General features: G+C 39.7%; 3 protein-coding genes, 1 long non-coding RNA gene and 1 pseudogene across 11 annotated transcripts; 2 read left to right on the top strand and 3 right to left on the bottom strand.

The window, feature by feature from the left end:
• Positions 1 to 17,352: 17,352 nt before the first annotated feature.
• RWDD3 (RWD domain containing 3) lies at positions 17,353 to 28,113 on the bottom strand. 3 transcript variants are annotated; one of them, XM_044238732.1, is made up of 4 exons: positions 28,023 to 28,113; positions 19,839 to 20,326; positions 17,941 to 18,056; positions 17,353 to 17,842 (listed from the first exon to the last, which is right to left on the bottom strand). In XM_044238732.1, the coding sequence occupies exons 1-4, from the start codon at positions 28,105 to 28,107 to the stop codon at positions 17,728 to 17,730; spliced, it is 804 nt and encodes a 267-aa protein (XP_044094667.1). In that variant the 5' UTR covers positions 28,108 to 28,113; the 3' UTR covers positions 17,353 to 17,727. The 3 variants fall into 3 exon arrangements, with proteins under 3 accessions (XP_044094667.1, XP_044094669.1, XP_044094668.1); XM_044238734.1 differs by lacking the exon at positions 17,353 to 17,842 and having other exon boundaries at positions 17,980 to 18,056; positions 19,886 to 20,326; XM_044238733.1 differs by lacking the exon at positions 17,353 to 17,842 and having other exon boundaries at positions 18,002 to 18,056; positions 19,787 to 20,326.
• A 6,272-nt stretch (positions 28,114 to 34,385) lies between these two features.
• LOC122898767 lies at positions 34,386 to 39,600 on the bottom strand. Its single transcript, XR_006383050.1, has 4 exons — positions 39,555 to 39,600; positions 39,155 to 39,323; positions 34,772 to 34,838; positions 34,386 to 34,555 (listed from the first exon to the last, which is right to left on the bottom strand). It is a non-coding gene; the product is annotated as an uncharacterized LOC122898767 (long non-coding RNA).
• Positions 39,601 to 70,106: 30,506 nt separating this feature from the next.
• Positions 70,107 to 162,433, bottom strand: LOC122900220 (TLC domain-containing protein 4-like). Of its 6 annotated transcripts, none has more exons than XM_044238726.1 (7): positions 162,238 to 162,433; positions 111,480 to 111,645; positions 107,057 to 107,146; positions 105,221 to 105,279; positions 102,925 to 103,019; positions 82,376 to 82,449; positions 70,107 to 70,585 (listed from the first exon to the last, which is right to left on the bottom strand). In XM_044238726.1, the coding sequence occupies exons 2-7, from the start codon at positions 111,632 to 111,634 to the stop codon at positions 70,267 to 70,269; spliced, it is 792 nt and encodes a 263-aa protein (XP_044094661.1). In that variant the 5' UTR covers positions 111,635 to 111,645; positions 162,238 to 162,433; the 3' UTR covers positions 70,107 to 70,266. The 6 variants fall into 6 exon arrangements, with proteins under 6 accessions (XP_044094661.1, XP_044094662.1, XP_044094660.1 ...); XM_044238727.1 differs by lacking the exon at positions 162,238 to 162,433 and adding an exon at positions 134,801 to 134,830; XM_044238725.1 differs by lacking the exon at positions 162,238 to 162,433 and adding an exon at positions 134,337 to 134,622.
• LOC122899159 lies at positions 140,820 to 170,031 on the top strand (annotated as a pseudogene).
• ALG14 (ALG14 UDP-N-acetylglucosaminyltransferase subunit) lies at positions 170,027 to 258,881 on the top strand. Its single transcript, XM_044238731.1, has 4 exons — positions 170,027 to 170,226; positions 174,924 to 175,075; positions 204,152 to 204,283; positions 258,450 to 258,881. Exons 1-4 carry the CDS (start codon positions 170,091 to 170,093, stop codon positions 258,678 to 258,680), a joined length of 651 nt encoding a protein of 216 aa, XP_044094666.1. The 5' UTR covers positions 170,027 to 170,090; the 3' UTR covers positions 258,681 to 258,881.
• The last annotated feature ends 29,477 nt before the right edge of the window (positions 258,882 to 288,358 follow it).

Below are 288,358 nucleotides of genomic sequence, written 5' to 3'. Positions count from 1 at the left end.
ATGGATTATTTGCATTAAATTATCTTTAGGGAATGCAAACAAAACAAAGAAAAATGTAAAGCTTGTCGCATTATTAGCATAAAATCAAAGTCCTTGAATGCATAATTGTTTCATACCCAAAGCATTAACAGATTTTTATTCTTAGAGTTCAAAGACCTCCTAATTAATATGCAAAATGGCCTCATTTTGTAAGCAAGTTTGTTGTTGTTGTTGTTGTTTCCTTCTCAGCAAAGAGACAGTTCTTGCTGGAGGAAAATACTATGAAGTGTAGAAAACACTAATATTGATATAAAAGCCCACACATCAGTATAGCCAAAAACAATAACTGGATGCTATTAGAATATTTATTTTTGCTCAGTCTATGTATAACTATAAATTATACGTTTAACCAACTAATACCTAGCTCTGGAAGATTAAGTGCACAAAATATAAAAAGAGTGCAGTCTTTCTCTAGAAAGGCTCGCCTATTTGTACATTTTTTAAACTATTAAGAAGAAAGAAAATCCAATAGAAAGAGGAATTTTGGGCCGAGTAATATAAATTTAAATTATGTGACTCTAAGTCCAATTTTACAAAGCAGTCCTCTCCAATTTACATGGCCCCAGTCACCAGGATTGTAAAAAGAAAAAAGAATTATTAAATTATATAAGTTTTTTTAAAAATGTACCAACAAATGGATGATTTTCCAGAATTCTGACTTTGCAGAATGCTATCAGAATACTCTAATCCTTGGAAGTGATTTACTGGGTTATTTTCTTTACTAAATTTCCTTCCAGTATGGGCAATACAGAACAACTGATTTTTATTCTGAGTATTTATGTATTTTTAAATAATTTATGCTCTTTAGAGTATTTGACATATGTTGTAAATCCAACTATAACCACCACAACATTGTCATGTTTTAGAAAATGTAGTAATTTCTCTTAACCAAGAAATAATGTTCCAATGAAAGAGATATGAGGTCTTAAAATACAGTGCAGTTTCTAATGTGCCGTACTCATTTGAGCAATGGCACATCAATCTACAGGACTCAACCTCCAGCTGTCATACCACGCTCACTGCATGATTAGGAATAATCCTCCCCTAATAGGCAGCATTCATGAGGCCAATGTTGATTAAGAACCTGCTATGTGCCAGGGAGTGTGCTAGGCTCCCCATCACTACCTTTATCCCATTTGGGTTTCATATTTATATTTTACATTTAACTTTATACACATTTATATATACCAACTGTAACCTGCTACTGTTAGTTTTGAGATTATCCCATTTAGCAGTGCATTAAGCCCTTGGTCAGAAAGTTCAAGATGTTAATTCGTGACAAACATTTTAGATAAAAATTTATTCTTTCCAAAAGTCTTCTAGGGTTAGTGAAGAAAGAAGGATAAACAATTTATTAATGTCTTTTTCAAGTTCTTAACATATAATCAATACCCAGCGATGAGAAAGACTGGTTAGATGACAATATTAAACCATTACACAAAATTTAAAAAAGAAATGTTTTGAATCGAAGTTTAAAATTCATATTTTAAAATGGAAGAAACACAGATTACATATTTAAAACTTTACTTTGAATGTGAAAGTCTTGTCAGTAGGAGATACTGCTTTTGTCTCATTAAATGAGTATGCACAGGTTAAAAATGACATTTATCATACACTTAAAAAAATGCCTCAAAAAGACCTGATTATTTAAAACTTGTTCAGCTAGTACCACAACATAATGGCTGAGTTTAAAATTATCTTCACACTTTTACCAAGGAATAAATACCAGCCTCTTTGCTAACTGTAGACCCAAAGGTTGAAATCAACGTTGTCAATGACAGGGAAAAAAAAAAAAAAAAAACTCCTTGATTACTTTCTGTATTTTTAAATGGAATGTAACAAAGCTTATCATTTATAAAGCACTTTACAGTTTACTGAGTGTTGTCATACAATCCACCTTCTTTTAAGGGACTTAGGATGCTTCCGTGAGAAATTACTACTCACAGATCACTACCCGTGACAGTTCTATTGGATTTCCAGCTAGTTAAACCACATCTATAATATAGAATTCAATTCTGGGTGCCACATTTTAAGAGGGACTTTGACCAATTAGGATGTAATGAAAGGCAAATGTCCAGGTGAATAGGAGAAGCTGTAATTTTTGATAAATTATTCAAGCAACTTGGGAAGCAAAGAATAAGAAAAGGTATAATATCTGCTTTCAAATATTTGAAGGGCTGTCATGAAGAGAATTGTATACTAATTCTGTGTTGCTCCAGAGGCCAGAACTAGGATAAAAAGCTAGAAGTTAAAGAAGGCAGATTCTGATTCAATGCAAGAAGGAACTTTTTATCCACTTGTGCTGTCCAGTAACAAAAACAGCTGCCTCATAAGGGTGATACCAGTCTCTGGAGGTTTTCAAGCAGACATTGGATATCTGTCAGAGTTATAACTTTTAAAAATTACTGCACTGAGTAGGGAGTTGAGCTAAAACTCCACATTTCTGTCTAAGTCTTAGATTCTACTTTTCTAGAGAAGGTGAAATATGCACATGCAATGTAAAAGATTTTTATTGTATGCTTATTTCTCTAATAGCAAGATGTTTTTAAGTTTGTTTGTTGTTTTTTTACATAAATATAAGACTCTGTGATACTCAGAGTGCTTATTTCCAACTAAAAAGAGTCATTTAGCTGTTCAAAACACCCAGTATGTACGAAGCAAGTTTCAGGCATTGGGTCATGTACATTCTATTCATATACAAATAATTGCAATCATAAGAAAACAGCTTTCATTTGTGAAGAAACCCTATGATCTTACAATGCATACATGAGTATATATTTAGGGATAATTTTACAAATCAAGAATAAAGGAGAGCCTCTCTCCTCTCTAAAGCACCAGAACAGAACAGAAGAGATATTTCCCTGGAGACTGTAGCTATTGGACAATAATTGTTTGTTTGGTTCCTTGAGGTCTCCTTGTATTATATATAGGACTAAGGAGCTAATATAATTCTCTTCCAAATGAAGATGTATAGGCTTATGTCTTAGTCCTGGTTTTGCTACCAGATGTATGAATGCTCTTAGGTAAGTTACTTACTTCAGCACTCTGCTTAGAAAAAAGGAATTGGATTAAACTATTTTTTTAGTTCTTCCTAGAACTTCCTAGTTCTAAGGTCTATGACTTCTATATATATGATACCCCAGTGAAGCAGTCAAACACTGTCAGCCTTCAGGAACAGACTATGAACCTAAAAAGAATTTGTAAAGCCCGCAATTGTGAATATGAATGGAAATAACAAAAAGAAAAAGGAGATGACATCTAAGAAGACAAATTGTGACTGGCTGTCATTCTCATTGGATGATGATGGCTCTAAAAGGTAAGCCCTGCTACCCTAAAGTCATAAACTTTAGAAGAAGTGGTAAGAAAGGGAGAAAAGAGACAGCAAAGGGGAAACGGGCAAAAAAAAAAAAAAAAAAAAAGAGAGAGAGAGAGAGCAAGAGAGAGGAAAGAAATCAATAAGCAGCCAGTCTCTGTGATGGCAGAGATTAAGGGAAGCAGAAGCATCAGAAATGGTGAGTAGGATAAAGAGACAGAGGGGACGTGGAGCAGAAGGAGCAGAAAGAAAAAGGAGGAACCAACACTAGCTGGAACATGAAGGCACTGGGGTCCACACAGTAGAAGTGGAAGCTGAGGCTCATTCACCTCCACAGACCAGGACCTGTCTTTCTTACATTACAGGAGGCTGGGGTCCAGGCTATTAGTGATGACCCCCATGCAATGAGCTTAGATCATGTTCTAGCCATTCTGTCCATTAGATGAGTGCAAAACATTGTTAAAATGTTTTCATCTCTAAAATGTTTCCAAAAGAGCCCTGTTAATTAGGGAACTGAACTTTGGATCATGGGGAGCCTTATTCATCCAAGTTAATGGAGGTGCTCCCTGGTGCATGGAGTGGGTTCATGCACAGACATACATGGATGATTTATAAATAGATATAAAGAACTTCATACTTGAGGGCCTAGAACAAAGATCTAGCCATAAAGAAACCAAATACATTCTCCCTTCTCTCTATTCTCTTCCTACTTGGATTTCTTGGGAATTCACATTTGTGTGGGCTGACAATGTAAATCCAGCCATGGGCTTAAAGAAAACCAAGAAATGGGCAAAAATTACATTTGCAGATTTCTCTCCATTTTTCCCCCTGCGTGTTAATTTCAGAGGAATCTGTGTCTTCTGGAAAACTCCAAGCAAAAAGCTTAAATCATTTAGGTCAACTGGAGATATTAGCACCATGTAAATTTCCAATAATTATGTAATAATTCTGAGAAACAGAAAGATGAGAATGACAAAAATGAAAGCACAGTTAATCGACATGTACTTTATTAGAAACATGGAAACATAAACTATGAATGCACCAAGGTGATATCTCCCCGAAAACAGTCAAAGCATATTTATCTATAAGATATGATGTGGGATGGTATTTCGCACATGCATTTCCCCTCACGTGTTCGTGTATCCCTTACCCAGCCCAAACAGCTCAGGCCTCTACCACCTCTAATGACAGGAAATGGCTGTTGAAACTGAACACAGGTAAACAAAAGAATGAAATCTTTAGATCACATGTTTTGAAATCTCATTTCAAGAAAATCAAGGTTCCTAAGAACTCCAGGTAACAAACTGAAGTCATAACTAAGGCATCTGGACTAATTCAAAATCAGTCACATTTTAGCTCTATTATTTTACTAGGTCTCAATCTTCAGATCCATCAGGGCTGGACTGGATGGCATATGATAGAAAACTGAAAATGGGACCAAAAGCCAAAAAAGTAACTTCTTTGACATTAAAAAAGCGTTTAGAAGATAGCTCCTATTTTCAGCTCCATTTTCACCCTCAACTCATAATCTAGCATTGCTGCTGGCCTTTCAGCCACAGTATCCACTGTCCAGGCAGCAAAGGCAGGAAGGGCCAAAGAGTGGCTCAGAGCGAGCCCCTTTAAGAGCCTCTCTGGACATCACATAGCACTTCCCTTTACTCTGAATTTAATCTTATGGCCATAACTAGCTTCAAGGGGAACTGCAAAATATTGTTTTTATTCTAGACAGTAATGTACCTACGTTACATTACTAAGAAATTACTTAGAAAATTACTAAGAAAATTTATTAAGAAAGGAGGTTAGATGGACATTAGGTAAACACCTAGTGACCTCTACCACCACTAGCTTTTCTCTCTCCCTGGGATATAATATTCTCGGGGTGGGGGAGGGAGCAGAGAAAGGGGTTTTAGGGGAGATATTTGTGGAGGGAAACTGCAGAGCTTGGAGATAATCAGAACCAACTTGAAAGGACCAAATGCACAAAAGCAAAGGTGGTGTTCAGAGACCTCCCCCTCCCTGAGGGAGCCCAGGGACACTGCAGTGAGCCCTAAGAAACAGCACAGGAATAGAATCTATGCTCTCCCATGATCCAGGCTCCATAGGAGTGAGCACTGTATCTCACCAGGGCCAAAGAACAGTGTTAGTTGCCCTGCCCACTGGTTTCTGGCAAGGTTTCCCAATGGCTGGCTGTTCGAGTACCAGAAAGAGTGTGCCCCTCTAGGCCCTGAGGCTTGCCATGATCTGGGTGGGCAGTGTCCTGTACAAGGGCTCTGGACATTTAAAATTACCCTTGAAACAGAAATTATGACACTAAACACCAAGATGGGTCCTGTGATCATAGGTTTGTTTTTGTTTTGCATTTTGAGGTTTTTTTTTTTTTTTAAGGTTTTATTTATTTGTTAGAGAGAGAGCACAAGCAGGGAGAGCAGCAGGCAGAGGGAGAGGGAGAAGCAGGGTCCCCACGGAGCAAGGAGCCAATGTGGGGCTTGATCTCAGGACCCTGGGATCATGACCTGAGCCAAAGGCAGCCGCTTGACCAACTGATCCACACAGGCATCCCTGTTTTGGGTTTTTAAATGCACACTCATAGACACACAAATTAGTCTTTCCAGAATCCAAAGGAGGAGATGAAATTTCTCTAGCAACCATTTGTATTCATTTCACATAACTCAATATTTGCTGAGCTTCTACTAAGTAATTTTTTACCCTCAGAAAACTCCCATTCTAATGGGACAATAAAAGCACATTTAAAACTATAATATAAAGTATAGAATATACTAAGAAAAAGCAAGGAAGAAAAAGGAGGAGAAGAAAAAGGAAGAATCAGCCTCAACTGAGTACTACCATGCTAGGCACACTTGTAACATTATTTAATCCACTGATTTACCTCTAGGAGGTAAGGAAGTAGGATTATAAGGAAGTAGGATTACCCCCATTCCCATATGGGAAAATTAAAGCTTACTACAAGAATTTAGACCAAAGAACAAATCACTGATCCCAGAATGGGGATCAAACAGTTTATAGAGGGAAACATTCTGAAGACAGAAAAAAGATCGATAGTTGGCAGAAGAATGGACAAGAGGATAGGACATTTCAGGAGTATATGCAGAAGAAAAAATAAGAAGTATTTAGCCAGTTTAAGTAGGTCAAAAGGGTATGTAGAAGATGAGTGGGAGACAAAACCAGAAAACAATGCTTTGTGGTCAAACTGAGAAGGCATTTGAAAATAGCAGAGCAAAGAGTTTACAACTAAACCAGTAGGAAATGGGAGTGATGGGGTTACCTGAGGAAGATTTACCTAGCTAAGATTTATCAAGTCTTTTCCACAATTTCAAAAGCAAAAATTCTAAAAATCAAAATTGCAGGATGTTGTTTTAGTTCTTTTTTGATACTTTACTTGGAGGCAAAAGCCAATCTTACCTGAACTCATTTGGCACTAAAGTTCAGCATGAACAATACAAGCCTATTTATACTTTTTATTAATCCTACCTAAAGTAAATACTCATAATTCACTGCAGAAAAATGAGATTTGGCTACAGGACATTGTCCCAGTCCTGATTAGGGAGACTGTAAAATAAAGTATCTTCTCCACATTATCTTTCTAAAACTCCCAACAATGAAAAAGACAAATCTGCATTCTGAAACACATCTGACCCCAAGTTTTATATGAGGGATTATTAATGTATAGGATGGGTCAAAGGGAGAACAGAGATGAGAATACTAGATGGGAGACCTCCAATAGTCCTGTTCAGAAAAAAAAAGAACCTGGCATACAGTGTAACCATGAAAATGGAAAAGATGGGAGAATGTTAAGTATCAGTAGGAACTAGATTTGGCAGCTAACTGGATGCAAAGAAGTAAGAAAGAAGTCAATGGAAAATCCAAGATTAATCCTGGGAACCAGTGACAGTTTTGGTAACAATATCAACAACAGCAAAAAGTGGGATCATTTGTTTTCATCATAGTGGATTTAAGGTGTTGGCAGGACATCTATGTTGTAATATCAGGCAGAGTTAGAAATGGGTGTATAGAGTTCAGGAGAGAGGTCAGGACCTAAGGTGTAAACTTGAGCCACAGCTACAGAAAGGCGATATGCAAATGGATAAAATTCCCAAGTAATAAGGAAGTGAAAAACTCCATGCATGGAAATTTGGAAGTCACTAGCACTTTACAACACAGCTTTCCTCATTGCATGAAAGGTCTATTACTAAAGATTAGCAGAGGTTCATTTTTCTCCTGGTGATGAAGAAACAGGATTGTCTAACACATCAGAAAAAAACTAGACTGGAGTTCACATAGAAAGGACTACAATTCCAGAATCCCCCCTTAATATCCCTTCATAACAATGAACTAAGCAAACACAAGCTTAGAATGCTAGAAAGTGGGCGCCTGGGTGGCTCAGTGGGTTAAGCCGCTGCCTTCGGCTCAGGTCATGATCTCAGGGTCCTGGGATCGAGTCCCGCATCGGGTTCTCTGCTCAGCAGGGAGCCTGCTTCCCTCTCTCTCTCTGCCTGCCTCTCCATCTACTTGTGATTTCTCTCTGTAAATAAATAAATAAAATCTTTAAAAAAAAAAAAAAAAAAAAAAAAAAAAAAAAAAAGAATGCTAGAAAGTTGTCCCAAAGCAGATGAGTTCACTATTTAAAAAAAATCAATATACGTCTTTGAGTCTATATTTTTTATACTCCTAGGCTAGTAGAAATGTAGCTTTTTGTGGAATTTATTACTGTGGCCAATTCTGACTCAAGAGGAGCCATTCAGGCCAAAGAAAACTACAGTTTGTCAAGTTGTTAACTTGCTTTGTAAATGGTATCTTTCTTACCAATGCTACTACAAATTCACAGCGGGCTTCAATGTTTTGTAGCCTTGGTACATGGTAAGAGACTGCAATGAGTAAAGCAGCTAGGAACTGAAAGCCACATTCCTCATCTCTAAAAGCAAAGCTATGGATGGCTTCTCGAGAGGTGTGATGGCTAATTGCATGTGTCAACTTGGCTGTGCCACACTGCCGGCATATTTGGCCAAACATCATTCTGGATGTTTGGGCCTATGATGGTGTTTCAGGATGAGATTTGCATTTTATTTGAGGGACTTTGAGAAAGCAGATTGCCCTCTACACTGTGGGTGGACCTCATCCAATCAGCTAGAAATGGGAATAGAACAAAAGACTGACCTCCCCCAGGGAAGAGGGGATCCTGCGAGGAGACTACCTGCAGACTTCAGCTGCATCACTGGCTCTTCCCCAGGGCTCCACAATGACAGCCTTCCACACAAACTATAACATCCGCCCTTACTAAGTCTCCAGCCTGCCAGCCCATTCCACAAATTTGGGGTTTGCCAGCCTCTATGATCGCTTGAGCCAATTCCTTACAATAGGTAAATACATACCCCATTGGCCCTGTTTCTCTGGAGAACCCTGACTAATCCAAGAGGGATGGAAGGAGAAAAGCAACATCACTTCAGGTGATCTGAAGAAACTGAAACCTACAATCCAGTTGTTTGGAAAAAAAGCATCTAGTCTCAAACCAAAGAAAGGAAAGCAAACCGACTTAAGCATTAGATGAGCTGAAATGACAAAGTGATCAAAAGTGAAGATTCTATTCCCCAACTTCTCTCATTTCTTGATCATTTTTGTACATCACTGGCAGTTTTACCATCTTTAGACATTTTTGTCTGTTTTTTTATAATATGGGGGAATTGTTCCTATTTTTAATCTGTTTATTTCAAATACATTTTTCTGCCCTACGCATTCTATAGTAGTGACACTTGAAATGCAGTTTTTCATTTATCAAATTCAGACATTGGTGCAGCAACTGACAGACAAATTAAGCTATCGTACCATAATTCCAAAATTGTTAACCTCTTCATCCTATATAGCTCTACGTGTACAAGTATTTGAATGTTGTGTTCTCCATCTTGTATAAAAATAAGTAGAAAAGAGCAAATTAAGGGGTCTAAAGCAATGCTAGCAAGCAGAAGTCTCATAAAGTTAGCATACCTGAAGTAAGACTGAGATCATTTGGCATGCTGAGACAGGTAGACGTACAACTTCCACTGCAAAAGTAATCTTCACTCAGTTGAATCTTTTTCAAACAGGCCATGTGCCTTCAGGCCTCCGGTCTTCTGCACTTACAGTTTCTACTGCCTGGAACTCTCTGCTGCCTACTTTTCCCAGGGTTTGGTCCCTTTCATTCAAGTATTGGTTCAAAGGCCGTCCACTTAGAGAAGACTGCCCTAACAACTCTACTTAAAATAGCCTATCCTCCTACACCTACCTTCCAAATTTTCTACATGGCTGAGCCAAGCTATAAGATTGGAGAAATTGCTATTAATTATAAAGATTCAGGAATTATCTTCAATATTTTTCTTATTTACTAAAAATATTGTAAGAGCTCTGGCATTTTTAAGAGCCAAGCCTACTTTTATAGAAGAAAAATCGAGAAATAAATAATAAAGTAAGTATGGAGCTTAATGAATGACTATAATGAAATGTCTGAGAAATGAGCACCTGGTTAGGAAGGAGAACATAGCTATCTCCCCCCTCCAAAAACAAAACAAAACAATTCTTTACATGCAACCCCAACCACAATGCCATCCTTCCCCCCCTTGCAGGTAACTGCCATGTTGACTTCTAGTATAACAACTGCTTTGCTTGACTTTGAGTTTTAGCATGGGAATATGCATCTGTAATTGAGTGCTGTTTGCCTGCTTTTGAACTTTTAGAATCATATGGCACATATTCCTTTGAGATTACTTCATTCAAGCATTCTTGCTTTTATAAAAGGAATCCATATTGTTCTATGTGGTTATACTTTGCTCCCTTAGTTTGCCCTACTGTATTCCATTGCATGAGTATACCACAATGAACTCATCCATTCTTTGTTGATGGGTGTTTGGGTTGCTTCATTTGGTCTAATAAAAATAATATTGTTATGGGCATTTTTGTATAGGTAATCTCACATGTTTGTGCACGTTTCTGTGAGGTATATACCAAGAAGCAGAAATGCTGGGTTATAGGCTATGGGATTGTCAGCTTTTCCAGATTATAGCAAACTGTTCATTCAAAGTAGTTGGGTCAGTTTATACTCCTGCCAAGGGAGTGTCAATGTTGGCATTGCTTCACTTCTTTGCCCACTCTCATTGTTATCCATCTTTTAAACTTTAGCTCTTCTAGTGGGTGGCTCATGGTATTACTGTGGTTTTAATTTGCATTCCCCCTGATTACTAATGACATTGAGCACCTTTGCATACTGTTTTGGCCATTTGGATAGTTTCAGCTGTGAAGTATCTATTCAAGATTATTTTGCCTGTTTTTCTACCAGGTTGTCTATTTGTTAATATTCTGGAAATGAGACCTGTATCAATTAAATGCTAAACACCTTTTCCCATTCTGTGGCTTACCTCTCCATGATCTTTAATGATATCTTTTGATGAACAGAAGTGTTTTATTTTAATTGTGCCAATTTACCAATCTTTCCCACCAAGATGTTACTTTTATGTCCCATTTAACACTAGGATCTGAAGGTCAAAAAAATATGCTTCCGTATTTTCTTCTAAAATATTTTTGCCTTTCCAAAATACATAATTTTGGTCTCTAATGCATCTGGAATTAATCTTGGTTATGATGTTAGGTAGGAGCAAAATTAAAATTGTTTTTTCTCCATGTAGGTAACCAATTGTTCCAGGACCATGTTCTGTCCTTTCCAAATGTGATTCCTATAACATCCCCATTTAACTCACCAACTGGGCTTGGCAGAAGCAGATGGGTCTGAGAATGGCTGTAGAATATCAAATTTAGGTAGATAATTGACTCCAATCATAATTGCTATTCCAGATGTGGTCTTATCCTGCAACAAATAAAATATCCCTGAGTACTTGGTATCCAGCTCTGGATCTGGCAAATGCTTTTTCTTGGTATCAATTCATAAAGCCCATTAGAAGCAGTTTGTTTTTACCTAGCAAGTACAGCCTGAAACTTTGACTTCACAACTATATTTTACTTTGGGACTATATCATAGCTCTGGCTCTGGGTCATAATTCAGTATTAAAGGACTTCATTCATTTTAACATCCCTCTGAACAGCATGCCAATTAAATCTGGTAAACAGAAATTAGCAAGTACTCTAAATACCTTACCCAAAAGAGGGAGATAAAAACCCACACAAATTCAGAAGCCCAAAAGCATGATGAAGTTTTTAGGGCTCCAGTGTTGTCAGGTATATCCCAGGATATCCCAAGTTGCTTCCCCTTCTATGCCTGCCACTTAAGTACAGTGATTCCTAGGCATCTCTGGATCCTGGAGGCAATATATTTTGTCTTTCAATGTGATTTTCTGCCCATTTGATGATTAACCCATGGAGTTGCCTGTTTTGAGTGGGGCCCAAAGCAGGAAAAGGTTACAGATCCAAACTGCAGTACAAGTTGCTTGCTGAGTGGACCTTGCCACCCAGAAGACCCAATGAAGCTCAGTGCCGTTATGGCCTGTGGTGATGTTATGTAGAGCCCCTCACAAGCACAGTGGAACTTAGGGTTTTAAATCAAAGCCATGCTCTCTTTTATGTATAAGTATCCTTCTCTTAAAAAAGACCTCCTAGCCTGCTCCTGGATCTTGGATGAGATTGAACACTTGACTGTGGAATACCAACTGACCATGTGACCCAGCTACCTATACCATGAACTGGGTATTATTTCATCAATGAAATCTTAAATTTGAGTATGTACAATAAAGTGATGTGTGCAAGATCAAGCTCAAGCAGGTCCTGAAGGCACAGGCAGGCTCCGTGATCAAGTGGCTGAGATGCTTACAGCAACTATTGCACGAGATTCTTCTCGCGTCATGAGCAGCGCCCATAACATGTTAGCCAAGGAAGGACGAACTCAGGCCTGCGATACAGATGGTCCTTCACAATATGCTTCAGCAATTACCATTCCAGTCTAGAATATCTCTGAAAGGTTAAAGTGAAATCTTCTCAGTAGGCAGAGCTTGGAGGAGTACTTCTGGCTATCTACCTTGTCTAGGTAAAGAAATGTCCATGGTATAGATCTACAGTATTTCATGGGCAGTGGCTAATGGATTGGCCAGAAAATCAGTCCCTTTGAAAGAAGGAGATCAGAAGACTAATGACAAGGAGATGAGGCAGAGATACCTGAATGGACGCCTAGGGACGAGCACAAAATATGAGGATATTTGTGTCCCATGTGATGCTTATCAAAGGGCAACCACTCTGAAGAAAGTCTTCATTGATCAAATGGACAGGTTGACTCATCCTGTAGACATCAGTCAATTTCTTTCCCTAGCATCCCAGTGCCTGCTCAGTGGGCTCTTCTACAAAGCAAATGTGGCAGCAGGGATGGAAGTTATACATGGGCTCAGCAACATAAAATTTCTCTCACCAAAACTGACCTTGCTGTTATCACTGGCAAGTGCCTAACCTGCTCTGAACAGATATCAACGCTGAGCTACCCGTAGGGCCTCACTTCCTGGGAGATACCATCTGCCTAGTTGCTAGTTAATCACATTGGATCTCTTCTCTAGTGGAAGAGCCAGCAATTTGTTTTTATAAAAACATGAAAGCCTTATTTTGGATATGAATCAGAAGTCCCTTCCTATAATACTACCAACCACAATATTATAGACATTGTGAGAACAAAATACAACATCTAAATGAGAAATTTATTTCACAACAAAAGAAATGTAGCAATGGACTCATGACTATGAAATTCATAGGTCTTTCCCTGTACCAAATCACACAGAAGTAGCCAGCTTGATAAAGTAATATAGTGACCTACAAAAAACTCAGTTACTTGGCCAGCTGGGAGGCAAGATTCTGAAAAGCTGAGGTACTATTATATAAGATAAAAAAGTATTTTGAATCAGTGATCGGTATAAGATGTATTTCTCCCACTGCCAGAATACGAGGGTCCAAAAATCAGGGAATAACAATAGGATGGACTTCTATCCATATTATATTTAATAACCCACTCACTGAATTTTTTCTCACCTCTGTAAACTTGGGCTCTGCTGATTTGGCAATCTTAGTTCCCATGGAAAGAATGTTTCTACCAGGGCACGCAAAATGGCTCAAATCAATTAGAAGTTGAGATTGACACTCAAATATATTAGGCTCCTTATGATATTAAACCAACAAGCAAAGAAAGAGGTTCCCATTATGGCTGGGATGCTGACCCAGATCCAGCAAAATTGGGTTACTGATATACAGTGAGGTCAATAAGAACTATGTCAGGACCCCAGGAAATCCTCTGATTTGCCACTTAATATTTCTTGTTCTATAGTCAAAGTTAACAAGCAACTCAACTATTGAGGACTTAGATCCTTCCGAAATGAAGTTCTGGCCACTATACTAGGTAGAGAGCCTTGACCAGTAAAAGAGCTGACCAAGAGCAAAGAGTAGAGGAAGAAGTTATAAATACCAGCTATAGGTTAATGACCAGTTATAAAAGTACCGAAGAACTCATGAAAATTTGCTTCAATGTTTGTTCTGTTTATCTTTGTATTTATTAACTATTTTTCCTTCCCTCTTCCCTCAAGTTCTTCGCCTTCCTTCCCTCAAGTTAGATATAAGAGATCGTGGTGGTGGTGAACTTTATAGTTTTATCTTCAGGTTACAGAACATCCCGGTGGAATTGTGGAATTGTGATTGAACTAGAAGAATTAACACCGGTGAGTATAATAGTAACTGATGGGACTTTAGTTCTCCCCCTTTGAGGGAAAAGGCAAAAATCTCTTTATTTGTACAAAATATAGCTAAGTCTGCATAGATGGAAGCATAAAAATTGTACAGAAATTTAAATATGGGTAGGGAGTATGTGGGAAAGCTTAATAGCTAAGAGGAAGATTGTGCTGGTTACCTCCTATGGGCACTTGGGTCTCTCCCCTCACTTCACACATACACACACACACACACACACACACACATCCTCCTCTATTCTGTTGTTCTTCTGGGTTGGTATATTCTAACTACATTTCCCAGACTTTTTTGCCAGCTGGATTCCTGTTGGGCTTGGTCAATTTTGGAGGAACTGCTGGAAGATCTGAAGGCAGCACAGGGTACTGTGTGTGATAGTTGCTGGCATTTGCTGTAGTGGTAGCAAGTGGCAATTCCAACAGACCAGAGATAGTACCTATCAGCACCTTTAGCTCTGGTCTAGGCAGCACCACGTGAGCAGATCTGGTACCAATTGCAACAGTTTTTAAAGTGCAGCAGCAGGAATACACTCTTGGCCATTTCTGAACTCTGAGAACATCACCCTCCCCTCTTTTTCTTTTCTGTCATCCAGACCCATTCCTTCTCCTTTTTGCTCTCCCAGCCTTCTAACCAATTCCTGTTTTAAATTCACTGTTTGAAATACCTAAGCTGGTTTAGGATTTCCTAACTGGGCTTTAACTCATTAGCTATTTCTTTAATTATTTTATTTTTCAGTTCTAAAATTTCTATTTGTTTTTTATTTTGTTATTTTTCAAATACAAATATACCATGTCACCTTTTATGGTTTCTAATACCAGTTCCAAGTTTGGCTTTTGTCTATTAGAATATACTAAGCATAACTGTTCCATGATCTATGTCTAATAATTCCAGCAGTAGAGTTCCTGTGGTTCTATTTCTATTGTCTATTTTTTCTGTTGTTTTTTGCTGATAATATCTTGTCTATTCATGATTCCAGTTATCTGATTATTTGCTGGATATTGAATTTTAAAATTTAAAATTTGCTGGATATTGAATTTAAAATAAAATTAATATTAAAATTTTAAAATAGATAAAATTTGATGCCTAGGATAATGTTATCTTTCTCCAAAGATCTGGAGGATATGGGGGCATTAGAATCACGGACTACTTTAATCCAAATTCAAAATTTAAGACTTTCTGGACCTAACAGAATCCTCTAAGTTTAGCTATAGTACTAGGACAATTAGTTTATTTACACTTCAGTCTTACTCTTACAGTGTAGTCCTTCAGGAGTCCCAGCCCTTGGCCTCACCTCTTCTGTCTTCTGGGAGTCCTAACTATCTCTTCATAAGTACCTCAGGCTGAAAAGAAAGCATTAGAGTTTGAGGTAAAAATATCAATGGAAGCAATTCTCTTCCTCCAAAGGTAAGAAACTATCAGAAAGACTCTTAAAGATTTTTTGCATATAATTTTAAATTTTCTTTTATCCAGAGATGGTCAAATTAAATTTATATAAGTCTCTAATACTGTCAAGGTTAGTTTTGCACTCTGATGTATTTGTGAAAGACTCAGATGTAAACATCCAAGAAACTAATCATAACTAATACTTTTTAAACATAATTTTATCAAATAGAAATTTAATTAATTTGGAGAAAGTTACTACCATTATTCAATTTTGCCTGATTCAGCTTCTTCTCTAGAGGGTCAAATCTGAAGCTGAAAGTTGGGAGAGCCACAAAGCATGGTGCAGAAAACACTTGAACAAAGAAGAATCAAAGTAAAATAAAGGACTAGCTGTTCTGTTGTGATAAAATTCAGACCAGACCCCTACTATTTTAAAATAGATAAATTTTTAAATTTTAAAATAGATAAAATTTGATGCCTAGGATAATGTTATTTTTCTCCAAAGATCTGGAGGATATGGGGGCATTAGGATCACAGACTACTTTAATCCAAATTCAAAGTTTAAGACTTTCTGGACCTAACAGAATCCTCAAAGTTTAGCTATAGTACTAGGACAATTAGTTTATTTACACTTCAGTCTTACTCTTACAGTGTAGTCCTTCAGGAGTCCCAGTTTTACTGTTACAGCCTTTTTAGTGTTACAGCTTTGATGGCAATAACCTTTGACCTCCTTACTTAGTAAATCAAATGAAGTAGTAGTAATAATGACCAGCCTCAATTCTCCAGTCTATTTTCAGTTGAGCATACCAGTAGCCTAGCTTCTCCTTGCCATCTGCTGTTCCCATAGAACAACCTAACTACATTTACCTGTTCTCCAAGAAAAAAATCATAAATACCCTGGAATGAGGTAAAATGAATCAAAATTCCCTTCTCATTAGAACCCCATAAGACGATCAATAGGAGGTACAATTTAATTATAAGGGTGCCTGAAAGTGAGAAAATCAAATTGAACCACCAAAGTCCCAGAACAGCACTGTCAAGAAACACTACCTGCAAAAAAATAATAATTAAAAAAAGAAAGAAAGAAACACTACCTGCATGCTACAACATTTCATGATTTTATAATGACATCACTGTACTTCACAGATTGCAGTGAGAGGGATTTGCATGGCCTTTTCCTCTATCATTTGGCCCCTTATTTTGGAAGCACACTTGGCTTTATGAACACAAATACCTTTTCTCAAACATAAATGCCTCCTTACACTTTTTTTACAGATTGTAATACAAGTCTTCATTTTATGGCTTCTTCTCTCCTTAGGTCATTATATATTTTAAGATTATCATATTTTAACAGATTTCCTAAGAAATAAAAAATAGTATCTCTATATAATTTCTTCCATCTAACAAGTCAAGTTCATTTTATGTGAAACATTTCTTTTCTTATAAAACCCGAAAATAAGTTTTTTCAAAAATTATTTTAAGGGGCATCTGGGTGGCTCAGTCAGTTAAGCATGTGACTCTTGATTTCAGCTCAGGTCATGAATTTAGAGTCGTGAGAGCACACCCCACATTATAGAGCCTGCTTAAGATTCTCTCTCTCCCTCTTCTGCCCCTCCTCCCCAAAATAATAATATTAACTTTAATTTTAATCGACTCCCTAGTCCTATAACTAACTAGTGTACTAATAAGTACTATGCTATCTAGGACCCCAAAGAAAGTGATCAAAAGTCAAGTTCTATAGAACTTCTTTGGTCTGTATTTAAACTGACAGTTTACATACTTGCACAAAGAAATCAGTGTTATATTTTTCATAACATCCAACTTAAAACATAGATATAATAAGCTGAATTGGGGAAAATCATGACCAAATGCTAAAAATGTAAACATGAAAAAAGTAAACATGAAAAGAAATCTTTAAAAAAATTCATTTAATTACAAGAAAATTAGCTAGAAAATTGCACAGTTCCAAACAAATCCTCTATATAATTACAAGGGCTCATTTACCATCATTTCATATTTATCTTTCAAATAACATTCCATCTATTAAACCTAGCCTTTACTGCCAAAAATTAGAATATATGGGCATTTTTAAAGTTTAATAATCCATAAGCAAAATGGGCTTTTGTTCCTGAAGTTAGAATGGTGTCTATCATTTTGCTTCAGAGAAACTTTAAAATTGTTTCCTTACGATAATTTCAATTAACCATTCCCAAAATCCACTATAAAACACAAAACAAAACAAAACAAAAAGCCACCGCTGTCTGACTAAAAGATTCCTGTCTTCCATTTCATTTTACCAGCCCAAGCACAAATTCAGAGAAAAGCTTCTTAAGTCCTGCAGTTTCAAATTCCTTTTGTAACGCATCCAACGATGAATACTCTTTGACTTCAAATGCCAGAAACCTGCATTATACAAGAGAAACTCATGAATATGCCTAGATTTGTCAGAGTATAATTATCGATTCAGTTACTTTTCCATCTGCAATAGTACTAAATTATACCTTTTGTGTTCTGTCTGTACTTTTGTTTCAAACAGTACACTAATCATTTTCTCTTTGCATTTCTTTCCACTTGAGTCCACATCTACTTTGGAGGTTTTTTGAAGAAGCAGGTACTCCTAAATGATAAATCAGTACATTAAGTACATATCTTACTCTGAATCTCCAAGTCCTAGTTTTAAAGGAGCCATGCATCTGCAGGCTTATTTTCCTGCCTAGAGTACTCTCTTTCTGAATCAAGCAGTAAGAGGGCTACACTGTCTTTCTATACTAGGCAGCAGAATGTGCTGGTAGAAGGAGGCCTTCAAACAACACAGGGTTAAATCTGGACTGCACAGCCTCCTAGATCTGATTCCAGGCTGGTTACTTAAGCCCACTGTGCCTCAGGAATCTACTCCATAAAATGGTACTCAGAACGGTACCTACCTTATGGGAAGCTGTGATGATTAAAAGAGTTAATTTGTGCAAAGCGCACAGAGGACACCCTGGCACACAGTGCTTTGGCACAATTAACAGTACCAGCTAATGGTAGTGTTATGACTACTTCTGCATCTGAAAGAAATTAACAGGCACACAGCACTTACCAGTCCAAATTGGATGACATCTATAAATACGTACCTGTAATTCTCAATCCTGATATATAATCTTAAAAATTTTAACAGAGATATTTACATTAAATGGCATTTTAGGGAAAGCTCATAAAAAAGAAAGAACTCTTTAAATAAAAAGTACAATTCCTCTATATTAGCAAAGTTCTAGTCATATGAAATAAATACTTATCAATTGAAGGATCCAATCTGAGTGACATCTGCAAAACAGCTGCTCTTAACCTAACTCTCCTGAGCCGGCTTAAAGAAAAATCTGAGCCTTTTAGGGAAATATGAACAAGGAAATTAATTTGTATTCATTCTGTCAGCCAGGAGTTTACCCAGAATGTCAAGTTTTAGAGATATACTATAAATCACCTTGCAGTATCTGGTACTTTGGTCAGACCTCAAACCAAGACTGATTCAACTTTAATTATTTGTGGTATCTATATGCTATAACCCCAGCACTAATCTGGTTAACCAAATGCCAAATAAGTATTGTGATAAGCACCCATTCTGAAAAAGCTAGGTAGTTATTCTACAAATCTTTCAGATTATAGGTTGTGCAAACTAAATCTGTTTTGAATAAATTCAATTGAAGTATTCTTGATCCAACCCATCTGAAAGCATAAACCTATTAAGTGATTTGTAGTGCTTTCAAGATTTAAAATATAATAAGCAGCTTTCCTTGTCTGGTCCCACATAAAATAGGTTAGGTGAGTTGAGCGTGCGAACTTGGAGAATCTGAAGAAGATCATGATTTTGAAAGCAGCTGCTGAGACAAGTCAGGTGGAAAACAAAAGTTAGGTAGGAGGTGACAAGCTGACAGTGTAACGATGCTACTTCCACTAACATTAAATCCTGGTTAGGAGGGATCAGCTCCTCTTTCCAGGTATTATAGAAGCCAAATTAAAGTGTCTGAATATGTTTTTAACTGCCAAAAAGTTAGACAGTACCCACAGACAGACACTGTGCCTGAGGAATGGAATACAGATATGCACAAACTTTTAGTGCACATTTAATAAAGTTGAGGCTCAAAGCTAACTAAAGAAACAAAATTCATGCACTATAGAGATTTTTTAAATGACCTATCCCTTTCATTATATGGAATAATTTTTAAAAATATAATCTACTTATTCTTCAAGGTTTGTAAGTTTGTTGTTGTAATTAGAAGTTAGAGACATTCTTTAAAAAAATGGAGATCCATGAACATCTTAATGATTAACCTGTCCCACTGTCACAAAACACACTTACAGACACACCATTTTAGCAGAAAATAGCCCAATTCATATTCAACATTAAACTTTTTGGCACCTTGATATTGCTTCTGTCTCCTTGTAGTAAAATCAGTATTATTTTACCCACAAACATCAGTTTTCCTGTCAGCTTTAAATCGGAAGCCCACTTCTCAATAGTTTTGACATATTTGGTCTTTGCTCTCATGTGATCTAAATGCAAAAGAGTTAGCCACAGTCCATCATCCACAGTCATGCCAGTTGCAGAAGTACACTTTTCACTGCCACTTCCAGTTTCTGGTTGGTTGAGGACATGCCTGAGATTCTGCTGAATCCAGAGCACCAGCTCGTGGACCATAGGTTCCGACAAAAGGTTCTCTGCTTGCTTAAGTAACTTCTCCTTCACAGTCATGGACTGGGCCCGGGTCAGGTGTTCAGAGTGAACTGAGATACCAGGTAAACATGAAGGGTAATTGACCGGCAAATGGAACACCAATTCTAAAGGTACGTCGGCACCCATGAGGCCTTCAGCTTTTGTGAGAATTCTGAACACCGTCCCCTCTGTCCCTGGAAAGCATCCAAAAATAATGATTAGCTATACATAATTCGATTTGAGTGGCACACTAAGAAGTTAAGATTTTCATTTCCAATGTCAATTGATGTTTCATGAGAAAACTGGAGATATTTTACAAAGAGACACATAATCCCAAGAGAGCCGTGATTTACAGATTCTCTTCTTCAACCACACACATATACACATGGATTCCTGCATCCCAGCATCCAGAGCTTCTGAGGCATTTCCACTGGCTAGTGCCCCATTTCTGGTCAGGTTTACCAGAAGGCTTTCTCATCACACGATTTTTTTTTTTTTCTACCCTCACTTAGTTCTAATTCTGGAAACTCGTAATGAACTCACATGAACATACAGAGAAACAGTGCTGCATATACGTAAAATCAGTGATTAACTTAAAAGTTACACAGTGCATCCAAGGCAGGTCATCGGGTGGCAGATTCAAGTCAAAGCAAACACCACAACGCAGTGTAGTTGCAGGGCCCGAGAAACTGATGACTGTGCATGAAACAGTAACTGCCAGGCCCTGCTCTTTTCTGACTTCAAATGTATTAGTATCAGTGTAACATGAAGGTAGCAGAATGAACTAAAATGGGGCGGACATCAATTCAGCCCTCTCTGGCTCCACGAGGAGGAGGGGGAGGCACACACAGGCTAGGAGATGAAACATTGCTCCCTTTCAGATTTGCTCCACTTCACCCCTCTGATGTGTTCCACACCGCTTCACCCCACTTTTCAAAAAGTTGATAAAACGTCAGGCTGATTCATTCTGCAGGGGGCAGAAGCACACACATCAGAAGAGCAGAGTAGAACAGAACTGGGTGCAGACGGGTATCTTTGAAGCTAACTTGCCTCTCTCTACCCCTGCTTCTTTCTCCACACGCCCTTGTTCCATCCTCCTTCATGACAGAAACAGGCAAACCTTTCTCATTTTCATACTTGGATTGCTGCTCAACAGCCTCAACAACTGGAACCTGGCTACGCCCCGCACCCCGCCCCATAAGAACCAAACAGAACACTACTGTGGCTTTCTAGTCACCTGATTCCACTTATGTAAAAGCTATTGTTACAGACGTTGATTCACACAGGACCAAACACATCTGCTACAGAAAGGTTTTCTTTGTTGTTGGTTAAATAGACTCTTTGGTATCAGTGGCAAAGAACTACTATTTAAAGACACTACCCAGGAACATAGACAGCAACCATTATAAAGACCATATTAAAATGATACAACTAGGGGCACCTGGCTGGCTCAATGGGTTAAAGTCTCTGCCTTCAGCTCAGGTCATGATCCCAGGATCCTGGGGTTGAGCCCCGCATCGGGCTCTCTGCTCAGCGGGGAGCCTGCTTCTCTTCCTCTCTCTCTGCCTGCCTCTCTGCCTACTTGCCATCTCTGTCTGTCAAATCAATAAATAAATTAAATATTTCTTAAAAAAATGATACAACTAAAATGTGTTTACCTAAGTAAAATGGGTATGGATAAAGAAAAATTTTCCAAACCTTAGTATATTCCTCTACAATTCATCATGTCTCTCAAAACCCTTCTTTCTTCCACCGAGTTCCTTATTTTTTAAAATATTTTATTACTAAATAGAGTCCCTAAATGTCAGTTGGATCAGTACATTTCACTATGTGAAATGGGCACTATAAATACACCTACAGACAATGTATGACTATTAGATGGAATAAATTCTCCAGAAATCCTTTAGGGAGCCTACTTTCTCCCTGAAAGGGAGGCATAACTTCTAAAGATCTTCATACCTTCATCATAAATGAACATCACCCCTATAAAATCTGTCTTACGATTTCCATGGTATTTTGAACTTATTCTGTGGTACTCTCACACCAGAATTATTATGGTTGAACCAAATGAACTACTTTCTTCACCACTGGACTGTCGGGGACCACCTCTGGCTGGGAAAGTCCCCGCCATTACAAGATGGTGCTTGGCTCACTGCCAGCAAAATACGGTGCAAGTAAACAACGAACGTTCTGGTGAAGCTTGCCTAAAGGAGGACATAGTCATTGGCTGTTCAAATTTAATCAGCATAGTAACAGGACTCTCACTGGCTCTCCCCATTGCTTGGCCCCTTATTGGTCACCCTGTTCGCTGATTGATCATGTAAACGTATATAAGTGTGTAGACTTGCGGAAATAGAGAGAAGATACATCTGAACCGGGGCTTCTTGTTGTCCTTGCGGGTCGAGGGCGACACTGGACTATCTAAAATTTTCTTTTTAGACAATAGCCAAGAAATAATTCATAAGTTATAAGAAGCTTTTAAATTTTACAGATAAATAGCTCTGAACGCTAGCTTGTAACCATGGGGCTCACAGGTGCAGAAGTCCTTGCTTCCTGTGATAGGCTAAATAATGGTCCCACAATGTATATGTCCTAATTGCCAGAACATGGCAAAGGGCCTTTGCAGATGTGACTGGGTTATGGATCCCGAGATGGGACCTAAATGTAATCACAAGAAAAATGTAATCACAAGTGTCCAAGGCAATGTAATCACTGCAGTCAGATGCCATGCTACCAACTTTGAAGACAGAAAAGGACCATGAGCAAAGGGATGCAAGAAATGAGCTCTAGCAGCTGGAAAAGGCAAAGAAGTGGATTCTCCTCCTCCAGCCCCCAGAGGGAACACAACCCTGCTGACCACTTGCTTTTAGTCTGGTGAAGCTGATTTCAGACTCCTGACTTTCAGGATGACAAGAGAAAAAAACGGGTGTTATTTTAAGCCACCAATTGTTGGAAATCTGTTACAGTAGCCACAGGAAACTAATACAGTACCTGTGTCCACAAAGCAAGCTTTCCCTTCAAGCAAGAATCCCTTCCTGATCAAACCCCTGAAACCCACAGTGTTTCAATCTCTGCTGTGTAAGTATGTATATACCTGTTCCTCCCCAGTGCAGGTAACCAACTGACAGAAACAGGCAGTTCAGGGAGAAAGTAGGAAAATGCTATTGAGCTGGCCTTTCAAATCCTTACCAGTTTTCATTTTTCTCTCTTAGGGATTTTCTGGTCCTAGGCAGCAAATAGAAAACAAGGGGGAGGGGAACCTGGGTGGCTCAGTTGGTTGGGCATTCAGCTCTCCATTTCGCATCAGATCATAATCTCGGGGTGGTGGAACAGAGCTCCATGCTGGGTGTGGAGCCTGCTTGGGATTTTCTCTCTCCCTCTCTACCCCTCATCTCTCTCTTTCTCAAAAAAAAAAAAAAAAAAAAAGCAGTAAGAGAAATCCTTACTTTTGCCTTAGAAAACTATAAAATTATTAGTTATATGTTTAGAAGAAAAATTGCTTTGATTCTTTCAAGAACTGGAAAGGATTAACATTCTTCCTAATTGGTCTTCTCAGAGACAGTGACTCTGCCCATTCCCCCCACCCACCCCAACACATACACACATACTGGGGCTGCAAACTAAAATTACACAAAATGCTGTTATCTCTATAGGAAAATGAAAAGCCCAATAATGACCCCACTCTGCTGATATTTAATGTGGTAATAAAATTATATTCTTTTAAAAACTCATTTTCTCCCTAAAACTCTAGAAGTATGTGCATTACCTTTCCATTTCATATCTGCTTTAGTTTGTACATGCAATTAAACTGGCTCTCTCTCATGTCAGAATTTTTCATATAACCACATGTACTGTCTATCTGATTTTTTTCATTAAAAGAAAAGAGAGACACAAAAAACAAAATTGTCTCTCTCTGCTTTAAGACTATTAACAGCTTAGAGTGATTAACAGAAAAAATAATCGTGCTCTAAATCTAACACTAATCTTTGCCCCTCCCTGAGCTCAAAAAACACATTAACTTACAAACTCATCATTGTCAATAAACACCTTTGCCCTAGAAAACTTACACTTGCCCTAGAAAACTGAAATTTTCATAAGTTTCAAGACTATTTTAACCTAAAGAACCTACCAAAAGATGTAGGCCTTGCCTCTGGTTGAAATTCACATATAAATTCCCTAGTTGTTTGTTTGTTTGTTTGTTTTTTTAAGTAAGTCACTCTGCCTTATAAGTGTATCAATTTCATAAATAGAACACTAACCAAAATAGGTTTCAGACCTTGTTCTTCCTTACAAGTACATGAAAGAAATTGTACACCTAACCACACTCCAAACAACAGAAAATCAAACTAGAGAAACTGAACTGAACCCCAAATTCCACAGCAGTGTTATTTTTAAGAATTTCTGTTTTTCATAGCTACACAATAGGGACTTAATAAATACTGTCCAATAACAGAAGACATTGGAAAATGTAAACAATTTAATAGAATGCATTCTTCAAGATTCATTTGGAGCCCATTAAGAAATCACATACAACTGACTTTCCTTTTATTTGCTTCTTTTTTTCTTCAATTTTTAGATATCTCAAAGTAAGCCGTTGTTCAGAAAACCAAGAAGCAGGCCCTAGTCCCCTGTTGTACTTCATTGCACGGGGCTTTCTTTCCTCTTCCTCCCAGGCAGCTCGCCACAAGTATGCATCCTCTTGTGCTTGTTTTTATACTATGGCTGGATTTTTATATGTGTTTAAAAATGTGGTTACAGGAAAAACAAAAGGAAAACTAAAAATAAGTGAAACTAAAAGTGGCAATCCCATCCTTTAGAAGTCAAGTTCAAGGCTGAATTGATTTTGCAGAGGTGAGCACGGTACTGACAATCAGCAGGAAACAGAGCTGAGCAGATTTAGAGGGGTCAGTGGGTGACAGTCATGATTCATTTTGCAAGAGGGCCCAATCCAATCTGAACATGAGTGTTAGCAGAAGACAAAAATTCATGCTGAAGCTACTGTGCAACATATTATATGATACTGAGTCTTATATACCTCCCATTTTACAAGTTTCTGATCCACAAGATAATTTCCAGAACTACAACTCCACATATAATGAGCACTGACTACAGCAATATAATCTGTGACCCTCAACTATCAGGAAAATGAGGATTTATAACAGTATCCATTTTACCTGATAGGTGTGCACACAGATGCATGCCCGCACACACCCCTGTAGAATTACTCTGAACATAAGTTGGGTGACACCCATCTCCTTTCTATGGGGGCTCTTATTGCTCTTTCGTAAGTGTTATCCTTGCTAAGAATTCTTTTCCTCATGCAGCAGCCCCATCTCTATTAAGGGTCCATATACTCTGGTGCCTGATGGTTACTTAACCAGCCTGAGTTAACTTCTCTATGAAAAAGCTAAGAGTACCCCTCATCAGGTAAGATTCATTTGAAGTATGAAGTACATGGAAGGTGACCCCATTAAACTTGGCACCTGGCCTGACTGCACTATACAAGGAGGGGCAGAATACTTCTGATTTGGTCTACCCATAGCCCTCCCTAGTAGACAGCAGTGTGGGGGTTTACATCATTTGTACCTTTAAGAGACAGTTATACCTGATGCTTCTTACTATAGGCTTACTGTAACCACTGTAAAGAGGCCATGTGCATATATCCCCTGAAATTCCCAACATAAATTAGCCCAACTTAACTGATTTCAATTAGTCAGCCTCTTCAATCTGATGGTCTTAATAGTTGACCCCTGGGTTGGGAGCCTAACCCTTCCTGGGCAATCTCATACCAGAAGTGCAATCCCACCCACTGGGATGTTCTCCTGATTCCAGTGGCAACAAGCAGCAGCATTATTTGTGGGGAGGCCAGAATAAAACTGATGGTGTTAATGTTCTGGTATCAATCTTCTATCGTCCAACCCAGGCTGACAGTGACCGTGAGAACGACAGCCAGCAGCCCACTTATGTTTACTGTGGTCTATTAAAGAAAGCCTTACCTTACCCTTAATTCCCATTTGTGGACATCAAACATCCTTATTTCAATCACTCAATTGTTCTATTCTCCAATGAACCTTTCAGCAACAAAATGTCCTAAGTTGTTACACTGAATTCTTTTATAATTCAATTACTTATTGATGCCAGAAAGCTGAATTAAATTAATTAGGAGGCATGGCTTGAAAGTCATGCTCAATTTAACAGCAGATAAAGGGTCCACAGTGTTCTCGCTATTAAGAATCTGCTCTCTTTCTTTCAATGCTTACTTTTTTAGGTTTTCTCTAACTGGTCAGCAGTATCTTATGCATAGCTATCTATGTACTCATGACCCAGCTCACTACCACTCCATCCTCTTTAAGGTGTGATGGGAAATCTTGTGTTCATTTTTCCAGGATATTTCAACTGAGCCATCATGAAAGAATTTAGAAAAACTGATGATCTCCTAAATAACTGCCTCAGGCAGAAGTAATTATCAATAAAGAGACACATGGAGACAGTAAGAAAGATGATGAAGAATTATGAATGCTATCCAATCAGAAGGAGGGTGACAAGAAAACACTAAAAATAAAGTATTTCGGATGGACTGTCAACAACAGTTTCTATATAGGATACAAGACAGGCCAGGCACTGAAAAGGAAGCAGCTACATTACCGGAATTGGTTCACAGTGCCTAGAACATAATCGTGGTCACATGACCACAGGTGATGCAAGGAAGAAAGAATGAAAAGGCTTGGCTCTGGCTTCCTGTGTGAATAACCAACCAAATGATAGCACGAAACCCATCTTAGTCCTAGATGGTTTTCTCACAACACCCAGAACATTTTTAGACTACTTTCTTAAAGGTCAACCAATCTATGGTCCGAAAGGCAACTTTAATAGTTGCTGAAACATAACAGAAGGCTAAATCCCATGCCAAAAAATTTACATAATGTATTTAAAAGCTAAGTGAAAATTGAAAATTATCTGTATCACTGCACTTTTTTCAAAATCTGCAGTTTTGGTTTTTACTTAATAGAAGTCACAGACAGGGACAATAAATTTTAACTATCATCAAAAAATAGCCAAAAGAACCCTTCTGGACTGTAAGCTCGCAGAGGACAAGGGCTGTGTCTCTGAAACCTTGTGTTTACAGGGCATCAGTACATGCGGGCTGAAAGATCAACACGCCAAAAGCCTCTGACAGCCACCTTTCAGCGGGCCAGAAAAACGCAAAAGAAGAGCAATCGACTAGGAAACATAACTGAGTAAAGGTTCGGATAAAGCACAGAGCCAATTCAAACATTCATTCAACAAACATTTAACTAACCACCATATGCCTGGCACTGTCCTAGGAGCTTGGAGTTTTGTGATTACGTAACAGACAGGGTCCCCGCCCACCTGCTGCCGGGCACCCTCAATGCCCTTAAGAGAGTTACAACTATGGTGGGTGCCCTGAAGGAATAATGCACAGAGCTTAGGAAGGACACAATGTAATCTGGGGTAGCTGGGTTTAAATTGGGGGTGTCAGGACAGGCCTCTTTTCAAGGTGAGACCTGAAGTCAACACGGGCGGCCCGGAAAGCCGGACGGAGTGCGTTCCGGGGCCAGGGCCCTGCAGAGGCGCAGGGCCCGGCGCTCGGCCGGTGGCGGTGGCGGTGGGGCGGGGGCCGGCCGGCGGGCCGCACCGGCCTGGGCGCTGCGGTCTCAGTCCCCTGCGGGGCGGAGTGCACGCCGACACACAGTCCACGTTGGAGGGGTCGCCTCACTCTGTCGGCTGCTCCCACACATCTCCAGTCCCGGGGCGTGCCGTTCCATCCTTCCACTAGCCGGGTCCCCGAGGGTGGACCCTGGGGCAGGCAGCCCGGTCCCAGTGGCGGGGAAGAAGGACGCCCGGGCCCTCCCTCGCCGGGGTAGTCACCTGAGCGACTCAGCACTTCCCACTCGTCCGGCCCGCAGAAAATCGCCGCTAGGGCCGAGAGCTCCTCCCGCGCGGCGTCTGCCATGGCCGCCCAGCCGCCGCCGCCGCCGCCCCTCCACTTCCGCTGCCGCCGCCCTCACCAGCCCGGAGCGGCGCGGCCCGGCGGCCACTGGGGGGCGCCCTGCGTCTCCACGGTCGACGCGCGTGGTGAGGACGCTGGCCTAAGAGTCTGCCGTCGAAGCTCCTTCTTGCAGTCCTGGCGCGAGGCTCGGTCTCTTTGCGGGGGACTTTTCCCGGGAGACTTTTCTCGGAAGCCAGAGGCGACCGTACAGCGCCCCCGCTGCTTTCTAACAGAGGAAGGAGGGAGGCCTCCCAGCAAAGCCGAAATCCCCTAACTTGAGCCCAGGCATTGAACGCCCACCATTCCCACCCAGACTTGGCCCTGAGCTCGGGGTAGAGGACAGAGTGGAAGAAAGGAACTTGAAGCTTAGAAAGACAAAAACAAGCAGGAAAGTGATCAGTGAGGAGGTGAGCCCTGGTCCGGCCCAAAATGGAGCTGGGTGTTGGGGACTTTGCAGTCAGCAGGAAACACTCTGTCCGGATGAAGCTGTTGGTGACTCTGGCAGTGTGAGACACCCGGAAAAGGCCGGGGGCAATAACGAGCCCAGATGCTGAGCTGGACCTGGCACTGGGACTATGAACCAGAGTCGGATTCCTGAGACCTGTTTCTCTTAACCCTGCAAACGCAGAGGGCCTACAGCTCCTGCCATTCTAAGGATGTCACTGGGGGGGCTCTGGACTTTGTGGGTCGTTATGTGCCAGGGTTCTGGCAACGTCTTAACTTTCCCAGTTGTCTCCTGCCTTCACTGGGGACAGCCCAGACTCCTTGGCCTTGGAAGGAGTACATCAAGTGTGGAAACGTAGCGAACTCTAGCTTTTCAGTATTACTCATTTTATGATACTCGATGCATACAAAACAGTGGGGCACTTAAAGCTTTAATAATGGAATGATCGGCCTTGAATTCAGCATTTCAGTTTAAGAGTTTGAGCAACACCAATAGGATAAGAGAATTACCAATCCATTCTGTTCCAGCTTTGATACAGTGAACAAGATTACGAAGATCCTCTGAGATAGTTCTATCAGCCAGCATGTTTGGCTTGTCCTTTTGTTTTTCTAAGTAACAATTTCAAATTCTGCAGCTCCAGGAAGTAGCTTGTCTAGCTCACTGAGGTTCCACAATTTTTTTCTTTGTATCAGAAATAAATTTGTAAGATGAATTAGAGAACTTAGATGGCTACAGGGTGACTCCTGTCATTGACCTACACAAGTCACAACAAAAATCATGTTACTATACTCAACATCGTTCCCACTGTTGCTAAAAAGGGTTTTTTTAAAAAGGAGAAGACGCTGGCTTCCCCCCCCCCAAAAGAAAGGAAATCTAACCAGATAGACTGCAGGAGAAATGCTTTTCACAGGATGCCATGGGATTTCAGTGACCCCAAGTAATTAGGAGCACTGCTGTGCACATAATTGGGAAAGACAAAGGCTTATTTAAACTCATAATTATCTCTGATGTGGCCAATTTGTTTAATAATAATTTTTAAAATTTCTTTGAGTTACTTCTAAAATAGCAATTCAGTAGGTTCATAATTAACTTCTAAGGAGTTTGGTGAACAAAAGAATACATTTTAAATTTAAAATATCACTAAGTTATTTGATTTTAGTTTGAAGTCCAATGCCAGTATTAAAATACAAATTTTAGTTATTAGCCTTATTTATTAAGGATAGTCTACAAAAAGTCAAATAGTTCATCTTATTTTTAATTTCCCAAATTCAACATAAGTGATAGGAGTGAAATAATATGAACAGCAAGGCTCCACTTATCAGAAATATGAGGAGGCAATCACAAAGCCTGCTGTCAGCTAGGGTTTCATGAAATTGATGTAAGAGTACATCAATCTATTTAAAATTTTCTTGTCAATAGGTTTCTTCTTTGCTCTTCCTTTCTCTGTTGATTTCTTAACCTGCTTTTCATCTTCCATTTAGCATGTTTAAATAAAAAAAGAAGTCGATGTGAATGTCTTTTAAATTGACACTATCCTAAGGCCCCGAAATCCCATGAATAAGTTTCTACTCTCTGACATTTGGAAGTAATCATCACAGAGAAAGCATAATGTCAGCTTGATATTTCTCACACTATGAAAATATCAGCTACATGTCAAATATCTACAGCCTACCCTAATGTAATAAATTTTCTTGTATTCACAGGCTACTGAAAATTCTAAATATTTAAATGTGGAATGATTGTCTAGACATGTAGATGAATGTCTAGTTAGAGCACTTTCTTTTTCTCTGCCTCTCCCTCTCCATAATTCTCCTCCCTTAAACAGTGTATGATTTGCTAGAATATTATTTATCATGCAACTTTTCTAAACAGTTGTTTTACCAAGACCATAAGGAGGAGAAGTTTTAAATCTCTCACCTCCAGTTGAAACCATTAGCTCAGGAAACAGTTCTTTTAGCTTTTCTGAGAAAACAATTCTTCTCACTTCATCATGAGTAGTATGTGGACCTAAATACACTGTATCAGAAAATGTATGTGAAACCCACTGGGGCATAGAAGTGAGAACACACAATTTTAAGAGTATTAGGAGAGGTTGGTTAAATGTTAGTATCATGTCAAAAAAGCTAAGAATACTGAAGTAGTGGGACGTGATAAGGAAAATGATGATGTTAAGACTATAAGAAAAGTAAAAATGCTTTTTAAGAACTACTAAGAGTATTGTATACCTGAAACTAATATAACGCTGTATGTTAGCTAACTGGAATTTAAAAGACAGAGAGAGAACCACTAAGAGTAAAGAATAAAAGAGGCATTAAATGCCAACTTGCGAAATGAACCTGAACTTCAATGAGCTGTGTGAGCGGTTCTCCTACTGAAGAGTTTCTGTATTTACTCATTTCATAAAATGTTCTGGGCACACATTGACTGTTGACTGGCCTGACCCTACAAGCTTAGTGTTTTGAAATAGAGATGAAAGCAACAAGTCCTTGCTCTCAAAGACTTGAGTATTAAGTTAGACAAGTAAACACAACGAGCAACAATTACAAGTTCTTTCACATTTTCTTATTGGTATGAAGGTCAATGTAGTAGGTGAAAGAAATGGGTGGAGTAACACCCACTTCCCACAACTTCCCAGAGGAGAAATATATTTGTAATGTTTAGGAACGTAGTCTGTTTCCAAAGGTACACAAAGACTGTTGGTTTAATTGGTCATAGTTCTTTTTGTTTTGTTACAGTGAGAAAAGTCACAAACTGATTTTTCACCAAGAAAACAAAATAAAAACAAAATCTGTAAGAATTTGACAGTGACTCTGTAATCATACCACTTGGTGGCAAGATCCACCTCCACCATGTCCAAATAATTTGTACTCACTCCAAAAGATTGGTTACATTCTGCCTATGAGAAACATGTTTGATTCTTACCCATGAGTGGTATTGAAGCAGTTCTAGCTTACTTTGTGGGAAAACATCCACATGGCCCAGGTCCAATGACATAAAAGTTCAATGCCTTATCTAGATTATAAAAACAAGTCCTCAGTATCAATCGGGTTTTAGAGTTTGTATAATTAAAATAACATCCAATACTTAATTTTGGTTATTACTGTAAACTGGATTCCTTTTACATTTTCTCACAGTGTACTACTAGTATAGCCAGTTTTTATTATGGGGACAGAGGGAGGGTAGTTTGGGGACTATGTGACTTTTTAAAAATACTTTCAAACTCACAAAGGAACTATAAATGAGGAAATTCTGCCATTTTGGCAAAATGATTCTCAGTGGTTGAAAATCCAAAGAAGTAGGTAGATCAAAGAACTACATCTATGACTGAGAAAATTAGACCTGGATTTCCTTTTTAAAAAAAAAATGTTGGGGGGGTGGGCTATTGGCAAATGATGTATTAGATACAGAAAGAGAGGGGAATGAGGGAGAAAAAAAGGAATGGGGGGGCAAAGAACAGGGAAATAGTAGGTGAACACTTAAGATAATATGAAAAGGAAGTGAAGAAAAACACGAGTTAAAAATTTGGTTTTAAACTCTGGAAAACAGCATGGAATTTCCTCAAAATAGAACTACCCTATGACCCAGCAATTGCACTACTGGGTATTTACGCTAAAGATACAAACATAGTGATCCAAAGGGGCACGTGCACTCGAATGTTTATAGCAGCAATGTCTACAATAGCCAAACTATGGAAAGAACCTAGATGTCCATCAACAGATGAATGGATAAAGAAGATGTGGCATAGACACACACACACACACACACACACACACACACACACAGGAATACTATGCAGCCATCAAAAGGAACGAACTCTTGCTATTTGCAATGATGTGGATGGAACTAGAGGGTATCATGTTTAGTGAAATAAGTCAATTGGAAAAAGACAACTGTCATATGATCCCCCTGAAATGAGGAAGTGGAGTTGCAGCATGGGGGGTTAAGGGTATAGGAGAAGAATAAATGAAACAAGATGGGATTGGGAGGGAGACAAACCATAAGTGACTCTTAATCTCACAAAACAAACTGAGGGTTACTGGAAGGAAGGGGTAGGGAGAAGGTGGTTGGGTTATAGATATTGGAAAGGGAATGTGATAAGGTGAGTAGTGTGAAGTGTGTAAGCCTGACAATTCACAGACCTGTACCCTGAAGCAAATAATACATTATATGTTAATAAAAATAATAAATTTTTAAAAATTGGCTTTATTTATAGAAGAAAAGTATGGCTTCATCTGCTTTTTAAGCAATAGGGAGACCTGAAACTTCATTTGGTAATAATATGAGATCTGATATTTGCTTCAAAATAATGTAGAAAGGGGCGAGAGGCTGGAGTATGGCTGTGGCTGAGTTGACCATAGATTACAAATTGGTGTGGCAGAGTTGTGAGTGCAGAAAGATTTGGTATTCTATACTGTCTACTTTTGTGTATTTTACATTCTCTATAATAGGTTACTTTTTTAAATGTATTCAGTAGAGAATAGGTCAAGGTATTTGAGTTTTGTATAATGCTCAATAAGGAGAAAAGAACAGAAAGGGGGAAATAGGAGGTAAGGAAAAGAAAAGAAATGGACTAAGTAAAGAAAATGGAGTTGGTGAGAGGCATGAAGAGAGAAAATAATAGGTTCAAAAGTGGTAAGTCCAACAAATGTATGGTTTAGGATTCATTCAAGTGAGAAAAGCACAAAACCTAAAACTTTAGCACCTTGAACAAGACACATGGGTTTTGTCTTAGAGGTTTCAGTGGACAGAGGCAGGCAAAGCTGGGGTGCTCCGCAAGGTAGGGACCAATGGTACTTCCCTTCTGTGGTTCTGCTCTGCACAGTTTGGGTCCACTGTCATACCATGCTCCAGGGTGATCCCTGGAGCTCCAATCACCAAGTCTGCATCTAGTCGGGAGAATGGGACGCCATCCAATCCCATTGACTAGAATTTAGTACCATGACCACTCCCAGTTAAGGGGTTGGTAAATGGCATTTTTATTCTAGGTCCAGCTAAAAGTGGAGGAGGAAATGAAATATTGTTATTATTCCTTTACTATGGAGAAAGGGAAAATATTAGGAGGCAGCTGGCAGTCCCCACAACATCAAATGGATTTTTAGTCAAGAGATTAAGTTGTCAAATATCTGATCCTGCAGAGCTTACCCTTTCCCCATCCCTTGATTGCCACCACCCCTCACTGTCCTGTCCTGTTTTATTTTTCCCATAATATTTACCATTACCTGAAATCACCTTGTTTGTTTATATGTGTCTTGTGGTTGCTCCACAGAAAATGGGATCAGTCCCCCACCAGCACCACCAAAATGGCTCAGGTGTCCAGAATGATGAGGACACATACATGTACCAGCAGGATCCAAAAGGGCTTATGGCTCACATGCTGAGGCTTTCTGGGAAGAACAGGGCAATTCAAAATGGCCTGACTGAAGTCAGGGGTGAACAGTTCTGGTGTTCATTGTGGTGGGGCCAGGGTTAAAATTAAAATTAAAAGTCTCCTATACATTGCTGGGGTTTCTATGGTCTGAACAAAGGAGGGAGTGTCCAGACTTCCTCACCCACTTGTCCAGAGGCGGGACACCAGGGAAGAGGGAGGGCTGGGGCTTGAAAGCTGTCAGCAGTCAAACATAAACAGAGTCAGACATGTTTATTGTCTGTCTCCACCAGAATTTTGACCTCCATAAAGCTGGGGGCCTTATCAGTCTTGTTCACCTCTGTATCCTCCATACCTAAAATAGTACCTAGTGAATTAGGAATGCAGTGAATATTTGTTGATACAAATAAACTCATTGCAAAGTTCACAAACTCTTTATACAATTCTTTATTCAGTAAGTTAGGAGCACTTACTATATCCTAGTGATTTTAGGAGATTTCAGGCATTCCATGACTGAATAAGACACCATCACCATCCTTCAGAAGCTCTCAATCCAGTTTGGGAGAGACAGCAGCCTTTCCTGGGGCCAGCTGGTAAGTGTCCTGCCAAGTGAAGAGAGGGCTGTCAGTGAAGGCCAAGGAATCCTGGTTTGGCCATCATGTTGGAGTTTCCCCATCATAGGGTACAAGGAGGAAAGCTGGGGAAAAAGATGGCTGGGAAGAAATTTCTACTTTCATTCAACAAGCTTTCATTGAGCACCTTACTATGTGCCAAGTATTATACCAGGCCCCGGGGAAACGATGGCTTTTGACACATACCTCTTGGAAGTTGTAGTGTAGTGGGAGAGACAGGTCTTAAGAGATAACTCATCTGGTAATCAGCAACCTGTTGAAATCATGGAAATAGATGAAATTGCCTGCGTGCATCTCAAGAATTTCATAATGACGGTGATGTGTTTCCCAGCAATTGGAACAGAGAAGCACTGGTTTGCCAGTTTTTCTAATGCAATCTGGATCAAGACAATAGTCCCTTTGTGGTAAGGTTTCTGTATTTCCCTGTTGTTTTCACTTTTTTGTTTCATTCTGTTTTCAGTAGACAGAAAAATCAAACCAAGAAAACAACAACAACAACAAAATTCCTTTGTGGCACTTTTATCAGTTGGAAGGGTCTCGGTCTCTCCCTAGGAATATAAAAACTATCTTAGAATAGAAAAGTGGATCTAGAATACTTGGTCTATTGTTCAGGTAAAATCCTGCTATATTTATGTGATTCTCATTCTCTTTGAAACCTTGATTGGCCAGTAATTTCTTCACTGATGGCTTCATTTGTTTCAAAAGGAACATTATACTTCAAGAAGAAGCATGGCCAGGGTTCCTACTATTGGGATCATGTTACCAAATACTCTGTCCCATCTCCTTCTCCTTTCTTATAAGCTACTTCCCCCCCCCCTTTACCTGGTGAATTCTTACTCATTCTTTAGATCTGAATCACACCCCTCCATCAAAGTCTGAGATGAGGACTTTTCCTATATTTCCCCACTACTTATCATATTTACACACTTGTCAAACTGTATTGTAATTGATTATGGGTCTATAACCCCAGTAGAGTACGACTTTGATGCAATGAGTAATTGACATTGTACTTGTCCTCGGTCCCTGGACAAGTGATTGTCCAGGGAGATCAACTCCTTGTTGGAACTGATTGACTTCTTGTTGGGTGGACAACTTTTGAGATCCCACTCTGTCCAAAATTGTCTTTGGTTCTGGTCTGGTTATTCTATCTTTGGTTGTACCTCCAACTTTAGTACAGTGACTGGCATACAAAAGGCACTCAATGTTTGTAGAATAAATCAAGAATGAGTGAACCCGTAGTCCTACTGTCAAAGTAAATAGACTGTGGCTCATTTTTTCTTATTACCTCTACTCTGATTCTGACCAGATTTTATTAGCCCTTGAACATGTTAATACACATCAACATTAAGCAAGCAGATTATTACCCATGTCTTTACTGGAATCACATTTGGAATAAAGAAGAAAGTACAACTGGGCAAAAAGTAGTGAATTACTCCTACTAAAGTCCCCTGGTTTCATACAGGGGAGTGAAAAAGAGAAACTTATTGTCACCCACAGTAACTTTTACATGTCAGTAATGGTCTCCCACAGTTTCTACTTCACTTTGTTATATGCAAAGGAAAAATAAATTTTAAGTAATTATTTACACAATATAAAGTTTTGAGACTGCTGGGCTAAGCCTGAAAGTCATGTGGTAGGCAAATCTATATAGTGTTTATGTCCTAAACTGAAATGGGACACCACAAGCTACCTGATCCAGCCTGGCTAAAAACAAATCATATTTCCACCTGTGCATGTGTGACTAGGGTATACATTTTATTTACTATTCAGGTTAATATTAACAATTTTAAAAATAACAAAAACACTTAAAGACAGGATAGTTATATATAACACCATAGCCATAGCAATTAAGATTAAGTTACAAAACAGATTTTTCTCCCTAAAACTCATAATCACTTAAGAAGTTTCTTTTTTTCTTTTTTCTTTTCTTTTTTTTCTTTTCTTTTTTTTCTTTTTGATACTTTAATATGTTGTTGACCCATGACCCACGATTTAAGTTAAAAGACTACATTATGTTGAAGGGGACGGGGGAATGATTGAAAAGGGGCCCAGGGAACATTTTTGTCATGATGGAAATATTCTATTTCTTGACTGGGGTGGTGGTTATATGACTTTATGCCATTTAACTGTACTATTTTAGACCTATGCATTTTATTTTACATAGAGTGTATCTCGATTTTTTAAAAAAGAGTGTTGGGAGGAAAATCGGGTTAGTAAGTTCATAATACTTTTATAAGATTCCTTTTTTTTTTTCTGATTTTGAGCTGAATATACCCTCAACTTGAAAATTAAAGGAAATTGTTCTTTTAAAACTCTTAAGCTTTGCTGCTGCTTGATTTTTATGTTAAAACAACAAATGTTGGCAAGAAGGGGCTGCAGGTCTCAAGTATCTTCCAATGGCACCAATTTGTCTCTGTGAGTAGGATGCTAATGGAACTGAAGAAAACCGTTCCTTGACTTAGGGTAAGTTGTTTTTAGCCTAAAACTCAGTCTACCATTTCCTGTTGATGTAAAAGAAAGAAAATGTGACTGAGACAAGTACACTTCATTTTATATAGATTAAAGAGGGGTTATTTGAATACTTTTTAATGCACTAAATGAGCTCACTACTTCAAACAATTTTATGGTGACCTGTTTTTTCTAAGTGTGGGACCTATAATGATGTGCGCTGCCTACCATTTGTACATCAACCCTTAGATGCACACACATATTTTCACGTTTTAACAGCTCTGAAACTGGGTCTCTTTACACCATTCAGGGCACTTTGCACTGGCCATTGGCCAGGCAGCAGACACCTCCATAGCTCGCACATGCATTAACTTAGATGTTTTCCTTGATCACGTGATTTCTGCGGAGATCATGAAAGCAGCAGTCTCAAAAGTTGCAGAATGGCAGAATGGGTATTAGCAATTTGGAAAAAGTTCTAGAATCCTAGCATTAGTGGAATGACTTCTTTAAAATAAATGCCATCTCACTGATGCTCTTGATGGAAAAACACAGACATTGATGCCTCTGAGTTGATACATTGATTCACAGCCATCAGATACAGAATGTGAAGGAGTTTCAGGAACATTTTAACCAATTTTTTTGCTTATATCTTCTTTTTTGCGTATCTTCTTTTTAATATACATCTAAATAAGTCTAAAAAAAAGCTTTTTCAAGGAGTATAAAAAACTCCAAGTGATGAGCCATATTATAATTGGCAGCATATTTTTTGGCAGCGTATTTTAAAGGTAAATAAAATAATGGCTTATCTTACAATTGATGTCATCTTAGATGCTCTTGAAGCTGATCTTCACAATTTTTTTATGTTGGCTTTTCTGCCAGGGGGAGATGAAAGACCAGGCAGGAAAGAATCTTAAGTGTATGGTAACCAAAAAACTATTTATTGACTAGCTGCTACTATAGGCCAGTGTTATGCTAAGTGACTTATGCATATCACTACATGTAATTCTTCCCAAAAAGTCTGAGAGAAAGTTACTATTGAACTGACTATTATCAGGTCAGAGCCATTAAATAACACGGCCTAAGTAAGTCTGCAAAGCTGAATGTGAACTTTGTTTTGACTTTATATAGTAACTTCTTCCCCTTCCTCTCCACTGAACAGCACACCAGCTAGTCTCTTGTCATTCTCTCTCTCTCTCTTTTTTTTTTTTTTAGTTTTAATTTTTAAGTACTCTCAACACCCAGTATGGGGCTCAAACCCACAACCCCAAGATCAAGAGTGACATGCTCTACTGACGAGCCAGCCAGGCATCCCAGCACTCAAACTACACTGAAGGGTTAGCTTGCTTCGAGCTTATGCACTCCTTGCTTGCTGAACTAAACCCTTTGGTCTGTAGCAAAATTAACTTACTTTCCATCAAATTTGAAGACCCCTGGTCTTAAGGAGTGAAGGACCAGACTTTTCCAGAAGGTAAGGCCTGACTACATTTGAAAAGAGCTGCCAGAGATACCACCAACTCTGTTCAGGGTCATCTCAACAGACACCTAACTGCCTGGGCACCTGCTTCTCCTGCCAGTAGCCCCCTCCCTTTTCCCCTTTCAAACAGTCTGGCCTCCCCTAGGCAGGGAATATGGTTTGTTTTTTTTTAAATTTTATTTATTTATTTGACAGAGAGAAATCACAAGTAGACGGAGAGGCAGGCAGAGAGAGAGAGGGAAGCAGGCTCCCTGCTGAGCAGAGAGCCCAATGCGGGACTGATCCCAGGACCCTGAGATCATGACCTGAGCCGAATGCAGTGGCTTAACCCACTGAGCCACCCAGGCGCCCCGGAATATGGTCTTTGAAATGTTAGTCCACCATCTTCTCAGGATGCCAGCTTCCTGAGCAGAGCAAGCTTTTCTTTCCCACGTCACTTGTCTCTCAGGTATTGACTTTGGAGCTGCAAGCAGTCAAACCTGAGTTCAGAACCGGTTCTCAGTTGGGTAACTCCCCTACCCCACCATCCCCAGAAGTTCAAATGAAAGCTTAAAGAAGACAGAAGATAATGAGAGAGAGAGAGAGAGAGAGAATGACAGTCCTAGCAGCACTCAGTTCTGGTCCGGTTGTGCTGGAAGACAGCTTACCTTCTTTTGGCAGCGCAGGTCTTCCTTCCATTGTGTGAGCGCTCCCAGAATCCTAACACCAAACCGCCTTCTTTCTCGGCCTTAACCAGTTCTCTTGGGGACGGCACCACTTGCAGCAAAGGGCATACTACTGTAACACTTCCCAGTTTTCAGGGATGTACACATCTCACTAGTGAAAAGAAGATACTACCTCTCACACACCTTGAACACACGGTCTGAACTCAGCTGGCTCGCTGCACTGAGCCACACCAAGCTGGCTGTTTCAGGGACAGCCGGCAGCCCTGGAGGCGCCTGAGCCAGCTTGGGTTGAAACTAGAGCAACTAGAGCAACTAGAGCAGTGCTCCCTTTCCCGCGGAGTGCTCCCTTTCCCGCGGGCTTGCTTTCCGCAGTTTCACTTACCCAGGTCAACCTCGGTCTGGAAGCCCACGATCCTCCTCCTGAAGAATCCCCGGGAGGTCAGGAGTCGCCCACCACTACGTCACTCGCCTGCGTCACTCACCTCGCTTCATCGTCTCCTCACCGAGGTGCCCCATGGCCCCCACCATCACAGGCACGTTGAGTCCCGCGCGGGAAGATGATTTGAGGGAGAGAGACCACATTCACATAAATTTTATTACAGGTATCTCATTATAATCGTTCTATTTTATTAGTAATTATGTTTCATCCCTTCTTGCGCCTAATTTGGAAATTAAATGTTATCATAGGACTGTCTGGGTAGGGAAAACCGTGGTATATAGAAGGTTCAGTGGCACCCACAGGTGCGGGCGTCCTGGCAGGGTGGGGTGTCTTGGAACACATGCCTGCAGACAAGGGGGGCCTGCTGTATGCCCTCAGCAGCGGGGAGCGGGGAGCAATGAACACAGGACTGGGAGCCAGAGTGGCTCGCTCAGTTAAGCATGTGACTCTTGGTTTTGCCTCAGGCTGTGATCCTGTGGTTGTGGGATGGAATGGAAGCCCGTGTTGGGCTCTGAGCTCAGCATGGAGTCTGCTTCAGACTCTCTCTCCCTCCCCAATCACAATCTCTCCCTCTTCTCCAATAAGTAAATGAAATCTTTAAAAAAAAATAAAATAAAATAAAGAAAGAGAAAGCAAGCAAGCAAGCAAGCAGTACCACAAACCTACTCAGTCTCCCTGTGAGCAGCTGTTTCCCCACAAGCCACCTAACTCTGAGAACTCAGTTTCCCCAACTGTAAGAAGATGCAAATCAGGAGATGATTTCGCAGAACTTTGCTGGTTTTAAGATTTGTGGCTCTTGCACAAATGAAAGCCATCCAGATATTGCGTGAGTCACACTATGTGTAAATAAACCCGGTGGTTTTCATGGCCAGTTCCACCCCCGGTTTCTTCAATAATATGTATTTGTTTTTTAGTAGAATTCAAATTCAATATTTCAAGTGATAATTTTAACAAAATTAAGATGGTTTTGTTCAGTGGTAAGAATTTTTTTAAACTATAAAATATTTATGGATGAAATAGAAGAAATAAATTATGCTTAAAACCTTATCTCCAGAAACTATCTGAAGAAAGTTATTTTGGTTTGTTGTTGTTGTTGTTGTTTTTACCACAAGACTTGTGACTCAGGGAGGGAAAGAGGGAAACCCACCAAGTTCTGGAATGGTTCACTGAGTTCTCATTCTTACCCCAGCATATATCCTTGAAAGGAAGTCAGATCTTTAACATTAGGCAATAAGAAGGAGGCTGAAGGGTCCTTGTTTTTCTTTATGGACTATCGAATTCAGATTTTAATACCAAAATAGAATATATGATTGTTTTTCTCCCCAAAATGATCACCTTTAAAAATATAGATTAACAAATGATATGAAATTATTAAAAATTATATATTTAATCTTTGGTAATCAATATAATTTTACAAATAAAAAACAACTCTTTAGCAAAAATGTTGACTTGGAAAAAACAAACCATGGAATGTGATTGGAATTACGATATTATTAAGTATTTCTTCCAAAAGTACTAAGAATCTTTCTTTCAACAGAAGTGGAATTGATTCCATAAACTGCCTCCAATTAATAATACATTTATGGAGAGACTCCTGAATATTTTTGTTGTTGTTGTTAGCTGGCATCACATAATCACCTGGAGCAACTATTTCCTAACTCAGTATTAAATATGGCTTGGAATTCTTGGTAACTTTCTATGATCTCTAACTTGCTTACACACTCAGGAAATTTTTCAGGGAGTAGTCTTCCTTCCGTGTTCATTGCTTTGGGTAACATTTTCACAAAAAGAAATCGAGGGATATCTTTACCAAATACTAATTATGTCCACTGCCTGACATGGTCATGCCAACAGGGGACCACAGAACCACAAGTGTGACTACATGGGCATGTCTGTCTACCTGTCTGTGCTTACACTGGGAAGGGCTTCCCAGCAGGACTTGCCGATTCAGGCATAGCCAGTACACCTTCAGCAAGAGCAAGGTTTGCCTTTCAAAAATCTGTCAAGGTGAACCCCCGGCTCCCCACCTCCAGATCTACAGGCATCAAGGCATCTTAATTATTCACATGTAGCAAGGCCCAGACACAGCACTAGTTCCAACAGTACATAAATTAATTGGCTGGGAGGGCCAGGAGGAAGCTGACTCTGTGTGTCTCACAAGTAGCTAAGAGCAGTGATGTTCAAAATACTTAGCACTGACGCAGCTTGGGCCCCGACCAATCTAATGAACATGAGGCATTAAACACGCTGGCTATGGCAGTGCACCCTGACTGAGTGTCACCCCCAGGGCCTGGGGCAACTTTATAGGTTATAAATGCATCTTAAAATATACTATTTTCGGGTGGCTCAGCGGGTTAACCTCTGCCTTTAGCTCGGGTCATGATCTCAGGGTCCTGGGATCAAGCCCCACATCAGGTTCTCTGCTCAGCGGGGAACCTGCTTCCCCCTCCCTCTTTAAAAAAAAAATAATATATATATATATATATATATATATATATATATATACTATCTTAATTCATATGTGGAATTTAAGAAACAAAACAAATCAGTAAAGGGCAAACAAAGAGAAAGAGAGTAAATGAGAGGCATACCAAGAAACAGACTAAACTATAGAGTCTGTATATAACTGATGGTTACCAGAGGGGAGGTGAGGGCAGATGGGTTAACAGGTGATGGGGATTAAGGAGGGCACTTGTGATGAGCACTGGGTGATGTATGGAAGTGTTGAATCACTATATTATACACCTGAGACTAATATTATACTGTATGTTAACTGGTTAAAAATATACATAAATACATATTTTTCCCATTTACTCCTCAAAAATTTGTTATTTAGACATTATTCTTTTTCTAATTTATAGCTGAGGAAATGGAGGTTTGCTTACAGAAGCTAAATTGCAGTAGGTCACACAACTAGTAAGTGACAGAGCCTAGATCAATTATGGCTGCTTCACACAACCAGTTTTATCCTATAGTTTTTCTTTCATTATCAGTGCTAATTATCAGGAGGTGAAATTCAGTAACTTTAATTTTTTAAACAATCTTATGTATTCAGAAACTAGAAAATGAAAACTGACAAATAAAAGTGTTGATTCAGTATTTCAACTTCATATTATTCAAATCACTCAGTTACAGGTCATTCCCATTAAATGACTTCTTTCTTGGCCTATGTAAATGTTAACGACTAGCAAAAGAAATATGTGAAATATGTGAACACTTTCAATATTATTTTTGTGAGGTTCTCCAGTGCTCTCAATTTCTGCTACTGTCAGCGTGGTAATCTGTATTGAAAAATATGAATCAAAGAGCCAACTTTCTGGATGAAATTTATCCTGCGAGTTTAATCTCAGTAAGCAGGGCATGAAGTTACTGAGTGTCTCATAGGGGGACTAAAAATTGGCTTATCCAGGAAAGAAGAGACAAAGTTCCTATTTAGAAAATTCCAAATAATTTGTGTAAATACTCCACGCTTGAAGAGGTAGAAGCTAGCTCCTGACTCCTTAAGTATGGGCTTTGCATAGTGACTTCCAACCAAAGAGGACAGTATGCAAGAGGATGGAGGGAAGGAATTTTGTAGTGGAGAAATTTGACTAATACTGCCTTAGCCAGGTGATCAAGCTTCATATCCATAGTGATTATCATGTGATTAAAATGACTCTCTGAGTCTTCCTCCCAGAAACCTATAATCCCAGTCTAATCATGAAAAAAGCACCAGACAAATCCCAGTCAAGGGACATTACACAAAAAATGCCTGACCAGTACACCTCAAAACTGCCAAAGTCATGGAGTACCTGGCTAGCGTAGTCAGTAGAACATGCAACTCTTTTTTTTTTTTTTTTAAGATTTTTATTTATTTAGAATATGCAACTCTTGATTTCAGGGTTGTGAGTTCAAGCCCCACATGGGGTATGGTGCCTACTTAAAAACAAAACAAAGTCATCAAAGTCATCTAAAACTAGAAAAGTCTGAGAAACTGTCACAGCTGAGAGGAGACTAAGGGGCCCTGATGACTAAATGTGAATGTTAGCCTGGATGGAATTCTGTAACAAGAAACACCAGGTTTCAGTGAACTCAAAATTCCTAAAGAAGCAGATAATGTTTTTAGTATTTAGATAATGCTGGAATTCCTTGAAACTGTCTTTGTTCTGAGAAAGCCTACCTCCAACATCACTGCCTGCCTCCACCCCCCCACCCCCCGGAACATATACACAGTTATCCCCTCTCATTTTTCTTTCACAGGCAAGTTTCTTATAAGGAAAGTGCAGATTTAACAGTCTCTACTTCACCCTCTCATTGATTTGAAGACTAGTGCAGTCGGGTGTCTACCCAACAATGACTTGAGGTCCAAATCCAGTGGGTCCTTCTCAGTCTCCACTTCTTAACCTGATGAAGATTGAAATTGTTGATCACTCATTTCTATAAAATGCCTGTTTTCCTTACCACAGTCTCTCTTGTTCTTTTTTTTTTTTTAAGATTTATTTATTTATTTGACAGAGAGAGAGAGATCACAAGCAGACAGGGAGGCAGGCAGAGAGAGGAAGAAGCAGACTCTCCGCAGAGCAGAGAGCCGGATGCGGGGCTCGATCCCAGGACGCTGGGATCATGACCTGAGCCGAAGGCAGAGGCTTTAACCCACTGAGCCACCCAGGCGTCCCTCTCCTGTTCTTTTTGTAACTCTTCTTTTCTTTTGCTAATATCACAGGATATCTACCGTCCACTGTTTTTATTTCTGCCTTTTTAAACTTGATAGAACTTGAGCTTCTTGGATTAGAGAAGGGTCACTTGAGTAACCCTTCAGTTATGAAATATAACATGAGTAGACCCCATCATTCTGGAATAAGGGAATTTTTTTTCTTTTTTTCTTTTTGTCCCAACAAAAGCTGGCTCTCCCATTGGTGTGCAGAGCTGGTCATTGGGAAGGAGATGACTCAGTCCCTATAAAAGAAACCTAGGGCCTTCTTGCAGAGAAGACATCAGAGCCCCATACTCCAATCTCCTTGAATCGAGTGTAGGAAAACTTGTAAAGGGTTCATCAAGGAGTCCTGACCAAAGTCTGCTAGAAAGAGAATTGATCAAATATTCCAAGAGTTGAATGCACCAGGAAAATAAGACATGTCAACAGAAAGACTCTGCTGCCTGTGCAAGGCTTGGGGGTGGTAGCCTCCCAAGAATGTCTGATTGCCACAATCCTGTGGGTCCCAGGAATGCAAACTCCCATGGGCACCAGAGCTAGGCAATCAGGTGTTGTTCTCGGGGTAGCAGTCATAAGAACCAGGACACCTGACATAAAAACTAGGGAACTAGATACATGTAAACCTTCCCTCCCGGAGACACTGGAACTGTGGAGCACAGCACAGGGAAAGCATAAAGATAGAATATCTGGAAACAATTCTAGTCAGCTCTAGATGGGTGTTTAATTAGAAGCCTCCCTTCCTTCTGACGCAGCCATGATGATTAGCTAGTCAACAGAACTCTGTTTCACAGAAAGACCTCTTGCTGTGCCCTGGGGGTAGTACTATTTAAAAAGACTTTCTACCTCCTTTACAGTCCTGTGGGACCCACAACCATAGCCCCATTGGCTACCAGAGCCAGGTGACCTAGAAGTGACCCATGGTAGCAGCTGCAAAAATGGTACACCAGAAAAGGGTATGAGCTCCTTTCTGGGTGGCACCAATTACAGCAATCCTATGGGAGCAAGAACACAAGCTGCCCTGGGTTCCAGAGCCAGGTGGCCAAGGCAGCCCCTGGGCTGCAGCCACAAAAAAAGCTCCCTTCCAGGAGATACAAATACTCTAGAGCATGGCAAAGGGATAGGGCAAAAGTGGCACCTGTAGGAGTCCATCCCAGAGAATGTTCCAGTGGGTTCCTACATGTGTGTGTTAAGTTAGATGCCTGCCCTTCAAACAGATGCTTTAATATGAGCCTTATTCACTTTAGGCCTGGGTGCAATTGTCTGTCTCTGCCCTGAGTCTGGGGCTGGATGAGTTTGAGTGCACAGGCTTTTTAAGAGCTATTTCTCATATTCCTTCAGTCTTGTGGATATTGAGACATGAGTCTCACTGGTTTTCAAAGTTAGATGTTTGGGGTCCCATCTCTCAGGGTAGGTTTTAAAATTAAGCTGCCTGATACAGGGTGCTAAGCCTTTGGTCTTTGGGGTGAAGCGGCTTGGAATTTTCCAGTCTTTGAATTTTCTCCTGGTTGTGGGTCAATGTACATGCCCAGGATGGAGGGATTTATGGGGAGATTCTGTTCCAGGCTTTCCTAGCTGCTTTAGTGTGGTCTCCTCATTTGCTCAAAATGAGTAATCATCACTCAGCTATACTTTAGGTTTTTTAAAAGAGGAATTATTCCATATGTAGTATGTCTGTGGGAGGAGGTGAGTTCAGGATCTTCCTACATTGCTCTCGTGAACTGGAACCAGAAGCCAATTTCATAGAAGAGGAGGGAACTCTTCCAAACTTATTTTATGAAGCCAGCATTACTCTGACACCCAAACCAGACAAGGACCACAAGAATAGGAACATAAATGCAAAAATTCTTAACAATGTATTAGTTAACCAAATTCAACAGTACATTAAAAGGATTACAAACCCTACCTTGATCAGTGTAATTTATTCCAAGGATGTAATAATGGTTTATCACCTGTAAATCAGTGTGATGCATCACAATAACAAAATGAAAGACAAAAATCAAATGATTATCTCAAAGCACTTGCGAAGTTCAATAGCCATTATGATAAAACTCTCAACAGTGGGTACAGAGGGAATTTACCACAACATAATAAAGACTGTATATGATAAGCCCATAGCTAATAATGGTGGGAAGTTTAAAGCTTTTTCCTTAAAGAGCAGAAATAAGACAAGGATGCCTGCTCTCCTCATTTTTATTTAATGTAGTATGAGAAGTCCTAGTCAGAGCCATTAAGAAAAAGAAATAAAAGGCATCCAAATTGGAAAAGAAGTGATCTAATCTGCTACTTGCAGATGACCTGTTATGAATAGAAAACTTCAAAGTTTCCACCAAAAAATGGATAAAACTAATAAGTAAACTGTAAAGTTGTAGGATACAAAATCAATACACAAGAATCTGTTGCATATAACAAGTTGCAAATAACAAGCTATTAAAAAGAGAAATTAAGAAAACAATCCCACTTGGGGCACGTGGTTGGCTCAGTTGTTAAGCATCTGCCTTTGGCTCAGGTCATGATCCCAGGGTCTGGGGATTGAGCCCCACATTCGGCTCCCTGCTCAGCAGGAAACCTGCTTCTCCCTGTCCCACTACAACTGCTTGTATTCCCCTCTCTTACTGTGTCTCTCTCCATCAAATAAAATTTAAAAATCTTTAAAAGAAAAAGAAAACAATCCCATTTGCAGTTATATCAAAAATAATAAAATAACAGGAACAAATTTAACCAAGGAGGTGAAAGACCTGTGTATTGGAAACCACAAAATATTAATGAAAGAAACTGAAGAAGGCACAAAGAATGGAAAGATATTCCTTGCTCATGGATTAGAAGAGTGAATATTATTAAAATGTCCATACTAATCAAAGCAATCTACATATTCAGTGCAATCCTGTCACAATTCCAGCGGTGTTTTTCACAGAAATAGAATAATCTTGAAATCTGTATAGAATTTGTATAGGGCACCTGGGTGCCCTTAGGGACACTCTGGATTTCGGCTCAGGTCATGAACTCAGGGTTGTGAGTTCAAGTCCCATGTCAGTCTCTATGCTGGGCATGGAGCCTGTTTAAGATTCTCTCTCTGGGGGGTGGGTGGAGGAGGCCTGGGTGGCTCAGTTAGTCAAGTGTCTGCCTTCAGTTCATATTATGATCTCCTAGGATAGAGCCAGGAATCAGGCTTCCTACTCAGAAGGAGTCTGCTTCTCTCTCTCTTTCTCTCTCTCTTGCCCTCTGCCTCTCCCCACTGCTAATTCTCTCAAATAAATAAATAAAATCTTAAAAAAAAAAAACCTCTCTCCCTCTACCCCTCCCTACCTCTCCCTCTACCTCCCTCTTTCTCCCTTTCTTAGAAAGGAAGGAAGAAAGGAAGCAAAGAAGGAAAAAGAAAAGAAAAGGAAAAGGAAAAGATGACCCTGAATAGCCAAAACAATCTTGGGAAAGAACAAAGTTGGAGACATCATGCTCCCTAATTTCAAACTATATTACAAAGCAATAGCAATTAAAACAGTATCATACTGGCATAAAAAACAGACACATTATTCAATAGAACAGAATAAGGAGCTTAGAAATAAACCCACATACATATGCTCAATTAATTTATGACAAAGAAGCCAAGAATATATAATGGGGAGAGGATAGTCTTTTCAATAAATGGTGTTAGGAAAAGTGGACAGGCCACATGCAACAGAATGAAACCAGGCCACTATCTTATACCACACACAAAAAATCAACTCAAAATGGGTTAAAGACTTGAACTTAAGACCTGAAACAATAAAACTCCTAGAAGAAAACATAGGCAGTAAACTCCTTGACATAGATCTTGGCAATGATTTTTTTTTTGAAACTGACACCAAAAGCAAAAGCAACAATAGTAAAAATAAACAAGTGGGACTACATCAAATTAAAAAACTCTGTACAGCAAAGGAAACCATCAACAAAATGAAAAGACAACCTATTAAATGAAGAAATTTTTTATAAATTATATATTTGATAAAGGGCTAATATCCAAAATACATAAAGAAATCACAAATAATACCAAAAAATTTCAATCCAGTTTTAAAAAACTGGCAGAATATCTGAATACATTTTCCAGAGAAGACATGATGACCATCAAGTACATGAAAAGATGCTCAACATTACAAATCATCAAGGAAATGCAAGTCAAAACCACAATGAAATATCGCTTCATACTTGTTAGAATAGCTATTACCAGAAAGACAAGAAATAACAGTTGTTGGCAAAGATGTGGAGAAAAGGAAACACTTGTGTGCTGTTGGTGGGATTAAGAGTGGTGCAGCCACTATGAAAAACAGTATGGAGGTGTTTTAAAAGTTAAAAATAGAACTATCTATCATATAATGCAGTAATTCTACTTCTGGGTATTTATCTGAAGAAAAGCACCAAATTGAAAAGATGTATACACCTCCATGTAATCAGCATTATTTACAATAGCCTAGATATGGAAACAACCTAATGGTCCACTGATGAACAAACAGATGGAGAAATTGTGGTATATATTCACACACAATGAAATATTATTCAGCCCTAAAAAAGAATGAAATCTTGCTGTCTGTGACAATATGGATGGACAATATGGATGGAACTTCTCATGCTAAGTGAAGTAAGTCAGGCAGAGAAAGAAAAATACTATATGATCCTTTTTTATGTGGAATCTGAAAAAAAAATAACTAAAACAAGCACAGAGATATAGAGTACAGATTGGTGATTGCCAAAGGTGGGGGAAAGGAGGTAAGAGAAAAGGGTGAAGGGGGTCAAGAGGTAGAAAAAGTTTTTAATAATAACTAAATACTGTTGCAAGCTAATGGTTTAACACAATCCCAGACAGAAGTGGAGTAGGGCCAGATGCAGAGCCAGAGTGAACAAGCTGTTTATAGCCTGGCGATTGGCTTTGAAATGGAGGTAGAGCTCCTGCATGACCATTTAAACCACTGCAGAGCCTGGTCAAAGAGTTGGGACCAAGAAAATAACACTCGTTGCAGTGTCAGGAATGTTTTGGAGAAAGTTTTTGCTGGAGACCAGCAGGGGTAAAAAGATTGAAGTTTAGCTGGGGTCCTATGTTAGCCAGATGGTTCCAACCACTGGTGAGAAATTTGTCTAACAGTTTTGTCATTTGGCAGCAATGATGGCACTGATCTCAGTCATTCAGGGGAAAACTTGTAACTGTCCTGGTCTAGTGGGAGGTGAGGGAAATGCCAGGGAAGTTAGAAAGCTCATACCCCTGGTGGAGAAGCAATGTCCAATAGCATTTTGCTTCTTATTTTTCCCCCCTTCCAAACTATAACCAGATAAAGAGAGAACCCACAGTGGAATATCTAAAAAGTACCAGGGAAATCTGTTTTGCTGCTGGAAGATCAAGAATGCTGAAGCAGGAGGCCTGAAACAGAAAACTGGTGAAAAAAATAAACAAAACAATTTATTCTAAGTGTACTTCTTGGCTCTTTTCTTTCTCCTTGAGAATAATGTTCTAAGAGGAAGTGACTCGTGAGTGCTAATTGAGCAGTACTTTGAGTATCTATTTACTATACATAGTTCAAAAGGAGTAGAGATCACAGTAGGTTGCAGCCACTGAGGGAAGAGTGACTAGAACTTGATCTTCAAGGATGGGTAGAATTCCCACTAAGTGGTAAGGAGAGGAACAGGTGAGGCTTGCTAGGTGGAGGAAGATGCCATGTACAAAGGAAGCAGAAAGCACAAGGCCATTATTACTCCTAGTTTTAGCAGACAGAAACGGCTCAAATAGACTAAGTAAGTTGTCTAAGAATACACAGTTCATATGTTACTATAGTGAACTCAAAGTAAAGCTACTAGATGCAAAAGCCCACGTTTCTTCCCTTAGAAAAAAGAGAAAAAGAAAAGAAGAAAGGACTGGTGTCTTGCGACACTACCCTGGGCACTGAATGCTCTTCTTGGGTCATAGGTCTAAGCTATTACTTCACAGACAGGCATCTCTCTGGCTTGCTGGCAACTCTGGCTGCCCCACCAACCTCTAGGAACTGTAGCCCTACAGAGAGATACAGATAAGCTGAAAAACAAGCAGAAAAAGTAGCTATACCCCAAATACCCCGTCTATGATACAACTCTCCTCTGTCAGACCAGTGAGGGCATCCCAACAGCATCCATCAAACTGCAGGACCAGTCTTCAATGGTGGTACCTTGGGGACTCAACGGCAGTAGATTGATCCGATTCAAGTGCTCTCTCCACTTGATGCCTGAAAGAGGACAGACCCACAAATCTCCCCACTCTTTGGTTGAATCTGTACCTGCCATTATTAGAAACTACTGAGGAAGAAAAGTATGGAAACTGCTTCCTAGCATGGACTCAATTTATTAAACAAAACATGTGATCACATTTGTAAGTTTGTGAAGGCTGCACCACTCACACAAGTTTTGCTCTGTCTGCCTAACACATAAATATTCCATTTTTGATGATTTTTGTGCTTCATCTAGATAATTCCATCCAATCTCTCACTTTATCATCTCCCTGTTATACTACTCTGAGGGGAAAAAAAAAGGGGGTGATGATATTTTTCTCCTAAAATGTATTGAGGGAGAGGAAAGCACCTCTCAGCCTCCAGGAATTTGCCTGGTACTATCAGCTAGGCCTTGGGCCTCTCCTGTTGAATATCAACAATTCCAAAGAACCAGCATCAGACAAGGCTGTTCTGTGACCATGATGGGTCAGGACAATAAAAAGAAAGTCCACTCCATCGTGAATGTCTGCACACAGTCATAACATAAACATTGTGCACGTCACAGAAATTAACTAAACATCCTTCTAATCTGCCTGGTATGAGTGACTGGGGCATCTTTGCCAGTGATAGCCTATCTTCCACCTAGTCTTCTCTCCTTTTAGGTTAGATTTATTAAGATACCCAATCATAGAATTACCTGTCTCTTGACAACATTCAATCCTAGGTACAACTCCACTTCCTACAACTCTCCCCAAATCACTTAACACAAACCCAAATCCTATAATGTGGAGACACCCTAAGTTCCCCATGGTATGCATTTTTCCTTTTTGCCATGAATATTAAACCCAATTTGTCCACTCACAAGTATGTTTCTGGTGGTCTTTGGTTGGACAGCATTGGCAGTATTTTATCCTATATCTAAGTAAAATACTAAATACATATGTACCATTACTTATGTGATCGTGTGACTTTAAGAATGATAGGAAGTCACATGAACACCTGATGTACATTGATATATGGCCAGCATTTACCAACTAATTAAGCACTACTTTTTATCATTTCATTGCTTTTTAAAATCTTATTTAATGTATTATATATTAAACATGTATAGTCACCCCCAGATTCTCCTGGATCTATCCAGACAGAAGGAAGTTTGGTTTGCTTGTTTTAAAGAAGAGTTCTACATAGGTGTGTGATCATATGTAGCTCAAATACCAGCTCCCTGCCTTACTTAGGAAGCATGAGCTCATGGGGAACACTTATAGTGTGTAGTACAGGTTGGACACAGCACCTCATACGGTTAGAAGACTCAGATGATGGACTCATCCTGCAGAAGCAGGAGCCCACAGATCCTTTCAGAGTCTTTGTGCTTATGTTATGTCAACTCCTGTTCTGTTTTCTCCCATCTAGGTAAAGTCTACAAACATTTTTGTTCAGATGGATTGTTTGTGGAAACTGGAGAAGGGCCAAGTTTTGCCTCTGAGTTCATTCCATAAATCATGTAATAGTCTTTGGGTTTTCAGAGGCTACAGAATTAGTGATGTATTTTGGTCTAATTTTATCTGGATCATGAGAGGGAAGAGAAGCTTTCTGTTGACATCTGGGTTGTACACATAATCGAAAAATAAGTTGAAACTTTTTGAACTACAGTGGAGAATGGAAGTGGCTATAACTATAGAATGGAGGTGTGTGTTTCTTTTTTAATTTAAATTCAATTAATTGACATATAATATATTATTTGTTTCTGGGGTTACACTATGGACTTTTTGAGGATGGGCTGTTTTTCCAGTCCTTGCTCCTCAAAGTGGGGTTCAAGGTACAGCAGCATTGGCATCACCTAGACGCTTTTTAGAAACAGGAATTCCAGTCAACCCCAAGATCAACCCTGCACAAACCACCGACCTACTGAATGAGAATCTGCATTTGAATAAAGCTCTTGATTCTTTGTAAACACAATGAGAAGCACTGAGTCTAGTACTAAATCTCACTCATACTTGAAGGAGGCAAAGAACAGAAAGAAGGAAGGCAGGCCATCTTATTTTGAAAGCTCTTATGCTAGATTATCAATAAATGAGTATTTGAGATCTTTAAACACGAGGAGATAATAAAGAAAATATTTTTAATTCAAATTCATAAGTGTTATGTAGTCCATGACATGCTCTTTTTATTCCATTTGTTCTCTAATATCTCATATTATTGTCACAAAATTTCTCCCAACTAATTTTTTTTAACAAAAATGCTATTATGGATGAAATCATCTTTTTCTATTAATTTGACATATGCTACCAACTTGGACCTCAAAAATCAGGGCATCAGTATTCTCTCTTTCTTAGCTATTCAGATCAGCATTGCGGTTTTTTCATCTTATTTCCCTTTGATTTATGTTTTTAAGGTGCTATTGTCGTTAATATTCTCCCCTGGCATTGGGCACCAACTTTCATTCATTTTGTTTTGGTAGGAAATAAGTTTCCAAAAATAAACTATTAAGTCAATATTCACTTTGGAATTTTGGCTTCCTTAACATTGTGAAGTAAAATTATAAGCGCCCTTCAAGATTGTTTTCAGGCTTTGGTAAAATTTAAGAAATGCTAGAGGTCACAATGACATCTGGTAATGAACCTTGTTGGAGTAGTTCTGTTGATATAAGTACTTTGAGAATTCTAAGTGCTATGCCGGCTATCATCCTCCTGACCAAAGATAAGAGAATGTTGGAAGTGCTCACATTCCAATGACCTCAGGAACACAATAAACAGAGAGCACTAGTCTGCTGGGGTAAAGATTTATTAAATTTAATTGCACTTCACTTCAATGTTTGCTGAAGAGCAAGAAGTTCCCCAAGATATTCAACTACTAACTATAATGGTTTTGTTTATTTACAGGAAATAAAAATTATGTGAGGACCACGCACCATAGAAATAATATTTGTTATAGAAAATTATTTTTTTTCACTGAATCTGTAGCATATTTATTATTTAAATGTTATTTAAACCATTTAATTAATAGATTGTTTAGTATTTAAATTTACACTGCTCAGCATTCTGTAAATGAACCCACCAGACTTGTACAGATACCTTACCTCAATATTTCATGTGAATGGTCTCATTAGTCATACTATAGCCTTAACTTTCCACCAACAGTCTGCTCTGTAAAGGGAGCCCCAAATAGATACAATTCCAAACACACCAGAAAGCCTCATTCTTCCATAGAGCCATACTTAAGCAATTGGTTATTTATCAAGTTATTTGATATTTATTTATCAAGTTATTTATCATTAACTTATTAAAGACTTTCCTTCCCTACAATTAAATAATATTTTTAAACACCAGCTTGAAAATAATATGTTCTGAGGGGAGAAGAAAGGAGAGGTTAAAAAGTATAGCATAAGGTGTTTAAAATGTTTTAGAACAACCTTTTAAATCCAATATTCTAAAGCCACAGAGGGTTGTTTCTTCCTTTTGGGGGCAATGAATCCAAAAAGGGTCCAGCAAAGGATTTTCCTCATTATTTTCCTTCTGAAAGCTCATATTCTTTATATTAATCTACTGTTAAAACAGTCACTGGAAGCACACATTCATATGGTTTCATCTTAAGTAAACTTTTTTTGATGTATAGCATCCCTAAGTTTGTACAAATTACATCAATTTTATCAAATGAACTTACCCATGTTACCAGCGCTGAGATCAAGAGACAGAACATTGCCAGGATCCCAGAAGCTTCTATCCTGCCCCCTCCCTTTTACCCAGGCCCCATCCCTCTCCAAGGTAACTGTTAACATCATAGATTAGTTTTGACTTGTTTTGAAATTTATTTAAGTGGAATTATATGGCATTAACTCTAAATATCTGTCTTCTTTTACTCAACAATAACAGGAATTCACAGGATTCACCCATATTATTCCTTGTAATTGTAGTTCATACATTTTCATTGCTATGTAGTATTCCATTGTGGGAATAGATGGGGAATGGGTTTCTATTCTAGTATTGATGACATTTGGGTTGTTTCCAGTTTGGGCTATTATGAATCATGCTGCTACATCTATGGTTTCAAAGCCAAAGCAATATAATCAGTTTGAATAAGGAAAAGTTTGTCAGATACTTTCCTTTCCATCATTATTTTCCTCTAAAAAAGTGAAGCTATTAGATTAGAGCAGAGTTGAACCTTAGAGGCTAACATTCTATAATCCTACAGTATCTTTCTTACTAATAATTTTTCTTTTCATAAAAAGTAGTCAGCTTATCAACTACATTAGTTTCTATTGCTGCTATAACAAATTACCACAAATCTGGTGGCTGAAACCAACACGAATTTATTCTGTTACAATTCTGGAGGTGGGAAGTCCAGAATGGGTCTTAAGGAGCTAAAATAAAAGCACTGGTAAGGCTGCATTCCTTCTGGAGGTTCTAGGAGAGACTATTCCTTGCTTCTTCCAGCTTCTAGAGGCTGCCCATGTTCTTCAATTCACAGCCTCTGACTGGTAATCCCATTCCTATCATCTGTGCCTCTGGTCACATCCACTGCCTCTTCCTTTATTTATGATGAGGTTATGTCCTGATAAGCCCATCATAAATTGAAAATAATATAAGTAAAAAATGCGCTTAATACACCCTAACCTATTGCATATCATATCTCAGCCTGGCCTACCCTGAAAGTACTCAGAACACCATCATTAGTCTACAGTTGAGTAAAATCATCTCACACAAAGCCTATTTTGTAATAAAGTGGTGAATATCTCGTGTATTGAATACTGTACTGAAAGTAAGGAATAGAATGGCTGAATGGGTACAAAATGGTTTTAAGTTATCAGTTGTTTACCCTCATGATCACGTGGCTGACTGGGAGCTGGGGCTACCATTGCCCAGCATCGTAAGAGAGTATCATACTGCACGTCACTAGCCTGGGAAAAGATCAAAATTCAGAATTCAAAGCACAGTTTCTACTGAATGCATATTGCTTTCACACCATTGTAAGGTTGAAAAATTGTAAGTTGAACCACTGTGAGTCAGGGACCATCTGTAACTTAAGAACGCTTATGATTACATTGGATCCATCTGCATAATCCTGTATAATCAAGATCCTTAGTCACATCTGCAAAGCTCCATTTGCTATGTAAAGTAACATTCACAGATTACAGGGATTAGGGCATAGACACCTTTGGAGGGCCATTATCAGCCTACCACAAAAACCCTCTGAAATTATGTTCGGTTCCCCATTCCTCAGTACATTTTGCTCTTCCCACTCACTGAAGGAAAGCAGAAATTCAATGTGCTTGGATTCTGTGAATTCAACTCAAAACCCATTTATAACGTAAATTCCTGGAGAATAGAGAGTGACGAGTAATATTTCTCTTTCTGTACCAGCCCAGTCCCTGGGCATTCAGGGACTATTGGTTGGTTAAATGAATTCATAAAGGACTATTCCCTCCCTACATCCTTACATCTCCCTGGTAGGTGAGAAGCAGCCATGTTACACTCATGGACCTGGGGATGGGTGCCTGAAGCTGTGGTTTTACTTCATATGCTGGTCTTAACCTCATCTGATGAATGAGGTGGCTGGCACATGTAGTATGTAGAGCACCTGGCTACCACTAGCATTCATTTTGAGTGGAAACAATACTGATGATATACTGTAAAGTGAAAAGAGGAAAATTCAAAATTCTATAAATGGTATGATTCAAACTGACTGTAAAACTATGTACCATACTAACGAGGAAATTGGGTTTGGGGTACATGGGCACAGTACTATCTTCACAATATTTCAGTAAATTTAAGCTGTTCAAAGTTTATTTTTTAAAAGTTGTTTGATCATGAGATTGGATTATAAACTCCTTGAGGGTATGGGCCATCTTCTTCCTCATATTTATTTACATAAAGCCTAAGACAATGCTTCAACAGAGGAACTAATAAGTGTTGATATGTAAGAGAAAGTATTTTTGTGGATTTAAGATTACTATAGACACAGCATCTAATAGTCATTAGAACTGTGGTGTAAGCTTTGTTGTATGTAAAGGCCAACTAGGCCTGATGAAATCACTGGTCATCAAGGAAAGGAGTCAGGAAGTAGGTTTCAAAGTTTGTAGCTTTTATTTTTTTTATTTTTTTTTAATATTTATTTATTAGACAAAGATTACAAGTAGGCAGAGAGGCAGGCAGAGAGAGGAGGAAGCAGGCTCCCTGCTGAGCAGAGAGCCCGATGCGGGGCTCGATCCCAGGACCCTGGGATCATGACCTGAGCCAAAGGCAGAGGCTTTAACCCACTGAGCCACCCAGGTGCCCCAAAGTTTGTAGCTTTTAAAGGGAAGCATCAGAATGAAGAGTGAAGGAGCCCAAAAAATGATACATGTAATTTGGACAAGCATGTTTAGTTATTATTTTATATTTAGAAAAAAAATTTTAATCCTGTATACAGGATTCTCAGTAGGTATGGAGATGGACGTTGGAGGGTATAGAGAGTATAAACATCCCAATCTGGGCACATATACAAGACTGATTGAAAAATATGATGTAATCATGTGTTTGGGTATTTAAACTTTGAGGAACAGTGGACTAAATCACTGGGTTTCCCATTAAAATCACATTATTATTATAGAAATAAAGCTAATCATTGAACATCAATTACCATGAACCTCATTGTCTCCAAATCCACTGATTAGCCCTAAACTGCTTAACTTAATTCCAATCCCAAATGATTATCTGTATAAAAGCTTAGGTGATGACAAAAAAAATGCATTAAAAAAGTTACACTAAGGAAACATTTAAAAAAATTACTCATGGTCATTTTTATGTGGCTAGATCATGGATCCCATTTCTTTCTCTTTTATTTTAGTAAGCAGGCTTTGCTTCTATGATGAAAATAAAATTAACATTTTGAAAGTATTTTTAAGAGTTTACAAAAAAAGATTTTTTTGTTGGCTTGTACTGTAAGCAATTACTATTACAAATATTCTATATGCTCATGAACATGTGTAATTGGAATTATTCAATTATTTAATTATTCAATTATTTAATTATTTAAAGAAATTTAAAAATTTAAAAATTATTTAATTCAGTTATTTAATTATTCAATTATTTAAAGATTTCTTGATTTCCCCTGCACCCCTCTCTTAAAAATATTCCTTCCTTGGTCTTCCCCACCTCAGGATGTAAGACCATCCTCTCCTTTTCTCAAGCCAAAATCATAGAAAATCATCGTTTATCAGGCTTTTTTCTTTACCTCCTCCTGAGTCCATCAATAACCACTGTCAACTCTACTTCTAAAATATACCCTGAGTCTGTTCATTTCTCTCCATCTCTACTGTCAGCACTTTAGTCTGAGCCAGCATTTTACAAAAACTGTGAGTTGCAACCCATTGATAAGTTACGAAATCAGTTTAGTGGGTGACAGCCAGGATTTCTTGTTTTATGATGAAATCGAATAGCAATCTCTGAGTACATCATTCACGGTTAAGGGGATTGTCTCATGAAGTTTTTGATTATGCATATGTGCTTATATACTGAGTCACCACATAAAATATGTGCCTTCTTGGGTATTGTGCTAAAAAATGTTTGAAAGCCTGCACATAAGTCCATATCATTTTCCCCCTGGACTGCTTAAAATCTGAAATGCTTATTCTAAGCATGATGAGAAGCCAAGACCTTACAATGGCCTAACAACCCAGTGTGAACTGTGCCTGCTTACCTCTCTGACCACATCGTCTCTCTTTCCTCCTCTCACTAACCATATTCCAGTCACAGTGGCTTCCTTTATGTGAAACACACCAAAGGACCTCCACCTCGGGACTTTGCACCTGCTATTGACCCTGCCTAGCAGGCTCATTACAACGTTTGCAGGTTCCTCCTGGTCATAGTCCAAGGGTCATCTCCACAAACTGGCCTTTCTAAAATGCCTTCCAATCCCCACTGTCTTTTATTTCTTTCCTAGCACTCATTATTACCTGAAATTACCTTGTATATTTTTTTGCTTTCTTCCTTCCTCTTTCTCTCTTCCTCCCTCCCTCCCTTTTTCTTTCCTTTTCTTCCTTCCTTCCTTCCTTTTCTTTCTTTATTTTTCTTTTCTTCTTTCTTTCTTTCTTTCTTGCTTGCTTGTTTACTATTGTTCTCCAGTGGCTGGAATGTAAGTTCTAGAGAGCAGAACCTTCCTTGTCTACCTTGTTCACTGATGTCCTCCAGAGCCTAAAATAGAGCCTGGCACATAGTAAGTGCTGACTTGATGTTTTCTGATTATGTGATTTATTAGACGTGAAACACTATGCTAGATCTGGGATCAAATAGGAAAGACACACCCACAGAGTCACTTGACATATTTATGCTTTCCTGCTTCTTACCTCTCCCTTCCAGCTTCCTGTGGGGAAGGACTTGACAGTTTTGTTCACCATTTATACCATCTGCTTGCATGGTACCTGGTACCTAAAGCATCAATGTTTTTAAAGTGAATGACTAATTCCATGAATTTGTGGTGGCTCCAGTTACACAGAGTTGAATGATTTTCCAGCAGGTTTCTGGAGCCTGAGTTAAACATACAAAATGTAGGCATTTGGTTAGATCTGGAGTAAGGATATTTAACAGTTGAAGCTAGTGTCCTGAAAGGGATGGACAGTGGGGAGTAGATTTTTTTTATGGCTTCACACTTAGATGCCTTTCTAAAAAGAATGGCCCAAAGTTACAGAAGATTTTAGTCACTTGAAAAGAACAAAAATAATATACTGGCACATCCATTTTCTTACTCCATTCTTTAGAACCTAAATCCCAATTAGCATTTATTTTTACTAATTAGAATGCTAAGGAATCATTCACATTTTCCCCCAGAGCAATGCAGATTTACTTATTTCATTATTTTTCTTCATGACATGGTGTCTTAGAGAATTCATCTACTGACTGTAAAAACTGGAGTGGATCTTTAGATAATTCCTTTATCAGTCAGCCGAAGACCAGTGAGGTTACAGGAAACAACTAAGTGTACCATCCAACCAAGTCAGACAACAAATGTCAGAATAGTTTCCCCATCCCAGTTCATCCTGGCTTTGACATTGCACAGAGCCCACCAGATAACCCTAGCAGGCCATGTTTAAAGTCACTAAGAACACAGAACTCTTATGGCAAGTCTGACACCCAGTATTGAGTCAACCAAGATAATTGACCCATTAGTGGTAGACTGGCTTCTCAAGATAATTGGAGGATTCAGAGGTTTTGTTTTGGTGAAAAAGGAATAAATAACTTATGTTTACATTTTCATTAGTCATCCCCTTTCCTTTCTGATTATATTTTCTTGTGGGGAAATAAAGAAAATGGGTTCCATTTTTGGATACCATGATCAAGATGTTTATATCTTTCAAAGGTTAACACTAGGAAGAGTATTTAAAAAATGAACTTGGCTTCAAGTATAGTGGGAAAGTACATCATTAAAACTTTATCTCTTTCCCCGAAGAATCTTGAAGCTCTCAGCAAATATTACACTCAGACTCTTTTGGCTAGGTTCATCGATTGTAAGTGATACCATCTCCTCTCACGGCAAGGGGCCTTACTCAAGGGCACATAGTCACAATCAAAGTTAGAATTTAAGCCACCTCGAAAATTGTATGCAACTGAAACCAATATTCTAGAATTGCTGTCTGACAGGATTGGGGTTCCTGGCTTGCCATAACCCGGGCTATACCCCAAACTTGATTCTAATTACTCTTATCATGGAAAAGAAAAGGGGCCTTCAACTTCACTCAGTTGCACTCTCACCTTACAGGCGAAAAAAAAAAAAAAAACAAATGCCAAGAAGGTGAAAACACTTCCCTAAACTAATCACTAGTAGGTGGTGAGCTGGAACTGAAATCAAGGTTTTCAGATTCCCAGATGAAGTCTTTCCACCATGTTACTCAAAATAACAAAGTCTGTGCAGAAGCCTGAGGAGGGCTGAGCTCCCACTACTTGCCCCAGCCAGTGGAGGTGGCTATACTAATTTTTTTGAGTGAAAACATAACAGCTTGGCTATGGCCACAGAAGCTTCTCCAGGACACAAAGGTCTGGGATCTAGGCTCAGTCAAGAATGAATTTATCCTGGTTGTTCCAGGAACTCACTTGGCAATCCAGTGAGTGCTTAATAAATATTAACATGATTTGGGGCGTCCAGGTGGCTCAGTTGTTTAAGCATGTGACTCTTGATTTTGGCTCGGATCATGATCTCAGGGTCATGAGATTCGAGCCCTCTATCAGGCTCCACACTCAGCATGGAATCTGCTTTTCCCTCTTCCTCTGCCCCTCCCCTTGCTCTAGCACATAAATAAATAAATAAAATCTTTAGAAATATATATATATATATATATATATATATGTGATTTAATATTCTTCTCAACTCTACCTGAATGTTTTTTGTTTTGTTTTATGTGGAGAAGAATCAATTCTCTTAATATGTGTCTTGAGGATAAAGTAGGTGACAGATCTGTGAAAGGCAAGGGCCTCCAGGCTTGAGGCATAGCGAGTATAAGGGCATGCAGCTTGGGTGCAGCATCCTCCTGCTGAATGTTGGATGGATAGGATGGGGTAAAATCACTGAGAACTTTAAATCTGGTTGATGGAGTTTAGACTTGGGAGTAGAGTATTCTATTCAGGATATTCATAAATTCTGAGCGGGGCTGTGACACATTTAGGATGTGTTTGAAAATGAGTCAGGCAGTAACGTGTGTGACAGATGGGCAGGGAGAGACTATGAAGTGGGAAAGGCCTATTAGGAGACTGTATGGCAGTTGAAGAAGGAATGTTTTAGAGTGCTTCTCCATGTCACTTTTCTAGCAATTCAGACACAGAAACTGGAGACCTAACACATTCGTGGCAGCCTGGCTGCACCTGCTCCAGGTTACACAAGCTTCTGCTCCCTGCTTTGAACTTTGCCCCCCTGAACCCCCACCATCCAATGACCACCTCACCTTGGCAGTCAAACCACCACCTCCCGCCCCCAACGCAAGGCTGCAGTTTTCTCCATCTGCAGCAGTCTCCAACTACTAGACCTGCAGCCAGACTCCCCAGATGCCCTTCTGTGGGCATCATTTCTAGACTTTGCCCGAGATCTCTGACTAGAGAAGGCTGGGCTGACACCATGGGCAGCACTGAGTCATGAGGACAGAGAGCAGACCTGAAAGGGCTGTGGGGAAACCATGGGTCAGTGACAGGAACCTGGAATACACAGATGCAAGAGGTCAAGGCAAGACCATGGTTCAGAAATGAGAAAAACCGATGGAAGCTACAACCATGAGGCACTCTGAGAGAGACTTTTCCTTTCCCCAAGAATGAATTCTTCACATGGCCATTATGTTAAAAGTCTACCACAGGCTCCACTCTGCTTTCCTAACTACTGTACCTTACTTAACCTTTCCTCATTTATAGAATGCCTGAAACCCTGACTTCCCTTTTTCCTCTTGTCTACAGTATCCCCTTAAAAGCTACCACCATTCTCCAACCTCCCACTGAGTCCTCTGCTCCCCATGTTCTGACATCACATCTAGTGGCATCTGTCACCTCTCAGTTCCACAGTCTTATTCGTGAGTTACATTCAGTTTTCTAAATCCTTCTGGTTCTCTCTTTGCAATATTTAGCAGATCTGGCCCTTTTGTTTTTCCTTCTTGTCCAAGGCCATGCATCACTTTTTAACCACTGCAGTTGCTTGGCCAATTTCTCCATCCCTAGCCTATTTCCGTACTCCCATTCATCTGACACTGAGAATCTCCCTCAGATGCCAGTCCAATCATATTACTAAGCCTTAAAGCTACACTTGCTCCATTCTAATTGCTGTGTTTCAAGTTGAAGCTCTTACTCATAGGTTGGAAGAGTTGTAAGGAATGTTGGAGATAACAAAACTAAGACTCACAGAGATTAGAATACTTCGTCACAGGTAGCTTGGACTCTTGGCCACTTCACTCTCTGCAAATTGCTCTTTTCTAATTTACAATTCAAACAAAATCCTACCCCCTTGTGCCACTTCCATTCATTCATCCTTTTTGTCCACAGCACAGAATACTTTTGTTTATTTTTTAAGGATTTTTAAAAAATTTTATTTGACAGAGAGCACAAGCAGGGGAAACAGCAGATAGAGGAAGAAGCAGGCCCTCTGATGAGCAAGGAGCCTGATGCGGATTCCGGACTCCATCCCAGACCCATGGGCTCATGATGTGAGCCAAAGGCAGATGCTTAACAACTAAGCCAGGCAGGCATCCCCACAGCATACTTTTAAAACTGCTCATTTCATCTGCTAAAACCTCTCATGATGAGCCTGACAACACAGATTATTCCACAAAACTTAACTGTTGGGCATAGCTGGTTGTCTTTTTGTTTGTTTGTTTGTTTAACTATAACAGACCAAGACTTGGGATCTTCCACAGACTCAAGCTGCCCACTAGAATCACTGCTCCGTGGGGGTGCCCCCTCATTCCTGCCTTTATGGAGGCATCTGTCAGCACTGGGTGAAAACACTGCCAAGAGAGACAAATGACAGATTTGTCATACCATTACCTGCATACATACACATACATATATAAAGACAAGTACCATATGATTTCACTCAAATGTGGCATTTAAGAAACAAAACAAATGGTTACTGGAGGGGAGGTGGGGTGGGATGGGATAAATGTGATGGGGACTAAGCTCCTCACTTACGATGAGCCCTGGGTGTTGTATGTTAGTGATGAATCACGAAATTCTAACCAGAAACCAGTATTGCACTGCATGTTAACTAACTGAAATTTAAACAAAAAGTGAAGAAAAAAGGCATATGTAATGAATGTTTACATTGCATTTTAATAAATTCTTATAATGGTACAGGAATTTCATTACATTATTTTTGGTAAGTTTATGTCACCCAAAATGCAATGTTTACATACGTAGCATTTTCTTTGTTTTTTTTCTCTGTGATTTTTATTCTTTTCTTACTTTGTTTTATCTTTCCTTTTCTGTGTCATCCCAAATTTCTATCTATCCTTGAACTTTTTCCATAGAAATGCAGCCCATCATCCATATTGCCCTTCGTTTCTCCCTATAAGTCCCCTTCTTAGAAAGTTCTGCTCAAGTAATTTCTCGAATGGTGTAATCAATAATTTGTTGAGATGACAAGACTAGATGTGGCGGAATTTAGCTGAGGGTAGATGAAGAGAGGAAGAGGCTTTTTAGCCAATGCAGAGTCAAGCTCCAAGCCTAGGAGCACTGTGCCATAAGCAACAATGAGCTACTCAAGCAGATGTGGTGTGCATAGGCCTTATTTGAAGAGTCCAACTTGTGAGAAGCATCTAGGAACAGATGATAAGTTACTACAATGGGGAAAATTGCAAATCTGCCAACTTGCTTATTTTGTGCATGTTTAAGTACCATCGACAGGGAGAGAATGAAATCACTTAACTTTGGTAAAGACTAGGAAATAAAGGGTGGCTCATCTTTGAGACAGCCTGAGGTGTGAGAGAGAACACCCATTTACACTTGCTTAGAGGGGTTCTGAATCCTTGTAATTTTACCTGTGGCCTCTCTCCACAAACAGCTGTGGCTGCTATTTTAATTTTGAAATTCAGCTGTTCCTTTGCCAGTCTTGACACAACATTTTAGGCATGTTCTGAAGCATGACTCATGATACGCCTGTAAAGGCCAAATCACTTCAGTATTCTAGGCAATTAGCTCTCTGCTTCCAATCTACTGGATATTCTCGGACCAAGATGCAAGATGAAGACCATGGACAATTTAAGAAGGGAAGAATTCCAGCCAAGACATTAGGCAAAAAACATTCAAGACCATATGAGAGGTCTAAAGGACACGGGGAAGCAGATTAAAAACATAACTGCCGAAGTCTTACTTAATCTAAAAGAGTGTATTGATTAGATAGCACCATCCCTCCCATCAACAAGCATGACTACAGTGTTTGCTATGCCTCCTGGTTTGTTACATGGCAGGGACCCCAAGGACAAAAGGGAGGAAAGAGGGTAAACAAACAAACTCTATAAACATCTTGAAGAATAAATATTGGCTTTTGGACTCAAGAGCTAGGAGAGATGACTTGAGGAAAGTAATTTTTATCATCTATTCATTAATTGTGGTTATAGTGTACACTTTGCAGACTCAAACTTTTGCACTAAATGATTGTGATTTTATTTTATTTTTTTTTCACAAAATACAAAGCTTTGTACCACATTAGTGTTCTAACACAGGAAAATCTCAAGATTTTCATTGGGAGGAGGGATGATTTATATATATAGGACTGACTTTATACATATTCTTAAAATTAATATTAAATAAAATGTTAGGACAAAGGAATGCCAACCTTGTAGAACATGCAGATTATTGCTTAGAACTTGCATATACTTTAAACTGACACACATACAAACAAAGAATACAGACATTTTTGAATTTTAAGGGAATTACCTAGAGATATTCATTAATCCCATTCAAATTAAGCACAACCAGAGACCAAAAATACTAAATTGCTATTTTAATTGCTGATAAATCTGAATAACACTGATTTATAAATTACCAAGTCTCACATTTTATAAATAAGACAAAGTTCTTCATTCAGCCTTACAGAAATAAATTAGGAGATGTGTTCTCAAAATGTTAAATGTATTTTGAAAGACTTCCAAAATCTTTATAACAATTAAATAATAAGGTTGTATATTCCCAGAAAAAAAATGTGTATATCACTAGAGCTATCACATTTGCTGCAATTTTCAAGCGGCTTTTTCAAATGAAATCTATGTGTAAAAGTTATTACAAATTCTAATAATTACCCAAAAAAACCTTATAACGCATCCTAGTTACAAGTTAGTAACAAGAGTATTATCTATGCAAAAATTCCTTAAGTAAAAAGCAGACATAATTATAATCGAAGCAAACCAAGCAAGAAACAGAAAAATATATAGCATATTTTATTTACAGTTATATTTTAGGCTTCATTAACCAAGAAGTAGCAAATATCTAATGCATACTCAATTACAGAGTTATGTAAAGACAGAAAGAAAAAAAAATATACAGATGATGATTAACGAGTTTTCAGCCAGAGGTATTATATCTTTAAGATTTAGAAATACTTCTCATTGTTTTTGGTCTTAAATATAGGGCCTGATACCGAAACTGTCTAGTTTGCTTTAGACATTTTCAGTGCAAACAAATGGTTTATGGTATAACCAACAAGGGAGTCAGTGTAAACATTTTCAATGCAAACAAACCAATCTTTAGCAGCTAGCCTTCAGTTCTCCATTGCTATCCAAAATATCTTCAAATAAAGGTACAACTTACTACCAAGGCTGGTAGGGGCAGTTTGAGGTCTGGGCTAGAAAGGAATAGGGCTCAAGTCCTTGGGTATTACATTCGTAAAACATGCTGAGTAATCCACTTGCTGGTAAGTTAAAAGAAACATGACCATAACTAAACCAGCTCAATTAAAGAGCAGGACTCAGGAATGCTGCCACAGACCAGCAGCCCCTCCTCCTAACAGCCTCGTAACAGAGCTACGTCCATTTGTCTTGCTGCCAAGGGGACTAAGAGAGAACATTTAGATAATTTACAGGCCTGCAATGAATCCCTCGGTGAAACATATATATAGCTCTTACTGCTAAGCCAGTTTAAGAAAAAGACTACAGATGTTTCTCAATAAAACCAGACCCTTATTAGCCTTGTTTCATCTCACAACAAGTATTATTAAATACTAAATAGCTTCCGATAGCCTCTTAGCAATTATGGTTTGCTGAACTCTACTAAACTTACTGCAATGCTTCCCCCCCCACCACCACCAATGGAAGAACATACTTGAAAACTCTGAAGTTTGCCACAATAGACCAGAAAGCTTACGGGTATGGGGAAGCCTCAAAAGAAGATCTTGAAAGGTGCTGACACAAGGGATGGAGGTGCTGGTAAAATCTTAAGGGTGTTAGGAGGACAAGTTAGAAGTTAGGAGGACAAGTTAGGACAAGGGTGTTAGAATCCTTCTCTGGAAGGATTCAGAGAAAAACTTCTAGGTGAGGGGGGGCATCATGCCTTTTAAGGGAAAATCAGTCATGGCGTCTCCAACTCCAGGTGCTGCTGGCTTCTCACTGTTCTCACACAGACCCCATGTACTTGTTGTGAAAAATCCCTTGCAGGAGCTTTAGTGTGCCTGTGGTCAACCAAGCTGTGGTTAAGGCTGGGTGGTTTGTGTCTGTGCCCAAGGTTTCTAGACACAGGAGGGGTCTCGCTGCTGTGCTGGATAGTACCTATGGAGAAACACTGTGCCACATTTCTGACAAAATTGTAGGAGTTTGCTTCTTCTGGAACCCAAGACACACAAACACATAGTGTTCTATGAAGTATAACTGATGAGGCCAACAATGACATGGATTTCTCAATTTTCAAGTGACAGACTCAACCACTGAAAGCCAATTTGTATGTTTATTTCCATACTGGAGTTAAGAGTAACCTAGAAACTGAAATTTATTCAAACATTTATTTTAATAGTGCCTTTCAGGACATGTTTATTTCCCTTAAAAATGAAAGAGAACAAATATGAGTATGACAACACTTTCCCCTTGATATTTCCACAACAAGACTGTTTCTAACGCATGTTGACAAATGGTGTAACCAACCATAAAACTGGCCCTTCACGTCCATGAAGAACTGTTCTCCAAACACCCAACGCACTTCACAGAAAGTGTACAATCTAAAAACTGACACTTCTGCAAAAAGTTGAGTCAAACAGATTAAAACTTAGAAAAGAATTTGACTCAAACACCTATAAATGAGGCAGTTTTTAAAACTAGACCTTTATAATCGTACTGGGGCATCCATGGTATATCAATCACCCTCAGGAATGGTGAAGACATTATTATTTCTCTAAACATAGCACTAACCCATGAAACAACAAAACTAAACAGCTGGAATAAAAATTGCGTCTTAACCTACTATAAGGTATCAAGACACAACTTACGCAGGAGTTAATTTTTTTGCACTCATATATGACTTCATTTTGAATTTTAAATAAATGCAAACAATACTCACTAGAAGGATTTCAGAGACAAGAATGCAAATTCTACAAATTCAAGCTCATAATTTTTAAATTTTCCCAAACAAAATATCAGATGCAGAATCTATGATCTTGCATGCTATTCAGTTGATTTTCATTCACTTTCAAAATTTTGTAAGAATTGTTATTTTTTAGCCTACTACACATTCAAAGAACATCTTTATAGTTATAGGTTGTCACTAATCTTTTTCTATAAAAATAGAGCTGCTTAAAAATTTATACCAATTTGCTTTTATTTGCTACAAATATTTTAATAGTTGTTAAATTCAGAATGCCTAATAGAATCATTTAAATTAATCTGTGTAGTCAAAATACTTAATATGTAAAATGTCTAGCAAAAGTTTGTCATTTAATAAATGAAAAATTCATCGTTTAATAAATGACATGTTCTGTCTTTAACTCCTTGTATCTTAGGTAGGTGGATACAATCACAGAACAGTGAAGTATAGCTCCTATAAAGATCTGACTTAAAGTAGTATGGCAGTTGATAGTGTCTTTTCCATTTCATGCGTGTTGTACAAGGAAATATGTAGCTTCTACTTTTGGATATTGAATATGGACGTTGAATTAGCTGTGATGCAGTCAGCATAAAATAAGAATTGCTGACTAAGGGGATAATGAACGTTAGTTCAAAACACTGATATTTTAAACACTTGTTTTGTGAGCAACTATACTAATGAAAAGTGCTATCAGTGAAAGTAAAAATAAAGTTTTAAGCATGAAATAGCAACTATAAAAACTGAAACTGCTATATGGAAACTCACTGATGAGTGAGTTTTATATTACGATACACTGCAATATATTGCTTTATATTGTCTTCATTTTGATGGTGGGTTTAAAATCTGTGTTCAGAAACTATAGAAATATCCCAAGAGTCAAAAATATTTATTTCAAGTTTTGCTTCTTTTTAAAGGAATTTCCAAAATAGTTTTCTAATATAAATGTTTTCCTTTTAAAAATCCAGTTTTCTTGCAAAAGAGCAAGAAAAGAGCAAGATAAAACCATGTGCTTTCCTACCCCCCTAAACAACCAATATGCACTTAAGTGCCTATGATGTCAAAGGTACTAAATTTGGTAACAAATTATCAATGTAATATTAGTAGCTTTAAAAACAAATACCTATACTTTACATTACTTTAATTAAGTCTTTCAAAAATAAGTGTACCTACTATAAACCAATCAATCTGATTTTCTCACTGAGTTATTGACTGAGATTTCAATTACCTTCTTTAAATGTTCTAAAACTTATCAGGCTCTCTTTGCATTAGACAGCCAAATCAAATCAAATCAAATCAAAGTCTGATCTATTCAGCCAGCCTCCCTTCACCATCCTAACATGGACAGTGAAAGTGAATCATTCTCCTGTCAGCTGAGAAACTGAGTGGATTAGATCTTTTGGTTTGGGTTCAATTAAACTCAAGCAGCCATCACTGATTAAATTTCTTTCTTTCTTAGGTAAGAACAATCATTAAAATCAAGTACTTGAGAAAAATAAATAAAGGCAGTAATAGCTAACTATATAATTCTATATTTGGGTTGTAAGAATCAAAGAAAAAGCAAACATATACTTACACATACATACACACACACACACACAAAAAAAAAAACCCAAAACCAAAAAACCAGAGTCACCAGCCATTGATCATCACATGAGACAAGGATATTAATGATTGGAATACTTGGATTAAATTATCTATTTTTTTCCTGTCCTTTAGGAAAGACAGAAATTCAAAGCACTCAAAATGTTGGTTAAGCAAGCATGGATGTAAACTGTGAGTAAAAATGTGAATACTGACTTTTTGGAGTTTTGGTCTCCTTAAGAAGAGGCCTATGTCATGTTAGGAGCATGACAAATACACATTGGATAATACTTTGGTACCGATGATGTTGGGTTCTGAACTTAGGGGAGGTTTTACAAGTAGAAATAATATATTTTTCACAGGAAAAGTGCGAGGGAAACAGAGACAGCAGTGTTAAAGCTTTTTTCTTAATGATTCCTCCTATTAGCCTAAATAGTCATACATAACATGCATTTTTAGAAAGAGGAATTTGTCCCTTAAGGAGCTCTGTTAAGATCTGTCTTAAGACTTACTATAAATTTAAAAAGCAGTATTTTGATAAAATGTTAAAAATAGAAATAATAAAGTGACATCTGAAATGTTTAAAAATTAAAGAAGTATTTCCATGACTGAACTAATATTCCCAAAGTAAGCAAAATACTTCACCACTCATAAATGACAGCATATCTAAACAAAAAATATATCATTTCTAACAGCCGAAGAGAACATTTCAACAATTTAGAAATTAAGCCCTAAATGGGTATTGACAGCCACAGTGGGAAATGAGTGCAGTACAACAAAAGGTTGAGAGCTATTTACACATATAAAAGCAGTTCCCATCTTTCAGCAAAACTGATGACATAAAACCAAGTGCACCCAATAAGCACAGTTGTCTTTTCACAGAGAAAAATACCAATGCAGGTTAACAGATTTCTGAAAAGATTCACCATTATATGTATAATTTTTTATTTAAATCTTTAAGATTTTATCCATGCTTACAATGCAGAAGAAAAACAGAAAAGAAATCTTGGAATAAAAACTAAGTTTTAGTTTCTCTTTTCTAAAGATTAAAAAAAAAAAGCATTGAAACCCTTGTTAACAAATATAATTAATAAGAAGTACTAGAACATGCCAAGAATTCATCCTATCAGTAGATATAATGTGGGTAGTAAGGAAGTATGCTTATCAGTAGCCCACCTTTAGTCAAGTTTTCCATTCTGCAGACTACTTTTGGCTTTCTCTTGTCTGATGAGAGAGATGACTTTGATGCAACCCTTTGTAATTTTGATCATCCACATGACATTCATCACATCCAAAACAACACAAGTAGAGATCCAGGAACATTGGATTAAAAATCCAAGCCTTATGTAGGCTTCTGTTCCTAACAAGGAATATATGTAACTATAAAAAGGAGGTATTGGAACAATCCGTACGATGAAGAACACCACTGTCATGAGTATTCCATTGATGACGTTAGCCTTGGAAAACTTAGGATACTTCAGAGCTTCAAAGAACCACCTGGAAAAAAATTTCAAAAGCATCACATTTACTCTGCATCTCCAAATATTAACTTTTTAAATTTAGTTTTTAGTTTTTAAAATTCAGTGAACATCCTCCTAAGATCTATATAGAGAGGCAAAGGGCCTAGAATAGCCAACACAATTCTGAAAAGGAAGAAAGTTGGCAGACTTGTACTACCCACTTCAAGACTGACTTACTATATAAAGCTACAGTATTCAAGACAGCATAGCATTGGTAAAAGAACAAATAGATCAACAGTGTTAGCCCAGAAATAGACCTACACAAATTTACTCAACTGATTTTTGACTACAGTATAAAGGTAATTTAATGGAGAAGGAATAGTTTTTCCAACAAACAACTGGAACAATTGGATATTCATATGCAGAAAAATGAATGTAGGCAGAGACATCACATTTTACACAAAAATTAACTCAAAAGGAGTCACAGCCTTAAACATAAAACGAAAAACTATGAAACTTCTAGAAGAAAACATAGGGGAAAATCTGTATGATCTTGGGTTTGGTAATTGTACTTTAGATATAAGACCAAAAGCAAAATCACAGAAAAACATATTGTTACAAAAAGTACTCTTAGTAAAATTAAAAACTTGCTCTGTGAAAGGCACTGTTAAAACAGAATAAAAAGACATCGATGCACTGGGAGAAAATATTTACAAAATACATATAGCATAAAGTACTTGTATCCAAAAATATAAAAAGAAGTCTTAAAACAATAATAAGGCAACAACCCAATTCAAACATGGGCAAAATACCTTAAACACCTCATCAAATAAGATATACAAAAGGAAAATAAGAATATAAGGTGTTCACAATCATTTGTCATTAGAAGACTGTAAATTAAAACTATGAGATACTACTATATACCTATAAAAATGGTTAAAATCCAAAATTCTAGCAATACCAATTGCTAGCAAGGATATGGAACAACAGGAATTTTAAAGCCTTGCTAGCAGGAATAAAATGATAAAGCCACTTTGGAAAACAATATGGCAGTTATAACACTAAACATGTTTATAGCACATAATCCAGCAATCACTCTCCTAGGTATTTTTCCAACTGATTTGAAAATTAAGTCCACACAAAAAAATTACACACAAATGTTTACACCAGGTTTATTTATAACTGCAAAATACTGGAAGCAAGCAAACAACCAAGATGTTATTCAATAGGTGAATGGAGGGGGCACCTGGGTGGTTCAGTGGGTTAAACATCTGCCTTCAGCTCAGGTCATGATTTCAGGGTCCTGGGATCGAAACTCATGTCAGGCTCTCTGCTCAGCTGGGAGTCTGCTTCTCCCTTTCACTCTCCTTCTGCTCTCCCCTGATCTCTCTCAAGATAAGAAAACTGGATAAGCAAATTGTGGTATATCCACATAACACAATGCCATTCAGCAATAAAAAGGATAAGCTACCAATTTACATAACCACATGGATGACTCTTAAATGCATATTACTAAATGAAAGGAACCATCTGAAAATGCTACTCCCAGTATGATTCCATTTATATAACATTTCAGAAAAAGCAAAACTAAAAAGACAGAAAACAGGTCAGTAGTTGCCAGAGGTTCAGGGAGAGAGGAAGAGAGTGGAGTAAGTGAAGCATAAAAGATAATTTAGGGTGGTGAAACAATTCTGTATAATACTGTATTGGTGAGTATATGATGTTATGCATTTGTCAAAATCCACAGAACAGCATGAAGAGTATGTACAAATTTTAAAATGTCACTTAGGAGGCTGGAGGTGCCAGGATGGAATCTAGACTGTGACAATAATCTAACTGCTTTACAAATACATATATAACCTCACTGTAGGAAGTGGGGTCAAAACAGGTAATCTAAGTAACTGTGAAAATTTATGGTAGCTGTAAGACTAAAGACAAAAGAAACTGTACACATGCACTGTACTCCAGTTGGTAAAGTTTTATGTCATGGAAGAACAGGTTAATAATTCTGAAACCATTATACATATACATTGGGATTTAGCAAATAAGTACATCGGTTTGATAGTGAAGTGGGGTCCAAGTGTCTCACTGCTCAAGTGGAAAGTTACAGACAAGTGAGTGGAAAAGGCTAGACTGATCCATATGCTACTGGATTACAGTTGAAAATATCAGTGTGAACTCATTTAGCTTAATATAAATACGGATGTAGCAGAAATAATTATAGCTAGCTATGTATACAGAGGTTAGTATACTTCCAAGTTGTCACCTGGAAGAACATAGAAACAATGACGCCCCACAGTAATGAGCAGACCCAGGGCCTAGATCTTGGTTTCTAATACCATTCTCCAACAAAAGGAACCAGGGCTCCTTGAGACACGGCTGATTCTAGGGCTGGAACAGAGAATATACACTAAGAATCCAGCATATTTTTTACTGCCAGAAAGTAAGGAAGTACTCAAGAACCAAAATGGTGAGGTTCTACCAAAGGTACACAGAAACCAACCGAAAGAGCTCAATGGCAAAAGCTCTAACATTTTGAACAAATAATAAATAAATAATGCAGTACTAGATTAAAACCACCTGAAGCGTAAACAGATATCCATGAATCCATAGTATTATAAATGAATGAAGGAATGAGTGATTGGAAGAGAAAAGATAAATATCCTATGCAGAATAATTACAAATAATTTCTGTAGATCCTGCACTCTCAATGAAATAATGTGTAACTCCCCACTCCCCAAAAGGGGAGCTACTCACAGTGACTTATTTCCAAAGTTCAGGATAGAAGGCAAGTGGGATAGAAAGAGTACCTTTAAAAATGAAAAATCTGACAAACCCTCTTCAGCCAGGTGAACAGGGAAAACATCCAGCGTTAAGTCGTGTTTATAGCAGGGAGGCCTAACGTGCTGCCATGAGAATGGCACTTTACTTCTGTAGTCTTCCTCCCAAAACCCCATAACCCAAGTCTAATCATGAGGAAAAACATCAGAGAAATCCAAAATGAGAAATATTCCACAAAACACCTGACCAGTACTCAAAAACACCTCAAAAAACAACCCAAGTCTGAGGGACTGTCACAACAAAGAGGAGTCTAAGGAGATATAACTAAATGTAACATGGTATCCTGGAGGGGGTCCTGGTTCAGGATAGACAAAGCTTGGGAATTCTGAATACAGTACAGACTTTGGTTAATAATAATGTATCAGTATTAGTTCATGAATTGTGACAAATGTACCCTACTAATGTAAGACCTCCTTCTTGTTCCATCTAGATAGATTCTTTTGTCTCTCTCACCAACATGCTCAGTTCTTCCTAATCCAAACGTCTCTCCTCTGCTCATCTTCCCTATCACCCTTTCTGAAAGAGAAGTCAACAGTATATTCACAAACATTCTTGCTCCACTTCACAACCCAGTACAATACAATCACATTCCCCTACAAAAGAAATTGGTCACCAGTGGCTTCTCCATACCCAAGACAATGGGTCTGTCTTAGCCTCCATCCTAAGTGGCCTTTCTATAGCATACAACATTGCCAACCATCATAATTCCATCTCTCCTGACCTCCATGATACTATTTTCCTCTTGGTTCTTAACTACACTTTCTCAGTCTCTGCTTCCTCTGCCTGTACCTTAAATATTTGTGCCTCCCAAGCATCATTCCCTTCTCTATGCATTACCAAGGACATTTCAGCCACTCTCAAGGGCTCAACATCCTAACATTAGTCTCTAATTTCAAGTCCTCTCTCAAGGTCTACTTGTAGTTCCAGATTTTTAATTTATTGTTGAACATTTTCACCTCATTTATTGGTGAGCATTTCACAAATCACAAATTCTCATATATGCCCAAAACTCAACATGCCTGGAACCAATACCTTATTCCTTGCCTAACCACTCCTCCCCACCACTGCCACAGAAAACTGACTGTTTCTCTTCTGATCCTCCCAATCATTTGTGGGTTTTCTGATAGATGGAAACATTTTTATTTTCATGAATAAACCCCATTTTAGTATAAACATTAAGGAATTTGCATAAGCAAACTTTCATAATAACACTAAGCTATAGAAAATTGGTTTGTATAATTAAATGGTTATATTTCAGGGAGCTGGATAAGACTGGAAAGAGCCCAAAGGCCATCATTTCAATACAGTTTGTATGTTAGCGTATCATGAGCATCCCAGTGTCTGCTTTTCTTAGTTCAAATTCAGGTCTTTCTGTGGAAAACGTGTGTGTGTGTGTGTGTGTGTGTGTGTGTGGTCTGCAGATTCTATTTATTTATTTTAAAAACTGAAGTATAATTGGCATAGCACAGTATATTAGTTTCAAGTGTACAACATAGTGTACCACACTGTGCTACTAACTACAAATAGTGTAAAGACAAGTATTATATGGTATAATTCACATCTGGAAAAAGCAGAAGGGGCTCCCTGCAGGTAGAGAAAGAAAGAAAAAAGTGAGAAAAGAGGATGAAAGCAAAAAACCAGTCCCTACACAGCACTGGTTCAGTGAGTTTTTGCAGTTCAGAGTTGAGAGTCAGAAGGTTGAATGAGCCTTGGGAAAGCTGCAGGGTCCGGGAGATATTGTGAGTTCAAGAGGAGCGAAGAGAATTTTAAGAAGTGTTGCTGTGAGTAACAAACTGGATCTTTGTTGACATCCTTGGAAAAACTCCAATAAGGTTTTGGATGGCTGTACTGTTTCTGGGACTCTACACAGAGACTGGGCAGTAAACTGACCCTAGTTATATCTTGGTTGCAAATGTCATTCTTTCAGGCATGTAAACACTGGTGTTTAATAAATATTAACTCTGAAATTTTAGGGATTCAGAAACTTAATTTTAGAAAAGTTATCTTCTGCCCCAATGTTATTTTGGCTCCCCTTCTTCTAAACTATTCCTTCATTATCTTTTCTCCCTTGTCTTATGCTTCCATTCTAGACACTCAACTTATCCTCTCAATGCCATCTTTTCTCATGGCTTCAAATGTCACCTCTATCTGATCATTCCAGAATTCCTCTCTGTACCTCTCGCTACATTTCCACTCAGATGCTCTGTTTGTCCTCTTACTGAACAGCTCCAAAACAAACCCACCACCTTACCTCTAGTCTTCTCTTGCCTCATCTCTTTTCATGGGCCCATCCTTCAAATGTACAGACAGCAGAGAAATTATCCTAAACTCGTCCCTTTTCTCTATCTCTAATTTCTCACCCATTGCCAATTTCGCTTTTTCTTCCCTGAAAATCTCTAATCTGTCATCTTTTCTCTATCTCCACAGCCTAATTTGGGGCTCCTATTTATTTTACAGACTAATGAAATTATACCATTCATTCACACAACTAAGAGCTGTCTGCTAACTTTCTAACACAATCTTTTGCCTCCAGTCTTCCAATCCATCCTACAAATACCAAAAACTACAATTACTCAGTGCTCTCTTCAGAATGTCTTCCTCCACTGGTATACATCCTCTCTGTCCACCAGGTCAAGTGCAATCAGCTCTCTCTGACACTCAACACCCTCTCTGTTTTGCCACCTTCCTCCTAGACATACTTTTTGATTCCACAAGTTTAGGCTTCTCTTTCATAGAGTATGATTATTCCACTTTTTTAAAACTTATGTTCATTCCTTCTTCCTTGAATGGAGGGTCTCCCATCCCCACCCACTTCTAAAAACATCCTAAAACATTTTAAGAATATGTTCTGCCTTCTCTATGAAGGCTTGTATGACAAATATCAATTAATAATAGATCTTAAAATGTGGTCCATGAACCCCTGAGACTTTTTGCAGGGTGTACAAGGGAAAACTTTTTATAATATTAAAATATTATCCACATTGCTCCCTGTGCTAACTTCTACAATGACAGTGCAAAGCACTGGTAGATAAAATTACTGGCATCTTAGCACAAATCATAGCTATGGCACAAGATGGTACTAGTGGACATTGTATTCTTTACAGCCATACACTGGCAATTTTAAAAACAAAACAAGGGAGGGGGGAAAAGTTACAAAAGGGGGGAAAACTGGAGAATGTCCCTGAAGAAGAAGAATAATTTCATTGCATCATGACCTTTGAGTATATCTTTTTAATATTCTGTGTGATAAAATGAGAAGTATACATAACACACTTCTGCTGCAAAGTATAACAGCTGTCTGAAGGGAAAAAACCCTTGAATGATGATTTGAATTATGAGCTAAACTACATGTCTTTTCCATAGAACACCATTTTTACTTGAAAAAAACAACTGAAAAACTATGTTATTTAGACTTGGGTATTTGGCAGGCATTTTCTCAAGAGTGAAAAGTGAGTTTGTCACATTGAGAAAAGAAGCTTGTCAGTATTTGTTGCCAATAACAAAATTTGAACTTTCAAATGAAAATCAGAATTTTGGAAAAAATTCTGTCTGGAAAAAGGCTTTGATAGCCTCCCAAGATTAGAGATTTTTTAAATGAGATCAGTGGTGACATTAACTACTGTGAGGTTTTTTTAATATTACTAATAAATGTACCAACATTTGGAATGCCTACACAACTCAGTGGACCAAATAACCAAGTGACCAAGGCATGATGTTACATAATTATGCATGGGCAAAAGATTCAAAGCACAAAGAGACCAATGAATCTGAATGTAACTATGTATGGAAAGTTCATTGATACAGTTTCAGATTCTACATTTAACTAAGCTTTAAGAAACTACCTCTTGGTATGTTTCAGCGTAATGTTAGAGAAGAATATCCTTGAATACTTCAAAAGGCTTCTCAAATACTTCTACCTTTTCCTACTACATTATTAACTCTGAGAGGCTGGGTTTTTTTTTTTCATAAGCTTCAACCAAAACAACATTTCACAACACATTGACAACAGAGGCAGCCTTGAGAATCCATCTAAATACCACCATGCTAGACGTTAGGAAGATTTGTAAAAATGTACATCCATGACACTGTTCCCACTAAAATTTTTTTTCAATTTGGCAATGTAGTTATTTTTTGCAAAAAAATAAAAACAAAAACAAAAAAACCCACATTATATTTACATAAAATATTATTGTTACTATTAATGAATTAATAAATATTTTTAATGTTGCAGTTTTAACTTCCAATCTGGCAAATATCAACAGATAGAAGCCCACGAAAATAAAAGTTCATTCAAGTCCTCAGTAATTGTGAGATCAACAAGTTTGAGACCAGCTGTTTTATAACATTAATACCAGCACATTTTTCTTGCCCCTTTTCACATAATGTCTTGTTTTACTAGCTCATTATTTCATATTTAAGTCCTACTTTTTCAAATGTAGACCCGCCACCAGACACCAAATTTGAAGATCCCAGAAGGCAGGGACCGGGACATTTAGGTACTAAGGAGTTATTTAGGAAATACTGAATTAACATATTAAGAAGAATATGTACAAAGTTCTTATCAGCTATTTAATTTTAACAGCAATATATAAATATGTCCTCATAGCAATGAAAGGCATTTAGGCAAGAAAGAAGTTATCACCACTGAAATACTTTAATAAAAAGAAACCTGATGCAGGGCTATAACTCAGCAGCAGAAATGTAACTGAAGCCCAGGTGTCTGAGCTTTATTTCAGTCTTCTTTTCCTTTATAACCCACCACATGCATCCCATGTGCCTTCTTAAATTATACAGAGCTTTAAAATAGAGAAAACATTAAAATATCCCAAACCATAAAGAAAACAATTAACCAACAGAAAACTCTAAGAGAGCTTCAGTAGCTGCACTCAGTTTTGTTATGATCTCCTTGTTGCATTATACCATTTCCTGTTCCCATTTCAACCACACTTCTCCTTTTCTTAATTTACTAAAGACTCAAGGCTAAAGATAAAGGTATAAAATTAAACTATTTCTAATTTCATGAGTTCTCAAAGAGTTTCCAACGAAAACGAATTGAAGTTCCTTTAAGCACCGGAGTTAATTTTCTCCTGCTTTAAAATCTCATATTCTGAATCATATTTACGAGATGGACATTGTTAGAACTTAACTTATCACCTCTTGGGGGTCATTTTTTCAATAAGTAATTAAATGGCTACTATGTGCCAGACAATAAGTGCTGGACCACTCAAACTTTAACAAAATTTTGCCCTTGATCTAATGAAACACAGAGATGAGTAAGAAACAGAAAAAAAGAGTGAGTGAGAGAGAATATTATCATAAAACACACTAATCATATTGGTGTAACTGTATGTCACTATTATGGAGGCACAGGTGAGGGACACCCAACCCAACCTGAGAGAGATGGGGTTTAGTGATGGAAATAATCCTCAGGCTGGGTTGTGAAGGATGAGTAAGGAGCCAGGAGACCTTTCTACATATGGACAAGTTGGAAAGAGAGGAGATTTTTGAGGGAGGGAAATGCAGCAGAAAGAGTAACAGATGTACTTGGAAAGTGTTCTGTGTCCCATTAAAGAGCCCACATTTTATCCTGTAAGCAGCAGGAGTCACTGAGGGGATTCAACCAGGGAAGCTGCATGTTCATTTTTGTGTTTTAGAGAGATCATCATGGAAGAGAATAACATGGAAGCAAGATAAAAGGGAGACAGCTAGACAGTTAATCTAGAGCAGGAATCACCAAAGTTCTTCCACAAATAACCAGAGAGTGGACATAGTAATAGGCTTTGGAAACTGTATAGTCTCTGTCACAACAAATGGCCTCCACTGTTGTAATGTAATAGTAATGATGTAAACAAATGAGCATAGCTGCCCTCGATAAAACTTTATTTACAAAAAACAGCAGTGCGTTTGGCCCTCGAGTCTTAAATTGCCAATCCCTGGTCTAGAACAGCACTGTCCAAAAAAACTTTCTGCAATTAATGAAAATGTTCTATAGATATGCTACCCAATTCAGCAGACTCTAGCCAAGTGGGGCTGTCAAGCACTTGAAATGTTACAAGTTAGCCTGAGGAACTGAATTTTTAATTTAATTTAAATGTAAATAATTACATGTGGCTTGCAGTTACCCTGTTCAGCAGGACAGGGTTAGAAACTGGTACAGGAGCCTAGACAAGAGATGATGGCACTGAGAGTAGAGATGGAGAGTCAGTGGCCAAGGCAAGAAATATTTTGGAGGTTATCTGGTAGGACCTAATGATGGACCAAACGTAGGTGAGGGAGAAACAGTAAAAGATGGTTCCCACATGTTGAGAAGGAGAATGAGAGAGAATGGCTGGGCCACATGCTGAACAGAGAAAGTAAGAGACTGCAGAGGGAAATACGTTGCATTCTATTTCAGACATGTTGAATTTGATGTACCACCTGGGAGGAGAAATCACTTGACTATCATCAAAGAAGTAGGTAATATTAAATATGCTCTTTTTAAAAGAGAAAGCAACTATAGCACAGGGATGTTAAATAACTTGGCCCAGGTCAGGGCACGTTAAGTGACAAGATTGAATACAACTTAAGTCCATCTGGTTTTAAAATTCATGCACAGTCCATCACATGAAAATTAGCATCACATGAAATGAGCAAACAGGTCATAGCAGACACCTTGAAAGGAGAACTCAGCCCAGGGAGAAGCATGGAGATCAGTGAGCCCAGAAGAGAGCCTTGGGGAACACCAGCATTTGCGGAACCATGTCTTACCAAGGAGGCTGAGAGAGTGTGGTCAAAGACATACAAGGATTGGATGAGTGCGGTGTCATGAAAGCAAAGGGAGTTGGGATTGAGCCCCGTGTCAGGATACCTGCTCATCAGGGTGTCTGCTTCTCCCTCTGACCCTTGCCCTCCCCCACACACTTTCTGCTCTCTCTCTCTTTTACTCTCTTTCAGATAATTTTTTTTTTTTTTTTAAAGATCAGACTAATTGCATGGTGAACATACTAATGACAGATGTCCCGATAGACTAATGGTATTTGTTGCAGGAGAGTCTCATCCATGGAATGTTTTTAGGATATAGCTAGTCTAGGTTTGCTTATGGCCAACAAACCTAGAATGCATGGATTTATGGGGTCTGATCCCCTGGAGAATGTTACATAAGCTATGTAACTAACCGAGTATTAAATGGAGATGTTTCCTAATCAAGAGAGTTCCTTCTATGTCCACAATAGGAACTATGCATACTGCTTATAGCCCTCAGAGATAACCTTATTGTGGAGTCTTCCTAACGCAAAAAGGACCCAGGGAGCCATTCAGATGATCCTGAACATCTTCCTGCCTTGCCAGTGCCTCAGGATTACTTGGATCCTCGGCTTAATACAGGGTACACTCTCTAACCCATGTGAGTCTGACATGGGTCCCAATGTCAGACATTGGGACAGTCCCAATTCTCTGGGCTATCTCTGTACTAAATCACAAAAGGGCTGCAGGTAATCGTGGGAGCCTCCCCGACTTTGGGACTTTGCCCGAAGATTTTAAAGATTGGTAAGTTTTTCAGAGATGGAAGGGAAATGGAAGATGTGAATACGGGAAGAAACTCGAGAACCACCCACAGGTGCATGAGACAGTAAGGGTTCCAAACCGACTCTAATGAACAGTAGGAAATAAGGCTGGGAACAAACAAATGGAGTACAACACAGGGAACCTCAAAGTCAGAGAAGAGTCTAAACAGGATGCAGTTTTTGGAAGAAAATAAGGTCCAGAAAGTGGATCACAGGAAGGATTATGGCGGTGGCCCTGTGAAGGACAGAAGTGAGGGTGAACCTGGAAGGAGGGAAGTCAGTTGGAAGGCTATGGCAGTAAGTGAACCATGGAGATCCTGCAGACCCTCACCTAGGACCATGGATATAGAGTGAAAGGAACAGCTAATGTTGCACATGAAAGGCATCAGCAGACCTCACTAAATGACAAGATAAGGGTCATACAGCACCATTATAAATCCACTGGCAAATAAAAGCATCTACCTTCCTCCAGAGATGGATGGAACTTAATTTCCTTTCGCCCTCATCTCCTTGAGAGTGGGCTATCCTTCATATCTTGCTTTTAAAGAACAGAGTAAGGAAAAGAAAAAACTTCACAATGGAGAAACCTTAACCATGTGATAGCCAAGTTCACATCCCCCAATGATATGGACATCATGTTCCTCCTCACATGATGTGATGAGAAGGGCACTTTGCCTCCATGGGATTCCTTCCAAAACCCCATCACCTCCACCTAGTCATAAGAAAAATGGACAAATCCAGACTAGGGGACAGTTTAAAGGATAACTGGACAGTACTTCTTAACACTGTCAAAGTCAAGAAAAACGGAAAGACTCAGAAACTGTTACAGACCACAGGAGACTGGGAAGATACGAAACTAAATGCAATGTGGCAGTCTGGACTGAATCCTAGAACGAAAAAAAAAACACTAATGGAAAAATTGATGCAATCCCACAAAGTCTGGAGTTCACTTAACAGCGACCTATCAGTGCTGGTTTCTTAAGTTTTGACAAATGGTCCATGGTAACATAACATATCAGCAACAGAGAAAACCAGGTGAGGAGGATATGGGTGTTCGTATGCTATCTTGGCAACTTTCTGGAAATCTAAAATTAAAAGTCTATTTTTTTAAAATGATGGATGAAGGTAATGTGGATATCAGAATCTGGGAATAGGAATACGCTGGTATCAAGAATGTGAACTGGCCCCAAGGTGAACCCAAGTATAATAAAGCATTGCCATCCTTCAGACAGAGCTCTGTTCAAAAGCTAGGACCACCACTCTATACCTAGGGGATCTTGGATAAGTTTCTCTCGCCTTTCGAAGGCTTGATTTCCTCATATGCACGATGGTGATAGTAATTCATGTCACACATTCTCATTTTTATTTAGTACCTTTAGGATTTTCGGGAAAGTTTCCCCAAACAAAAAGGAAATAGCACAAGTTTAAAATAATTAGTCACCTACCGCTGATTCACAAAAGGGCTGGAAAGTTCTGCAAGCAGGCGAAAATTCCCAATGTATGCCAGGACTCCATCCCTCTGGATGATAAACATAAAACACAATGTCAGGGAGGACGTGCTTATCAACATTTCCAAATATAAAGGAACATTCAATAACTTCTCAGCATAAAATAACAATTGATATCAAAACAGACCAAGTGTCCTAGCTGATTTTTTTCTTTATGAGAATTTAGAAATGTCACTAGAATTCTAAAATATTTTTAAAAGACAGCATATTGTACACTTATGTTCACCTATAAAAACAGATTTTAAGCAGTTGTCCCATGTTGAACTAAAGAATTCTGCAAACAGCCACTGGTGACAACATTCTCGAATTACTGTAGAAATAATGATCAAAGTAGTGTGAATTTCAGAAGCTGAGGAATTTTATAGCAGTTAAATACTTAAAAGAAACTCATTTTTATATCCATTAATAAAAGCACCTTTAAAAAATCTCAAAAGTGTACTTAACATCCTAAATAACATCTGTAAGCCTGTGAGCAGATGCATATTTGCCAAAAGTAACAACACATGCTAAAATTTATGTATCACATTTGACCTGAAAAATGTATTTGTCAATCAGAAGATCCTAAGGCTAAAACACACACTCTCAGGACCTCTCTGAATTTAGAAACAATGCCCAGTACACTGTATGAATTTAATAGGAAAAGTAGAACAGAGTTAATAAACTCTGAAGAACAAAGAAGCATACATTAGAAAGAAGAACAAAAGTATACATTCCAAAAATATCAGGTAATTTAAACACTGTTACTAGGTAAATAGTCATTCCAGCACTTCCAACTCAATCAGAATTATGATCACACACAAAAAGAAATAGTCGTACCTGCACCCAAACATTAGATATACTTGGAACTTCAGAAACCCTATTCCTATAAGCTATACCATGCTGCCTTCCAAAATGGGAACAATATAAAGCAATAAAAACAAATAAACATTTTATTTGAAGGTTTTCAGTTCTTCTCCTTGGAAATTATTTTAGGGATTGAAAATTCAGAGCTGATTATACAAATTAGCTTTTCCAAGACTAATCTAGAACTTTTTATAATCTCAAATTCACTGGCCTTAGTGCAATTGAAATGTATGATGAGGAGGAAGGAAGGAAGAGGGACAAAAGAACAAAGACAATGGGCAAGGTGAGTACTGTGCACAGGGGTAATCAACTTTATCTAAAGTCAGCAGAGACACAGCCACACCACTCCAAAAACACATGACAACACAGAAGAAATATTACTCACAGGTGTTATTACTTTAACAGAGAACTAGAATCAGTATCTGAAATTATATATTGTTCTGTACTATTTAGTTTTCTGTTATGGGAAGAGCATTTATTTCAATAAACAGTAAGGTTAACAAGGGTATTTAGTAGTAATTAAGAATAGGACAATTTAACAAATAAAATGTGTGAAAACGTAGTGTGTGTGTGTATGTGTGTGTGTTTTAAGGGGAGGGGCAGAGGGAGTGGGAGAGAATCTTAAGCAGACTCCATACCCAACGCGCAGAGCTGATGGGAATGACAGCCTTACCACCCTGAGATCATGACCTGAGTCAAGATCAAGAGTCAGACACTTAACCAACTGAGCCACCCAGGAGCCCCAATATTTTCATGTTCCTTTCTGCCCTTTTTGTTTTGATTTTACTTTTTTTTTTAAGATTTTATTTATTTATGTGACAGAGAGAGAGATCACAAATAGGCAGAGAGGTGGGCAGAGAGAGAGAAGGGGGGAAGCAGGCTCCCCACTGAGCAGAGAGCCCGATGCAGCACTCAATCCCAGGATCCTGAGATCATGACCAGAGCCGAAGGCAGAGGCTTAACCCACTGAGCCACCCAGGTGCCCCTCTTCTGCCCTTTTATTTAACCTTTTTTTCTGGATATTTAAAACTAGTAGGCTATATTATTGTATATTTTCAGAAACATACATCTGAGACTTTGTAAAAGGGGAATGTAAATACAATGGGACTAAACAGTTATCTATATTTAATAAAAAATAATAGTGACATCTTATCCATGATACAGTAGGATATTTTTACTCTTTGCTTCCTTTTCCACTACTACTTTAGGTGGGGGTATATATATATATATATGTTTTTTTGCCTCCCCCCAGCCCAGGAATGAACTTCAGTCCACAGAAAATTCACTTTGACTTGTAGCTCTGCTCTTGTAAGTCCACATTACTGGTATTAGTCTAACAGGATGACCTCAATTTAAATATTTTCTTAACAAAGGTGTAAGCAGGGGCACCTGGGTGGCTTAGTTGGTTAAGCGGCTGCTTTCAGCTCAGGTCATGATCCCAACGTCCTGGGATCGAGTCCTGTATTGAGCTCCCTGCTCAAAAGGGAGCCAGTTTCTTCCTCTGCCTCTGCCCCTGCCCCTCCCTTGCTCATGCTCACTCTCTAATAAATAAATAAAATTAAAAAAAAAAGAAAGAAAGGTGTGAGCATAAAATACTTGAGATTTTACTTACTAACAACGGGAGGCTTTTTACAGGAATTAAGTTTCCAGTTCTCTTGAAAAAACCCACCCACTTTGAACCTGCAGGCTTCTTTTGTAGACCAGCTATCAGTCCCCAAGATCCTCTGCATGTATAAATTCATTGTACAGACTACCCATTTGTAAAATATCCATCCTTTTCAACACTCCCAAGCATACTGGATGGATTCCAAACAAGTCAACAGTTCTAGTAAAGAAAAGCCGTTCAATGTGGCTACTCTCTTTTCTGGTAACATTTTTGAGTTCAGAAGCAGTCTTATTTCCCCAAAATGAGTCATTATCCACTGCATGAGTGTTTGTCACAACCTGCGCACCACATTAAATAACTAAGGTTCAGACTATTCATCCTTTTCTGGCGTTTTTTACAGGTTCCTCAGCAATCACCGAACCTTTCAGAGAGACGGTACATAAACACTTCTTGATTTAATGTAAGGCTTTTCTACCTTCACATCCTCAATTATTTCCAAAATCCAGAAGGACATTCTCCTTGCCTCATACTCTAAACATGTAATTTTACAGCTGGCCAACATCTGTTAGCAACAATCGGAGTCATGTGGTAGGCAAACATCTATGGAGGTCATCTCCCTCCATTTCCATGAAGTAAAACCCTCATTGTTTTCGCAGGTTTTAAGGAAGCTAAAGGGAAGAACGAACTTTCCTTACAAAACCCTCAACGTCAGAGGTAAGCAAATCACATCCCTTTTCAGCTCTGTTCTAAGAATGCAAGGTGTGGAAGACGTTTCTCAGGTAGTATCTTTTCATTTGCTTTGGTGAGAAGTTTACAGACTGAATGGAATTCGCCAAGTTTACATTTGCACTGTCTGCCAAATATACAGACAGACTGAGCAAAAGCTAATCCATATTTGAACAATACACCAACAATTTTTGTTTTATGTGGTTTCTTTATAATCTTTATAGGAATCAAAAATTCAACCTGAAACCCCGTTTTTCAAATCAAAGTACCTAAGAGCTAGGGAAACATCTTTGTGTTGCTGTGATTTGATGCAATACTCAATGGAGTGAAGAAAGTTAAGACCGTTGGTAAGATCCAACAGAATCAGCTCTCTATGTTGTAAGAAGCCAACACATCTGTTATCAAAATTTACTTTTTTTTTTCACCGACAGGATGTTTTAGTTGCAACCTCTGAATCAGGAAATGTAACTTTCGTCAGTTTCATAGAACAATCAAGGGAAAAAATAAAATGTGTATATCCATGTGACACGTCCATGTTAATTCAGTGCCTACTGTTTTCAACTGAGCAACAATGTCCTTTTGGAAGATTAAAAAAAGTGCAGATGGATTTAGATGCACCTGCCCATCTCATTCAGACCCACTGAGACTCCGTGTCTGCACATGCTTTTACATTCTCATCTCTACCAGGCCCACAGTTTGCTAGAGCTGCCATAACAAAGAACCACAAGCTGGGCAGCTTAAACAACAGGAAGTTATTGTCTTACAGTTCTGGAGGCCAGAAGTCCGAGATCAAGATGACGGCAGGCCCATGCTCCTTTGGAAGGTTCTAAGGAAGGATGTGCTCCTGGCCTCTCTCCTAGCTTCTTGCAGTTCCTTAACTTCTGGCAGCCCAACTCCAATCTTCACATGGCATTTTCCCTGTGTACATATCTGTGTCCAAATTTTCCCTTTTTATAAGGATACCAGTCATATTGGATTAAGGACCCAACATACTTAACTATGACCTCATTTTCACTTAACTAATAACATCTGTATTGATCCTATTTCCAAATAAATTCACATTCAGAGGCAGTATGACTTAGAACCTCAACAAATGAATTGGGGGGCAGGATATAAGTCAATCCCTAACAATGTCCAATCCCAAATTCTTTTCTGCACATTGTGCAATATGGTCTGTTTTGGTTATCTAATTCCCTACTCCATGTGTCTTTCCATCCATCTATAATAACACATCATTATATACTAATATATGTAATAATACATATTATATGTATTTCCATATATAATAACTGTAACCTTTACTGGTGATGCTTGGAGCATTCTGGTGTTGGCATCATAACTAGTCTCATTCTCATCTGAATTTCCAATGGACAGTCAAAGATGACTATTAAAGCTCATGATTTTAACACTTCTGTTGCATCACTCAGGGTAATGTGACAATGAACGATCCATTATTGTGAACCGCAAATCATGGTTGCCATGATTTTTTGCATCATAGGAAAAGATTTCACAGGATGTGAAATTTTCAGTGGTAAAATGGTAAAACCAGGATGGACATGGGCAGACCATCCCATCATTGTTTTATTATGAATCTTATTATAATGAATCCCAAATGGTAGGTGAACTTTTTCATTTTAATACATAATCAAAATCACATTCCCAGTGATGAGAAAGAGGAAAGAAAAAAAGAATAAACCTCTCTAACTCATCTAGCACTAAGAAGCACTTTCAAGATAATAGGAAACAAACTTTCATATTCCAAGTTCCTGGATGTTTCATGGACTTACTTTTTAGTTTTGGTGATTTGTTTGAAGTTTAGGTGAGTATTTCCAAAGGAAGTGGTTAGAATATTTAAGTTAAGAAAAGGTCAGAAAAATAAGTAATTGTGTTTAGTTTCCCAGGAAAATTAAACAGCTGAAATGTCCTGCTTTTCTCTCTTACCATAGTTAAATTCTGCAGTGAGTAGAGAGCAAAGGCAAAGAGCTTTGAAAATAGTGCACAGGTAGAACATGACTCTTGGAGAGGCAAAAAATGCAAGGAAAATAGTTACTTTAGTGAGATTCTTACTTGAAGCAGACATACAAAAATCTTAGAAATATTTTTATTAGCACAATCCTCTATTATTATGAATTCATGTATGTAACAAACATTTACTCTTTATTTTTAAAGTTAAATTCTCTCATTTATAACATTGCCTTTCTTTCCTCAGTTAAAGACCGCTCTTCTTCCAGTCTATTTTTTCTAACAATCTTCTTTTGTTTATTGTTTTTAAATCTATGGCACTCTAGGTAACTATATCCAATGTTGAGAGTGTATGACAGACCAACTGCTATAAAGTATTAATTTATATTATATGTTATATTATATAAAAGAATTATCATACCTAAGGTCAGCCAAAGCCTTGCTAAATTACTTACTGTACCACCTTTCAAATAAATCATTTTTCCAAAGATGAGACCCAATACTGAAATTTTTTAAGTTTTTGTGATTTCTTAAATATTTTTAAGCAGACACACCAGAGTCATACAAAATATTGAGATAGTATCATAGCAATATAGTTTTACTCTCAATTCAAGAAACAATTTTAAATATTTCTCTCCAGTGAGCTTTAAAAATACAAAAAAAAAAAAAAACAAAAAACCCAAAATATACTAAGGCTTTTTTGAGAGTTGAGAAAATTATTTCTTCTAACTCTTTTCAAATTGGTATAAAATTAAAAGGAACTATTAACCAAAATATCAAATTATTAGCAGATAAAACCTGACTTTATAATAGTCTTTAAATATTAAAAGTTACTAGTACAAATTATAAATTTGATATGTTGCTTTCATCTAAATTTAGCCAAAACACTGTATTGCCACACTTTGAAAAGACTTTCTCTTGAGTCTATAAAAAATTGGGCACATCATCCTGGCTTTTCTTCTAATTTCTTTCACCTCTTCCCAAAGAAAATGGTTAGTTTTCTCATTTCTAACCCAGTGGTTCTCAAAATGTGGCCCCCAGACTAGCAGCATCAGCTTCGCCTGGAAATGTTGCTAGACATGAATATTCTCGGGCCCCCTCACAGACTCATTGACTCAGAACTCCTGGGGGTCAGGCCCGCTAAGTGGTTCCAATATTTACTAAAGTTAGAGAACCACTGTCCTAGCTTACAAATGACCTAGGAATCTCTAAGCTCTCGGGGAACTGCCTCCCTACTTCTCTGAAACTGTAGTGAAGACTTACAAAGTCCCCGTCAGATTCCACAGCATTATGAAGGCAGACCAGCTACATCCCTCTAGAAGTATTTTCCTGACCCCTTAATCCCCAGCGGGGTCAAGTGTCTCAACAGATCTGTCTGCTTGTCAGCATGCTTTTCCCTGCAAGTATCTACATTCTTTGTGTCTCATTCACTGTTCTATCCATAAAGCCTAGATCAGTGCCCAGCCCATATTTCCCAAGTTGAACCTCACCTCTTCCTCATTGTGAAACAAACAGAATCACTTCCAAAACCAAAATCCTAAGAGTCCTACAAACCTATTTCTGAGTGGGTGAGCACTCTGATGAGAATATCAGTATTTCACTCTAAAAGAAAAGGAGAAAAATATCCAGATTTTAATTTTGTAAAGAGATAAGTAGATAAGAATTAGAGGTCATCATAAATGTGTTATGGTTAAAAAAAAAAAAAACAACAACTAAACAAAACCCAAAAAAACAAAAAGCAAAGTTCTGATATTTAATTTCCAAAACTTGATTGATACATTTATATTAGTGAAGCAAGACAGAAAAAAAAAAAAGGGTAGGCAAGCAAAAGAGATGGGGAATATCACCTCACATCCATCAGCTTGGCTAGTATCAAATATTAAATAAAGGAAGTGTTTGTAAGGGTATGGAGAAAAGGGAACCTTCATGCACTCTTGGTGGGAATGCAAACTGATGCAGCCACTGTGGAAAACAATATGGAGGTTCCTCAAAAAAATTAAAAATAGAACTACCATATTATCCTGCAATTCCACTTCTTGGTATTTACTTGAAAAAAAAACCCAAAAACAAAAAACAAGAACACCCATTCGGAGAGAATCATGCACCCCTATGTTCACTGGAGCATTATTTACAACAGCCAGGATATGGAAGCAACCTAAGAGTCCATCGACAGATGAATGGCTAAAGAAGTGGTGTACAGATACACAATGGATTATCACTCCACCATAAAAAGAAAAGAAATCTTGCCATATGTGAGAACATGGATAGACTGGACCTAGATAGTTTTATGCTAAGTTAAAGAAGTCAGAGAAAGATGAATACCTTATGATTTCACTTATATGTAGAATCTAAAAAACAAAACAAATGGACAAGCAAAACAGAACAGAAACAGACCCATAGATACAAGGAGCAAACTAAACTGATGGTTGCCAGAGGAAATGGGTATTGGTGAGGGACAGGGCAGGTGGCTAAATGGGTGAAGGGAGTGAAGAGGTACAAACTTCCGGTTATAAAATAAGTCATAAAGATGTGATGTACAACAAGGGGAGTAGAGCCAATAATACTGTAATAACTTTGTATGGTGATAGATGGTACCAGACTTAACATGGAGATCATTTGGTATTGTATAAAAATATAAAATCATGATGGTATAAGCCTGAAACTAATAGGATACTGTATGTCAACCATACTTCAATTAAAAAACAGGTAGAAGAATTTGAGACCTGCCTGAGAATAGCTATGGATCAGAAGGAAAACAGCAAGAAGCAGGTTGATGGGTGCCCGGGTGGCTTGGTGGGTTAAGCCTCTGCCTTCAGCTCAGGTCATGGTCTCAGGGTCCTGGGATTGAGCCCTACACTGGGCTCTCTGCTCAGCAGGGAGCCTGCTTCCCTCCCCTGCCTCTCTGCCTACTACTGCTCTGCCTACTGTGATCTCTCTCTGTCAAATTAATAAATAAAATCTTTAAAAAGAAGAAGAAGAAGAAGACGCATGTTACGAATGAGTACGCCAGCAAACTAAGGAGCTGATTATTAACTGCATGACCTTGTGGCTGTTACTGAATTTCTCTAACCCCATTTCCAGATCTCTATAAATATGGTGAATGCTTTTTAATAGAGGTGCTGTTGGGAGTATGTGGCTACTGCCGCCAACATCCTCATCTTCCCCATTTTCTGGAACAGTTGAATGACAGGCTTAGAATTAACTGATAGATGGAAGTGCCTAAGAATGCCCTTTGATTATTACCACTATATCCCAATGCTGATGGCAGATTTTCCATAAATATTTCTTGGCTGGCTGACTGTTAGAATCTTTCAAAACCTTATTCTATTTGGGAGATTCATTATAATAATTAAGCAATTAAGTCTGAGGAGTCAAGGACAGTCAGTAAATGATCATGAGTCTGTGGCATGGAGGCCAGGATTTGAATTCTAGCTCTCCCCAGTGATCTTGAGTGATTCAGTTTCTCTACTTGTCAAATGGGCGTAATACCATCTTTATGATAGAACTGATGCGAGAATAAGATGAGGTATGTAGTAATGGCAGCCAAGATGAAAACTGAAAAGGCACTCCAAAAGTGGGGGAAAAAATTGTAGTTAAAGGTGAAATTGAACCTAGTACTTTTTCATATCATGATTAGAAAGACTAATTAAGCTTCAGGACAAGTCCTAAAAGGGCCTATCCCTTCCTGTCTATGTAGTAGTCTTCAGCTCACTCATATTTGGGTGAATTCACAGGACGAAGGGCCCAGCCAGAAATGATGAGGAAGAGGTGAGAAGAACGACACATCACCATCACAGTTAGTGAGGACTAAATGGGGACTCACTATTGCCATTTCACTATAAAACATAAATTATGTCAACACATCACTCCTCAAAAAGTGGTTAATGTTACTTTCTGTTACAGAAAAAAAAAATCCAATTTCAAAGGGAAAAGAAATTCTTCTAAGGGTGAACTGTTTTATTTACAGAATAGATTATACCAACTTTCTAACTCACAACCATACTTCACCCAATGCAAACTTCCCTCTTTTCATGACAACTTTATGTTCATTACCATCATAATGTAGTAGGTTTGAAACGGCCTTTGAAGATGGCCCACTTCTATTACCCACAGATTGTTTAATCCCATCTATCAAAGCTCTTCCCATTTGCCCTTCATCCTGGACAGCTCCACAGTGAGAAGTGCAGCATCTCCTAAAGCTGCTTTGGGAGCTATCTTGGGATTGCTCTTCAAAAGTTCCAGAACGACACTGCACCTTCTCTAACTTCCACCCGCCAGTCCTACTTCTCTGATCCTGGCAATCCAAAATCTCTTCTTCACATGACAACCCTTCAAATTTTTAAAGACAGTACATATCTATCTTCTTTCCAATTTGCTCAGAAAATTCTGGTCTCCCCTCTTCAGAGTTCCTGAGCCTTATTAACTGCCAGTCTTCAGAAAATGAAAGTGAAGAGAACAAGAAAAACCAACCAATCTCTTGGTGAGAAGAACCATTTGCACACAATAATCTCTACCCAGTAACCAGTTAAGTCACACATGCACACACATCTTTCTGAAGGCACAGGGTAACCTTTCCAAAGATAATTTTAGCAGAACATGTCAACATACTTCAAAATGTACATACCGCTTGCCCAAGATTTCCACTCTACAGAATTATTCTTTGAAAATAATCGCATATGAGACAAATATGAAAAGATACAAGGCCGTTCACTCGATTTATACATAATGGTGAAACTCAGAACAAACACATAACAATAGGGAATTGGTTAAATATGATTATATATCCACATGCCATCAAAAGAGATAATGATCGAACCAGATGGCCTGAGAATGAAAACATTTTCAGAACTTACAAAAGACTTAGAGAATTTACCTCCTTCCTACTCTTCCTTAGAAAATCATTTGAGGTTATGCTGCAGCACAATGAGTGAGTGAACCAAGAAAGACAGACACGGGATCCAGGAAACAGTGCCCCACACCAGGAAAGTCATGGCAGGAAGCCCAGGACACTGGGCAGCAGACCTAGAGAGCAATCTGTTCAGACTGCAGTGGGGACTGGAGGAGGGCTCCAAGGGCTGGAAAAGACAACCACAGAGATGCAGTGCTATCCCCCAGAATATGGAACAACTCAAATGTTAAATGTTAAATGATAAAGGCAAATGTTGCTAGAAAAAAGGGGGTCATCAGAAACTCTAAGCAAAAATTAGGCAGGAAATAAAATCGTGCTTGTGCAGTGAACTGTTTTAATCGTCATAAACGTGTTAACTCACTTTCTCTGTGTAGGATCAACTAGATATAAAAGAAAACTTAATGTGATTATGGAATAAAAGGTAAACAGTTTAAAATCTCGGCAAGACAAAAGTCCAAGTGACAGAAAGTGAGAGGAGTAGTACGGATTAGAGACACGAAAGGAAGAACAGGAACACTAACACCTTCACCGTGCTACAGAACCAGAAATAAGTTTTCAGAGGAAGTAAGACAGAAACGAAAACTCCTTTAGCAACAGTGAAAGAAAGGAGGGAAAGGAGATAGAAGTGTGAGCGTCAAATTCTTAAGTCATAGCAAGAAGTTAATAAATGCTCTCTAACATTGACAAATAAGATGTGAGTGGCAGTCTCTGAAGACGGCCTGCACCAATTCCTTCCCTCCCTCTATGTGCACAACGCTCCTCACGTCAAGAGGTAGGCTTTTATTTTCTGCCCCTTGAATCTAGGCTGCCCTAGGAAGCACACCTGACCACCAGAATACAGTGGAAGTGACATTCTGGGTCCTTCTGAAGCGAGGTCATAAGAAGCCTTGCAGCTTCTTCCTGAGAAGCCCATGGCACACGGAGGGGCCACATATGGGCGCTGTAGGCAGCAACCCTGCTGAGGTCCCCACTGAGAGCCAGCATCCACTGCCAGCTATAGGGATGAGCCTCTTCAACCCGGTTGAGCCTTTAGGGGGCTGCAGTCCCAATTTCTACCGAACAGCCCCCACTTGAGAGACCCCACACAAGAAGTGCCCTGATTTCTTTGTGGGTTTTTTGTTTTTTATATCATTAAGAACTCATTGAGTCAATGGGTTTCAATGGTCACAGTAGTTATTCTAACTGATGATCAGAATGCCACATTTTTAGCCAATGGGACAACCTTCATATTGGTTACTGCGTTGTTCTGACACAAGCCCATTAGTCTTTGATAGATTCCTTGCTTTCTGACCCAAGATTACCAGAGTTATTTTTTTCTAAAGATTTTATTTACTTATTTGTCAGAGAGAGACAGCAAGCGCATAAGCAGGCAGAGTGGTAGGCAAAGGCAGAGAGAGAAGCAGGCTCCCCGTCGAGCAAGGAACCGGATGCAGGACTCGATCCCAGGAACCCCGGATCGTGACATGAGCCGAAAGCAGAGGCTTAACCGACTGAGCCACCCAGGTGTCCCCAGAGTTATTTTGTTGTATGCAATACTTCAATATGTAAAACAAGTTCTAAATTTTAGTTTTGATCCCATTTTTGTAATATATAGTTATACACAGAATGATATTTTTGACTTATGCATTCACACATAGGAAAAATGCAGAAATACACTTTTCAGTGTAAATGGTAATTAAGTAAACATAAATAGTTATCTCTGGGCTGAGGGACTGGGACATTTTTTCTTTCTGCTTGTCAATGTTTTCTAATCCTCCAATAAAAAATGAATGGCCTGTCTAATTAGTCTTTTCAAATGGCCTCTGCTTATATATTATTTTTCACAGCTTTTTTTTTTAAAGATTTTATTTATTTATTTGACAGAGAGAGATTACAAGTAGACAGAGAGGCAGGCAGAGAGAGAGAGAGAGGGAAGCAGGCTCCCTGCTGAGCAGAGAGCCCGATGCGGGACTCGATCCCAGGACCCCGAGATCATGACCTGAGCCAAAGGCAGCGGCTCAACCCACTGAGCCACCCAGGAGCCCCTATTTTTCACAGCTTTTAAAATTACAATGTTGTGGGCACGTGGTTGGCTCAGTTGGTTAAGCGACGGCCTTCGTCTCAGGTCATGATCCTGGAGTCCTGGGATGGAGTAAGCATTGGGCTCCCTGCTCAGCAGTGAGTCTGCTTCTCCCTCTGACTTTCCCCCTCCTGTGCTCTCTCTCTCATTCTCTCCCTCTCAAATAAATAAATAAAATCTTTAAAATCACAATGTTGTTATACAGGGCCTTAACCACTGTTTTCTAAATATGTACTTGTGGTTCTTTTTCTACCCTTCTGAAGTTCTCCTTTGCCTCTTGTAGAGGATACTCCTTTTTCCCCCGTCCCTGACCCTGCTGTTGACCACACTGCCTCCACAAGATAAACCTACTTCTAATGGCATATGGGGCCCTGGAACAGCCATGCTATTGCTACAAACCTCAGAGCATCTCCAAGTTATCTTTCTACCCATTGTCTCCCATTTCCTTCCATAGTATCACACTCCTCTAGTGCTCTGGGTCATTTTGTCCTCTTCATTCCCTTCATTCTCTGAAATCCAAATTAGCCACCGTGCTCTACTGATTATAAAACAGTCTTGAGATTTTTCTTCTTCATTAATATAACCACCAAAATTAAATTCTTCATAATCTATCACCTGTATTTCACCCTGATAACCTCCTACAACACATCCTCCCCCGTGCCGTATTTTTTCTAAATATCATCATCAGCTTTACCTTCCTAATATGCCAACTGCATCAAGTTTTGTTTGTTTGTTTTTGTGGGGTTTTTGTTTGTTTGTTTGTTTGTTTGTTTGGCTAAATGTCGTACAAGCAATTCTGTGGGAAAAAATGCAAGGCTGGTGAGTTGGAATGTTCATTCTGTCGGGTGACTCCATCTTACTCATCCAAATGTACAACTGCTACCAGGCACACACAGACCCCATATCCTGAAAACCTGAGTCCTTACTACCTCCCCTGAAGATCTGACCTCTTCTCCTCAGTGATTTTCCTCATGTCTTCTGACCTTGGAAGCTCTCCCCCGACTTTTTGCTGCCGATCTAAACACAATTTTTTTTTTTGAGGCTGAGTTTACGTTCCATCTATTGCAAAAGCTTTCTTGGAAAATTCAAAAAAATCATAAATACATGTAAGAAAATTTACGCACAAATGATATTCACTACAAGAATACACATTAAGTAAAAATGGCCAGTTAGCTCAGCTGGCTAGAGTGTGGTGCTAAGAATATACATCAAGTACTGTCAATAGTTACCTCTGAAGAATCAGACCTAGAAAACATTATACTTACTAAGCACTGTGTTTCAACAAACTCAGAATTTATTTACAAAGATCCATATTCAGACAAAAAAATTAATAGAAATTAACACACCCATCTTTCCAGTTCCTAAATTCCTACAGCATCACTGATTTATCGGGGGGGGGGTAATGTACTCTTTGAATTTTTTGATAGTTTCCTATGCTAAACTCTTAGCTACCTAACAGAATCCCACAGGATCTATCATATCCTCATCCCCTACCTCCCAGAGCTCCTTAGTTCAAAGCCACACAGGGGTTCAGTCATCTCGCTTCTCTATTTTCTGCTCCTGTACATCAACGACTGGCTACCTGTTTAACCCAGCACACCTGTGACACCATTAAATGTGGCATGTACTTCTGGGGACATAGGTAACCATTAGATAAGCTTCGGGTTACATGTAATTCTTCATTACTTTACCCTCTCCCCCACTCAAGATAACCTATTACACTACAAATGAGACATGTTATTAAAGGGAGAGATGAGAAGTTTAAGTCTAATTTTTTAGACAAATGAATTACAAATCTTGACACTTTACTTTTAGTGAATTATGACAAAACTCACAACTCACTTCTGGCCAGTATGGGGTTTCCACCTCCTCTACCATCTATTTTTGAGAAGCTTTGCCTACAGTAAAACTCATACTTTTCTTGGCCTCCACACAACTCTGTGAGGGAAAACAAAAACAGGATTTGTCTGATCCCTTCCGGAGCTTTAAAAGAAAATTCTCCTTTTAGCCAGTGATTTTGAAAATCTGGATTTTCTTACCACTGGAAATTCTGTTTTCTTCAGCTGAAAGTAGTTAGGGTTAGGGCTTTAGAAGGTAAGGGAGAAGGATAACTAAAATTATCACACCCCTGCTACTGTTAGCATGGTTTTATATACTGTGCCATCAACTGCCTGGGGCCAAATGGGCTCCCGATTCCACCACTAGGGCTGGAGAGGCGTTTTGGGCATCCCCAACTGGACACTGGTGTAAAAATGTGGCTGTGTTCGGCAATAGCAATAATGAAGTGCTTTTTCATAGGTTATCACACTGACCTGGAGCCTTAACACATTTCCATGGAAACCCTTTTCAGAGTACCATCAATCTAAAAATGAGATTTGGGAACAAAATCCATTCTCTATTTAATAACTATTTGCTGAACTTTAATCATTCAAGGCTTTTGATTATTTACTTACAAGACAATGGAAGGTCTGAGCTAACAGAGAGGACTGGATTGTCAAATCAAACTCATATGAAACCATGATCTTATCTAGTATTAAGCTTTACTAAATGTTCCAAGAATAGAGGCCATCAAATAATTCAGAGGACACAGAGAGAGGTGGGGGCATCAAAGGCAGTTGGCAAGCCAGATCCTCCCTGTGTTGAACAGGCAGCTCTGGCCCAGAACAAATGAAGGTTCATAAAGTTCTCTACACAGTAGTGAGAGTTCAACTTATAAAACATCTCTGTCCTCTACCCCCAGAAAGCTGTACAGCTGACATGACATTCTCCAAGGAGGCAAGCCTCACAGCTCCCAGGTTTACAATACCATATAATCTCTTCTTTTAAAGATTTTATTACTTACTTATTTGAGAGAGAGAGAGAACCTAGAGGGAGAGTGAGGGGGAAAAGCAGACTTCCCGCTGAGCTGAGCAGAGAGCCAGGTGCGGGACTCAATCTCAGGACCCTAGAATCCTGACTTGAGCCAAAGGCAGACCCTTAACCCAAAGAGCAGCCCAGGTGCCCTACATTACCATATCATCCTCAGCCAGGGACATCTTCAAGGCATTTCGGAGTTAAGGTCTCTTCCTCCTAACAGACGTCAGTACTCTGTTTACGCTGAAGTCCTGCTGAACAAGATTAGACCGGAGTCACCTGCCCTCCTTTCTTCCAAGAAGCAAATGGATTTGCAGGCCAGCTGTTTTTACCCCTTTCATCCAGGGTTACTTAAGAACTTGGTGACATAAATTAGCTCTTTCTTACTTGCCCACTAGCTCCCCAGTAATAGAACCAAATCAAATCATTTTAACAAAACAGATGAATCACAGAATATCAAAATAAAACTTCAAAGATACTTTAGTGTAAATTCCTACCCAATGTTTCTACTTACTATATCTATTTTCAAGTCTATCTGATTGAAGATATCTTATGGTAGAACTATTTTAAAACACCATTGCTAGAATCATCTTATTTACTGGGGATGTCTCTTCCGAAAAAGAGAAGTCTGACCTACCTCTCTTTTACTGTCCCCAGAGCTCCCAGTTCAAACACCTGAATTAATCCTGAATGAGTCTACTCTTCTTTCACTTAACAGTCCTCTCACAGGCCCAAGGGTATTTCAAAACTATCACATCCTACAATTTATCTTTTGCAGGCTGACCTCTCTGGGTCCTTCAATTGCCACAGGTCAATAGCTTCCTAATCTAATCTCCACTGTTAACTGGCAGCCCCTCCCCCACCACAGGCATAAACCAGGTCCCAGACACCAAATAATGAGCTTGGGTGTGGTCTAACCAGGAAAACTGTCGTTTTTGTTTGAATTGGATGCTCTGCCTCCCCTAATAGAGTCTAAATTTGAAATCAGTTTTCTTTTAAGATTGTTTTTTATAAAATGTAATTAAGAACAAAATACTGACTTGAGCAGACATGGCTGACATCTATTTTATCATCACACATAAGTCCAATATATGAACTGTTTCCTTTTCTGGTACTGAAAGGAAACAGGGTTCAAAAACCAAGCCAGGTTAGAGAGAGGAAGGGAGACAGTTCTAAGATAATTCAACAAAGCAAATCTAAGGAAATGTTCTGTGCCCACAAAGACCATGAAGCAGCAACCACAGGGTAAGGAGAGAAGAGCCAGCCCTGAGCTCCTCCTAAACCCAAACAGAGGAAGGTCTTAAAGGAGCGTGATTATGTTCATGAAGTAGGGGGAATGGTCACATCAGATATTCTATAATAAAAAGCAAATATTAAAGCAAATTCCAAAAATCCAAACACAATATATTATACATACAGGTCTTCACAAATATGCACAGAGGTATATAACATATTTTTTTAAATGGCCACTTAACATTTTTACCACAACTAATTCCTCAATTAATAGTAAGAGTTATAAGCTAATTGTATAACTATGGTTGCATACAGATTTTGAATAAGTAAACTATACAAATATTAATAAAAATTTCTAAGACTGACTTCTGCCCATCTGTTGCTCATTACAATATGAGAAAAGCTGACAATCTTTTATTTCAGTAGAAAAAAGGTTAACATGTTATCCCAGATTTAAAATTGTTTTTTATTTAAATAGTTAACATGTTTTATTATATGTAAATTTAGTGGGAAACAGAAATCACACAGACCTTACTACTGAATCTTCATTAGTAAGCTACAGTAGTGGCTATTATAATACTCACCCAGTCAACAAAAGTGTTAGCTTTTGAAATTTTATTATCTTTTGAAATGTTGCTCTAACAGCTATGATAGTTACCTAAATTTTTCTTTAAGACTATTCTAATGAGAGAAAAAGAGGAAATACATTATTTATATGTAACTGAGAACAGGCAACACTATTCAAGTCATCTTGAAACATTTGAACAGTTTAACACAGTTAATGATAAACTGTTAGTGAGTTATGGCATTTGTTTCATGGTACTGGTGTGGAAATTCTTCTTTAGACTAAAGCTAAGACCAGTATTTTTCTAATTCTCATGTTCTCATGTACATTACAGCTTTCCATGTCTTATATACAAGTGTTTCATTTTTTAATACAACTTCATATATACTTGCTTGCAAAATGTTTTTCAAATGTAGACACTGGGGTATAACATTAAACAAGAAACAAATTCTTACCCTCAAGGTATCACATTGCAGCTAATTCCCTTTAATAAATGCACTGACAGCCCTGGAAACCAAATTTTCTTCCTAAATTGCTGCTGTGTGATTTAATGATTAGATTCCAGGGTAGCTAAATAATGCAGAAGAGCTGGGGAAAGTAGGTTTAGGAGTGGTCTTCTTTTCAAATTTAAAAGTTTTCCAAGTATACTCTTTTTTCTGGTTGGGGAATGTGGGTGATCCTCAAGAAACAGAAAAAAATGAAGGCTACCAAAGAGATCAAGAGTACAAAAGACAGTGGCTTATCCTTAAAAATAGGGCATCAGAGCATAATTATATTCATGTCCCTTATAATAAGAAATCATCCTGTCACATTTACCCTAATAATTAGTATCCTCACTGAGGAGGGAAAAGTGAATTCTAGGAAAAAATCTGTAGCGTTTTTACCTTTCTATATAGACACCAGAGAAGATTCCTTAAGCTCTAAATTACTCCACCAGAGAATTTTAAGACTCCACTAAGTATACTAGAGAGGGCGCCTGGGTGGCTCAGTGGGTTAAGCCGCTGCCTTCAGCTCAGGTCATGATCTCAGGGTCCTGGGATCGAGTTCCGCATCGGGCTCTTTGCTCAGCAGGGAGCCTGCTTCCCTCTCTCTCTGCCTGCCTCTCCATCTACTTGTGATTTCTCTCTGTCAAATAAATAAATAAAATCTTTAAAAAAAAAAAAAATAAATAAATAAATAAATAAATATACTAGAGAGAGCTACAAGAATAGTGATCAAGACGTTATATAACCTATTTAACAACCTAAATTTAAAAGGATCTTACTTTTCAACCATTTAGTAGAGCATACAATTAAAACCTACAGATAACTTGTCTCTAGTTTTCATTTTAAGTTTTAGTTACAATCAGACAATCTTTTGGGGTGTCTGGCTGTCTCAGTCAGAAGAGCAAGAGACTCTTGATCTCAGGGTTGTGAGTTCAAGCCCCACACTTGGAGGGGGAGAGACAATTTAAATAAATAAAGTTAAAAAAGAAAAAGAGAGAGAAAAGGAAAAAAAGCAAATGTTTTAAGAAAAGAAGTTATACAAACACTTAAATAGTTGCATACTTCTCAGGTCAAAATGCTTTCCAAATACCACTTCTCATAACATAAGTGAAGAAATTCATAAAAGTTTATACAAAATAGTAGTAGTAGTGGTAGTTGTTGTTGTTATTTTGTTAGCCTTACGTAAATTGCACAAGACGACCTGGGAATTCACTGCATGGAACAACAAAAGTTTTTCTATAGTTAAACAGAAATGTAAAATCCATAAAGGACAAAGGTTCACTACATCTATAAGCATTTATTTGTTTTCTAATTTTTTTCCTATTTCCCTCTGAAGAGATTCACTTTAAACAGATAAATTTACCACATACCATTCATTTATTTCATACAATAGAACATAGGAAGACACCAAAAAAGCAATCATTCCTAGAAAACACAGCACTTGATTTTCTTATCAATAAGGCAAGAGTTAATTTCTTTGCACTTTAATTTTTTTTTAAATAAAGACATAAAAGTCTGAAGAGAAAGCAATATTCATCCCACATAATTAAATACTCAGCCTACCAAACCACGCACAGCCAGCCCTTTGCCAAGCCTGGGATTCAGGGGCCGAGGGAGAACAGCAGCTCATCCTATTCACATTTTCAAATGCACATAAGTGACCTGTTATCTTTCATCAGCTTGTATTCTTTTCACAACAGAACGGTTATTTGTGACGCATATTCAGAGAACATACTTCTACACTGAAGCATGATATTAAACTCACGTGGGTACCCACACATTCTTCCCAGACTTAATCAGTATTTTGTTAGTTAGCTTTCATGTTTTTTAAGCAAGTGTTTAGGAAAAAAGTGCTTATACACCAAAAATTTAAGACCTGTAAAAGGTAAAAGTCTGTATTTTATAACTACCTATAATCTATTAAAATCTAAAAAGAAGACAAATAGTAGGAAATGCCAGTAAAAATAGCCTATTGGTTGAGGAAAAATAAAATGATTAAGGATACATTTTGGATATACATAATCACTTATTTATAGCATGAAAACAAGCATAGTTTTTGAATACATTTATATTAATTTATGACTTCAATGGGTGATAAAGAGAGATATTCTGATATATCTAATTCTTGCAGAAATAATGCCAAATTGACATCTTCACCAGCTATCTGTGTGTGGATCAATATAAAGAAAAGTGGAAGATCACTATTAATACACATTTATACTAATTTTTTAAAAACCCTCCAAACAGTCACAGATGTCTAATAATGTAAGGATTTTAGTCATACCAAATAAGAAAAAAAAAAAGCCAGTGGTTATATTTAAGTTTCAAAAAGAAGAAAACATGGAATGGCATACCATCGCTATTACATAAAATTTGTATTATTCTAGGGACACCTGGGTGGCTCAGTTAAAGTGGCTGACTCCTGATTTCAGCTCAGGGCATGATCTCAGGGTTCTGAGACTGAGCCTCATGCTGTGCTCTTTGCTGAGCGTGGAGCCTGCTTAAGATTCTCTCTCTCCCTCCCCCTCTGCCCCTCTCCCCTGCTCTCTCTCTCTCGTGTGCAAGTACACATGCACACTCTCTCTCTCTCTTTCTGTCTAAAACAAAAAAAGATTATTCTAGTTTACATATGTCTATTATTTCCAAATATCTACTTGAGCCTTGTTGGCATATCTAGGTTGAAAAACAACTGAATGTGGAGAAACTTAACCCACACACAAAGGATATAAAATTGCTCATTTACAAATATATAGTGTATAAAAATAATTGTTGATGTAAAACTTACTATGCATTACTGCCTGAGATTTGCTGTGAGTACACTCTATGAGCTCAGCCTTGGAATTCTGAAGTCTCTGAGCTAGCCTCCCCCACTGCTCCAGCTTACTTAAATGTAATTACATATGTACATATAACTGGATGAGAATTAAACAGAAAAGAAAGTCATAAATGCACCTAGGAAGACAGGCAGATATCAATAGCTACATGATCCTAAAGGTTCTAAGTGAAAATTTTAAAAATCGAGGTCATCTACCTTAAATTTTATGAATCCAAACAGAACACTAACACAAACACACGTCATTATTTTTTGTTAATAAACAAGATAACACATCACCACAGTGATCCCTGAATGCCTCCGGAGATGGTCTTTATAAACTGGGGACTGTAGGTTTCGATTTCTGTTCACCCCTAAGTCATCACTCCCAACCTTGTCTACTTGTCAGGCTACCGTAAATCCTGGCACTCACCAGTACAAAGTAGTATGCATACAGCGCTGCACAATGGTGAATTATAAAATATTTGTCACCAATCACTTTCCAATACAAAATGAGAATCAACAAATCTGAAAGAAGGAAAAATAAGTGAGATATTACATAGGAAGAAGGCTGGACTGTTTTTCAAGTGTATCTAACTTTCCCCCTTAACAGCCTCTCACAGGCCATACTGAGCCCACTGCACTTTGCTCATGCTTTGCTAGTCCCGTTACCACCTTATTGTAAGGTATCTGTTCCCACACGACTGTGACCTCCCCAGGGTGAGGACCACGTGTGCTAATCCAGCACAGTGCCCACCACACAGGTAATATATTCGTTGAAAGTACAAATTAATAACTTACCAGGGTTAAATAAAATGGAAATGTTATTGAATACAAATAATTTTTAAATAGGCTGAAATTACTGATGTTTGTGACTACAACAATTCACACAGATAAGATGGTTGCAGAAAGGGTGCAAATGGCCAACTTATTTATAACACAAATACAACAAACAGTATTTAAAAATTAACAAGGGATATGATTAAATATTAATTCAAAATAGCAATAAAAACAAAAACAAGAACTAAAACTATTAAAAAGATATGCAAAGCAAGAGGTCAAGGTCTCAGTTTCTCCTTAAAAGATCCCAAATATAAACACCATGATTCAGAAAATACTTTTCCCTTAACAAAACAGAATGTTTAACAAAACAAGCTTCTCAAAATGTTAACACAACTATGTTCTTTACCAAATGGCTAAATGTGAAAGTTAGACATGGAGGCAAATGGCTATCATGGGTGGAAACCAAGAGAGGATTCAGGTTTTATGGGATTGGAGCTTATATGAGAACCTTCTTGTATATATAAAAAAAATGAAAACTACTGATATAAAACCAGATGTGACTATTTAAAAAAGTAATCAGATTACCAATTTTATGGAGAAAACAATCAGTACAAATCAAGTACAGTGGAAATCAAGAAAATATAACACTATTAGTAACTGACTGCATGACAGACCTCTCTAGATACATTTTCCCAACGTATTTTGGCCATACACTGGTCACCAATTTCTATGATAATGACCTTGTAATATTTTCCATAGAGAGAATAAAAAGAATTCACTCTTCATTCAGCTTGGTTTAGAGAAGTCAGTTTCAGTTCATAATTCTTATTTTTAAGTGCTTCAGATTATGATCTTATTTGGGGAAACCTTTATCAAGCTTCTTCCATACAAGACTTTGAGTGGTCACTACTCTCTGAACAGACAATGTTCATGAAGCAATCCATGAGGTGTAGTATAAATTGTGTCAGGTGAACGTGATAACGGAATAAATTGTGTGTCATCCTTGTCCATGACAGCATTTTGTACCAAACAAGCAAATCTTTTTCCAGTGTATTCACATGATTCACTCTTCTTGTAAATGGGCCATTAGATAATCTAATCACCTATTCATTATTTTAATTCAAAATTTATTTCTTCCTCCTAATGAATTACTGTGTTTTGGTATAATTTAATCTTTTGTTACAATTCACTTCTTGATAGCAGAAAATTTTCTATTGCATCCATCACTCATCTTTATCACTTTGGTTTCATATCCCATTATTTTTATTTGGATTTTGCAGTTATCTATTGAATTTGAAAATTATAAAATAGGGTTCCCTATATAAAATGTCCAAATCAAGGGTCTGTTCTTTTTCTCTTGCCTTACAGAGATGGTCTAGAATGTCTCTTCAAAAAGTTCGAATCGTATATTCTCACTTAATTTCCCCTTTATCTCATAGTATAAAAGGCTATTTCAACCCCATCCCACAGGAGGAGAAATATGACAGAGGGAAACATGGAGTAGAAAGAGTCCATGATCTTAACTGATTATGGCTCAAACAGCTTCCCTTTGCGAACTTCCCCCAAACAATATAAAACGGCAAGCAGAGGAACCCATTTCAAGGGCCCTTGCAAGTGAGAGAAACCTTGATGCTTAAACCTCATTAGCTTCCCAGGAATTCCACCTGAGAGACAGTTTAGGGCAAAAAATAGACCATTGCTAGTAAAAAAAAAAAAAAACATTCAGGCCTTACTGAGGCCCCACTCCGCTGCTCTACCGTCAAAGAGAACCAAACAGCCAACGGGAAAAATATTTCATGTTCTACCATCACAGCAGATAAATCTTCCTCTTATGGGTCCTACAAGTGACTTCACAAATAAATAAACTGAAAGCATAGACTAGGTATTCTTCGTAAAATCCCATGAGAACTGTAAAAAGAAACAGACAGTGGCCACATATCACATACCAGAAATGAGGTAGCCTGTAGCAATAGAGATATTCACTTTCACAAGCGATGAATCACCCCTATAAATATTTAAAAAAAAAAAAAAAGATTCCCTTTTTTTAGCACATGGGTTACAGATGACAGCTACATTTTTTTTTCTATTGAGAAACATAATTAAAATGATTTCTATAGATTCTTGAACAGTAAATTGTCATTTGTACCACACCCTGGGTTAGCTTGATACACTTCTAACTACACAAATAATCATAATTTCTTATATTAGCTAAAAGTTTATATAAATAATTTTACCAAAAGATAACATTTTATAAATGTGTTCTCAAAGGATTTATTTGTGAAAAGATTCAAATAGATTTCCAGATGCTGGCTCGTTTTGTTTTTGTTTTTATTCCTTTTTCTAAATCAGAGATTCAAATACTCAAGAAATCATCCAGCCTGCCCCTGATCTTGAAGCAATATACTGGTGAGTATCACTTTACTGATGACTGGAGAGATCTGTCTATTGTCATATAACTGGAAAATGGCAGGAACAGGACAGTTTAAACCTGCGATTTCAACATGTATACAATATCAAGTCCCTACAATTTGCCCTAATAACTGTCTTTACTCCAAAAAACAAATACAAACTATCAGTCTTATATCTGGTTTATAATGTAAACTACTGGTGAAATGAAAACAAAATTAATCTGATAACAGCTAAACTGCAAATGGAAAGGTTTAGCAGAAGTCCTATCTTCTTTACAAATTTTGATCTTCAAATATGACCCAGGAAAACAGAACCTGGAATAAACTGCAGGACCAAAGAAAATGTAAAAAGATCAAAAATTATCCTATGTAAAAGTCTGATAAGGACAAAAATAGACCAGTGAAGTAAATCTTTGTCATAAAATTTATCTCCCAAAAGAACGGGTTCTGTTGACCATCATTATAACAATAAAATTAGGAGAAAAAACTTAGAAATGGTTTCGGTAGATTACATAAAAAACCTCATCATGGAATTAAATTCACTAAATTGATTCACTTTGAAAAATACCTATTCCTACCAAATAAATTTGGTATTTATTTGATAAATACCAAAATTTACCAATACTGGTAGAATTCTAGTGGGCATAATTCCATATTTATCAAAATGGCATTACTGCAAAAAAAATGGTCAAAATTACATTGTCCCACATCCCCAAAGCCCACATCTACTACATTCTTATGCAGTGCTTTCTGAAAACATACCTTATCTCTCAAACTAAGCCGAACTAAGCCTTCTCATATAAGGCCTGGAAATACAGTTTGCAATATCTCTGCCATTGAAATGACATTTAAAATTTTCAAAAAGAGTCATCTTAGAAATTATCTATTATTGCTGAACATTGTTATTATTAGTATTTCAAATCTTCTTAAGCGGTACTAACTTCCTCTTACATGGACATCTATAATCCTCATTTTTATACCTTTTATACAAATGATGGGTTCAACACAAGATTGAGTCTTTAGATTATTATCCAAGCTGACTATCCTGCTCAACAGTTAACTCATTTTTGCTCAGAACAGTGGTTACGACAACTTGGTTTTACTCACTAACTCAGTATAAATATATACATTATCATCATATTCTCCCTGTCCTGGGCAACAATTGGGATACTAGTACAAAGTGGCCTTCATTATTTGTATTCAAATCTAAAATAAATCCTTTTATTGCACCTTGCTGAAGTATGTCTGAACACAAGCATTTTAATAAACCATGCACCATCAATATATTTTCCATTTTGAAGTAGGAGATGTTCTTATTAATAATTAATATCAAAACATAAATCAAATGGACTATATTGGAAAGAAACAGCTTACCAGAGTGGATCAGCCTTTGCAACCTCATCAAAAAACAAAATGTATAGGCCGAAAAGCCCAACCACCAAAGAATGGCATGTAGATCCCACCCTGAAATGAAACAAAATACATACAAAGATTTTAGATTCTTTGCAATAAACTTTAATTCTGGCAAGACATTTAACATTTTGAAGAAGTTAAATCTGGAAGCATTTAAATATAGGAATGGAGTATATCTAAGAGTATAATACAAAAATATCATTTAGAAATCCAAGGGCTATGACTTTACTTTGGAACTAATAGCAAGAAGGATGCCCAGGTCTACAATTTTCTGCTAGAAAATTATGGAATCACTTATTTGTTAAAAATTCCAAAGCAGGGGCGCCTGGTGGGGCTCAGTCAATTGGGCAACCCACCCTATCTCAGCTCAGGTCTTGATCTCAGGGTCGTGAGTTCTAGCCCCCGGTCGAGCTCCACACTGGGTGTGGAGCCCACTTAAAGAAGAAAAAAGTTCAAAGCAGAAGCAGAAGTATATCTGGTGAGGCAGTTGACAGCGTTTGATATAGACAGATGGCGACCGGCAAGTCCACTAACCAGCACCCTGCTCCGAGCTCCAGCCCTAACAGCCTCACCGCAGCATTGGTTTCCTGTCAGTGACAGTCCCAGTCAGTGAGGAGTGTCTTCCACATCTACTGACCTTAACCAATTCTATAGCCTTGAATCAGAATTTGAATGGATTGTGAAATGAAAATGTATTGCCTTGGAGATTTCAGTGTTAAATGCACATTCACATGCTTGCTGCACTTGATTCCTGTAACCAACCCATAAGAAAGCTAGAGCAGCTATTATTAGTCTCTTTTTATCATTATTATGAAACCACTTCTAAATAGAAAAATTGAGAACCATGAATTTGTACAGAAAATCTATTTTTAAAAGAAACACTCAAGTGAAAGCAAAATGTTCACGAGATCCAGGCTGAGTTTTCTTTTATAGAAGAAATAAGGTTTAGATGGAAAACATCAGTTTCTGTGAACATATCTTGCTAGTTATTTACTGGATTCAACCAACACCCAAGCTCTCTGATATGCTACTTAAAGAAGTGTACACAGGATACAATATATTTACTTACACAATGAGAAAGTTTACAAGTAATGAAGTTTCTTTTCTCTTCATTAGAATAAAGGATAAGAAGGAACAGCAAAAATTTTTTTATAAATAGGATGTAAAAAATTTCTGTCTAAAATATGATCCCAAACCTTTGACAGTGACATATATCAACCAATATGAAGTCTGATACTAGAAAATCTTACTGTAACTTGAAAAATCAATATGCTGGATCTAACAGATGATGTGGACCTAAATAGATATATCATATTAAATCAAATAATATTTAAATGCTCAAAGATCCTCACTAATTAAAAGGCACTGACAAGAATACTTTGCAATACCAAAGAATCATTTTGAAGTGTGAATAGTTAACCCCAATTTATCTGGCTTACAAGTCTGGAATTTTCATGCCAAACGTACCTATATTCCAAACATGGCTGTTTAAGGATATAAGTTCCTTTATGTCAAGTAAGACATTCCATCTAAAAAATCATACAACCAGCTTTCTATTGCCATTCAAAAAGTCTGTGAAAGCAGAAAGCTCGCCCTCTCACTGACTTGTTTTAGTGTTTAATAAACTTACATCAAAAAGTTTCCCCTTGGAAAAATGAGAACTTTTTGTTCCTGATACCCAGCCCTCAAATTCTCTTTGTATTTGAAATGTTACCTGGTAAATGGGAAGAATTACAAGCCCTTAACTGATGGAAATGGCATATAATTCATGAGAGAAAAGTTAAATCTTACTTGGATCAGGAAAAGCAAATACCCTGTGCTTACCTACTCTTCTGCATTAAAAGTCTCTATGTTCAGAGACTTCTGTTTAGTAAACATTTCACAGTCTATTCTTTAAAATTGGATTCTTGGCAAAGCAAGATGTAGATTCCTTACCGTCCAAAATAAAACACCAAGATGCTACCCAAAAGAAAATATTTTTTTCTAAGAAGGTTAAAAAGAAATGTTTATAAAAAGACAGGGAGATAATGGAAATAAGGACCATTGTAGAACAGCAATTTAAAGTTACTGATTTAATCATTCGTATGTAGTAGGGGTATTACCAATAGAAATAATATAACTCAAACAGGCAAGAGTTAAAAATTAGAGAAGCAGATTTTAAAATTAAGAGTATTTTAACACAATAGGACTTTCTATACCATAGGAAAACAAATGGATATAAGAAAGTGTTTTTTAATTATAAGATATAAATAATACTTGTAAATATGTTTTTTTTCCTGAAAATGCAACAATTTAGTACAGTAATTTATCACTTATGCTTAATTAAACTGTCACCTCTCAGGTGTAAATTTTTTGGTGAGTTGTTTTTCTTCCTGTACTTCTTCTGCAGTAGGGTTTAGACCACTCATTATTCAGACTTTTTCCTGATTATTAGTAAGAATTATATGGGTTGGGGCGCTTGGGTGGCTTAGTGGGTTAAGCCTCTGCCTTCGGCTTAGATCATGACCTCGGGGTCCTGGGACTGAGCCCCATATCAGGCTCTCTGCTCGGCAGGGAGCCTGCTTCCCCCCCTCTCTCTGCCTGCTTCTCTAGCTACTTGTGATCTCTGTCTGTCAAATAAATAAATAAAATCTTAAAAAAAAAAAAAAGAATTATGTGGGTTGTGTTGATCTGGGTGTTTCAAGACTGGAAGCAGGATTTCAAGACATATACATGTATTTTACTCAAAAAGTAGCCCATCTTTTCTCTTTCTTTATACTCCACCTCACAGCTTAAGTCTCATGTAAACCAAGCTGGAGTGGGAACAGGAGTAAATTTGAGAGAGAAAGAGAGAGAATGCCATTTAAATAGGGTAATGAATCTTCTATAATCCCAGACTCCTTTTTCAGCTAGGAACTCGGTTTCCTAAATAGCGATCCTGTGCACCGCAGAATGGCAGTGATAAGACTGAATAATGCAAAGTATTTTTCAATTTCATTCCATTTCATTTTCATCTTGCCTCTATCTCTCTGTACCGTCCTTATTCCTCTGGCTTGCTGCTCTCCAAGATTCAAATGCCCTTACCTACCCTGACCATGGTGAAAGGGAAATGAAAATAGTTCAAAATTTACTCTCAGAAAATCTGTCCCCCATCCCACTCCTCGCCCCTTCCTTCTCTTTCTCTCTTCTACCTATCTGCATCTGAGAAAGGGTTTTTAAAAATGATGGTTTGTATCTCACTTGTGAACAACATCTTAGTACTGTTCTTCAGACCAAAAAAAAAAAAAAAAACAACTTGTTTTTCAAAACTACATGGTGAAATAATTCCCACTTTTGGGTAAAAAGAGCTATAGCATGCATGAACCAGACAAATCAATGTAAGGTGCAAAAGGAAACAACTGAAGTCTTATTCACAGTCTGAGTTATAAAAGTGCATGCCTGCAAACCAATTCAGCTCAAAGACAGGACACTTCCCAGTCAGATAGGACCATTCTCAAATAAATACTTAGAATTTGGCAGAACTTAATTCTCAAAGGAAATTGCAATGAAAAATAATTATAGCAATTTTAGAGACCTGCTGAATTCATTTTATAGTCAGCATTAACTTCAAGTAAATTACAACAAAAAAAATACATCCACAGCTGCTCCCATTCACCGCAGTGTGCAAAAGCACGGTGACATCCGGGTGAAATGCTCACAAGCACATGAAGCAGTAACCAGAGTCATTTTGTGTTTGAAACACTGTGAAAGGTTAATGAGTTGCACACCCAAAAAATTTGCAAGCCAACTCATTAAAACTCCCATAGATTTCTATACCCTTAAAGGTACTATTCGTTTTCCATTTATTTTTCTTCTGTTTTAAATAAAAATCTAAAAAGCAGTTTTTAATTTAACAAAGAAATAGGTTCTGATGGCCTCTGAATTATAATGAAAAGTTCATTAAAACAGAGTTACAGATGTGCTAACCATATACTCAGGTGTATAGCATGTAAGTGCCCTCAGTCTGGCCAAGCCAGCCCACACCATATAGAGGCTGCTCACAGACCCAGCTAACATTTACTTCTGTGATCACTTCCAGAGAGCATGTGTTTGTTATCATAAACGTTTCAGAGGAGAACACAAAACAGGACTCCTCTGCAGTCAGCTGGAGTTTCCTTACCTTCCCACGCCTCCCCAGAAAGTTCAGTTTTTCCTTACATCTTTCAGGAGAAGAATTTTTATAATTTTCTTGTATGAGATCTATCTACTTACTTTCCTTTTATTCCTAAGGTCAAATTAAAAAAAAAAACTGACCTTCAATTTTATTAGATCTTAAATGAAAGATTTTGGGGGGGGGAATACTTTGAAAAAATTTTATTTCATTAAACTAACTTTTTAAAATCAATTACATTTTCATATGCTTTACCTTGAGTTCCATTCAATCTTCTTCTCATAGCTGAGACTATTAAAACCTGGAGAAACTTTTGCTGAAAACCAGAAACTTATAAAGTAGAAAAGAAGCTGAAAGGTGAAAAAACTGGTAATAACACTGTTGAAGACCAGTTTGGTGTTGGTGTCCATATTTCTTCAACCTGTTAAGAAAAAAAGATGGGCATCAATTGCTTTAAATTGCTCATAAGAAATCTAAATTAATTTTTATTTTAAGAATACATGCTTATATTTTTAATAATTTATCTTAATTTCGCACAAATATAAGAATACAAAAAAACTAAAGGACTTTTAAGTCTTTATTAGCTATTTGTCATGTATCTTGTATTTGTATTTAAAATAAAAGGGAAAAGCCATCCTAAATATCTCACTATTATCAATTTTAGAAGGAAAATTTAACAGCATGATTTTCAACATTATCTAAGTCTTAGAGTTTAACATTAAGAGGGCATTTCAAGTACTATAACTGAAGGTATTCTTTTAGTAATATTTTTAATTAAATGTAGGAAAAATCACCTGATTTCTCTATGCTTCAACTTCCTCATCTATGAAATGAGTCCATTAGATAATTTCTAAGAAACAATTAGGCCAAAAATAATAATAAAACTAAGATTAACTACAATAGCAAAACAAAAAATAATTACACTATAAAAACTAATTGTACAGTGAGACAAATGACATTTTAAAACAAAATTAAAATCTTAGGAAGAAGAATACCATCTTAGAAAAGAACCATACCACTGTTGCTGCTTTAATTAGTATTTAACTTTTAAAAAGTATTCTGCAATCACACACATCCTTGGACCAAAAATCCACCATGGCTTTTTATCTTTAAAATATAAGATTTTTATAAAAGAGCTTCAGGTTTTAAGGGTAGAGTTAGAAGAACAGCAATATGCATATATATAATATGCATATGTACTCATTCAAAATATGTTTTCCAGCTCACTGAACTGAACTTTATTTGGATCCTAAAAATCTTAGGAACATTCAAACCAAAAGAAAGACACTAAAGCATTTGCTCATATCCAGCAAATATAGCATTTCTAGAAATGGCTCCATCTTTGATACAGCTGACCCTCAAATGAAAAGGAAATGAATCAATACATATTTCCAGCTGCCTAATGTGAAGAAATAAAGTCACCTACTGAAGCCAATTCACTAGAGAAAAACCAAGTCATTGACTACACTAGCAATAACCCCACTTCATTCCCCTCCAACCAGGACCTTGTAATAAGAATCAGGCTCCCACAGGGCCCCTTCTGACAGAACTCATGTGTCTGTAATGAGTTCTTTCCCCATTCTTTCTTTCTTGTGTGTGTGCTCAGTAAAAATATTGATATTATAATTCTTCTCCGTGAGATTCCATTAAATTTATTGCTCATTTACTTTTTTTTTAATTCAACATGTGTTTTAGGGTATTAAAAATTTAATTTGTGATCTTTTAGCCTAGGTTTAATATTAACCAAATAATACATAAAAGTTTTGTACATAAATTAAATATCATTATAATTCACTAAATGAAATGTAAAAGGGAAAATGTTTTCCTAAGATTAAAGCAAATGGGGATCTGGAGGCCAGGTGGGCAGATAAATGAAGAAAATGAAACCAGTAACCAGAAAAGAGTGGACAGTTTAATCTTCAATGTGAGAATGGTTTGCTCTGAAGGGTTCTCTATGTTCTCTGCTAGTCCTGGAGGGTGGCTGGACATGAGCTACTTATTTACTTTGGTTAAAATTCAACCTTATAATGTGCATTTGTTTCATTAATGTTTGCTAAAGGTATATTATAAAACATAGTAGGTATTACACAACATTATCCATTTTATGAACTGCTAACCAGTACATTAACAAAAAAACACTCAAAAAAGTCACCATTAAGAAATTCCTCATTCCTAGTGGAAGAACAAACATTATTAAAATGCCTATACTACCCAAGGCAATCTACCCATTTAATGCAATCCCTATCAAAATACCACCAGCATTTTTCACAGAGCTAGAACAAGCAATCCTAAAATCTGTATGGAACCACAGAAGACCCTGAATAGCCAAAACAATCCTGAAAAAGAAAAGCAAAGCTGGAGGCATCACGATTCTGGACTTCGAGTTATATTACAAAGCTGTAGTCATTAAAAAGTACAGTACTGTAAGAGATTCTTAATTTCAAGAAACAAACTGAGGGTTGCTGGAGTGGAGGGGGTTTGGGGAAGATATATGCTATGGTGAGCACCGTGAATTGTATAAGACTGATGAATCACAGACCTGTACCCCGAAACAAATAATACGTTATATGTTAATAAAAAAATAATTAATTAAAAAAGACAGTATGGCACTGGCACAAAAACACATATACATCAATAGAACAGAATAGAAAACCCAGAAATGTACCCCAACAACTATATGGTCAACTAATCTTTGATGAAGCAGGAAAGCATATCCAATGGAAAAAGGATAGTCTCTTCAACAAACAGTGTTGGGAAAACTGGACCACTTTCTTATATCATAGACAAAAGTAAATTCAAAATGGACCAGAGACCTAAACATGAGACAGGAAACCATCAAAATCCCAGAAGAGAACACAAGCAGCAACCTCTTTGATTTGGCAGTAGCAACTTCTTACTAAACACATCGCCAGAGGAAAGGGAAACAAAAGCAGTAATGAACTACTGGCACTGCATCAAGATAAAAAGCTTCTGCACAGTGAAAGAAACAATCAACAAAACTAAAAGGCAGTCTATGGAATGGGAGAAGATACTTGCAAATGACGTATCAGATAAAGGGCTAGTATCCAACATCTATAAAGAACTTATCAAACTCAACAGCCAAAGAACTAAATAATCCAGTTAAGAAATGGGCAGAGGACATGAATAGACATTTTTCCAAAGATGACACAGATGGGTAACAGACACATTAAAAGATGCTCAACATCACTTGGTATCAGGGAAATAGAAATCAAAACCATGATGAGATACCACCTCATCCCTATCAGTAGGGCTAAAATTAACAACACAGGAAACAACCGATGTTGGCGAGGATGCAGACAAAGGGGAATCCTCTTACACTGTTGGTGGGAATACAGGCTGGTGCAGCCATTCTGGAAAACAGCATGGAGGTTGCTCAAAAAGTTAAAAATAGAGCTACCCTATGACCCAGCAATTATATTACTGAGTTTTTACCCAAACAATATAATGGATACTGATTTGAAGGGGCACATGCACCCTGAGGTTTACAGCAGCATTATCAATAATAGCCAAATTATGGAAAGCATCCAAATGTCCAACAACCAATGAATGGATAAAGAAGAGGTGGTACAGACACACACACACACACACACACACACACACACACTGGAATATTACTCAGGCATCAAAAGAATGAAATCTAGCCATTTGCAACGATGTGGATGGAGCTAGAGTGTATTATGCTAAGCAAAATAAGTCAGTTAAAGAAAGACAAATACCATATGATTCACTCATATATGGAACTTAGGAAACAAAGCAGATGAACATATGGGAAAGCAGAAAAAAAGAGAGAGGGAAGCAAACCATAACAAACCCTTTTTTAAAGATTTATTTGAGAGAGAGAGAGGAAGAGAGAGAGTGTGTGTGTACAGGTGCACAAACAAGGGGTGGGGCAGAGGGAAAGGGAGATGCGGAGCTCACTGTGGAGTTCAATCCCAGGACCCTGAGATCATGACCTGAGCCGAAGGTAGATGCTTAACTAAGTCACCCAGCCACCCCACCATAACAGACTCTTACAGACAGAGAAAAAAAAAAAAAGAGAGAGAGAGAGAACAAACTCTGGGTTGAAGGAGGGAGGTGAGTGGAGAATGACTAAATGGGTGATGGGAATTAAGGAGGGCACTTGTGAAGAGCACTGGGTGTTATGTGAAGGGATGAAACACTAAATTCTACTTCTGCAATAAGTATTACACTATATATTAACTAACTAGAATATAAATAACAATTTGGAAGAAGAAAAAAAAAACTCCTCATCCTTTCAAACGGTAGTTTTTGTTAAGTGTTTATTATACTGGCTATTTTATATTTCTCACAGAAAGACTCTCATTTAACTGGGGTCTTTGGAGTACATGTTGAGCCTCCCTTGGCAAAAATGTTTCATTTAGGGACGCCTGGGTGGCGCAGTTGGTTAAACGACTGCCTCCGGCTCAGGGCGTGATCCTGGAGTCCCGGGATCGAGTCCCACATCAGGCTCCCAGCTCCATGGGGAGTCTGCTTCTCCCTCTGACCTTCTCCTCGCTCATGCTCTCTCTCACTGTCTCTCTCTCTCAAATAAATAAAATAAAATCTTAAAAAAAAAAAAAAAATTAAAAAAAAAAAAATGTTTCATTTAAAACTAAAGAGCTCCATATAGTCGAGTTGTGGCTTCTATTAAAGGCTCAACGGACAGAAGCTAATTAAATTGTTCTACTCCCAGCTTTGCTTCTTATTAAGCAGCTGCTTGCTTCATCAGTCATGCCAAAGCAAGGACAAATCCAAAGATTTTTTTTTTTTTTTCTATATATTCACCCCCCCCCAAAAAAAAAAAAAACAAGGCTTCTGGTAGAAAGCAAATGCCACTCTTCATTCACTGAACCAGGCAAGAAGCAGAGAAAATGGATAAAATCAAACAATTCTCATTCCTGACATAGATTAAGAATCTTGGAGAGTTAGGTGACTATTAAGTAGAAGAACACATAGTAAAAATAGGAAAGTATTCGACCTGGGTCATGTACCTCTACATGTGGCTGGGATACTACCCTAGGAAGGAATAGCCAGAACAAAAGTGGGAAATATTTCTGTGGCAATTTACAAGGGACATGTAGACATGAACTTTACAATGTCATTAGCCCATCTTGATTCACACCCAAGAAACTCTTCCAGAGGCCTCCTGAATACAAATGATACTTGAATGTTTTCTCCCAAGACAGTTTCCAAAGACTTTAATTCAAGCAGTTTTCCTAGAAGAAAAACATATAAAGGTCTGAAGTACACCTCTCCACCATTAGCTTGTAACAGCCTTTCTCCAGCAGGACTCTCAGAGGCAGGGCCACAGGAAACAGCGTAGCCAGGCTGACTCTGCCCTCACTTCAGCTGACAGTTCATCCGACATCTGTCACATGTCCACCAGCCCTGGGCCAGAACTCAGAATACTAAATGGGGAACATGCTTATAGGCCAGTGGGGAAGCAAAGAAACCGATAACCACCACACAGAGTGCCAAGCTCATGGTGCTAAGGGGATATTCCCTGCTTTCAGCATAGTGACTACCCTGCAGAGAGGACCCATGGACAGTGAGGAGGTATCAAGGGTATTTAATATAAACCAACAAGGCATCTTCTCTTCTATTAAAATCCCCAAACCCTTTAATGCTGAAGGGTAAGACTCCGTTCCACCAGCAGAGTCTAGAACTACTGACTTGGGAAAACAAAGGTAACTCTCATTTCCCATGTTCATTATTCCCTTGTAATACAAGGGCTTCCCCAGGGAGTGTGTCAGAATTGCCAATGCCATCTCCAAACACACAGACAACCTCACTCTTTTCCATTCTGATACAACATGAACCACTGCATAGTGGTTAGCAGTAAAAACATTAACATGAAGAGGGAAAGGTCTTCTGGGGTTGTCCTTAAGGGCAGCAAGGAAGGGGAAAGAATTCTTCGTGCTTAGGATTCCTCTTCCCATCTTTCTTGAGCTCCCTTTCCTCTTTCCCACACTAATTCCACACACTCACTGGTCTCAAATCTCCAGTTCTCTCTCTCTTACAAAAGATACAGTTTATTATTTCACCAAAAAATGGAGACTGTCGAGCATGAACTCCCTCAGTGTTGCAATGTCTACTACCTCCCCTGCCCCAACACAGAACCTCTTCTTTGCACACTATAAACTCTGCCTAGGTGTATGCCCCACACCTTCAACATGGCTTCAGCTGTGTGCAACCAAACATCCCCCAGCATACCAGTCCTGGATGGTCACCTTTCCTCCGGATGGCTCCATATGGGCATCCTGGAGGCCCCATAGACTCTATATGATCTGAGCCAAATTTAATCCCAGACCAGTCCTTCTGCCAGGGTTCTGCATCTCGGAGAACGATACTATCAGCCACCACACTTCCCCCATCTTCCAGTCTAGAAGAGTTCAGTCACTCTAGTCCCCTTCCTATCCTTTATTCCCATAATTAACTGACTGCCAAATCCTGGCAGATTAAAGATTAGCAAATGGAGGATAACTTAATTCCAGTAAAGTTCTGGAAGTTCCTCATGACAGCCTTATGAATAATATAAACAAACATGACTGGAAAACAAAATCAGGTAAATCCGGAACCAGCTGAAAAACTAGAAGCAGCATGCAGATCAGTGATCTGAAACAGACCTGAGAAATATCTCCTGCTATCCTATAAGATTCTCTCTTTTTGGTCTGTTATTAGCAACATTTTTTACAAATATTCACATGGTACTCAATCTGCATCTAATGCAGAGCCAGGAAATATAACTAATATAATGGGTTAACAGAATCAGGTTTCAGAAATGTCTTCATAAGCTGAAATAGTCCCAATCAGAAAGAAAAAGTATACTAGGAATAAATGTTTTAAAGGCAATACCCAAGTACAGGATTTGATATAATAGCTATATACCACCCCCCAACACACACACACACATGGGAAGCCTGAGCATTTTAAGTTACACAAACCAATGAGAGATAATAAAGTAATGAAGATATGAATAACAAAAAAAAAACTTCAGGCTCATTTATAGTCAGCATAAAAGCATGCCTTTGGATCAAGATACTTATCAGTCTTACTTTACTCTGAATTAATCACATACCATCGGGAACAAGATTACTTAGAAAGGACTCAAGAGCATTCTTTAAACATCTTCACTGTGGTGTGGAAAAGTGAAAGAGGGAACTTATTCTGCATTATTCAAAATGGCACAAGTGGGCAAAAATTACAGGGAGGGAAGAGTTCAGCTTAATTTAAGGAAGAACCTTCTAATAATTTAGAAGTGCCCAAGCATCCATCATGAAGTGGTAAAGGGACCTCAATGGGGTGGACCCGGGTCTCTGAGAGCACTCTCAAAGAAAGATTCTGGGATTCTAGGATTGAACTGATCTTTGGTATCTAAAAAGCCAATTTTGCATTCAACACTACATAAGCTTCTCAACAGTCTATCATTCAGGGTTTTAAAAAATGAAAATTACATATGTAGGAAAATAATAAGTACATGTTAACTCGGTGGAGTGTACATAGACTTGGTTACAGGCTTGACACTAAAGCTCCTCCCACGCTTGCTGTGTGACCTGGGACGGATTACTAAATGAGCCGTACCTGAACCTCAGTTCCCTGAAAAATGGAGGTAACAGTAGTAACTTGGCATGGGGCATAAACCACATGTTTGTTGGACACTTAGAATAGTACTTGGCATGTGGTGCACATTAAGTTTCTGCTTCCACCATCATCTGTTCCCAGCGGCAAGAAGGCATGCAATTGCTGGGTCTGTCACCACTCCAGCCAAGGGCAGTAAGACCACTATCTAGCCACTAAGGACCCTAACTCATCCCTGTTTACATTAGTCAACACACACATGCAAGTGGACCCCACTGCAGAAATCCATCCTCTACCACATGACTATCTCTGTCACGCTCTTAAGTTCTTTCCCAGCAGCCACCTGACCCAGCCCTTTATTCTGTGCACCTCCCAAATCCTTTCTAGTAGTCCCCCAGGGGCTGCTGCTCCATGCCCAGGAAACAGATCTCTATCCTTTGCCTCTCCTGTATGCTCTGAGGACCACCTCCCTTCCCTGCAGCCATCTCAGGTCGTGGCTGCCCGGTCTCCCACACTTTGGAGTCAGGAGGTGGCCCTATGTCCTCTTGGTTCCTCACAGTCTCCTTCAGGCCCTGCTCCTCCAGTCCCCTGCCCCCCAGTAAACATCCAGCAAACTTTGGTCCTGCTACTTAGTTATACCGCCTCTCCCTCTCCTCACTGGTATTGTGTTCCAACCTCCTGGATGTTTCCTCCCAGCCAGAGACTTTGGTCTCCGTTCACTAGTATCTTCAAGCCCTGATACCATCCTGAATGACTTCTGCTGAATGACTCTGCTGAAGGTACAGGTTTCCTTAACAACCCAGTCCTTCTTTCCTTCATGGGAAATAGCACCTCTTCCATGCCACCTCAACCACTCATGGGCCTTTACTGTCCCATACTCACCATTTTCTGCCTTGACAGTAACATCCCAAGTAGTCCCCTGCTGACCTTCCCTTCAAGTGTGCTCAGTATTACAGTATTTTCGAGTCCACTGACTTCTTGGCTCGGTCCCAACCTGCTAGCCCTTTCCTGTGTTTTACTTCCCTCTTTAATCAGCTTAATTCCTTGAGCCCATCATTTCAGTAATACTCTTACTAACACCCTACATTCCCTTTCCACTGCCAAGAGCTGGCAAAACTCCAACCCCAGAACTGCTCAACTATTTACTCAGCAATGAGCCCTAAACAATCAGAGCACTGTTGGGAAGTGCCACACACCGGAAGGGATTGGGGCTGGTGAGTGAGAAAGGGCAGAGGGATCAGAGGGCCCTCAACACTGCATGGCACTCCCATCTCACTGCCCCAGCTGCTCCTCTCACACACCACCACTCATTTTCCAAGTCATCCCCAGGTTTCAAACCTCTAACCATCACCCCCATTCTCAACAGATAACCCCTCATCCGACCTCACAAAAGTACAGAAGCCAACATGTGAAAATGCGATCACACTATCGACCACACAAATGACCTGCATCTTCACCCATCTGTCCTTCCACCTCAGGCCAACCTCTCCAACAAGTGCACTTGGGATCCAACCTTTCTGGCTGCCTTGGGAATCTTCTGCTCCCCAAGATCCTTTATTCTCTGCAACTAGATCTTTCTATTGGCTTTTAAACAGGCTCAGGTTTTCAGTAGAAACAAAAATCAACAAATCCACCAGCTCTTCTTTAATCCAACAGTTTTCACTCTTGCCCTCTCTCCCCTTTCCCCCATTCCCTTAAAGGACAAAGTTCTAGAAAGGTGTATCCATATGATCATCATTTCTCATCTCTCTTGATCTTTAGCCCACTCCGTTCTTGTCCCTACCTTCAATAGCCCCCTGAAATAGCTATTACTAAGGTCAACAAGGACGCCTACATGTGGCCTTCATGTTACCTGAACTCACATTACTGACCACTTTCTCCCTGTAATACTTCCTTTCCTGTGCTTCCCTAACACCTTGCTTCATCCTCTCTCCAGCCACAAAGTAACAGAATTCCCTAAGGCTCAATACCAGACCCTCTGCTCTCTACTTGTTTCCTATGTGATTTCACCTATACCTGTGACATCAGTAACCACTTACATGCAGAAAAATACCACGTTTAACTGTCCATCCCAGATCTCTCCTCTAAGCTCCTGATGTACACAGACAACTGCCTACTTGTCAGTACGACAATTTCAAAGGCATCTCAAACCAAGCTCATGACTTGACCCCAAAACTTCTAGGTTCTTCATCTCACTGAATGATAGCATTGTACATCCACATTTCACAGCCAGAACCTAGAAGCCATCCTTTAATAACTTGTTTTCTGTACATTCCTACTATGTGCCATAATCCAATCCACTGAGTCCTATGGTGGAAATCCTACTTTTAAAAGCATCCATTTTTCTCTAGCTTATGACCATCACTTTTCTGGACTGTCAGCAAACCAGAAGGCTATCTGTAAACAGACTGGAGGACTCCATGGGAATCTTCACGAAAAGCTGCTTCTGATTATGTCACCTCCTCACTTACCCACAACTTAAAACCTTCAATGGTTTCCAAGAGTTCTTATGAGGATCCTACTTTCTCCAGCCTCAATTGGCACTTGCCCTCACTTGCTAAACTCCAGCTTATGTAACCTTTCTGTTCCTTACAGGTGCCATGTTCCAGGCCTTCACAAGGCCTTTGGAGAACCTATCCCTCACCTCCCACCCTGACTCCCACTCCCAGGTTAACTCTCATACTTATTCAGCTCTCAATCAACCCTCACTTCCTCAGAGAGGCCTTCTCCAGGCTTGGGCACCAGATAAGGTATGCCCTTATCTGCTCTCAGAGTGCCAAGTCCCTCCCCTTTATAGCTGCAATTTATTTTTAAAAATTTTTTAAGTATACTGACATGCAACGTTGTATTAGTTTTAGGGGCAGAACACAGTAATCCAACAGGTCTGTATGTTATGCTATGCCCACTACCAACAGAGCTCCCATCTGTCACCAGACAACACTATTACAGTCCACTGACTGTATTCCCTACGCTGTGCTCTTCATCTCTGTGACTTACTCATTTTGAACTGGAAGCCTGTGTCTCCCACTCCCGCTCACCCATTTTGCCCACCCCCACCCCCACTCTTCTGGCAACCCTCAGTTTGTTCTCTGTATTTATAAGTCTGATTTGGCTTTTTGTTTGCTTTTTTATTAATCTGGTTTCTTTAGACTCCACATGAGTGAGATCATATGGTATTTGTCTTTGTCAGTTAAAGCTGCAATTTAAATGAATGTCTCCTTCCCCCAGTGAAATGTGAGCCTTGTAAAGGTGGGAAACATGGACATTTTCCCCCTCCATACCCATACCTAACACAGGCCTGCTACATAGCATGTGCTCAGTACATGTCTATTAAATAAAATGATAAAAACAGGCATTCATATCCTTACATGGGCTTTCCATTCTGCTGGTATCTCATCAGCAGCAGGTCTTTCATTTTGCAGTATGGTCAGAATATTGGAAAAAGAATATTCTAAATCGACAACTCTTGTATTACAGCATGAAAACATATTTACTTCTGAAGGATCCTCACCTCAATGGCCAGACCAAAGAGTCCTGATGAACTAACACTGAATATGTGTTTTAGTCCATTTGTATTGCTCTAACAAAGTACCACAGACTGGATGGTTTATAAACATCAGAAACTTATTGTTGCCCATGGTTCTGAAGTCTGAGATCAGGGCACCAGCATGATTTGGTGAGGACCTGCTTCCACGTCATAGATTTCACATGGCAGAAGGGGCAAGACAGCTCAGTGGGGTCTCTTATAAGAGCACTAACCCCATTCATGAGGGCTCCAACCTCAAGACCTCCTCACTTCCCAAAGGCCCCACTTGTTGCTACCACCACCTCTGGAGGTAAGGATTTCAACGTAAGAATTTGCTGGCAGGGGCGGTGGGGGGACACATAAACATTTAGACCTTAGCAGTAGCATATATGGCTTCTCCATCCCGAACGCCTTATAATAAATGGTAGGTGTTCAAAAGTTTCATAATAATTACAATCTGCACTGTATTTTCACTCTTATCAAATACGTAAGTACTTATTTATTGATTTAGCTACATCAGTAGGCCTAACATGTTAAAGTACTTTAGAAGTCTCTATTTGCAAACTGAGAGCTATTTATAAATGAACACATGACAGCAGAAGGCATTTACCAAACTGAACAAACCAAAACCCTATCCAAAAAAGTCATACCTACACCTTACCCAATCATTCTAGGTTCTGAGGTTTTTTGTTTTTGTTTTTTTAAGATTTTAGGTATTTATTTGAGAGAGAGCCAGAAAGAGAGAGAGGAGAAAGGGGGCAGTGTGTGTGTGTGTGTGTGTGTGTGTGTGTGCACGCACACGCACGGGCAGGATCAGAGGGAGAGGAAGAAGCAGGCTCCCCCGTGAGCCGGGAACCCAATGTGGGCCTCAATCCCAGGACTCTGGGATCATGACCTGAGCTGAAGGCAGACGCTTAACCAACTAAGCCACCCAGGTGCCCTCATTCTGGGTTTTGTTTGCATTTTCATATGGGTGGTACACTTCAATTATCTGTCCAAATGCTCATAAAACACAATTAACCAGAGACAATAAACCATCCCCCCCAGTAAAGAATAACTATTGCACTACCCACTCTTTTCTTTTATTCATGTAAAAACCATTAACCATCTAATCAAATACCTATAAAGCTCTCAACTAACTACAGTTACAGTTTTGGGGTTTTATTGTCATTACTATTATTTCAATTCTATATTGAGATCTATATGAAAAAAGTTAGGAAAATTATGCGCAAAAAACATTCCACCTCTCTTCCTTTTCTGAGCATCATGTTCAAGAACCATTAGCACTAGTGTAAAAGTCTACGGGAAGCCAGTTGCATAAAAGTTAACCTAACTTCCATAAATCCTCCAATATTCATGGTACTGCTTTTTAAACAGACGCAATGGGAAGAAAATGGACACTAAACCAGAAGAGGCTAAGGAACCCTACATTCGTATGATTAAATCATACTCCCTTTCTCACAGATATGATGCCACTTAAGGTCTAATAAGGAACTGCTCATGGTGATAGCGAAGATTTCTCTATGGTTCCTCCCTGTCACTTAAGATACTAAACTTTGAATAAGGGTATCCTTTATATTTTTCCCATTCCTTCAATCCTTTTTTTTTCAAGAGCATATAACAGAATTCAAATTTCAGAGACACTCTTTGATTCTGTTACACACGCTGGCAATGCAAGGACACCTCTTTGAAATAATTTTTTGAATTATAAATCATTTTAATGATAGCAAAAAATAAAATATTTAAGGTTATATATTCACCCATTTCTAACCGGCCTTTATTTTCCCCACCATCCTATGTAATAATTACAATCACGGCATGTATGAAAAGGAGGGAGGCTGAAATTCTGTTCCCCAGCTGGTGCTGTTTGGGGAACCCATTCAAGCAACCGTGGGTTGGCCCCATCTTGCTACAGCTCAGAGAACTGTTGTAACAGCTATTCATATTGCTACAGGATCTCTTTAGGACAAGATTTTCCTTTTATCTGTCTCCTTACATCCTATGCTAAATGTCTTCTAGATCTTTCTCTGGTCCCTCTCATCCAGTGTTTTTTTAATTTTCATATCCCAGAGATTCTCCCTGCCCCCTCACATGTACATAATACTTTCTCTGTATATATTCTTATTCCAACCAGCCAAGAAGATTCTGTAGTCTTCCCTTCTACAGTTTGGGGGGGGGGGCGGTGTGGTAGGGACTGATATTTTTTCCACACAGCTCAGAATCCCCACCAAGATATTCTGGCACAGCAAGTGGGGGAGAGGAGGGTGGGGGAGAGGAGGGAGGGTTATCCCAGCTTCTTAGGCTCTCCCTGGGAAGTCTTGCTCTTTCAAGAAATAATTTCTCTCCTGGTTTCCCAGAGCACTTGATCAGGTTTCCCTTCTATTACAGGTATTTTTAATTAGGATTTTAATAAAACGTTTATTCTTATCTTCCTAGCTTATGTTTACTTAAACTTTTTACATGTTCTGGCTACTAACTTCAAAATAAATAAAATGAAATCTAATACAGTTAATCTACGTTGTGTCAACTTTTTAAGTTTTTTGTCTTATTTTTTTATTTCATTTTACACTGACTCTCTGATGCGGGATTTGTTTTTACAAAGCCTAACAAGAAGTGGGGCTGCAAGGGAATGACAGTGGGCAAAGGCCACCTTCCCCAGCTCTCCCCACTGCTCTGTTGATTCCAGACCCCCAATGCATTGAGAATTCTCCCCTTAGAAATTCAGTCCGTTTTCTACAATCTTAAGGCTCAGAGTACAGATAGCACATTTTATTTACTTGGTAAACGTTTCCTAGCATCTCATCCTACTTAAAGCTTTTATAAAGAAGTTTTTGTTTTGGCGCCTGGGTGGCTCAGTGGGTTAAGCCTCTGCCTTCAGCTCAGGTCATGATCTCAGGGTCCTGGGATCGAGGCCCGCATTGGGCTCTCTGCTCAGAAGGGAGTCTGCTTCTCCCTCTCTCTGCCTGCCTCTCTGCCTACTTGTGATCTCTCTCTATTTCAAATAAATAAATAAAATCTTTAAAAAAAAAAAGAAGTTTTTGTTTTGCAAACCTAAGAGCTCCAATGACAGCCACTGGATTTCGGATAAATCAGAATGCCTTAAGCCAGGAGACAATAGTAACTAGAAAATCAGACATATACAGTACTTGACACATATAATAAGAGGTTGGAAGGGTGTACAATTTGAGGGCCCATCTTTAAGGAAGTCAACATTTCAAATACAACACACTCCCCAAACCTTAGAAGAGGTTACTGAGGAGCCCTACAGCAGAAGCAGAGACCAGATGGCACCATGTCACCTGCGGGACTCGGGAAGAGGAACGCATTCCTGCAGCCAACCTCTACCCAACCTCTGATGTCCTTACTTCCTTGCAACTCCCTTCCTGGAAGGGAGCCTCTTGGCTTGGGACATCTCTTGGCTTTCTCCCAACACTGTGAAGTCAAGGAAAAGCTGGACAGAGCAAGATTTTTCCAAATGTGATTTGTTCTTTTGCTAAAGGAATAACTGCCACGCAAGCTGGGAAATCAGAACCTAAGAAGACAGGAAGGTCCTTCTTATCTTTCAACTGTCCATCCAATTACCCCTGAGAGAATCCTTGGGATGCAGACCATCTCTTTTTGCCTGCTCCCCACAGGAACCAGAAACAGCACTGAATGGGTTAAAGGAGCTGAAGAAGAATTTCGCAAATTTCTCTCACCTGTTGAGTCTTAAAATGCATTCCATTCATCTAGGAGAAACCTAGAATCAAATCCTCCTCCCAGAATTTATCAAGTGGCCATGGGCAAGAAGAATATGACCTTTCTGTCTTGCAAGTCCTATGAAAGGGGATTTATCAAGTGGCCATGGGCAAAAGAATATGACCTTTCTGACTTGCAAGTCCTATGAAAGGGGACAAGAATGCCTATGTTGCAAGACAGTTGTCTGGCTCAAGCGAGATGAACTAAATGTACCCAACACAAGGCTTGGCACATGCAGCCACTTGCGATAACTCCTTGTCAGTGTGACACTGCCACTCCAGGGGTGGAGTCTATGCATCTGACCCCAGGAATCTGGGCTGGCCTTGCACCTGCTGAGAAACAATGGGTAGAAAAGAGGCTGTGAGAGTCCTGGGGCCTCAGTAGGCCTCAGAAGACCTAGTAGCATCGGCCTTTTGCTCTCTTGAGTGTTGCTCTAAACCTGCCGGGTAAAGAAACCAGTCTAGAATACTGGAGCATGAGCGATCACCTGGAGAACTGAGACAGCCAGCTGACAGCCAGCACTCAGTACAAGCCACCAGCCATGCTGGCAAGCCCACCCCCATTTTCCAGCCCAGTGCACCCTCCAGCTGAATGCAGCCATATGAATGAGCCTATAACCAGCAGGGTAATTGCCCAGCCAACCACAGAATCATGAGAAATAATAAATCATTGTTTTGAGCCCTTAGGTTTGGGGGTGGTTATTCACGATTACATCAAAACACCACTCAATAAAGGATTGGACTGGTTATCACCCTTCCCTAACCAAAAAATGTTACACCCATCTCTCAAATGGTATCAAGTCACAGCAGGATAGGATATTGGGTATCCAGAGCAATGTGATCATTTCCCCCTCCTTTTAACCTATGGCCTAGGGGCCCTACAGCTTGTTTATACCTCCTATACAGCTGGGAGATATGGTGGCTTCAATGAGAAAAAGTCAAGGTGTTTCTAAATTCTCTAGGTGACCTTTCATTCTGTTCCCTAAGGGTCACTTAAAACCCTATCAAGGTACACGGAGAGTGGTTTCTCTTCTCAATATCTTCCCATAAGATTGCCTTTGTCAGCTGCACTGTTTACCAATAAACATATTTATCAGCATGATGATATATCTGTTTGACACTTGTCAGGCAGCCAAAAAATCTGAACACGGTGACACATTTCCCTGAACCATGTCTCAGGCTAGGAGGTGCTGCTCAAAACAATCACACGAAGCTTCGGGTGACCTCAAGGTTAACATTTACTATAAACCTGAAGTTTAAATTCAGGAGAGGTTCTGTAAAAGTACCTCAGCTTGACCCATAGACTTGGTAATAAAGAACTGTTCTGGGTCAATGCTCTGAGGTAAGACTTGAATGAATGTGGCCATGGAAACACAGACCTAGGTGGTTCATGACACTTGAACTTCCCCAGCTTCACTAAATAAGGTCACGCCACCCCAACCTGTAGATCTCGGAGTCCTGCTGACACTCTCCTATGGGACAACCCGGAAATATTGAAGAGCTCAGAGAAGTGCTCAAGATTTCTTGGAATGGTGGCTCAGAGCCTCTCTCACTCATGGAGCTCATCAATGTGAACATGTGCCATCCTTCCTATACGGCCCAACGACAGACTTGTGCATGTGTGTTGTTAAGAGGAAAAGATTTCATCCACTGTTATAGTTCTGATACACTGGTGGTGGCTGAGAGGATGGGTGAAACAGGTGATGGGGGAATTGAGGAGTGCACCTGTCCTGACAAGTGCCAGGGGCCATATGGAAGTGTTGAATCACTACACTGTATACTTGACACTAACAGGACATGCTGTATGGCAACGGGAATTTAAATAAAGTCTTTAAAAAATAAATAAATAAACATCCTCCCTTCTTGCTTTGTAAGTTGGAAGCCTAGAAATCCTGGGCAAGTGGGTTCTACTCACAGAAATTCTACTCAAATGATACATTCAGTACTATAGAAAAAAAAATGGTCTAAGAACAATACCAGATTGCTGTTTTCATCTGTCCTCTTATAGCACCCTTGGACTTCCCCCTCACCATAATGACCTTTCATTGAGGACTTGCCAAGACATGAGACCCCTGACTAGCACGGAGGAACGTGGTATGAAACAGCAGCATAAGTCAAGGTGGCTAGGTTTTGCCGTACAACACTGGGGATATTGTTGAGAATGCTGGCCATTGCAGATGCAGTGTTTTCTGGCTGAAAATCCAAAGGGGAAATTTCTCTCACCTCCTAGAACCAGGAACAGATGGATTTCTCCAATCTGGTTTCTCTTTGGGACACTTTGAAGCTCTTTGTGGACTGCTTGCTTCTTCTCTTATAGAAGAATACTTATAGGCTGCTAGAATACTTATAGCCAGAACTTCAAAGTACACTAACCAATTTCACTCATAACTCCCTCTTATTTTCCTTTGGCTTATATTTCTTTCTCATCCTAAAGTCACCGTATCTTGTCCTATTGCGTGCATCTTTGTAAGCCATCCCAAAACACTTTCGGAATTAGGTAGGTATAAGTAAAACTAAAGATACTATCAGCAATGTGTATGCTTAGTTCCCCTACACCAGATGATGAGCCCTGGTCAGCAAAGGCTGTGCACTGCCCTGCTAGGAAATCCTTAGAGTGTCCAGTGCTATCATTTCACTGCTGAATGGATATTTAGGGAATTAAATGGTAGAATAAGTAAATTTTGACAGCACTCTGTTAACTGAATTTTAAAATACTACTGAAGTGCAGTACTAAAGTGTACTTTAAAGTCTACTAAAGATTTCATCTTTTATCCTCCAAACAGGAATGTGTCAAAGGAGGCATGTACAAGGGTGTTTCCCACAACATCAGAAGCAGCTCTCAGGGTCACTGATAGGGGAATGATAAAATATGCTGGTGCAGCCACACTATCACAGGCTAAACAGACATTTAACTAAATGAGACGATACCAAAGGGCATTCACCCATCACATGCTATGGGTGGAGGAGAAAAAAAAGAGCAGGAAGTGAAATAATACATTTTTCGTAAATAGCTAACTGGCTTTTTTGACATCTGTAAAGAAGAAGGACTAACTGGCTGTATGTGGGAGTGAGATCAGGGAAAATGGGAGCTGGAGAAAGGGAAAGAAGTAAATGGTCATCTTCTTGAGTATTGGTTATTTTCATGGTTTTTCTTTATGTTATTTATAACAAGAAAGTTTCACTTTTGTAATTAAGAAATAAAAAACACTGATGACAACATGCAGTGACTTCAGGTTGTAAAGCATTCTGGAATCCTCAAAATGTTCAACGTCTCAAGGGTTTAGTTGGGAAATACTATGCTGGGATCCTCCAAACAAGCAGTCTTTGCTCTGTGGCTAGGCCTTCCCTATGGACAACTCAGCCTCCCTCCCTTAGAGCCTTTATCCTGCCATGGATTCCTCCACAAAGCAGGGAAGAAATTGATCTGTTTAGTGACATACACACAGGTTACTAAAATATGGAAAGGCAAAGGATCTTTCTCAATTAGAACACAGCTGCAGTCTTTTTAAGTCCTTAAAATAGCATACAGTATATTATAAAGCACTTAAATTCTTAATCATCTCAATGTTTTTTTACATGTGTTAGAGCAAAACATGTTAACTGAGCAAGACTAGTTTGGTGATCATGTCCCTAAAATGTTAGAACTTTGTAAAGGGGGAGGGTTTAGTTGTTCTAAATTTTTCACCAAATGAAAATTCCTCCTTCCCCCATTCCACTCAATAAATACACACCAAATAGGGAGAAGTTTTCTATGCCTTCAAATGTACTTTTGGAAGGTTTTTTAAAGCCAATCTGGAGAAAACTAATTAAATTAACTTAACCAGGACAGATTCTCCGTGTCCCCAAAGTGTAAAAATCAAATCAAAACCAATGTATAAACTCATCAATGAATGGTTACTTCCTAGGTGGCCCCGGCAGGATCGGGCAGATACCGGTGCAGCATGGGCCAGGATCCCAACACTGGACTCTACAGGAACAGTCAGGTGGATACCATAAGTCCAGAGCTCAGAGATAACATCAGGGAAAGTTCAAGATATACACAGGACAGCCAAGGAGAAGGAACGAGAAGCAATGAAAACGTATCACCTAAGGTAAGAAAATCAAAGCAAGGATGGGTCAAAGAGAGGATCCAACTAAACAGAATGTGGATGATAAACACAAGCAAGTAAACAAGCAACCCCAGTGAACTGTGACACTTGTGCACACTGCCCTCCACGCTTTGCTGTGCTCACTCACTGGTCACAGGGCCAGTGACAAGGCAACCAAAAGCATGCAGATAAACTTTTCCCTCGATTAACTCCAGGCTATGGTTACTGGACATTTCCTCAAGGATGGTGGATGCTGGCTTCTGCCTCACCTAGCTCCCCAAGAAGCTTTTGAAGACCATAAATAAGGATTCCAGTTCGATGGTGAAACAGGCATCTAAGGAAGCTTTGATAAGCTAACCCTTTCACACAAGGTAAGGAGAATACATTCCAATCCTCTGTAAGCAGCTAATTTCCTAATGAGCTTCATCAGCAATAACACATCCCGCCCGCTTCTGTTAAGAACTTCTCAAAGCTCTAAGAGGAATTATGAACGCACACACTGCACTGTGAGCCCTTCTGTTCCCTATCCAGCTGATGAAAGTGGACATGGCCTAAACCCACCAGCCAGTCTGTTCTGGATCCACTTATCCTCTTCACCTACGGAGAGAAATCTGCTCTAAAGACACTGTTTTCAAATCCCAAGTTTACTCCTTCCATGCTTCCTTTTTCCTCAAAACCAACTATTTTGCTTTGAAGTAGACAGAATCAGCAGGGAGTTTCCCCTTTGCACTTGTCCATCCAGCTGCCTACGCCAGTGTGAGTCCTGCACCCATGTGACACCAGATGAGTCCTCACACCACCTCCTGTCCCCAGCAACAGAGGTCCCAATTTCCCAATCAATTGTGTTCCCCTCCAGCATCTCCAACCTGAATGCAACCTATTTATCTACTCATTAGGCAAATGATTTCCAAACAGTAGACTCTGGTCTGCTAACAAGTGAGGATTTTTCAGAATACTGAACAGGAACAGAAAGCAAAGAAACAGAAACAGAAAACAGAATGCTATATAGTAAGGGTGCATATTGTTTCATGAAACTGGTTTCAGATGCACCTACACTTACTTATGTCCTGGGTTGCAGTGCAAAAAAACCATTTTGTACTGTGTTGTAAAATCCAGAAACGTTTGAAACACTGCTTTAGATAAGCCTTTGTCCCCTTAGTCAGACTACCCCCTTGCTCTCTGTCCCACTGCTCAGCAACTCCCTTCCTCATGCTGGCCCAAGCTCTGAACAGACTTCCAGCTGTCTTCTTCACCCGCTGTTTTCACAAACCTTGGCCTTTTACAATGATTCACAAGCTCCTTCTCATGTATCCAAAGGATTGCCTTCTCCTTGAACAGACCAATGTTCTGAGGGAAAAAAAAAAGATCCTTTGCTATTCCTGCCTTCTTTTCAGGTCTGGGATCTGCTTGCAGAACATCCAACTGTCTCACTCTGAATAACAAACCTCAGAGCAGTAGGACTCCGTTTCTTTGTGTGCTACCTTTCATCTCCAACAAGAAAAAACACCACCAAAGTCGCTCGCACAATGCCTTAGGTTTTCTTACAAAATGAACCTCACTTTCCTGATGTAATGCATTCTCTGGTGTCATACACTTAGTGCCTGATTCCGATGCCAGGTGAATGCAGCTCAGCCCGAGTGGGGAGTTAAAGTCTGGTTCCCGTCCTCAAGAACAGATGGTTACCCCACCTCCATATTGCCATCTTCTTCCTCTTGCAAGGCAAATGGAAGGAGGGAAAGCACAGCAAGGTGGCTGTACATGAGTGGGGGCATCCTTTCCTCTCAAGGACGAGGGCACAAGCTGTCCGGCACAATTCTACCACCCCATCCCCGCTTCTGCCCTCCCTTGTCCACCCTCCCACAATTCTCACCCAGACAATTCATTCATTCTCTTCTGCCACAGAAAAACTCGTTTTCTGTATCTTCCCGTAGACTGCTCAGTTTACTTTTTTCAGCCAAAAGACCTATCCTACTTTTTAACCTTCCAAGAGATATCAAAGCTAAATGGAGCCTTCATCTGTAGGATACGGGCCACTAATTTGAGAAGACGGGAACAGGGAGACACCGAGGTCTGAAGGTTTCTTATGAAACCTTGGTTTCTGCTCATACTTGAGATGCCGGCTTTCAGGGTAGAACATAAAAGTAGGGTGGGAGGAGAGGGCTGCACTAGACTCAGAAGGGCAAGAAACACACTCAGAGGAAACTAGGAGAAGGGGAGGTCTCACCTAGGGCACATTCCAGAATTGGCCTGGAAGCTCTACTACTGGCCCCTTTCTGCAATCTAAGCCCTTTCCCACTTCCTCGTGGGGGAATACAGGGCTCCTTCACTACCTCTCTGATTGCCCGATTATTAGGCAGGCCCTCCATCCCTCCCAGGTCACCATGTCCTCCTCCCTACTCCTTTGCTGGGATCGTTCATCCAACTAGCACGGAGTTAGGTCTCTGATAGCTCCAGCTCCCAAGGCCTCTGTTTACCTTGGTGATCAAATGAATCTCTCCTTCATTAAGATTTCAGAGGAGGAAGGAAAAGACGGGCCAACTCTGGCATCCATACTCCAGGGTGTATTGAGAAGACTCAGCTTCTCTGGGTTAGCTTTGGCCCTTGACCCTTGCCATTCCTAGGCACCTCCAAGTACGCAGCTTTAGTGACGAAAAGCCATTATCCTTTCCAACAAGGTCAAGAGGCTTGGAGGCAAAGGAATAGGAACAGAAAGCTCATAGAGTAAACAATTACAACTAACTGAGCCACTGGTTGCCAAGTGCCCAGCTCCAGACAGGTAAAATGTGTACAAGATCACACAGTAAGGATTCCAGAGCTGGAGGGAGGTATTGTGGCCAAAGGAGTTGCAGGAGTACAAAGAAAAGTAGCACTCTGTAAATATATTCTCAGGGTCATCTGATGGCACAGGAGGGGGAGGTGGCAAGTTGACTAAAGTCCACAGTTTCTGGAGCCATTCTTTCTAATTTTCTAGCATGGCAGGAGTCCACTTTTCTAATTTAGTTCCATCCCTACAATTTAAGGAAAAGATTAACACAGGGGGAAAAATTCTCCACTTCACACTTAGAAGGGAACTGAGATTCTCTGTCATATTACCTTAACTGGCTACAGAAAGATAAAGCTGCATTCCAACCTATATCACGGGCTCACACAGCAGTATCTCTCTCAACACAAACACAGAACAAGATCGATTTTTCTCAACTCCATTTATGACTGGTGAAGATTTTACTAAAATGATAGCTTGTTTCCTGCCTCACACATCAACTCCTAATAACCACATAAACTCTCCCATCTTGTCCCCAAACTGGTACTGGATTCATTTAAACACTGTCAAAGATCACTCTTTAGGAACAATTTTATAATTTCACATAAAAATGTGTGCTACATTAACAATCAGATTATACAACTGAGGGGGGGAAACGTACTGGCCATCAATAGTGACCCTTTAGTGAATTTCGACAACTAAAAGTACTTTCACAGAGGTTTTCCCACCCCCTTGGGGCTGCAGGAATCCCATTTCATGGCTGGGTAAACCAAGGTTCTCGGTTTAATAAACTTGCCAGGGTTACAATGGTAGAGCTGTAAATAGTGCCCAGTCCCTTTCCCACTACTATTCTGCATGAGGTGGCTAAAAATGGGACGCACTTGAGAACTACAAGGGTGACTAAAAGAGTCTTGTTTTATTTAGATGGGGGGGGAGGGGAGACTTACCCACTTGATGCACCTGTGTACCGGCCTCTAACAAGAAAGCTTTCCCTGGCTGCCCCACGCACCCACCCCTTTGGGCTGAGAGCCGGGAAGCTCCCCGGGCAGACCCAGCAGCACGAATCGCGCACCCGGGGGCGCCAGCGGAACGCCGGGCGTACGGGCGGCGCGGGGCCGCGGGCCCCGGGACACCGTCAGCGCCGCGAGCGGCGCGGGAGCCCGCGGGGCCGGGAGGATGCTGCGCGGCCGCGCACACCTGCTGCAACCAGCCCGGGCGCCCCTGGCCGCCTCCGCACTCGGGACGCCCACCCAGCTCCGCGCGCTGTAACCCGCGGCCGCGCTAGGCCGGGGGCGGGAAGCCCCGGCGCCCCTGCCCGCGGGCCGTACTCGGCGGCGCTGGGGAACCGCGGGGCAAAAGCGAGCCCGCCCTTTTCCCCGAACCCCCTCCAAACAGCGTCACCTGTGCCGGGTCCCGGGGCGACTCGCGCGCGGGCGGCGGCTGCACGGGGCCGGGGACGGCGGCGGGTGGTTACAGAAACCTGGTCATCTGGCTCGGCCCGAGGGCTGGCGCCGGCCAGAGTCGCCCCGCGAGATGCTCGGCGGGAGCCAGGGGAGCCGCGGGGCCCCGGGCCGCTCGGAGAAGCAGTCACAGAGACTACAGCTACCGCCGCGGCCGCCGCGCCCGCCCGGACTGCGGGCTCGGGTTACCGCAGAGCGGCTCCTTAAAGGGGCCGCGGCCGCTCGGGCTCCGGCTCCGGCTCCGGCTCCCACTCCGGCTCGTGGCGGCTGCGACCCGCGGCCAAAGTGGGCGGGGCCCCGAGGCCGCTGTAGGGCCGACCTTCGCGAGCTGGACTTGGGTCCCGGAAAGGGCTCCGAAACGGGAACACCCAAGGAGGGCTGCGGTGGGATTCGGGAAGCACACACCTGGCCAGGGACAGGGCGTGCGGTTCCTCCGCTTCCCAAAGCAAGGAGCAAAACTAGCAAGTGGGGAGGAACGGTCTGAGTCCGGTTCCGCCGCGGCCAGTACCTGGGCTCGCCACGTAACCGAAATTCTTTTCAGATTATGAATTTGTATTAATAAAAGAAAGGAGGTGAAAAGACAGTTGCAGATTTTTCATGCCAAGTCTGGCTTGGCCAAAGAAAGCCAGGTCCACCCAGTTCTAGGGGCTGCAGGTACATTCCAAACTGGGTAGGGGGCGTCTGTGAAACAGGCCCGTTCTCTTGGAGCAGCCTCCTCCGGAATCCCTGAAAAACACCCTAGAGTGCACTAGCACTCCACCTACACCCAACATGGGAGCCCCTCTGTGGTCAGAGTGGGGTAATGGGATTTGAATTTTTGATGCTGGTGGGCGTTTCCAAGTTGCCCAATGCCTAAAGTTTGCCATTCAATAGTAGCTCTTCTGACCTGCTATGAACAGCCTCAAAAACCTTCAAATGTTCTGGATTAACAAGACGGAATTGGTTTGAATAAAACAAAATGATGAAGAGGTATATTTAGGCTGTTAAAATTTGCGAAAAGTATTCAAAAAATTAGAAGATGTGGCTTCTTAATGTTAATTAGTAAGCACCACTCTTAATAATGTAGGGCAGTTATTTGTAAGAAAACCTGTCAGTGAGGCTAATATGTTTTACCTAATATTTACATACACACAAATACATGTTAGCTAACCGAACCTCACTGAGGCTCCCATTTCTTCATTTCTCAAATGGGGATAATAATTCATAGTTCCCTCTGGAGACCCCAGTCTCAGTAAACGTACCTCAGACTGACCTAGAGAGACAAACCTATTCTGCCCTATGGACAACAGCCTGCTTGCAGTCAAGCAGGGTAGAAAATTCTGTAGGCCCCGAGTGAATTTCTCCTTTCTCTCTCCAAGACTCTCAGGAGTGCCCTTTGACCACAACCTGTTCCACTGTATCTTCTTCACAAGGTCCTCCATCCTCCACAACTTTGGTTTGCCCCACACCTGCTTTATACGTTCACATGGCTAAAACATAACTCTGCAGGGACAAGATGTCTGTGTGTGCTCATCTGTGGGGTGAGCCCTAGGTGTACAGATTGCACATGTCAGCTCTGGACTCTGCCTCCACATATCACCTCCAGCCCCACATATCACCCTGTGCTTGTCTCCAGTGGCTAATAGTTGTTTTTTTTTTTTCCTGATAAATACACCATCATTACGTTTAATATACGTATTTTCTTACACCCATAGCAGCAGCCAAAACCCTGCAAACCCACAAAAATCCGCTCTATACTCTATGTCCCACTATATTCCTTCATATAGGCCTCTACAAATGCACCATTAAATCTGCAGGATTGTTGCGAGATTATACAGAGCATGTAAGCGAATACATCAAGGACAAGGTCTGAGATAAGGAAAGGAATTCAGTAAATATTAGTAGAATTTTGAATCTTTTAAACTAATCAAAACTCAATGAACTTGGGAGGTAGGACACTGTATCAGCTGCATATTTTTTTATCAAAATTGTAATGCAGCTTAATTTCTTTAAAAATATTCATTTTATTATTCACATTTAGATTTCTAATTATTCTTAACTTCATTTTACCAATCCTCTCTTTCCAAGGACAGTTTCCCCAAATTCTGTTATTTGCTGTCTTAAGTTTTTCTGCTTGTTAACTGTGAGATATCAAAGCTGAACTGCACTTCTTATACTTTTGCTCACTGAAGCGGTTCAGAGAGATGAAATTATTTTTCTTTCTTTAAAAAGAGAAAAACTGGGTGCCTGGGTGGTTAAGCCTCTGCCTTCGGCTCAGGTCAGGATCTCAGGGTCCTGGGATGGAGCCCTGCAACCCGCTCTCTGCTCAGCAGGGAGCCTGCTTCCCCCACCCCCCTGCCTGCCTCTCTGCCTACCTGTGACCTCTCTCTGTCAAATAAATTAATAAAATCTTTTAAAAAAAGAGAGAGAGAGAGAGAAAAGGTACAGAATTTTTGAGGCAAATTTTCTGATAAAAAGTTTTTTTGCATATGCTCTAGACAGGAAATATGGTTTATTATATTTATTCCTATGTATCTTGTTTCTGTGTGTGTGTGTTTTGAGTTTTTTTTAATTCCAATATGATTAATGTACAGTGTTATATTAACTTCAGGTAAGCAATATAGTGCCTCAACAATTATATACATTACTCATTGTTCTACATAGGTGTACTCTTAATCCTCCTTACCTATTTCATCCATCCTCACAGACATAGATCTCCTTTATCCATTCATCTATGGAATACCTGGGTTGCATCCATATTTTGGCCATTGTAAATAATGCTGCAATCAACATAAGGGTGCATATATCTTTTCGAATGAGTGTTTTCATACTCTTTGGCTAAATACCAGTAGTGGAATTACTGGATCATACAGTAATTCAGTTTTTGTTGTTTTTTTTTTGTTTTTTTTGTTTTTTTTGAGGCAACTCTGTACTATTTTCCACAGTGGCTGCACCAGTTTGCATTCCAACCAACAACGCACAAAGTTTCCTTTTTCTTAACATCCTCACCAACACTTGTTGTTTCTTTTGTTTTTGATTTTAGCCATTCCGACAGGTGTGAGGTGGTATCTCATTATGGTTTTGATTTGCATTTCTCTGATGAGTGCCATTGAGCATCTTTTCATATGTCTGTTGGCCATCAGGACGTCTTCTTTATAGAAATGTCTGTTTAGGGGTGCCTGGGTGGCTCAGTGGGCTAAGCCACTGCCTTCGGCTCAGGTCATGATCTCAAGGTTCTGGGATCGAGTTCCACATCAGGCTCTCTGCTCTGCGGGGGGCCTGCTTCCCTCTCTCTCTCTTTCTCTCTCTGCCTGCCTCTCCATCTACTTGTGATCTCTCTCTGTCAAATAAATAAATAAAATCTTTAAAAAAAAAAAAAAGAAATGTCTGTTTATGTCTTCTGCCCATTTCCTAATGGATTATTTGGGTTTTTGGTGTTGAGATGTATATGTTCTTTATGTATTTTGACTACTAACCCTTTATTGGATATGTCATTTTTAAATATTTTTCCCATTCAGTGGGTTGTCCTTTAGTTTTGTTGACCAGTTCCTTTGCTGTGCACAAGCATTTTATTTTGATGTAGTCCCGGTACTTTATTTTTGCTTTTGTTTCCCTTGCCTTAGAAGACATATCTAAAAAAATGTTGCTATGGCCAATGTCAGAGAAATTACTCCCTGTGTTATCTTCTAGGAATTTTTATGGTTTCAGGTCTCCCATTTAGGTCTTTAATCCATTTTGAACTTATTTTTGTGTATGGTGTAAGAAAGTGGTCCAGTTTCATTCTTTTGCATGGAGCTGTGCAGTTTTCCCAATACCATTTGTTGAAGACAAACTTTCCTCATAAATTTGTTTCCAAAAATTTCTAAACTAAATAGAGACAATTGTTTAGAAAACTAAGACCAAAAGCTGCTTCTTTCTAAAATAACGAGATAATTAATGCAGAAGTATTTTGGAAGATGGCCTCAATTCTCCACCCTTCTCTGTTAGTGAAGATAACAAAACACCAAGTATTTTGATCAAAAAGAATGATTTCAAAATTAATAACCCCAGGCACTACTTTTTAAATTATTGTTGATTTTAATGTATCAAGAACTTGTGAGGTTTTTTTGTTGTTGTTGCTTTGTTTTGTTTTTAGTATTTAAAAGTTCTTTTGGGATGCCTGCTCAGTCAGTTAAGCAGCTGCCTTTAGCTCAGGTCAGCAAGCCCTCACCACCCATCAGGCTCTCTGCTCAGCAGGGAGCCCACTTCTCCCTCTCCCTCTGCCTGCCACTCCCCCTGCTTGTGCTCTCAAGGCCTCTCTCTCTCTCTTAAATAAAAAAATAAAATCTTTAAAAAGAAAGTCCTTTCATTTGCTTTTCAGAATTTTTCAAGAAAAAACTATTTCAGGATATTACCAATGGTTAGCTCTGGGTGGGTGAGATCCTTAGGTCTTTTAGATTCTTTCTGTGTATCTTATTTTATGCGACTTTTTCCTGTAATATGTAAGTATTATTCTTGTATGCATCTTTTTTTTCATTTTTATTTTTAATGAAATTAACATATAAGTTAAAATTCAAATAGTTCATAAAGGCTTATAACAAAAACACTCGAGTCCAATCAGCCCCTTTTCCAACTTCCCCCCACCTGGCTTCACCCCATGTTCTACATAACCCTTCTAGGTTATTTCTTAACAATATGCTTATACCAGTGCCTCCTGACTTTCATTTTTAGACATTATTTATTGACTTCTTGTCATGGTATTTGAGGATTTAGCTCTTTCACACTTACCACCATCACCACTTGGCCCTCACTCCTCCTTCTCACACACCTACATCACAACTTCTGTTCAAATCAATAATTTGTGTTTTTATCATCCTGTCAATGTAAATACAGTGCATTGTTGAATCAAGTAAGGTGCCATGACAGTGCTTCTCTTGAAAATCTCTGTTGTTCCTGGAGTTAATAATTGCCTTCCTTTTTCACTTATTTTTTTTTTAATGTATCTAACCCAAATTTTATCCAGATGCTTCTACGTATCTAACAAATGCCCTTGTATCTTCCAATGCCCAAACATTAGAAATTCACTCTCGTGGGACACCAGGGTGGCTCAGTTGGTTAAGCAACTGCCTTCAGCTCAGGTCATGATCCCAGGGTCCTGGGTAATAATCTCATGTTGGGCTCCTTACTCAGCAAGGAGCTTGCTTCTCCCTCTGCCTGCCGCTCCCCCATCTTGGGCGCACACACCCGCTCTCTCCCATAAATAAATAAAATCTTAAAACAAAAAGAAAGAAAGAAAGAAAGAAATTCACTCTCTTATTTTGCTAAAGCACAGATTTCAGTAGTTTACTCAGAGCGTGTATATAGAAGGTAAATTTTTTTAGCGTGCTTTGTGTGTCTGTATTCTATTCTCATCCTCAATTGATAATTTGGATAAGTTGAAGATCATTTTCCCCCAGCATTTTAAAAGCACTGTTTCAAAAAATAAAATAAAATAAAAAATAAAAAAAAAATTTAAAAATTAAAAAAATAAAATAAAAGCACTGTTCCATTGTCTTTTACTTCCAGCATTGCCCCTGAACTAAATGCTTAATGCCTTTCTGGTCCCCCTTCTTCTGTATCTGGTCTATTCTTCATTCTAGAATCTTCCCATTAACTTTATAGTCTGCAATATCACAATCATGTGCCTTGTGCCTTAGAATGGGCCTTTTTTTCTTGGATTGTGCTAGACTGTCAGGGGTGCTTTCAATCTTACCTGCAAATCTTTTATTATTTTTTTTGCTAATTTCCTCCTTCTCATTTTCTATATTCTCTCTTTGTGAACTCTTAGTCAGCAGGACGTTGGAACTTCATTATTCTTCAGATTAATTGTCGTTTTATTCCACTGATTATCTCTACAGCTTTCGTTTCGTTTCTTTTCCTTTAATTTAGGTAGACTCCACACCTAGCATTGAGCCCAACTCAGGACCCTTAGATTAAGACCTGAGCTGGAATCAAGAGTCAGATGCTTAACTGAACCATCCAGGCACCCCATCTTTTCTATTACCTAATGTGCAAGACAGAGGTTCTCGACTGGGGAGGGGTGGGAGGTGTTAGTTCTTCCCAGTCCAGCCATTTGGCAATGTCTGCTGATGCCTTTGGCTGTCATCACAGGGAAGGGGGACATGCATGAGCCCCTAGGGAGTAGAGGTCAGGGAGGCTGCTATCATGTCACAATCACAGCCTCCCACAGCAAAGAATTTCCAATCCCAAATGTCAGTCATTCCAAGATTAAGAAATCATGGACCAGGAGAATTACGCAGCTTTACCTCTGATGTAGGTTTGGATTTCAAACATATTTTTGGCACAGGATGGCAGTGTGCAGTGGTTTAGCGTGGGAAAAAGTCTGCAGAAGCAGTGCCCATAGCAAACTGATGAGGCTACAACAGACCAGTGATGAAGGGGAGCAAATCACTGATGATGATTGTTTCTTCCCCACAGATTGTCTAAAGCCACAGGGAAAATGGTGGGAAATTTACCATCACCATTACCAGAAAGAGCAATTTATGGCTTTGTTCTTTTCTTTCTTTTTTATAAAGATTTTATTTATTTATTTGACAGAGAGAGAGGTCACAAGTAGGCAGAGAGGCACGCAGAGACAGAGGAGGAAGCAGGCTCCCTGCTGAGCAAAGAGCCCGATGTAGGGCTTGATTCCAGGACTCCAAGATCATGATCTGAGCCAAAGGCAGAGGCTTAACCCACTGAGCCACCCAGACATCCCTTTGTTCTTTTCTTAAGCTCCCAATTTGGCTTCATACTATAGGTTGTGTGAGCTTTTATTCCTGAACCTTGGCTAAACTCCTTAGGCTTAACCTATTGGCCTCAAAAATATTGGGCGGTTGCACTGCCTGTCCACCTCCTCATTACCACAGTGATCAGTTATGTACTCTTATCTGGAATAAACATGATGAGTACCTCTTCACTGAAATCCGTTCATACAACCATAGATAACTATGCTAAATATCAACAGTAGAAGAAAGCCAGAAAGCAGAAGAGGTCATTCCAGCATTAAGAGATATTCCTATTAGTGAAGTAAACAAAATGTTCTTTCTTGCAGCCAAAGAACTTTGTGCTAAAAATGGAATTGTATGTAGACTCACATCAAACACTTATTTTAAGTTTTTTAAAAATTTTTGATAGAATAATTTTGACCACAATTATTTTGACTATCTCTTTTATTAATAATTGATACTGAAATATAAAAATCTTCTCTTAAGTTCCATTAATCTTATAAAGTTTCTCGCATTATTAGTTATTAATAGAATAAATAAAATACATTATCATTAAAAAATACACAGCTTTCTTTCCCATTCTCTGATCAGACCTTTTGTTACAGGAACTTTCCATCAAAAGATAAACTCCTGGGACGCCTGGGTGGCTCAGTTGGCTGGACGACTGCCTTCGACTCAGGTCATGATCCTGGAGTCCCTGGATCGAGTCCCTCATTGGGCTCCCAGCTCCACGGGGAGTCTGCTTCTCTTTCTGACCTTCTCCTCGTTCATGCTCTCTCTCACTGTCTCTCTCTCAAATAAATAAATAAAATCTTAAAAAAAAAAAAAAAAAAAAGATAAACTCCTTTCTCCAGAAAAGAAACTGCATACTTCACAGAGGGATTGTATTAGTGGTAGTACGGGCAGTACGGAATGCACAGGAATGCACAATGGCTGTATGAGGGGCAAGAAGAGACCCAGTGGCATCCAAGAGCTTTGTAAACAACTTCAAGACAATTCTTCTTCAGGCTTGTACCTCACCCCTGCCTTCCATGGTACACTGAGAGCCAAGTGCTAAGGCTCCTCCAAGCATTCAGATTAGCCCTTCTTCCACTTTGTCAAGTCAATTATTTCTACTCCATCCAACTTCTGGTTTCCAAAATTTACTGAAATCTCTTATCAACTGTGGACTTTTCTCCTCTTTTCTTTTTCCTTCTGGATTATATCTTGTAAACCTATTTCTACACTATCTACACTATGAGTCCCACTTTGCAAAAAATAAGGATAAACAAAATAAAATTTAAAAACAGAAAGGGATCCAGAACAGAGAAAGGGAAAAATGTCCATCTATTTTTCTTAAATTTCTAAATTGTTTTTTAATTGTGCCGAAATATTTTCATGAATTTTTAAAAATTTTTACAGATTAGTAGAAATTGATATTAACACTCAATAGTTTATGTTCATAAATTTTTCTGTTCTACGTGCTGGGCTCATAAATTTTTCTCTTCTATAATCTTATTTATTCCTTTCTTTTCTTTTTTGTTGAAGCACAGTTGATACACAATGTTACATTAGTTTCAGATGTACAACACAGTGATTCAACAAATTTATACATTATGCTATGCTCACCCTAAGTGTAGTTACCGTCTGTCACCAAATGACACTATTACAATACCTTTGGTTATATCCCTTATGATTTTCATTTCATAATATTCATTCAATTCACCTTTCATTGCCGTGACTTATTCATTCCATAACTGGAAGCCTGTATCTCCCACTCCTCTTCACCCAATTTTGCCCACCCCCACTTCTGGCAACCATCAGTTTGTTCTTTGTGTTTATGGATCTGGTTTTGCTTTGTTTGGTTGGTTTTTTTTTTTTAGATTTCACATGTAAGTGAAATCAAATGGTCTTTTGTTTGTCTTTATCTGACTTATTTCACTAAGCACAATACCCTCTGGTCCATTCATGTTGTCACAAATGGCAAAATCTCATTCTTTTTTTTTTTTACTCTTCTTTTTGTTTTGTTTTGTTTTGTTTTGTTTTCAATTAAAATCTCATTCTTTTTTATGACTAAGTGATATTCCACGTCTTCTTTATCCATTCATTTATCAGTGGACATTCAGGTTGCTTCCTTATTTTGGTTACTTTAAATAACGCTGCAATAATATATTTACAACTTTTAAGCCAGTTTGTTGAATATCCTCCCAGATACCTTCCATGTATACTTTCATATACTTTGATTTTTTAAAAACAATAAAAAAAGGACTAAAACATACACATTATTTTGTAATTCCTCAGACTATTCCATTCAAAGGATGCGCCATAATGTATTTTACCAATCCATTACTGCTAAATATTTATGGACCTTACTGTTGGGCCAAATTGTCAGTTTTCCAGGTAGAGCAAAGCAGTAACATCTGACTAGAAATTAATTCTAAGATTCAAAGCTAGTTTAGATTGAATAGGGAAATATTAGAGGGTTCCTGCTCATATCAAGAAGAGAACAAGGGGATACCCACCCTCCCACTGCTAATACAGAGATACTTGCAGTATCAGTCAAGGGAACTAATGAAACATAACTATTGGGAAAAAAGAGTATGCAGTTGTCATTTTTTGTGGATTGTATGATTATACACCTGGGAAACCCAAGAAAATCAACTGAGAAAATATATAAACAATAGAAAATTAAGTATGGAAACAGGATACAAAATTAATTTATGACAATTTGTGAAATATATGTAAATGTGTATATATGTGTGTGTATATATAAATACATACATATATGCATATGTGTTTATTTGTACACACACAATACCCCCTTACAAAATGAAAGAAAAGACTCCACTTACAATTACAGCAAAAAATGTAAAGTGCCTAGGAATAAATTTAATAAGAAATATACAAAGCTTGTATGAGGAAAACTTTAAAATGTTCCTGCAGAATCTAAAAGTAGACTTGAATAAATGAAAAGACGGACCATGCTTTTAGGAAAAGTCAACGTATGTCAATTTCCCTTAAATTTTAATTTTTAAATTTATTGCAATCTTAATGAAAATACCAAGAGGCTATTTTCTGGAATAGGACAAGTTGATTCTAAAGCTTGTAAGAAAAAGTGAACAAACAAGAATAGCCAGTAAAACTCTTTTGAAAAGAAGAACAGCTTTCTATATATTTAAACAAAAATTATAGAAACTCAATAATGAAACATTCTGAGATTGCCATTTGAATAGTCTAATGGAATTGAATAGAAAACCCAGAAATAAGTCCAAATAAGTGGTATCTCAAATCAGTGAGATATGATGGACTTTTTAATAAATGTGTATTATCTGGAAAAAATTAAGTTAAATCTATATCTCATATTGCATGAGATAAATTCAAATGGGTCAAATATTTAAAGTATGAACACTCAAATGTACTATAAGAAAATATGGCTGAATTCTCTTCTTACTTTGGAACCAGAAGGTCTAACTATGATTCAAAATCTGGAAGGTACAAAATATTAATAAATCTAACTAAGAATAAAAAACCATTATGAGGTCAAAAATAACAAGAATAACATATACAAAGTTGAAACACAAATTACAAATCGGGAAAAAGAAGATCTGGTGTTCAAATCACAAGTAAAGGGCTAATCTCCTTACTAAGAAGTTTCTAGAAATTGAGGAGAAAAAGACCAGTCAAGAGAAAAACAAAGGGCATTAACAGACAAGTAACAGCAAAAGAAATATAAAATGACCTGAACACATTATAAATGTCCCTCATTCATATAAGATATGTAAATTGAAATTAACCAACCTCATCCCAGAGATAGATTGTTATTCTATTTTCCCACTACTCTGACTTTGGAGCATTTACTTCTCACTACATTCTCTTCACACTGGCACTACCCACCATCACTTTGGGGGAAAGTAGGAAATTTATGAAGCTGTGTCTTTTTTTTTTTAAATTCTAGATCCCAAACACTTCATTAACAAGGCAGATAGACCTTAACCGGGTAACAGTAGTGTATTATTGCTTATCAAAATAAAATTTATACTTGATGTTTTGAAACATGAAAAACCCATGTATCATGATGAAAATCAGAATATATTCCCTAACCTATTCCTATGAGCAAGTATGTTTTTTAAAAAATAAAGTCAATAGTTGAATAATTCATAAGCCGTTCCCTCAGGCCTTATAGCAAAATATAATTTTAGAACTTAGAAATATTCCTTAGTATAAACATCTCCTACCCCATCCATCCTCTGACAAACATATTCAATTCCAAATCAAATTTCTGTAGTGATGTAAATTTACTACTTCATTGGTCACATATGTTCACATGTACTACTCATATGATTTATCCTAAAAATTACTAAAAAGAGAAAAATAAGAGAAATTTTTGTGAGACTATTTTTAATATATATATTATCCCCCTTACATGTCCCAATCAAATTGATTTCTTAATGTCATTATGATGATTTTTCATACAATATAGTATTATTCTAATGAATCTGCTCCCATACATCTAAATCATGTTCATCATTAAGTTTCTGTTTTTAGACACACTATATACAAAGTTAAAAGCATCAAGAAAATGTATATCTGCATTCAGATCTCCCACTTAATCTTGAGGTCTGTGTTCTTTTCCTTTTGGTAAAAACAACACATTTTTGCCCTCCAGCAAGGAAGTTTTAAAAAATTGCCATCTCTTTTCAAAATACTTTTAATATACTTTACTATATACTATGGATTTTTTAAAATAAGTTTTAATTAAAAAGAAATCATCTTGTGGAATAGTATTTTCCACAAGGAAAGGAATGGTTCTAGTCCCAGATTTTAAAATTCCCATTGGTAGAAAAGACAACATAAAAAACAGTTTTGAAAGACTGTTACAATTAAATAACTTCAAATTTTGTCAAATATGTTTCACAACAACATGTGGCATTTCCCCAAATGCTAACATAATGTTTAAGAGCCAAAAAGTAGGAAGAAATGGATTGTGGGGTAAGGAAAATGTTTACCATTAGTACCAATTACTATAACATATTAGAAACTACAATATCAATAACGAAAAAATGATCAGTATATTTAACTTAATCACTGAATTCTCCCCTCGAAAACATAAATCAAGCATTTCACAAAAATACTATATACACCAAATTGAAAGAAAATGTCCAAATTTTTTAGCATAAAAATTATTTCTTTTGATGTAAATAGGAAACTTGCTTTACTCCCTAAATATTTAGATCTAAGCTGAAGTCTTCAGAATTTGTACCTTTGGCAATAACCAGTTTGCAGACAGAATACTACTTGCAGTGGCTCTCAGTCTCTCCTTGAGGCTACAGGACCCTCCAACAAACCAGTCCCCTCTCTTTTCCTGCCCCACAAACGCATTCCCCGTCTGTATCGGAGCAACCAGCACCATCTAGTCTCTTTTGCTCCAGGCTTGTTCCTGCAACTTCTAATTTACCTCCATTACAATCATCAGGAAGAAAATACTAAATATTTTCTGAATTCAGAAAAAAATCAGACCATGTCTTCATCCCAAGTCCAGCAGGGTTCTGGACAAGTACCTCATTATCAAAGCCCAGCACCACAGGAAAAGGCAATATTATGGTCCATTAGAGTCCAGAGCACATCTAGGAGTCTCACAACTGTGTTCTAGGACTTCAATCACTAAAGATATCTGGAATTTCAGTGGCCTGGGGACAGAGTGTCTATCTTCGGTTTCTTTGCACCTAACGCCGCACCGTGCCAAGGTCACGTGCTCTGCATGTATTCTCCCTCACACATCTTCCCCCCTTTCCTCAGCTTGCCAAGGAACTCCTTTCGGAATTCAAAGCTCTACAGCTCAGGGAGAGTCGTAACTGATAATCTATATCTACACAGGGAAAGAGCAAAAGAATGATATACCTCCCCTCATTTTTATCCTGAGCAATTCCCCAAAGGTAATAAAAGGCAATCAAGTGATTTAAAGAACTGCTTTGCCTTTCCTTTTAGAGCTCCTACAGAGGAACCGACCTCTGGTTTGCAAAGGATGCCCCGTACCTGTACCAGTTTAAAAACTATCAGGATTTGGCTTTTAGCAGTTTTTTATGCACTCAGTATTCTACTGGTACAGAAAGCGAAAGTAGTCCCCTGAGGTATGAGTGTACAGGTGAGAGGAATTCAATTTCTTTTTTTTTTCTTTTTTTTTTTTTTTTTTAAGATTTTATTTATTTATTTGTCAGAGAGAGAGGGAGAGAGAGCGAGCACAGGCAGACAGAGAGGCAGGCAGAGGCAGAGGGAGAAGCAGGCTCCCTGCCGAGCAAGAAGCCCGGTGTGGGACTCGATCCAAGGACGCTGGGATCATGACCTGAGCTGAAAGCAGCTGCTTAACCAACTGAGCCACCCAGGCGTCCCGAGAGGAATTCAATTTCAATTCACTCTGTCTTGATCAAAATTATCAATTCTTTCAAAAAGGAACGCCCATTATAAGAGCGTTGCAGGGGGTGGTAATTAGGGCACCTGGGTGGCTCAGTCATTAAGTGGCTACCTTTGGCTCTGATCATGATCCTGGGCGGGAAACCTGCTTCTCCCTCTCCTACTCCCCCTGCTTATATTCCCTCTCTCGCTGTGTCTCTGTCAAATAAAATTTTTTTAAAATTAAAAAAAAAAAAGAGCATCACGGGATACTGCATGAACAACAGCATGAATTCTGGTCACTAGTTATACAAGAAATCCTTGAGAAATAAGTAACTATAACCAACAGTTAAAAATACCAGCTGTTTATATTTAACATTTGTTATATTGATTAGGAAGGTGGAGGGGACAAACAAATAGAGCTAAAGATCAAAACCACTTGTCTCCTAAACAATATAGATGTGGATTTTGTTCTTGTTTTGTTTTGTAGACTACCCTTCTTCAGTGTGTAATGACATTACAACAAGAAAAACTAATCATTCTTTGAATTTGGAAATCAATATAAAAATACAAAGCATTAATTCACTGACATCCCTGTCATCACTTCATCATCCTGAACCCAGAACTCAGCCTTTCCACTAGTTTCCATAGAAAATTATCTCCCAAGAAGTTTGTGATTTTTCTCCTCAAATCTACCTAAAATTAAGGAGTTCCTGGGGAGTAGGTTGGCCTCCCTCAGCTCTGTATTCTTCTCTCTCTTCTTCCCTATCTGGGACTTTAAGGAGCATCTTCTGTTGCTTAAACTCCTTGGAGTTCTTGCTTGCCTAAAGTAGCTCTTCCAAACAAATGCAGCACTATCCCTAAAATAAGTCCTGGGAAACACATTCTTCAACTTGATCCCCCTGCTTTGCTCTCATTTCTCAATAAGCTCTTGCATTCTCCTAGCCCTTGACTTCTTATCTCTAAGTTTTGATGATTCTTTGCACCCAATAATACATGGGCTTTTCTGCTTTAGTTCTGAGCTCTAAAGTCTGCAACTAACTTTGCTCAATTCACTTCCAACCCACTCCAGGCAATGACCTCATCCAATTTGGACGCCCTCTCAGCTTTGACTTACCTCTGTCCTCCCCATTCTCCCAAACACTAACATGCATCTACTTTCAACTCAACTTACACAATACCTGTCTAACACTTTCTTTCTTGAGCTCCAGATTTTTATTACCAATATCCTACCATGTGTTCCAGGTTCATCATATGCAATAAAATAGAACTCACCATCACCCCTCCTCCCCATACTCTTTTTCTCACTTTTCTCAGAGTCATCATGTCTCTGATCACCAAAACCAAGAAACCTCCATTTTCCTAGATTCTCCCCACATGCTTAGCCCTTTGTACCCATGTAGACACCAAATTCTGTCAATTCTACTTGCTGAAGATCTTCCATAGATTTACCTTCTCTACACTTCCTTTTTACTCCCCAAGTTTAGGCCTATATATCTTCCCAGCTTCCCAGATAATCTCTGATGTCTCTCTGGCAACTTCTATCTTTGAGCCTTTGCATACCAGGATAATAACTTCTCTTCCCATCTTCTCCCAGTGCTTAGTACCACATGTTTCACACACAACAGACCCTAAATAAATATTCATTAGTTAGGGAAGAGATTTCAAATCCTTGTGATCTCACATCTTTCCTTTCCTTGGCATTCAGAGATTGCCTCTATCTCTCCAACCTCATGCTTCTTCAGGATTCTTCTAACTTGCAGTTGATTATTTTCTTATTCCTTCATTTTTGGTCAAAGCTTTCTATTATTCTTTATTGTCTATTAAATAAATGAATGGCATGGAAATCTTCCATTCTAGCTCAAACTTACCTTTCCAGCTTCATGGTTCATATTCTCCCTCTCACGTTCTTTGCTCAGTCCAGCTAAATCCAGTCACTACCATCTCCCAAAAATGCTGTGGATTTTCCTGACTCCTCGCTTTTGTCCATGCTCCTTCCAACACATAGAATGTCTCTCCCTCCTCTCTTTCCCTGTCAAAAGTATTCCTTGTTGTTGTTGTAGTTTCATTTTGTTTTTTTTTTTTTTTTTTAAAGATTTTATTTATTTATTTGAGAGAGAGAGACAGTGAGAGAGAGCACGAGCGAGGAGAAGGTCAGAGAGCGAAGCAGACTCCCCATGGAGCTGGGAGCCTGATGCGGGACTCGATCCAGGGACTCCAGGATCACGCCCTGAGCCGAAGGCAGTCGTCCAACCAACTGAGCCACCCAGGCGTCCCTGTTTTTGTTTTTTTTATAGAGATCACAAGTAGGTAGAGCAGCAGGCAGGGAGGGGCGGGGCAGGGGGCGGGGCTCCCCGCCGAGCATAGAGCCCCATGTGGGGCTCAATCCCAGGACCCTGAGATCATGGCCGGAGCCGAAGGCAGAGGCTTAACCCACTGAGCCACCCAGGCACCCCAAAAGTATTCCTAGTCTTAAAACACACTTTCTTCACAAAACTTACAGATTCCTCCAGACAATTTCTCTCTTCCTCTTCTCTCCTTCTTTGAAACTTAGTTTATAATTTGCTTTGTACAAGTGTCTTTTCTTCTACTAAAAAAGTTGTTCAAAGCAGTGTTTTCCAGACCACCTGGAACAGAATAACTGGAGTCTTGTTAAAAAAAATAAAAACAAAAAAAAAAAAGAAAAAACAAAAACAAAAACCCTCCCGAATCAGAGTTTCAGGAAGGAGAACTAAGAATGCTGCAGTCTAAAAGCAAGTTCACCAGGAGAGTACGCAATGAAGCTGGAGACCTTGGAGTTGCAGAAATGGGCCTTGAAGTCAGTCAGACTAGAAGTTGCATTCCAATTATATGTCTGATAAAAGTTAATTCTCAGGAGAAGCTAACACAACTATGAGTTTGATACAGATTGAAAAGAAAAAAAAGTTGAAGATTTTACTTAACTCATTCGGTGAGGTAACCAGGCAAATGTCATAACCTGTTCAGAAGAGAATCTGAAAGAAACATATTCATAGAGGGTTGTAAAATGGCTCAGACATGACGAAAGGCTACCACAAGAGAATCCAGAAGGATGTGCAATAGCTCAAAGACAATGAAAAGAGTCAGAGGACCTCAAAAACACCATTTAGGCAATGCAGAGTATTCTACTGAGACATAAGAATTTTTTCTATACCTCTTGCTAGCCGTGTGACTTTGAGTATGTTACTTAACTTCCCTGAGCCTCTGTTACTTTTCCTGTAAAACAAGATTTCATAATTTAAAAAAAAAAACTTCATGGGATTTGAATGCTTGCCTAATACCGCTCTTGTGAGAATTAAGTGAGTTAAGGAGCAACCAAGCACACAATGCTGACTTTTATCATACTCGATAAACATGACATAGTAGTACTAGTACCAGGAGTAGTGCTACCCCTAACTAGAAGTTTCTTGACCCTTTCTTGTTTCCTAATGAATGTATTCATTCAGTCAATCAACCAACATGCATAAAATACCTATTCATGCTAGGTTTGGGTGGACAATAAAATGGTCTCTGTCATCAGCAAGTCCAGGCTAGCCAAGGAGATGAGAACCTAGGTCAGTAATTATATGGGATACAATCAGTGAAAATAAAAGTAGGTGAGCACAATTGACAACATGGCTAACCACGTGTGGAATGTATAGAATGCTTATAGAAAAGCATTATCAAGGGGAATATAAGCTTAATCTTGAAGGAAGAGTAGGAAATCACTAAGCACAGTGTGCTAACAAGTATCATGCTAGATCATCACGTATGTTAACCTTATTTAACTCACATAAGAGCCATAAAATAATAGCTCACTCTGAGTACTTACTGCGTGTCAGGTGCTATTTAAAATAACTATCACTATTGGGGCGCCTGGGTGGCTCAGTGGGTTAAGCCGCTGCCTTCGGCTCAGGTCATGATCTCAGAGTCCTGGGATCGAGTCCCGCATTGGGCTCTCTGCTCAGCAGGGAGCCTGCTTCCCTCTCTCTCTCTCTCTCTGCCTGCCTCTCTGTCTACTTGTGATTTCTCTCTGTCAAATAAATAAATAAAATCTTTAAAAAAAATAAAATAACTATCACTATTTTATGAAGAAAAAAATCCTGAGGCTTAGAGAAATCAAGTAAACTTTTTTTTTCTAAAAATTTTATTTATTTATTTGACAGAGATCACATGCAGGCAGAGAGAGAGAGAGAAGCAGGCTCCCCACTGAGCAGAGAGCCCGATGCGGGGCTCGATCCCAGGACCCCGGGATCATGACCTGAGTTGAAGGCAGAGGCTTTAAACCACTGAGCCACCCAGGTGCCCCTCAAGTAAACTTTCTTAAGATGATATAGCCAGTGAGTGGTAAAGCCATAATTATTGCCAGATAACCTCTTTCCCAAGTGCAGGAAATCACCTCAATTTACTAACTGAAGAATCAAAACCTAAAGAGGTGAGGAGATCTCCCAGAGAAACGGACTAGAAATAGCATCCCTGGTTTTAAAGGCCAGGCAAATGGGAAGGAGGAATACTCCAGAAAGAGGGAGAGCATACAAAACCCTGGAAGCATGGAGGAGGTTAGCATGGCTCCAGGAATCAGAGATGTTTGGAACTCAGTATGCATTTATGGAAAGAGCAATCAGAGTTAAAGCCCCTGGGGACACCTGGGAGGTTTAGTCAGTGAAGCGGCTGCCTTAATCTCAAGGTCCTGAGGTTGAGTTCTACATTGGATTCCCTGCTCAGTGGGGAGTCTGCTTCTCCCTCTCCCTCTGCTGCTCCTTTCTGCTTGTGCTCTCTCACTCATGCTCTCCCTCAAATAAATAAATAAAATCTTTAAAAAAAAAAAAAAGATAAAGCCACTAAAGTAGACAGGGACTGTGAGAAAGAAATTACACCATACTAACTATTGGCAGATTCCGCTCGGGAGGATATAAAACTATGACAAGCAAGTTCCCTATGACAAGCAAGGGAACAAGATCAAAGGTTTAGAAACTGGAGGCAAGGCAAACAGTTTGAGACAGCGAAGACTAATATTATTGAGATCAAGAGTTTTGAACTCCAGCAACCTGCCACTTATCATAACCTCAGGAAAGAGAACCTCTTTGAGCCAGAGTCTCCTCATCTGTCAAATGAGTATAATAATAGGGTCACCACAAGGCTTAAATGAAAGAAGGTAGGTAAGCACCTGCTAAGGTGCTCTGGTCTCACAGGCATTCAATAAATGATGGTGGTCACATTAACAGTAGTTTATTGCGTTTTGTTTTGATGCAAATACACTGAGGTACAGTTTAGATCTTCTTGAAGGAAGAACATGTTAAATACTCTTCTACCTCAGTTGTTTGATTTGTTCAGACATAGTAGATTGATCTGTTCAGACACAGTAGACTGATTTAGACAGCAAAGTCGCAGAAACACCAAAAAACCAGATTTCAGGAATGGCATGAGGTTAAGGGTTCAGTTTATCAAACACTTCTTGTATCCCTACCGTGTGTGTCACACTGTATTAAGTGGTCCATATCTAAAAATAGTTAAGATGCAATCTCTTTTCACAAGGAACCATCAGTCTACAATATGTTGCTTGATTTCCTTATCCTTGTTGCCTGGCCTCCTCTCTTATTTACAACCTCACCCTCCCAATGTCTGATATTTACACTACTCTTGTAGAAATGATCTTGGTTTCCCTACTTGGTCACCTGCCCTTCTCCCCCACCTTGGATTACTTCCTTTTCTGGCTACTCCAGCTGGACATGTCAGATTATACCTGTTTGATCCAAACCTATTCTCACTACTCTGCTTTGAAGACATCCTGCTCCTACAGTGAAGTTAAACCAATTTTCTCAACAGCTGGTGCTAGAATTCTTTTCAGAACAAAACACCTCGATGAGTCATTATGAATAGAGGGTATGACTGAAAAAATGAGATTATAAAAGACAAAATGTTCTACTTCAGAAATTCACCTGGGGGTATGGAAGAAATGGGATGAGAAGAGAAGAGAAAGAGAAAAGAGATGGAAGACAGAGGAACTTCATTGTATACCTAAAATACTTTTTAAAATGTATAATGCTCTATCTTATTTGCATTTCTTTGACTCCCCTCATGTCTTCCAAATTTTTAGTAAGCCTTCCATAATCCCCAAGCCTCCACACCTACCCAAAAACACATACACAATGTAAGTAGGTTGTGGGGGAGAGGTAAGTGAAGAAATCATGAAGCCAAGTGCCACTGCTAGAAGACAGAAGAAGTAGAATGGAGACAGCACACCCAGAACAAACACAGCCCATCACTGAACCCAACAGTAGGAGCAGGGCCCAAGGTAATGCTAAAATCATAGATGTCTGGGAAATCGGCAGAACATATGAGCAGGTACTGTGCTTTATTTAAAAGTTGTGTAATAGGGGCCTGAACCAACCTTAACTAGTTAAAAAGCAAAATAGATTCTCTCAGCTGATACCTGGGTCATGATTTCTTCAGTGTCATTGATGATTTGGCACCAACTCCATAAGTCTGCTTTTCCAATGTACCTATTGTCTTCCTCAAAGGTGGCCACCACTGTCTTACCCAGTTACTGCAACAGTCTCCTTGGGATCAGCAAACATTTTCTTTCTCTCTCTTTTTAAAAAATTTTTATTTATTTATTTAAATAGGACAACTAGGGTAGCAGGGGGAGAGGAAGAGAGAGAGAAATGTCAAGCTGGTTCCATACTCAGAGCAGAGCCCAACTTGGGGCTTGATCCCAGGACCCCAAGATTATGACCTGAGCCAAAATCAAGAGTGTGAAACTTAACTGACTGAGCCACCCAGGAGCCCCAGCAGACATCTTCTTAAAGGGCTGGATAGGCAGTTACTCCATTCTGCACTGAAGGCCTGGAAGCAGCTATAGAAAATATGTAAATGAGTGGGTTTGGTTGTGTTCCAATAAAACTTAAAAAATCAAGTGGTGGGCTTTCTGTCCTGCCCCTTCTGTTCTCTACATTATAGAGTCCTCTTTCAGAATGCTACTCCTCTGTATAAACACCTGTTTGTCTTCCCATTAACCTTAGGATAAAGTCCAAATTCCTTAACAAAGTAAATAAATTTCACACCATTATCTCCTCTCTAGCCATTTCTGGATTCAAACTCAATTTTCAGCACTACTAAACTGCTTTAAATTCCCCCAGGTTCCTGGTTCTCTCTTCCTTCCATGCATTTATATATGCTGTTCTTTGGCCTGGAATCTTCCTCTCTTCCCCCACTCCCCTGATTAGTTAATTCCTACTCATCCAAGTTTCACATTAAGTCTAACTTCCTCCAGGAAGATTTCCTTGATCCCTAAATTCTCACAAAGTGCTGAAGTTATTGGTTTGTCTGAATCTCCTGTTAGCTTGAAGGTCTGTGAGGACAGGAAACTTGTCTGCCACTCACCATTGCATTCCAAGGTACTCAATAAGTAACTGGATCCTTGACTGATGAGGTAAGAAAAAAAACAACCTAAAAATGAAGGGGACCCTCAAAGGCTAATTGGTGGCACATAAGCTGACATTTGTTTGAACTATTCCCTTGAATCCCAAATCTGCTTCTAAAGCATTTTTTGCTCTGCTGATATAGCCTGCAGAGAAGTTTAGGAAATAGACATTACATCGTCCACACTTCCTGATGCGGGAACTGAAGTCCCAAAGGGATTCACTTCTGCCTTAATTCCAGACTTCATCTATTTACCCTCTCCTTGGCATCTGATCTCTTACCTCATGTCCTGTTAGCTGTCTTGCATACAGTGTACTTTATATCTGATAATTATCCTTGCAGAGAAATCTTGGCTTGCCTTTCTGACCAATACTTACATTTCAGATATCATGTAAGGGGCATATTCTATATGCCAGGATCATGGGGCTTCCTCTATAAGCCAGGCCTACTGGACTTAATCATTCAGTCCTCAGGCTGGCCTCATAATGATGTTCTCAGAGGTTTACTTTTATTACCTCCACTCTACGGTTGACAAAAGGAAGACCTAAAGGGAGTAAGTAACTTACAAAAGAAAATGGCAGAGCTGGGACAGAAGGGAGGAACGTCTGACCGCTAAACTAGAGTTTCTGAGCTCATACTACTTTCCAATTCCTCTGGGACCACGTCTGCTTCCTTCTGTGAGTGCTGTTCCTATCCAAGCCCTGAAGTCTTCTGCAACACTCCTGCATGTGTAGCTGCATTCAAGGCTGTCATAATCACGGATACTTCTAGAGCATGGTCACTGTGCTTGCCCCTGTTTATGTATGACCTCATTTAACCTGCGCAGACCCTAACATGAAAGATAAGGTTAGCTCTGTTTTATGGAGATGGAAGCGAGGCACAAAGAGGTAAAATAATATATCCAAGGTCACATAATTAGCAATGGGAGAACCTAGGATTTACACCTAGACACTGTGACTCCACAACCTGTGCTCCTAAGCAAGAAGAGAATACACAGGGAGGTAAAAGAGAACTCCTCGGGCCTCACAGGATGACATGAAAAGTATGGGGGAGGTTGAGTGATTTGGACTTTAATCACCCCAGATATGAGATCATTAAATAAGGCTGTCTAAGTCATTGCTGCCTAAAACAAACTACCACAAAACTTCATGGCTTAAAACAATAATCATTTACTAGCTAGCAATGCTGTGGGTCAACACTTTGCTCTGGACTTGGTTGAGAAACTTGCTGGTTTTGCCTGGGCGCACTCATCTGGTGACAGTCAGCTGTGGCAGCTTGGCAAGAGCTCAATGGTCCAGGATGGTTTCTCCAGGATGAAGGCCAGCTTCACGGGCATGTGACCTGTGTGGCTTACTGTTCTGCTATTCTTGTCTCCTTAAGATTATCTCCTGAGATTATGAATAATTATGAAACAGGGGGGCTACTGGGCCTTGTAAGTTACATTGCCAGTCATGCTGGTGGTTGATGCTGGATGCCAGCCGGGCACCTTTCTCCACATAGCCTCTCATCCTCGAAGAGGCTAGCTCATGTTTCTTCCCATGATGACAGAAGCTTTCCAAGAGAGTGATAGCAAAGACTTCTTCAGCTCTGGGCTCACAATTCCCACATCATCACTTCTGTTGCATTTTACTGATCAAAGCAAGTCACAAAGCAAGCCCAGATACTAGGAGATGGAGATCCAGAGTCCACTCCTTGATGGGAAGAACAGAAAAGTCACAGTGCAAGAGGACAGTTATGGTGCAGGTGGGCCCAGTTTGTGACTATTAATTGCAGAGAGTAGGTACATGTTGAAGTAAAAAGAACTTCAGTCTCAGACATGTTATGATTAAGATTTCTCCTATGGTCAGTCCATGCAAAGGTATCCAAAACAGCTGACCCTTGAATGGCATGGGGGTTAGGGACACCAACCCCGATGCAGTCAAAAATCTTCATATAAATTCTGATTCCCCAAAAACCAAACTACTAATAACCTATTGTTGACTGGAAGCCTTACCCATAAACAGTTGATTAGCACATATTTTGTACACTATATGCATTATATACTGTAATCTTATAATAAAGTAAGCTAGAGGAGAAAAAATGTTAAGAAAATTGTAAGGAAGAGAAACTATGTTTACAGTACTGTATTGTAAAAAAAATCCACATATAAGTGGACCCATACATATTGTTCAAGGGTTAAAGGTTTATTGTTAAGGGATAACATAAGTCTAGAACATAAAAGAGAATCTGGCTGGACATACAAATTTGAGAGCTGTCAACATGCAGGTGGGTAAGTTTCTGAATAAATAAATCAGAACCTTCAGGAAGACTGCATTAATTAAGGCAAAGATAAACAAAGAGAGTCACTCAATCCTTCAGACTACCCAACTGTTTTGTTTTGTTTTGTTTTCAGACTACCCAACTGTTTGAGTGCTCTCTTCTTCCCATGTATCTCAACCTCTCTCTCTAAGAGACCATCCATGGGCCTATCCAGTTTCTGTAGCCAACTCAAAGCCAGTATCTCTGGGGAAAGTATAGCCTTCTCTGTTATGTCTAGATGTGGCTACATATCGTCCAATTATTATAAACTAAAAAGAAGTTACTTGATGCCCACATTCAACCCAATATGCAATGGTAGAGCAGGAATACAATTAACCACAATAAAAACTTCCATTTCTAAAAGGTCAGAATGGGAAACATGCAACAACCAGCAGTCCTTCATAGTTTTCTTTCTAGGAAGAAATTCCTGCCTTGGCCATGGAAGAAATTTCCTGATTAACCTATCTGGATGTGTTTGGGTATACCCACAGTACCCCTGGGTTTACACACGCTGGGAGATTCCTCCTTGTCCATTATCTTCCAGGTTCAAAATTTAAGTGAAAATTGGGAGAGTATGCTTTCCTGGAAATGGCTCGAGGACACAATGATTGCCTTTTGCAGTTTGCAGGTCAGATTTCTGGTTTCTTTAGCAGTACAATTTCCTCAAAATCTTTGTAGGCTTCTATGCTACTCATCTCCAGTCTGTTACATGTGACAGAAACTATACCCAAAGTTCTTTTCTGCACCAAGCTCTTAAACTTTCTTATTCTCTAATATCTATGCTTTACTCCTTTCTCTTCTCATTGTTTTAATGGTGGCTACTTTCAGGTAATCTTTAAAAACTAAGTGAGAGTAACACCGCTAATGTGACCTTTGCTGCAAGGCTAGATCTCTTCGGCTGAGGAATCTTAATGGATGGGCTTTAAGTGTCTCAAAAACAGTCTTCTCCTATTTGGACAATAGAAATAATTGGATTTTCTAACCCTGTGAGGCCCCAATTTTCTATACACTCTATTTTCTTCCATCTTTCCTTGCAAACCCATCATTTCTTATGTGAGCTCATTTCTTTCCTGAAAAACCTTCCTAAACTAGCCAATGAGCAACAATTACATTCATACTCTGGTTCTTTCCAAATGCTTCCTGTAAAATTCAGTGATATAAGAAACACGATCAGTCTTCCAAATTGAGGTGAAATTGTTACCAAACATCTTGCAATGGCACTACAAGAATGACTAGTTTCCCAGCCTGCAAGAGCCCGTTCCTTGTTGGCAATGGTCTGACCACTTAGGTAATGCTATCCGTTTTAAGACTTTGTTAGAAGTCCACCATTTCCAGGTATCAATTTTTGTATTAGAGTAATGGCTAACTTGCTGTAATTGAGATCCCAGAAAGCAGTGGAAGTGGAAGTAAAGAAATGAAAATAAAGAAGACAAAAGCGTTTTTCCCTCTCACGTAATAGTTGGGCCAAGACTGACAGGGTACTCTGTTTGATGAGGTCATTCAGGACCCAGATTCCTTCTGTCTTATTGTCCCACCCTCTCCTAGGATATCTTCCTCATCTCCATGGTAACAGATGGCCACAGACTCATCCATAAAGGAGATGGCAAGCAGAGCAAGACAAGCTGTCTTTTTTGCAAAGGTAAGGCCAAAGTTGTATTCACTGCTTCTAGTTACAGTGCATCGGCAAGAATGTCCCCACAAAATCATACCTAGCTGTAAAGGAGGGCAAGGAGTCTCCAGCTGAGCAAACATGCACCAGGGGAGAACAGATGTTATGGTGGCAGCCATTTATCTGCCTTGAGAAGAAGAAAAGATTCCCCAGGTTAAGAACCCTCAGAGATAGAAAGACCAAAATGGGGCAAATAAGGATTTTGTTTCTTAGAGGTAAAGAGAATGACAGTATGAAAAAAGAATACAAGAAAGGGAAAATCTAGCTGGTGGCTACTTAAGTTTCCACTTTATTATTTCTAGCACTTTTTTTTTAAAAGATTTATTTATTTATTTGACAGATAGAGATCACAAGTAGGCAGAGAAACAGGCAGAGAGGGAGGAGGAAGCAAGCTCCCCACTGAGTAGACAGCCTGATGTGGGGCTCGATCCCAGGGCCCTGGGATCATGGCCCAAGCCAAAGGCAGAGGCTTTAACCCACTGAGCCACCCAGGCACCCCATATTTCTAGCATTTTCTAAAAATATTTCATAAGTTTATTTTTTTAAGGGAAGTAGAAAGAGAAAGAAAAACTAAGAAGACTATCAAGACAGAATAATAGTGATGTGAAGACAACCAGAAGAAAATGGGAGTAATGAAAGTCAATGGGAGAAAAAAAATTCACTTGCCTGAGAGAAGACAAGAGAGGCTAGGAAAGGAAATGCTCTTTGGACTTGAAAATCTAGAGGTTACTGGTGAATAACTACAGGAGAAGCTAGAATGCAGCAAATTAAGAAATGAAAATGAACAAAGAAAAATGGGATAGCAAACATGGACTAGTCTCTTTTTTTTGTAATTTTTTAAAAAGATTTTATTTATTTATTTGACACAGAGAGAGAAAATACAAATAAGGCAGAGAGTTAGGCACAGAGAGAGGAGGAAGCAGGCTCCCTGCTGAGCAGAGAGCCCAATGCAGGCCTCAATCCCAGTACCCTGAGATCATGACCTGAGCCAAAGGCAGAGGCTTAACCCAGTGAGCCACCCAGGCGCCCCTTGACTAGTCTCTTTTAAGAACACTGAGTTTTTAAGAAAAAAGAGATAAGATGGTAACTAGTTATGACTAGCTCCACTTGCAAGTAGACTAAGATGAGAAGCACCCTCCAGGGACCAAGTTGGGGTATCAGGTTCTAGAGACTAGGGTGGCCCCGTTCTAGCTGCCCAGCATATGTATCATGTGTAACTTGAACAGCTGGCATAGCAGAGTGCTCTGCACATTAGGCTGGTCAAGTTTTCCCAAGCTGGGAACCACTCTTGGATATGGTGGTTGCATCCTATAGTCATGGGGTCTTGGGGTCTCCAGAGACAGTGCCTCTACCTACCTCCAGTCTCATAGTCAGTAATTGCACTTCTGCTTGGATAGATGGCTTGTTCATCGGACAATCAGGGATCCAAGCTGGGTGTGGAAATGAAGGACCCAAAATTCCTCGGCACAGCTGGAGTTTGGGCAAAACACCCCTCTTTAAAATATCAAAGGAGGGGGGCAATAAATCCATAAATATGAATGGACAAAAGGGACATGAAGCAGCAACAGTAAAACATAAACTTTGGGCATTTTTGTTTGGCAGATTAAACTGAAAATAGGACTCCCTGCCATCCCAAACTCCCATAAAAAGAGACCCAGAATTATCAAAGTCTAATCAAAGTTGGTGCTGTTTCTTTAAAGTGCCAGAGAAAGTAGCAGTATTTGTTCCAATACTATAAGGCCAAAATTCTTTTAAAAAAATGAATATTTCATGGAGAAAGGATTGGATTGGATTGTCTCTGAGGAAAATAATTGCTGTTGCAACACGTGCTTATATTTTAGATGGCACAGAGATCACTGTGGTGGGAAGACTGAATAATACTGGGAAATTTACCTTCACCCAGTCATGAGACTTAAGCCCACTGTCCTCTGGAGTCCCAAACGACTGAGGGGGAAAAATCCTCATTCAGATTAAGTCTGAGGCATTGGGATATGGTAAAAGAAACCCAGGGATAAAGTATCCTTTGGTGGGAAGTGGCTGAATATTTCTGAAGGATGAGAGGGACGAGGAGACCGAGAGATTAAGAAGAAATGCAACAAAATGGGGAGGAGGCATCTGAAAGTTCCTTTCTTGGGCAGTTTGTTAGGTCTTTTCAGAAAGTTATTACAGAACAATATGGTGGTGGCTGACAGGGAAGATTGGCTAAGATAGAGCAAACCGAATGTATCCCCTTTATTTGCAAGTTTTATCAGAGGAAGGCTCTGTTTCCTTTTGCAGGAACAAGTCAGGTCAGCACAAATTCAACCAAGCTCTTAAACACTCAGACACTCTTTGGGTCAGTATACTACAGAGGTATCCTTTATGCATAGGACAGTGTCATTCTAGGGCAAGGTCTGTGTCAGTCAATACCTATTTCTGTAGTGTTGAAAGGGCCACACTTCCTCTTCACGCTGAGAGGAACCTCCATATGTTAGGAGTCCACCAAGAACTGGCTGCCTGGCTACCTGCTCAGATGACCACCTCCCAACACTTGAAATAGAACTTTGCTCTGTGCTCACCAGAAGGCTTCAAGAAATAGCCCAATTGCATAAGATGGACTGGGAATGGAAAAACACTCTGGCAAAAGCATAAAGGTGTGGTTAAAGACTAGAGTGCCATTTTCATGTGGTTGGGCTGTGCCTGGCTGGTAGTTTAAAGGAGTTATGCTGAGCCACACTGATTGAGGGAGGGTTTTATTGATTCTGCTTTATTTTTTAATGGGGAAGACTTGAGAATTACAGGCTAAGGATAAAGACACGGCGAGTCAGTGGTTAGAGTGGTTAGAGATTCAGGAAAGAAAGGGCATAATTAATGGAGGACACCAACCATAAGAGGTTTGTTCAGTGTACAGCATCTGTTCAGAAAGGGGAATTCAGAGATTCTTTTAAATTTCTAGTTAAGAAGCAGGCATTCCACAGTTCCCTAGGTAAATATTCATCAAGTATTACAAAGTGGTAAGACTTTTTCAGGTTCATTTAAGTTGTCTATTAACTTACTCCAAAACAAATATAACCAGCAAAGATCCCACTGGAGTACTGGTATGGAGAAGGGAAGCTTAAGTCTGGGAAATAGCTAAGTCATGTGAGCTTTCTATCAAAAAGTGTCATTGGTAAATTAACAAGCCTGTCTGTAAGCCTGTCATTGAGAAGGGATTCACAATAAATAGGGCACCTAATGTTGATGAAAGATGAACAAGACATTAAATCAAGCTTGGAAATGCAGACAAGAAACCAGGTAAAGGGCACAGCAAGAGTTATTTACCTGCTGTGGTGAAATGTATTAATATACTATGTACACAATAGCTGCAAGAGAAAAATAACACTAACCTTTAAGTAGCACATCTGCATATTTCGTTCTTCTTATCCTCTTCTTCTTAATGTAAGATGTTTTGTGCAGTAAGTACCCTCCCTAGGTAACATCACCATATTCCTGAGGCCTTTAGACGGCCAAAGTACATCCACAGGAAGTCAAATTAAAGAAGCAGCAGCAGTGATGAGTTAGCGTGGTAAAGCCTCAACTTCCTCACCTACAAAATGGGGATAATAATAGTACTTAAGTTCACAGGAGGCTGTGAGTGGTGGTTGAGAAAGTTTATAAATGCCTACTGAATGGCAGTCTGCATGTTTTATCATGCATCTGAAATTCACAGGAACAGAGTATAGTCCGATAAGAGAGAGGTATCATCAGCGTGTTTCTACCAAGGACAAAGAGCTCTGTGGCAGCAAAAAAGGATTTGGGAAAGACAGGGTAGAAAGGACAGGTGTACAGTGAGGAAAAGACAGACCTGATAGGCATGGCAGGCAGAGGCTTTGCAGGGATGGAGGGTTCGGATGAGGAGAAAATTAACTCGCAAGATTCAAAGACAAACAGTGTTTAGTGCAGAAACAGAATTGTTTCTGACTTTATAGGTCTAAAACTGAAAATATGGTAACTGAAAATTAAAGGAGCCATTATTGTTGTGGTTGTCATTAATAAACAGTATGACGTGGTGTGATACCATGACAGTCTGGGAATTTTTTTTTTTTTAAGATTTTATTTATTTATTTGTCAGAGAAAGAGAGCACAAGCAGAGGGAACAGCAGGCAGAGGGAGAGGCAGGCTTCCTGCTGAGCAAGGAGCCTGATGCAGGACTCAATCCCAAGACCCCAGGATCATGACCTGAGCCCAAGGCAGACGCCCATCTGACTAAGCCACCCAGGCAGCCCTGGGAATGTATTTTTAAATAAGATTTCAGTGTCTTGCTAAAGTTGGAACTGATAAGACAGTTTGTATGTATATAGGGCTGGAGCTGAATTTATAAATATCTGGAAAGATGTACCTGAGATAAAGGAACATAAAGAGAATAAAATTAGTAAGAATAAAAAGAATAAAATGAAAGAATAAAATCTAGTAATTGCTCTGTAAATTTATCTTAAACAAGGCATGAATCAAGAGTGATTATATACAGAGAGACAGAGAGACAGACATGTCTATTTAATCTAGTATCCTTTCAGAATGCACTTGGATAAAAAGCTAGAAAACAGAAAAGCAATTCTTAACTGAGTAATAAAAAAGTCACTTTTTTTTTTTTTTTGTAGGTTCTACACCCAACACGGAGCTTGAACTCACAACCCCTAGATCAAGAGTCACATGCTCTACCAACTGACCCAGGCAAGTGCCCCTGAAAAGGTCACTTTTTAAAAATCCTTTGCCTCCTATTTAGCTCTAATTTTATAAAGGAAAAGCCAGTCATTGTAAAGTATATTTCTATCTTCCTTTCTTTAATATATAGCACAACAGCTGGTATAAGTATATGATAAATTCTTTTGATGATACTGTAGAAGGGAAGAGTATGAACTTTTTGGAATCCTGACTGCCAATCCCTGGCTTTGTGACCTAGAGCAAATGATCTCTCTGTACCTTAATATCTTCATTTGTAAAAATTGGATTGGTACAATGTCTACCTCATTAGGGTTATTATGAAAATTAGTTAATTCAGTTCTAAGTGCCTGGCATACTAGTAAGTACACAGTCAATGCCAATTAAATATTAACAATGGCCTTAGCCTTCAAGGGTTAGCATTCAAGGAATCCTAGTAAGTGGCTTTATCCAGGAAAAGGTTGCAACTTAAACATTTATTAATATATTTGATAAGGAAAAGAAGTCTTATCTATAGTTTTGGCTTGTACTGGGATAATTTGTGTCACCTATCCTATACTTTCCAGAAGATCTTTAATGGTAAGGCATACAACCATGAGAACTGGTAGCCACAGTTCTGTCTATGGCCCAGACTAAGAACTCCCTTCTAGCTTTACCTTTTCACAGGCACACATAATGCTGACCAAAGTGGTGTTCCTGGCTCTTGAAGAGCTTCAGTCTTTATCTGTACTTTACTGCCTTCATTAGGACTGAAGGTTGTTGACCTCTGTTAGGAAGGTACCTACATGCTAGGGTCCCTAGTGGCCCACACTCCAAGGCAGCCCATGAAAGCAAGGGTTGGGTGGCTTTTCTCTAGGAGGCCCTGTTAAGAGGTATGCAATTCACATAGTCAGGCTCATTGTTGAGTCACTGCCAGGGTATTAACTGTTAATGCCTTACCACTGTACACCAGGACCTACCCCAGTGAGCTGTACATACTAGGTACTCAAAGAGTTGAACTGAAATGAACTGAGAGGCTGCCCTCATCCCTATTTATTCCAAGCCCCTGAAGCCTCCCAGACTAGCCATTATCATCCTGATTCTTATCTCCATGGTTACTTTTAAAATCCCCTAATCTGACCCAACTCTCATTCCTCACCATCCTTCAAACCCTTTCACAACATACTTTGGATCTCCTATTCTGTCACCTGCAAACCTCTCCTGTATCTTCAACTTCATTTTGAATGATTTCTCTACTTCCCTGCAGAAGCTGAAGACTTGCTCCTCAATAGGTCTCTCAAATGGAGGCCATTTGTTTCTCACATACCCACAGGAGATGGGAAAACTCTTGGTCCACATCCCTGCTTCCAAACTATTTCTCCTTCTTTCAAAAACTCCAGCTCCTCTGAAGTTCTTGTCATGCAGTTATACCACCCCAATAGGATATAGATGGCACACTTCTATTAAGTTGAGGATGATTTAATAAAGGGGTGATTTGCAGAAGTATGAATGAGGGGAGGAAGGTACAAGGGATAGTGCAGTCACTGAGGGCTAGTAACAGTGGAACTGTCATCACCCCTTGGCCTGAAGAAGTAAAGAAAGGGAGCTCTGGGGCCTAGGAGAAAGAGGTATAGAAGCCATGCTAAAGAGCAGAGACCCCTCTCCCCCATTTCAGGGACACAGGCTCCCTACATCAGATCTGCTGAGGCTCCCCATTGGCCAAATTCAGCCAGAACCAGACAGCAAGGAAATTGCTGACTGAATCCATAAGTTTCAGGTCCCATGGCTGCATGGCATAGGAAAGAGTGAATCTTGAGGGACTAATGGAAGATACCCTGCTTTTGCCCCAAGTTCTTTTTGGTTATCATCTTTCAAACTCTTACTTTTTGAAACTTGAGCTCATCTTCCTCTCCACCCCTTAGTGACTCTGGCATCCATGTGGGTGGCCCAGGTATCTTTTTCATCCATTCTTACAGTTATGCCCTAAAAACTACTATCAGTAATAACACAATATTGACTTCAAGCATCCCACCCTCTGACCGCCACCTCTTATCTCTAAAGTTCAGTGGCTCTAGTTCTTTCATTGCAATTTTTCAACCCTCTTTAGGCTTCCAATCCTGACCTTAAATTTTGTCACTACTCATCCACTCTCCTACTATGTCCAGACAAAGTTCCATGGACCTTGCTCCTTTAAGAAGAATCTTATCTCACTAATGCAGTCACCTGTCAAAAATCAAACTTTGGTTAATGCCAACTATTTGCCTTTTCCAGCGGGGAAAAAGACATAAAATTATGCTGACTCATTTCTCTCTAAATTTATTATCACAAGCTTCAAGTGGGCATTCCAATCTGCCCAGAAATCCGACACCAATCCTGATGAATATGTCAATTACTTTTCAAGATGATGATTTCCTAACTTCTCCTAGAGCCTCTCACACTCTGTATCCCGTACCTCCACAGCCTCATCTATTCACCACCAATTCTGTAAGCCTCCCAGTACCTGCATTATACCCCTGCCTTATATCCTGTTACCATGGGATAAGGGTCCTCCCTCCTATCAAAGCCCAACCCCTCCACTTGTGCTGTATATTCCAACCCTCTTCATCTTTTGAAGAGCTTTGTTTCTACTCTCGTTCCCTTTCTCTCCTGCATCAATTTTCCTCCACTGGATCATTACAGAATTCAAATGAATATGCCCAGTAACTTCCATCTTAAAAAATAAGTTTCCTCAATTCCAAATTCTCCTTCATTTCTCATCTAATTTCTCCATTCCCCTTCAAAGAAAAATTTGAAATAATTGTCTATAGACACTGCTTTTCATCTCCCATTCTCTCTTTTTCTCATTTCCACCTGCCTTCTACAACCACGATTCAATGCTGCTTTTGCTTAGATCCTCAGTGACAAATGTATTTTCAAGTCATCTGATCCCAGCTATGATCAGCATGTGATATAGCTGACTGCACTCCCACTCTTGAATCATTTTCCACTCTTGGTTTTTATGGACACTGCTCTTTCCTGATTTTCCTTCTATCTCCCTGGCTTTCCCTTCTCTATCTTCCTTACTGGCTAAATCTCCTTTATCAGACCTCTAAATGTTAATGACCCCATATTCTTCTCAATCCTGAGCTCTCCAATGTAGTTGACACTAGCCACATGTGTGTACTTTAATTCAAAATAATTTAAAATAAGATTAAGATTCAGTTCCTCAATCTCACTAGCCACATTTCAAGTGTGCAATGGGCACATATAGATAGTAAGCAACATGAACATAAAATCTTTCCATTGTTGAAGAAAGTTCTATTGCACAGGACTGACCTAGACTCCCTCCCTAGGGGATCTTACCCAGTCTTGTGGCTTTCAGTGCCACGTAGATGTTGACTTCTAAATTTATACCTCTAGTTCTGACCCAAGCTTCAGATTTGTGCATGAAACTACCTATTTGACATAATCACTTGGATGTCTAACAGGCTACTCAAACTAACAACCAAAACAGAACACTTCATTTTCATCCTCTCCTCCCCTGTGTCTACCCACAAAAGCTTGTTTCTCCTCCTGTCCATCTATTCTTAGCAAATGACACCATCCAACCAGTTTTGAAGCCAAAATTCTAGGAGCAGTCTTGATTCCCAATATCTAATCCATCAACAAGATTTAATAACTCTAGCCATAAAATATATCTGAAATCTTTTCAAATGGTCTTCTACTTACACTATCATCTTTCTAGTCTAAGTTTCTTGTCTGGGCTATTGTCCTATCCATACAAGTTCCCCTGTACCTAGATCCAGCACATAGCAGGTGCTCATTAAATATGTTGAAAAAATTAACAGGCACAATCCTACTGAATAGTGTAAAATAATCTTTACTTTTTTTAATATTCATGAATAATAGATATTTGCCACAGAAGCTTTAGAAAATGGATTTAAAAAGATAATACACATCACTTCCCAGACAGACTTTACTTACAGTTGGCTATGGCTCAATATCATTACTCATTTTGTCAATTACTAATACATTTTTCATGTTTTCATAGCACTAATTTACTTCCATGCCTCTGTAATCTATGTGGTCAGTACAATTTATTCCCCAAGAGAAATTTTAGTTCCTGCTTCTTGTCATTCAGCCTTGCCTTTCTTGATTAATCCAGTACAGCTTCTTGACCTCTTGATTAGCTACACATTTTGTGCCTGTCACAGACCAGCAGAGACTGATTTTGTTCAGGAGTTCCCAACTTTGTTCCTGTCCCTGCCTGCCACCCAGCTCCTCTCTGCACTCAACTTCCTTGTCAGAAACACCCAACAGTTTGACCCTAGCCTTAATTCAAAATAACTCAAGCAATAATTTCAAACAATATCTGCTACTCCTCCCTCTTTGATTAGCTGTGTTTACTGGCAGCCCTAAATGTTCCATCATCCTCATTCATTCCAGCTGCATGCCAATGGGGTCAAGCTGATATTTCCTACAGATACCGGTAATTACCGAAGTGAGGTGATGGGGTAAAGGAGAATGCAAGAGTGTCTTCTGAGACCTGCAGTCTAGTAATTATTAATATGCTTGACATCTGCATTGCCTGTGTCAGGTTACAAAGCCATCTGGGCACAATATTTTCACAGCAATCCAAATGCTATTATTTGCCTAACCAACAATCATCTCTCCTCTACCATCCTTTCCCAACTTCCTTCTCTCCAAGAGACCATTGTGTTCAGTACCCACCCTTCATCAAATAGCCAGATACAACACGTAGCTATATGCCATGCTCCACCCTACCCCAGCCAGCTTTTATGAGTTAGTAAGTGATATAAATATGGCCAGAGAGTGTGAAAGAAAGTCTGTGACGAGTTCAGGAAAATGTTTCCTCACCCTTAAAAAGAAAGACCCAACGACAAGATAATGTCCTTTTTTGGCTCTGGAAATTTCCCCATCTGGATGTAATTTCTGAGGCACTAACATCTTCTTTGAAGTATGAGGGGAGATTCTTAAGTTAAAGCCATTGCTGGGAATGGCAGAGTGGGCAGATGAAAGAAAACTACATCCTTTGTAATATACTTAAGTTGTTTTTTTACACTGTGCCAGAGGCCCTACCTCTGGACTTTGAACTATGTATTTATAAGCCCAGGGGATTCTGATTTCATCAAAATTTGAGGCACTAACTTCTAAGCATGCAACTATAAACTTTCTCCACCACTTCCTCACTGAAAAATCTTAGGCAAACTATTTTACTTTTTATAGAATCTGTGTCTTTAAAGAGGGAAGTAATATTCACCTTTTGGCCTTATTGTGAGGGTGTAGGGTTAAGAGGATTTGATTAGAATACTGAATATGGGAAGCGCTATGAAATTCACCAGCCAGAAAATGATGCTACCAAATCCTAAATGTTTCCCTGACTGCTGGTAGACATTGACACACTGGTTAGATAACCTGATCCCAGGTTCATTTTAAGACACTTCTAGGCTCTAGGCAAGTGTGATAATCAAGTAAGCCTGAAATTTAGAAATGGAATACCGTGATACTCCTATGTAAGAGTTAGGATTTCTGGTTTCTAAATCTAGATCTAGATCTAGATCTGCCACTATTTCACTTGAGCAAACTGTTTAATCTTTCAGGACCTGTTTATTCATCTGTGTACTTGCCTGTACAATCTACAGTCTCTATGGCACTAATGGCAAATTACACTTGGGGTGAGGGGACTTCTGTAATCTCAGTATTCTTATATTGCTGCAATACGGATTACACAGGCAACAACAACAACAACAAAAAGGCAAAGTTGGGATTACGGGAGGTGTTGGCTTTGTGGTAAAATTAACTGAGTAATAATTGTTGGACGCTGCCTTCTCTATTCTGCTACCTTGAGTCACTGAGCTTCCACTCCTCTCAGGATCATGGCATAATTGAGGTGATCACCCTCGGCCACTCTGATCACACAGATCTGTGAAAATGCCTAGAAAAGTTAAAAATACGAGTATCCAGAAAGAGATTCTGAGGAAGGCCCGAAATTTAATTTTTTGCACTGAAGTAACTTTTACTGGCAAGCACAGTAATGTCTGCGTGTTGCAACAGAAACTTTTCCCTTGGCATTTAAAAAGAAAGAAAGAAAAGAAAACGGACAGAAAGGAAGGAAAGAAGGAAGGAAGGAAGGTGGTAAAGAAGGAGGAAAGGAAGGAAGAAAGGAAGGAAGGAAAAAGGCAATGTATGCTACTGGCCTCAGGTGGAATTCAGAAAGTTAGTGGCGCGGGAACACCTCCTAACTTGAGAGCTCCGAAGCCTTTAGGGTGCACAGGTGTCTTGACCTCGTCACGGATGGAAATCACACTTCTCTTGCGTTTAACTCGCCGAATATCAGTTTATGCTTGGGAGGTAGCCGCGTGGAAGGCGGTAAGGAAGCCACCAAAGTCCCCAGAGCCAGCACTTCCGCCTCTTTCCATGAACTCCGCCCACCGCAGACAAGCCCCGCCCGTCAAGAGGCCGACACGCCCCGTTTGCGCCTCCGGCGCGTCAGTACTTCTTGAACTTTGACCGCTTCTGAGCCGCGGCGCCGGGAGATAATACGCATGCGTCGCTTCTTTGCATGGCTAGCGTCCTTATCCTAGTGGCGGCGGGAGCTGCGGTGGCCGCGCTGTTGGCACTGCGGCTGTGGGTTGTGCTCCATTCTCGGGTCCTCGGGCCCCGTCAGTCTTGCAGTCTCTTGGTGGTGGCTGGGTCCGGTAAGTATTGGGCGGTGACTGCCGAGTCGCTCCTGGATCGGTCACTACAAACCCCAGAGTACACCGCGACGCTCCTATCTAGTCTCCTTAGCACTTTTTGGAGCATTGCATGCTGAGATTTGTAGTTCCCTTATGTTAACCGGAACCTGTCCTCCCAGCCGGGGCAAAATTCTGGTTTGCTGACGCGGCCCAGTCATCTTTTACCGACAAATGAGTAACTTACACTTGTCTGTAATTAAGCTTCCACGCAGCGTATGTTATTTTAACAAATTATTAATGAGCAGAGAGGACGCAGAAGCCTTATGATGCTAACTTACTATTTTCCTGAGTAGAAATTGCCGTTTTGCATTATTAACCTAGGCATTTTGTATTTAGTTTAGGAAACATGAATACTACGTGATAAATGAGGCAAAGTGAATTGTCACATTTATAAATATACAAATCCATGAGGTTAGAAACAATTATCTACTGACCATAAAACAATACACGTTTGAGAATATCGTGTCAGCATGCGAACAGCAAGCTGCCCTATCAGGTAATACAGTTTAAGAGTCTACCAGCTCTGCAGGCCCTTACAATTTTATAGACTTTTTTTTTTTTTTTTGACAGACAGAGATCACAAGTAGGCAGAGAGGCAGGCTGAGAGAGGTGGCGGAAGCAGGCTCCCTGCTGAGCAGAGAGCCCGATGCGATGCCAGTACGGGGCTCTTACCCAGGACCCTGAGATCATGACCTGAGCCGAAAGCAGAGGCTTTAACCCACTGAGCCACCCAGGCACCCCAGGCCCTCACAATTTTAAATGAATACGTTCTGACAGAGATAGAAATATTGTGTAGATTTAGAAATGCTAAGAAATTGTATACAGTTAGAATAATATTTATATTATTAGCAAATGTCCTAAACTTATGCTCAAATACAATTCATTACTTTATTCACTTAACATATGGTGAGCCACTGAGACGTCAGACACTATGCTAGACTCTAGAAATAACAAAACCGACTACTACTACTTGCCACGGAGTGGTGATTAGGTAATGAAGCAGTGTGAAAGGTACAAGGATACAGCGGTGAATGAAAAGGAGAAGACAGAAAAACTAACAAGGAAAAAACAAAACAAAACAAAATGGATACTTCCTATAATCTGAGAAGTGTAGACTGCTATGGAGATCTTCAGGAAGGACACCATTTTATCTGAGCTTGAGACAGGAAAGTTCCTGGAAGAAGTGATGTCTAAACTGAGAATTGTAAGATGACTAGGAATCAACCAAAGAGATTTTGCAGACTAGAAGGGTGTGAAAAGAAGTTGATAGCACTTGGAATGCCCAGAGCTGGGAGGGCATTGTTGCTTTGAGTTCCATGTGGAGCTGTAAGCCCAGTCTAGATACCAAAGGGCGTTGTAAACCATGCTCTATAAAGCTATTGGCACTACTCCACTGCTTCATACCATGTAGGGGTTAGGACTACAGGCTCCAGACTGACATAATCCTGGAGCTGAATCACATCTCTGCCACTTACTAACTTGGTGACCTTGGGCAAATTAGTTAACCTCACTGAACTGTTTCAACCTTGAAAAATATGGGATGAGGTGAGGAGAGATTAAATGCAATATTAAAAGTGTTTAGCAGAGTGCTTGGCATATGATAAGCATTTAATAAATGGTGACTGTTGTTAGTCCTGATAGCAAAAAAATATTTTTGAGTAGAGTGTGACTCAATTAAATCTAAGCTTTTACAGAGATGATTCAGCCTGCATTGTCAAGAGAATGTTTTGACAAAGACTGAGGTAGGGAGACAAGTAGGAACTTGTGGTTAGAAAGTGGGAGGTGAGGAAAGGAAAGGCTTGGGACTCATGTCCAGGTTTCTGTCTTGAACAAATGGGTAAATGGATATTAGAGCTATTTACTTGACAGTATTAGATTTGGTGGAGTGGGAACCAAAATTAAGATTGAGAATTAGTCTGACAAGTGGCACCTTTGTCATTCAAACCATTCAGAGTAGGGAGAGGTCCAAGACCTCTAAGAATCATCCAAGTCAAAGAAAGACTTATAATCAGACAAATAGTTTAATAGTTCATGCCCAGAATTTTGGAGGAGGGAGAAGATATTTTCAAGTGTTTACCTTGAATACCAAAAAATGTATGGTCTTTAGATTCCATAAAATATTATTAATCAACCACATATTTTCAAAGAACATCAATCAAAATTAATACTTTTCTTTGAAATATCATATGATTTCCTTAGGCAAATTTTAGATTTAATACCATATGCTCATCTACCCTCTCATTCAGTAATAAGAATGCCTACTTTTTTCAAGGCACTGAAGATCAGCAGTAACAAAATTAGCAGAAGTCCCTGCGATCATCATGCTTAACTTCTAGTGGAGCAAGGGTTAGGGGAGAGAAAAACAAAAGAAATAACTAGATTGCATGTTAAATTGTATGGTCATAAATATTATGACTTAGGGACAGGAGGTTGCATTTTACAAAGAATTGTAAGGAAAAGCCTCCCTGGGGAGATGACGATACCCAACAGCAAGGAGGCCAGAGTGGTGGGAGTAGACTTAAGTCAGGTAGAAGCAGATGAGCTCCATGAGGTGATAAATTAAGGGTTCAAATTACAAGATGCCTTTTATTGCATGTGAGAAGGGAAGCCACTAGAGAGTTTTGAGCAGAGGTAAACTTATCAACTCTCTTAACAGAATCACACTGGATGCTGTGCTGAGAACAGACTAATGTAGACACTTGAATAGACAAGCGAAGGAGGAGCAGACCAGGAATCCGTGGTCATAACTGATGTGAGAGTGTTGTGACCTGGAGCAGGGGAGTAGCAAAGGAGATGGGGGAAGAGGTTGGATTCTGGAAATATTCTAAGGTAAAACTGAGGTGATTTTGTTCCCAAAGAATACATCTTAATAGTTATTAAGAGTAAAATGGAAAACAAAGCCCATCATTTTAATGACTTTTTTCAGTGGCAAGGTTAAATCTTCAAAGAATGTATTCAGTAAATGTTTCCTTTTAATAAAAGAAAAGACTGTTAGAGCAGGTATAATGAAGTTTTAATTGCAGTGGAAAATGTGGATATTATCCTTTTTATCCTTAATTGGTCCAGCTGTGAAAACAAGTACCTACTTTGCAAACCACATTTTCTCAAGGCTAAAAACAAAAATACTAAAATTAGTATAAATCAGATATGTAAATTGCATGCCCCAGACAGGAAGATGGGTTACAAGTTATAAAGTATGATTCTAATTCCTCCTCACACGTAATCTATGCCAATTTTATTTTTGTATTTAATTCCTTCTGGAACCTAGAGAGTACTCTAAGAAAATACGTGCGTTGGGAGAAACCACACACTTAATTTGTTTGATTATCCTTCAGTATGTTCACTGTATCACTACTGGAAGAGCTTTCTTACAACAGTAGCGGTGGGGGAGAGTTTAGTAGGTGGGAGGGACACTGACCAGAGGCAAGGAGGAGGTAACAAATAAGATGAATACAGAGAATGTTCAGGACATCAACCTGGCTGAGGCTGAGAGAGTGTGAAGTGAAACAAAATGGGTATGATAGGGCTCATTGAGAAAGAGTTTGATTGCTTTGCTTAAATGCTATATCGTTAACACGAGAGGTTGATGTTCTTTTGGGGTTTTTTTCTTCCGAAGGAAATCTCAGTGGACACAGTCGATTTTTAAATTCACGGTTTTGAAATTAAAGTATTAAAATTTTGGAGATTGTACAGTTTCAAAAATCGAACAGTTGTTTGGTGAAGCTGCTACATATTTGACGACCTGTAGTATGCTGAGACCTCTATTAGGAGCTGGGGTTAACATTCCTGAGCGGAAGTCTTTCTTAGGAAGCCCCAAGCCCTGAGGGTCAGTGCTCATGCCTCCTTGACATTACTTCTCAGCACATTAACCTTCAGTGACCCAGTGACCCACCTTTGCATTTTCCAGGCTACTTTCCTGATCGGATTTCACCCTCATCCTCCTTCACAGTATTCCACCAGTCCTTGAACACACATCTCAGCTCTTACCATCTCATGTCCCAATAATCCTACTCCTGGCCAGTGGCCTCCCTACTCCTATCCATCCATTAGCTTCACCTTTCAAGTCCTTTCCGCCTTTGCCAGGGATCTCCCTTCCTCTTACAGGGTTGGTCTTTCATAACTATTTGCTTTCCTCACCTCTGCCCCAATTTAAATTTTGTCTTCTTGCATCACTCTTTAAATGTCTGTTTGTCTTTCCCCTCTCCTACCAGCCTTCTTGATAACAGGAGTTGTTCTTCCACCTCTTTGTGCTCCTTAGCACCTACTGCTAGTGCCAGTTTTATTTTTATCCAGTTAATGTCCTCTTCCCCCATATGAAAATAGTGTTTCTACAAGGGCGTAGATTATTATTTCCAAATGTTGCTTTCATCTATTGAGAAATGCATAAAACATAACATTAGTATAACATAGCCAAATAGGTATGTCCATTGGGAGTTTCTTTTTTTAAGTTTTTATTTAAATTCCAGGTAGTTAGCATTGTGTAATATTAGTTTCAGGTATACAATGTAGTGATTGAATACTTCCATACAACATGGGGTGCTTGTGACAAGTGTTCTCCTTAATCCCCATCACCTATTTCACCCATCCCCTCACCCACCTCCCCTCTGGTAACTACACTGCGGGTTTCTTAATCTTAGGCCTTCCAATGTTTTTTCCAGGTGGGCACACCACTGAGATCCTGAGGCTGCTTGAGAACCTGTGCAATGCTTACTCTCCTAGACATTATATCATTGCCGATACTGATGAAATGAGTGCCCATAAAATACATTCTTTTGAACGAAATCGATCTGATAGAGACCCCACTACCATGGTAAGTGATCATTTCTATTTCTAAGAGAGTTAAAGGTTGAATATTGAGGTGAATTATCTCTGGAAACAATCTCGTGGCACTTCAGCGCCCTGCCCACAAGGGGCAGGGAAATGTTTATTGCTGATTGAATAAATTTCCTCTACTACCAAAAGATAAGAATCCCTTTAAGATACATCTTCAAGTGGTAGCTTAATTTCTTATATTCTCTTTTATTCTTTTAAATAGGGGAAATGGTTTTTCAGTTAATTCCAACTGGAAAAGTTTAAACTTACATAAAACGTCTCGTTCATGTGCACATTGGCTCTTCGATAAGTTCTTTATAATATGTTGCACTTCTTGATGTAGCTATGACTGACCACTTCTTCTTCAAATCATATTTGTATCTGCCTTTAAAATTAACTTCTCTATCTCTGGTTGCTCACTTCAGTTTAGCATTTTGGTCAGAATTAGGGGTGAAAGAACAGAAGTGAAGCTACCTCTTGATCAAGGAAGGAAACTAGAGCTGTTCTTTGTGTAGATTGTCTCCCTTCCTCCCTCCCTCTGGTATCTGCCCAGTCACGGGGCGGCAACAGGTAGTTCAGGAGTGGAAGCAGACCTAGCTCAGGCTACTCAGTATTTCTCTGGGCTTTTTGGACTTGGGGACCCAGAAAATGGAGGCATTGTTTCTTTGGGGACACACTCTGTGGAAGAGAAAGTTTGGGAGCTGCTGGCAGTCATGTTTTCACCTGGTGGGTAAAGATAGACTGTAGTTGGGAGAAAGAATGATGTTAATACACAGGAAGAGTATTATGAGAAACCAGATGGTGAGTCCTGCCTTCAGTAACTGCAGAGGTCCAGCTGCATCTGTGTGGGAAATTAAGGATCCACTAATATCACCCCTCTCTTGCTCCCTTTCATTTCCTCTCTCACATCCTCACCCCACCCCATCTCCAGGCCTTTTTAAGTCTGTTTCAGTTGAGTTTTGGTCACTTTTTAAATTATCCCTAACAGAAACACTTTATCCTTAGAGATTCCATGTTAAACAAGAACAGAATCTACTTGTTATTCAGCCATAACAAAATGCTAGGGGATGTTTTTTCTATGTGGGCAATGAGCCAAATGCTTCATTTCTGTTTTAGGAATCAATACTGTATTTATTTCTTGTGGCTTCTGCAACAAAGTACCACAGATTGGGTGACTAAGGGCAGAAATATATTCTCTCACAGTTCTGGAGGCTAGAAATCTGAAATCAAGGACTCAACTGGGCTATGTTCTCTCTGAAGACCCTAGGGGAGAATTCTTCCTTGCCTCTTCCTAGCTTCTGATGGTTGCCAGCACTCCTTGGCATTCCTTGGCTTATAGCAGCATCATTTTAATCTCTGCCTCCATTGTCATGGGGCTATTCCTGTGTCTCTGTCTTCATATTCCCTTCTCATAAAGACACAGTCATTGGGTATAGGGCCCAGACTCATTTAGTGTGACCTCATCTTAACTTGATTCCACCTACAAGACCTTTTTCCAAATCAGGTCACATTGACAGATTCCTGGATAGACAAGAATTTTGGGGAGACACTGTTCATCCCTGTGTGTGTAATTGATCCTTTTAATAATATGAAAGTCAGCTAATACCATCCTTATTTTACAAATGAGAGAATGGAGACCCAGGGGTATAAATAAGGTCTGCCTAATACGTGGTACTTACCTAAACGCGTCTTCTCCAAAACTTTTCCTGCATGGGCCACTCTGCCTCTTTTGTGCATTCTTTTCCAGTCCTAAAAACTGAGTGAGAAAGAATGCTATGGGGATTATTCAAGGCACCAGAGACTAAAAATCTCATTGAATTTCTTAGAGAGTATATTAGAATTGGAGAATTAGAAGAATACAATGGTGATTTTTTTTTTACACAAGTGGAATATAGTATTATAATTTAGCAGTGATAAAGACTACTTAAAAAGATAGAAGTTGAGTAATTGCAATTTGTTATTATTTTCAACATGAGGAACAAGTATCTTTTTACCCAACTATTGGCGTATATACTCTTTCTGAAATTGCATCCAATTAGAGGCTCCGGTTTTAATTTAGCATACACATTGACTATTTCCCTCCAGGTCCATCAGCAGATGTATTGTTTATTTGCTGAATTTCATGGCTTAATGAAACATTTGGAAGATTGTTATATACAGGAAGATTGTAGGGTTTGTTTTGGGTGTATTTTGAGAGTGGGAGAGAGGCAGAGGGAGAAAGAGAGAGAGAATCTTAAACAGGCTCCATGGTCAGCATGGACTCATCAGGGGCTCAGTCTCAGGACTCTGAGATCATGACCTGAGCCAAAATCAAGAGTTGGACATTTAACCAACTGAGCCACCGAGGGGCCCCTATAGGAAGATTGTTATAGACATTTTAGAATTCTGTAAGTTGGATGTCTTTCACTTTAATTAATTAATTAATTTTTTTAATTGAAGTCTAGCTGACACGCAATATTACATTAGTTTTAGGTACACAACACAGTGATATGACAGTTCTATGCATTATTCTTTGCTCACCACAAGTATAACTCTCGTGTGCCACTGTACAACACTATTATAATACCATTGACTGTATCTCCTATGCTATAACTTTTTATTCCCATGATCTACATATTCCATAACTGGAAGCCTGTACCTCTCCCTCTCCTTCATCCATTTTGCCATCCCTCACCCTGTCTTCTCTGGCAGATGCCAGTTTTTCTCTGTATTTATGGGTCTCTTTCTACTTTGTTTGTTTCTTTTGCTTTTTAGAATCCATTATAAGTGAAATCATATGTTCTTTGTCTTTCTCTGTCTGACATATTTTACTTAACATAATACCCTGTAAGTCCTTACAAGTTTTTGATTCACTTTAATGCAAAAGCCAAAGCTTTTGAATTTTTAAAGTGCCATTATTTTGTCTTACTATCAAAGTGGTACCACCAGTGGTACCACTGGACTAAGCATCTCTGTTAGACTACTTTCTTCCATCAATTAATTGACTGCTGGAGCATTGTAACTCTTTTTAGAGGAAAAATACTGTCTTATTCCTAAAAGGGTCTCTACTCATGAATCTGAAGCTGGGAAGAGTTTCTGCAGAGATGCAGAGGCGAACCATTGCGGGTGTTAACATGAATGTACCTGTTGTCCTTTCTGTTGGCTGCTCCATATGCCAAATGGGCATATGGGAGAGAAGCCAGGTAGAGGGACACCTTCCCGCCAAGCTTTGTTCAAGGGAGGAATCTACTTACTCTTTTCTTTTTTCACTACAGCTTAGGGGAGTTGTACCTGCAGCCCCCTAGGCAGCTATCCATTATACCTTCCATGGAACTCATGAGACTGGGGAGGAGTCTTGTTGAAGAAATCAGTTGCAATCAGTACCTTTGCTGGCACAGCCCTTATTAGCCAAGAATTGAACAATCAGATTTGCATGGTCTAGTACAGAGACTACCAGCACTAGCACAATACTATTTATTAAATACTTTTTTCACTGATCTGCAGTGCTACCACTGGTATATCAAGTTTCTCTGTATGTAAAGATCTGTATGTGGGCTTTCGTCTTTGTTGACTGGTTTGTTTGTCTATTCCTAATATCAAGCTCCCATAGTCTCACTCTTCAAAAGTGTCTTAAGGATTCTTTCTCCACATAGGTTTTTTGAGTTAGCTTTGGCAAGGTCACAAATAAACATGTTGAAATTTGTATTTTAATTGAACTGAATCAGTGTGTCATTTTGAGGAGAATTTAAATCTACATGATGATATCTTCCTATTCAGGGGCATCATCTGTCTCTGCATTATTTAGGTTTCCTTAAATGCTTTTCAGTACCATTTCTAATTTTCCTCACGAGAGTAGCATATCTTTTGTTGTTTTTATTCTGTGTACCTGGTATTGTCTTATTATTGTAAGTGGTATACCTTTTAATTGGATTTCCTGTGTTGCAATATATAAAAATATAATTGATTTGAGTATAGTGATCTTAAAAGAACCACCTTGCCACACTCTAATTAATTCCAGTAATTTATACACTATTATCTAGAAAGATAATATCATCTGCAAATAGTAACAATTATGATTCTTTCTAATCTTTATACCTTTTATTTATTTTTCCCGTTTTGTTTTTAGAACTCCCAGAACAGTAATTAATAGAAGCAGTGTAATGGTCATCCTTATAGTCTTTATGATCTTAAAAATTTGCCAAGAGTTTAATTTTAAATAATATTTGGTTGTTGGTTTTTATCAAATATCTTTTCTTTATCTTAGTTGATCACAATGTTTTTCCCATTTTATCTGTTTTCATGGTAAGTTACAAGGTATGAACTAGTGGTGAATTCTTGGAATAAACCCAGTTTCTTCACAGTGAAGAAAATTCTTCACAGTAAAATTGTTCACATTTTAACACATTGTTGGATTTTGTTTGCAAGTAAATTGTTTAGGAATTATTTCATTAATGTTCATGAGTGAGATTGCCCTATATTTTTCTTTTCTTGTCTTGTTCTTTAGTTTTGGTATCAAGGTTACACTAATCTGATTATGTGAGTATACAGCTTCTTGTTTTGGGAAGGAATTTGTATAAATTTGAAGTTACTTTTTAAATTTATAGAACTTGTCTATAAAAATACCTGGCCCTGGTGTGTTCTTTTTGTCATGGTTATAAACTCTAGGCTTTCTGTTTGTTTTTAAGTCAATTTTGCTAAGATATTTTTCTAGGAGTATATCTATTTTTTATGAGTTTACAAGTTCATAATATTAGCATAAATATTTTCATAATATTCTCTTGGGGCACCTGGGTGGCTCAGTCAGTTAGGCGGCTGCCTTTGGCTTGGGTCGTGATCCCAGGGTCGTAGGATCGAGCCCCACGTCAGGCTCCCTGATCAGCAGAGAGCCTGTTTCTCCTTCTCCCTCTGCCTGCCTCTCTGCCTACCTGTGTTCTATCTGTGTGTCAAATAAATAAAATCTTAAAAAAAAAAATTCTCTTGCCATTTTTGTTATCTGTGCTATCATGTTCACATGGCATATCTTTGCCCATCTCTTTATTTTTACCTTTTGGTGGTGGTTGTGTTTTAGGTGTGTCTTTTTAAAATGACATATAACACAGTTTTAAAAATTCAAAACCAAGAATCATTGTCCTTTAACTAGCATGTTTGTACATGCACATTTATTATGATTATTAATGTATTAGATTTATTTCTACTATTTTATTTGGTTCTTTCTACTTACCATATTTTGAATCTTTTTATCCTCCTTTTTGGTCTTCTGTTTGAGTTAATTGAGCTTTCTTTATCCTCCCTTTTTCCCTTCTCCTGGAATGGAAATTATTCTATTCTCCAAGATGTTATTCTTAAATTGTCTGCCTGGTTACCTAACTTTAAGTCAAGAACTTAATATCCCCATCCTCCTCCTGAGAAACACGACTTTCAGAATGCTTTGACTGTAAACACCTCTTCCCATCTTACATATTATGGTTTACTGTTTTGGTTCTACCTTGTTTTTATACCACCCAAATTACTTACTACGTTATTGTTTTATACAGTCAGTGCCTACTTAGGTTCATTTTCTTTGCTTATTCTTGCTACTCCTTCCTTTTGGATCTAATGTCTCTCTTCCAGAGTATATCTTTTATTCTTCCAGGGGTGGTCTATAAGTGATTTATTCTTTCCGTGGTTTTTGTTTGCTTGAGAATATGTTTTGGTTTTGACCTTCCTTTAATTGCATTCTTCATTTAGAATTCTAGGTTGGATTTTTTTCCTTCATACGTCTATATTTAGCATTCATTCGTTCATTTAACAAATACTTATTGAATACTTTCTGAATGTTAGTGATACAGTAGTGAATAAAAACATTCAAGAATCTCTGTCCTGACAGTGCTTATATTCCAATGGGGTGGCAATAAACAAGATAATCAAGCAAAATGTATAATGTGTCAGTGTTAAATGCTAAGGAGAAAACTAAAGCAGAATATTGAGGGGGTTAATGTGAGGTTGCAATTTTCGGCAAAGTGGCCAGGAAAGTGACATTTAAACAAAGACCTGAAAGGGAGGGGAAGGTAGAAAGCCATCTGGGGAAAGCGCATTCTTGGAGAGGAAACAATAACTGCAGGGAAGACCCTGAGGTGGGGCTGTACCTGGCATGTTTTTGAAATAACAAAGAGGTCAAATTGACCAAAGCAAAATAAGGGAGGAAGAGCTGTGTATGAGCCCATAGAAGTTAATGTGAGGATTTTGAGATCAGATTTTTTTAAAGATGTTATTTATCTGTCAGAGAGAGCACAAGCAGAGGGAACAACAGGCAGAGGGAGAAGCAGTCTCCTTGCTGAGCAAGGAGCCCAGTGTGGGACTCGATTCCAGGACCCTGGGATCATGACCGGAGCCGAAGGCAGATACAACCACCTGAGCCACCCAGGCATTCCGAGATCAGATTCATTTTTAAGACATTGTGGTCCATTTTTAGTCTTAGATATTTTTTCCCTCTTGTGTGAAATGGGGAGCTATTGGGAGGTTTTAGGTGAAAGAGTGATATGATCTGATTTTGTTTTATTTTTTACTTTTTCTTTAATTGAAGTATAGTTGAAATAAAATGTTACATTAGTTTCTAGTGTACAACAGAACAATTTGATGAGTTTATACATTATGCTATGCTCATCTGAAATGTAGCCACCATCTGTCATCATAAAACACAATTAAAATACCATTGACTATATCCCCTATGTTGTACCTTTTATTTCTGTGACTTATTCATTCTATAACTGAAAGCCTGTACCATACCCCTTCACCCATTTGCCCATCCTCCCGGCTGCTTTCCCTCTGGCAGCTATTAGTTTGTTCTTTGTGTTTATGTGTTTGTTTCTGCTCTTTGTTAGTTGTTGTGTTTTTTAGATTCCACATATAAGTGAAATCATATGGTATTTGTCTTTCTCTGACTTATTTCACTTAACGTAATACTCTCTAGATCCATCCATCTTTTCACTAATGGTAAGATTTCATCCTTTTTTATGGCTGATAGTCCCGTTGTGTGTGTGTGTGTGTGTGTGTGTATGGAGATATAGTTGTAGATATTACATCATCTTTATCCATTCATCTGTCGGTGAACACTGGGTTGCTTCCATATCTTGGCTCTTGTAAATAATGCTGCAGTAAACATGGGGTGCATACATCTCTTCGAAGTAGTGTTTTTGTTTTCTTTGGGTAAATACCCAATAGTGGAATTATTGGATCATATGGTTTTTCTGTTTTTGGTATTCTGGGTAATCGTCGTATGGTTTTCCACAGTGGCTGCAGCAGTTTGCATTCCCTCCAACGGTGCACAAGAGTTCTTTTTTCTCCACATCTTCACCAACCCTGTTATTTCTTATCTTTTTCACTCAAGCTATTCTGACAGGCATTAAGGAGGTGTCTCATTGTGGCTTTGATTTGCTTTTCCTTGATGTTGAGTGTCTTTTCATGTGCCTGTTGACTATCTGCATGTCTTCTTTGGAAGAATGTGTATTCAGGTCCACTGTCCATTTTTAATCATATTATTTGGGGTTTTGGTGTTGAGTTGTAGAAGTTCTTTGTATTTGGGGGATATTAACTCTTCATTGAATATACCATTTGCGGATATCTTCTCCTATTCAGTAGGTTGCCTTTTGTTTTGTTGATGGTTTCCTTTGCTGTGCAAAAGCTAATTATTTTTTATGTAATCCCAATAGTTTATTTTTGCTTTTGTTTCCCTTACCTTAGGAAGCATATCTAGAAAAATGTTTCTACAGCCAATATCCAAGAAATTACTGCCTGTGTTTTATTCTAGGAGTGTTTTGGTTTCATGTCTCACATACAGGTCTTTAATTCATTTTGAGTTTATTTTTATAAAAAACGGTGTTTAAAAAAGTTTGGTGTTAGAAAGTGATCCAGTTTCATTGTTTTCTATATAGCTGTTCAGTTTTTCCAGAACCATTTATTGAAAACGCTATCTTTTCCCTCTTGTATATTCTCACCTCCTTTGTTATAGATTAACTGACCATATAAGCGTGGGTTTATTTCTGGGTTCTATATTCTGTTACATTGATCTATGAGTCTGTTTTTGTGCCAGTACCACACTTTTTTTTTACTACAGCTTTGTAGTATATCTTCAAATCTATAATTGTGGTCACTCCAGCTTTGATCTTCTTTCTCAAGATTATTTTGTCTATTTGGCGTGTTTTGTGGTTTCATATAAATTTTAAGGTCATTTATTCTAGTTCTGTCAACAATGCTGTTGGTATTTTGATGGTGTTTCATCGAATCTTTAGATTGCTTTGGGTAGTATGAACATTTTCACAATATGATTCCGATCCATGATCATGATATGTCTTTTTGTTTGTTTGTGTTATCTTCAATTTCTTCCATCAGTGTTTTATAGTTTTCAGAGATCAGATCTTTCACCTCAGTTAAGTTTATTCCTAGGCATGTTATTATTTTTGGTGCAGTTGTAAATGGAATTATTTTCTCAATTTCTCTTTCTGCTACTTTATTAAGAGTATAGAAATGCAACTGATTTCTGTGTATTAGTTTTCTGCCCTGCAACTTTACTGAATTCATTTATTCTAATAGTTTTTTGGTAGAGTATGAACTTTTCCATGTATATAGTATCATGTCATGTGCAAACAGTGACAGTTAAACTTCTTTCTTACCAATTTAGATGCCTTTTATTTCTTCTTGTCTGATTGCTTTGACAAGAACGTCTAGTACTATGTTGCAGGAAGTGGTGGCAGTGTAAATGCTTGTCTTGTTCCTGATCTTAGAGGAAAAGTTGTCAGTTTTTCATCATTGAGTATGATGTTAGCTGTGGGTTTTCATATATGGCCCTTATTATTTTTTTATGATTTATTTATTTACTTGAGAGACAATGAGCGAGCAGGGAGAGAAGGAGAAGGAGAGGGGAGAGGGAGAGAATCCCAAGCAGACTTCCTGCTGAGTGAGGAGTCTGATGCAGAGCTCGATCCCAGGATCCCAAAATCATGACCTGAGCTGAAATCAAGAGTCAGTGCTTAATTGAGCCACCCATGCAACCCTTCATATATGGCCTTTATTATGTTGAGATATGTTTTTTCTAAACCCACTTTGTTGAGAGTTTTTATCATGAATGGATATTGAATTTTGTCAAATGTTTTCTCTGCATCTAAGATAATATATATGATTTTTATCCTTCATTTTGTTGATGTAGTGCATCATATTGATTGATTTATGAATACCTAACCATCCTTGCACCCCCAGAATAAATCCCACTTGATCATGGTGAATAATCCTTTCAATGTGTTGTTGTGTGAATGTGGTTTGCTAATAGTTTGTTGAGGATTTTTGCATCTGTGTTCATCAGGGACATGCACCTATAGTTTTCTTTTTTTGTGGTATCTTTGTCTGATTTTGGTATCAGGGTAATGCTGGCCTCATAAAATGTATATGGAAGTTTTCCTTCCTCTTCTGTATTTTGAAATAGTTTAAGGGGGAATTTGTATAAATCCCAACTGGTCCTGGACTTTTGTTTGTTAAGAGTTTTTTCAGGTACTGACTTAATTTTGTTAATAGTAACCAATCTGTTCAGATTTTCTTTCTGTTTCAGCTTTGGATGTTTGTCTGTTTCTAAGAATTTATCCACTTCTTCTAGATTGTCCAATTAGTTGGCATGTAATTTTTCATAGTGGTTTCTTATAATCTTTAGTGTTTTCTGTGGTATTGGTTGTTATTTCTCCATTTTTCATTTCTGACTTCATTTATTTGGGTCCTTTCTCTTCTTTTCTTGATGAGTCTGGCTAAAGTTTTATTAGTTTTGTTTGTCTTTTCAAAAAAAAACCCAGCTCTTGGTCTCATTGATCTTTTGTATTGCCTTTTTAGTCTTTATTTCATTTATTTCCACTCTGATCTTTATATAATTTCCTCCCTTTTACTCACTTTGAGTTTTGTTTGTTCTTTTTCTTATTCCTTTAGGTATAAGGTTTTGTTGTTTATTTGAAGTTTTTCTTGTTTCTTGTGGTAGGCCTATATTGCTATAAATTTTCAGAGAAATACTTCTCTGTGTCCCAAAGATTCTGGACCATTGTATTTCCAGGTTCATTTTTATCTCTGTGTATTTATTTCTTCTTTGACTTCTTCATTGACTCATTGTTTGTTTAGTAGCATGTTGTTAACAGGATCATTTTGTTTGCTGAATAAACTAAAGAGGAGAGGAACAGAAGCAAGGAAAGGAGTTTGGAGGCCATAGCAGTGGTCCTGTGAGAGGCCAGTAAGGTTTGGACCACAATGGCAAAAGTAGATATGACGGGAAGTCATCAGATTCTGGATATATTTTGAGGGTAGAGCTAAACTTTATCTGTGTGTGGGTTTGGGAAAGAGATGAGGAATAGAGGATGACATCCACATTTTGGCCTGAGCTGCCAGAAAAGTGGAATTGTCATTAATTTAGGTAAAGAAGAGTACATGAGGAAAGAGGAGGACTGAGTGTGGGATGTCTGTAAACATACATGTAAGATGCTGACAGTGCAGTTGGATCTGTGAATCTGAAGTTCAGGAGGGAGCTCTGGTCTGGAATGTGAATTTGGAGACTTCTGTGTTTACCTGGTACTTAAAATGAGAAGTTGGATGAGATCATCCAGGGACTAAGTATAGTTGGAAATTAGAAGAGGACTAAGAACTGAGCCCCAGAGCACTCTTTCAAATATAGGGAGCTGTTACTCTCATGGAGTAACAGTTACTCAGCTGTCAGTTTGTTGTTCCTCTGTGGCCTGTCCTCTAGAATCCATGGAGGGCCTCAAACCCTGACTTTCGGTTACTGACACAGTTAGTCTTCCTCCCAGAACTCTGTGTCACAAACTGTCTCTCCTCTTTTATTTTTTTCTTATTTCTGGTAAGTAGGGATTTCCCTTCTTTCTACTTAAGATAAAAGAATATTTTGTTGCATTTCTGATAGCATATAATCTGTTTATAGGAGGGTTTTCAGGCTAGTTTATATTGCCATCTTGCCAGAACCAAAGTCACATTAATTTTTTAAAGTCGGAGTTTTAATATATTTTCTATATTGAGGTGTGTTCTGGACTGTTTGTATAAGTAGCAGCCCCCGCCCCTCACCAATTTTCTTTTCTTTTTTTTTTTTCCCTGATAGAACTGTATCAACTGCAAGTTCCTAGCAATACATAATACTCTTATGGTTAAAGGCCTTGACTCTCAGTGAGTTCCAGACTTTTTAAGTGAAGCAGAAAGTCTGCAGTATTTGAAAGCGTTAACAGTAATTGTACTCTGTGCCCGGACAAGGTGTCTCATCCAAATGGTTCAGAACACTTTAGGAATAAAAGTGCATTGAAGAAGTGCATCGATTCACACTTGGTTCTGGTGAAAAGCCAAAACCCTCATTTGCAACACAAGCCAGCTGTTCCAGAAACATAAAAGACCTTCCCAGAAATCAGGAGATACAGATTATCAGTTGTTAATCACTTAGATTTACCCAAGTAGCACAGAAGTTTTCTGTTGTTTGGTTTATAACTTACTCTGATATGGAATTACTCAATAAATTTCTAAATGTTTTTGCTGGTTTATAGGAAAAATATTTAAATGCTTGTTTTTGTATGTTTATGCTAGATATAAATATACAGCAGGTTTTTAAGCTACATTTTAAATTAATATAATTTTGCTAATTAAATGGTAGCGATAACCTATTTTTGATGCAGAAACTTCATTCAAATTTCCTGATTCCTTTGATTCAGTATAATTTTTAAAATGGTGTTTAAAATCTTAAGGTATGTATTGCATCCTATTTATTACACAGGAGTAAAGAGAAATAATTGTTTGTAGTGTACTTTTTAACTCTACTATTAGCTTGTGTTCCTCTGCATAGTTTAGCTGTTAAAGAGAAACAGGCTTTCCTTGGGTAAAGCATCTTAGCCACTCTGGAATAAAGCAACTGAGGTTAGAAAGATGAAGAGCGAAAGCTAAGGGAAAATACACACACAAAATAAGCAAAACAAAAACAACGAAACAAATGTTTAGCTGTGAAATTACTTATATGAAAAAATATCTTGAAACACCTCCTAAAGGAAATGTAATTTCCACTGGGATTAGTTCTAAAGTAAAAAGTAGGTAAAGTAATATCTTTCAGAAAGATTGGATAGTAACTTCTCCAAATAGAACCAATTACCAGAGCTGTATTATATGAAGGTAAGTGAAAAATCAAACCAAATCTTTCCTCCTGGAGAGCAGCAGTCTCCACACTGGCCTGTGTTGCACCAGAGTCACCCACCCCTGGGACCCATGGGAGGCTCAGGGCATGGAGCCTGGATTTTGGTTCATCCCTCTGTTTTCTTCCTAATCTGAGCCTTATTTGTTAACTATCTTAATTGACAACCGTTAATCTGTGCAACTTCTGTTAGAGCATGAATTAGCCCTTTTAGATCATATCACTAAGGAAAAAAGCTCAGTGACTCTTGAATAAAACATTTTCAAAACTACATGTGAAAATTAAAGAGTAGGCTTTTTTTTTAATATAAAATAACCAAAGTTGCTGAAAACTAATTTGAAGGGTTAAAAACTAGAGCCAACTTCACTTTGGGGTCATATAACCAGATTTCCCACTACTCTATAAGTAAGCATATACTCTTTTACCAAGGAAGTTATTTATTTGTTCGTTTATTCAAAAAATATCAAATGAGTGCCAATTCTGTGTAAATACCATATTTCTATATATGTATATTTTAACAAATCCTTGTTAAATATGCCCCCACAATCAACTGTAGCAGGATTGTGATTATTTTTCTGTTCCTTTACTCTTTTCTTCCCAAATTTATTTATTTATTTATTGTTAAAAATTGAATTTTTATTTATTAAATTATTATTTATTCATTAAAATTATTTATTCATTACAATTTTATTTATTTATTATTTATTCCTATTTTATTTATTTATTTTTGTTTCCTCCCAAATTTTATTTCCTATTTTTTATTTTTTATTTATTTCCTTTATTTATTTATTTATTAAAGACTGTAGATAGTAAAGAACTTCTTTACTTTATATAAAATAAAATGTGGGGGTTCCCCGTTCCTATCCTAGTCTCACTAGGTGAGAAACACCTCCTAGAAAAGAAAGACAATTGAAAGAAAAAAGAAAATTGGTGAGGTGCGGGGGGTTGCTACTTATACAACAGATGCTTCTGTTTCTCTAGAAGTAAACATTGTACCAGCTTGAGTTATACCTCTTGGTATGACCTTTCCCATCCTTTGTACATGTACTATAAAAAAAAGTCTATAAATTACATGTACATATATACATATAAACAGGGGATGGGGGCAGGAGATGGCTAGTTTATAAATCAAACCCTATATTGTTTTCAGCCTCTATACCTTGATAGTTTTCCATGTTGGTATATATTGGTCTACTTTGCACTTTTGAATGATTGCCTAATAGTTTATAGTATTGATGAGGTGCCATTTTCCTCTTGTGGTTTTCAGTTTTTCACTGAATACTGAAGTAAACATGTTTGTACTTACATACATACAAGTATTCTTATGTGTGTTTTACCTTAATTAGAAAAATAGTTAAAAAAAAAAAATTCCAGGGCGCGCGGGTGGCTCAGTGGGTTAAGCCTCTGCCTTCAGCTCGGGTCATGATCTCAGGGTCCGGGGATCGAGCCCCGCATCGGGCTCTCTGCTCGGCGAGGAGCCTGCTTCCCCCTCTCTCTCTGCCTGCCTCTCTGCCTACTTGTGATCTCTCTCTGTCAAATAAATAAATAAAATCTTTAAAAAAAAATTCCAAATTAAGTAACTTGCTGACATTAAGGGACATGTCAGTCCTTCCCACTTACCATTCTGCTAGGTTGTTGATTGAATTATTGATTTAAAGTAACCATAGTAAACATATTAAAGAGTATAAATATCATGTGGGGTAGAGACAAATGTAATAGATATCCTAAACAGTTGTTCCGATCACTAAATAAAACTTCCTATGCCCTATATTCATATTCATAGAGATAAATATGACAGGAACAAATACAGAAACATAGTTCTAATGCTTAAAACCTTAGAAAGATTTTCACTCTTCCAGGGCACCTGGCTGGCTCAGTTGGTCGAGCATGTGACTCTTGATCTCAAGAGTTGTGGGTTTGAGCCCCAAGTTGGGTATAGAGATTACTAAAAAAATAAAATCTTCTAAAAAAAGATTTTCAGTTTTCCCAAATTTATAATGCAATTGTAGTCAGAATTCTAATGTTTCCCTTCTTTTTTTTTTTAATAAATCAGCATTGTGCCTAGCAATTAAGGAATTTACATGTTTCTTTTTTTTTTTAAGATTTTATTTACTCATTTGAAAGAGAGTGAATATGCATGGGGAGTGGCAGGCAGAGGGGAGGGGAGAAGCAGGCTCTCCACTGATCAAGGAGCCCGATGTAATCTCAGTCCCAGGACCCTGGCATATGCTTAACCAACTAAGCCACCCAGGTACCCCCATTTTCCTTCCCTTTTTTTTTTTTTAACTTTGTTTATTTAACAATAAAGCTGTGCTTTCCGTTGGCCAGTGCTTGTTATAGGCAGTTGGGATACACCCATGAACAAAACATACCAAAAAAAAAAAAAATTTTCTGCCATCATGGAGCTTCCTGAACTTGAGCTGGATCGGAAAGACAGTAATACTACACATAGCAAATAAAAAAGATCATAAAGCTTGTTAAAAGGTGGTCAGTGTCATGGGAAGATTACACAGGGATGGGGGATTGGGAATTCTGACAGGAAAAAAATTGCATTTGCCCATAGGTCCTTAAAGAAGATGAGGTTGCCTGAGAAGAGGTGTTTCAGGGAGAAGGAATAGTCTCTGGGAAAGCCATCGAGTGGGGGCATTCCTGGCTGCTGGGGGAATTGCAGAGAGTCCTGGCGACTGGAGCCAAATCAGAGAAGGGAGATGATGGAGAGGAGATGGGAGGGTAGAGCAGGGGGCAGAGAATATAGGGCCTTGTCAGCCATTGTAAGGACTGCCTGTCTGTCTTTGAGGAAATTGGGAGCTGTTTTAAACAGATCACTCTGGCTGCTGTGCTGCAAATAGATGAGGGTAAAGGGTGAAACCAAGGAGACCAGTTAGGAGGCTGTCAGAGCAGTCCACAAACAAGAAGCCGTGTGGCTTGCACCAGTGGGGGTAGGAATAGGGGCAAATGGTTGGACTCTGGATAGATTTTGAAAGTAGAGTTAAAAGAATTTCTTGACAGATTGGATATACAGGATGTGAAGAAAAGAGAGAAATTCGGCAGAACAACAAAGCTTTTGGTCTGAGAAATTTTAAGAATGGAGTTGCCGTCAGTGATCTCGGAAGTCTAGGTGGAGCATCCCTGCCTCTAAGTGTCTTTATAAATAATATGCGGTACCATCCCAACGAATCAACAGCTTCTGCCTTGGTTCAAGGGACCCAGATGCAATCTGGGCATCAGAGGAACCACACGGGCCCTCCCTGCCCTGATTCAAAGCCATTTCCTAAGTCCCGTGCCCTTGCGCTCGGTCTCTCTCCCTTTTTTTCTCTTTCCTCTCCCCCTCTCCCAAATGAAAAAGTCCTTCACTTTATAGAAATGGTGCTGGAGAGTCCTTTCTGGTGTCAGAGGACCTTTTTACCATACTCTGCAGCCTCAACCCAGTCGCTGTCATTCCCCCCCTGCTTCCACCAGGTGGCAGTGCACTGCTGAGCATTGCACCCTAGCGCCTGCATTATCTCTCTTAGGAGGTGCAAGAGGGCTCAGCTTGAGAATGGCGGCTGGAGTGGAGATCTTTAGTGTATATGTTGCAGACTAATCAGGCATGGGGAAGATAAGGAGAGGTTGTTTCGTTTTTTTAGAAACATCATATATCCTTGTCAAGGATGATTTTCCTCTCCTGAGTTGAAAAGGCGTTATATGGATTTAGAGCAGTCTTTCCACCTGGAGAGTGTTTTTATTTAAAGATTTGGTTCACGGGCACCTGGGTGGCTCAGTGGGTTAAGCCGCTGCCTTTGGCTCAGGTCATGATCTCAGGGTCCTGGGATCGAGTACCGCATTGGGCTGTCTGCTCAGCGGGGGGCCTGCTTCCTCCTCTCTCTCTCTCTCTGCCTGCCTCTCTGCCTACTTGTGATCTCTCTCTGTCAAATATATAAATAAAATCTTTTAAATTTAAAAAAAAAAAAAAGATTTGGTTCACTAAGCGCCTTGCTGAGCTGCAGTACTGGCATTTGTTTTATGGGCTCTTCTTTGTTTGAGATAAGTAACACAGCTCCAGGAAGCTGTGCCTTCCCCAAAGTGAAATCCTATCTGAAAATCAAAAATAGGTATTGATTGATTAGTTTCTGTGTGTAAAATTTGGACCAAGTGTTACGTTATGTGTTATAAGGAACAAAAATAAGGAAAGGAAATGCCCTTTTGCTTCAAGAAATTTTTGGTGCAGATGCATAAGCACAAATCCTGGAAACCTTAGGGATTAATTAATAAAAGTGTCATTGAATAGTGCTAGTTAATTAATAAAGGGAGCATGGGGCAGTACTACCTTTGGAGCCTAGAGTAAAAATGGGGCTAAAAGAGGCCTCTTGGATGAAGCCTGCCTGCAGACCAGTGAGACTCCCAGACCCTCTACAGCATTTACCACTGGAGAGATTGAACTAAAAAGGTTTTGGCTTTGGGAACGCCAAGCCAAACTGTGGATGAGGTGAGACCATGCCCTGTGAACGTGGCGGGGGGGGGCTTAGGGAGTGTGTAATTACTCCTTGTCACCCCCAATATGTATCACTTAGGTCTCCTTTCAGATCAGTTCACGGAATGCTAGATTTATTTCACCTAGGCGGGAGACTGAAGGTTAGTTTTAGGGAAATGGATTTGCTCTGGAGTACAGAACTGTAGGTTCTGACACTTGGGATTTCCCCCCAATGAAATGCTGGAGTCCTGCCTACTTTTATCTTCCCCTTAACAAGCCCCACCCCGGACTCAGAGCTTTCAGTCTGCCTCCTAATGCCTTATTCCTTAATGCGAACTAGGGTTTCTCAGCATCAGCACTACTGACATTTGCGGTCAGGTGAATTGTGCGGGGAGGCTGTCCTCTGCATTATGGGATGTTAGCAGCGTCCCTGGGCTCCATCAGTAGATGCTGGTAGCATTCCTTCTTTCTCTACCCCTCACCCCACAACCTTGATGACCAAAACTGTCTCCATACCTTGCTGATTGTCCCTGGGGGAGAAGTCCACCCCCTTCTTGAGAATCACTGGCTTGAACTGGCATCCACAGGTTCCAACATTGCAAGGAAGTCTCAAACATAAGGAAAAGCAAAACTAACTAGGGAAGGAACTTTGAGAAGAGGAATCGGAGGAAAGGACAAGTCGAAGAGGAGAGTGGGAAAAGGACTTAAAGGAAAACAGTCTCTTCAGGGAAATGCAAGGACATTGTAATTTTTTTTTTTTTAAGATTTTATTTTTATTTGGGAGTGAGAGAGAGGGTGAGCTCCAGCAGCAGGGGCAGGGCAGGGAACAGGAGAAGCAGACTCTCTACCGATCAGGGAGCCTGACTCTGGGCTACTGCAGGGCCCTGAGATCATGCTTGAGCCAAAGTCAGATGCTTAACCAAGTGAGCCACCTGGGCATCCTAGGATAATGTATCTTTAAAGAATGATACCTATTTAAAAAAGGCAAAAACAAAACAAAACAAAAAAAAACCTCCCAGAACTAGAAGGACCCTTAGCTATTAAAATTTTGATTGTAGGAATAAAAAAATGAAAATATTCAGAGATCATATTGGAGAATTCTGGTATAAAGCAGAACAAAAAGTAAAACCAATAGAGAAAAGGTAAGAAAATTAGATAATCAAACTGGATATTGGAGGACTATTGTCCAGAAAGAGCAAGAACACAGGCAAAACTTTAATCACACACACACACACACACACACACAAATAAAAAAACAAGACCACTTAAGAAAAATTCCCGTAACTGAAATGGCATAGCCTTCAAACTAAAGGACTACCCCCAGCCCAATTAAACTGTAGTCACTCAAGATACATCATCACGCAACTTCAGAATTAGTGATAAAGAGAAGATAACCAAAAATTTCCAAAAAGAAAAAGAAAAGGAGTCATACCAGGGTCCAGGTGCCATTCAGAATGGTGACTAGAGCAGTTCTCAAACTAATTCCCATGTGCCTTTTCACAGAGGATGTGCTCCACAAAAACAAGGGGAACCCAAGAAAGAGGAAGACTGTGGTCCTGGAATCTAGATTTCAGCCCAGAAGAGAAGGGAGGGGAATTTTCAAGATGGCGGTGAAGGGAGTTCCCACGCGAAGACCAGCACATACAGCAGGCCTAGAGAGCAGCTGGTTTAGGAGTAGAGCAAGGGGACAGAAAACTCCAAAAAGCAGTGGTGATGATGAATTACCTCAAGTGTTTGACCAAACTGAGAGTCTCATAGGGAACTTCAAAAGTGTGTGTGTGGTGTGTTTGTGTGTGTGTGTGTGTGTACATGTACATACATAAAATATAGCTTTGATTAAGAAAAAAAGACAGTAAGTGCTAGAATGCATGGGGAAGGAGAGATCTCAGGGCTAGAGTGTTGGGGTGAGAGGGGAGGTGACTTCTCTAAAAGGTAGGAGAATATGAAGAGGAGAGGATAGTTTGGGAGAAAGAAAGGAAGTTGGAAATTGCAGGGCACATTCAGACAAATAGAGTATGTTTTTGAACCATGACAGATTGGGAAAAAAAGTTGGTTAAGAAATCATTTTAATTTTAGAAACCTGAGATCATCTTAGAATACTTCCAGTTACAGACTGGATTTAAATGATCCACTATTTTTTTAGGGTGGTACAGAGGGTAAAGGGATCATCTCTTGAGTTGTGAATAATGGTTGATTTTTTGCTTTTGTCTTTGAGAATTTTTCTATATTTTCTAAGGTTACAATTGGAAAACAACAAAAGTTAGGTTTTAGAAACAAACTAAGAAGAGATAAAAAGCCCAAGTGGAAATAATAACGTATTGATATGAAATATTTGTTTTCTAAATAACCCATACATATCACAAGCACCATTCTTTTGGGACAGGTATCTTTACCTTTTTGGAAGCACATTAGTTACTTTAATAAATAGAGATCTTTTGGCTTGTATTCCTTATTCCGTACATGTATAAGTCAGTGGCAGTTTGGTGGTTGCGGGGTTTAGTAGGCATGACCTCTGAAATTAACACAGCATGCTTACATTCGGGGTTTAGTAGGCATGACCTCTGAAATTAACACAGCATGCTTACATTCAGCAGCACCTACTGTTTTCCACAAGGTGGGGTGCTAACTTCACACAGTGAACTGAAACAGCTATAACTTACAGAACTTCGGACTCCAATGCTAACTCTTTCATATAATTCCTGAGCAATTCTAACAGAAATACGTTGGGAAATATAGTTGCAATTGTGGGGTTTCGTTTCAGTTTATAAATTAGTTGGGCTTATGATGTACATGTTTAGAGTGTGACTAACGTCTATAAGCACTTTTCCTCTTTATGGTGGACCTTGACTATATTCAGTTACAGGAATAGATAAAGAATACCTCTAATTTGGTGAAGGCCATCCTAAATAAGTGACATACCTGAATAAGGAAATGTTTGTAGTTTATTACAAATAGAAATCCTGATGTGGCTATCTCAGTGAATAAAAGATTATTTTCAAAACACCATATCAGGTAAATGTAGAGATGGTTCTGATGTATTTTAAATAGCTTAGTCTCTTAAATTCCTTCCTAAATCTTAATTATCCCATTCTTCCTGTCTACAACAAAGTCAGGTTAAACTTTCTCTGATTCAGATTCTGAATTGATGGAATTGAAGAAAGTATGAATAACATACTGTGGTTGTTTGAGTCTTCTGGTGATTTGTCTGGCTTCTCTAAGCCAGTTAAATTTGTGTGGGATTCTTACACCACAAGGAGCCAGTGGCAGTTTAGGATATGGTGCTTCTGTTTCTCCATTTTGAAGCAAAATAAAGCCATTCTAATAGCCAGTGTTCGAATGTAAACATTTACATATAGCACAATTTTTTAAGTACACACTTATATTATGGGCCCTAACGTAACAATATTTTGTGGTTCTCATAAATTCAGGATGTGGCCTGTTTCCCTCTGCCCTTCCTTTTGCCCAGATGGAGGTTCTTTGGTCCCTTTTAGCCATTAGGCTCCAGGAAATAATTGTGGAGCTGGTAGTTAGACCCATGCCAGGCATAACATCATTCCAAGCCATACAAGTAGTGAGGCTGACAATTACACTTGCAGTTTCAGAATTGACCAAAGATCTGAGCTTCGGAAGGAAGAAAAAGTGATGAGTGCAGAGGGATGTTCACTTGTCCTTCAAGAACATGATAGATGCTCAGTTCATGGCAGCTGATGAGGAAGTGCCACGAAGTGACCTATGGGTGAAGAAGCCATAGGTTCCACACTGGGGCCTGCTGGTTAGCTCTGACCCCCTTGGGCGAGTTAGCCTCTCTGGACCTCATTCTTTCACTGAAGCAGAGACCTGGCTGAGATCAGGGGGTTCTCAAAAGGCTGCTGTGATCACCACAACTGGCTCTCGGGTCTGACTTATCGAAGACAAATGATTGCTCTCTTCTAGGAGAACAATCTCCAGATTGGCTCTCGAGATCCATTGGAGCCTGCCTAGAATCTTCATTTCTGAATGCTGCCTTTTCCTAGAATCGTAGGCTGTCTTGCTCTGTCTACCCACCACCTGCCAGGTCAACCTGTTGCCCCAGTGTTAGGAACAAGCCCCTGTCTGCACACATTTCAACCTAAAAATTGCTTATAACATCTAACATTGATATATTTTATACGTAGTGTTTTACTAACTGATAAAATTATGCTCCAAACCAGACCATTATCAGTAATGATGTGCTCTCGGCCTATTTCCCATATCCCATTCACCTCACTTAAAAACCTAAGAAATTCCCCAGACTCTCTCCAGCCTCTTTCAGTCCCTCCTTCCCACCGTTTGCCCCTCTCCATTCCTTCACCTTAGTGTTACAAGTGTCTTTGAGGCCTTGAATATCATTCTGATATATATCAGGAATCTGCTAAATGATTTCCCTTGTCTAGGTGAGCCCCACAGGTGAACAGAAGGGGTGGCCCTTCTGTTCACCTTCTTTGTTACTGCCACAGTGGTAGCTCCTGACTGCAGATCTGGTCACATCAGTCCCCTTTTTCGTCATCTTTCAGTGGCTCCTCATTGCTTTTAGCTTTGAGTGCATACTCCTTGGCATGTCTTTGAAGGCCCTGCTTCTCCAATTCCATTTTCCACTGCTCTCTGCTGTGCTCTTGGTATACCACAACATAATTTCCCAAATATCCCGTGCTATTTCATATGTCACTCTGAACATGTCTGGAAGACCCTTTTCCCCCTCTCTGCATGCTTGGTAAATTTCATATCCTTCTAAGTCATATCAAGTGTCTTTTCCATAAAGCTTGACTTAGTTTATCGAAGTATAGTCCACCATTTCTTACTTGGTGCTAACCTTATATTAAATAGCTATATGTCTCTTGTTGTATTAATCTCTCTGATTGCAGTGACTAGTTTTTCTGTGTCATTCTGCCACACTGTAATGAATTCCTTATGAATGTCTTACCCACCCTTGTGTTTCTAGCCCAGTTCCTGTCACCTGGTAGGTACACTAGAGTATTTAATGAATGAATGAATCTGTGCTCACAGTGAAAAATACAGCTCTGAAATGCAGTATTTGTCTATGTTACTGATATATTTTCTTTTTTTAAAAGGGACAATGGTCTTAAATTCATATCATTTTTGTTTTTATTTGTTTTCTTTAAGTAGGCTCCCTGCCTAGCATGGAGCCCAATATGGGGCTTGAATTCGTGACCCTGAGATAAAGACCTGAGCTGAGATCAGAGTCAGATGCTTCAACTGACTCAGCCACTGAGGCACTGCGAACTCTGACTGTTTTAAAGCTAAAAGGAAGAGTGTTTCAGCTGTGAGTGGAAAACTAAACCCCAAAATGACTTGAACAATTAAAAGGGAATTTGTTGACTTACAAAATGGGAAAAATTCAGTCTTACTTCTGGGTGAGACTTGGTCCAACTGCCCAGGGATTTCACTAGGAATAGTGTCTTTTTGCTCTGTCTCCTGCAGGGTCAGCTCCATTGGCCTCCCTCCCCATGGTGCTGCCTCTGTCAGCTCCATTCTTTCCCCTCAGGGTGGCAAAAACCAGTAGTCCCTCCTGGATTCCTATCTTTGTGCTAGCCTGTGTGTAGGGAAGAAGGTCTCTTACATATCTCTCTATCATATATTTTTTAATATATGTTATATTTCACATTATTGAACATGTAGGAGACCAAAAAGGTGAAGCTTTTTTCCCAGAAGCCACAGCAGAGGTCTCCAGTCTCATGGTCTTCAGTTGGCTTATAGTCCCATCTTTCAGCCAGTTGTGGCCAGGGATGAGGGTTATTCCCATGTTGCTTAAGCCATCTCAGGCCTACTCTTGGTACTAGAGGTTTGGGGGTGAATGAGACAGGAGCTGAAATCCCACCCAAACTGTCTGCCTGAGAAGGTGGAAGGGGTGAGTTACCCAAAAGAAAGTTGGTTATTGTTGGCAGAAGGAGGGGACAATACAAGCCTGGGAAGAGGACAACTCTTATTCATTATAAAGGACAGTAGGAATTTGGGGGGCAAGACTCCCCTAATTATTTTAAGAACAAATGACTTTTTTTATTTCCTTGAAGCCCAGACCTCCAAGTAGGGAAAGACTTCCCAAGGTCAAGTGAGGAGTGCCTGAAAGCCATGGACAAGCCTAGAGCAGCAACCTGGCTTGTTGTTGACAAGTCAGACTTCAGAGCCAGTTGTAAAGTCATGGTGGCTGGTTGAGGATCCATGATCTTTCCAGGCCTCCTTGTGAGAGACTGAGGTCCAGAGAACTTGACTCATCCAAAGGGACAGAGCTGGTTCTCGGCAAGACCCAGTCTGGAACCCATGGCCCCTTCACTCCTTCATGGCCCTTCTTCGTCAGCTACCATGAAGTAAGCAACTACCACGTACTTAAAGGACATGCACATAAAAACATTTTTGTGCATGCAGTCAATTATGGTCATTTTGATTTCAGAATATGGGACCATCCAACATATTTTTTTAATATATGCTATACTTCACATTATTGAAAAAATAGTTATGAAAGAAAGCTGAAACCATTTTTGGTTGAATGAAATCTTACCATTTTAGTTTTGTCTTGTTTCCAAGATTCTGCAATAGTGTGGCATTCATTAAATAATAAACATATTGTACATTTCAGTGTGTGGTAACCCCAAAGAATGACTTCATAGACCACTTAATCTGCTGTGTTGTGGTTTATGATGCCATCTGGATTCTTGGTGGAATTATTTCCATCTAAATCACTATAAACTTCTATTTAGGTTGTCACAGATCTGATGCCAGATATGTTTGTGGGTTTTAGCAGTGATGTAATTCTGGAAGATACTTTGAAAGTTACAAGTTGTCATATACTATTAGCATTTAACTCAGTGTTTCACATAATTTCAGACAAACTAGAAGCCTGAAAAATAATCCATTTCTTTTTTTTTTTTTTTATAAGCATTCTCCCTTTCTTGTCTGTCTTCTACTATACATTTCATTATGCCTCAGTCAAGCATGTGTGGGAAACACTGGGAGGCTCTGTGGGTATACACAGTACTGTAGAGCACATGGCCTCTGCCCCTTCGTAATGAGGACACTTAGATGGATGGAAAGGGTGTCTCACTAGTATATGTCTTTTTCTAAAATATGGTGGGGAGAGAATAAGGGAAAGAGAGAATGTCACTTTTTTGTCTTTTGGTACCAGTGGTGTGCTAGAGACTGGATCATGTTGCAGGATCTGCACGAACTGCAGGATATACACAGATATGCCGAGATGTATTGAGGTAAAGAGTCAGCATCTTCTCCAGCACAGACCACAGTCTGAATGTCTAGAAATTACAGTCTAGTAAGACAAAACTAATGACTAGTGACAGTCATTGATCTGTTCACCAAGTACTGATAAGCATCTGTGTTGTGTGAGACACCGTTGTGCACACTGGGATTTCGGCCGTGAACAAGATGAAATCCTTTCTCTCGTGGAGCTTGTTTTTGAACAGAGAGGCAGACAACAGTTGAACACACAAATGAACAAGTTAATTGGGAGTATGAGTAATTGCTGTGAAGATGGTAAAATAAGACAGTGTGGCGGAGGGTGACTGCGTATTAGAGGGGGGGCCAGTGGCCAGTGGGGAGCCTGTCTCCTCTCTGAGGAGGTAATGTTCCAACAAGACCTGAGTAGAGCCAAGCTGGAGGGCACAGCAGACCACTCAGAATAAGCCAAAAAGACCCTCAGGAAGGAGTGAGCTTGATGCATTCACACAGCAGAAAGAAGGCTGTTATGACTGGTGGGTGAACAAGAAATGATCAGAAATTTGGATTTCATCACAAGCGTTTAGGGAGTTTTAAGCAGGAGAATGAAAGGGAATGTCTGCTCTACATTATAATCTCTGGCAATTCTGTAGAGAATAAAGCATAGGGGATCCAGAGGTGAAGCAGAGATTAATTAGGAAACTAGTGTAGTTATCATGAGAGATAGCAATCATCGGACCAGGAGTAGCAGGGATGTAAGGAGTAAGTAGATAGACGAGGAATGTGTGTAGAGGTTTTGAAAGAAGGACACCCAGGAGCAGGTCTCCCCACCCTCCATCTTTGCCAAGACCAACATAGATTTCACGATCTTCATATATAAGCCAAAACTCTATCTATGATAGATTCTACTGTTCATTTGTTGATTTCTGGTTTAGGAATGCAGAATACCATGTTTTGGTATCAAAAATGGTAGTCACTTTTGAGTTGTTACAGAAAAGCTTGGTGAATAGAGGAACACTAAGACAAGTATCCATTTCTTGGCCCCAGTGGAATGGATTCAGAACAAGTTTAACAGCCCAAAGTGTCATTCAAAGAAACAGCTTTTCCTGGGTCCAGAATCCAGGAAAGACTGACCCGGCTTGGGTTGTATGTCACTCCTGAACAAAATATTGGGTCTGGGGGTGGGAAAGTGTTGGCTGAAGCTTCCTTTATGTCCTGCATCCCATTAGTAGGACATGAAAGAAGGTCAGGGACATTTCCCTCAAGGCAAAAGTATAAGCTAACAAAAACAATATGTCTATGAAGATGCCTTCATTTGGATTTCTCAGATGCTGCAACCCCTAGGAATGTCTGGCCAAAGGTCATAGCCAGGCCTAAATTTTAGTTTCCTGAAACTCTGTTCCATTCTTTTGTCTTCAGAGGAACTTTTGTTAAAACCGAAATACAAGCTGCCTATTGATAATTTTTCCTTGTTGACTTCTTTATGTGTTTGTTTATTTAATATATAAAGTAATTTTAAAAACTCTCAAGATTTCACCATGGCCTAGCCTTCAGTATTTTCTTTAGACAATGCAGGACATCACATACCCCAGCACCAGTTTCTGTGTATCAAGCATAGCTAACCTGAGAGCCCTGTTCTTATCAAGATGGCCCCAGATTCCCATTCACTTAACTACACACCTGCCTAACAAGTCTAAACAGAAACTGTGGGCACAGAGATTTTCCAAGCAGTTCTGGATGCAGAATGCGATGCTCCGCTTGCTCTAACTAGCGGGCTCCCTTCACTTTTATGCTCAGAACTCAGAGCCTCGGGGATACTCCTCTCATGGATCTGTTTTCTGGGGAGAAGACTTGAAGATTTACAGGACTGAGAAACTTCTTGAGGCCCTTGTGAATGGTCAGTTCACAGAGAGAAGTCTAGGCTATCTACCTAGGACACATTGTTGGGGTCGGGGGATGGGGCATTGGTCCTGTTTCTCCAGGCCCTTAGAACTTGCTTCCTCCTGGCTCCAGCTATGTATAAGCTCCCAATCACCTGCTTTGCTTAGGTTTTTTTCTCTCTAATCCCAGGAATTCTGTTCAGTTCAACCCATTTATGGAGTGGCCTCTACAAATAAGACCCTAAGTGTACAATCTGAAAATCATCTTCTTTGTGCCCTTTTATATTCTCCACCTAAATACATCTCAGCTAGTTAACAAAAAGATTGGGTTGGACGCGTAGGTGGCTCAGTCGTTAAGTGTCTGCCTTTGGCTCAGGTCATGAACCCAGAGTCCCGGGATCAAGTCCTGCATTGGGCTCCCTGCTTGGCAGGGAGTCTGCCTCTCCTCTGACCATCACCCCACCTGTGCTCTCTCTCTCAAATAAATAAATCTTTTTTTAAAAAGATTGGATTAATTTATATTAAGGTGCAGTAAACAACATATTGAATCACTAATTCAATAAACATTGATTGAGCATCAGCTTAAACCAGGTACTATTGTTTGTTTTTTTTTTTTAAAGATTTTATTTATTTATTTGACAGACAGAGATCACAAGTAGGCAGAGAGAGAGAGGGGGAAGCAGGCTCCCCGCTGAGCAGAGAGCCCGATGGGGGGATTGATCAATCCCAGGACTCTGAGATCATGACCTGAGCAGAAGGCAAAGGCTTAACCTACTGAGCCCCAGGCGCCCCTAAACCAGGTACTCTTAATAAGCACTGAGATCGGGGCGCCTGGGTGGCTCAGTGGGTTAAGCCGCTGCCTTTGGCTCAGGTCATGATCTCGGGGTCCTGGGATCGAGTCCCACATCAGGCTCTCTGCTCAGCAGGGAGCCTGCTTCCCTCTCTCTCTCTGCCTGCCTCTCTGTCTACTTGTGATCTCTCTCTGTCAAATAAATAAATAAAATCTTTCAAAAAAAAAAATAAGCACTGAGATCGGGGCACCTGGGTAGTCTCTGCCTTCGGCTCAGGTCATGATCTCAGGGTCCTGAGATCAAGCCCCATGTCAGGCTCTCTGCTCAGCAGGGAGTATGCTTCCCCCTCTCTCTCTGCCTGCCTCTCTGCCTATTTGTGATCTCTCTCTCTGTCAAATAAATAAATAAAATATTATTTTTTTTAAATCAGCACTGAGATGGCAGTGATTAAATTTCCCGGCCTCCTCAAGTAAGTTACATTCTAATGGGGGAGACAGATAGTAAATAAATAAGTATATAATATGCCAGTAGAATGAGTGGAGTAATTTTTTTATTAACATATAATATATTATTTACTTCAGGGGTACAGTTTTGTGATTCATCAATCTTAGACAATTCACAGCATTCACCATAGCACATACCCTCCCCAGTATCCATCACCCAGCCACCCCATCCCTCCCACCCACCTCCAGTGAGTGGAGTAATTTTAAAACATTAAGCAGGCCTGCTAATGGGAGAGGGAAGAGTATGTGTATGTGTGGGGGCAGGGGTTATCTTAGAAAGGTTAATTGGGAAAGGTGCCTCTGAGCACCTCTGAGCAGATCTGCTTTTGTAGTGAGGGAATGGGGGGGTAGGGACAGATTTAGAGAGAAACCTTTTTGGTAGGATTTCCAATTACATGAACTTCTCATCAAAAAATAATAATGTAGGGGCGCCTAGGTAGTTTAGTCAGTTAAGCAACTGACTTCAGCTCAGATCATGATCTTGAAGTCTTGGGATTGAGCTCCACATTGGGCTCCCTGCTCAGTGGGAAGCCTGCTTTTCCCTTTCCCTCTACCCCCAACCCCCACCTCATGCATGAGCTCTCTCGTGCTTTCTTTCTTTCTCTCTCTCTCAAATAAATGAATAAAATCTTTTAAAAATAATAATAACATAGGGAAGATTTGTATGGAATTTGGAGATGGAGGGCCTCTCCAGTATAGAGTATATAGGCTGGACAGCTGCACCATACAGCCTCTTCTGTCCCCTGCCAGTTGGGTTCATGGTTCTGATCCCTTGCCTAACTCCTCATCACTGCCCTTCCCCAAGCTCGTCATCACCTGACTGCTTTCCTGTTTATGTCACTGGTAGAAATTTCAGCTTGGCTTTCTTCCCAGCTACGACTTACAGTCTCATCCTTGATGGTAACGTGGATTCTTCCATCATGTTGCCCTGGGCTCTTCTGAATAAATTGCCTTCCCTGTGACATGGAAGAACCTACTCATTGTCCTGCCTTGTGGTTACTGTATGGTTTATCATTCCACTGGGACACTTCTGAGAACAGAAGGGGCACTAGGGGCACTGTTAATAATTATGCTGGGCCTACAGGTATAGACTGGGACTGTCCTCTGCAAACGGTGATTTCGCCATAGATATGCAGTCCTTGTCCCAGTTAGTTCCAGGCACAGGTGAACCGAGACTGCCCACTGCTAGCATCTGACCAGGAGGCTGAGGTTGGGCTCTGGACATGTGCGTCCAGAAGTCAAAACAGAGGTCATCACTCTTGGGTCACTTGCCTTATTTTTCACACTCGGGCCTATTTTTCTAGTTTCCATCTTAGTGATCCCTCAGTCTCCACCCCAGGACACCCCTCCACTAGTTTTTGTTCCTCTTCTGAGAATGGACAGAGACTTCCTAAACCTCTTTTGTCTCCTCCTTTAAGCTGCTACCTGAGATGAGATGTAGACTGTTCCAGACACCCTTGCAAAACCCCTACCAGACCTGTGTGTTTGCCCCTCTGGAGCAAATATGGAATCTGAGGAGCTGGCTTCTAGAGTTAGAGTTGAACTGATTGCCCTTCCAGCTCCTCAGGACACTAAAAATATCCAGAAATATGGTACATTGCTTCTTTACAAAGTTATATGCTAACAGGTTAAAGAGATTCAAGGGACATGATAAACACTCATGCTTTTTTGAAGAAAATTTTATAGGTAGTAAGATCAGTCCTCAAAATTGGGAAGTAACATCCAAAAACCTTCTATAATAAGATGCAGCTGGGTTATTTTTACCCTAATAACAAGTGACATCTTATTGGATTCACATGTACTTTGCAGTACAGGTTCCATAGTCCTTTAGCTGAATTTCCAAAAAGTTCTGAAAGCTGGGGGTAGGAGTTCAAAGTTTGTGACAAGTTCGACAGCAAAACCTGAATTTGAATTGGTCTGAGTCTCTTATAGTCTTTATTTATTCTATTTAATGTGAATGTTCATGTTTTGCTACAGAAATATTACTATGTTTGGTTACTTCCCCAAACTTCAACAGTGGTAACTGTTAACTGTGTTTACCTTGGGTATCAGTGGCCCAGTTGATTTGGATTTTTACTCTTTCCTTCTAGCTTTCCGAATACTACATTCACCGCATTCCCAGAAGCCGGGAGGTTCAGCAGTCCTGGCTCTCCACGGTGCTCACCACCCTGTACTCCATGTGGCTGTCCTTTCCCCTGACTCACAAAGTGAAGCCAGATTTGGTACGTATAACCATCACTAAGGGGAGGGCAAGTCACACTCCCGTACATAGATCCTTTATTAGTAATAGACCATAGTGTTTTCATCACCAGCTACAATTTCTCAGTGTGCCAGATTTTAGACTAGACCTTTTACTAACGTATGCTAAAATTTATCACACAATGCACTTTGCTGAAAGAGGTGAAATATTTGTCTTCCCTTTCTAGCCGTAACTTGAACTCTAAATTTGCCCTCTTCTGTTCCTTCTCTTTGTGGTGTAAGCCCCAACCTAACAGTATCTTTAGCCAATTTGTCATCCTATTCACCTGTGGCTCCTGAACCAACATCACGTGCTTATCAGCTAGAAGAGAGCCAATTGCTTATTCCTTTTCAGAACTTTTTGTTTTTTCAAGATTCTCTTACCAGATATGGTATGTAGTGGGATGAATGTTTTACACACCCAAATTTTCATAGGAAAGTAATACAGGAAATAGAAATATAAAAACTTAATGACTATACTGTAATCAACTTTACGTTCCTTATCTACATTTTCTGTGGTCTTTAGGATGAAGTTCTGTTATTAAATTCCAAGTGCATTTTAGTAGACAATGGAAGGCAATAGATATGTTATCATGATAGTGTACACAGTTCTTAAATACTACTTTCATTCCTATTTTAAGGCAGTATCCATTAATTTGCATAGCCGAGAAGGAAACTCTATTTGTTCTCCACATACACGAGTTCTGGCACAGTAGATGTTCTCATAAGTAGCTGAACAGAAGTGTATTTAGGTTGATTTTGAAAGATCTCTATGATTTTGGGCATTGCCCTTTATAAGCTGGATTTACATAAGTTCAGGTCTCTTCTTTGGATGAGAATTTATCTGAATGTAGTATCTGAATGATACTGCATGAGTAGGTTAGATTGTTTTTAAATGATTTAATTTACAAAAGTGAAATACACAGCTCTTTTTTTCCTAAATTTTATTTAAGTAATCTCTATACCCAACGTGGGGCTGGAACCCATGGCCCTGAGATCAAGAGTCACATGCTTTCCCACCTGAGCCAGCCAGGTGCCCCAAGAGATGAGCAGATCTTAAGTGTATAGTTTGACCATATCCCTATCAAGATACACAACAGTTCTGTCACCCCAGAAAGTTTTCTCCTGCTTCTTCTCATTCACCTTCTGGCCCTGAGCAGCCACTTTCTGATTTCTGTCACCATAGATTAATTTTGCTTATATTTATCTTTAAAAATTTGACAAAGTGAATTTATTTCATAATCTCCCACCACATTTTTAGTATGTAGAATTTAGATATTTCCCTTTAGGGGACCAGAAAATTTTATTTATTTCTAAAATTCAAAAGACAGAACAGAAATCAGGAAAAAATGTCTTCACATTTTCAGCAGGAAATTTGGATTTATATTTTACTACATCACTAGAGACATGGCCACCATCACTGGCAACAGCTAGCTGGAGTGTGGTTTAGGACTCTAAAGGGCTAAGGCTCCGAAGGAAGTAGTGACTGGTAGATGATGTCTGCCACGGGACAGAGGAGCTCCGCTGACTACCTAGGCGAAGTATTTGATACCCTTGTAGCGGAGTAACTGGTGGGACATTAGGACACTTGGTCCCAGGCCCACTTTGGCTTTTATATAATTTTCGCCAGTTCCCTTCTGGGCCTTATTCTTTACCTTAAAACGAAAGGATTGTACTAGATATCCTCTCAGTCTCCTTAGTCTAAAATTTTATGAGTGCTATAAATTTGCTCGTAAAAAGTGGAAGAAAAAAAAACTATTATGTTTCTAAAGGAATAATAGTGAAAGGGACAGGGGGTGTGAAATTTTGAGCTGAGTTAGTTAAAAAAAACTTTCAAACCTGAGCATTATCCAATCAGCTGTTCTGACACAGTTGGCCTCACAAAATTAATTTGCACTTAATGAAATCCCCTTTGCTTTACAGAGAAAAGGTAATTGTTAAGAGGCCTTTTTTACTACAACATGTAGATCTCTCCTGTGGTCATCCTTGGCTTTCTTATGCCTTCTATCACAAAGCTCTATTTCTTCTTTACTTGTTTTTTTAAAAAAAAAAAAAAAAAAGTGAAAGAAAAACCCACTCTTGAAAGGGATGACAGCATCCTACCTTAAATCAGTAGAGTTATCTTAACAGCAAGGTGTCTTTCTGCTCTGCTGTAAAGTGGGCGCATACCTGTGTCACCTGCACCACTCAGCTGTCTCCGTCCCTCACTGTGCCACTATAAAATATAAACACAGGCACTTTCTTTATTGTTCCAGAATGAGTGCTGAAGAATGGAACATTCTAATGTTTTTCAAATGAAAACCCCATCTGGTATATAATAGGTACTATTTACTGAGCACGCACACGTGCCAGATGCGGTGCTGAGTGCTCACATCGCTGCCACCTGAGGTAGGTCCTGCTATTGTTCCCATTTAGTGAATGAGGAATCTGAGGCGCTGAGGCAGGTGGTTACTTTTGGTAACTCCATGTGGAGTTACAACCAAAAAATAACAGAGCTAGGACTAGAAGCCAGGCCTTAACTGATTGCAAAGCCCAAGGCGTTAACCACTGAACTGTGTGCCACCATTTCTGGCTCACACTGTGGATGCTGTGTTCGTTCATTCCAATTAAGAATCAGTTGATACATTATGTTTTAAAATAAATTACATGAACTATCACTCCCCCTAAATAGTAGTATAAAATGAAAGTAAATGCCAACAACTCAAGTACCTGCTTTCATAGCAGATTTAACACTGATGTAATTGAGTGATAGTAGCATATTTCAAAATTAAATGTCATGTGTATTTGTCAAAGTATTTTTAAAACAAAATGGATAGTAAAAATAGGGGGAAATAGTACCATTATAGGAAGTATAATTACAGAATTCTACAAATGAGATTGACTTGGAAAATAAAAAGAAGTTTATATTTACCAGTTTCCTGTTACAGAAGCATGTATAGATAAAACCATTGTGAGGATATGGACTGTTCAATGTCTTAACTGACTTTTTGGATGAGAATAGTAATCCAAAACCTTAGGTCATTTTAAGGAAAAAGTGTACGAGTCCGTTTGTTGAGTGTATATTAAAATTCATGCTTGTTTCATTCAAGCCAATTATTAAATGAAAAGCTCATCTTAGAAAAAAATTTATAAACTCTGTTTTGGAGACCTCAGTCAAATCTCTCTCAGTAAATCGGAAAGGATGGTTTCTTCTTTTACAACATCATCAAATACTTTTTAGGTGGTTCTGATACTTCACACATCATATTTTGTAAGAAACAGGGTTTTGTCAGCCATTTGTGAATAGATGTCATAAGTTCATAAGACTATTGTTGAGTTTGAAAAAAAAATGGAACCAAAAACAGATCAGTAGTTGCCAGCATCTGGGGATGGGGGAGGGACTGACTACAAAAGGACGTGAAGGAGCTTTTGGGGGGTGAAAAACTGTCGTATATCTTGATTGTCGTGATGGTGGCTAGTTGATTGTATGTGTTTGTCAAAACTCAGACCAGTACACTAAGAAGGATAACTTTTACTGTATGAAAATCATATTTCAATAAATTTTGATTTTAAAAAAGATGAAATGGATTAAAATATGTATTGTCGCCAAAAGCAGCACCTTTGGCTTCCAGTAGTCTTAAAATGTGGCTTTTCACGATCCCTGTGATCTTTTACTGAAAGTCATTGCTTACCGCTCTTGATACTAATCACCCCAGTGTTTATAAGGCCTAGAGAAGTGGAACAAATACCTGAGTTGACAACATTTGTCTAAAATTTCTGACATAAAATGCAGCACCTTTGTATAAAAAATACGGGTCCAGGAGCATGAGTAGTAGCAAAAATGACATTTCATCAAATGAGCTGAGACCTCTGGTCATTCAGTCACTTATTATTCACTTATTATTGTCTGTTTTTTTCTGTTACCTTGGAATCAGCAAATAGAGTTAGTCAAATTTGGAATCCTGTACTATGTTTGATTTATAGACAAGTCCGTCCTCAAAGTGGACGTCCGTCCTCAAAAAGATACAGCAAGTGCCTGCTGTGTGCTATTTTTCCACTTGGATATCTAATAGGCATCTGAAACTTTCTTGACCAAAATAGTAGATGTTTCCTAGTCTTTCCCCATTTTAGCAAATTTGCTCTAGTGAAATCCCTGGGAGACGTCTTTGATTCCTCTTTCCCACACCCTACTTCCTGTGTTCAATAGCACATCCTTCCAGCCATGTCTTTGCAGTCTATCACCTGTGTTTATTTCTGTCCATCTTCACTGCCACCGTGCCGTCCAGCACCCCCATTGTATGATCTCCTGACCTGTCTGCGTGTGGAAGGAAGTTTGTGACCACCTGCAATTTCTTTACCTCTTAACAATCAATGTAAATTTTTTTAATGTAATTTAGATTCTGTTACTTCACACTTAAAATCCTCCAGTGGCTTTCCATGCTGTTAGAATAGAGTCCAAACTTAGGGTAGCCTGCGTGCTCCCGCCCTGACCTGCTTCTTTGACCTCTTCTCCTCTCTTCCCTTTGTTGACTCTATGCCAGCCACACCTGCTGCCTTTTAAAAAAACAAAACAAAAAACCCAGCTGATTCATATCTCAGAGCCCTTGTACTTGCTGTTCTGTGTTTGGGACTCTTTACTCCTGATATAAACATAACCAGATTCGAGCTCAGATATTACCTCCTTACAAAGGCTTGACTCCTAGGACTTCTCCAGCTAACATCTGCATCCCTCGATCACATCATCCTGCTTTATTTTCTTCGTAGTACTAATCCCAATCAAAGTTCTCTTTTTTTTTGTATTTGTTGTCATTCCATAAGGAAGTGTGCCTGCCTTGTTCACCGTTAGGAAACTTCCCGGGCCATGGTAGCCTCTCAGCACATCTCCTGTTCCAGTCACCGTGCTAGTTACTCAGGGTGCAAACATATGTGAGACGTGGGCCTTGCCCTCAGCTTACACTCTAGTGGAGGCGACAAATGGGAAAGTAATCGTAATTCAGTATGCCAAGTTCCTTAATGATAGCAAGGGAAAATTGCCATAAAACTATCGGAAGAGGATGTCAGTGGTTGGTTCATTCCCAATATTTGTTGAGGATATACTCTGCCAGGATTTATACTGTGTGTGAGGTATATAAAAGTAAGCACAGTAGACAGCAATCTTGCCTATAGCTGGATTGTGATAGTGTGATAAATCTTCTCTGGGGAGTGGAGTAAGGTTTCAGAATAGAGATGGCATTTAAGCAATGGTGGACAAAAGTTAGAGAACAGAAAAAGGTCATTTTAAGAAGAGTGAAAGATTAACAAGTCAGCTGAGTCGGAGAATCACATAATGTACATAAAGTTAAAATCTTTGGACTTATACCTTTATTAATTGGCATTTTACATCTAATATTTTATTGTTACTAGAAATTAGTACCTGGAACTTCAGAACTTAGTACAAGTAATCAGTAATCATTTTTACAAAGCTAAGTATCATAGGTACTGTTAAGATGGCATATTGGGCTTTTTTCTTTATAATTCCCACGAACAGACTTTTCTCATTGAAATCCCAATAGTTAAAGGAAATAACTACTTAACCATTCTATTGATTATAATATTGATTCACGAGAATGGATCCACCTAAAAGTCATATTTTTAAGATCTTTTAGAAAAATAACATTTATTGGGGGGCACCTGGGTGGCTCAGTTAAGCGTCTGACTTGATCTCAGCTCAGGTCTTGATCTCAGGATTGTGAGTTCAAGCCCTACAATGAAAAAAAAAATTATTGAGCTATTCCAGTATGTCTGGCACTCCCCTAAATACATACATTAACTCATTTAATTTTTCTAACAGTCTTCTAACATAGTACTCTTTATATTTATCCAAGAGATGAGAAGCCCAATGTCCAGAGAGGTCTAAGTAACCCAGGTCACAGAGCTAGTCAGTGCAGTTAACTCTGGTTCTCTTTAGAAGTGTGTTGGTATCTGCCAAAATTAGCTAACTTGCTCAATTCAGAATTTCACTAGTCTTTTTTTGTTTAACGTCTATATTGCAGTAGGAATTGAAGGGGATTAATGCAATATGACCTATGGCCCTGAGAAGCTTTTTATTTAGTTAGTTTCAAGAAAAATAAACAACAGGTAGACATGAAATGGAGAGTAATTCTCCTGGAAAAAAACTATTTAGATCAGAAATTGTTCTTCCGTTTCTGGAACTACAATCTTATTCTGCTAATCGAGATATTTTTTAAAAAAACGTTTGGACATGTCTTTTTTTTTTTTTTTTTAGATTTTTTTTTTAACATTTTGAAATAATTACAGATCACAAGAAGTTGCATGTGGTTACAAGAGGTTCATGTACTCTTCACCCTGCTTCCCCTAATGGTGGCATCGTGTATAACTGTAGTACAGTGTCAGAAAATGTATATTTGTGTGATACTATGAACCAGACGATAGACCTACTCACTTTTCACTGCTTTTTTATATACATCCATGTATGGTTGTATGTATGTGTATGTAGAGTTCTCTGCTACTTTATTCATGTACTTATTTGTGTAATCACCACCAAAATCAAGATTCAAAACTGTTCTGTCACTGCAAAAGAACTCCCCTGTGCTTCCTCCATCCCTGTCTCCTGGCAACCACTGATTGTTTATCATATCAATAATGTTCTAATTTTTTTTAAAGATTTTATTTATTTACTTGATAGAGACAGCGAGGGAGGGAATACAAACATGGGGAGTGGGAGAAGGAGAAGTAGGGTTCCCACTGAGCAGGGAGCCCAATGCAGGCCTTGATCCCAGGACCCTGGAATCATGACCTGAGCCACTCAGGAGCCCCAGTAATGTTCTATGAATAGACTCAAACAGTGTGAAACCTTTTGAGATTGACCTTTTTCACTAAGCATAATGGTCTTGAGATTTATTCATTATTTTGCATGTATCAGTAATTTCTTTTTATTGCTGAATAGAATTCCATTGTACAGATATACCGCAGTTTGCTTAGCCATTCATGCTTTGAGAGACATTTGAATTGTTTCAGTTTTCTGCTGTTATAAATAAAGCTCCTAATGACCATTTATGTACAGGTTTTTGTACAGGTATTAAGTTTTCATTTCTGTAAGCAAATGTCCACAAATGAGATTGCTGGGTCCGATAGAAGGTTCAAGTTAAATTTTGTAAGAAACTGCCAGACTGTTTCCCATAGTAGGTATTACCACTTAACATCTTACTAGCAGTATATGAGAGATCTAGTTTCTCTGCATTCTTTCTAGATTTTGATATTCTCACTATTTCATAAGTGATATGCCATTATGGTTTTAATTCGTATTTTCCTAGTTGCTAATGATCTTGAATATCTGTTCATGTGCTTGCCATTAATATTTCTTCTTCACTGAGAGGGTTGTTCATGTCTTTCTGCCCATTTTCTAACTGAATTGTTTCTTTTACTTTTGAGTTTTGAGAGTTCTTATCTATAATTCTAGATATAAGGCTTTTGTGCAGTATTGTGGTTTACAGATATTTTCTTCCAGGGCACAGCTTCTCTTTCCATCTTCCTAACAGGGACTTTCACAGATCAAAAGTTTTTATTTTGATGAACTCTCATTTATCAATTTTTAATTTTGGTTGTTACATCTAAGAACTTGGGTGAAGAGTTCTAGATTCCACCTAGCCCTAGATTCCAAGGATTTCCTCGTGTTTTTTTTTCCAAAAGTTTTACAGTTTTATGTTTTACTTTTGAATCCATAGATCATTTTGAATCAATTTTTGTATAAAATATAAGCTTTAGATGAAGGCTCATTTTCCAATAGATGTCCAGCATGATATGTTTTTTAAAAAAAAAATCCTTCCTCCGTGGGATTATTTTTGCTTCTTTATCAAAAATCAGTTGGGGGGGCGCACGTGGGTGGCTCAGTGGGTTAAAGTCTCTGCCTTCGGCTCAGGTCATGATCCCAGGGTCCTGGGATTGAGCCCCGCATCGGGCTCTCTGCGCAGCAGGGAGCCTGCTTCCCCTTCTCTCTCTTCTGCCTGCCTCTGCCTACTTGTGATCTCTCTCTCTCTCTGTCAAATAAATAAATAAAATCTTTTTTTTTTTAAGATTTTATTTATTTACTTGACAGAGAGAGAGGGATCACAACTAGGCAGAGAGGCAGGCAAAGGGAGAAAGCGGGAAGCAGGCTCCCCCCTGAGCAGAGAGCCCGATGCGGGGCTCAATCCCAGGACCCTGGGATCATGACCTGAGCCGAAGGCATAGGCTTTAACCCACTGAGCCATCCAGGTGCCCCAAATAAATAAAATCTTAAAAAAAAAAAAAAAAAAGTTGGGAATCTTTTTTAAAAAATCAGCTTGGTGTATTTATGTTTATCTGTTCCTGGAATCTCTGTTTCATTGATCTCTGTGTCTGTCCGTCTGCCAGTACCACACTGTTAAGAATGATATAGCTATGTAGTAAGTCTTAACTTCAAGTCAAATGAGTTCTCCCATTTTATTCTTTTTCTCTTTTTTTGTAAAATTTTTTTGTTTATTTTACAAAGAGGGAGAGAGAGAGCTCAAGCAGGGCGAGTGGCGAGCAGAGGGAGAGGGAGAAGCAGGCTTCTAGCTGAGCAGGGAGCCTGACTAATGTGTGGCTCAATCCCAGAACCCTGGGATCATGACTTAAGCTGAAGGCAGACGCTTAACTGACTGAGCCACCCAGGCAACCCTATTCTTCTTTTTAAAAATTGTTTTAGCTATTCTCGTTCCTTTGCCTTTCTGTATAAATTTTGGAATGAGCTTGTCTATATGTCCAACAAAATTTTTCTGGGATTTTGACAGGAATTACATTATATGTATAAATTAATTTTGAGGAAATTGACATCTCTACTATGTTGAGTCTTCCAAGCCATAGCCAGGGTATGTCTCTCCATTTAATTTAGGTCTTCTTTTATATCTTTCATCATCATTGTGTAATTTTCAGTATGTAGACCACATACATATTTTTTAAATTAATATCTTGGTATTTCCCTTTTTTGAAATGATTATAAATTATAAATGGTATAATGTTTTTAATTTTGGTTTCTACATGTTTGTTGCTAACATGCAGAAATATAATTGATCTTTGTTTTTTATCTTATATCCTGTGATCTGCTGAACTCATTTATTAAATCCTAAGAATTTTTTAAAAACAGATTTCCTGGGACTTTCTAGACAATCACGTATTTTTCAAATAGGGAAAGTTTTTCCCTTCCAACCAGTATATCATTTTTTTTTCCTTTTCTTGCCTTATTGTACTGGCTTGGATTTCTAGTATTATATTGAATAAGAGTGATAAGACAGGCACCTTTGTCTTGTTCCAGGTTTTAAGAGAAATGCATTCACTCTTTTACCACTACAGATGATGTCAGCTATGAGTTTTTTATAGATGTTCTTTGTCAAGTTGAGAAAGCTTCCCTTCTGTATTAGTCAGGGTTCTCCAGAAAAACTGAACCAGAACCAATGGTACAGGATTTTACTCAGCCTGTTTGGTTCTAGTCAGGTCTTCAATTGGTTGGGTGAGGACCATCCACATTGGTAGGGAGAGCAATCTTCTTTACTCAGACTGTTCTTTCAAATATTAATTTCACCCCAAAATACCCTCACTGCCATAGCCAGAATGGTGTTTGGCCAAATGTCTGGGCTCCCTGTTGCCCAGTCAAGTTGACATGTAGTATTAACCATCATAGCCTCTGTTTCTGATTTGCCTCAAACGAAAAAATAATGTCATTAATGACAGAATGAATTTTATCAGTTTTTTTTGCATCGATTAACACGATTCATGTGATTTTCTTATACCTGTTAATATTGTGCATTGCATTGATTTTCAAATATTGAAATACACTTGCATTCCTGAAATACATCTCATCTGATCATAATTCTTTTTATATATACCTGGATTTGACTTGCCAGTAATTTGTTGAGAGTTTTTATAATGATAGTCATGAGGGGTATTGGTCTTTAGCTTTCTGTTTGGGACTCTGTTTGTCCCATTTTGGGCTTGAGATAATACTAGCCTTATCAAATGATGGAGAAATGTTTCACCCTTTTTGTTTTCTGGAAGACTGTTTGGAATTGATGATAATTTTCTTTTAAGTGTTTGGTAAAATTCCCCAGTTAAGCCACGTGGCCCTGAAGATTTCTTTTTTAGAAGCTTTTTAGTTGTGGATTACATTTCTTTAATAGAGTTTTCAGATTATCTGTCTCATATTAGGTGAATTTTGGTAGTTTGTGATTTTCAAGGAGTTGTTCCATTTCATCTAAATTATTATGTAAAGAGTTGTTTGTGGTATTCCCGTATTGTCTTCCGTTATTGTCCCTTTATTTTTTTTACCAGCTTTAGGATCTATAGTTACATCCTCTGTTTCTTTCTTATATTGGCAAAGTCTGTCTTCTCTGTTTCTCTTTTTACATTTGTCAGTCTTGCTAAAGATTTATGAATTTTGTTGATCTTTTTAAAGAATCAGCTCTGGGGTGCTTGGGTGGCTCAGTTGGTTAAGGCTTTGGCTCAGGTCATGATCCCAGAGTCCTGGGATCAAGCCCTGCATCTGGTTTCCTGCTCAGTGGGAAACCTGCTTCTCCCTTACCCTCTCCGTCTGCCTGTTCATGCTCTCTCTCACTCACATCTCTCTTTCAAATAAATAAAATCTTTTAAAAAAAATAAAGAATAAACTCTTTGTTTCGTTTGTTTTCTCTGCTCTTTATTATTTACTTTCTTCTGGTTGCTTTGGGTTCATTTTGTTGTTCTTTTGGTTTCTTAAGGTAGGGTGTCTGATTATTGATTAAAGACCTTTCCTCTTTTCTAATATAAACATATACTGCTATTAATTTCTCTTTCAGCACTGTTTTATTGTCATCATACAAATGTGGATATGTTGCATTTTCATTTTCTTTTGTTCCAAGTATTTTTTTATGTCCTTTAAGATTTCTTTGACCCATGGATTTAGAGTCCTTTGCTTAATTTCTAAGTGTTTGGAGATCTTTTTTCCTATTATCCTTGTGTTACTGATTTCTAATTTGATCCCATTGTGGTTAAGAAATATGTTGAGGTTTGTTTTATGATCCAGAATACAGTCTATCTTGGTGAGCATTCCATGGGCACTTGAAAAGAATGTGTATTCTGCTGTTGTCATGTGGAATGTTCTGGAATTGTCTGTTGCATGCTGTTGGTATACGAAGTGATTGAATTCGTCTATATCTTTGCTGACTTTTTATTTAATACAACTACTGATAGCCATGGGAGACATGGAGGACTTTGTTGGCCCTTCTAAAACCAGGGCTAAATAGTCCCATTGATACCGGCCCTTCATGATCTGTATTATGTCCTTTTTCCCCCAGTGTAATGGACATGTTGATTTCGCAGTAGTATGAGCTCCTTGTAGTTCACTACTTGCATCTTGAAACCCAAAGATTTCTTCACTGTTGCATCGTCTTTAGTTTCTCCTAGGGGTAGGAGTCTTTGAATCAGTCTTTGAGTGAGTGGACTGATTTCATGCTCTCTTGAAAATATACTCCTGAGGAGAAGTTAGTTTGTTTCAAGTTGAATTTGAGAGACTGCTAATCATTTCACTGCAATAAGAGGACTGCTTCTGTTGGGGGGAAAGATCTGTACAGTTCTCGAGGGCAAGGCTGTGTATTTTTGTGTTTCCCGTGGTCCCTTCCTAGAAAAGTGCCTTCCACATATTTGTGGAATGACTTAAAAATAAATGAATGAATACTGGATGGTGTGAGTCATCACAAAAACAAAGACGCCCACTCCCTAAACTGGTACTCTTCTCAGGCTTTCTGGAGAGTCTGCAAAACCAGAAGGGTTTCCTCACTCCGCAGTGTTTGATTACTGGCTTCTTGCCAACCTGGCTGTTGTTAAATGAAATACTCAAGGATAAGAGCTCTGCATATAAAAATGAAACCTAATTTAATTTTTAATCAAGTAAAAAATAAATTTCAGATTCTACATGTATAACAAATTGGAAAGAAATGGACCATTTCAGCCTAAAACTCTGCCTCTTTGCCTGAAGCTGGTTTAATTCACCATGACAAATTTAGATGTATTTATTACATGTACACTCATGCTCTGTATGAAAGAAGGCCATTATTTTACTTAGTCATTTTTTCCCATATTCCATACCCAGTTTGAGCTGTGAAATGTCTAAGTTCAGTAGCAAATTGATGACCTAGAGAGTGGGTTATTGTCCGTAAGTGGGATACTGTGATTTTTTTTCATTAGATATTTTCTGTGGTGAGCCACAAACTGGGTGGCACTGGGATTAACACTGTTTGCATAGTATATAAAATTTTTATTGGCCTATTGATTGACATGTGTTTGAAACATTAAAAAGAGTCAATTAACTTCTTGTTGATATGCCAGAATTCTAACAGGAACTTTCTTTTTCCCCTGAGTTGCTGTTAGTTGGATTCTCTTTGTATAATGACCTTCATCTGGTATTATATTTTTTGGTGATCAAAAACCTTTATAAATTTTCAAAGGAAACCTAGCTGGACAAAGAAAAAGTCAACTAACCCAAGATGCCTATCTGTAAATGGAGTTAAGTGAGAATAAGATTTTTCCAGCCAAGTCAAATAAGAAATGATTAGACCACAATTGTCTACTGCTTCATGTTTTCCAGGATTAAGGAAATCATACTTGGGAGACATTTGTTTAAATTTGTCCAGTTCCTGTGCCTCTGTTAACCAGTCCCCTGTAACACATTAAAATAATGCCAGTGTTCCTTTTACCCAGCTTGTATTTCTCCTCAACGCAAGCATTATAAACTTAGCAACACTTATAAAGGTAGAGAAGAACCAACTGTATATCGTACGTGCATTTAGCAAGTCTGATGATGGCCAGAGTCCACTGTAAGAAGTGATTCCATGTGAAAATCCTCCCACGTATCTGGTTTCTTATGACTGACAGGCTGCCTTTCCCAGCTGCATGGTGAAATTACCAGCTGTGCCACTGTCACATTGGCCGGGTGACAACCCGTAGCTGCTTCCATCCACAAATGCGGTATTTAATTTAAACGTTATGACTTCTGTTTCACATTTTGAGTGACCTCAGAACAAAATCTGGGGCAGAGTTAGGCTGTATATAATCAGAGATTGTTTTGAGTTGTTTTTATTTTTCTCCCCTTTGGGGGACTCTCCAGAGCTTGCAAATGATTTTTCTTTCCTTTCTAAATAGTTCCTTTTTTCCACCTGGCAAACATTACGTTTTTCCTCTATGCAGAAGCCAGCGTGGCTTCGCCTACTTGTCTTTTCTCTTGTTTCACTTTGCCTGCGTCACTGTCTGAGTTGTCACTGCTCCAGTCCATCACAGGCACATGGGAGCTCCAGGCCTGGTGGGGCCTCTTCCTCTCAGGGTGAAAGCTAGCATGTTTTCCTAAGGATAACAATGTGACTATAGTGAAAACAAAAATGAAGGTTGAAGGAAAAGGAATTCAGTTGTGAGCGGACGAGAAAGGGAAGTGCGATGAAAACAAAGCTGTTTCCAAAGGAGGGACTCCTGTGTGGTCAGAGGCAGTGAACTTGGAGAGCCCTGGCCTTGTGGGAAAGGGCGGTGGGAGGCCCTTGTGGCTAAGTGAGAACAGAGGGGTGGGATAAAGAGAAAGGAAATCTTTGAAATGATCTTCAATTAAATATGTGATTCCTAGAGCCAGTCCCAGTTTCAGAGGCTCTCAAGGGCCTACTTTAAAGTTTCAAATGAATCCAGATAGCTCTATATTTATAGCATCTGAAAATCAATAAAGTGCCATTTTTAGTTAGCATTTTAAAAATCTCCCTTTGGTCTGAGGAAAGAAGGAAAAGAAGGGAACACAGAGAACACAAATAACTGAGTATGGGATGGGAATGCTTAGTTAGGAAAGCTGTGGCAAGTCAAGTCCAGTGCCCTCATTGCAGACTTGTAGATGGCTAGAACCAGAGCTGGTATGGAAACAGCTTGGAGAGTTTTTGGAAACCAGTGCAGACCATGAACTCCTTGAGGAGAGGTAAGGTGTGTTACTCATCTTGGCAATCCCAGCACCTAGTAAAGAGAAGTTGGGGAGGAGGGTTATAGTAAGGAAAGAGCCAGAGAAACTATTAAAGCTTAGTGATGACTGCTTAGAGCTTACTTAGGAGGGGTGGGAAAAATAAAATGGAAAAAAGAGAAAAAAAGCATTGGCTTTTGCACCAACTGAATTAGTCCCGGGAATTCATCTAAGGATTTTTTGATAGTGCATTTCTGAAGTGCTAAGTATTGCTTTTGTCAAAGAAAGTAAAAGGAAATGGCAGCTTTCTCATTCATCTTAAGCAGGATATTGTTGCTTTACTTTATTTTTTTTATTAAGATGAAATTCACACCACATAAAATTAACCATTTTAAAGTATACAAGTTAGCAGCGTTGAGTACATTCACAGTGTTGTACAACCACCACCTACATTTGGTTCCAAAACATTTTCATGAACATTTCTTTAATGCCCAAGTATCTTGGAACCACTTAGGGCTTTTTTTTTATAAGAGAGAAAGCGAGAGAGAGAGACACACACACACACACACACACACACACATACATGTATACATACCTAGTCAGTGTTTTGTTTTAAATATTTTTTTAATTTAATTTAATTTTTTTTCATTGTTCCAGAATTCGCTGTTTATGCACCACACGCAGTGCTCCATGCAGTAGTGCCCTCCATAATACCCACCACCAGGCTCACCCCCCCCCCACTCCAAAACCCTCAGTTGTTTTGTAACAGCCTCTGCAAACTAAATGCCATCTTCATAGTCTTCGTTTGGATTTCTTTTTTCTCTCCCCACAAGTCAGTGGGTAAAACTGTACCTTTTTAGGCTAGCATTTCTTCTTCAGCAGTTGCTTTTTAGTGATTTCTTTTTCTTGTGGCCTTATTTTTTTGTGGCATGAATACGGTGAAACCAACTGGTCATGGATTTCTTTTTCTTCTTTTTTTTTTTTAACAGATTTATTTATGTGAGAGAGAGAGAGCATGGGTGTGGGGGTGGACGGGGAGGGGCAGAGGGAGAGGGAGAGGGAGAGAGAGACGATCTTAAGCAGACTGCCTGCTGAGTGCAGAGCCTGACTCTGGGCTCCATCTCATGATCCTGAGATCATGACCGGGGCCAAAATCAAGAGTCAGATATCTAACCAACTGAGCCGCCCCGGCACCCCTGGATTTCTTTTTCTAGTGTTAGACATGTATGAAGTTAAATCAGCTGTAGAAAACTTACTACTTCTCTATGTGGAGCATGAGATTTGAGATCCTACTTCCACCAGGACAGCATTTTATAGGAGACGTAAGCCACATGCTTCTCGCCTTCCATGGAGCCTTTCTCACAGGGTCAAAAGAACAAACTGATTTTCTCTCAGGCACGGTGGCAAATAATTATAAAATTATTCTTCAAAAGGACCTTCCAGTCAGGGTGGAGGAAACTGATTATCCCAGGCTTACTGAGGGGAATGAGTAAACACCTTACAAATTTCAAACATTGTTGTGGCTTACAGAAAAAGATATTTCAGCATTATTGTTTAGGGGAGTGGAAAGGGTTGGATTCCAAACAGGTTAGAGAGCTTGCACTGATACTGCACGCTCTTAAAAATAACAAGAAGTTCTCTGCTGATAAGACCTTTGAATTACAGAAAGAACATGTTGTGACTGATCATATTCCTTTTAAGAAATGTGAATACCAGATTTATAAGTTTCATATGTTTATGATGTCAAGATTTCCATATTCTGTCATAAAGAATGAAATCTGTGGTGGGATCAGCTGTAGAATTGCAAAGGGCAGCAAATTCCATTTGTTAGCAGAATACCGTTTTGCATTCTTGGTCTTCTTGATTTCACATTTAAGCCATTTATACAAATCTTTGACAATGCAATTTTTTTTAAAAAAATGGTTACAGCTGACAGTTGGTGAAAACAGGTTTGCTCTTATGGGCCAAATAATTGCTTTTCTGTAAAGGCAGGTGTCACATGCTCAGATCAATTGTGTCCACACCTTCAAAACTCCAGATGCTGTTTTTCAAAAGATTTGCTTACACAATGCAGGATTTTGTAGATAAGTCTTGTTAGTGGAGGCAGCGCCCAGAGCCCAGGGGACTTGATCTGGTGCTGTTTTATTATTCCCAAGCCAACTGTCCTGTTTTTGCTTTTTAAGGAGCCATGTTGGCTCCATGAAGGAGACTTCACCTCTGTGAAGTCTCATGGGAAGAAAAAATTCCTCACAGTTCCCAAAAGAAGACAGAATTGGAGTGGGGTGGGCACTGGGAGTCGGTGGAGGTGTAGAGTTCCCTCCTCTCTATAGGAACTGGGTGGGGCCTCTGTGTGGCCAGCGGCCAATCTTGAGGTCACACAAGAAGAGTGCCCCATTGGGGGCCTGGGTGGCTCAGTGGGTTAAGAAGAGTGCCCCATTTGTTTTTTATAAGTTTCATAAAGAATTCCCCTTATTTTTTTTACTTTTTTTCATAAATATTATTGTTTTCTCTGGTCTGCATCTGTTTTTCATACCTTAGTTGTGGTGTGAGAGAAAAAAGAAGTCATCCTGGCAATCAGAAGTTTTGGGTTTTCCTCTCAGCTTTGTCAGTAATTACATATGAGACTTGAAGCTAATCGGTTAGCCTCTCTGAGCTTAGCTTCTCCTTCCTATCAGATGGGAATGATAAGAAGAACAGTAGAAAAGAAGAAGAGGAAGAGGAACAGTAGAAGGAGCACCGAAGGCAGGTCTACTTGCTTTTGAACAGGCCACTCTTTCCATGAGGAAGGTGATTTCCCTGCCATTCAGAACCACTAACTCCTGCTCCCCTCCTGCCAGGATGACTTAACGCTCCTTGCACCTCCGACCTCATAGGGCCAGAGATAGAGTGGAAGCCCAAAACATGTTCCTAAAATTAAGATGGTGACTTAGCTCTTAGAGTCTGTCTGGGTTTCCTCATGGTTTATTTAAGGAACACTTACCTCTCACATCCATGCAACCAAAAGCTCGCTTCACACCTCCCATCCTGCCCTACCCAATAGCCTTCTCTCTTCTGTCTCTCTTCATACTCTGCCTATTCTTTCTTTCTTCCTCTCCCTCATTCACACCTCGGACCTCCCACTGGGATCATCTTCCTCTTGACATCCTCTTCCGCCTTGCTTTCTTTACGAAGATCCTGGGGTTTGGCCTCTTAACCTCCACTCTTGGGCAGCTACCTTGAACAGCTTCTCTTGCAGAAACTATTCTTTTCCCTCAGGTCTGTTGAGAAATAGAACCCAGTTTTAATTTTTGACAGTTCTCTCCATTTTTTTCTGTCCTGAACCGGCATACTCACCTTTGTTTTAAGGGCTTTCTTGCTGTTGGCTATAGGAAGCAGATAGTTGGTGACAAAAAATATAAGCATTATGGGGGTGCCTGGCTGGCTCAGGAAGTAGAGCATGTGACTCCAGTCTCAGGGTTGTGAGTTCGAGGATCACGTGGGGTGTGTAGGTTACTTTAAAAAAAATTTTTAAATTATAAGAATTATGAGTTAGATAAGTAAGAGCTTATGGATTACTGATGTACTTTATTCAAATATGAATTGGATAAGGTCTTTCTGAGTGCCTTTTCTTTGTCTACTTCAGTGAGCCCTTTTTTTATTCCTAAGACAAGCACTCTTCAGGCCTCCTAACTTTTCTTTTTTATCAGCTAATTCCAAAGCAAACTGATGTTCCTTGGGCCACATGTGGATTCAAACATGTTTTGTCCTGTTCATATGGTTAGTTGGTCAGTATTTGGACCATGTAGTTGATCAGTGTGTTCCAGATTACACAAAAACCCATATGTCTGGCTCTTTTGGAAATATTGGTGGAGAGGGTATTAGCCAGAGCTGAGTACTGACTTCCCCATCCAGGATATGTACTCTCTGTAGTTTCTTACATCTGATTCGCTTAGGTGGCTCCATGAGTGGACCATGTTTGTGTCCAGCCTTCATATTTTTTCCTGAGGACCTTAATGGGTGGTTGCAGTGGGAAGGGGTGACTTGGCGGTCTCATACACATCATGGGGAACTAGATGCAGGCAATGTAAGTAAAGATAGTAGGCTTACTGTGCGCAGCAGCAGTGCAAACTGCTATCCCTGAGCCCTCTCCTATTTAGTCTTGGAGCCACCATTGCTTCTGAGGCAGAATAGTTAATATTTACTAGATTACTTATTATTATTTTCTTTGTGGATCTCTAAATATATAGATCAATGTGGATCTTCATATTCCCCTTCCTCAGTCACAGTAAATCATCCCCTGGTGGGGAATCCACTTGTATACTTTGAACCATAAACATATGCAGATATAATTACCTTAGCAATAATTTAATATCACATGCTTTACTTATTTATTTTTAATTTTTAAAGTTTTTAGAGAGAGAATGTGGGCAAGGGGGTGGAGCAGAAGAGAAAGGAGAAAGAGACCTCCAGGCAGGCTCCACACCCAGCACAGAACCCAATGTGGGACTTGATCCCCTGAACCCGAGATCATGACCTGTGCCAAAATCAAGAGTAGGGCGCTCAACCTACTGAGCCACCCAGGCACCGCCCCCCCACTTCCCCTCAACACACTCTCTTTTTAAAGCTTAGATAATAGAGTCAAGAGGGGGACTGCCTTGTTCAGAGTCTTAAGACTAATAGCAAAGCATAAACAAGAAAAACCAGGTTTCACTCCCAGCATCAGGCTCAGCTGTAGGCCATACTACAAATGAAACAGATTTCTCTCCCCTCTAAGGATATCCAAGTATATACTCTTTACAGGGAACAGAGGAAATGGGCTTGTGCAACAAACATACTAGGGTTCACAATCTAGGTCTGCCATTCTCATCTTTGGGCAAGCTTAAATGAGCTGTTTAATCTCCATAAACTTGTTTTCTTCATCTGTAGAATAGGGACCATAATGCCTACTTCATGGTCTTTGTGAACAAAACTAGAATATGCAGAAGGAGCCTCTGTGGTAGGTTCCTAGGTCTCCCACCACCACCTTTGTCACTAGGTTAAATGTTCTCTTCCAAAAATTGAGAGGCTAACAAAGAGTTAATATTTTTAAATTTAAGCCAAGGAATGTCTGCACAGTGCCCAGCTTGGATGATGTGGTATGCCTAACTGTTTTCATGTTGATTTTCATGCCACAGTGAGCCCCTTCAGGCATGAAAACAACCAAGGATTATTTGCTTCTCTGTTCTTTCTTTTTTGGCTCTCTTGTATTTTCATCACAGTCTCCAGTCCTTCCAAAAGCAGTCTGTCAGGATTTACCAGTGAATCTCCGCTTTCTCCTGCGGGGCCACTGTTCAAGGGCATCCTTCTGAATCTGCCCCTTTCAAGGAGGAGCTCGTGGGCATGGGCCCGATTCTCAGTTACATAACTCATTTCCTCATTTTCTAGAAGCTTCTTCGGAGCTTTGTTTTGCTCCGTCACTCCATCCAGATCTTTCCCTTCTCTGAACTCTTCAACTTCTAAGTTAGCATTTAATTGTTCTCTAGTCATCTTCGCTCCATTATTTTTCTCCTTCCTCAGATTTTATTGTGAGCACTTTAAGGTCTAAAAACTAAGTGTTCTGGCTTTATCATGATCCACTATGGAGCTTAGAAATGTGTCAGGTGCTTAGTGAGGTCTTTGATTAATAACTAACTTGTAGGGAACTGGAACACACCAGGACAGAAGTAGCAGCTCCTGATCCCAGCTTCCACTGGAACACTGTGCTGTCCTCCTCTTTAGTCAGCTAAATATCTCCTCAACTACTGCCTCTAGTCCCTCTTGATCCCAGTGAAGGTGAGTGGAATTCAGGGGCCCCTTGAACTGCTTCCTGGCTCATCTTTATTACTGGGACTCCCTCTCTACTAGTCAGGTGTGCCATGTTCTCTTACTTATCAGAGAGCGCTGGAACTTGGATCTCCCTTCCTCTAACAGTGCCACGGCAAGTTTAAAACTGTGCTCAGCTCCCTTCAGATTGAAAAGGATTAGGAGGAAACATAACCAACCCTTAGGAATTCAGGTCTTCCTTCACTGCCATTCTGCCAAAATGCCCACATGACTCTTAAGGAAAATGTTATTCATTTAATCATTTTTTTTTTAATTTTTTAAGAGGATCTGCAACCATCAATGTCAGATTGCTTTTTGTTACCATTTCCTTAAATCACAAGACCTAGATATCAGAGCAGGGTTTTTACTGATTATAATCTGAATGACTATCCTTTGAAGTTTTTTATTTCTGAATTTGTTACTATTTTACAAAGTTGTTATTATTTACAATTGGTTATAATTATTTGTAAACAAATTATTCACAAATTTGTTACTATGTTTCATTGAATAACTGCTATGAGCTGGGCACTGTGGATGGTGGAGATGACTATGAAACATGAATGGCATTTATGTTCAGAGGAGTATAAAATCTAGAAGACGGGGGCAACTGGGTGGCTAAGTTGGTTAAGCGTCCAGCTCTTGGATTCAGCTCAGGTCATGATCTCATCGGTTGTAGGATTGAGCCCCACTTTGGGCTCTGTACTCGGTGGGAAGTCTGCTTCCCCCTTCTCCCTCTCTCTTTGCCTCACCCCCGATCGCTTGCTCTCTCGTTTTCTCTGTCAAATAAATAAAAAATCTTTAAAAAAAAAAAAATAAGAAGAAGAAGAATTTAGGAGACAGGCATGGCCCCAAGTCCAAGGCTAGGAGGGAGGGATCATGTGGACTGAGAACTGAGCTGACTTGCCTCAAGGTTTAAGCCAGAGACACCAGAGTGATTATTTGGAGGTGTTTTAAATCCCAGGCCCTCTTTTTGGAGGTGAGAGCAGGTTAATGAGCCATTATCCCATCATTCCCAGCCGCACAGACTACATAGTAAAGAATATGGCATGAGGTTCAGGATGTCTGTCAGAATGATTCCAGAAGGCAGGAGCAGCGAATGTACTTCAAAGAACCCAGAACAAATAGCCCTTTAGGTCAGTTTTTAAATCAATAGCAGATCGGGCACTACAAGAGGAAGCCTGTTTCCTAGCCAACAGTGAATAATCCAAAAAGTCCAGGCTCCCACAGTCTCTGGGGAGTAATTAGAACTTATTCAATAATCAGCTAATTTGGATTTCTGAGAATGATTCTAAACACAAAATAATAAAAGTTGGGTAAAGTAAATGAACCATTGCTTCATAATCGAATCACATAATTCAATTAGAGAATCATAAAGTTAGAAGGGCTGGAGGGTATTTTTGTTTTCTTTTCTTTTTTGTTTTGTTTTGGGGTTTTTTTGTTGTTTTTTTTGTTTTGTTTTGTTTTAAGGAAAAGCTATTTAAAAGCAATGCTATTAAAATAAAAATAACTCCAGGCTAAAAATATATTGTAAAACATTTATCTCCCTAGGGACCTAAAAAAAGTTAAATATCCAAGTTGGAGTCTAGTCCTCATTAGAGCAATAAATTGGTTTTGGAACTCTGAAGTCATTATTTGATTTCTTTTGTCTGCATAGCCAGTTCAGATTTGGGGGATTGTTTGCCTTATTTGTTGGCAAAACACTATAAACATTCAGGTTCTAGTTGCTGTGTTTTTATTATGAAGTACAGGAAAATTACTTTCATCAGAAGAATGAAGGGTTAGGACAAATTGTGAGTAAATAAGAGTTTGGGTTAAGTTCAAATATGGCCTGCTATTTATCTTATACTGGAAAAATGAGACAGTTCTATATTTATACATATAGCAACCCTAATACTTACACTGAAAGGGAAAGATTCTTCAGGGTTGTTTGCTTAATTTTGTTTTGTTGTATAATCAACAGTGCAGACACAAGAAGGGGTTGAACAGTATCTTACCAGATCATACTTTCCCTGTGATACCATTTTTGATCTTTAAGTTTCTTTCCAGCTTTAAGAGTCTTTGATTTTTTTTTTTTTAAGATTTTATTTATTTATTTGATGGAGAGAGGGAAAGCGAGTGAGCACAAGCAGGGGGAGCAGGAGAGAGGGAAGCAGGCTTCCCGCTGAGCAGGGAGCCAGATGCAAGGCTCAGTCCCAGGAGCCTGTGATCGTAACCTGTGCCGACGACAGATGCTTAACTGACTGAGCCACCCAGTCAGTTTTGACTTGATCAAAACTGACTTTGATTTTTGACTTGATCAAAACTCAAAATCAAAAATCAAAACTGACTTTGATTTTTGACTTGATCAAAAATCAAGTCTTTGATTCTTGATTCTAAAGTGATGTACTAGGAAATTCCACCAATGTAGGGCTGCTTGAAAGAGGCCCACGTGGCCCTGGAGCATAGAGGTTCTCAAGAAGGGACCCAGTGTATGATGATAGAGTATGTAACTAACTTACAGAATATTGCCTGACTAGAGGGCCCTTAGAACTTTCCCTAAGTTTGCTAACACACCCTTGGGGACCACCAAATCTGGCATTTTTATGTCTTAGTAACAAATATAGAGAACTAATTATTAATGAGCAGCAAAATCTTACCAAACTCTCTTACAGTAACATGGTAGCTTACTCTAATAAGAGAAAATTATTATAAAATAGTTCATTAAAATTTCATTCCAACTCTACTTCTGATTGACTTTGATGGTATTATTTCCCCAAACTAGAGATTTGGGGTTACCATGACATTCACCAAAAGATCCAAATCATATTTATATGAAAGCTCATATGATAAACTAATTAAATTAAGTTGGGTTAAATATTTTCATTATTTTTACCTTATATCACTTTGATTCATTAAAAGTGAAGACTGAAATAGTAATCAAGTTTAGTTTTTGAATTTCAATGATAAAGAATGATAAAGAATCTTAATCCTGTTTTATATGGAAGTAATTGAGATCTGGAAGTTTTAGATGCCCGTACCAACCCTCATTCTTTTCAGAATTGGTTTTCTGATCATAGTGCAGCCAAATCAGCACACAGTAATCTAAATATATGGTCAAAACAATTCCTCTAACTCTGTTCAATTTCTTTGTTTATATAATGAAGAACTTTGCTTGTTTTTATTTCTGCTAGGCCCTTTTGGAATTTGAATTCTTCCAAATTTGTACAACTTTTCACTAAATATGGAATGACATTCTGATATTTTTTCCCCCTTCCAGTAAGCAAGAACTTCCTTTTCTTTGTAGAACTTAGAATAACAAAAAGAATTAACTCATCCTTGTGGTATTTTCTAAATCCATAATATACAAATGAGTGGCTAATGGCTATCTTAGCTAATAGGTAGCTAATAGAAATACCAGTATACTAGCTTGTGTTTCTTTCTCTCACTTTTTTTTTAATAGATTTCATTTTTTAGAGCAGTTTTAGGTTTATAGCAGAATTCAGCAGGAGGTACAGAAATTTCCCCTTTCCCCCTGGCCCCCACACAGGCATAGCCTCTCTCATTATCAGTGTCCCCCACCAGAATGGTACATTTGTTACAACTGGTGGACCTACACCGATAAACATTATCACTTACAGTCCATAGTTTATATTATCTTTCACTGTTGGTGTTGTACATTCTATAGGTTTTGTATAATGTATAATGACATGTGTCCAGCATTTTAATGTCATACAGGATAGTTTCACTGCCTTAAACATCTTCTGTGCTCTGCTTATTTGTACTTAATCAGTATGTACCCATTCTTATGGGTTGTTTTATTTGCATTTCCCTACTGACATAGGATATGGAACGTTTTTTCATATGCTTACTTGCCATCTATTTGTATTCTTTGATGAAGTGTCCGTTAAGATCTTTGGTCCATTTCTTCTTTTAAAAAAAAAAAGTATTTATTTATTTGGGTGAGATGGTGGGGGACAGCACTAGCAGGTGGGGCAGAGGGAGAGAGAATCTCAAGCAGACTCCACTGAGCATGGAGCCTGGTGCAAGGCTTGATCCCAGGACCCTGAGATCATGACCTGAGCTGAAACCAAGAGTTAGATGTTTAACCAACTACACCGCCCAGGCACCCCTGGCCCATTTCGTAATTGGTTTGTTCGTTTTCTTATTGATGAGTTTTAGAAGTTTTCTGTATATTTTGGCTACCAGTCCTTTACCAGATACGGTTTTTGTAACTATTTTTCCCAGTTTCTGGCTTCTCTTTTCATTCTCTTGACAATGTCTTTTGAAGAACAGAAATTATTTATTTTATTGAAGTCCATCTTATCAGTTATTTCTTTCATGGATCATACCTTTGTTGTTATCTCTAAAAAGTTACCAACAAACCCAAGGTCACATAGATTTTCTCCTGTGTTATCTTCTAGGAATTTCATAGTTTTGCATTTTACATTTACATCTATAATACATTTTGAGTTAGTTTTTATAAAGGGGGTAAGATCTGTATCAAGATTCACTTTTTTTACATGTGGATATCCAATTGTTGAAAAGACTAGTTTTGCTCCATTGTGTTGCCTTTCCTCTTTGTCAGATATCAATTGACCCTATTTATGTGGCAATATTTCTGGCTCTCTGTTCTGTTCTTTTAATCTGTGTATCTGTTCTTTCACCAATACCACACTGTCTCAATTACTGTAGTTTTATAGTAACTCTTGAAGATGGATAGTGTTAGTGCTCCAGTTTTTTTGTTCTTCAAGATTGTGATGGCTCTTCTCTATCTTTTGCCTATTTAAACTTTAAAATTGATTTGTTGATATCCATAAAATAATTTTCTGGGATTTTGACTGGGATGCTTTGAATCTGTAGATCAAATTGGGAAGAACAGACCTCTTGATAATATCAAATTGTCTTCTCCATGAACATGGAGTATTTCTCCATTTATTTATTCTCCTTTGACTTTGTTCATCAGAGTTTTATAATTTTCTTCATATAGACAGGTGTGTACAGGTTTTGTTAGATTTACACCTAAGTATTTCATTCTTTAGGGCACTGATATAAATGATAGTGTGTTTTTAATTTCAAATGTCATTTGTTCAATAGGAAAATGATTGATGTTTGTATATTAACCTTGTATTTTGTGACCTTGCTATGATCACTTATTCTAGGAATTTTTTGTTCAGTTCTTTCAGATATTTACATAGATCATCATGCCATCTGCAAAGACAGTTTTATTTCTTCCCTCTTAATCCATACACCTTTTATTTCCTTATCTTATTACATTGGCTCAGACTTCTATGACAGTACTGAAATAGAGCAATGAAAGGGGGCATCCCTGCCTTGTTCCTAATTTTAGTGGGAAGACTTCTGTTTCTCACCATTAAGTATGCTAGCTGCAGGTTTCCTGTAGATATATATTTTTTAAGATTTTATTTATTTATTTGACAGAGAGAGAGTAAGAGGGAGTGCATGCAGGTAGTTGGGGTTGGGGAGTGGAGCAGAGGGATAGGGAGAAGCAGGCTTCCCACTGAGCAGGGAGAACGATGTGGGGCTCAATCCTAGGACCCCCGGATCATGACCTGAGCCGAAGGTAGACGCTTAACTGACTGAGCCACTCAGGAGCCCTCTGTAGATGTTTTTTATCACATTGAGGAAGTCCTATTTTCAACATTGAAAATGCTCTGAATTTCCCAGTATTACTTTCCGCAATCTCTTTTGGCTTTTTTGGGACAATTTCACTGTGTATCAGTGATAAAGATGGCTGGATTTTTAGTGGATTGAAGATATATACTACAGTATAGGCCAAGATACTCCTTAGGAGCAGGAATGGGGATGGTTGAGCACAAGTCTAGACTGAGTCCTGTGTTTCTGATTTGGGTAAATGAGTGGAATGAAGGTTTCACTTTAGATACATGCTTAATTTCAGCTGCCTTTGGAAGTGGCGATATCCAGCAAGCCAGTGGCTGTATTGTCAAAGCTCTAAGAACAACCTGGGTTAAAACATTGATTTGGCAACAGTTGAGGGGATGGTTATCTAAGAAAATATGAATGTTGGGAAAGTTTTCCTATGTAAAGTCCTTTCCAGAAGATTGAGTTAAAAGCATTGGGAGGATTGATCTAGGAAGAAACGTAAGGCCAGAATGGCAGGGAAGGAGCAAAAGAAAATTGTTTAGTAGAGGCACTGACTACAAAATTTCTGTTTTTTTTCCTCTTCGTGAATGTTAAAGGTCATTCAAAGTGAAGACTTATAACTGCAAGTTTATTATTACTATTTCTGATTATCTGACTTAATACTTTCAGATGCCCATTAAAGTTCAGAGACTATAATTTATAGCTTTTTATTTTGAAATCATTTAAAGGTTACACAAAAGTTGCAAAAATAGTAGAGAATTCCTATATATCATTCATCTAGCTTCCATGAGTGTTAGCACCTTACATAACCATATTACAGTTATCACAACCAAGATATTAACACTGGTACAGTACTATTAACTAAGTTACAGTCTTTATTTGTATCTTACCAGTTTTTTTCACCATTGTCCTTTTTATGTTCCAGATCCAACCCAGGAAACTACATTGCAGTTAGTTATCAGAGCTCCTTAGTCCTCTACTTTGTGACATTTCTTCAGTCTTTCCTTGTCTTTCATAACCTTTACACTTTAGAAAGGTCCTGATCAATTATTTTGCACACAAAAGAGGCTGCAGTTGTATGATCACATTCTGGGATTCATTCTTACACTATTTAGGAATGGAAGTTTTAGGTTTTCTAAAGACTATTTCATGTTTGTGAAGATCCTGATGTTTACGTACAGCTGCAATTATTGTGATGTCTTACTTTCGTGGGGATCTGTAGTTATTTGGAAATTCCTGTTCCCTCCTTTCCTACAAGGAAATGATGTATTGTCTGTCCTAGTTAGTACATCAGTCTCTCTGTCTCCAGTAATGATATGTGGAGGATCAGATGAGGAATAACTTACTGCCTATAATAGTTCCTAAGTTAATACACTTTTACTTTATAAGTCATTTTGAAAGCCTTATACAGGTTCTTCAAAGTGCTAAACATAGAATTACTATATGATCTACCCAATTTCACTCCCAGGTATACCCAAAGTAATTGAAAGCAGGGCCTCAAGCAGATACTTGTACACCAGTGTTCACAGTTCAGTAGCCAAAAGGTGAAAACAACCCAAGTGTCTGTCAACAAGTAAATGGATAACAAAATGTGGTGGATACATGTAATAGACTATTATCCAGCCATAAAGGGGAATGAAATTCTAATATATGCTAAAATATCTATAAACCTTGAAAAGATTAAATGGCATAAGCCAGACAAAAAGGGAAAATATTGTATAATATTTTGATTAATATAATAATATAATACAATATAATATTGTATAATACTTATAACTCCCATATAATTCAGCTATGTAATTCATAGAGACGGAAAGTAGAATTGCACTTACCTGGGGCTGGGAGGAGGGGAAAAGGGGAGTTACTGTTTAATGAGTACAGAGGGTTTGGTTTTTTATTTGGCTTTTTTTTAGTATGATAAAAAAATCTAGAAATGGTTAGTAGTGATAGTTGTCCAACATTGTAAATCTACTTAATGCCACTGAATTGTATGCTTAAAAATGGTTAAAAGGGTAAATTTTATGTTATATATGTTTTACCACAATTTTTAAAAAGCCTTAAATAACCTTAAGTTTTCTGTCCCCCCTTATTTATTGAATTATTATAATCTAGTATATATTTTTTCATATTTCACAGATTAGATTTTTTCTGAGAAACCTTAAATAGCATTATTATAGTAAAGCTGACATTGTAATAATTATATCTCATCTCTAATTAAAAATTTGAAAAAGTCTTACCTCTTATTTATTTGAATGTTAGTAAGATAAATTCTGATACTGGTGATTAATTAGATGAAAATCAATAATATTAGAAACAGAAGCTTATTCTGACGAGAAATTGATTTTACTTGTTGGCTTGGGTTTTGTGATAAACATTCATATGAAGTTTAGCTTCTGAATGATCTACCTGCAAAATGTACTACCTCTGGTTCTCAATCTCTTGACAGTATGCCTCAGATTCTCCAGAAGTGAAGAGTGCAGATACGTGGTTAAATGCAGGGACGAGGGACATGCAGATTAATGAGCTTCATTTGTCCTACAGTTTGCTAGCTTGTTGAGTGTCATGATGGGGAGCCCCGACCACAACATGGAAGAGGGAAGATGTAATTCTCGAAAGAAGTTTGGAATGCTGTGCAAAACAAAGATAGATGTCTGCCATATTGGGTCAATTCATTAACTCACTAAATGAATATTCATTGAGCATCTGGTACAGGCTAAGCACTGTTCTAAGGGCTTAGGATATACCAAGTAACAGACAGATGTCCCTGCTCTCGTAGTTTACCTTCAAGGTGGTCTGGCCAGCTGCCAAAGCATGTTGGAACTTAAGCAGCCAGTAGAAGTGACACAAACTGCTTAGACTTCTGAAGCTAATCTGTCCCCTATTTCTTGGTCAGTAACTTGAGGCCATTGTATTAATGGTATATAGCAAGCTAGTATTTGAGCCCTAGTGATGCCTTATAGAGTTCTGCTATGGCCTCTAAGGTTTCAGACCAGTGGATGGTGTCACCGTGGTTCAAGGGTCTCTAGCATCTAGAAAGGGAAGATGAACTGGCACTGTTTCAGCCCCAGGACACAGCATATTAGCAAGAGCCAGTCAAGTTATTGCAGGGTTTCAGTCTTGGACCAAAATACTATGAAAATCTGGAACTTAGATGGAGATATCCATACAGTGGGGCTCAAACTGAGGTTCATTGGATACACAGGAATGCAGGGGCTTTCCGTACACACACATCAGATCCATGCTTAAGGCAGAAACTCTAACTCCACTCTACAGGCCAAGCCCCTGGAAAGGGTGGCTGGCATACCCGCCAGTCTTGGTTAAATTGACTTGGGATGTGGGCAGGGCCCAGTGTGTTAAGAGAAAAATGTCTTCAGATAAGAAATGACTATAGAATGGCAATAAGCACACACTATCAGCAAATGAGAATAATTGTTAGTGTCTATTAACTAGACTCACATTTTCATTTAATCCTCAGAACAAAAGCAAACTAGGGGGAAAAGGCACTGAGATCAGAACTGTAGATGCAAGTATTAAAAATTCAGATTTAACTTGCTTAAGCAAACAAAAAAAAATTCAATATTGGCAATACAGTGATGATTAAGACAGATCCTCTCCTGCTCCTTTCTCCATTCTGATCACACTTTGTGGAGTGATAACACTTCCCCCATTGGGGATATTAGGAGATACCGTTATTATTTCAGTTCTGGAAATCACATTTAGTTCTAGGCACCACACTCTTAAAAGGCCACTGACAAATTGGAACATATTCAGAGGAAAATGACCCAAATGGTGAGGGAATATGAAACCAAGTTGTATGGGAAACAGTTGGAGGAGGTAGGGAGATTTTAGCCTGAAGAAGAGATTAACCAGAGAGTATTACAGAGACCACAGTTTTTAGATTCTGGAAAAGATACTACATAGGCTAGGAATTTATCATTCTCTGCCTACTGGAGCCTCCCAGAACAAGGGTCACTGTGGAGAAGATACATCAAAAAGAACTTGATAAAAAAAATCAAGGGCCATGCCAAAAGGAATGGACATCATCGGAGGCAGATCCCAAGCCCCACATCCCTGGAGCTGTTCGAACAGAGGACGTCAGTCAGTATCTGCCCACATTATTCTTTCTCCGTGGGTCCTTCCAGATCCCCCATGGCCAATAACATCTCTTTCCCTTGCTCTCCCTTTGTACTTATTACCTCTCTGAGATGCTGCTATGATTTGCCTTGTATTTTAATTCCATTTATATATGTCTTATCTCTCACCAGTGATTCTCAGCCCTTTCAACATAATGTATCCTTTTATATAACAAGTATTTTATAACATGGCCTTTCCTATCCTGAACTGAAATTAATGGTTAGTAAAACCCTCCTCTGCATCACAGAATTCCAAAAATACAATATACTGCCCTAGTTGTAATGCAAAGGGAAATAAAAAGAAAGTAATTAGTAATCACATTACCTCTTTTACAGTATCTCCAGGCATGACCACACTGGAAGACACAGTGAGGTAGATAGATTAGAATGCAGAGTCACCATGATTAGGACAGCCATAATGCACACTGATGCAGGGGCACTGTATGGGCAACTCGAAAACTGTGAGTGCCTTTGCTACCTGTCATGAAATTATCCTTTTTCTTTCCTTTTTTTTTTAATTTATAACTTTTCTAGTTTAAAAAATATATATAACAGGGGTGCCAGGGTGGCTCAGTCAGTTAAACATCTGACTTTGGCTCAGGTCCTGATTTCAAGGTCTTGGGATTGAGCCCCACATCATATCGGGCTCCCCATTCAGCGGGGAATCTGCTTATCCCTCTCCCTCTGCCCCTCCCCCTCCTTGTATTCTCTCTGTCTCTCAAATAAATAAAATCTTTAAATATATATGTATATGTAAATATACATATATAACATAAAATTGACCATATTAACCATTTTTAAGTAGACAATTCTGTGCATGTACTTAATAGTACATTCATGTTGTTGTATAACCATCACAACTCTCCGTCTCCAGAACTTTTCAACTCCCCAATTCGTGACGTAATTTTCCTAAATAGTGAACAGCTAGCTCTTGGTAAAGGTCCAGACAAAACAAAGTATAGTCTTTGCTCAATTCCCATGGTTGTTCTATTTGGGAATATTCAATATGTATATGAAGCATGCAAAAGAATATTATCCATCTTTCGATGTGAAAGAGAATTAGGTTCGAAGCTCCAGTAATTATAAATGGAATATCACCTATACAGACATCCAGTGGGGCACAGGATAGTGCTTTGCTGTATTAAAAAATCCCAGATATTACAGAATATCTGTTTCCATGGCACTTGTCCCCTAAGCACAAATAGCATCTGCCACCCCTGTCACTGTCACAACCAGAAATGATCCTATTAGTGCCCCAATATATTGTCACCATTAAGAACTGACTACACAGCTCATAAACTCCAGGAAGGCAAGACCAGTTTTGTTCTCTTATAATCTCTTTAGTACCTGCTACAAAAAGCACTCAGTGTTTGTTAAAGTTGAGAATGCCGTGGAGAAGATGCCCAGATATCCTTCAGGTGTCTCTAACTCAGCTTTTCTAAAACTGAACTAAGGTGTCATCTTCCTCTTCTCTGCCCCCACTGCCAGCCTGTCTTACCTCCATCATTGTCAGTCTTTACAACAGTCGAAAAGGCAAGCAACTGTGGACTCCCATCCCTCACTGCACACATCCAGCCAGTCACCAGATCATTTTGCCTCTGCCTTTCTTGACTGGCCTCAATTTCCCCTACTCCAGCCTCTCTTTATGTCTTCACCCAGGCTATTGTAATAGCCTTGTTTCCCACCCTGTACTCTCCCCCCTTCAAATACACAGGGAATTCTGAGCACTCCACACATACCCCAGGCCCTCCATGCTTTGGTCGTATAGCTTCCTATGCCTAGAACAGTGTTATCTTTTTCACCTAGAAAACAATACCTCATACATCAAGACCTGGCTTAAATGCCTCCTCCTCAGCTCCCAGATCAGAGGCAAATTACTCAGTCTGTGTCTCTGTTCATATCTCTGTTGTGGCGTTTCTTGCATTAAACTGTATTTGTCCACATGCCCATGGTCTCTGCCAGACTGAATTCCTTGAGTAGAGGTTAATTGCTCTGGCTTTGGAGACAATGGCTAGAGTTTGAATGCCACATAATTTAGTCATTCCATGGTCCTGGGCAAAATCCTTGATCTCTTGAAGCCCCAGTTTTCTTATCTGTAAAATGGGAATAATGTAAGGCTCATAACACATTTAAGACAAACCTTGAAATGTTAATTACCATTATTATTGGCTATGTATCTGTCCAGCACCCCCAAGTAAGCATAATAAAGAAGATGCTTACCAGCTCTTTTGAATGAAGGAAAGCAAGAACTGCTGCTATTGTCAAATTCTAGATTGTATTATTTAGTCGCAAAAGCGGATGTTCTCTTTGGCAGATGTAGCCAATTTTGTCGTGAATAAATTTAACCATGGAAAATATTTTTTTTTGAAAGTGATCTATTTTCCTAACTTTTTTAGGTGCATTAAAAAGGATTCATTCTGAAACTGTAATGTGCAAACTCTTGGGTTTGTCAAATCTATACCCACTGTGGAAAACTCTGCCTAAAAACTCCTGTGTTTGAGATTCTGACTTCTGTCTTTCAGAATGTGAAGTGTGAGGAATGTTGGCTTCCTCTTACTGATCTGGGATGGTGAAGAACAGCAAAGCACCACTGGTTTGGTGAGCTGATCTCAGTAATTTACCCTCAATTAAAAATATATAGTCTTATTTAGCTTATGGTTCAATTGTTTCCTTGCTTTAAGAAACCTTTCTTTTATATGTTTCAAGTGCTGCTTGCAATATAAAACTAAATCCTAAATTTTAAAAACTTCCATAGCTAATACTCTGCGAAATGTTTAAAGCCTGACATTTAATCTGCGTGAACTGAAGCTCTCTGATTTCACTGTTTGCAGCTAGTAAATGTCACTCTAAACATTGTTGCTTTCACTCACACTTAAGCCTTTCATCTGCAGTGGGGGCAGAGTGTCAGAGAATTCTTTGTGTGCCACTCTAGCAAGGGGAAAAAAAGACTCAGCCCGGCCTTTAAACAGAGTGAAAAAAACTGCTTGGAAGGCAAAGACGACCCTGTTTTTATATGGTGTTTGTGAACACACAATCCTGACTTCTACCAGATACTCTTAAAAAGCAACTATATTAGCTCAGTCTGAACAGGGTCCCCACTGAGCTCATACATGGTTGTTGGCCAGACAGCTCCCCACTCTCTTGTGACTGGAGGGGGCTGAGAGGGTAGGGGGAAAGGGGAAGGAGATGTTGTCATTACTTTAATTTCACTTTTGCCTGCAGGAGGAATCTTGTCATCTTCTGGCTCCCCAAACTATTTTCAACCTGGGTGTTTTATTTCTTAGTTCCTGAAGGCTACTGGCACACAGATCAGCTCTCACTTTTCATCATCTTGACATGAAATGGAAAATCAGTTTGTGGCTCTTTTCATAGCCAGTGATTTACTCCTGTTCTTTTATCTGTCTCCCCTTTATGTTCTCTGTTTGGACATATTTTTATTTCCCGTGGCTGCAGCCTTTTGTTCTGCTGGGATCTCTCTGGCCATTCTTCCTTCGCCTGCCTCCTTCCTGGCCCCCAGTTCGCCAGTCCCCCAAATCCCTATTGGGCCTTCATTCTCTCTGGGTCCCCAGTCCCTTGCCTTGCCCCTTTTGTGGGCTTGCTGCTTCCTGCTCCGCTGCCAGCCTCCCCTCCCTATCTGTTCCATACCCTGTGGGAGCCATCTTCGGGGCTTCTCCAGATCTTCCAGGTGCCTCTTCTTTGTGTACCTACAGTGCTCAGTCAGTCATGGCCCCTGCCATAGCCAGCAGCAAGCAGACATGCTGAGCTCATCCCTGCCCACTGTTGCAGACAGATTATCAGCTAAAGTCTTAGGCATACGTGGATGTTTACGGTGGCTGATGCCAGTGCTTCCAGTTTCCCGGCAGCCATACAGAAGCATGAATTGAAACCTGGAAATAGAACATTCTACAGGAGGCACTGGAGTGGAATTTTAGGAAACCATGGGCATTTCTATCAGACATAGATTCAAGTTTCTATTCTGTTGCTTACTAGCTTTGTGGCCTTGGACAAATCCATTCATTCATTTAACAAATAGTTATTGAGGGCCCATCATGTGTCTGGTGTTTAGCTTTTAGGGAGCCAGTTAATGGCCCTCTGTTTTCCCCTTTAATGTTCACAACCAATTGAGAAAATGACATAGGAAGGAAAATTCTAGCTTTATCAAGTGATAAAAGCCAGATTGGAGGATGTGGCTTTTATATGTGACCACTATGGGTTCACTAAATCTTCTCCCCTGAATTAGACTTCAGGCTTGCCTCTCTTCTCTACTCAGCACACAAGCCAGGGTAAAGGGTAGATAGGGAAGATGGATAGGCTGGAAGAAAGTGAAAAAGCCCATGGACCTGCCAGGACTAAGCAGCCCGAGTCTGTTCTAAATTCACTGCCCAGGCAAGCCACTCCTCCTCCGCAGGGAAGGGTTGAGTGAGAAGACAGAAGAAGACGCTTCGCTCTTGCCTCCAGGGAAACCAGAGGGGTGCAGTTTCCCCCTTAACTGTGAGCATTACACTTCATCCATGATTACCATAGTAGGCAAAATAAGTCTTGCCGGTCTGTTTCTTCACCTGTAAAATACAGATAATGATACCTATCTCTTATTGTGGCTCTGGTAACTAAAACGAAATGTGACTATTTACAAAGAATATGAGGACCCGTTAACTTCCCTTGGTCAGGACCAGCCTGAATTAAAATTGGTCACCACAAATCAGTGGTCTGATTTGTCTTTGATGCCCCCTCTCTCTTCTCTTTCTGGGCCCTCATTTGGTCATTTTTTTCCCCTCCTCATTCCTATCCAAAAAAAAAATAATAATAAATGGGAATACTGGTCCTCAAGTTTTGATTTCCAGTAAGCACACTGGCCAAATCTTTTCTAATCCTGGCTTATGTGTTAAACACACACACACACACACACAAAAAAAAAAAAAAAAAAAAAAACTCATTAATTTCGACAAAGAAAGCATTTAGAACAATTAAGTCTACTTTAGAACCACAAAACTGGCTGTACCTGAAGGGTCCCTGAAGGACAATACGTGGCTACGAACAGGTATTATTACATGGAAAATGTGTGGCTTGATTCCTCACAGTTATTTTTGTTACATTAACTTGAGTGATGATCATGAGTTTCTCTATTCCTGTAGAAAATAATCCAGGTGAGCCTTAAAAGCACAGTGATAAAGGGAAAAAATACAGATAGGGAGTTTTAGGAAAGAACTTTTAGGGTGTTTGGACTTTATGTTGGGGACAGCAGGAAGCCCTTGACGATAAGTGATAACACAATCAGGTTTGTATGAGGAAAAAGTCTCGTGGCAGCACTGTGGAGAGTGGAATGGAGGAGGAGGGGAGCCTGGAAAAGCAGGTAGGAGGCTCCAGTGAACCAGCTAAGGCTCACCCCAGGTAGTGGAGATCAAGGGTAGGGCCAGATTGAAGAGGCTTTAGAAATAAAATCAGCAGGGTTTGAGTGAGAATGTGGAAAGAGAAATATATCAGCCACTGTTTCTTAAAGTTAAAAAGATAGCACCTGGGTGGCTCAGTTGGTTATACATCTGCCTTTGGCTCAGGGTCCTGGGATCCAGCCCTGCATCTGGCTCCCCGCTCAGTGGGTAGTCTGCTTCTCCCTCTGCCCCTCCCATCTTGTTCACTGGAGCGCTCTCTCTCTCTCTCAAATAAATAAAATCTTTTATATGTGTGTGTGTGTACATAAAGTTAAAACAAAAAGATTTCAAATGGTAGTGCTGCCACAGGCCCTTCCCCAGCAGGATTAGAGGGCTAACATGAGGAATCCAACATGAGAAAACAGTTGGAGTCAAAAGAGAGATGGAGTTGGCCAGTAAGAGGGGGTAGACTGCTTCCTCAGGAGGGAGCTGGAGAGGGAGCCCCCTTGCAGGTCAGAGCTGCAGGGTGTGGTATAACATAGGGATTTGCCTTCCACTGACTGCAAAGAGGGAAAAAAAGGAATAAAAAAAGGAAGACAGGAAAAAAGGAATTCACTGTGTTAGGGACATTTTGGGGGCACATGCTTTCTAGAATGTGAGGAGGTCGTAGACTCTTCTGCCTCAAACACAATTATGTCTAACCAGTTTTTTCAAAAAACAGATCTTGTAGAAGTACTTAATCAGATACTTAGCCAGAAGTTATTTGTATTGTGGCTATATCTTTATTTTCTTGTGCTTTTTAATTGCATTCTTCTTTTGCCTAAAATTGCCTGGGTTAGAAAGCATTCAGGCCCTGGGACAGGCTCTCTCCTTGTAGTCTGTTTTCAATAGGATGCTATAAGAACTTTTGGATTTTAAAACAAAGCTATAAAAACTGTGAATAAGAAAAGATCAGTGAATACTCTTGCAAAGGGGAAGGGGAAGGGAAGGGGAATGATTTTATGACTCTAGAACAGTCCATGATGTTCTTCTCTCACCCTTTTATATCTAAAGATTTTTTTACTGATCGGACATGAGAGCACTCAGCGGCCCTTGTAGCAGAGCATTATTAGGCATATCAATGGTGAACACACACTTTAAGTTTTATAAGCGATTACATAAGGCAGTGAAAAAAAATAATTTCCTCTGTTTAAAGACTAAAACGTTTCTGTTAGTTTCATAGTACTGGAGTGGATAGTTTTTAATTAATGACATGTCATAAAAAGTTTTTGTTTTTCTTTGTAGAAGCAATGACAAAGCCATTGTTGTTTTTTTTGTAGGGTTTTTTGAGGCATTTTTATGATGTTAAACCACCTACTACCACTGGAGACCCAGTAGTGAATCAGCAATCACTGCCAGCTCCCCCTAAGACTTTTTTTGTGCACCTATTTTGTGCAGAGTACGTGAAAGGAGCTGACTGCAGCACCGCGTTTGTAGATCATAGGCTCCCTGATGATTCGTTCATCTTCCCAGGCCCTCCCCCCGCCCCGTGCCAAGAAAAATGCCAGGCATCATTATAATTCCTTATACGTGTTAACTCACTTAATCCTTACAACAACCCTATGACTTAGTTACCATTTTCTAACCCCATTTTGTGACTAAGAAAACTGGGACATAAGGAAAAAAATTGACTTGCCCCAAGTTTGATGGTTACTAAGTGGCAGAGATAGGATTCAAACCCAAATAGTTCGGAACTGCAGCATCTGCCCTGTAATCATTATACTGTGCTACCCAGTTGGCTCAGGATGTGACTGTTGAGTTTGTGAAAATAATTTCCTAATAAAGACAATCAGGTGAGACAGCCCAGAGTGATGGGCCAGTGGTAGCTCTCAGAACTACAATAGGGGGCAGGATGCCTGGATGGCTCAGTTGGTTAAGCATTTGCCTTTGGCTCAAGTCATGATCCCAGAGTCCTGGATCGAGCTCCACATCGGGCTTCCTGCTCTGCGGGAGCCTGCTTCTCCCTCTCCCTGCTACTCCCCCTGCTTATACTCTCTCTCTCTGTGCCAAATAAATAAATAAAATCTTAAAAAACCAAACAATAACAGGGATTTTAACATACTTGATTATAATTAACATCAAATTTTAAAGTTAGCATCTGTCACGTGTGTGAGTGCCTTGCTCTAAGTCTCTAGAATTACCCTTGCCAACATCTTCCCCAACCAGAAATTGCCCCGGTTTTTGTTTTTGGACCCAGCTCTCTGTTTGAAAGACTCAAGCCACAGTGAGCTGGCAGGGGACGCTGAATGGGCTGGACAATCAGTGGGGGCAGGAGTCAGGAACAACAATGAAGGAGTGGCATTAAAGGCTGCACGGCGCTTATTCTCCCTGGAAACGCTCGGTCAGACTCAGGAAGTGTGATTTAATCCTGGCGAAGATAATTCCATTTTATACCCTAGAGTGGACCACTAACAATTTTATTTTCAGTCTTGCCCTGGGAAGCTTTACCAGTAAAGAATTTGGTGTGTGTTACTTGCCCTCTTCACCAGACTGCACAAAATAGGGGTTTATTCTTCCGCCAGCCCACCTCCTTTTCCCTTAAAAGGCTCCTAACAGAGGACCTGAGAATCTGCTGCCCCCACAGAGGATGCCTGGACTGGGGCCCAGCAATGCCCTCAGCAGGGTTTAGGGGAGGAGGAAAGACTGTAATTAAGTCAAAAGAGCCACTGTTGATCTTGAAAGAACATCAACCATACAGATGGCATGAGGTTTACAAGCTGTAGTTTCCACCAGAATGTGGGAGCTTGTTGAAAATGCATAGACCTGAACTCTGGACCCAGAGATTGTGCTTTGGAAAGAATACATTTGGGGCAAGTGCCCCTCGGTGAATGTGATGTGGAAGACAGAGAAACACTAGCACAGATTCGCTTTTCTCCTGGCTGGTTTAAAGGGGTCCCCTCTGAATGGAACTGGGGGGATGGAATGGAAACTCATTGCTTCTTTCAGTCCCTACCAAGGTAGCTGTCTTCTGAGTCTCTAATAGGAGGAAGTCATTAGTGCAGCCGAACATACATAACAAAACTCAGCTAAAGATTGAAGTCAATCAAAACCTCAAAAAACACCCTGATTTTGATAAGCAGTATCTATTACTGATGGTGTCAGGTGCACCATTGCTAGGATTTAGATTGGTGTGTGGTGGAACACTAAAGGGCAATAACTTGTGAATTCCTGAATGCACAGAGTGAAGCACATGTTCTCTGGAGAATCTTGAAGGCTTATTCAAGGTGTGGAATCCGGGCGTGGCTACAGAGTAGGACCATGTTTAACCACAGCAGGGTACTGCAGCTACTTAATGTATCCTTTGCCTTTGTGTCATTGTCTGAGTGTCTCTCTTACACACACACACAACCAGTATCTCATAAACAAGTGCTTCTGTATATCCTTTTGACTCAGAATTAAGGAATCAGGTAATCCTCTATAAAAATTCATAAGCATTTTTTCATATAGGCCTAGCTTAAAGATGTTAGGGATTTGGTTCCAGGCCACAACAATAAAGCAAATACCAAATAAAGCAAGGCAAATGAATTCTTTTGGTTTCCCAGTGCATATAAAAGTTATGTTTACGCTACACTATAGTCTGCTAAGTGCGCAATATCATTGGGTCTAAAAAACTGCCTGTACCTTAATGGAAATAGACTTCTTTGATGAAATGTTAACCATCATCAGAGCTTTTAGCAAGTTGTAATCTTTTTGTTGGTGGAGGGTTTTGCCTTGATGTTGATGGCTGCTGACTGACCAGGGTGGTGGCTGCTGAAAGTTGGGGTTGTTGTGACATTTTTTTTTTTTTTAATTATTTGAGTGAGCAGGAGGAGTAGCAGAGGGAGTGGGACAAGCAGACTCCATGCTGAGCATGGATCCTGATGCAGGGCACGATCTCACAACCCTGAGATCACGACCTGCACTGAAACCAAGAGTTGGACACTTAACCGACTAAGCCACCCAAGTGCCCTTTGACAGTTTCTTAAAGTAAGACAACAGTGGGGGCGCCTGGGTGGCTCAGTCAGTTAAGCTGCTGCCTTCAGCTCAGGTCATAATCCCAGGGTCCTGGAATCGAGCCCCACATCGGGCTCTCTGCTCAGTGGGGAGCCTGCTTCTCCCTCTCCCTCTGCCTGTCGCTCTGCCTACTTGTGCTCTCTATCTCTCTGTCAAATAAATAAATAAAATCTTTTTTAAAAATAATAAGAACAACAAAGTTTGCCACATTGATTGACGCTTCCTTTCATGAACAATTCTCTGTAGCGTGTGATGCTGTTTGATAGCATTTTACTCACAGCAGAACTTCTTTCACAATTGAAGTCTGTCCGCTCAAACCCTGCTGCTGCTTTATCAACTAAGTGTGTGTCATATTCTAAATCCTCTGTTGTCATTTCAACCATCTTCACAGTATCTTTACCAGCAGTAGAGTTCAGCTCAGGAAACCACTATCTTTGCTCATCCATAAGAAGCAACCCCTCCGCCATGCAAGTTTGGTTAGGAGATCGCAGCCGTCCAGTCACATATTCAGGCTCCCCTGCTGCTTCCAGTCCTCTCCCTGTTTCCACCACATCTGCTATTCCTGCCTCCACTGGAGTCCTGACCCCACCAAGTCATCCATGAGGGCTGGGATCAACTTCTTCCAGACTCCTGTTCATGTTGATATTGTGACCTCTTCCTATGAATCATGAATGTTCTTAATGGTGTGTAGAATGGTGAATCCTTTCTAGGAGGTTTTCAATGGACTTTGCCCAGAGCCATCAGAGGAATCACTATCCATGGCAACTATAACCTTATAAAATGTATTTCTTAGGGGTACCTGGGTGGCTCAGTGGGTCAAGCCACTGCCTTCGGCTCGGGTCATGATCTCAGGGTCCTGGGATCGAGCCCTGCATCGGGCTCTCTGCTCAGTGGGGAGCCTGCTTCCCCCTGCCTCTCTGCCTACTTGTGATCTCTCTCTCTCTCTCTCTCTTTAAAATCTTTTTTTAAAAAAATGTATTTCTTACATAATAACCTTGAAAGTCAAAATTACTACTTGATCCATGGGCTGCAGAAGGGATGCTATTTTAGCCTGAAAACAACACTCATCTTGTCCATCTCCATCAGAGCTCTTGGGTGACCAGGTGCATTGTCAATGAGCAGTCATATTTTGAAAAGAAATCTTTTTTTTCTGAGCAGGAGGTCTCAATAGTGGGCTTAAAATGTTCAGTACATTATGTTATGAACAGATGTACTGTCATCCAGGCTTTGTTTTTCCATTTCTAGAGCACAGACACAGTAGGTGTAGCAAAATTCTTAAGGGCCCTGGGGTTTTCAGAATCCTACTGGCTTCGACTTCAAGTCACCAGCTCCTTTAACACCTAACAAGAGAGTCAGCCTGTCTTTGAAGCCTTCAAGCCAGGCATTGACTTCTCTCTAGCAATGAACATCCTAGATGACATCTTCCAATAGAAGGCTACTTTGTCAACATTGAAAATCTTGTTTGGCTTAGTCCCCTTCATGACTAACTTTAGTGGGATCTTCTGGATCACTTGCAGCTTGATGTGTCACCTTGCACTCATATGTTAGAGAGATGGCTTCTTCCTTAAATCTCATGAAACAACTTCACTAGAATTGAATTGCTTCTCTCAGTTCCTACAAATGTTCCTGTCTTTTGAGTGTATAACAGGAAAGAGTCATCAGTGCAGGCTTTGGCTTAAGGGAATGTTGTGGCTGGTTTGATCTTCTATCCAGATCACTACAACCTTCTCCATAACAGCAGTAAGGCCGTTTTACTTTCTTATCATTTGTGTGTTCACTGGAGTAGCACCTTTAATTTTCTTCAAGAACTTTTCTTTTGCATTCACAACTTGGCTGACTGTTCAGCAACTTTTGGCCTGTCTTGGCTTTCAACATGCCTTCCTCACTAAGCTTAATCATTTGCAGCTTTTGATTTAAAGGGAGAAATGTATGACTCTTCTTTCACTTGACTACTTAGAGGCTCTGGTAGGGTTATTAAGCAGCCTAATTTCAAAATCATAGTGTCTCAGGAAACAGGGAAGCCCAAGGAAAGGGAGAGAGACGAAGGCAATGGCCAGGTGGTAGAGCAGTTGGGATAGGCAAATTTATCAATTAAGTTTGCGAGTTTTTTATGGGTAAGGTTCGTGGCTCCTCAAACAATGATAGTAGTAACATAATGATCAGTGATCACAGATCACCATAACAAATATAATAAAAATGAAAAAGTTTAAAACACTGTAAGAATTACCAAATGTGACACAGAGACCTGAACTGAGCAAGTACTGTTGGAAAACCAGCAATGATAACCTTGCTCCACACAGGGCTGCCGCAGACCTTCAGTTTGTTGAAGACAAAAGCAAAAACAAAAACCACAGTATCTGTGAAACACAATAAAGCAAAGTGCAATAAAACAAGATATGCCTGTACTACCAAAATAATCTGGGCATAAATTATCTATGGAAAACTGCTGACTATTTTCAGTTTAACAAGATAGAAGGTTTTTTTTTTAAGATTTTATTTATTTGGGAGAGGGAGCGAGCATGAGTAGTGGGGAGGGGCAGGCAAGAGAGAGAGAAACAGGCTCTCCACTGAGCAGGGAGCCCAGTGTGGGGCTGTATCCCAGGTCCCTGGAAGCATGACCTGAGCCAAAGGCAGATGCTTAACAACTGAGCCACCCACGTGCCCCAAGATAGAAATTTTATACATAACTACATGGAAAAAAAAAATAAGAATCATGAGGAAAATATCACTTATCTAGTTAAGAAGGGGCCTTGACGAAAGTCAGGAATTACATAATTGCTCTGATCAAGCCAGTTCTTCCTGTTTAGAATGGATACTCTCTTCTCTTATAAAAATGTTTACCATTTTCCTATTTAATCTACTGAAAAGCTTTTCTAATCCATCCTAGTCCAATGGCATGTTACAGTTTGCCATTAATTTCTCCTTTAAAGCTATAAAATATTAGTAACAATTGCCAAAATTTCACTTTCAGTTAAACTCCCTGCATCCTATCTGCCCTGGAGCCAACCTGGCGTTTAGCCACTTCCAGCTAACACCAGATCTGGTTGACAGGTGCAGGACAGTGCCAGACCAAGATGGTAAACGGGAGCACCCCAGGCTGGGTTTGAGTCTTGTCTGTGTATCTTATTTGATTTCTGTGTGCCTTAGTTTTCTTGTCCAAAACACGAGGATAACAGCACCCACCTCAGAGGCGATTATAGGGTTTAAGTGAGGTAATTAATGCAAAATGGGCCACACAGCCTCTGTGCCTGGCAATAGTAGGTGCCTGTAAAGGTCAAGGTCTTTTTTTTTTTTTTTTTTTAAGATTTTACTTATTTATTTGACAGAGAGAGAGCACAAGTAGGCAGAGAGGCAGGCAGAGAGAGGAGGAAGCAGGCTCCCTGCTGAGCAGAGAGCCCGATGCAGGACTCGATCTCAGGATCCTGAGATCATGACCTGAGCCGAAGGCAGCAGCTTAACCCACTGAGCCACCCAGGCGCCCTTAAAGGTCAAGGTCTTGCCCTTCTTTGTCAGGTGACAGGGAGAGGATTGAAATAAATGACTCCCAGAGTCTGCATCTAGCAGTAGCAATCTGTGCTTTTGGGAGAGCTACTGAGTATAGGGCATGGGGAAAGCAAAAGGAAAAAATACTGAATTAGTACAATTCAAAGATCTCTGTGAAATAATTTCAGACAGTTGAAAATACAATGAAAACAAAGAAAAAAACCAAAAAAACAAAAAACAAGAAGGCAGGAAATGTCACCTTAACCATTTGGTCCTGAGAACAGGAAAACTAAAAGATTCAGTTTCCTCAACTGCTTCCAGGAAGGGTTAGGAAAACAATGTTTGGTTTAGCCTGACAATGATCTTTAATAATGATACAAAGCAGGTGTGGCTTAACCAGACCACCCAAACGTGGACCAAGGAAGCCTGAAGGGCGGGGCTCAATCCCAGGACCCTGGGGTCATGACCCTCACTGAAGGCAGATGCTTAACCAACTGAGCCACCCAGGTGTCCCTGTATTTACTTTTTTTATGATGGGAGATCAGGACAAGGCAATGAAATGCCAACCCAGTGTGTCCCGTGACAACCGCTGAGTGCTTTTCGCCTACTCTGCACTTACAGTGGGAGGGTTGGCTGTCATCATTTACAGAGTGCCAAACCGTGTGGAGCCTTGTCTGCAGGACCATACTAACATGCACTGAAACTACAGCTAAGTGTCCCTGAGTTGTGGAGAGGACACTGGAGCCTGACACCAGCATGTCTCTGCCACCTGTTTAGCTAGCATCTCTGTTGCTAAACCCAAACCCACAAATCAGGAAGGTCACCAGAAGGTTGGGAATTCTAGTTTCCCATGCAAGGGGAAAATAGCCAACTTCTGTTTTGAAATGAACAAGAGTAGGCTTATTCATCATGTTATCAGGCTTGTTGACTGTGTTGTGGCCATCAGCTTTCACGGTCATTTCACCACAGGCTGGGAAGTACACTACTGGGGCTCCGCAGACCCAGAGCAGGGACATTCAAGAATCCTTCAGTCATCTACCGTCTGTGCAAATCCAGAAAATACCACTGCTGATCATCAGGCTCCTTCCATCATTTTTTTACACAAGCGTCACTTGGAGTGGAGCAGGCAGGGCAAAAAATATGACTGGAAGATAAAGAGACCAAAATGGATGGTTGGGTCTACTCTTATAAGGGACCCTCTGAAGGGTAGGATAAATCATGCCAAGTCAGTGCTATGCCTGTGACAAAGAAAAGCCGTATGAACACTCTTAAGAGTGAAAAATGCCACAATTACACTACTTGACCTTTGGATGGATTATAATAATAGCTGCCATTTACTGGATTTTCACCATGGGCCACTATGTTAGATGCTTTGCATGTATTATCTCATTTAATCTTACAGTGACACTATTACATAGATGCTATTTTCCTTGTGTTCTCTTTGTTTCTCGTTGATTACTCTTCCCCACCCCTAACATTCTCTGCCTCACCACTACAAACCCCCAAGAAAGAGAATACTTGAGAGCTTATTGTTCACCTCCCTACAAGGACATCAGACTAGGGTCATCTGGCCCTCCGTATCTTTGTCTCCAGTAGGTGCCACTAGAAGTCAAACCCCTGAAGCAGAGTTTAACAACTCTGTTAAAATATAATTTGTCTCAAGCACCCACCCCTCTAACCCACCAATACTTTTCATTGGCCCTCGGTGACTTACAGTCAGTCCACAAAACCTGTCTCCTCTTTCCTGCCTCTTGCTCTAACCAATGTCTGATTCACTCAGAAGACCATACCACTTCATCAGATATTTGCTCTCAAATCCCCTCCTCCCACATCCTCCTTGACCTCCATACCTACTGTCTCCTTATCCTGCTTTATGTTATATGTTCATTCATGCATCTGTTACTTTCTGTCTGCCCACTGGAATGTACGCTTTCTGAGGGCACAGACTTCTGTTCACTAGTACATCTCTAATACCCACAATGGTGCCTGGCATATTATCTTTGCTCAATAAGTATTTCTTGAATGAAGTAATCCGTAAGTGAGGAAAATGAGCCATGGAATGGATGAGCATTTTGTTCCTGGTAACATTGCTGTGGGACAGCCAGCCCAGGTCTGTGTGATTGTAAACCCCTGGCCCATGTTGTCCAGCTTCTTGATGGATCATGTGAATGCAGTATGAGTGAGAATGTTCTGGCTGAACTGGAGTAGTCAGTGTTGAAGTGTCAGTGTAGGGAACTTAATCAGTTGGGCAAGATCCCACAGGACTATTACATTGTGGAATATTGTGATTTAGAAGAAAAGGGTGTATTTGGTCACTCAGGTGACCAAAATGTATTCTCCTGTATATTTGGTCTTCAGCCACAGTTTCTGACTCAAAGCTCCTCTACAACCCTTGGAATTATCTAAATGATGGGAGCAATAAAGGTTTTGGGGTTGTTTTGTTTTGCTATTTTGTTTTGTTTTAGAAATCCCCTAAGTTGCAGGCTGGTTACCAGTGTAGCCAGACATGTGATAAGAAGGTTTGAATATTCAGTCCCAACTTCCAGGGAGGGGAGGGGACCTGGAGGTTCCATCCATTACCAGTGGCCAATGATTTACTCAATCATGGCTATGTAACAAAACCTCCATAAAAACCCAAGAAGATGGGGCTCAGAGAGCTTCTAGGTTAGTGAACACATGGAGATTTGAGGAGAATGGCAAGCTCTGACAGGGCCTGGAAGCCCGGCATGCCCTTTCCCTATACCTTCCTTGTATATCTCCTCATCTGGCTGTTGATTCATATCCTTTAACATCCTTTGTAATAAATCCATAATCTGTTGAGTAAATGGATTTTTCTGGGTTCCATGAGCCATTCTAGGTAATTAATTGAACCCAAGGAGGAGATCATGGGAACCTCTGATTTACAGCCATAGAGTCAGAAGTACTGGTAACAACTTGGACTTGCAGGTGGTATCCTGAGTTCAGGCAGGTGGTTGGAGCCTCCAGTTTGTAGCCTGTTAGCCAGTCAGAAGCACCAGTAACATCCTGGGCTTGGGACTGCTGTCTGAAGTGGAGGGCGGTTTTGTGGGACCGAGCCTTTTATCCGAGGAATCTGATTCTGTCTGTGAGTAGTGTCAGAATGGAGTTAAATAGTAGGGCATCCAGATGGTGTCTGGATCATTGTCGATGTGGGGAAGCATACACACGTGCGAACACACACAAACACACACATACACATTGGAATTGGGTCCAGGAACCTAATTTACATTAGGAACAGTTGTTTTGAGTTGTCACCAAGGAAGATGCAAGTAACTGATCTTTTGAGGAACCAGCAATATAGTCAGTGTCCTTACAACATGAGCACATGAGCCTACATAAAGACAATTTATAATTTACTTACCTTTTTGATATGGTTTAAAAGAAGATGAAAGCTCTCCCTGGTTCTAGAGAAGTAGGGAAGTATCCGGGTGGACCGTGGCATATTTGTGCAGCAAAGCAGCAAATGCCTGTGTAGAACATGGAAGGAAAGCAGCGATCGAATTGGAAAAGTAGACCTCAAAAATACTATATGCACAATGATGACAACTCTGAAAATTCTGTGTTAGCGATGGAATTGTAAGAGACCTTGAGGTCCATAAATAGCCGGTGATTCTAGTGTTTAGGATTTTATTTGGTTATTTCACGTTGTTTTTGATATTTAGATGTTTCTGTTTAACTGTGAATACTCAGATGATTAACTATACATAAAAAAGAAGAAATGCACTGTACCGTATTGTGAGCCAAGGAATACGTCATCCCATCTGCTACACATCCTTTTCCTTCCTGCTGTCCACCTCCTCGGCTCTCGGACCCTCGGCGCTGCATTTGCTCAGGCTTTACCCCAGCCTTCTGGTGCTTGACAGTAACCGCTTCAGCCACATGTTACAAACCACCTGCTCTCCAACTGGAGTTTCTTCCTCACTCTCTTGATTATTCTCAGATGCTTCTCTCCCCAGTTTTCTGAGCTGTTCTCTCACTCATCTTCCCCTCCTCCTTGTCTGAATGAGGCCATGCACCTATCCTTCCCCTCTGGAGTGCTTGCTTGCCTGGCCCTTCTTACGGCCTCATCCTCATCCGTGTTTCACTATGTCTGCTTCCTGTGCTCACAGTTTAGCGCTCCTAGCCCTGCCTGAGCAAATCCTAGGCCTGTTCTGACATGATCCACTCCTCCTCTAACTCTGCATTTGCTACTCTCAAAGCCTTTGTTCTTTCCCTACTAGTCTGGGTTCTTGGTAACAAACCATAAAAATCCACTCTGGTTGACAGAAACAGAAAGAGAATTTAGTGAAAGGCTCTGAAGAGCTACAATTTTATGATTTATAAGAAATACACACTTGGGGCGCCTGGGTGGCTCAGTGGGTTAAGCCGCTGCCTTCGGCTCGGGTCATGATCTCAGGGTCCTGGGATCGAGTCCCGCATCGGGCTCTCTGCTCAGCAGGGAGCCTGCTTCCCCCTGTCTCTCTCTGCCTGCCTCTCTGCCTACTTGTGATCTCTCTCTGTCAAATAAATAAATAAATAAATAAATAAATCTTTAAAAAAAAAAAAAAAGAAATACACACTTGGTCATCTGAATGACCATATGTATTTTTTTGTAATATATTTGGTCTTAGTCCAAGGTTCCTGGCTCAAGGCTCCTAAAACCCTTGGAATTTCCTGTGATAGGGCAATGAATGAGTCTTTTGTTATATTAATGAAGGTGATTTTGGGGTCCTGGTTGCCAGGAGGACCAACCCTGTGATTAGAGGGCTGGAATTTTCAAGTTTCCCCCACCCTCCCATCTCAGAGGAGGGAAGAGGGCACTGGAGGTTAAATCAGCCAGTGGCCGATGACTTAGTCATGACCATGTAATGAGGTCTTCATCAAAGCCCAAAGATCTGGGTTCCGAGAACTTCTGAACATTTGGGAGATTGTGGAGAGTGGCATGCCATACTTTACTCTATGAATCTCTTCATCTGGCTGTTTATTCATATCCTTTATCATATCCTTTAATAAAAATGGTGAGTATAATTGTTTCCCTGTGCTGCAAGCAGCTCTAGCAAATTAAAAGAACATAGGGAGGAGGTTGTTCTAACTTCCAGTCTATAGCCTGTCCGTCAGAAGCACGGGTAAAAAGCCTGGGGCTTTTTACTGGTGTCTGAAGTAAGGGGTGACAGCCAGTCTTGCAGGACTGAACCTTTAACCTGTGGAATCTGGTACTGTCTCTGGATAGATCATGTCAAGACTGAGTTGAATTCTCAGTTAGACCGCTAGTATCCGAAAACTGCTTGATGTTGTATATAGGGAAACCACCCCCCCACACACATACAAACACCTTGGAATTGGGTTCGGAACCTTAAAAGAAGAGCTCTCAGGATTACTGAGAAAGCTAATACAGTAGGATTAGACAACATGGAAGGACCAGGTGGGAACTGAGCAGCTAGGACCATGGCCAAAGTTCCATGGCCGTAGGGCTGGTTTGGGAGGACAGTGCTGCCGTCACTGCTCGACAGTGAACACGGCAACTGTCATGACTGGAATTGGATAGGAGACTCTTGCAATGGCACCTTTGCCACAAGAAAAGTGTCTCCTCCAGAGCTGCTTTTCCATACCACTAGCTCCTGGTCAGATCTAGGCAGAAACATCTGGCCAGGTCACTGGCCTGTCCACGAGCTACAAAGCAGGCCCAGAAAGGAGTCTCACTTGTGCTCTGAGAGGTGGGCTCAGCTTGCTGCCACAGTTCAGTGAGAAATTGCTCAAACAAATTTAGGCAGGCGCAGAACCAAAACACCGGATGGCCCATTCCCAATTCATGACAGTTGTTTTATTAAACTTTGTACAACTTTCTTAAGTCCTTGAAGCTGTTTCTTCTGACCTCTCCCTCAGCAAGAACTCTGGAACATAGTGCAATGCAAAATTAAAACCTTAAGAATCATAGATTTATATACAAAGATGTTTAAGCAACATGATTTAGAACAGGGAAAAAAAAAACGTGCTAGTCTAAATTTCTACCAATAAGGGAAAAGTTCATTGAATTATGAGATATCCATAGGATTAAGTATATACAGTCATTAAAAATCATGGATTTTTTTTTAAAAAAAACTTTGTATAGCACACAAAACTATAGCTTAAGAGAACTTTACAATGTTTATATACAAGCTCTCACAATTATGTGTGTGCACATACGATCCTATTTTATAGTAAAATATATAAATGTTTATATAAAGACATTATTTGAAAGAGAATGTTAACAGATTGATGCGATTGGAAGGATTACTCTTTTTCTTTATGCTTTTTGTAGTTTTCACATTGAGCTGAAAATTATTCAAGTATTTAAAAGAAAATTGGCTAGGGGCACACTTCTGGTGCCATCATTTTTATCCCTTGTCATGTCCTCAAAAAGTAGTTTTTCCCAACCCAAACTCAAACTAAACACCCCATATTCTAACTCTTTGATCCTGGTGTTGAAAGAACTCACTCTTTTCTGTACAGTAAGTTCCTCCCTCCCCACCAGTGTGTTCCCGCTGCTCTTCGTGTTCACAGAGTCCTCGGCTCCTGCTACCTCACCCAGCTCCTATTGGAGCTTCCCTCCTCCTGGGCTCACTCTTCCCTCTGCCCTGTATTTTAGCCCAAAGATTTGCTGAAATAGCCTTATCAGAGGTTTCCATTACTCTTCTCTTGGCCACACCTAAGGATCTCTATCTTTGTAGCTTTGATGACTACGAGAAACATTGATTCCTTATCTTTGGCACACTGTTTGGGCAGGCTAAGTCAGATGACCTTGTGGTTTTCTTATCTTTCTAAAATAAGAAGGTACATTCTTAAGCCCCTCGTCTGACTTTGTTTCCTATTAAGCCTTACATCCAAGCTGTTTTTCTCCCTGTGTCTCTGGAATTATTCCTACACCTCGGTGTTTGCTCCCTTCACATCTCCCCATTCACCTGTCTAGAAAGTAGAGCCAATATCCTATAAACAGAAGCATTGCTTTTGAAACCTGTGGCCTCCATGGAGACATCCTGTCTGAGCCTACTCTGCTGTGACAGTGGGCTCCAGTTCTCCAGCTTTATCCATGGCCCTGGGAGCTCCACAGAACCTTCCTTGCAGCTCTGTATCTGCGGTTCATGAGCTCTCTCCAGCCTCTGCCTCCACCAGCTAGAGGCTGTTTCAAAGTCTGGCTTTCAGACCAGCGGTACCTCAAGAGTTAGATTCTGCCTCTCTGTCCATTCCCTGCAATTAGAGTCAGCAGAATCAGACTCTCCATCTGGCTTTCAGCCTCACCTTCGCATGCTCCCTGTTGACTCACTCTCAACTTCATGGTCTCTTATCTTCAAACCAGTCCAGGACCCCAAAGGCCCTGGCCCATTTTCTGTGTATGGGAGCTGAGTTCAGACTACCCAGGTTAACTGCATCTCTTCATACACGCTGATGTTGTGTTTCAGCCAACGGGACTTGACCTGTGATGACCCAAATCTACAGAACAACGATCCTCTTGTAACTATTGATCCTTGATCCGGCTCATCCACCCTCGTGATTCATATTTATATTAGCCCTGACCTCCTTCTGTTCTCCAAACCTATAAGCTGTATTAGTCTTAGTACAGCTCTTGGATTTTCTACTCTCAGAGAAGTTTATTTATTGATGTGTTATTTCATCTTGCAGGCACGTATTGAACACCTACCAGCCGGCACTGCAAATAGTCAGTGGCTCGTCAGGGAGTTAGACAAAATAAAGGGCTATGTCAGTTAGTACACTTTTTATTACTACCGACAGAAGTCCTGATTCATACTGCTAAAGCAAAAATGGAATGTATTCCCTCACATACCTGGCAAGTCTAGGGATGGATCTGGTTTCCTTCAGGCACAGCTGGATTCATGGATCATAAATGCCACCTTTGGGACCTGGCCTGTCTTCATCTCTCAGCTCCACTCTGTTCTACTTTGTGATGGCTTCATTCTCATGGCAGCAAGACAAATGTTAACGGTGCCAGGCCTACCCCCTCCTAGGTCCCAGTATAGCAGAAAAAGCACTGCTCTCTCAGCAGCCCCAACAAATGTCCCACTATATCTTGTGATTTCTAACTGGGTGAGGTGCTCTTCCCTGAACAAATGACTTTTGTCAGAGAAATTTGATGCCATGTCTGTTTAGACTGGAATCATAGGTCCTCTCCTTAGAGTTGAGTATGGAGTCTACCCCAGCACTTAGGTTGAGAGACAGATACAGTGTTTCCCCTGGAGAAAAGGCAAATGGATGTGGGATGCTTGGGATTTTTTTGTTTTGTTTTAGAGCTTTTTTTTAGGGGGGAGTTTTTTTTTTTAAACTGTCAGTTAACAGTCATCATGTTTATGTTAAGTGCATATGACAGAGTTCAATATAGCAAATAAAGCATTTGACTCCATGTACAATAGACAAAGAAGGATTCCCTCCTCCTTTACACCCCACTCTTTCCTTTGAGAAAAATTCAGTGAGTGCCCTTTTTGTTCCAGGTACAGAATATAAATAGTTCAAGACATCGACCCTGCCAATAAGGAGCTTACAAGGTAGTGAGGAGAAGAGAGAATAAAAGCAAGGCCCTCCACATTGATCAATAATGTCCATTTAAGAAATAAAAATATAAAGATTATTTCTGTGTTTTTTTATAAAATTTAAAAGACATCGTCAATCATTATATTGTGTAACATTGTTTAACATCTTTTTTTACTTCTGTTTTGTTCAGTGCTTGGAATAAGACTTTCTGATCTCCTTCATTAAATAGTGGAAACTCCATAATCCACAATTTTTAAATATGTTTACCTAGGCCTCTATAAAACTTGGAATTAAAACCTGTGGTTAATGAAAATAGCTTTCCTTAGCCTAAATTTTCCTTGAGATTAATTTGCCTTTTTTAAAAATACTTGATTTATAGTTTTATCATACCTAGGACTTAATATAGTAAGGTGCTTCAAAATAGAGATATGACAGAGATAAACAAATGAATACCTTTAACTTTGACTTTTATCTTCAGTTTCTGCTTCTGATCTATAGCAGGTTGCTATACATCTCCCACCAATGCCCCGTCATTTCCCTGCCTGTATACAGACATTTCTATCAGGGTGTTCACAGTTTGTGTATACAGAGAGTGAGATGAACACATGTGGATATGTACATTTTTTAACAGCAACAAACATGAAAATATTTCTGTGACATTGAAGACCCAACAAGTAATCTTTATGTTATTTTTTTAGCTGTAGGTTTTCTTTTATTCTGTACAATGGAGAAAAAGATTGAGAAAGCAACAAATAATCCTGGGTTTAGGGAACACATTAATGCAGTGACTCCCCACTGCAGACATTTGGCAATGCCTGCAGACATTCTTAATTGTCTTGACTACTGGAATCTTGTGGGTAGAGGCCAGGGATGCTATTAGACATCCTACAATGTGCAGGACAGGCCACCACAATGAAAAATTATCCTGTCCAAAATGTCAATAATGCCACTATTGAGAAACCTTGCATTAATAGGATTTTTGGAATTCTAAACCCTGAAAGGATTCAGAACAATCTTGTAATTTAGGCCTAAGACAACACTAGAGGCAAATTAACATCGTTGAATTAAAAAAAGAATCATGGAGCTGACAGGGAAGGTCATTCAGTCCAGTCTCCCCTGGTATATGGTAACTGAGTCACAAGAGAAAAAGTGACTGAAGCACTAGAACTCCTCCACTCCTGGGACACCTGGCTGGCTCAGTCGGTTAAGCATCCGATTCATGATTTCTGCTCAGGTCCTGATCACAGGGTCGTAAGATGGAGCCCCGCATCAGGTTCCATGCTCAGCAGGGCATCTGCTCTGGATTCTCTGCTCTCTCCCTCTACCTCTCCCCACTGTGCTCTCTGTCTCTCCCTCTCTCTCAAATAAATAAATCTTTAAAAAAATAATAATTAAAAAATAAAAAAGAACCCCTCCACTCCTAAACGTGTGATAAGCCAACTTGCCCAATCTCTCTGTACTTCAGTTTCCTTTTCTACAAAAGGGACAATAAAACTTGCCTCAAATGATTGCTGTGAGGAGTAATTGAAATTATGCCTGTGAAATGTTTAGGACCATTCCTGGCCACCATGAGTTGTTGGTAAAGAGTGGTGGTGAGAGCCGAGGTGGTGACTCTCTTTACTGTTGTTGCCCAAGCTGACTGAACCCTGTTCCTGACTCTCAGTTCCATTTTCTTTCTAGTTCCCTGCCTTGAGGGTCTGTAAAGAAAGGTTCTAGGGGCAACTCAGTAGGGATTAAAGAAGACTAGTCTGAAAAGCAGCTTAATAGCTGGTGATTCAAGAAATACTGAACAAAAATTCTTCATAAAAACAGGAAGTTAAATCGTAGGTAGACACTTTAAGGATGGCACAAAAAAGATTGGTTCTCACCTGAAGCAGGCTACCTTCTCTCTTCCCAAAGTTCTGTGAATGGTGTGCCAGGTGGTCATGCCTTCAGGAAGGGTGGAGCCTAGGTAATATAACTTGTATCAAACCCTTAAGAGCTCTGGAGGTGCCTTACAGCCCTGGCAGGCTGTCCATCTGGGAGAATCTGAAATGCCAAGATGGTGGGGCAGTGTGTCTGGGGACCCTTTCAACTCTAAGATTTCTTGATGTCTGATAAGTTTCGCGGACTTTGTTCTGGGAAGACCATGTGATGTGGTAGATAATGTCCAACAGGCGTACGTAGACAACCACAACTCTCCTGTTTTATCATTTATGGTATAAAAAAAATGCTTTATTGGGGCACCTCAGTGTCTCAGTTGCTTAGGCATCTGACTCTTGATCTCAGCGCAGGTCTTCATCTCAGGGCCATGAGTTCAAGCCCTGGGTCAGGTTCCACACTAGGTATGGAGCCTACTTTAAAAAAATGCTTTGGTAGGTTTTACTAATTCAGTCTGTCTGTATGAGCATATGATTAAGATGTTTGTGAAAATACTTTTTTCTCTGAAAGTAATAATAAATTACCTTACCAACAATTCTGTGAAATAGGTTTCCTCTCATTTTCTTAAAAGACTTCTAAAATTCTTTTCAGTTGCTCTAGGAGTCAAATTTTTATTTCTCTTGTTGTTTTTGCCAACTAAATTGTTTTTAACCAATGGCTTTCTATAAAAATTAGCAGAATTCAAAAACATTAAACTCTCTGGACCACAAGCACAGATTAAATTTTCTGGAGGAAAATATCTCATTCATTTCGTAGCCTTCTCTCAAATATCCCATTTGTTGAATTGAACTCCTAAAATGATTCTATATCCCACAAAGATACTCCACATAGTCATTTAAAGACATTTTTTTCTCTTATATCTTACATGTCAGTGCTCCAGCTGTTAGAAAGATGATTTTAAAAAATCAACAAGAACAAGTTGATACATGAGAAAACAATGACTCACGGCTGACTTTATCTGTCTTCTGTGTTTTTCTGTGACATTCAAGATCCACAAAACATCTGGAGAAGAGCAGCACACACAGGTCCAATGAACGCTGGCTGAGCACTAGGTCTGGCTGTGCTAGATACCTCTGGTAGCACGGGGCACACCACTCAGGCCCAGAGAAGTTATTTGCCCCAAGCCAAACAGTTGGTGAGCAGGAGAACCAGCAACACAGCCCTGCCTGGCTCCTGAGTGCATGTGTTTGCTTCATACTAGATCTTGACACAGAATAATTCAAGGGTTAGAATATAAATATTATAAAATATAAAAAAATCTCCTCTAAGATGTGACTGTTTTTCATTTTAAATGCCTCATTCAGATTGGTGTTATGTTAATTTGACCTTCAATTTTTTTTTTTTTTAGGTGTTGTGTAATGGACCAGGAACATGTGTTCCTATCTGCATATCTGCCCTTCTCCTTGGGATACTAGGAATAAAGAAAGTGATCATTGTCTATGTTGAAAGCATCTGCCGAGTAGAACATTTATCCCTGTCCGGAAAGATTCTGTTTCACCTCTCCGATTACTTCATTGTTCAGTGGCCGGCTCTTAAGGAAAAGTATCCCAAGTCTGTGTACCTCGGGCGAATTGTTTGACAAATGACAGCTTACTTCTCTAGAATTTTGCAGCCAACCATATTTATTATAACTGGAGTAGAAAAAACTACATGTTTATTGTGAAGGCTTCTGCAGGTCCTGAGAATTATTGGTAGTGAAGAGTAAAAAATGTGTAAATAATCCAGTAAGGAGACTGAAGGTGCTCTTATAATACGAACATTAAGGGGCACCTGGGTGGCTCAGTTGGTTAAGCATTAGATTCAGGTCATGATCTCAGGGTCGTGAGATTGAGTCCCATGTCAGGCTCCCCACTCAGCATGGAGTCAGCTTGAGATTCTCTTTCTGCCCCTCCCCCCACACATGTGTGTTCTCTTTCTCTCTCAAATAAATAAAATCTTTTTAAAAAATTAAAAATAAAATAAACATTAATTAACCATTAAGTATTTATGCCTCTGTGCACCAAATTTCTTTTTTTTATCACTACCTGCAAGTTATCTTCTGACTTGTTTTAGTAATATTTTTCTTACAGCTAAATATAGTATGATTAGCAACATTTCCTGTTCTGCAGCTTTTTTTTTTTTTTACAATATTCTGCATTGTAAAAAGAAAAGAAAGATATTTCTTAGTTTTTGTTCAGATACAGGAGGCTCTGTTTCCTGTATGGAAGTAGTGAAGTCCCCAGTGAATCCTTTGAGCATAAAGGAGGCAGTCATATTACATGGGCTTCATGACAAGTTGCACTCCACAGGCTTCCAGAGCCATGAGCATAAACCAGGATCTTTTTTTGTCTTCAGTTTTGCTTTGTGAGTCGTTGCTCTCAATCCAGAAGGTTGTTTGAAATCTCTTGTTGAATCATTAAAATAAATTAAAAGGTGACCACTGTCATAGTACTAAAAACGTGATTCTGTGGCTCAGGAATCCAAACTCTCAAAACATTTTTTTTTAATATTTTAGTAAATTCACAATGGTGAGGCTCTCATCATCCCTGGCATTTTGAGATGTTTAGGCTCGGTAGAATATATTGGTACTAAACATTTATTTGAGGGTGTGCTATATGCCAGGAATTCTTCTAATCACTTTTCAAATATTAACTCGCAGAATCCTAATAACAACTCAGTTATAGTCATTATCCCCCTGTTACAGATGATTTGTCTAAGATCACATGACCAGTAAATGGCAAAGCCAAGATTCCAGCCCCGGCAGCCTGGCTGGTGAGTGAAGCCCATTTCAGGGACCTGTGGCCTGTGCCTTCATCACATAGGGGACCCACACTCAGGGGGGCCCTGTGCTTGCTTTCATACTCTGCTGTCACTCTCAGATTTCTTAAGAGACATGGAACAAGGGACCTAAATTTTATTTTGCACCGATCCCCACAAATTATTTTGTTGGTCCTTGAGACCAACAAAAGAATCTGTGTTTGAGAATCTGTGCTATGCTGTTGACTACCGACAGAAATACAACACGGAGTGCGGGCCGGCAGCTCCTCAACAAATGGGAACTCCGTCCCCTCCTTCTAAGCTCTCTTCTTTAACAGGGAGAAGACCTCTTGTAACATTTGAGGTTTTTATTTTCTCCTCTTAAATCTGTTTCAGAAGTATGATGTACATCTACTAGATGGTAAGAAATAAATGAAGAGAGGGAGTGCCTGTGAAAATGCATGACTGCCTGAGAGATTGTACAGTCAATGTGCAGAGGTTGATCTAGCTTTTATTGCTCTTTGGGCAGATCTTCTCTGGATAAAGTAAGCACATCTGTCACTAGGACATTTTCCTAGGTGTTCAGCTGATAAAACTCTCAGAACAGGGAAACTATTTTGCTGTCTGGTTCAGTGGCCGTGGGGCAGCCAGGAGGTAGTTCGTTGTGTGCTTTGACTTTAATCGTCAAACGTTAGGTGCTGCCCCTGCTTCCATTGATGGAAAGGCCTGGAATGTCAGGTGACATTTCTAGTAGACATTTCTCTACTTTTCTAGAGAGAAAGTGATTTTTTTTTTAAAGGGGATAACAGCATGTACCTTTTTTCCCCTTTGCATTTTGCTCTGCTCTGCACTTTGTTCCTAAGTGGCTTTAGGTAAATAGTTGATGCATGAAATTGGACTGTGTTCTGTTTTGTTCATGCCTGTCTGCGCCAGCACCGCTCCCTGGACCCCAACAGGTAATCCTGCTGCGGGGGCTCCTCTCAGGCCAGAGTGAGCAGTGCTTAGGCCATGGAGAGTTGTTAGAAAAGATGCCATCATTTTTTCCAGAAATGTATGTCCCAGATGTTCTGTAGAGCCTTAACTTAAGCAGTGGTTAGCCTGGAATGTCAGAGGAAAAAAGTCTCGTGTGTGTTATATCCCTAAAAATTTAGGACTATCTTCCTGGATTCCGACTGCCGTGCACACATTCAGAGTGAGGTTTGCCGGTTCTGGATTATTTGGTAAACAAGCGCCCGCCCGGCTGTGTGTTGTTGTTATGGCTAATTCAGGTCCTCAAGGTCACACTAGCAAAGGGGTGCAGCTTGGAAAACATCATGCTCCAGTCTCAACTCAAACTGAAGATCAGTAGCTAAGCAGTTAGCTTGTCCTTTCTGATTGCTCTGGAAACCGTCTGGAATGCACCTCTTACTGGAAGAGACTGTTCACGAAAAATTAATTGCATCAGTCTTTAAATGGGAGACAAGGAAACCACACATCCTGCCCACACCTACTTCCCTGGAAGATTTTTATCTACAGTTCAGTTGTCCTAAAGGGTTTCAGCAGCTTGCTCAGCTGAAAGTCTATTTCAAATAGAACATCCAAAAGTCATCACGGGAAGCTTTAGCCAGGAACTTAGAGTGCTATGAAACCATGTCAACAAGAGGAATGCTGTACGGTTTTAGGCTGAATAGCAAGTCCTTGGTAGAAAGGAGATAACCCTAGCTTTCCCGTATAAAAGCAACTTGAAATGTGTTCGTTGGCTTTCTAAAGTGAGTTTCAAACTGAGAAATGTACTACCCCCTTACTGTACGGTTCCTTAGATTGAATCAGTGCTTTATTTCTTTTTTTTTCTTTTTTTTTTTAAATCAGTGCTTTATTTCTTCTGCAAAGTCCCATCTCACCAAAAGGAGTTTGACAGCAATGTCTTAAGCCTCTTTTATCCACAGGAAGAACATCATCATGAGGGTTAAAGAAGATTGTCCTTCTCCATACAGCTCATTCCATACAGTGGAGCCATGTGGAGTTTCTTTCCCATGATTTCAACTGTCCAGCAGTGAGCAGACACCCGGATTTTCTTGTCTGCCTTGAAACTTTCTTCCATTCAGCCCACCACTCTAGTGCTCTAAAAACAAATTATCTACACTTACGTTCTTGCTGCCAACTCAGTTTAAACATGGATTTGACATAGCTCCCCTTTTCCCTTCCATAGTAGTCAACTGATGCTAGCCTCTGTCATCTCTCTCAAGCAACAACTTTGGAATAATTGTTGTTTTGTACTCTCTTTCCTTAATCCATATATAATTGGTTCCCCTCCCCTTTTTTTTAATATCCCCAGATTTTTCCCTTGTCTTTCCATCCTCATCTCTCCTTGTCATCTGAATTCACCTATTAGTTCTGCCTTTGAACTAGTTCACACCCACCCTTTCCTCTTCAGTCCCATGATCACAACCTAAGCTTGTTTTATTAGCACATTTGTTGAGGAACTGAGGCATAGAAAGATTAAGTACCTTATCCAAGATTTTATAATTAGAAAGTGGCAGAGCCAAGAATTGAACCAAGGCACTCTAGCTCCAGCCAGACTTACCTTAACAGCTAGGTTAGGGGGGTACCTGGGTGGCTCAGTGGGTTAAGCCGCTACCTTCGGCTCGGATCATGATCTCAGGGTCTTGGGATCGAGTCCCGCATCGGGCTCTCTGCTCAGCAGGGAGCCTGCTTCTCTCTCTCTCTCTCTGCCTGCCTCTCTGCCTACTTGTGATCTCTGTCTGTCAAATAAATAAATAAAATCTTTAAAAAAAAAAAAAACAAAAAACAGCTAAGTTAGGTTTAAAAAAAAAAGTGCTAGGAAGGAGGTGAACAGGGCACTGTGAAGGACAAGAAGGTACTGGGTACTCTAGAGAGAGATACCAGGAAAGACCTCTCTGAGAAGGATGTTTTAGCGGCAGTCTGAAGGATAAGCTTGAATATTTGTCCTCCTCCTTCCACTTCCTCTCCCAACTTCCATTTCACCTCCACCACAAACCTCCCCATCTCTCACAGCCTTGTTTTAGCTTCTTCTCTAAACACCTCGGTGACATAGCCACCCACACCTAAGGTTAGCGCTGAGCTACAGACCTTCATATTGCAGTACCTTCTTCTTAGAAATACCTGTAGAGGGAAGAAATGAATGCTTCTGATAATTATTTCTTTATGTTCATGTTACATCGGGTACTATACCTCATACTTTCATGTTCTTGGTCCATTCTTGGTCACAGCTGGTCCAAACACGGGCACTGACTAACCATATAAATTCTCACACCTTCAGACTTTGTCTAGGTCTACTTAGTTACAGCTCATCTAGACCAATGTTCTCAAACTTTCTGGTCTCAGGACCTCATTATAGTCTTGAGAATTATCGAAGACCCAACCAACTTTTGTTTATGGTGACTATCTTCATCACTATTTACCATATTAGAAATTAAGACAGGGAAACATCTGAAATAAGAGAATACACAGGACACATATCATTAGCTATCAGAGCAATGACATCCTCACATATCATGAAGCATCTAGAAAACTGTAAGATCCCGAGAGAATGAGCAGGAAAAAGGATAGTGACACCTTTGCATTATTATGGAAGTAGCTTTGATCTCATGGGCCCCTGAAAAGGTCTTGAGAACACCCCAGGGGCCGCTGGGCTACATTTGGAGAACTGCTTCCCTACATAATGGCACATCAATAACTTCATCTCCATCAGCCTTTAGTCAGTCAATGATCTATGTACTAGTTTTCTATTGCTATGTAACAAATAGCCATGAATCAGAGGCTTCAGACAACACCTGTTCTCCCACTGTTCTGTAGGTTAGAAATCCAGTCAGGAGATACCTGCTTCTCTGCTTAGGGTCTCACAAGGCTCTAATCAAGAAGACAGCCACAGCTGGGTTCAGATCTGGAACTCTGGACCTTCTTCCAAGCTTCTTCAGGTCACTGCTGGCAGACTTTAGTTCCTTGTAGTTGTAGGACTCATGCTGACCTGTTCCTTAAAGGCCAATGAGAGTCTCTACTGCTGTTTGTCTCTTTTAAGGGATGGATGTGACTGGGTCTGGCACACATAGGATAATCTGCCTTTTAATTAACTCAAAATCAATTGATGAGGGACTATTCATCTGCAAAATCCCTTTTGCCATATTAATGTAACATCTTCAGGGGAGTTATAGCCCATGGTATTCACAGGCCCCACCAATATATGGGGATTATAAAGGTGTGGATGGGACAGGGTGGAATATTGATGGCCATCGAGAATTCTGCCAACTACAATCTGCCAGAGGTGTTTTGTTTTGGGGGGGATGTTTTTCAAACCTTCCACTTGGACTATAAACTCCTACCTTAGGGTCCAAGTTTTGTAATTTTTTTTTAATACAGGAAATGCATGTCTTCCAAACTACATCACTTTTCCAGCAAGTTCTTCTGTGCTTGGTTTGTTTACCTGTCGAATAGGCATAATGATGGTCCTTCCTTACAGAGTTGTGGTCACCAAACTAAGATGGTACACATACTCCCTTTAGCACAGAACCTGACACATAATAAGCCCTGAGTAACTTTGTGTCTTCAGGGGACCAACATGACTTCCATGGTAAGTTGCCTGAAGAAAGGTGTCCTTAAACTAAATGCAGCGACCATTTCCCACCCTCTAGGATAACTATAGTAAAAAGTTGTCTTGAAAGCAGAAAATAACAAGGGTTGCCAAGGACGAGGAGAAATCGAAATCCTCATACATTGCTGGCAGGGACACAGGCTGCTTCCGCAGCTGTGGAAAACAGTTTCTCAGCTCCTTAAAAGAAGTTAAGCATAGAATTACCATATGGCCCAGCAATTCCGCTCCTAGTTATACACTCCAGAGAATTGAAAGCACATGTTTTTACAAAAACTTGTACATGAATGTTCATACCGGCATTACATAATAGACAAAAAGTAGAAACAACCCAGAGGTCCACTGAGCAATGACTGGATTAACGAAATGTGGTATAACCATACAATAGGACATGACTTGGTCCCAGAAAGGAATGAAGTACATGACATGATACAACATGGATAAATGAACCTTGGAAACATGGTCAGTGAAAGAAGCCAGTCACTAAAGACCACATATATGAAATGTCCAGAATAGTCAAATCCATAGACAGAAAGTAGAGTTACTATTGCCAGAGGCTGTGGAAGGGGCAATAGAGGTGATTCCTAAGGGGGATAGGATTCCTTTTCTGGGTGATGAAAGTGTTCTGGGATTAGATCGTGGTTGTGGTTGTAGAACTCTGTACCAAAAATGACTGAATTGTATGTACACTTTAAATGGGTGAATTTTAAGGAATGTGAATTCTTTCTCAAAAAAAAAAAAGAAAAAAGAAAAATGATTTCTCCATCCTCAGTAGTAAAGGAGTCTATCCGTGTCTATTTGTGGGTGTATATACAGATGGAAAAAGACGAAACTGAAGGCTAGGCACAGCCTCCAGGAAGCTGCTACAGGGAATGTGCTTGTTTATTGTGATTCCACCTCTGCCCACGGCCAAAGACGGAAACAAAGACTGAAGGTGCTGGGGACAAAGCATGGCTTTAGGGAAGAGCTGAGTAAGAACTGGATGAAATAGCCTACGGAGGGGGCCTGGAGGAAGAAGATGGTCTCAGCACAAAATAACTCTTTCCAGGAGCTCCTCACTAGAGACACCTCAAGACATGGCCTCACACCAGCAAAGAGCCTAGACAACTGAGTCCATTGTATCGTCCACAGTTGGCCATCCACGTGCCTTCTGCAGTAGGACCTTGACTTCTTCTTCAAGAGCTATTGACAGGTGGCTCTCCCTCTGAATCTAACTAAACTGGCCTGAGTGTCTTGTCAGACCATTAGAATGCTGCAAGAGTGTGAAGTGATGTTCTGACTTGGTCTCTTGAAATGTTTGCCCTCTAGACGCTCCGCCTTGGGATGTCCTCTCAGTATGCAGCCACCGTCTTCGAGAAATCCAAGCCACACGCAGAGACAATGTGTGGGTGTTCTGGTTCCCGGACACATCCGAGTACAGACTTTGAGTCATCTCGATCCAGGGTGCTAGACATGTGAGGAGAGAAGTCTCCAGACGATTCTAGCCCCGCCATTCTCATCACTCCCTGCCTTTTTAGTTCTCCAGGCTGAGGCTCAGACACTGTACCCTGTGAATTTCTGACCCACAGAGTCCATGAACAAGATGAAAAGGCTCCTGTTTTCTGCCACTAAGTTCTGAGGGAATTTGTTACAAAGCAATAGGTAATTGGAACAATAACCTTTCAGAAGGAGCCAGTCTTTCCAAAGTTTGGTTACCTTGGCTTAATATTAGGAGAGGAAACGATTTCTCGCCTCAAGGCAAAAGGAAGAAAACGTATTTCTATACCATGGATAGGAAAAGGCTTTTTTTTTTTCCCTCCTTGCTTCTTAGCCTGTATGTAGCAGTGAAACAGAAACCAATGGATTCTTTTAAATCTTTTAACCATATGCAGATGAATAAGCAATTGGTTGGACTTGGTTCCTAATCTCTTTTCCTTTCCTGAATAACTTTTTTTTCCACTCTAATAAACTTTAGCATTGAAACAGAAGTCATGTGTCCCATACATGACGATTAACAGCAAAAATGTAGAAAACGAGATAGCTGCTAAGCACAAAAACTTAATTAATAGCCAAGCCATTCAACCAAAAATCAGAACAGTGTTTCTGGCAGGGAAATGTGAAATCTTTGTTTTCTAACTTGGAATTCCTTTTTTTTTTTTCCACTCCCAGTCTTTTTAGGATCGTGATTTAAAATTCAGGGACTCCACAGAGAACTTTAAGTTCTTGGTTGAACTCCCCTGATTGAAGTGCATTAATCTTTCAATGAGAGGCCACCCTTCCCATCCCTGGGCTCCCCCAGGGGAATTGCCAAAGCCCAAAATACAAAAACCAAGACTCGGGCAGGAACAAAATGACAGGAAAGCCAAACAGCAGCACAAGGGATGAAGGAGTCTGGAATGACTGGCTTCTCTCTCACAGAAAAGGGCAGAGAAGTTTCATTCTTGGAAAGAAGGTGGAGGGGGGCCAGAAGAAAACAAGACCTTTACGGTAATAACCATATACAGAGTTGGCAGAAATTCGGCAAAGAATAAAAGTATCCAAAATGTTCGCTTATTCAGTTCCTGCCTGAAGCTCCATTTTCAAGCTCATTGTCCCCAACTGCTCTGGACATGGAACCGTGCAAGGGCCCTGGAAGGGCCCAAGCCTCAGTCCATCGACCCCCAGCCGAACAAGCTGAATCTGAAGTGGCCAGATAGAGAGCTTTAATTAATGTTCACCAAAATCATAGAGAAAACAAGTTATTTATGGATGAAATGATAGAATGTCTGAGGTTTGATTCAAAATCCATTGGCAGAGTGGGAAAGGCAGGGGAGTTTATGGATGAAACAGGATTGGCCATACATACTCACGGCAGAAGCTGGGGACAGTGGGTGCAGGGGGCCTCAGACACCAGACTGATCACATTGTTGCCTCTACTTTCCTGCCTATATGAGCATTCCCATAACTAAAAGTTTAAGGGTGCCTGGCTGACTCAGAAGAGTGTGAAACTGTTGATCTTGGGATTATGAGTTCAAGGCCCATGTTGGGTGCCTAGATTACTTAAATAAATAAACCTTTAAAAGTTTGTGTGTATGGTTTTTTTTTTTTTAAGATTTTATTTGTTTATTTATTTGACACACAGAGAGCGATCACAAGTAGGCAGAGAGGCAGACAGAGACAGAAAGGAAAGCAGGCTCCCCGCTGAGCAGAGAGTCCGATGTAGGACTCTATCCCAGGACCCTGAGATCATGACCTGAGCCAAAGGCAGAGGCTTAACCCACTGAGCCACCCAGGCACCCACCTTTAAAAGTTTTAAAAATAGAAAATCATTTTTTAGTGAGAGTGAGAAATCTTCAGATGCTAAAAGGTCAAATACTATATGGATAAAAGAAAACAAACCAGGTTTTAGAATGAGAACAAGGAATTTCAAAATTACTTTTCTTTCATATTTAACTCATGAAAAGAAATGAGTCAGCGTGTAAGTCTGATTCCTGAACCAGAATAGGTTTTTCTGACTTCAGATATTCACTCTGAGGCCTTTCAATCCCCTGCTATCAAGTACAAAATGTCACCTTCTTCTTTATCCATATGCTTCTCATCGTTCCGTAAATATTTGAGGTGTTCCAACATCAACAAGTCGAGCCATTCCTAGGAGCCTAGGAGCGTAGACTCCCACTGAGGGTGCCCCTTTCTCCAAGGACACACTCCCTGGCCCTTTTCAGAAATCACCACAGCACAAATCACTTATATGGACCTTGAATATTAAAGCTGGTTCTGATCTCACGTCTTCAGGTTGCTGAAGAGAATGCATTGTGGAGCAGAGAGAAGAAAGGCAGCTGGATGTTAAGAGCTTAACAGTGGTTAATTTTACTCTTTCTGTGTCTCCTCAGCGCGTAACATAAAGGACTTGAACGAGATCATGCTTGAGTTCTCTTCCAATGACAGTACTGCCACCACAACCGTATCTTCCTTCATTCATGCTGGGTGCTGCACTGACCATGGGACAGGCACTGACCCAATTAATCCTTAGATCCAGGCAACAGAGGCCCCCCACTCTAGAGACCCCTCCATTTGCCACTTCCCTCCTCATAGGGCCTAGATGATATGACCACTTGGAGCCCACACTCCCTTTCTAGACCAAGCTCTGGCTGCCTAGGACTGTAGCCTCACCTGCCTCAGTGGTCCAGGCCTTCTCCTGGGGCTTGCATGGGCCTCTTCCCCAGGTACGCCCTCCCATGGCTGGCTGACTGGCCAGTCCAGGGTGAGGGGGCGGGAGTGTGAAAGGATCAGGACCTGGAGGTTGGGGTGTGGACGCTCTGCCCAAAGCTCCTTGCGGCAAGACAGGACCAAGTTCAAAGAGAAGGGAGATGTGGGCTGGGGGCGTTTCATTCATACCCGGCTGAGGTCTTACAAATGGTGGGGGGTGGGGGCGCCTAATGAGGTATGTATCACCATCATCATCATCGTCATCATCATCATCATTATTAATGAGTTTATTTTACAGAGCCTAAAACTGAGACACAGAAGCTGGAGTCATTCGCCCGCAGTCGCACAGCTGGTGAGTGGCCGAGCCAGGGCTCGGGTTGCTCTCCTTGCGATTCCACGCTCTTCCCTTTCATGCTGCCACCCAGCAAAACCGCAGACTCCACCACCCCCGGCGCCTCTCAGGAGACACAGAGATGGTCCTGAAAAGCCATGGGCCCCCTCCCCTGGGGTAAGGGGGGGCGGTCTCCTGTGTCCCACCTAATCAGTGCCCACCAAGAATGTAGCAGACAGCAGTGGTGGCAAAGCCTCCTCCAAAAACAGTGACCATGGGAAGTTGATTCAACAGAAAAATATTTGATGCAAGAGTATGACAGTTAATCCTAGGATTTCACTTTTTGTTCTGAACTTCTGACCCCCAGCTGCTGGTCCAGCCACGGAATATCAAGAAGGTAACCAAACTAGATTTTAACCCTGGAGAACGAGCATGTGGCCAATCAAGTAAGTAGGTCTTTGTTGACTTCCTCTAAATTCTAAAACCAGGAAACGACTTCTAATATGCGAAGACCCCCACCTTCCCTTCAAGAACATCCTGAGGTCCAGAAATAAAATCTAAACAAACATCCTTTCGAGGACTCTTCATAATGAAGCATCCAGCGAACTCTAGGTAATCTGATAAAGCCAATTTCTCAACAAAGCTATAAAAATATTCCTAGAGTATTTTTAGAACACATAATTTGAGGGACTTAATACCAGGCACTTGATCTAGTTCAGTTTGGGTACTAACCACAAATATCTGAAGTCGGTAATAATAATCGTAGCTAACAGTGTTGAGTCCTTGTTAGGCACAGGGTCTGATTCTGTGTCTTCCATGTGGACTCCCTCTGCTGACCCTCACTACACCACGTGAAGTAGTTTGGGTTATGGCTGCTTTATAGACAAGGAACAGAGAACTACACACAATGGGCTTTATCAAAGTGCCATGCATAATAGAAAAAAATCAGAAACCATCTAAACTGAATAAGTTGTATGTCCAGACAGCAGACTAGTGTGCAGTCATTAAAAAATCATATTGTTGAGGAATATTTAATGGCACAGAAAAAATGCTTTAAAATAATACATTAAATAAGGTTTTTGAAATCCCGCAAACAAGTGTATATTATGAGCACAGTTTTCAACTCTATGTAAATAGATGCAAAGTTTTAAAAGGGCTACAAATATATAAAAAGTTTCAAATGAGAATATCTGAGTTAAGGAGTTGTATAAAGTTTATTCTGTGATTTCTTTTTTAAATTCTGTTTTGATTAGGAATAACATAATGAAAGAAAAGTTTTGTTGTTTTTTTTTTTTTTAAATGACTGAATTCTTGTGAACCACTGGCTCAGGGAGTAGAAAGAAGGAAACCACGATATGTCCATAGAAATTCCATGCTGGCGAGAGTAATAGATAATAATAGCAATAACTACTTACTAAACTTGTGTCTCAGACTTCCTGTTGTACATGCAGCTTTCACAACATCTCACTTGATCCTGCAAAGGCACTGAGAAGGAGGAAGCTTAGCTCCCATTTTTCGGATGGTGAAAATAAAGCCTTAAGAGGCTGTGGCTTTTCCAAGGCTTCCCAGATGGTAACACAGTCAAGGCAAGGCTAGAATCTGGGGATATTCAGTCCCAGCGCAGCATCTGTGAACACAGGCCCAATGTGTGGGCAGCCAGAAATGTGTTGTCCTGGCCACATTCTGACTTATTCAACATGAAATTGAGTAAGTATGGCAGCCGACTAAGCCCCATGCCCATTTAGGGGAAGGCCAGTGAAATAGGAATCTGGAGATCCGAGTTCTAGTCTTGGATCTGCCATTAATTAGTTCCGTGGGCAAATCCTGTAACCTCTCTGTTCGTCTACATCCAATACAAATGTAATGGAGATTCTTAGGCTCAGCGCCTGTCCTGGAGGTCAATTGCCTGCATCGTCACCTGCCAAAACCCCCTAATACTCTTCCAGAAGCTTTGAATGGCAGAGTTCATTTCTACTGAACATGAGTGGGAGGAGGGTTGAATCATATCGCCAGCAAAACATTCTTACCGTTTCCTTTGAACACTTCCTTTTCCTCCCAAATTCCCTCTTCCCTCACCAGCTGCCCAAATTCTCCTTTTCTGTTTCTTTCTCCCTTTACAACAAAAAGAAAACAAAAAAATCTTTTCGTCCCTTCTTTGGGGAGCCACACTGTCCAAGATTTCTCCCCGTTCCAAGTCTATTTTCATTTAACAAATATTTATCACATACCGTCTGTCTCCCAGGACTGTTCCTTCTTGCATAGAGTAATCCTACCTGGTCTCAGCTTCTGTTTGCATCTAGCCAGACAGCCTGGTTGGGGGGATGGGGGTGAGAGAGGGGATAGAGAGTATTTTAATTATTAATCATTGTTGTAGTGTTACATATAAAACAAAAACAAGAGGTGAATACTTACTGTTTTTAAAGAAACTCTGGCTCTTTTTTTTTTTTTTTTTTGATGATTCTATGATTCCATTAAAGTAAATTCATCATACCTTCCTTACTCACCTAAGACTGCCAGGAACACTGTAAAAAGTGCCAGGCCAGTTTTCCCAAAAGACTCTATGGACTCCATAAACCCAACCTTAATTCTTTAAAGATGTCTGATCATATCTGAGTCTATACATGTCTCTCTCAAACATGGCATTCCAGTCAGTGTCTTGGCAATAACCAATGCTTCAGCGTCCTATTATAAGGAGAACAAATTCTTATCAAACCCGTATAAATAGCTCTATTGCCATGAAAATATAAGAATACTCACTGGGGCGCCTGGGTGGCTCAGTGGGTTAAGCCGCTGCCTTCGGCTCAGGTCGTGTTCTCAGGGTCCTGGGATCGAGTCCCGCATAGGGCTCTCTGCTCAGCAGGGAGCCTGCTTCCTCCTCTCTCTCTCTCTGCCTGTCTCTCTGCCTACTTGTGATCTCTGTCTGTCAAATAAATAAATAAAATCTTTAAAAAAAAAAAAAAAGAATACTCACTGAGAGTTTCCAAGTTCTAGGGGGATGAAATGGGGAGAAAAAGATACATGTGCCATATTTGTTCACAAACGTATATTTTACCAAATTGCTATAAGGCATAGTTAGCTTAAAAGAAAAGAGGAAATGTTTTCCTTAAATATGGAAGAACAAAACATTTTTGAAATCAGCAATGTTTCAAACAAAGTCATAAAAAATTATGGTTATCCTCCTCCATTCATGCAGTCCCACTGAATTAATTCTTGTACCTTAGATCCAGTTTTTCCATTAGTTCTGGAAATTCTTAACCGGTTGAGTTTGATTATCTTAAAGTTATCAGAAACCTGTTTTCCAGAGTACACATCAGATTTTCCATGAACCTCTCTGAAGATGAAATATATTTGCAAAATATCAGAGTAAAACAATAACCATCTACAAATGACAAAAGACTTAAAAAGGCCGATGGTGAAAGATCTGATGAAAGTTCATTATAATGCAATCGATGAGGAAATTTGGTTATTTTATGCCACGCAACATTTTAAGATAATAACTAGAATTATGACTGATAACATTATAGTAGGACATGTCAGAATTCTTAGAACTTTATATAATTTCTGAACATGTATTAACAACATTCACCCATATAACACAGCCCAGAAAGGTTTATCACTGCTTATTTAGCAATGTTTCCCATGTAATTTAGAATAACAAATAAGGCTGATTAGTTTAACATCTCTCTTTTTATTAGGACAAAGAACAAATCCTTTGACTTGTCCCAGAAACCCTCTGGAAATTCCCAAAATTTGTTTGAGGTCAAACAGACTTTGTCTAGAATCTGATTTGGGGAAATTTTGTTAAAAATATCAAAGAGGTTTTAAAACACTTGGTCAGCTAGTATCATAGGTCACTGTGAAACAATGCTTAGCTATCCATTTAACCATGGTGACTATTAAAGACGTCTCAGGCAAATACCAGAAGTTAAAATGTTGTAAGTCAAACTGAGCTCTTTCAATCGAGAAGACTCATTTGTTGTTGTTGTTTTAAGTAATCAGACGCCTGAACATTAAAACACAAAATATTTTCTTTCTGGGTAGATTACTTAAAAGGTAAAGAGAAAACTTTTACAATCCCTTATCAGGAGCAAATTGAAAGTCCAAGCAAATTTTGTCCTTTTAACACCTGAAAGAAAACTAAGTTTAAAAGAAAGCTTTAATATCAATAGTGTACTTATGTAACATGTAAGTTACATGTTACATAAGTACACTATTGATATTAAAGCTTTCTTTTAAAACCCTTATAACGAATCCATTCAGTTTCATTTGGTTTGATCACACATTAAATTCCTTTCCCCAAATCCTTTTTTTCACAAACCTCACAACTTTCTATGTCCATTTTACTTTGTCCTCTGTCAGATTTCCCACTCAGAAATAATCAGCTTTACTTTAGGACAACTACTTTCTTTTCTCTCAACAAAAAATTGCATCTCCATTCCCCATATCTTTTCTCACCAAAACAAACAAACAAAAAACCATATATTCTATGTTCCTTCCATACTGAGTTGTTTCCCTTAGTATTTCAGGTAACTTTAATTCCATATATTAATTAGAATTCTTAATCCTAAGAAGCCTTAATTTCTAGTGAAAACTAAGAAGTAAGCAATTGTGAAGTATGTTATGGCAGCATTCTTTAGGTTGGCAAATTTATGAATATGTTTCATAATTTCTAGAAACCTACATTTCCTTATAACGGAGTTTTTTAATGTGGCACAAGATATGTTTACTAATCAACCAAAATACCCTGCATTCCTTTGTAATAAGAGGTCAAAAGTAGGTAAACTTGGACTTGTTTAGCAATTAATGTTTCCATATTTTATTTTTTTTGGAAAAGGTCCAGACATTCAGTGAATTCCCATCATCTAATTTAACTTAGAAGGTGGAAGTCACCAAAGAGATTTGGAACACTATTTAAGCAAACATACCATAAAATAATCATTGCGAAAAGTGCACCTAAAGACTCATCTCTTTTACATGTATTCAGTTCATTTGTTCTTAACAATTATGCTTACATTCCTCCGTATTTCATGAGCCAGTAGTTAGCCATCACCTTAAGTTATTCTTCTTGCTGATAAATTCTTGTGACAGAGATAACATGAGCTTCTTTGACTTTTAGAAAACCTAGGTAAAATAAAAGTATTCTACTTAATACTGATACCTCAAAGTATAATACGTGTCCGTATCCATTAAATACCAAACTTAAGCTACTTTTTATTTACTAGAAATTACCCTTGATAATGTGAATTTGAAAAACAACTGGATTAGTGTCTACTATATTTCTGAGATTTAGAAATACTTAATTCAAAAGTGCTTATTTTTAAGCTAGTTAAACAGAGCTTTTTTACAAATTCGTTTTGGCAATACAATTCAGAGGTAGAAAAGTAACCGTATCTCGAATGCCCACACACAGACCAACATACAGCCAAACACAGCTATCTTACACTTTAAAATTTTAGCCATGAATCAAGTGTAACAGTATCAAACTAGCTAGTTTATAAATAACAGTTGGATTAAGTTAAGTTTATCCACTCAGATGACTAAAGCTTTTTACTATTTGTGAAGAAGACTTTTAAGATTTGTATTCGTCCTTGAGAAGGAATCTCAATGAGGCTGTAGTCTATATTATATAGAGTTTGGACAAGAGAGCATTTCCAGCCATTTATATTTTAAAAAGGTTTCTTTTCCTTTTTTTTTTTTTTCTTTCTGCCAGTCTCCAGTGAGTTTTAGTTACCTTCTAAGGTGTTTACATTTCAAAGACATGATAAGATTAACATCTTCAAGGCACAGAGAAAGAATGCAAGTTTTCTTCTAGGAATTTAGATGTATTTCTCCATTATCAGAAGTCTAAAAAAAATTTTTAAAAATAAAAAAGTCTAGGGTAATTTCTATCTAAATTTTTTTCTTCTCCACTGTAGGACAATTATACTTCCACTGTCCTGATTTTTGTAGTACCTACAGATGTCTGAAGGCTAACAGGAAAGTATCTAAATAGATTTTTGAGTTGCTTTCAGAGTTATGCTTTTGTTTTTTGTAAGAGTTAAGTTGTAAATCAGTAATTCTTGGGGCGCCTGACTGGCTCAGTCAGTGGAGCATGTGACTATCTCTGGGTCATGAGTTTGTGCTGCCTCACGATGGGTGTGGAGATTATTTAAATAAATAAATAAATAAATAAGTTTTAAAAATTAAGAATTCCTTTTTGAAATTTAATATTTTATTTTATTATTTTATTTAATTTTTAAAAAATATTTTATTTATTTATTTGACAGAGATCACAAGCAGGCAGAGAGGCAGGCAGAGAGAGGGAAGCAGCCTCCCTCTGAGCAGAGAGCCGGTTGTGGGGCTCAATCCCAGGACCCTGGGACCATGACCTGAGCGAAGGCAGAGGTGCCAACCCACTGAGCAATCCAGGAGCCCCCATTTTACTTTATTTTAAAGTAATCTCTACACCCAACATGGGGCTCAGACTCACGACCCCGAGATTGAGAGTCACATGTTCCACTGACTGAGCCAGCCAGGCCCCCCAGGAATTACTGATTTTGACCCCTTTTTAAAATTTGCTTTCCCGTAAACTATCTTTAAAGAATAGCATAATCTTTTTCATGAAAACACTCAGAGGTTAATTTGCCCACTCAACCGTACTGTTTTAGAATTTGCCTTTTTCTACCAGGGAGAAAATTTCCAACAAAGATAGAAATCAAAAGATTTCAATGTTCTGCTGTCCAGGGGACATGAATTCTTTGGGTGGGGGCCTTAAATATACCCACAAAGGATACTGCATAGGAGGGCCTGAAGTTTGCAGAGCCTGATTATAGAACCCAGCAAAATGAGCCTTATTGTCCAGCCCAGGCACTTCTGCTGAATTTATTTCCTGCCTTCTAGCATTTACACGAGTAACCTGCAGACCCTGGGCACAGAGATTAGGCTGAGTGCTCTCTGTATATCTAGTAGGGAAAGGGAAGGTAAAATAAGCAGCTTGGTGTTTAAGGGATTTTCTGGGGAAGGTGGAGGAGTTTGGGGAGTTAGCTTCCTTGCTGAGGACATATGGCCAAATTTCAAGAAGGGGAATTTACATGGAATGTGGACTTTAATTTTGTTCTAAATTTAATTTCTGCTCTTCCATCTAGTTAAAGGAGTCCCCAGGGCTAGCCATTCTGCTTCTTAGCATCCACTTTCTAATTTGGTCTTTCCACGGGGACTAATGAAACAATTTAGGATTAATGCTCTCTTAAAAAATTTGTCAAATACAGAAGTTCTTCAAATTCAAAAGTTCCACTAACTGGCCATTGACCAGTAGGATATATTCATCCCAATAGCCACTAAACCCAACAAACCTGTTTTGGGCTTCACCAGAATGCAAGAGGTATCCCCGGAGGAGAGTGCAAAAGATGCAGTCCCCACAAGATCCGGAAAGGTCACTCCTGGAGTAAGCCTAGGAAAGCTAAGATCTTTGTTGTACAGGTATTAAGAATTATCTAGTGAAAACAGTGTCTCCAGAGCTCTCACAGAAAAAGTAATCTGTGACAAGGACAAGTGTTACTGGAATAGAACTTTTCCAGAAAAAGACAATTAAGGGTGAGTTGACAGAAACCCCTTATGGACTGGGACCCCTTAGCACTCTCCAGAGCTGGCTGCTTGTGACTTTGTGTCTCAGAATTCCAGTGTATTCAACTGGCCACCAGATGCACACCAGTATGAACACTTTCCAGATGGCGCGGGTCAGAGGGAATATTCTTACTGGTCGTAAAGCCAAACTCTCAAGACATAGAAGAAGACAAATGAAAAACCCATCAGACCTGTGGTTTTTCCCTTTATGACAAGGTAAAAGACAGAGACAAAAGAAAACAATGACGGTCTCTGGGAGGTAGCGGATTGTTAGAAAATGAGAGTACTTGTTACCAAATCTTCACCAGAGTCGCTATACACAAAGAAATAGTTCCATAGGAACCCTCCTACACTGTTGGTGGGAATGCAAGCTGGTGCAGCCACTCTGGAAAACAGCATGGAGGTTCCTCAAAAATTTGAAAATAGGGCTACCCTAAGACCCAGCAATTGCACTACTGGGTATTTACCCTAAAGGTACAAATGTAGTGATCCGAAGGGGCACGTGTACCCGAATGTTTATAGCAGCAATGTCCACAATAGTCAAACGATGGAAAGAGCCTAGATGTCCATCAACAGATGAATGGATAAAGAAGATGTGGTGTGTATATACAATGGAATACTATGCAGCCACCGAAAGAAATGAAATCTTGCCATTTGCAATGACGTGGATGGAACTAGAGGGTATTATGCTAAGTGAAATAAGTCAATCAAAGAAAGACAACTATCGTATGATCTCCCTGATAGGAATTTGAGAGGCAGGGTGGGAGGTTGTGGTGGGTAGGGAAGGAAAAAATGAAACAAGATGGGATCGGGATCGGGAGGGAAACAAACCATAAGAGACTCGTAATCTCACAAAACAAACTGAGGGTTGCTGGGGCGTGGTGGGGGGTAGGAAGAGATGTTTGGGTTATGGACACGGGGTGAGGGGGCTATGGTGAGTGCTATGAATTGTGTAAGACTGATGATTCACAGACCTATACCCCTGGGGCAAATAATACATTATATGTTAATAAAAATAATTTTTTTAAAAAAGAAACAGTTCCATATATATTTTCTTCTGCCAGTCTAAATTTAAAAAAAAAAACAAAACAAAAAAACTGTCACTTCTCTCACTTCCAGCATACTCTGCAGGCAGAATCCAGGAGACGACTGACCGGTAAGAATTCTAGCTTCTGCCAGTGCTTGTCAGAATTCTCAAGATCTCTTAGTTGCAGCAGCCCTGGGGCAAGCCTTGTCCAGCTAGTGAAACCTCCCGCCTGGCTCACCAACGCTGTAGGGGAAAAAAATAAATTTCCCTCTACCCTTCTAGATTCGTGGCTGAGGCACACCCTGTAATAAAAGATTAGTGGGACAAAAATTAATTTAATTTAATTTAATACATACATGGGCCCCAAGTTATGACACCCAAAGTGGGGACCCAAACCAGGCAGCTTTTATACATTTCAGACAAAGAATACCTTTATAAAGAACTAACAGGACAAAGATGCCTCTACCCTCCAGGTACTGGGAGGGTACCCTTCGCAAAGGGACTTTATTTCTTGCTTTCAGGGGGACAGGGGAGGGTCAGAGTGCCCCTGTTGCTTACACTCGCTGTTTCCCAAGTAATTTTAATTCAAAATACTCAACATGCCAGAGTGACACATCAGGTGGCCTTCCCTGAACCCCATCCATAGTGTCTCCGTCACAGTCACTGGTCATTATTATGGCAAAGCTTTTCTGGGTACTCACAGTGCCCCTTAACACTAATTACCCTACACTGAACTTCCACAATCCACTGAACCAGAGGTACTATTATCCACTCCTTTCCTCAGTGAGGATACTGAGGTGGAGAGACTTCAGCGACTTGCCTGAAGTCAGACGACCGCTGGGCAGCAGCTCCAGGCTTCAGACCCAGACCACGTCTGATTCTAGATGTCGTGCTTTTCACCTCTGCCCCGACTGCACCGTCTCCCCACGCCTGGTCTTCCCTTCCCCAAAGCGTGGTATCTCCGGGACCACCGACATAGTATTAGAATCTATGCTCCTGTTCCATTTTGGCCATGTCTTCTTTCTGAGTCTGTGCAAGTTGCTGTGATAGACATGCCATCGAATGGGTGACTGTTCAGCAACAGAAATGTGTATCTCACGCTTCTGGAGTCTGGGGAATCCAACATCAAGGCACTGGCAGGTCCACCTTCTGCTATGAACTACTTTCTGGCTCAGAGATGGCCGTATTTTTGCTATCACTTCTCATGGAGGAAGGGGCAGGAAAGCTCCCTGGGGTCTCTTTAAGAAGAGCACTAACCCCATTCATGAGGGCTCCGGCCTCAAGACCTCTCACCTCCCAAAGGTCTTTCTTTGCTGGAAAAAGCTCCACTGCTGATGCTGTTTAGACAAGTGACTTGTCTGCCTCTCAACATGTTTTAAAGTCATGGGCTTAATAAAGCCACTCCTGACCCCTCATGTGGAATCTCTTTTTCTTTCTGGCTTTGTCTTTATTTGCTCCATGTTTAAAATTATTACTACAACCTCCTGTTTGTGACTTTTTTTTAAAAAAAAAAAACAGTTTTCTTAGAAGACTGCCTTTCTCTGTAGATGAGTGAGAATTCCTGGAGAGATTCATAAAGAGCCAGGATAGGTTTTTATTTCTATCCTAAAAACAACAGGGTAAATGGCCACGTGTCTTTGGTGAGCCGCGAGCACATTCTTCATACCAGCATTGGCTAGAGTGATCTGGTGCTTCTTTTTTCCTTTTTTTTTTTTTTTTAATTTTATGTATTTATTTAAGACAGAGGGGGGAAAGAGAAAGCACGAGTCGGGGAAGGAGCAGAGGAAGAGGGAGAGAGAGAGAGACAGGCAGGCTCCCCGCTGAGCACAGAGCCTAACCCGGGGCTCAATCCCAAGACCTTAAGATCATGACCTGAGCTGAAGTCAGACACTTAACCAACTAAGCCACCCAGGAACCCCTGATCTGGCACTTCTAACTTGATATTAACAGAGACAGTTCTGATTTAGCGTCAGGGTTTTTATGGGTTTATTGTTTCTTCTACTGTCTGGCAACATTTCGGAGGTGAATGTCCACATAATTAAAGTATCTGAGGGCCATGACATGACTTGTGCTTACAAAGGGTGCTGAATGTATAGATTTAAGGCTGACTGTGTTAAAAGGCATATTCCAGTTATGAAAGGAAACAAGTCAGTTACACAATGGAAGGATTTCCTTACTTTTTCCTCTGCTGTTCCAGAGAGGAGTACAAGGGTCTAAAACTCAGATTTGTTTAACCAAACCTGTTAACTTTTCATAAATTTACTGGGCTGTAAATGGGAGTTAATCTACACCATACACAAATTATGTGTTAAACAGTTTGGAAAACTAATGGTCCGGCTTACTTCTATTACCTACATAAAGTACCTGGAAATCTTACATATAATATTTTTAAATATTTTCCCCCAATGACTAGGTCAAGGATTCTTAAACTGGAGTGCATGGAAAGGTTTGAAAATTGGGGGATTTATCTACGTATTTTCTGGAAAGATAGTCTGTAACTTTCATTAGAATCTCAGTAACACTTTCCCCACCCTCCAAAAAGGGATACAAAACTTACACTTAAAGTTGATTTTACAATGTTTTCTTTTTGAAACTGAGGCTTGAAATTTAATGAAAAAACAAACAACCTTATCTCCTTTCCTTCTGTGCCTGTTCAATCACCCTCACTTCCCAAAATGAATAGTGTGTGTGTTATGGTCCGTGTGTGCATCTGTAAAGCCTTCTCTTAGGACAGCAAGATGCAAAAAACAAAGTTGTTTTAAATAGTGGTAGAAATTTTCTTTCTTTCTTTTTTTTTTATAGAACCCTGCTTTGAATTTTTTTTTAATTTTTAATAAAATTCTCTCCCGAGTTTCTTGACTATTATTATTGTTACTGTAAATTCTTTTGTGGATGATCTAGTAGTGTACTAGATTCTATTTTAGCTAGCAGAGCCGACACAGCAAATTTATGTTCTGTTATAAATTAAGTGATGTGATGACATATGCTTAGTGGTTAGACTGACATGCAAAATAAATCAAATGTAATCATTTGAAAATAAGTTTGAGAGATAAAATAAGCCATTTGGGGGTTGAAACCAAAGACAGAACCATAGGAGTAGTGGTTTGCCAAAGCACAAATAAGCTAATTCTGCCTGTAGTCAGCAAAAGAAAAATAATTTCAATTGGATATTTTGTTTTTCTTCTCCTGTGAGTACCATACCTCTTTTCTCTGTGAGGAAACAACTCGAAGAGGAGAAAAAATTTGCCTCAAGTCCTAGAGCTGGTAGGTGATGGGACTGAGATTCAAACCTACCAATGTGTAGTCCCAAAGCTTGTCGGACACATTCTTGGGTAGGATCGTGCTGTGTTCACCTTTGAATATCTGACCAATGCGGGCACCTCACTGTTCACATAGCAGGTACTCAGTAAACGCTTTTGAAAATGAATGAATGGGGGCACCTGGGTGGCTCAGTCGTTAAGCATCTGCCTTCTGCCCAGGTTATGATCCCAGAGTCCTGGAATTGAGCCCCGGCATCGGGTTCCCTGCTCAGCAGGAAGCCTGCTTCTCCCTCTCCTTTTCCCACTGCTTGTGTTCCCTCTCTCGCTGTGTCTCTCTCTGTCAAACAAACAAAATCTAAAAAAAAAATAAAATAAAATAAAAAAAAGAATAAATGATAGATTTAGTAAGAAGAGAGCATAAGGGCTTCTTAACATGGTACTGTCAACATTTCCGAAGTCTTGTTCACCTCTTCTCTGCAGGGCGGGGGATGGGGATCAAGCTACACAACTTACAATTCATCAAACCAGCAATTTGTCCCGCTTCCCTGTCCTCTGACGGGCCACAGAGCAGAGCAGTTTAACACCAGAACACCAGGGCTCTGGGGCCAGGCTACCTGGGGGTAACCTCTTTTTTTTCTTTAATTGAAATGTAACCGACACATAATATTATATTAGTTTCAGGTGTACGACACAGTGATTTGATATAGAGACGTGACAAAATACTCACCACACTAAGTGTTGTCACCGTACAAGGTTATCACAATACTACGGATGGGATTCCCTGTGCCGTACTTTTCATCCCGGTGACTGAATTCTTTCGTAACGGCAAGTCTCTACCCTCTCCATTCCCTTCAGCTGCTTAGCCCATCTCCCACCCCCTGCCCTGCCCTGCCCTGCCCTCCCGGGGTTTAAGTTCTGTCTCTGCCTTTCCCCGTTGCCCTGGGCACGCTACCGAGCTCCTTTGTGCCTCAGTTGTTTCATTGGTAAGGTGGGGATTCTAGTTGTGACTTCTTTATGGGGTTATTTGGAAGATGAAGCAAGTTAAGAGATGTAAAGCACATTGTAAAACACAGTAAACACTCAATAAAGAACTTTATTAACTTAAATGTTTCTTCATAGCCCTTGTAAAACCCTTACCATCCTCTCACAGTTGAGCCTTTCCAAAAAGTACTTCGGACCAGGGTTTTGTTTGTGTTCTTTTCCTGGAGTTTCCTGAATGTGTGCTGTGTTGACATCACATTATTAATATCTTCTGCTGCCTGTGCTCAGTCTTCCAGCGCGGCCTCGGATACCCCCGGGGCTCACTGCACTTCAGTGTACCTCCAAGCATGATAACAGGAACTGAAATGGCACAAACTGAAAGCAAAATAGAAAAATTCAGCCAAGAAACACTTGGCGACTTTTCCCTTTGCTGTGTATTTAAAAAAAAAAAAAAAAAAAAAAGGCGGTGGGGGAGGTGCGGTAAATTGAAAACCTATGAAGGCGGGCATGTCGTACAGGGCTGTTTTGGTCTGATTTTCCAAAGATCAGTACCGAGTTTTCGTTGCTTCATTGAGCAGACAACTACTGAGTGTTTACTGTGGTGTGCCCTGATTCCCTATATACATCTGGTGTCCATCTAGCCTGGATTTTCCAGAACAATCCTCATTTTAAACGTCTTTGGCCTCTTTTCATGGAAATAAATGAACAATCCAGGGGGAGAAAAGGCTTTGTCAGAACTTCTGGCTGGAGTTTTGCTTCATATTTACATTCAGCTGTGTTTCTGCTTGCCCCAGGCTTAGGAGCCACCGGCTAAAGTCCTCTTCACAAGTCCGGGAGGGCTGCCGGAGCCAGGGGAAGGGACTTGCCGTCCCATCTACTCTGTTCCCCCTTTGGAGGGATAGATTTGCATATTAAAATTTTTTTCTCTGATTCTGGTTGTTTCTCTGCGGCTGGCAATCCTGGAAAGTAACTTTTTATATTATATATTCTTAGAATGTTGCTTTTTAAAATGGTTTACAATGAAAGGCATTCCTGTGGTAAGCAGATAAGAAAGTTTCTTAAGCTATTGACTTAGGGGCGTCTGGGTGGCTCAGTCAAGTTGAGCATCCGACCCTTGATTTCAGCTCAAGTCCTAGTCTCAGGCGCCGGGGATCAAGCCCCGTGTTGGGTTCCACGTTCAGCGGGGAGTCAGCTTGAGATGCTTTCCCTCTGCCCCTACCCCCAGTTCACGCTCTCTCTTTCAAATAGATAAATAACTCTTAAAAAAAAATAAACTGTTGACTTATTACCACAAAGCAAGTGGACGTTCTGTTTCTAAGCAGCCCACTAGTAAGGAGTGGCACACTCCAAGAAACCAAAACCCATACACTCTGGGAGGATAGGGATCATCTGCTTTTCTCGTCTTTGTATTCCCACAGAGGAACGCTTGGTGAAGATCTGCAGAGGAACGAACAAAGCCCTCTTTAATATTCTCTAAATATCTTTGCTTGCCCGAATAAGAGGACCAAACACTGTAGGTCCCCTTAAACGTGTCTAAAGTTATAGGAGACGCACACAAAATACATAAATAGAAATCTATCTCCATACCTGTATCCATCTGGATTTATGCACAGACTATTATTTACTTGATGGAAGGATTCACCAGATCCTTATACACAGCAAAGCTCCATAGGTTTAAAGGACAATCTGATTGTCTTCACTTTGCCTGTGAAATAGTGGAGTAGATGAAAAACACTTTGGTCAAACAACAGCCCTAGGTTCGAATTCGACTTCTACCTCTGACCTATTGTGTGTCCAGGCTTCCGTTTGTTTGTTTCATCTCTCTGGATCTGTGTCCTCTCCACTGTGACCTGAGAAAAATCCCAGCTGTGAAGGGTTCACCCGGTGTAGCGCCTGGAGCGTGGATATAAATGGTACCTGCTGGCTTTGTTGTTGTTTAGTAAAGCTTTGGGGACCGGCCAGTACAGGAATCCGAGTATAATCCCAACAATAACCGCGAGTCCCAAAATGCATCAGAGAGGCTCACGATGAATTGGTATGAAAAAAGAACGCTTTCCATGCCTCGTCCCAGCCAAGTTGATATAAATGCTTAGACACGCAGCATTTCATACTTAGAGTTCTGAGAGTACAGAGACCTCCTTCACTTCCTTGTTTATGTGACAAGAGGGGAAATCCCACCCTCTCCAGGCTGCCCTTCTGAGGCTCAGCCAGGGGAAAAATGAAGCCGCAGTTAAATTCAAGAGCAAGAGCTGGAAAACTGGGATGTTGGAATTATAGGCTAGCCAGAGGAATAATTAAAGCTTCAGTTCAACAAAATTACCTAAACTTCAGTGTAAACTTCGCAGTCTGAAAAATAAACCAAGAGCTGCCCCATACGGTGAGATAGGAAGTCTCCCCCTGACTGCCCCCTTCCTCTCTGAGGCATCGGGCGCCTGAGGACTGACTAGCCTGTGGGCTGAAAGCCTGGATATCTCCCCAACATGGCCAAACAGGGAGATTGGCTCCAGACTCATGGTTCCAATCCTCGCTGAGCTTCAGGAACTAGGGACGGGGGGGAAGAAAAATGAGGGAAGGGGGAGGAGGCAACTGACAGGTGGGCTTCTTGCTCCAGAATGTGGTCTCCGGCAGATCTAGTTATATGGGAACCAGCCAAGCTATGTCTGTGGGGTGAGCTTCCCTGTGGCCTGGCTGGGCGCAGTGGCTCTGCCCTTTGCTAAGACCTTTTGCGAGTCAACAAGTGAACAGACTTCCTCCTCATACCACCCCTGTCGTGAACTTTTTCTAGAATTGGGGTGAGAGGAAGTGCATAAGGAGTCACAGGCTCCTGGGCACGCCTACCTCGACCCCCCCACATTAGAAGATCTCCGTGTCCCTTTTGTCCTTGGAGTGAGTGTGTAATGCCATTATAGTTAAAAGCCAGAAAGATGGAGTGGCTTTTAAGGGAGGAAGCCCAGAAAACTGGCCTCCTTGTCCTGGTCCCAAGCCAACAGGGTGCTCAGATGCTTCAGACAAGGAAAGTACAGAGGGAACACAGGGCTCAAGTAGGAGAGCATTGTCCTTGGAGAGTGTGGGTCCATGCATCTGTGTGTATGCATGCACACACACAAGTGTACGTAGAGAGTTTACGGAGATTTTTGAGACTACAACTTGTACTCGTCTGAATTTTTTTTTTTAAAGATTTTATTTATTTATTTGACAGGGAGAGATCACAAGTAGACAGAGAGGCAGGCAGAGAGAGAGAGGGAAGCAGGCTCCCTGCTGAGCAGAGAGCCCGATGTGGGACTCGATCCCAGGACCCTGGGATCATGACCTGAGCCGAAGGCAGCGGCTTAACCCACTGAGCCACCCAGGCGCCCTCGTCTGAATTTTTTACAATTACTCAATATAGTATTATATCCATAGTAGAGGCTTGACTGATATTTGTTGAATAAATGAATATATACCTGTTGAAATAAAGAGTCCTGGGTGGTTGAGAATGAACTTCATGGAGGAGGTAGTAAGTGACCTGGATCATTATAGGGCACTGACCAGAATGTGGGTTATAGTAAATTTTTCAGTGTTACCTACTGTACAGCCTGTAGTAGTCAATCGATATTAAAAAACCAATACCAATTCCCTTTTGCTCCCACCTTATTCAAGGTGACAGGAAGGAGGGGAAACCACTTAACTTTTGATGGGTCTTTTTGCCACTGAAGGTAAGGAGGTTGTTTCCTGAGGACCAGAGGCATAACTGTCCTGTTTTCAGTTCTGTTTTTCTGCTCTGCTTACAAACGTCTTAAAAAGAACCAAGACACAAAAGCCCTACTGGTGAATAGCAGGGGTCAGGAGATCTTACCCTCAGAGCCTCTCACAGCCAGAAACGCCCATCACCTGGTTCTGTCGAAAATGGATACACAGGACAGGCTCCTTGGTGATGACCTTCCCTGTGCCCGATTCTGGGCAGAGAGATCAATTGTTTATTAAAGCTCAGGTGACTAGATCTTTCCTCGTGCACACACGATGAATCATGGTATAATGGTCATAGTGTATCCTCCAGTGCTTTTTCAAATATGGTGTCTTTGTAGAACATTTCATGTGTTTGGCTTATTTTGAAAATAATGTATCTTCCTTTACCAGAGCAGGGACAGCCACTGAGTGAAGACAAGGGGAAGAGAAATATGCCATTTCTACAAGCATTAGTGGCTATTCTCAACATACCTTGGTGTAACTTAAGATTAGCTGCTTGTAATGGTTCATTTGCCATGTGCCAACCTGACTGGGCCGTGGTACCCAGATGTGTGGTCAAACATTATTCTGGATGTTTCTGTAAGGGTGTTTTGGATGAGATTAGGGTTTAAATTGGTTGATTTGATGTAAACCACATTGCTGTCCATGATGCGAAGACGTATCATCCAATTAGCTGAAGACCTGAATAGAGTAAAAATATGATCTTCTCTGAAAAAGAGGGAATCCTGCCAGCTGATGGCTTTTGAACTTGAGCTGCAACATTGGCTCTTCCTAGGTCTCTAGCCTGCTGGCCTGCCCTACAGATTTTGGACTTGCCATCTACTATAATTATGTGAGTCAATTTCTTGAAACAAATCTATCAATAGATTAGACAGATAGATAGGCAGACATATCCTACTGAATCTCTTTTTTTCTGGAGAACCCTCATTAATACACTGCTCTAATAAATAATCTTGCACATTTTAGTAGCTGCATACAAACTTAATGTCTTGCTCAAGGAGAAGCCCAGTGCCAGGGTCCCATGTCAGGGGCTGGTTTTGCACCATGAGGTGATTCAGGGACCCAGGCTTCTTCCATCCTATTGGTCATTTTCTTCTAGACCCTCCAAGTCCTGTCTGTCTAGCCAGTAGAAAGTAGAGGCACGTCTGCTTCTCATCCCTTTTGGCCAGATGGAACACACATCCTTTCCAATCACTCTGCATTGCTAGGAACTAGTCACATGACTCCATTGAGACCGCTGGTGGGACTGGGTAGTGTGGTCCTTGACTGGGAAGCTACTTGCCAACAATTGTCCACTGTAGAAAAAGGAAGCAGGACTTTGGTAACTACTGCAAACTTCATGAATACTCACTCTCTTAACTCTGTATTTAGGCCTTAATCCACTTCAATTGTCATTCCTTTTGTGTTTTCTTTGGTGGATTTGTTTCTTTCTGACATGACACAGAGCCTCTCCTGTCATTTTTGGAGTAATTAACCTCATATCATTAGACCTTCATAGATTTTAAATCTAATAAGGAAAGCAAGGTTAACACAAATTTAAAAGATTAAATAATAGAAAGCAGTATGTATTATTATGTGTGTCAGGAGCAGGACAGAAAGCAAGTACAACGGGTGTTCAGAAAAGGGAAAAAATTCTTGAGTTGCTATGTCCAGAGAAAGCATTTAGGGAAGAAGTGAACTTGAATTGAGACATTACACATGAGTGGGATCTCAATAAGCAGAAGGGAATGGGGTGAACATTCCAAGGAGGGTGAATAGGAGGCCTGAGCTAGAAAACAGAGGCAGGAATGAGAAAGTCATTTTTGAGGAACAGTCAATAAACCAGGCCAACTGGAGAGAATACTGGGGAGAACATTGGTTTTTTAAAAGGGGGGACAAATTAAACCTAGGTTCTGTTTGAAGGGGATTAAAGTAATATACAAATACTGGGGACCCTAAGGCACCTGGGTGGCTCCATCGGTTCACTGTCTGCCGTGGGCTCAGGTCAGGATCCCAGGGTCCTGGGATCGAGTCCCACATTGGGCTCCTTGCTCAGTGGGGAGCCTGCTTCTCCCTCTCCCTCTGCTTGATGCACCCCCTGCTTATGCTCTCTCTCTCTCTCTCTCCTTCTCTCTCTGACAAGTGAACAAATAAATAAATGCTGGAACTCCTTGGAAGAGTGTTGGAAGAATGACACAGTAGAAGTTTGCAGGACAGTTTGGCAGGGAGCACACAGAGGCATGACTCGCGATGATACAATCTTGTGGGTGCCTTTGTGTTAAGTCTGAACTCTTTCAGTTGTATGTGAAAGAAGTGCAACTTTATCAGGCTCAAGCAAAAAGAGAATGACTTGGTTTATGTAAAAGGGTGATCTAGGCTACATATGTTTCAAGCCTGGCTTGACTCCAGGAGCAAAAGCACATCCTTAGAGCTCGCTCTTTCCCTCCGTGGGCACCACGTGACTCCGCATACAGCCCTTCCCTGTATGGGGGACAACATGCTGTTGGCAGCTCCAGCCTCATATGCTTGGCAAGTCTAGCAGAAAGAAGACAGTCTGCCTAGATCTTGCCTGCGGGGAAGCCCGGGACAGGGGCTTCTTGTCCAGGTTTGAGTCATATGTGCATCCCTGAGCCCATCCTGTGGACAGAGCGGTGGATTCTTCTGGCCAGTGCTGGGCCACGTGCCCCCTGCAAGGGAGAATAAAGGTATTTGGGGGAGGGTATGGTGAGGCTAACCTGTCCCATCTGAAACAGGAGAATGGGTTTTCTTATATATTTTTTAAAGACTTTATTTATTTATTTGACAGACAGAGATCACGAGTAGGCAGAGAGGCAGGCAGAGAGAG

Source organism: Neovison vison, chromosome 2 (genome assembly GCF_020171115.1).
Source record: "Neovison vison isolate M4711 chromosome 2, ASM_NN_V1, whole genome shotgun sequence".
Lineage (NCBI taxonomy): Eukaryota > Metazoa > Chordata > Mammalia > Carnivora > Mustelidae > Neogale > Neogale vison.
This window is presented reverse-complemented; position numbering and strand designations above follow the sequence as displayed.

What these genes read in the sequence shown, in the direction of transcription:
- RWDD3 (XM_044238732.1), bottom strand. Translation starts at nt 28,107, where the DNA reads ATGGCAGACGCCGCGCGGGAGGAGCTCTCGGCCCTAGCGGCGATTTTC. An exon ending in GGAAGTGCTGAGTCGCTCAG is followed by an intron (nt 20,327 to 28,022) that starts GTGACTACCCCG and finishes GATGCTTTCCAG; the next exon opens with GGACAGAGGGGACGGTGTTC. An exon ending in GAGACAGAAGCAATATCAAG is followed by an intron (nt 18,057 to 19,838) that starts GTGCCAAAAAGT and finishes TTTATCATTTAG; the next exon opens with GAGTACCTGCTTCTTCAAAA.
- LOC122900220 (XM_044238726.1), bottom strand. Translation starts at nt 111,634, where the DNA reads ATGGACACCAACACCAAACTGGTCTTCAACAGTGTTATTACCAGTTTT. An exon ending in AAGATTGAATGGAACTCAAG is followed by an intron (nt 107,147 to 111,479) that starts GTAAAGCATATG and finishes GTTTCATTTCAG; the next exon opens with GGTGGGATCTACATGCCATT. An exon ending in AGCCCTTTTGTGAATCAGCG is followed by an intron (nt 70,586 to 82,375) that starts GTAGGTGACTAA and finishes ATTTTTTTCCAG; the next exon opens with GTGGTTCTTTGAAGCTCTGA.
- ALG14 (XM_044238731.1), top strand. Translation starts at nt 170,091, where the DNA reads ATGGCTAGCGTCCTTATCCTAGTGGCGGCGGGAGCTGCGGTGGCCGCG. An exon ending in ATAGAGACCCCACTACCATG is followed by an intron (nt 175,076 to 204,151) that starts GTAAGTGATCAT and finishes CTTTCCTTCTAG; the next exon opens with CTTTCCGAATACTACATTCA. An exon ending in ACAAAGTGAAGCCAGATTTG is followed by an intron (nt 204,284 to 258,449) that starts GTACGTATAACC and finishes TTTTTTTTTTAG; the next exon opens with GTGTTGTGTAATGGACCAGG.